At 43.0% G+C, this 288358-nt stretch overlaps 3 protein-coding genes and 1 pseudogene across 6 annotated transcripts; 2 read left to right on the forward strand and 2 right to left on the reverse strand.

The window, feature by feature from the left end:
• Positions 1-33874: 33874 nt before the first annotated feature.
• Positions 33875-200466, forward strand: WWC2 (WW and C2 domain containing 2; the record flags this gene model as incomplete). Its single annotated transcript, XM_082680484.1, has 23 exons — positions 33875-34005; positions 120190-120299; positions 131186-131389; positions 132152-132228; positions 149003-149082; positions 153703-153832; positions 156855-157001; positions 158033-158106; positions 162005-162247; positions 168033-168122; positions 169195-169817; positions 173024-173153; positions 173877-173957; positions 174051-174137; positions 176451-176643; positions 177863-178027; positions 181631-181752; positions 183598-183796; positions 185355-185519; positions 187084-187176; positions 190173-190415; positions 194481-194608; positions 197615-200466. The coding sequence occupies 23 exons, from the start codon at positions 33875-33877 to the stop codon at positions 197679-197681; spliced, it is 3582 nt and encodes a 1193-aa protein (XP_082536610.1). The 3' UTR covers positions 197682-200466.
• A 1222-nt stretch (positions 200467-201688) lies between these two features.
• Positions 201689-202375, reverse strand: LOC309838864 (claudin-22-like; annotated as a pseudogene). The gene has a single exon. The product of its transcript is annotated as a claudin-22-like (transcript).
• A 1552-nt stretch (positions 202376-203927) lies between these two features.
• On the reverse strand, positions 203928-204632 carry LOC309839045 (putative claudin-24; the record flags this gene model as incomplete). Its single annotated transcript, XM_082680547.1, has 1 exon — positions 203928-204632. Exon 1 carries the CDS (start codon positions 204588-204590, stop codon positions 203928-203930), a length of 663 nt encoding a protein of 220 aa, XP_082536673.1. The 5' UTR covers positions 204591-204632.
• A 54275-nt stretch (positions 204633-258907) lies between these two features.
• Positions 258908-262555, forward strand: CDKN2AIP (CDKN2A interacting protein). Of its 3 annotated transcripts, none has more exons than XM_082680368.1 (3): positions 258908-259332; positions 259770-259900; positions 260490-262555. In XM_082680368.1, exons 1-3 carry the CDS (start codon positions 259061-259063, stop codon positions 261833-261835), a joined length of 1749 nt encoding a protein of 582 aa, XP_082536494.1. In that variant the 5' UTR covers positions 258908-259060; the 3' UTR covers positions 261836-262555. The 3 variants fall into 3 exon arrangements, with proteins under 3 accessions (XP_082536494.1, XP_082536496.1, XP_082536495.1); XM_082680370.1 differs by having other exon boundaries at positions 259770-259869; positions 260490-260628; XM_082680369.1 differs by lacking the exon at positions 258908-259332 and adding an exon at positions 259353-259573.
• Positions 262556-288358: the final 25803 nt, after the last annotated feature.

A 288358-nucleotide genomic window follows, 5' to 3' on the forward strand; every position in this document is an offset into this window, starting at 1 on the left:
CACAGCATTCATCTCAGATAAGGCACATGGTGAGTGGCCAGCAAGTTCTTGTGGGTGGTAATACTGATGACGCCTGCCTGGTTGGTCACCAGAAACACTTTCAAGCAGAGTTTTGAGTTAGGTATTTGTTAAGCACATCTTTCCTTTCCACACTGAACTGAAATTATTTAGGTTAAAAGAAATTCACCTGATACTTTTTAAATTTTTATTTATTTATTATTTTTATCTTTTGCTGCACCTTGCAGCTTGCGGGATCTCAGGTCCCCAACCAGGTTCTGAACCCAGGCCACAGCAGTGAAAGCCCTGAACCCTAACCACTAGGCCACCAGGGAACTCCCCACCCGACGCCTTTTAACAACCGAAAAATTGTGAACGTAGCAGTGTCATGAAGAGGAATGAAAGAAAAATCAAGTTCCAGATCCACTTTGAAGCCCCGTTTGTTGGTGGTCTCTTTAGCTCTGTCACCTTCCCCCACAGTGCCCGGCAGCTTGTGTGGTGTCACCTGCTGCCAACTCCAAATCCACCAGGGCCAATGGACAGGAGAAATCTTACAGCTATTTTGGTGGGAGGCTGCGAGGTTTCCAGCAAACCATTAGTTGCTTTTTCAACGACATTGTCTGATTGAATAATCTATAGCAGTAAAGTGCTTTTAACTTTTTCTTTCCCTTCTTAACTAGGAAATATATCAAATATAAATGATACCTAAAATATCTGTACAGTTCAAGAGAGTAATAAGGCAAACATCCGTATATAACCCGAACCAAGAATCAGAACGTAGGCGGCACTCAAAAGTCCCTCCCTCATCCCCTCCTGTCCCCAGTAGAAACGATTGCCGTTTATTTTGACGATTCTAAGAATCATTTCCTTGCTTTTTTTTTTTTTTTGCAGTTTTATTGTCTATGAAAGCATAGTTTTGCCTGTTTTTGAATTTTGTGTAAGTGGAATTTTATTGTATGTATTATTTTGTGACCTGCTTCTTTTTTTCAATTGTGGTAAAATACACATAGTATAAAATTTACCACCTTAACCATATTTAAGTGTACAGTTTGTGGCATTAAGTACAGTCACATTATTATGCTATCATCACCACTATCCATCCACAGAACTCTTTTTGTCTCACAAAGTGAAACTCTGTACCTGTTACACAATAATTCCTCATTCCCCACTCCCCACAAGCTCCTAGCAACCACCATTCTACTTCTGTCGCTATGAATTTTACTAATCTAGGTACCTCAAATAAGGGGAGTCATACAGTATTTGTCCTTTATCGACTGGCTTATTTTGCTTAGCATAATGTCCTCAAGGTCTCCATGCTGTAGCATGTATCAGAATTTCATTACTTTTTAAAGCTAAAAAACTTTCCATTGTATATATTTAGGCCGCATTTTGATTACCTATTTATCCATTGATGGACACTTGGGTTCTTCCACATTTTGGCTGTTGTGAATAATGCTGCTATGAACATGGATGTACAAATATCTCTTCGAGTCCTTGCTTTCAATTCTTTTGAGTACATATACCGTGTGAATTGCTGGATCACACGGTAGTTCTAGTTTTAATTGCTTGAGGCACTGCCACACTGTCTTCCACAGCAGTAGCACTGCTTTACATTCCCACCAACAGTGCACAAAAGTTCCAATCTCTCCACATTCTCATCAACACTTGTTATTTTCTGTTGTTGTTTTTTTTTTAATAGTGGCCATACTGATGGATGTAAGGTAGCATCTCACTAGTGTTGATTTGCACTAATGATTAATAATGTTGAGCATTTTTTTCATGTGCCTATTGCCATTTGTGTATCTTTTTTGGATAAATGTTTATTCATGTCCTTTCTCCATGTTTTAAATGGGTTGCTTGTTTTTTTGTTGTTGTGTTGCAGAAGTTCTTTATATAGTCTGGATATTAACCCCTTATCAGATATATAATTTGCAAATGTTTCTCCCATTTTGTAGGTTGTTTTTTTTTCTCTCTAATTTTGTCCTTTGATGCACAGAAGTCTCTAATTTTGATCTAATTTTTTGTCTGTGTTTTTGGTAACATATCCAAGAAATCTTTGTCAAGTCCAGAGTTCAAGAAGCTTTCCCCCTATGTTTTCTTCGAAGAGTTTTATAGTTTTAGATCTTAGTTTTATAGTTTTAGGTCTTTGATTCATTTTGAGCTAATTTTTGGGTATGGTGTAACGTAAGAGTCCATCTTCATTCTCTGCTGTCTATACCCAGTTTTCCCATCACATTTGTTGAAGAGACTGTCCTTTTCTCATTGAGTGGTTGTCAACAATCATTTGACTGTACATATAAGGGTTTATTTCTTGGCTGTCTATTCTATTCCATTGGTCTGTATGTCTGTCTTTCTGCCAGCACTAAACTTTTGTGATTACTAATGGTTTTTAGTAAGTTTTGAAACCAGGATGTGTGAGACCTCCAACTTTTTCTTCTTTTTCAAGATTATTTCAAGAGTATTCAGGGTCCCTTGGGATTCCATATGAATTTTAGGATATGACCTGCTTCTTTCGTCAAATGTCAAATGCTTGTGAGTTTCTCCTGGGTTGCACATAGTGGTAGTTCATTTGTTTCCAAGGCCACCTTTTTTTTTTTTTTGCGGTACGCGGGCCTCTCACTGTTGTGGCCTCTCCCATTGCGGAGCACAGGCTCCGGACGCGCAGGCTCAGCGGCCATGGCTCACGGGCCCAGCCGCTCCGCGGCATGTGGGATCTTCCCAGACCGGGGCACGAACCCGTGTCTCCTGCATCGGCAGGCGGACTCTCAACCACTGCGCCATCAGGGAAGCCCTCCAAGGCCACCTTTATCCAGTCTACTGTTGTTGGACATTTGGGTCCTTTCCATTAGGGCTACCAAGAACAGGGCTGCTATGCACGTTCTTACACAAATCTCCTGGCACAGATATGTAACAGTTTCTCTAGGATGTATGCCTAGGCATGGAATTAGTGAGTCACATGGTATGGCCATACTCAACTTTACAGAGTAGTGTCAAACTATTTCCTAAAGGGTTGATACCTATTTACGCTCCCACTAACAGTATGTAAGAGATCCCATTGCTCCACATCTTCATATATTTACCAAACCTTGTTTATTACAGCAAAAATATTCGAAGCAATGTAAATATCTATCAATGGGCAGTTGCTATATAAATTATGTTAGTTATAGAGTGGGATATTTTTCAACCATTAAAAATGACACGGACAGCTAAGCTTTATTGAGCGAGGCACTTTACATACATCATCTAATTTGTTCCTTACAACAGCTCCATGAAGTAAATATTATTATTCTACCCTTGTTACAGGAGAAGAAACTGAGACCCAAAGATAAAAAATTGCTCGCCCAATTTCACGTAGCTCATAAATAGAGGCCAGGATTCATTCCAAGGCAAACTGACTCCATAGTTATTATAAAATGGTCCAAAATAAAAATTTAAAATCTAACAAAAGTAATCAAGAAAACCAGAAATAAGCAAATCCCTTTAGTCTTCAGGCTACCTAACCTTTATACGCAATTCTGTGGATTTCTTTTCACCGAAGCTCACAAAAACAAATACAAATTTTCCTCCATGGCCACTCTTTGAGGCACAATCAAAAGGGTTATGTCATTCGAAGAGTTACTAAAAGTCAAAATAACACTGGAAATATATTTCTCATGCCTAACAACAGGGCCATTCAAAATCCTTTTTGTTTGCAAAATACTCAAAATGTAATACATTTACGCTTTGTCAATCAGCTGCAACATGTAAGTAGTTTTTAGAAACTGGAAGAGGACTTTCCTGGGGGCGCAGTGGTTGGGAATCCTCCTGCCAACGCAGGGGACACGGGTTCGAGCCCTGGTCCGGGAAGATCCCACGTGCCACAGAGCAACTAATCCCATGAGCCACAACTACTGAGTCTGCGCTCTAGAGCCTGCGAGCCACAACTACTAAGCCCACGTGCCACAACTACTGAAGCCCGCGCACCTAGAGCCTGTGCTCCGAAACAAGAGAAGCCACTGCGATGAGAAGCCCGCACACCGCAACGAAGAGTAGGCCCCACTCGCCGCAACTAGAGAAAGCCCGCGCCCAGCAGCAAAGACCCAACGCAGACAAAAAAAAAAAAAAAAAAAAGAAATTGGAAGAGCCGCCAGCTCCTGTTTTAGAAATCCTCTCTGTCTGCCAATATCCCTTCCTTTTCACCCCATCGTCTCCTCTTCTCAGCTGATGGCCTCATGTCCTGCTTCATAAAGACAGGCACCACCCCAACTTCCTGTCCCCTAAAGTAGAAGCTCCCTGATCTGCTGCCCTCCCCTCCTCCTTCCACAGCAGAGAGCATCTCTCCCTGTAGCAAAGGTTCCCCCCGCCCGCCGTGCTCTCCACCCATCACTTCCCGTTCCCTCAGGAAGCCCCGTGCACCGATGATCCCTTCTCCTTCCACTTCTCCTTCTCCATTCAGCCTCTCCTATAAGCGTATATTCCTGCTCTGGTAGCTCCCACCTTAACAAACAGAGAGACAGAGGATGAACTGGACATCCGGTTAAGACAGTGCAGCGTGTTCGTGCTCTGACGCACTCTTTTTCTCGAAACGTATAGTAATGAGAGAGAAAATATAAAAACAGGAGTCAGAAATGCAAACTGAGCTCAAAAACAAGAAAACATCACTATGGACCCAAAACAGAACAGAACTGCAAAGCAATAGGCCAGCTGGGCTCCAGATCCAGATGAGGGTGATGAGGTGGAAGGATGCTAAGCCAGGCCAAGGGCTAAGCCAGGCTCGGGGCCGAAGCTGGGGCCGGAGCTGTGACACCGCCGGCTCCTGGAAGGAGGTGGAAGCCAATTGTTCCTGAACCTTCTATCAACCACATCTTTTATTTGCTGTGTTCTGATGATTTTGACCTCTGGGGCCCGGCTGACCTCAGCGAGACTGCCCCCCACCCAAAGGTTAGACAATTCCTAAAGATGGTAGACATCTCTACCAGGACCCAGGAACGTGCTAGGGACTTTCTCAAGGAGCATATAATTCTCTGCTAGGAATGGCACGGCTCTGCTCTGGAATCCCAGGGGCCTGCACTGTGATTCTCCCACTGGGGCTTGCAGCAGGCTGCACGCTGCATCTTTCCTCACCACTGACACCTCCAGCCCCACAGGGTCTGCTGCATCATACGGCCCAAGTAAGGCTGCTGGCACCACCAGAGCCTGAACATGGGCCAGAGCCCTTTCTGCTCCACTCAAAGCTGGCAGCCTTCACGCCATCCAGTAGGTGGAGGCAACAGTATTCTCAGCTGTGGAATGCACTGCTTCCAGAACCCAAGGGTATCCCACCGGGGGCAGTGCTTCCTTCCCTCTAGTAAGGATGTTATTTTAGAGAAGATGTCCCAGGATGTGCCGGATCTCTGAGCTCTAAAGTCTTCTGTCCAATGGCAGGGCTCTGAGTCTTCACAGGGTTCACTTCCCACCCTCTAGAGTATGTGTGTCTCACAGAGACTTCTTGGTCATCCCGTCTCATTGAAGTGAGACCATCCGTCCATCCCAGCGTCTCCTGACTACCGTTTGCCTGGGTACCTCAGGCCTTTCCACTTAGCTGCGTACTGGTCATCCCTTTCTCCAGGCTTCCAGGAGCCACCCCAGCAAGGACTTCTCCCCATCCCCTGGGGCCCTTGCCAGGATATTAAATCCCATCTCCCAAGGAATTGCTTATCCAGTGTCACATTCCGCTAGTCTTGATTGAGCATCTTTAAAATTTAATTCCAGGGCTGCCCCCCCCCGGCTCCTGCCAGCAGATGCTGGACGCTTCCTGTCATTCTTTTGGTGTATGGTCTCTTTCCTCCCTTATCATGCCCAGTGCATCTTCAGCTGGGTTGCACTGGGATGTAACCCTAGTGATCATTCTGGCTGCCAAGAGAAGAGGTGGGGACCCCCAAGAGGGGACAACTGTTGCCTCATAGGCAAGGTCTCTGCAGTGTCTTCCCATCTAGCAGAAGTGCTAACTCTGACTGGGGAAGGGTGGGCACCTCTGTAAGCCTGGAGGATGGAGGTGGCTGGTGGTCACAGAGCTGACATGCGCAGGGCATCCATTCAGGTGACTCCATCGTATGTTTCAGAGTCTCAGGTTTTCCCCAACGGGGCTCAAATTTTTGTGTTACAGGCCTGCCTTGGCTAAGCTTGCAGACGTCTCTAACAGCTGTCTTCAGCCTACTCTCCACTGCGTCTGCTCTTCCACTGCAGGAGAGAAGGGCCCCTCTGTAAGTTACCACTGAGGCGCACACTTAGCCATTAACTGCCCTCAGTTTCTCATTATCCTTCTGCAGGGCATCAGTACAATTTAACAGTAACCAGTCAACTCTGTTTTTGTAGGCATGGCTCCCCCATATCACTTGAGTGCCTGCATCATTGCTGTAGCCCTGGCACTGGGGCACTTTTTCACATCACCGCTGATGAAATCGTTAGTAATTAAGCCTCCACCCTGTGCCAAGACGCTTCGCGCCCCACCGACCAACCGGGTTGGCGTCCTCTTGGCCCACTTAGCAGTGCGTGGGGCAATCTCAGATGCACATTTCTCATCTACTGTCTTGGGTTAATCCTGGTACCGCTCGGGCTAGTTGAGGTGCTCCAGGAAGCAGACACCAAGACAAGACTAGACATGCAAGGATTTATGAGGGGAAATGCCCGTGAAGGAAAATGAAGAGGCATAAAGGGAATGGCGGGGGCTTAGGGACCTACCACACTGCAGTTCAGGCCCCTGTGAAGGAGACAAGGAAGGGTGGAAGGTTAGGTGGGAGAGTCTTAAACTGCAACGCAGCGCTAAGAAAGTTCAGTAAGGCCGGAGGGGAGTCCTTGAGCCAAAGTCACCTGTCAAAGGAGTCTCGTGTCTCCCATAAACAGGTCTTCCTCCGGGTCCTTGCTGTGCCTGGACGTGTCCTCTGCGTGAATGTGGTCATGGGCACCAGAGCACAGCAGCTGGTGCCAACAGCTATTTATGCTCTTAGTCGCCAGATATCTGAGAGGTGCATGTTCATGGCCGCCACAGAGACACCTCAGACACTGGGATGCCCAGGCATATGCTGTGAAGCAGCTGCTTTTATGCGTCAAGGAGTAAAACACTAGCTTGAAAATATCTCCAGGAAACCAGAAACTATAAACATTGCATTAACAAAGAAACAAACAGAACCTCTAAAATTGAAAAACTCTGTAACTGAAATTAATAGTCAAAAAGAGTTTCACAGCAGGCGAGACAGAGCGAAAGAGAACATTCCTGAACCGGATGTTGATGTTGGTCAGAAGAAATTATCTAGCGCGCAGCACAGAAGACAAAATTACAGAAGAGAGGATTAAAGGCATAGAAGATAGAAGAGGAGGGTCTGATATACATTTATTGAGAGTCTAGAGAGGATGAAATGAACAAGTAAAAGACCATATTTAAAAGGATAATAACTAATGACTAATAAAAGAGACAAATCCACAGATTTAAGAAGTTCATCAAATCTTGAGCAGGAAAAAAGAAAATCCACATCTAGACACATCAAAGGAAACTAAAACAAAGCAAAAGAAGTTTCTGAAAAACCCTAAAACAATACCAATTATTTTAAAATGCAAAGAGAAAGACCTTAAAACCAGCCAGAGGGGGAAACATGAATTACCTTGGAAAGAATTACAGTCAGACTGAGACCTAAGTCCTTAACAGCAACAAAGGAAGCTTAAAGGATGAGATTTTTCAACGTGCTAAGAGACCATAATTGTCAGCCTAGAATTATTTCAGGGAGGAGGGCAAATAAAGACATTTTCATTCAAACAAAACAGAGAGTTCACCACAGCAGAAACTCACTAAAGTAAATTCTAAGGGATATACTTTAAAATTTATTTTATTTATTTATTTTTGTCTGCGTTGAGTCTTCGTTGCCGCGCGCGGGCTTTCTCTAGTTGCGGCAAGCGGGGGTTACTCTTCCTTGCGGTGCGCGGGCTTCTCATTGCGGTGGCTTCTCTTATTGCGGAGCACGGGCTCTAGGCACGCGGGCTTTAGTAGTTGTGGCATGCGGGCTCAGTAGTTGTGGCGCACGGTCTTCATGACTCCGCGGCATGTGGGATCTTCCCTTAACAGGGCTCGAACCCGTGTTCCATGCATTGGCTGGCGGTTTCTTAACAACTGCGCCAACAAGGAAGTCCAGGGATATACTTTTAAAAAGGAAAATAATCCCATATGGAGGGCCAGAGATGAGGAAGGAATGAGTAGCAAAGGAAATCATAAATGCTTGGATAAATTTAATAAGCACTGACTGTATAAACCAATAATAATGACGTCTTTGGGGATTTAAAAATTGATACAAAGGTAATTGGTATAATCTCTATGGACGGAAACTTGGCAATATCTATCAAAATTACAAATGTACATGCCCTTTGATTTAGCAATCCCACCAAGAATTCTAGGAATTTATTTGAAGGTTACATAGTTCTTATTATAATTAGTCTTCCCAAATGCTTTGATTACAAATAAGACTATTTCAGATATGTGCACACTTAGTGGAACTAACAGAATCCTGAAATTGTGTGATTCTTCCCAAATTCTTTGATTCTTACTGGCTCTGTGTTTGTTTACCCCCACTGGATTTATAGCAACTTCTATTTCTAAATGTTTTACAATTGAATCACAATTTAAATGCATTCAGGAGATCATGTTATTTAGAGATTCCGTGATAAGTTAATCTATGAAGTTACAAATCTTTTTAATATTATAAACAAAATAGCCCCTAATTTATGTTTTTTAATTGCCGAAAAGTCTCTTGTTGAAGCGGACTACATTTCAAAAGCTTTTATCTACTTGTTTGAGTTCAAATGAATTTTCCCTAAAAGCAGTTTTATCAATGATGATTATGCTTACAAACAATCTCAAGCAAGCTGATATAACCCACAATGAGCTGGAAAATAGAAAAAGGAAAATTTACTATGGCTAGAAAATAGAAAATCGATGAAAAGAATTAGAAATATTTTTCTTCAATGTTGGTGCCTCAGGAAAAATGAGTAAAAATAGTGTAGATGCAATTAGACGGGAAGACAAAAAGCATCTTTTGTGAAACTCTGGGCCCTTTGGAAGCCTTTAGAAGTCTGTGGAAAACTTATAAATTGTATGATTTCCTTTTTCCTTGGAACCATGTCTAACAGCATAACATTTTCGCTTTAAGTCATGGTTAGTGTCATTGGTGGTGCCCAAATGGAAGCTGAGAAAGAAGAATAGAGCTAACCATTTCTAAAGGAACGGAGAAAGAACTGGGAGAGTATGGGGGACAGAGAGGGTAAAAGAGAATGAGTCCGTTCCCAAGAAAGCAATTGCATGAGATTAAATAAACTAAATTGTAAATGGTAAAAAAGGAAAAGTAGATAGGGACAGGTATGTCCCCTGAGGAATGATCACAATCCCTGGCCCTTATGTAAGCTCAGTAAATGTTTACTGAACACAGCCGACCTGGACTGAACTGGACGGAGGATGCCCGGGAGAGAACAGCTTGGGGGTAAATGTTAGTTACCCCTGTTGACCACCAGGTGGCAGCAGCATCTCATGACCTCTCCGGTGTCCCAGGAAAAACCCGGAGGGCAGGAAGAGGGGTCAGTCTACAGGTACTGAATTGTGTGTATGAAAGTTCATCAGTCAAGTGTTCATAATTGGGGAAGAACCTATATGACCTTTCTCAAATCAGGTGAAGTGCACTGGAGTAACATTATTGATGGAATTTTGGCCCCAAACTCCCTAACTTAACCTAAAGTCATTGTTCTTCAACAATTTGCACCGCCCCCCAAAAAAAACTACATGTGTACATTTCTAACCATTAATATCAAGTTTAAAACACATGGACTGGGTGACTTAGCAACAGTTTTGATGACCGACCTTCAGAAAGAACTATTGCTACAAGGTGTTACCTTTTTAGTGGCAGCTGTGAACTGACCTATTTCTCCAAAATACAATTATTCCAAGCTCCATTATTTCAGACTGATTCATATATGAATATTCCTCTGGGTATTATTAAAGTAAAAATCAAGTGAAACAGATTAAAAACTATAATGATCCCCAAAGAACCCCTTTTTTAAAAAAACCTTCTCTCTGCCCATGCTACAGAATGATACCAAGATAGTTTAAAAGTTTAAAGCAAGCTAAGCAGAAAGAAAAACAAAATGTTCTTAGAACGTGTTGACAAAGATTTGGATAAATCCTTAAGAAGATAGAAAACGTAACTGAGAGATAATGTGTTTTTCTTTTTCTCTTTTTTTCCCCTCATTTTTTTTTTTTTCTCATTTATCTAAGCACTGACTGCTAGATTGGGATCACTTTTCATGAATTCTCCTTTCTCCGTGTACACACTGAAGGTTCACGCCTCTCTTCTCCTTCTGTACTCCCTGGCTGACGGTCCATCCCTCAGCACAGTTCTGTTTATCTCCTGGGGGAAAACTCCAAAATTATAGCCCTCACACAGATCTCCCTTTCCCTGCCAAGACTCGATCCTTTATCTGCTGAACACCTGCTACTGGGAATCTGTGAATCTTGGATTGCCCCAAGAACAAGATTGAAGTGAGGTTTCATTTCCTTTTCCTTACTAGGCAGGATTTCACATAGGAATTCTAACATTTATGCAAGGCTTACTGGAAATGCATTTGATTGCAATGGACTTGAGTCTTGGACTCTTGACACTTTCCAAGGAGTGCTTCTGGGCCTTGACCATTTGCAGTAGTGGGTGCAGGGCCATGGTATCCTTGAAGTTTTATAAATAGACCTAGGATGAATGAAGGATGCATACACCCATATTATTATCCTCAGGTCTACAGTTTAACATGGATAAAATGTGATGAGGGCAAAACCACAATGAGATATCACCTCAGGTCTGTTAGGACGGCCATCATCAAGAAGCCAAGAAAGGGCTTCCCTGGTGGCGCAGTGGTTGAGAGTCTGCTTGCTGATGCAGCGGACACGGGTTCGTGCCCCGGTCCGGGAAGATCCCACATGCCACGAAGCGGCTGAGCCCGTGAGCCATGGCTGCTGAGCCTGCACGTCCGGAGCCTGTGCTCCGCAACGGGAGAGGCCACAGCAGTGAGAGGCCTGCGTACTGCAAAAAAAAAAAAAAAAAAAAAAGAAGCCAAGAGAACCGATGTGGGCGAGGATGAGGAGACATGGGAACCCTGTGCACCGTTGGAAAGATTGTAAATTGGTGTAGCCACTAACAGTATGCAGGCTCTTCAAAACGTTAAAAATATAACTACCATATGATCCAGCAACTCCACTTCTAGGAATATATCTGAAGTAAACGAAGACACTATGTCAAAGAGATATCTGAACCCCCAGGTTCACTGCAGCATTATTTGTAAGTGGCCATTTACAGATAAATAGATAAAGAAGTTGTGGTATGTGTGTGTGTGTGTGTGTGTATACACACACACACACACATATACATATACATGTATTTCAGCCATAAAAAACAAGGATTTGCAGCAACATGGATAGACCTTGAGGGTATTATGCTAAGTGAAATAAGTCAGACAGAGAAAGACAAATACTGCATGAGCTCCCTTATATGTGGAATCTAAAAGACAAAACAAAAAAACCCAACAACCTCATAAGAAAAGAAATCTGACTTGTGGTTACCAGAGGCGGAGGGTAGGGGAAGGGGAAATTAGAGGAAGGTGGTCAAAGGAACAAATTTCCATTCATAAGGTAAGTAAGTACTAGAGATGTCATGTATAACATGATGACTGCTGTGTGATACGTAGGGAAGCTGAGACAGTAAACCCTAAGAGTTCTCATCACAAGGAGAAATTCTTTTTCTTTTTCTTTTTTTTTGTATCTACATGAGATGATGCAAGATACCTAAACTTTCTGCGATGATTGCTTCTCAACGTATGTAAGTCAAATCATTAAGCTGTACACCTTAAACATATACAATGATGTGTGTCAATTATATTTCAAAGTGGAAAATGACAACAATAACAAAAGATGTGATGGGAGTCCATGATATTAAAAATAGCATTTATAAAAAACATCAGAATTCTCCTTTGTTCCATTTACCACGTAGGACCTACTTTGAAGGGAAGTCTTGTAATATACAGAAGACAAGGGCAATATATTTGCAGAATATAAATGCTTGCTTTCTGCAGGTTCGACAACCTACACTGATTCTGAAGTAGTCTGATACGGCAGCAGTGTAAAGTATATTTGCTGATTTTGTGGATTTTTAAAAAAATATCCTTTAAAGTTGAAAAGGAAGGCTATTTAATAGATCACAGAAAATCATGAATGCCAATGGAAGTAATTTGGGCTTTATTTGTTAAATTAGGCAACAAAGGGCCACTAAGATATTTTGGGAAGAAAATACTAGCATTTGTGTTTTAGGAAAATAACTCCTTGAAGGATGTAGATGCAAAGCTGAAGTCAGGGGAAATAAGAAGTAATTGCAAAATATTGGGCAACTGCTGATGAGCCCTGGACTTGTGAGGTGACTGGGACAGGTGAGAAGTATGGAAAACTTTGTGGGAATTGAGTTTATGGGGCTTGGGGACAAGGGAGCCGTGAGGGAAGGAAATAAGCGATGGTTGGGTGGTTTCATAGTTTGGGTCTCTAAGAAGATAGTGAAATCATTAAGGGAGGGGGCGGGGCAAAAGAGGAGGAAAAAGTATGAAAAGACAGTGGGTTTGGCTGGAGGATTTATTAGTAAGACACAGCCGTGAAGATGTCTAACAGGCATCTGAGGAGTCTGTGTAGATCTCAGGATGGGTGAAACTAGAGCTATAGATTTGGAATTCTTCTGTGTGACGGCCAGAGGCGGAGCCGGGAAAACGGATAATCACCTTGTGAGAAAACGTAGAAAGAAAGAGAAGCGTGCTGAGAAGGAACCTGGGCAACATTTCTATTCTGGGGTGCAGAGATGGCAGAGCAGCCAGTGGGGAGCACTGAGTAGCCAGAGAAAGGGGAGAAGCAGCAGGGTTCAAGGACAGGAAACCCAAGACCGCAGCCAGTTTCAAGGACAAAGCTTGAGACTGGGCTGTGGACTAGTTTGCTAAGGCTGCCATAACAAAGCACCAAAACATTAGTATTTACCACAGACCAAGTGGCTTAAACGACAGAAAGTTATTTTCTGAAGTCTGCAAGTCCAAGATGAAGGCGTGGACAGCGTTGTTTTCTCCTGAAGCCCTCTCTCCTCGGCTTGTAGAAAGCCACCTGTCTGCACATGGTCCTTCCTCGGTGTGTGTCTGTGTCCTAATCTCCTCTTATAAAGACACATTGGGTTAGGGCTCACCCCCATGACCACACTTCACCTTAATTATCTCTTTAAAGGATCTACTTTCAAATACAGTCACATTCCGAGACACTGGAGGCTAGGACTTCAGCATATGAACTGGAGCGGGACACAATCCAGCCCATAACAGGCTGGGAGAACTGAACATCGCTCACTGGCCAACTAAGGGATATGGATTGTAATGGGCAGAGTTAACCCTTACTGAGCACAAAGTACACGCTGGGCCACATCGGGAGCATCTCACGTGTGTTAACTCATTTTAGACTCATAACCACCCTATGAGGTAGGTGCTAGTATAATCATCACCTCTTTCTCTGGAGCAAGAAACAGAGGTACCAAGAGATAACTTGCCCAAGGTCACACAGCTGGTAGAGCCCCTCAGCTCAGTTTCTATGCAGTGGATTTTGGTCATGATTTGTTAGTTTACTATTAGCAGCAGAGATCTGCAGAAGTGGTGATGTTTCTGAATACTAAGTAAGACAGAAGCATTTTCCCATCAGCTGACACTGATTGCAGGCTTTCTTTGGAGTGAGGTGAATTCTGGTGGCTAGATGCAGCAGTTTGAGGAGAAAGGAAAAGAAACAACAACTAACAGATGGTTCTGATCAAAATGCCTCTGATTGAAAAGCTCAGAGAAAGTAACCCTATTATGACTTCAAATGTATTACATCTATTATGACTTCACACTTATTTAAATTGTGCTTCTTACTGGTGGGGCTGCAATCCAAGAAAGTACTGTAAAATGCGGGGAGCAAATATTCAACATTGCACTTGTATGTCTACAGATTAGGGTATTTAAAAATTGTGGTATGTGCAAACTGCTTCTAATCCTGGACTTTCTAGTGATTTGGGCTTTATTCGTTTTTAATCAGAGAAAACTTGGACAACTCTTTTTGATTCCAGATTAGACTTTAATGTGGGAAGGCTGAAGAGAAAGAAACACGCACTAAGATACACACACGTACACAGTCAAACATGTACACTTGGAAGGAAAGAAGTGAGAGGAGAAGAAATAAAATCAGGTCACTAAAAGAGAAATGCAAATCAAAACTACAATGAGGTACCACCTCACATTGGTCAGAATGGCCATCACTAAAAAGTCTACAAATAACAGATGCTGGAGAGGGCGTGGAGAAAAGGGAACCCTCCTGCACTGCTGGTGCGAATGTAAGTTGGTGCAGTCACTGTGGAGAACAGTAGGCAGGTTTCTCAGAAAACTAAAAATTGAATTACCATATGATCCAGCAATCCCACTCCTGGGCATATACCCAGACAAAACTATAATCCAGAAAGATACATGCATCCCTATGTTCACAGCAGCACTATTCACAATAGCTAAGACATGGAAACAACCTAAATGTCCATCAACAGATGAATGCATGAAGAAGATGTGGTACATGTAAACAATGGGATACTACTCAGCCATAAAAAAGAATGAAATAATGCCATTTGCAGCAACATGGATGGACCATACTAAGTGAAGTAAGTCAGAAAGAGGAAGCCAAATACCATATGATATCACTTATATGTGGAATCTAAAATATGAACCTATCTAGGGCTTCCCTGGTGGCGCAGTGGTTGGGGGTCCGCCTGCCAATGCAGGGAGCGCGGGTTCGTGCCCTGGTCTGGGAGGATCCCACGTGCCGCGGAGCGGCTGGGCCCGTGAGCCATGGCCGCTGAGCCTGTGCTCCGCAACAGGAGAGGCCACAGCAGTGAGAGGCCCGCGTAAAGCAAAAATAAATAAATAAAATAAAATAAAATATGAACCTATCTATGAAACAGAAACAGAAACATGAACACAGAGAACAGACTGGTGGTTGCCAAGGGGGAAGGCGTTGGGGGAGGGATGGAGTGGGAGGTTGGGGTCAGCACATGTGAGCTATTATATACAGAATGGATAAACAACAGGGTCCTACTGTAAAGCACAGGGAACTATATTCAATATCCTGTGATAAACCATAATGGAAAAGAATATGAAAAAAGAATGTGTATATATATATATATATATGTAAGTGAATTAGTTTGCTGTAAGCAGAAATTAACACAACATTGTAAATCAACTATACTTCAATTAAAAAAAAGGAAAAAAATCAGGTTACTAAAATTAAATTTCAAGCAGCACCCACCAGTGAGGGTTCCTAAGAGAAGGTGGTAACCTGTCACTTTAATCTAGGAGAGAGATTCCCCAGGCAATGGCTCAAAAGACGGGAAATGGTTCTAGAAATGTCTCAGACGCAAGTCCCTTCTTAGACCCCTCTCCAGAAGAGGTGCCGAAACAGAGAAGGCAAAAGAGCCTGGATGAAATTGCCTGGATGAAAGTCTTCTGCGAAGACCGAGACCTACCGCCCCTGTTGAACGCCTGACCCATCACTGGCACAGCAAACCCTTTACTATACCAGATCTCAGCACTACCTGCAGACGGGTGTTGCTGCTGCACTAGCCCTCCTTGCTTCTTTGAACCACAGTCACGTTCCATTGGGAACATCTGACTGGCTAAGCTAAGTTAACGTACTGCCTGTACTTCCTTCCTGGTTCCCCTAGTGGAAGGCAGAATTCCCTGCCTACCGTCAAGGCTCCCAGAGTGGGGCTGCATCCAAGCTTGGGAAGAGGGTTCAGAGGTTGGGAAAAAAGAAAGTCCACTACAATTTTTAAACACTTGTTGGAGACACTGAAAAGTTTGAAATCATGGGATGTCTAAATTAGAAACCTAAAAATTCTTAACGTATTCAGTAAGGACCAAGTCCTTTAAAACATACTTTCTTTCCAAGGTAATGCAAATTACTTTTGGGGGTAAGGAGTTAAATGCAGAGGGATGGCAAGGAGAGACAAGACTGTCAGAAGCCAGAAGAGGGAGAAGAAAATGAAAAAGTGAACCAGCTCTGAATGGTACTGCCCTGTTGTCTCAATGCTCCCTGCAGTTTCCTGAGGTGGGTACTTATGTCTCCACGTAACAAAAGAAAACCTGAGCTCAGAGTAAAGTGGTTGTTAGGGTCACCCAGCTAACATGTGGTGCAGCCAGGAATGCAGCCAAGATCTTCCTGACCCCCCAACATTCAGGCTTTTCCCCAGGGCTACTGTAGCTTCATCTAGTGCTCCTAGGAGAAGCTGCTGGGCGCATGTACACACACACACACAAAACACAGTCAGAAAAAGAAGAGAAAAAGGAATACACACATGTGCCTCCGTATTTACGCACATGTCCGTTATCTCCATGTTCACTGAAAGAGAAAGTAAGAAGGGACGAGACAGCAGATTCTGAAACAACAGTCAAACTCTCTAGGTGTATCTTTCCATATATACCAGGGTCACCCCTCCTGTTTCTCTTCCTGGACACTTTCAGAGACTTACAGCCCGGGGAGTGACTGATTCTTCATGAAGCCAGGGTAGCAAAGGCATTCACACCCAGGAATCCTTGAATGGAGCCAAGGACAGGACTTAATCAAATAGGTAGAAGGTTGCTTCACCTGTTTGTAGGGAGAGTCTTCCAGCTTGCACCTTGGACTTTTCAAAAGAGGCCAAGAGTGCTCTCTGCTAAAAAGAAAAGTCCCCTTTCTCAACACACTTTTTGTTGTCACTTGTCAACACACTTTTTTCGTTTTTTTTTTTGCATTGAGAAACCAGAGCAAAACATAGAAGTGAACTTTGTAGCTGTTTAACTCGAAAACCAAAGACCAGCCAGACTGTTTAGAAGCCAACAGTGATCAGATGACCATGACTTTTAGCTGTGTGTTTGCAAACACACGCGTATATTCACGTACAAAATCACTGTAGTACACACAACCTTTCTACAGTTCAACGTTAACCAGTACTGGCCCTGTGATATTTTTCGGCTTTCACAGAGTTAAACAGAAATCCATCAGGAGGTTTAGCTAATATGTGGCTGTACTGAATATATTTAAGTCAAGAAATTCTCAATATGACATTTCTCTGGGCATTGAGCCCAAATTAGTTTCGTGGAGCTTCATCTCCCAGATTTATTTTTAAGTAAATGCTTTATAAATTATTATTCTATTATCCATCATATAAACTTTGAAGGATCAATATATAAGAGTGAAAAAGCAGAAGGCTGTGCAACTTACAACCACAATGGCAGAAAAATGGACTTTTCATGCCAGTTACAAAATAAGAGCCAAAAGAGTCAGGAGAATTTTCTGGGCTTTATGGCAGCTCAGAGTCCATCTGTTTCATCTGCTATTTGGCTGTGTGAACGGTTGGACTTTATTTCCTCTACATCATACTGAACTTTCTTTTTTTTTCCACTAAAAGAATCTTTATAATGGAAAAAATAAAAAAACATCAGTAGAAAGCTTTAGCCATCTAACAGGCAACCTTAACTTAGTCCATCTCCCAGCATTACAATTTTGAATCAGCTAATCTTTTTTTAAAAAATATCTTTATTGGAGTATAATTGCTTTACATTGTTGTGTTAGTTTCTGCTGTATAACAAAGTGAATCAGCTATACATATACATATATCCCCATAGCTCCTCCCTCTTGCGTCTCCCTCCCTCCCACCCTTCCTATCCCATCCCTCTAGGTGGTCACAAAGCACCCGAGCTGATCTCCCTGTGCTATGCAGCTGCTTCCCACTAGCTATCTATTTTACATTTGGTAGCGTGTATATGTCCATGCCACTCTCTCACTTCGTCCCAGCTTACCCTTCCCCGTCCCCGTGTCCTCAAGTCCATTCTCTACGTCTGCGTCTTTATTCCTGTCCTGCCCCTAGGTTCTTCAGACGCTTTTTATTTTAGATTCCATATATATATGTTAGCATATGGTTATTTGTTTTTCTGACTTACTTCACTCTGTATGACAGTCTCTAGGTCCATCCACCTCACTACAAATAACTCAATTTTGTTTCTTTTTATGGCTGAGTAATATTCCATTGTATATATGTGCCACATCTTCTTTATCCATTCATCTGTCAATGGACACTTAGGTTGATTCCATGTCCTGGCTATTGTAAATAGTGCTGCAATGAACATTGTGGTACATGTCTCTTTTTGAATTGTGGTTTTCTCAGGGTATATGCCCAGTAGTGGGATTGCTGGGTCGTATGTTAGTTCTATTTTTAGTTTTTTAAGGAAACTCCATACTGTTCTCCATAGTGGCTGTATCAATTTACATTCCCACCAACAGTGCAAGAGAGTTCCCTTTTCTCCACACACGCTCCAGCATTTATTGTTTGTAGTTATCTTGATGATGGCCATTCTGACCAGTGTGAGGTGATACCTCATCGTAGTTTTGATTTGCATTTCTCTAATGATTAGTGATGTTGAGCATCCTTTCATGTGTCTGTTGGAAATCTGTATATCTTCTTTGGAGAAATGTCTGTTTAGGTCTTCTGCCCACTTTTGGATTGGGTTGTTTGTTTTTTTGATATTGAGCTGCATGAGCTGCTTGTATATTTTGGAGATTAATCCTTTGTCAGTTGCTTCATTTGCAAATATTTTCTCCCATTCTGAGGGCTGTCTTTTCGTCTTGTTTATGGTTTCCTTTGCTGTGCAAAAGCTTTTAAGTTTCATTAGGTCCCATTTGTTTATTTTTGTTTTTATTTCCATTTCTCTAGGAGGTGGGTCAAAACGGATCTTGCTGTGATTTATGCCATACAGTGTTAAACAAACAAAAACTTTTAGCCAATGATTGGGCACAGATGTGTTGCATTATGTATTGAAATAGGCTTTATGTGCACCTCCTTTATATATCTTAAATAATTTATTGTATTTGGTCTCTAGAATCCTATTTCTTTGAGCATTTAAACCCCCAGTTCAGTGTCTAGCACAAAATAGCGATTCAAGAATACTGGATGTGGGCTTCCCTGGTGGTGCAGTGGTTGAGAGTCTGCCTGCCGATGCGGGGGATGTGGGTTCGTGCCCCAGTCCGAGAGGATCCCACGTGCCACGGAGTGGCTGGGCTCATGGGCCGTGGCCGCTGGGCCTGTGCATCCGGAGCCTGTGCTCCGCAACGGGAGAGGCCACAGCAGTGAGAGGCCCGCGTACAGCAAAAAAACCCAAAAACAAACAAAGAAACAAATAAACAAACAAAAAAGAATACTGGATGTTTGAAAGGCATAATCAGTCCACATAAACTTGAAAAGCAAGCAAAATTGTTTAGGATTAGTACTACTTAAAGATTTTTGTCTGGTGTTTAAAAAAAGTCTAATCATTTTTTTTACAGCATCTTTATTGGAGTATAATTGCTTTACAGTAATCACTCTTGTTTGTACTAAAAAATGTTATTTCATGTGGTTTGATTGTATCATACAATAAAGGTTGTTACATACGAAATATACAATATTTCAAAACAGTCCATATGATATATATTTCTTGGTATTCATAGATTACTAGCCAACGTTGTGTGAATTGAATTAAATAAACTTCCTATCAAGTTGGAATCATAGGTCTGGAAGAAATCTCAAGACAGCAAACAGTGCAGCCTCCTCCCATATGGGTAGACCAACCAACCTCCGGCAAAAGGCAATGATGGTCTTTGCACATTTAGAGATATCTCCATAAAGACACCCTCTAGAAGGGCTGCCAGTGTGGTGAATCACTGAAGGGAGGGGAGACTCCAACCGGGAGGCTGATTGCCCACGGCCGTCTTCAAGGCTGTTGGGTAGATTGGACAGACTTACCCCCAACACAGTCTCATTGGAGGAAGCCTGTCCTTGCTCCTTTTGTGGGGGAGTTTTTGCCTTATCCTAATCAGCCTGGGGTCACTGCCTGGAACGTACGTTTATTGAATGGGGGAAACCAGGTTTGGCCCAGTGGACCAAACTGTCCAGTGAAAGGCACCACCTAGGGAATGAGGGTAACTGCCAACCTAGACTTCAGCACCTAAGACCAATGAGGTTGACGGCAAAGGTGTGCGCCTTTGAAGTCCTCTTACAATCTAGTTTGGAATACCACGGCAGCATACAGCAGACACAGCATACAGCGGTGACAGCTAAAGCACGTGGACACCAGCAGCCAGAGTGCCTTCCCAGGCAGAACTGGCTCTTGGGTGAATCCCGTTTGCAAGCCAAGAGCCACCTAGAGGCATGTCCCTCTACAGAACACTGAGTCACCCTGCTCATTGCGCCAGTTGTGTTAAAATATACCTGTGGGATTTTAACTCATGGAGGTGACTAAGTGAACACGGAGAGGCTGATGCCGTTGAAAGAAGTTGTTACTTACATTTTCCAAAAGAAGGGAACACACTACAGCACACGGGGCCACATGGGGAAGCACTAGGCTTGGTCAGGGCAGCAGCAGGAGCATGGGGAGAGCACAGGCCACAGAATTTCCTGGGTTTTCCCTAGGAAAGGCAAAGCTTAGGATTAGTCTGAATAATTCTAGCATGGGCTTTGTTTTTGTTTGTTTTTAAATTATTTATTTATGTATTTATTTTTGGCTGCGTTGGGTCTTTGTTGCTGCACGCGGGCTTTCTCTAGTTGTGGTGAGCGGGGGCTACTCTTTGTGGGCTTCTTATTGCAGTGGCTTCTCTTGTTGCGGAGCACGGGCTCTACGCATGCAGGCTTCAGTAGTCGTGGCTCACGGGCTTAGTTGCTCCGCGGCATGTGGGATCTTCCCGGACCAGGGATCGAACCCGTGTCCCCTGCATTGGCAGGCGGATTCTTAACCACTGTGCCACCAGGGAAGTCCTTTAGTATGGGCTTTGAAGCCTAGAGGCTGTCCTTTGTTGTCTGGTACCTGGCCCTGCGTTGATATAGAGCTGGGGAAATACTGGCTTGGTGTGTGAGAATTAAATAAAAGAGGTGATGGGGGGGTGCTTCCCTGGTGGCGCAGTGGTTGAGTCCGCCTGCCGATGCAGGGGACACGGGTTCGTGCCCCGGTCCAGGAAGATCCCACATGCCACGGAGCGTCTGGGCCCGGGAGCCATGGCCGCTGAGCCTGCGCGTCTGGAGCCTGTGCTCCGCAACGGGAGGGGCCACAGCAGTGAGAGGCCCGCGTACCGCAAAAAAAAGAAAAAAAAAAGAGGTGATGGGGGATATGGATCTGGGGTTGGTTGGAGGGTTTGTAATATGATTTTCACACACCCACAAAAGCTGGATGATAGGGGAGATGAAAACAACCTTGGCTGTTTAGTTTGGCCCTGTGATGACTGAATGCCACGTGGACAAATACAGAATCTAAGAAAATACAATCATAACAGTTGGCTCCTATGTCCCTTTGATATATCCCATTGTTTTGCTCTCTGGGAACTTCTGTACTTTCTTGTACTACAAGATGCTCCAGGCACATCTTGTATTTTCCCTGCTCTCTCCCTAGAATCAGGCACTTCTCCAAGGATCCTTGGTTCCTTTTATTGGAAAATGGTGTTAGAAACCAAGATGTGGATGCTTGTCCTTGGTACTGCATCCTTAGTAGCAAGTTCTTGCTACTGAGGTGCCGTTGTTTCTAGGTCCTCTAATGATATAAGCCAGTAAATACATGTGTGTAGATAAACCCATGGATACACTCATATTTCTATCTATCTATCTACTTCCCTATCTTCCTATATTAAACTACACATGAAAACTTGAGTTCATACTGATGTCTCCAACACAGTTCTAGTACCACAGGGTTCACTCTAGATTTCCCCCTTGCTTATTTGTAACTTTTTTTTTTTTTTTTTTTTTTGGACAGTGAGAAACCTGGCTCGGGTGTACCTAAACGTTTGCTAATAATAATGACTCAATTTTGAATGAAGACAGAAAGTAAAGGAAGCAATGTGCTCTTCATAACAATTGTCCACACTAACCACCACCCTGCTGTGATGTGGCCAAGAACACAGGTCCCAAAGTCAGTCCCCTTGGGTTTGACTTCCAGCTTCATCACTTAATAGCCATGTGTTTGTGGGCAAACAAGTCAAGTGATCTGTGCCTCAGTTTCCTCTCCTCTCAAAAAGGAGTCATGAAAGTACATACTCCATAGAGTTGATGGAAGAGAAAATGAGTTTACAGAAGCAAAGCACTTGGGATGGTGGCTCATGGTAAGTGCTAAATAATTAACTTTTTAAAAAATATTTGTTTATTTATTTTTGGCTGCACTGGGTCTTCGTTGCTGCGAGCGGGCTTTCTCTAGTTGCAACAAGTGGGGGCTACTCTTGGTTGTGGTGTGCGGGCTTCTCATTGCAGTGGCTTCTCTTGTTGCGGAGCACAGACTCTAGGCACGCAGACTTCAGTAGTTGTGGCGCGTGGGCTTCAGTAGTTGTGGCTCACGGGCTCTAGAGCGCAGGCTCAGTAGTTGTGGCACACAGCCTTAGTTGCTCCGTGGCATGTGGGATCTTCCTGGACCAGGGCTCAAACCTGTGTCCCCTGCATTGGCAGGCGGATTCTTAACCACTGCACCACCCAGGAAGTCCCAATAAGTAACTTTTTTTTAAAAGTCTATAACAAGATTTATTTGACCAAAATATCCAATAGCCAACAGTGACCTGATGACTTCCAATTTTAAGAGTGTGTGTAAATATGACTCATAAATCAATATAATACATAAAGAAAAATCACTTCAATATGGAAAATCTTCAGTTTAATATTTGTTTTAGATGAATCAATGCATTCCTCTGCAGCAACCTCTTTAACCATAACTTCTCCAAATTACACATCATTCATTCAGTGTGGTGTCGTAAGATCTACTTTCAATCCTCTTTTATCATTATTACTGTTTTCAACTGGACTTATTTCCTTTTCACTGAGAAACTTGAGAACTTCAAAACTTTCTTTTACTTGAAGTCTGATCTTCCTTCAGGTCTGAAGTTTTTCTTGGAATATTTTAAATCTTTGCAGTGGCAGTTTCTTTAAAAATGTAAAAATATCTGAAATATTTAGCCTTCACAAAGATGTAAAAGACATGTCTTGAATTTATCATCCACGTATATCTTATTTGAGCATTATAGCTGCTCTGCAGACAGCTTGTACTTTTTCCTCTAAAGTTCACGGCTATTGGTTCATAATTAAAACAAAAGGTCTTGTACAGTCAGGTGAAATTAAAATATTATAGAACCGAAGGGAACATTCAAAGTCGATCAGAGCAATATTTACAAAACTCACTTAGTCAAAGGAGTAACGTGGAACTTACTCAAGAGAAGCTCGGGATTACTGTTAAACAAACAGATTCCCACTCCCTTCCCCTAGAGAGTCTGATGCAGTAGACCTGATCCTGCAAATCTGGATTTTTAACAAGACTTCCAAGTGATGTTCATCACCAGGAAAGTTTGGAAGCACTGATTTAATCCAAGATCCTGATTTTATAAGGAACCTGAGGCCCAGGGAAGAGGACCCCCCGCTCCCCCCACACACCCAATGTTCGTGAAGCACCTCCCCTTAGAGGGGTATGCTGAAAGGTCTGGGACAGTGCACTGCTATGCACAGCCAGTGGAATCACAACGTGGTACAGCCTTTCAGGCAGACGGTTTGGCAATACTTGTCAACATATTAAACGTGCTTATCTTTTGATGCTGTTATTCCAGATGAAAACAGAATTTCTTAAATTGTCACTCAGACCACTTGCATCAGGAGCACCTGTTGAGGATGTGGATCTCACCATCTCATTTCAATTGACTGAATCATAATCTCTGGGAGTGGGACCCGGCAATCTGCATTTTTTTCCTTTTTTTTTTTCGGTACGCGGGCCTCTCACTGTTGTGGCCTCTCCCGCTGCGGAGCACAGGCTCCGGACGCGCAGGCTCAGCGGCCATGGCTCACGGGCCCAGCCGCTCCACAGCATGTGGGATCTTCCCGGACCGGGGCACGAACCCGTGTCCCCTGCATCGGCAGGCGGACTCTCAACCACTGTGCCACCAGGGAAGCCCAATCTTCATTTTTAACAAGGTTACCAAGAGGTTACCAAGGTTCTACTGAAGTTGTGAGAAACGCTACGCTTACGAGTGTGAGAGTCAGAGCCCTAGCGGCGGGGACGTCCAAGCAGATGGGCAGTCCCCCTGGTGTGGGATGTGGGACTTACCAAGAAGGGTAAGAAGAGGGTGTGCTTGGAAGGGCAGTAAAACAAGCAGCACAGAGATGGTGTCCTCGTGGAGGTGCAGCCCAGCGTGGGGTGTCAGAGCCGGAGCAGATGAGTCGTTTGAGGGCGTCGGGTGCCCTGGTGTGGGGTATGGGAGCTTGAGTGGGGTGAGGAGGGCTCCTGCACGGCAGAGTGGCCCAGCACCGGGTGCGGGAGCCCACAGAGGGTAGGAGAGGCTTCTGGGAGGGCGTGGGCTGAACGCGAGGTGTGCAGGCCACGGGGGTGGGTGGGGGGTGGTATCATTGGGGAAGGCACAGTGGCAGCCTTGGGAGGCTGGTTACATTCAGGGGTATCGATTAAATACATAAATACACTGAGAAGAAGGAGAGTCAGTTTTCTCCCTGTTCGAGAAGGGCGTTACAAACACGGAAAGGAAACAACACTGGAGTGAGTGCTGTGATGTTGAGTTTGAACTGAAGGAATTCATATGAACTCGTGGTTTTTGACAGAGAAATAGATAAGCATGTACATGTATCTACTAAGAGGGCCTGGGTGACCCTCCAATATCGGTGACTTCACCTAGATGCTCAGATGTTAGTTTCTAAATACCATTCACTGCCCACTAAAAGGACCTGGGGTCCTTGGAGAAATGGCTGAGTCAAGCTCTGGGACAGGCAAAGGATTAAAGGGAGCCTGGAGAATCTTCTTGTGCCAGAAAACAAGGAAATGCTCAAAGAATGATGGGGATATGGGACTTCCCGTGTGGTGCAGTGGTTGAGAGTCTGCCTGCCAATGCAGGGGACACGGGTTTGAGCCCTGGTCCGGGAAGATCCCACATGCTGTGGAGCAACTAAGTCCGTGCGCCACAACTACTGAGCCTGCGCTCTAGAGCCTGCGAGCCACAACTACTGAGCCTGAGCTCTAGAGCCTGCAAGCCACGACTACTGAGCCTGCGAGCCACAACTACTGAAGCCCCCACACCTAGAGCCCATGCTCTGCAACAAGAGAAGCCACTGCAATGAGAAGCCCGCGCACAGCAACAAAGAGTAGCCCCCGTTCACCACAACTAGAGAAAGCCTGCACGCAGCAACAAAGACCCAACGCAGCCAGAGATAAATAAATAAATAAATTTATATTAAAAAAAAAGAATGATGGGGACATGTCAGAGAACACAGGAAATACAATGAAGGAGCTCCCATAGGCCAAATCTAAGACAATTTGAGCGTAAAAAAAAAGATGGTGCAGTTGCCAGGAACGGGGGAGGGGGGAGCATGGGGACTTAGTGTTTAAGGGGCACAGAGTTCACGTGGGGAAGATGGAGTCCTGGAGACGGATGGTGGTGATGGTTGCACAACAGTGTGAATGTACTTAAGGCCCCTAAACTGTACACTTAAAAATGATTAAAATGGTAGGTATTACATTTATTTTACCACAAGAAAAAACGCTGGAATGGATTATAACACACTAAAAAATAATCCATATGTCCCTAGTGATAAAAAAATAACAACAATCATGGCAGAAAGAGATAGGGAAATTTCTTCACATAAAAATGCTGGCTGGTAAATGTAAGGAAAAAACCCACCATTTTGGAACCATGAATGTAATAATTGATGTATGTAAGCATGGCTCTTGAATAAATGCCAAATGCATGGGTGAAAGATTTGTTTGGGAAAAGGATATTCATATAGTCTTAAAGTATAACCCCACAGATAGTTATTAGTACAGAGGAGAAAAGAGGCCTTTGCAGTGGTATCAGATACACCTGTCAGATGCCACTTTGCATCATTCAGTGGTGCATGGGACCAACGATGGGACAAAACTGACACCACAGGCCTCCTGATGTGATGAGGTGGGAAATATAAACCTAACCATGGAGTTTTCTGGACAAGGATTTTCATCTGAATCTTGAGGAAATCATCTAAACCCAGATTGTGGGATATTTTGCAAAACTGCCAGCCTAGACTCTTCATCATTGTCATGAAAGCAGGGGGATGTTCAAGATTGGAGGAGACTAAAGAGACAGGACAATTAAGTGCCACGTGGTGTCCTTGACGGCATCCTGTTTAAAAAACAACAAACAGCTGTACAGGACGCTTTAGGGTAATTGGGGAAATGTGGATATGGACTGTATATTAAGTAGTATTTATTATATCAATTTTAATCTGGGGGTTGATAATAATACTATGGTTATGTCAGAGGATGTCCTTATTTTTACTTTAAATGGTTGAATAAAAAAGTCTTTATCTACAAACAGAGATATAAAAGAGATAGTAACATGGCAACATGTTAATATCGCCTGGTGGATCTGGAAGATGCTTACACAGGTATTCATTTTATTATTCTTTCAATTTTTCTGTAGTTTTCACATTTTTCAACATAAAAATAATCTAAATTTCTTGGGTGTGTCTCAAGAAGTAAATGGCTCCAATTTTTTATTTTTTAAATATTAAAATAACGGTATTACACCAACAAAATTACAGATATTTAAAGACACAAAAACACCACAATGCATGGGAATACCCAAATACTGAGAACCAGTACTGTTGCAATCGAGCAGGGACCTTGTTCTTTTTCAGCCTTTAGTTTTCAGAACCCTGTTCATATTAAGTGTGCAATAGAAGTTGAATGGATGAGTGAGGGACTTGTTTTATTTTGTGATTTGGTGGTCTAGGTAAATTCTAGAAGAGGTGATTTGGATGTTTTCTACAAAAAGAGTTGAGTGAGCTGAAGGGTGAGAGCTAAAAAAACTGGCATGCACAGCACAGTTCAGTAAAGTCGGGCCTCCGCTGGCCTACCCGCTGCCCCCCCCCCCAGGACACCAGTGGAACAGTAGTCAGGCCATTTTAAAACTGAAAGTGTTTAGCAGCCAGACAGAATATTGGTTGTGTAGAATTATTGCTGTGCATAATTTCTTATGGTTTTAAGAAGTTCTGGTACAGGATACGAATTTGAAGGATATAGCTTCGTTTTACAGAATTATTGTAATTGGACCTTATTTGTATATATGTCTCAACATCTGTAAATAAACAAATAAGGGAGCTTACTCTATTTTAGAAAGAATAACCTTTAGTGGGGCATTTGCATTCACACACTGAATGTGCCAATTACAAGTACAATTTTCATCTGTTCATTAAAGCAGGTTTCCCAGGTCTTGGGTATTCCCACGCTTCAAGATAAAACTATAGTATTTCCGTGTGTGTGTGTGTGTGAGAGAGAGAAAGAGAAATGTAACATACATACATACAGAAAAGTGTATAAACATGTGCATATAGTTTAACAAAAAATATAAAGCAAACAGGTTTAAAAAAACCTCAGAACATTAACAGAATTCCTCTCCCCATGTCCTTCTCCCCAAGTTCAACATTATCCCTCCCTTTAGAAGTAAGCACTATGTTGACCTTTGCGGTACTTATTTCCTCATTTTTCTTTATACTTTCACCTCTTACATACACATCTCTAATCAATATAGTTTGGTTTTACCTGTTTTTGTGAACTTTATGTGAATGAAATCTCTCTGTACAAATTCTTTTGTTTCTTGCTTCTTTTACCCAACATTATATTTTTAAAGATTTACCGAAGGGGTTTTGTGTAGCTATAGTTCATCCATTTATCATTGCTCTACTGTATTGCATAAATAAACCACACAATATATTTATCCACTACATTCTTTATCAGACAGTTGCATGCTTCACTTTTAGGCTACTGTAAATAATACACCCTAAACATTTCTTGTACGTGGATCTGGAGCATATATGTGTGAATTTCTCTAGGGATATACCTAGGAATGGAATTACTAGGTCATAGGATGTGGATATCCTCAATTTTCCTAGATATGGCCAAACTGTGTCTGTATCAATTTGTATTGCCACCCGTCACTGATGACAATACCTGTCGCTCCACATTCTTACCAACACCTGATATTTTTAAACTTAAGTTTTTGCCAGTGTAGCAGCTACATGAGTATCTCACTGTGGTTTTAGTTTTCATTTCACTGGTTCTTAATGATGTTGAGCAACTTTCCATACGTTTATTGGCAAAATACACTTCTTTGAACATGTTTTATTACATAGACCAATTTTTCTCCTTATTCAATTTGAATATCCCTAAATCAGACAAATTTGGGAGATTATACTGCAGTTAAATTTCTTAAAGCCAAATTCACAGCATTGAGTCAACATCAGGAAATCAAGAACTAAGAGAAAGAGAGAGGATGAAGTGGAGAAAGAGAGAAAGACTGAGAAATAATAAGTAGAAATAAAGATTTTAATGGAAAATTCAGAGGGATAGGAAAGGAGATATGAAATAGTTTTAAAAGATAGGGATGAGGGAATACCATCCCGTCTTTTAAAGAAGCTGTTTTTCGTGGATTATAAAGTTGGAATGGGGGAAAAATGCAAATTAAAGACGGTAAAAGGAAAATGGAACCTTATATTTTTTCATTATGTAAGAAAGAATGTCAGTGAATATTTATTCTAAGAGTCTACCCCACAGAGTATACAAGAGGTACCCTCTGAGAGCCTCACACATACAAACATGGCATTGGAGCTTTTGTTCCTTTTAGTTAATAAGACAGCTATTAAATGTTTTCTATCTCTTTAGCAACCACAGCATTCGCTCAATGTGGGTCTCCCTCTGCAGTGAGTAAGGTAAAATCTAACCTGTTTGATGTTGCTTACTTGCTACTGAACTGGAATGATCGCTGTTGCCCAAGGTGTTGCTATAATGAGTAACTGGCAGGGAAGTGGCTGTGGTTATCGAGGTTTCTGGTCTGGCTTGGCACTGGGAATTCTTAACGCTCATATGCCTATCTTTTTCAGGACTGTCTAGACAATAAGACTTAGGAATTGTGGATTAGGGCTACTGATTCATAATACCTAGAGATGTTATTTATTTTAACGTTTCGGTTGCAGAAGAGCAAAAACAAAACCAAAAAAGTCACTAGCTTGATTCAGGAAAGAAAAAGTTATCCTTATTTAGAAGTTCCAGTTGATATAATCCCTGATCTCCTTGAGGAGACAGGAGATATTAAAATATTGAAAACCAGTTCATCTTGTCCTACACATGAGTTGATTCAATAGCTTAAGCTTAAAGTTTATAACAATAATTCATTCAGAGATGGATTACACGCTAGTAACGAATTCTTACACACATCACTGAAAATGGAGACCACATTTTACAAAGAAATAAATTAAATCACATCAAATTACTGAAGAATTACAGGCCAAATACAGGACTATAGATGGGTTACTTAATGCTATTAGACTTATACTGATGTTTCTTTCCCAAGATTCAATCCTGAATCCTCAGCCCTTTACAGAATTTCAGATGGGTGACATTTGACCATGTATTTGCAGTCCTGACCTTTTGTTTGAGCTTGAGTCCCGACCTTTAACTTTCTGCTGGGTATCTCTAATTTCTAAAATCAAACCCCATATCAGATCCCCCTTTGGACTTCCTCATTTATTTCAGCTATTTGAGTTTCTCTTGACGGCCTAAAATCTTGGACTCATACCAGATTCCTCCTTGTGGTAGATTTACTGCTTAATCTAATCAGTAGCGAATTCTTGCCGGATCATTCCTTTTCATGCCTTCCTCACTTTATTTCTAATCCAGACCTTTATCTCTCTCATACCTATATTACCACACCAGCCTCCTAACTAGACGGCTCCAGCCAGTCTTGGGATCTTGCACACCAGATTCACCTTGGAGTTTCCAATATCCATTTCCTCCTACAAGCACGCCCTGCCACGCCGGTCCATTTTGGAATCATGTCCACTCATCTCGACCCCATCCCTTTTAATGATCGTTTTCCTTATGTATACTGCTTTGACGAGACCTTTCTGACAGTCCCCATTCTCTTAATATACTGTCTGAATTCTCCCTTTGACACTAAGGAAGTATATAGGAGGCTGTGTTCTTTAAATTTTATGATTGGCTCCACCTCCAGTGAAGTTAACAAGCAAGTGGTTTTTGCACCTTGCTTTTTTTCACTTAAAGATCCTGGACATCTTTCCAGGATCAGCACACACATTATCAGCACATACATTTTTATGCAATGCTTTTAATATGCCTGCTGAGTATGGATAATTCACTTACTTAGTCCCTTAATGATGGATGCTGGTGGTTTTTCCAGTTTTGTTATTATGAAGCATGCTACAATGAACATCCTTGCAAATCCTGAGGAATTTTAATATCCGTAGGTAAACCTGTAGCACCGGGATTGCTGGATTAAAAGTATACATATTTTAAATTTGGATAGTTATAACTAATTATCTGTTGAAATAAATTTCACTGTCTACTCCCATTTTTGATACTGCTAATTTTCCTGCCACGCAGGATTTGGACGTTGACGTGGGAGCTTTGTTTAATGGCAGCTCACTCCCCCACAGACTATTAGTACCAGAGAAAATGTAAAGCTGGGAGAAAAGGGAATTGAAGGCCAGAAAACAGACTCTTCAGCGGCTAGTGCTGCCATAGACTGTGGTAATCTGGTATCCAGGACAGCAGACAGCATCATCCTTCTGTGCCAATGATCAACTGGAACCAAATGAAATCTAAATGTATCCATCTATAAACTAGGGATAATCTTCATTGTCTTAACCACTAGGAATTTTCCGAAGGGATGGTACTGTGTAAACTGGGTGAACTCAGAACAGCAGAGTGAAAACTTGATCAAGACAAAAAAACCCTGCAGAGGAGCAATTTTCCTTTCTGTCATCTTAACTGCTTTTGTGTGACCAAATGTTTCCTGTGCCACCCAGTGGGGGAGAAGAAGCGAGCTTGCCTCTTAAATGCTTCAGAGTTTTGTTTGTCTATTTAGGGTCCCTTTTTGAAGTCTTGAGATTTATAGAACAATAAATGTCATTTACCGCTGTGTGCCATTTTGGGTTCCTCATCGGTTTTAGAAGTTGGGTAAGAATACTTACCTGAAAGCTTATCAAATGTGAAATAACACCGAGAAGTATTGGGCAGTAGTTCATTCCAGTGAAACAAACTAAATTGTGGCAACAGCAAAGTGTGTTACTTTTTTTTTTTTTAACAGTAGGATGCAGACATTTTAATATAATTCATGTTTTCTAATTGGTTTTTTTTGAGGGGGGAAAGCACAGCAGGAAGCAAGGTTTAAACAAGAATGGCTTGGCTGGGTTGCCGAATGATGTTATTAGTATACCATAACACAAATTTTGGCCATGCTAATGGGCCAGTATAGACCAGTCCAAAACAAAGCACCTCGTTCACTCAGTGGTGTGAGAGATTAGTTTTAGCCAGGTCTCATCTTTTTCACAGCATTCATAAGTACAACCTTAAGATTATCCACTAGGATGTCACATCTCACCTGAACAGGAGAAGCTTGCCTTGTGTGATCACTTCCTTATCAATGGAGTGGGGCTGAACACAGGACCTGGAAGCGGGGGCTTCCCTTTGTTACAGGCGAAGCCTAGTTTCCTGGGTGTAAACGAGGAAGACCTAGAAAGATACAGTAAGTGAGTTCATCTTGGGTGACTCCGTTCCCCAACTCCTGCGACCTCTGGTAGCTCCTTCCCAGGAGTTCTCTCTAGAGTTTCTAGTAGTTAAAAGTTTCTGCCCAGATGCTCCGAGTACAAATACAACCCCTTCTAAGGCCCTCGCCCGAGACGTCAGGTCCAGTCCCCGCCATGAAGCTGTTCCAAGCCTGACCCCACGTCCTTCCTCTCGAGGACCACCCTCCTCCCTCCACCTTCGAGATTGACCGCAGATGCCCCGACGGCCTGGAGAACCAAAGGCCGTCCCCAGCCTCCAGGGCAGCTGCTACACTAACCGCGCAGCGCCAGCTCCGCGCTGTAGAGAATCTCAATTCACCTGACTCCCTTACCGGTCTGTGCACCCAGGAGGGGAGGCGGACGTTGTTCCAAACCCCCTGAAAGCCCTTGCTGTGCGCTGCGTCCCGCACAAGGTGGGGAAGTCTTTACAAATTAGGCGGCAGGATTAAGCGAATTCACACCAAAAGGTGAATGATCTCCGGGTCTTCCTCCGTTTTTTTATTTTGTTTTTTGTTTTTACTCTAAAAGCAGCTGCTTAGTAACCCAGCAGAATATGAATGGGACGGTGGTGTAGACCTGGCTGGAGAGGAGTCTGGGGACTGGGAGGCTCCCTCCCAGACCGAGGGGCTGGGGGCACAAATGCTGTGTGTCCGAGCCCTGCCAGGCCTGCGGCTCGTGGAATCGTCCAGCCCGGAGCCCGACGTCCGGACCCTCCTCAGGGCCGACCAGGGCGTAGTAGCTGCTGAATAAATAAATACTTGTAGAAGGAGAGAAAGTCCACGTTCCTCCCCGGACACATCCAGGGTCTAGGAAAGCCTGGCCGCCAGGCCGCCGCGTTTTCCTGCCAGCGGGCTCGCCCACACCTTCTGGGCCTCGGCGGGGCTCCGGGTGGGGGACTTCCCGGGGCGCGGGCGGGGGACTTCCCGGGGCGCGGGCGGACGTAAGGGGCTGGCTCCCGGGCGCGTGCACGTCCAGCGCAGGGCCCCCGTGTGGAGCGCCTCAGGCCCGCGCGCGGCGGACGACGACGACGACGACGGCCGCGGCGGGGGGTGTGGGGGGAGGGGGGGTGCAGTGGCTTTTCCGAATCTGGCCCGAGTTTCCCCCGCGCAGCGGGGCACCGGGGCAGGCATGTCGCGGCGCCCTCGGACCGCGGGATCCGCCTTCGCTTTCCGCCGCGAGGCTGAGGTCACGGAGGGCCGGGCGCCCTACGGAGGGCCGGGCGCCCTGCAGAGGCCCCGAGGGCGACACCGCCCCGGACGCGCCACTGACGCGCTTTCGAGCGCTGGCTCTGCTTTTCACACTTTCCCACCGCCCGGAACGCCCCGGGGTCCGAGGGGGAGCGGGGGAGCCTTTGTGCCTTCTCGGTTTGCTGGGACCTTGTCTTCCGAAGAGAGCCTCCCCACCCCTTTCCTCTCGAAAGTCTTGTGGTTTCCCTAGAAGTCGGAAGGCGGTGGAGAGGGCTGCGGGGACTTCTCTTTAGCCGCCTTTCCCGTCCCGAAGCTCTAAAACCCCAAGTGGTCGGCCGTAGGGAGATATTTGGGGTCAAGGGGAAGCAGCGAGCAGCGCATTCCTTCTCCGTCTTCCCTCCCACCTGGCCCGCGGCTCCCTTCCGCCCCTGACTCGGGCCGGCGCCCCGGCAGGCGCAGCGTGCCGCGGGAGCGGCAGGGTTAAGCCCTGGAATGTGGCGGCGAGGAATGTGCATGCAGATGAGCCGAGCGAGGGGAGGAGCCGGTGGGGGCGGGCCTCGGGCGGGGCGCATGCTAATCGTATGCAAATGAGGAGACCATCGCCGCCACGGCCGCCGCTCCGCGGAGCTTCCCGGATCCGAGCCCAGACGGCGGCGGCTCGGGCAGCCTGGGCGCCGCGACCCTCGGCGGCCACAGGGGGACGGGGAGGAGGAGGAGGAGGAAGAGGCGGAGGCAGCGGCGGCGATCGCGAGGAGGAGGAGGAGGAGGAGGGTTCGCTCGCCCGCTCCGACGCAGACATGGTGGACTGATCCCGCTGGGGCCGAGAGCAGGGTTTCCTGAGGCGCCCCCGCGCGTGGCCCCGCCGCGCCCCGCGCCCCGCAGCCCCACGCCGGCGCCCGGGTCGGGCCGGGCAGTCGCGTTCCCGCCGCGTCCCGCGCCCGGTCCCTATGGAGGCGCCGCTCGCCGGCGAGGCCGCCGACCATGCCTAGGAGGGCCGGGAGCGGGCAGCTGCCGCTACCCCGGGGCTGGGAGGAGGCCAGGGACTACGACGGCAAGGTCTTCTACATCGACCACAACACCCGGAGGACCAGCTGGATCGACCCCCGGGACAGGTGGGCTGCCGGGCCGCGGGTGGGCGCGGGGACCCGCCTCGGAAGCGCGGCGGCGGCTGTTGTCCGGGAGACCTGGCCGAGCGGCGGCGCCCGCGGCGCGGGGGGCGTGGGGCGTCACCGGCCCGGGTGGCCGGGAGGGGTCCCGGGAAGGAGGCGCGGGACCTTCTGCCCGAGCCGGGGCTGCGTCAGCCGGCCAGGCGCCCTGGAGGGGGCCGGTTGCAGCCGCCCCTTCCAGGGCCCTCTTGGCCACCCGCTCTGCGGCGGCCCCGGGACCTTTAGACACTCTGGGCGCAGAGGGAAGGGTGGAATTGACGCCCTGGGCGGTCACAGTGTCCAGTTCACGGACCCACAGGGGCCCCCTGAGCCCTGCTCCGAGCTCGCCTCCGCCTGAAGTTGGCCAGCAAGAGGCTGGAGGGTCCATTCGGCCTGGGAGGCGGGGCCCGGCCCTGGGCCTCCCGGAGGAGGAGGCCTAAGTGCCAGGCGGGGCCAGCCAGCCGTCCAGGCCACCTGTGGCATCTCTCTGGCCGTCCTTGGCTCCCAGCCTTGCCTGCACGTTCTTGACGGGGTGCGCCATGGTCGGGCCAGAGGCCCTGGGCCTGAGGGGGCCCCGGGCACCCTTCCTTGCTGAGCCCTGGTGGTGGGTGTAACTGACTTTGCCCCCCAGAGTTTAGAGACGCTTGTTTGGGGGTTTACTGCTTAGTGTTTATCTTCACCTGAAAACTTGAACTGACTCTCAGATCTTGAAAAGGCAGATGCTGTGTTGAAGTAAGAAGTGGTGAAATGAACAGTGGAACCGAACCTTGGTTATTGAGGAACGCTGACTTGAGCTTAGCGTGGTTTCTTGTAGTTTTCAACACACTTTTTATTCCTGCTCAGAAGTGAAGACGAGAAACATAACAATATCATCATCTAAGAAGTTCAGGGACTGAAGTTTAGCTGAATGTTCACAAATGTTGTTTCTCTTTTCCATTTTTCTCTTTACCCTGAAAAGGAAAATTTCTTATAGTTAGAATTATTGGAAGAATAAGAGGAGATATTCCTAATTGTAAATTTGTAAACTATTAAGGAGGTATTCCTATTTATAAATTTAAATAATATACCATTAGGGATAATTCCAAATTTTGGATGTTATCATTTCTGAAATTTCTTTCCACCTTTTTATGGAATGTGGCCTTAGGGGTTTATAACCTTTTTAGGTGCTTCTCCTATTAAACATTCCCCCTTTTCTCAATTTGAAGCTGAAATAGTTTCATACTTTATGTTCTCAGTTACTTTTATCTCAAGAATATTGTTTTTGAATGCTACTAAAGAGCATTTATAAGAAAGTCACAAGTGACATTATAAATTTATGGAACAATCCTTGTTAAATTATCCATGAAGGTATCGGTTTAGGTTTCCCTCTTGAAATGAGAAAAGGCACCTGTGCTGAGGTCCCGTCTTGCTCTAGCCTGGCTGCGTGTTGCTGACCTGATGAAAGTTATGACAAGCATCACGCCTTCACAGTCTCTCCAGATGTATTAGTTGTTGTCATAAACTTCACGCTCCAAGCCAGTTATTGCACTTTGAAACTACTTAACAGATAGTAAATTTCAATGATGATGGTGTGCACCCAACAGTGGCTTTTAAGGCACCTGTATAAATATTTGACTTTTACAGTTGTATGGTAATTCTTTCTGCTTTCTGATACTTGGAGTTTCAGGTTATTGAAACTGCAATGCATTCTTGAAATATTTAGGCATTTTAGATTCTCTTTTACTTCAGTTTACATGTTTTGTTAATATCATCTCATTTGCGTTTACTAGCAAGGATTACAAGACTGTGTAACGCCTGGGTAAAGCAAATAGAAAGTGAAATAAAATTATATGGCTTGGCTTATCTTTACCACTACTTCTTAAGAAAGTTAAGCATGTCTTTTATTTAAAATTGTTAATGGATTAACAATTATCATGAACTCTGTTTTTAAGAAACTGGGTAACCAGTTCATTTGATGGGGACAAACAGTTTTGACTAAGGTGATTTGTTATTATTCCAGTTTGCCTTGAAGCTGTTGGATCTTTAAGTATTTATAAATTTGACCGGTTATACATATTTCTGGATCTCAGTATTAGAGCTTTAAAGGACATTCTGTGAGATGAGTCAACATTGACATAGTTTAAATTTGGTGTGTTTTATTTTAGGGCAGTGCAGTGTCTATAAGTCTTGCTAACTAGTGTAAGAGATGGTGGAAGAGGATATTTGGAGGAACTATTACCTCTAGGCAATTTTGTTACACACTTACCAAACATACCGGCAGAGAGGTGTTGCACAGGCCAATTGGAATGTGCCCCTTCTTTTACAGGATCAAATTACAAATCCTGAAAAAAAAGTGACTTGATAAACTGTGGGTCTGCAGTACTTTTGAACTTTTAAATCCATTTCATTAAGATGGGCATGATGATTTACCCAGTCATATTTATGTTAAGAAAGATAATTTTGTGTTTTTCATGGTCTATCAGAATTTGTGAGGTATTTCTGATTGTATAGGCAATTATGCAGATGTCATGGGGGAAGGCTGGGAGATTTCACAAGAACATAATTTTATTCAATAAGTAGTGATTTTAGAATATTGAAGTATTATTTTAAAATGGTTTTAAGCTTTTGGATACATGATACAGACTCTGCTGCAATGTGATCAAAGCTTTCCTTTCTCCACCTTTATTAGCTGAGAAAGCTTAGATGAGTGTCTGAACCCCTCTAAAGCTCCATTTTCAACTCTAAAGTGAAGATCATACCACCAACCCCATGGAGATGTTTGGGGGCCCCTAACTAAGGCCTCACCAAAGAGTAGTAGCTGTAGTGTTGTCATTCCAATTTAGGAACTGACGGATAGTTCCGGTTACCCCTGAAGATAGTAGAGGTTCTGCACACATTTTCTCAGTGTTTTCTGTGTGACAGCCACCCTGCTAAGCTCTTTAACTGTGATCTCATTTTATTCTCCCAGAAGTCCTATGAGGTAGGTGCTGTTATTATCGTCCAGTTACAGATGGGGAAATGGAGTCGCAGGGAGACTGCCATTGTAGTTAAACGTGGAGCCAGGATTCGAAGCCAGATAGTCCGACTCTGGAGCCTGTGTCCTTTGTCAGTCCTCTAGTTTTCCGGGACATCTGGGCATGCTCAGGGGTCTCTCGATGGAGGAGAACCTCTCTGCCCAGGGTTGACTTTTCAGGCTGATTGACCAGTCTTTTTTTTAAAATTTTTTACTTTTATGCAATTTTTTTTTGTACAATTTTCAAAGGTTACTTTCCATTTACAGTTATTACAAAATATTGGCTCTATTCCCCATGTTGTACAATACATCTTTTTTTTTTTGTTTTTTTTTTTTTGCAGTACGTGGGCCTCTCAACGCTGTGGCCTCTCCCGTTGCGGAGCACAGGCTCCGGACGCACAGGCTCAGCGGCCATGGCTCACAGGCCCAGCCGCTCCGCGGCATGTGGGATCTTCCCGGACCGGGGCATGAACCCGCGTCCCCTGCATTGGCAGGCGGACTCTTAACCACTGCGCCACCAGGGAAGCCCTGTATGATACATCTTTGAGCCTGTCTTACACCCAGTAGTGTGTACCTCCCACTCCCCAGCCCTGTGTTACCCCTGCCCCCCGCCACTGGTAACCACTAGTTTGTTCTCGGTATCTGCGAGTCTGCTTCTTTTATGTTATATTCACTAGTTTGTTGTATTTTTTAAATTCCACATAAAAGTGATATCATACAGTATTTGTCTTTCTCTGTCTGACTTATTTCACTTAGCATAATGCCCTCCAAGTCCATCCATGTTGCCACAAATGGCAAAATTTTTGTTCTTTTTTTATTGCTGAGTAGTATTCCATTGTATATCACATACTGTATGCCACAGCTTCTTTATCTATTCATCTGTTGATGGATACTTAGGTGGTTTCCATTTGACCAGTCTTTCTTGGTCTTCAGAGGTTCCTGCCAACTAGGTAGGATGCTCTGATCCCTGAGCTGGCCACGTAGGATGAATGCCTTGGGAGTGTGGGTTGGGGACCCATCGAGCTGACCCCATTGAACCACAGTACTAGTCCACGTAGAACTTGGAAGTTCAGTGCACTCTTGAGCACATTAGAAGTTCAGTTTGGGGCTCTGTATCAACCTGCATAGATTACAGTTTTACTGTAACAGTCTTGACTTTGCCCTTCCTCTCCCCCCGCCCCCGCTCAATGCTGGGGAAAGCTCCTGTCTGTGACTCCTTGGCAACCCTCCCCACCCCAGGTAGGCCAACTGTTATTTTGCAGTTCTGCTCCCTCACTCACCTCTTATTTTGCTCACCATGGGCACCCTTTGACTGCACCAAATGGTGTTTACGGTGGGCCATAGATCATGGCCAAATGGCCTGGTGCTTTAAAAAAAAACTGTATTCAATGTGGGAGAAAAAGGTGGGATGATGGATTTATTTGCCTCTTGGAGGAGTAGGTGGCTAAGGTGGGCAGGGCTCAGAGACAGGATGAGTGGTTTTACAGACTCCCAGTGGAATTCTGTTTGCTTTCCGTCCTCAGATTGGACGTTACCCAGGGATACAATAACTTTGTCTAGCTGAATTTAAAAGAGGTACCACCACACAAAGTGACTTTACATTAAAAAGGGCTGATAGGCCATAATCTCTGGTTTATGACTTGGATCAGATGTTGAGCAACCTGTCCTTTCTAATTGAAGGAAAGAAATCCTGGGGGCTGGGGCTGGGGGACAGTGAGGAGGAAGACATGTCGGCTGGGTGTCACCAGTGTCTGAGTTAACTTTGGCTCTCCACACCCAGTTTGTGGCACCTGGTTAGGCTGTATGCAACTCTCTGCTGTCTTTCTTTCAAAGTCAAAGCAAGTAATTTTGCTAAACCTACTTACTGCTGGAGTGTGAATTGTTCAAAAGATCTAATTGCTTATTCCTGCTCTCTGTATCCTTTGTATCTGGTAGATGTTAAATGAATGTTGGTTAGGTCAGTTGATACAGAAAGTTTGTGAAGTTAATGAAAGAATACTACTAGTTGAGCTACTCTTGTTTCCAGTTTCTTGTTGGGTTTTCATAGCTATAGCCATAACCACCAACAACCAGAGACAATTGATTTTCCAGTTAGATTAAAAATAATGAGAGAATTAAGCTGCCACATTTTGACTAACAGTATAAATATGTGAATTACTTATAAGAGCGGAGAACACAAAATCAGCCCCAATAGTCTTAATCACAACCGCCCTTGTCATAGATTGCTGGGAGTCGTCCCTCTCCAGGCTCTGTCCAAGTCTGGGTGCCAAGTGGTTACTATGATTTCAGTGATTATGGTATTTGAAGCGTGGAGAGGTTCTTAAAACAAGGTTTTTAAAAAAAATCACTATGGGAAGCCGTAATTTAAACTAAACTATGCTGTCTTCCAAAAATTCCCGACAGAATATTTCTTGTTTTCAACAGTTTGCTGTGATGTTAGCTGGAGCGAGCAGTGGGTGCCTAGTCCATGACTGAGGTTTCGTCTCTGACTTTACTAGTCCATAGTTTGCACCTTAATTTTGTTGGAACTCTCAGGACAATAATTGCAATGTCCTGCAAAGAAAGACTATTATTTATAAATAAGTACTTTTTTCTTTTTAGCAGCCAATCACTAAGTTGTGAGCTACATAATCAGCCACTGTGACATGTGGCCTTCAAGCAAGCCAGGATTTCAGTTTCCTGTGGGCAAGCCCTGGTGGGCTGGCAGAAGTGTAGAAGCCGCCCTGCAGCCTGACCAGGCCCTGTGCTGCGTGCCTCTGGGGCCTGGAGATGTTGCCTTGTGGATGGCACTTGCTCAGCTTCTCGGAGTAGTCGTCTGTAGGAGAATGATGCCACACTCTAGAGGAGTGTGACCAGCCTCATTTTGCCAGTGGGAGTTACCGAAACGTAGGAAACAGTGTTAGCCCTAATGAAGTGTAACTTCCTTGCGATAGGGCCCTGGTCTTGTGTATGCTCCGGTCCTGTGAACTTGACTGAAATTGGTTGAACTGATTTCTTGTTAGAATTTTGGACTAATTTATCTTTTTATTTTTTTTTTGCGGTACGCGGGCCTCTCACTGCTGTGGCCTCTCCAGTTGCGGAGCACAGGCTCCGGACGCACAGGCTCAGCGGCCATGGCTCACGGGCCCAGCCGCTCCACGGCATGTGGGATCTTCCCAGACCCGGGGCGCGAACCCGCGTCCCCTGCATCGGCAGGCGGACTCTCAACCACTGCGCCACCAGGGAAGCCCTGGACTAATTTCTTCAGCCATTTCTTTTTTTGTTTTAAATAAATTTATTTATTTTTTGTTTATTTATTTTAGGCTGCGTTGGGTCTTTGTTGCTGGGCGCAGGCTTTCTCTAGTTGCAGGGAGCGGGGGCTACTCTTCGTTGCGGTGTGCGGGCTTCTTATGGTGGTGGCTTCTCTTGTTGCAGAGCACGGGCTCTAGGCGCGTGGGCTTCAGTAGTTGTGGCACACGGGCTCAGTAGTTGTGGCTCACGGGCTCTAGAGCGCAGGCTCAGTAGTTGTGACGCACGGGCTTAGTTGCTCCGCGGCATGTGGGATCTTCCCGGACCAGGGCTCAAACCAATGCCAATCCCCTGCATTGGCAGGCGGATTCTTAACCACTGCGCCACCAGGGAAGCCCTCTTCATCCATTTCTGAAGCTCCTGTTACTGGAAAAAATCACCACAGAAGTATAAAGAGTAGGAAAGGGATTTTAAAAGGCACAGTGTATAAGCTGTGGGTTAAAAATGATTTCCCAAATATATAGCTTCAGAATGTTTTCAGTGGCTTTTTTCCCCATCACATAAAATTAGCCATCACATAAAATTAGCCATTTTAAAGTGTACAATACAGGTTTTTTTTGAGTATATTCACAGTGTTGTGCAACCATGATCATTATGTAATTCCTGACCATTTTTATTACCCCCAAAAGAAACCCTGTACCCATTAAGAGCTCACTCCCCATCCTTCCCCTACCCCTGCTGCCTTTGGCAACCCCTAATCTACTTTGTCTCTGTTTTTGTCTCTATGTTTCTGCCTATACTGGACATTTCATATAAATGGAATAATACAGTATGTTTCCTTTTGTGTCTGGCTTAATGACATTTAGCATAATGTTTTCAGGGTTCATTCATGCTGTAGCATGTACCAGTATTTCATTCCTTTTTATGACTTGAATAATAAGTTGTATGGCTATACCACACTTTGCATATCCATTCATCGGCTGTTGGACATTTGTGTTTATTCTACTTTTTGGCTATTATGAATAATACTGCCATGAACATTTATGTATAATTTTTATATGAATATGTGTCTTCAGTTCTCTTGGATAAAATACCTAGAAGTGGAGTTGCTGGGTCATATGTTAATTCTATATTTAACTTTTTGAGGAACTGCAAACTCTTCCACAGCGGCTGCACCATTTACATCCCCACCAGCAGTGTATGAGTGTACGAGTGTGTGTGTGTGTGAGTGTGTGAGTTTATGAGTGTGTGAATGTATGACTGTATGAGTGTATGAGTGTTCCAGCTTCTCCACACCCTCACCAACACTTGCTCTTTTCTTTTCTTTTCTTTTTTTAGCATTTCTGGTGGGATGAGCTAGTATCTTACTGTGGTTTTGATTTGCATTTCCTGCAGTGTTTTGAGAGCCTCAGTATGACCCAAGTTTTCCTCCTTTATTCTAGCCTTTTAGCCTTTGCCACTCTACCCACCTTTTTTGTGTCTCCTAATAGGCAAAGGAAGAAGAGTTAGGGTGAATTAAAAGTAGAATCTACTGTCAAAGTCCATATTAATTTTTGTCTTCATTTAAAATATAATATATTTTAAGAGGCATAGATGTGAATCACATAGATAATGAATCATAATGTGTGCGTGTATGTATATAGCCAGCTTATTCAAGATCATTTGCCGTTTAAAAGCTTTAAACTAGTAATATATAGTAAGAATTAAAATCATTTTTATTATTATTATTATTTTTGTTGTTGTTGTTTTTTGCGGTACGCAGGCCTCTCACTGCTGTGGCCTCTCCCGTTGCGGAGCACAGGCTCCAGACGTGCAGGCTCAGCGGCCATGGCTGACGGGCCCAGCCACTCCGCGGCGTGTGGGATCCTCCCGGACCAGGGCACGAACCCGTGTCCCCTGCATCGGCAGGCGGACTCTCCACCCCTGCGCCACCAGGGAAGCCCCATTATTATTATTTTTAAAGCAGTTGGAGGAAACCTAACAAACATAGCCTCAGCCAGGTGGTCAAGGTAAATGTCAACAGTGATAAGTCGTGTTGATGTACCATTGATATGATGTGATGACCACTTTTTCTTTGCGCTCTTTCTCCCAAAAAGCTATCAAAACCCCCGTCTAATCGTGAGAAAAACACCCACTAAATCTCAGTAGAGGGCATTTCACAAACTGTCTGACTAGTATTCCTTAAAACTGACGTGGCCATCAAAACCAAGGAATGTCTGAGAAACTGTCACAGCCAGGAGGAGCCTAAGGAGACAATAGGGTGTCCTGATGGGATCCTGGGACAGAAAAAGGACATTACGTAAAAGATAAGGAAATATGCATCTTAGTTAATAACAATGTATCAATGTTGCTTCATTAATTTTAATAAATGTACCACTGCAATAGGGGAAACGGAGGGTGGGATGTATGGAAACTGTATTAACTGCTTGCTTTCTGTAAATCTAAAACTGTTCTAAAAAAATTAGTTTACTTTAAAAAAAAATTACAGAAAAACACACAAAACAGTTGGAAGTGTTTTTCTTTAGTCAAAGTGGCCGTACTATATAATTATGGTTTTTTGGTATACTTGAAAAGCAGGGGTGGGCTAACTGTGGCCCAAGGGCCAAATCCCAGCCTGCAGCCTTCTTTTTGTGTAGCCCTCCAGCTAAGAATGGGTCTTACATCATTAAAGGGTTGTAAAACAAACAAATAAAAACAAAGAAGAATATGTGTCCGAGATTGTATGTGACCCATAAAGCCTTAAATATTTACTCTCTGGCCCTTTCCAGAACCTCTGAGGTAAAGTGAGATGATCAAGTCTTTGAAATATTTTATTCAAACATTTAAAAGAAATATTAGTCCTATATGATAAAATGGCATGTTGATCAGTGATCATTGATCATAGCTTTCACAAATAACTTGGACTCTAGGCACTGTTGTATAAAAATAAATCAGACACGGATGCCGAATTGGAGGAGTTGCTTTGCTTCTCTTATTACTTTTCTTCTAATGACATGCAGCATGCTACTTAAAGTTTTCCAAACCCATTCTTCTCTGATGTAACTGGAATTATACATAGGGACAGGAGAGAAACAGGCAAAAAACCCCACAAACTTTTGGAAGTACTGTAGTTGTTTGTTCACAGTTTACTCTTGGCAGTATAAATATAACAGTGATCTGTTTTGATCGTTGGAAACACTGACTTTCTTGGAATAGTATTTACTTGGGATAGTAGAGGTACTTGATAGTATTTATAAAATCATACAGTTGGTGATGATTATCAAATAGAAAATAATTCCATGTACTATCTTTACAAAGCTGGTGCCTGTCACAGTTACAGGTGTCCCAAAGATGCCATGAGGGGCTAAAACTGTTTCACACTGCAAATAGTTTTTCCTATACTGTTAACCCTGATGTCAGTCAAGAAATCATGGTTCTGAGAAGACAGCAGTGAGTAGCGTTGAGAACGGAGCCCACTGGGAAGTAGACCAGGAGCAGAGTAACCGAGCTAAGCTCTGGGAGCTGTTGCTTTACTCCTGTAACATGGGAGGAGCTACAGTGGTCCCAGTAGAGAATTTGCACAGAGGTGTACATTTAACCTGCTTTGATCTCATGGGGGGTGGAGGCAGGAGATTTAGTTTTGAAGAAATGTGGACATTATTTTGACTTAATAGTGACTTTTAGCTAAATACGTCTCCCTAGTATTATATTTCTGGAAAAATTAGTGTGTTGGGATTTAGCAGGTGGAGAGTGCCACTGGTTCCTCTCTGCTCGTGCTGTTTTCTCTTGGACTCAAACTTGAGTAGTGACAGTTCACGTTGTAGGAAAGGTTGACCTAAAGAGATTTGTGCTATAAATTCCTGATGAAGATTCTGACTTAGTGAGCGACCGTGGAATTACTTTACTGATACTGCTCCGTTTTATGCAGGAGGGTAATTTTATTAAGTGGCGCTGATATTCAGTAAAGTTTAAAGCATGGTAGAAAATGTTTACTCTCAAAACTTTGAAGAGCACACAGTTTCATTTAGTACCAAACTCTACTTTGCAGTTTTCTTAGTGTTTTGGTTTTAAATAGAGATAAATTCAAATGCAAGTCTTTTTTTTTTTTCTTTGAAATTATGACACTGAAGGAATGTGTGGAATCCGTATTGTACGTGGTATCCCTGGGTTGTCAGTTTTGCCAGCTTCTAGGTCCAGGTTTGCTAATTTTTGGCTGGTCAGTAATACTCTCTACACTTTATTCTTTCCCTTTTTCCTGATTTTCAGGGTGTTTGAACTTGTTAGAAACAGATCATTAACTTACTCCCCTCATTGCCTCCCCTCCCCCTTTTCTGCTAAGTGACACAGCTAGTGACAGCTCTCAGAGGACAGTATGACTCTAAACCGGTATTTAACTTGGCTGAATGTTTAACATAACATTAATGCCCTGTTTTGCTATTGCAGCTCCAAAGGCTACAAAGCTAACTTGATTGTCTAATACCCCTTCAGTCCTTTTCCCCTCTAAAGGTATGCCTTTAGATTTTATGTGGATACATTCTTGAGAGATTTCCTGATGTCTCATATGTAAGGAGCGTCCGTGTGTCTGCATGAGTTATGTTCTCATAAATTGATTTCAAGTCAGTTGGGGGTGGAGACCTGCTTTGCGTGTGTACCGTTCCTTTGTGCCCCCTGCTTAGCCTGCCTGTCCCCCCGGGACACTTAGGAACAGTGCAGAGCCCATACTCATGGAAATGAAATGCAAGTTTTTGAAGGACCCTTGCCTTCTTCCAGAAGGCTTCCACAAGCTTCCCAGCCTACTTTTACTGACTTGGCCTCCTAGCCATCCACTCACTCATTCATTCATTCAGCCATTCATCAAACATTTATTGAAAACTCTATGTGCCAAGTACATGTATCTTAGGGACATAGCAATGAATAAATTCTGCAAGGTCTCTACTTTGATGGATTTTATATTCTAGTTTGGGGGAGACAGATTATAGAGGCAGTACTGAATGTGTCTTGACGAAAATAACCAAGGTGCAGAGAAAATGCTGTCAGTGGGAGCTACTTTGAGTGGAGTGGTCAGGCCTTTCTGAGGAGCTGACAATTTAGCTGAGCCATGAGGATAAGAAAGCACCATCCACGTGAAGATCTGGGGGAAGAGTCCAGGAAGAGGAACAGGTTAGGTTCCTAGCCCTGCTCTGTCTAGTATTCAATATGATAGCTGCTAGGAGTATGTGGCTATTTAAATTAATCAAAATTAAATAAAGTTAAACATTTAGTTCCTCAGTCTCACTAGCCACATGTTAAGTGCTCAATAGCTACATGTGCAGATATAGAGCATTTCTGTCGATACAGGAAGTTCTGTCGGGCTGCACTGTCCCAAAGTGCTAGGGAGGTTGGTATGTTCAAGGAACTGAAAGGGAGCTGGTGTGGCTGCAGTGCAGAGATGGGGGTGGGGGAGTGGGAGGGCTTATGACAGGAGGCAGAGAGGTCAAAAAGGCGTCTGATCATGTATGCCTTGTAGACCATCAACATTTTAAGGGCATCCGGGAGCCGTTGGAGAGTTCTCAGTTGAATGGAGGAATGATGGGGCGTGTGTGTGTGCGTATGTGTAAATTTGTTCTTTCCCATTTTTTAAAAAAGAAATCATTGCTCTGCGGAGAAGGAATCATAGCAGCTATTGCAGTGACATAATCTAAATGAGAAGCAATCAGATCTTGAACTGCAATGATGGCTTTGGCAATGGATTGGGGATATGTTTTTTAGGTGAAAGTGAAAGAACTTACTCATGCTTTAGATATGTGAGGCATAAGGAAAAGAGAGGGATGAAGGATTTACTGATTTACGGATGGGAAAAAGACCAAGGAAGGAATATGGTTGGTTGGTTTCCAGTTACATCAGCGATCCAGAGTTCTGTTGCAGATTTATAGGTCTGAGATGCCTGTTAAGACATGTATGTGGATATATCTGATAGGCAGCTGGATATAGAGTCTGGAGTTTGGGAGACAGCTAAATTTGGATATACATAGATAGTATTTTTAAATTGTGGGATGGGATGAGACTCTTGGGAGAGAAGGAAAAGAAGAGGTCCCCGGACTGAGCCCTGAAGCATGCCAGTATTTTGGGGGGAGTGAAACCTTGTTCCAGCTAAGATGGTGTATTTGTTCTCACTGGAACATACCTTATACTTTCCACCACTGTGCTAAAGATGATGATAATGATGATATATGCACCATTTGTTGAGCCTTCATATGTGTCATTTCAGGCTCCATGATGGCAGGTCCTGTGTCTGTCTTGTTCACTGTTGTATTTCAGTGTTTAGTTCTGTGCAAGCTCTTAATAAATACTTACTGAGTAAATGAAACCTTTGACAGGAGCCATTAGCACCCCCATTTTAGGAAACTGAGCTTAATAGGTAAGGTGGCTTGTCTCAGGGCACAAAGCTGTTAAGCAGAGGTGGCAGGCCTCACCTATGTCTGTCTGACTTCAAAGCTGTGCTTTTTGCTGTGTGTGACCTCCAGGTACTACCCAGTAGAGCCCTTGGCCTTGGGTTTGGGGTTGGAGGTCACAGCTACCCTTGAGGACTTAATTTCAACACTTGAAGCTTTCCTCGACAGTTCAGCCCCAGATCAGCTCTTCAGATTCTTTAATAGAACTCTCTCTTTTCCATTGATTTAAATCCTAATGGGCAATCTGTTGTCTGAGATGGCCTTGGTTTCACAAGTGTGTAAATTACAGACCTTGATTGGAATTCATTTTTACCTTGACCCTTGTAGTTGAGCTTAAGTCCTGAGGGGAAGAATCATCTTCTGTGCATTGCCTTGTTAGAGTTTGCTTTACACTACTTGGATTTGTATTCAGGCTCTGGCCTTGGTAAAAGGGAAGTGATAGAAACTTAGTGAGAGTGTGGTATATTTTTGTTTGATTTATTTACGCTGTGAAACTTACCTGGGAGAATATGAGCACTTCACTGAAATGGTGGTCATAAAGGAATCTTTAAACCTGTACATTCCTTATCCGTGTCACAGATGTGATATCTGAACAATATACTGTGTAACTGCTGCTATTTGGGAATCTGGTATTCTTACATTTCTACTTTTGACTTCGTTTGAGATCCAAGTTTGTGAATTTTAATTAAATGCTTAGATTATGCATGTGAAAAATCTTTTGTTCCTGTGTTGCTACGAGCAACAGTTGTTAAAGTTAATCTTCCTTTTTAAAGGAATTGTGGGCAAATAAATACATGAATTTGAACAGGTTAAAAAAGGTCATCATTTAATGTTGTGAATGTTCTGCCTATAAAATAGTTACTATGACCATAATAATCATGGTGAAGGGAAGAATGCGGTAGAAGTGAATAATCATCCGACACTTTGACAAAACATTCCTAAAATACTATTCAAATGAGGAAAGACTACAGGCTGCAGCCGAGTAGCCAAGCGTTGAGTCGTCCGACTGCATTTACTATTGTGGCCGAAAAGAAGCCGTGTGTAGTGGTTTGCATAGAAAACCCATGATTCATCTGAAATTTCCCAACTTTCTTTTTTTTAAAAGCTCTGTCTCTCATCCTCCCCTCACCACACTTTATCTCCTTCCTAAAGACTTCTTTTGTCCTGATGGTATTTGTTTCATTGCTCTCCACCCTACTTCAGCCTAAATTTTCCTGACTCCTGGTGGCTGCTTGCTGTTTGACTCTGTTGTGTGATTTTCCGATTATACTCCTTTGTGCTGGTTAAACGAGCAGTGTTTACCTAAATTAGCAGCCGTAGTGAAGGCACAGGTTGGCCCATCTGAAGGGAAGTCTAGAGCTGGCCCGGCAGTGGAGGCTGCTGGATGGACTTCCCTGAGTTCACTCTCCGGAAGGGCGCTAGGAATCGGGCTGGACTGCGGAAGTCAGCTCCCCATTTAGAGGCAGGAGGGCTGGGAATGGGCCGGTTTAGGGATTTATAGTGATAATGTAATTGATTCTCCATTGGAGAATGCAGGACTCAGTGAAGAGACGCCCTTTGTCCTCATCCTGCATTCTCGCCTCTTCCCCAGCTCACTCTTGAGAACAAACCCTGAAGCACTAGCCCTTTACACAGTTTGCAGGCACAAGACATAACTTTCTTCTTTAAGATTTCAGAAGAAACTGTGGAGCCTCTGCACCTTCAGGAGGGGATCAGGCACCTCCTCCCAGGCATCTCTATGTTGCCATCTGTGCCCTTTTTTTTAAAGATTTTTTTTTTTGATGTGGACCATTTTTAAAGCCTTTATTGAATTTGTTACAATATTGCTTCTGTTTTATGTTTTGTTTTTTTGGCCGCAAGGCATGTGGGATCTTAGCTCCCCAACCAGGGATCGAACCCACACCCCCTGCATTGTAAGGTGAAGTCTTAACCACTGGACCGCCAGGCAAGTCCCCCGTGCACCTTTGCATGTTAAGAAACAGTGATTTCTTTTTTTGAAACAAAAGTCTTATTTCAATTTTGAAAATTTAAATTGGATTTTTATATTTTTAATATGTCAGTTTTAAAAGCACAGATACAATGTTAGGATGTTAATTCTAAAATATATTCTGGGATAAGAGTGAGAACTTAAATGAGCATGTAATATTTGAGATGGGTATTCACTTAACTCATTAAGGAAGGTTTTTATATGTAAATCATGGAAAACCATGCCTCTTGTATACGAGGCTCATTTCTTTTCCACTATTGTCAATTCTTGTTCAGAGTTCCATATTTAACCCAGAAATTCATATTCATTCAGAGTGGTAATTATATAGTTCTTAAGCAGTCCATTCAAGGAACTTGCATTTGTTTATTGAAGCGTTTTAAAGAAAGTCACAACGGAAATAGAAGTCGCCTAAACCTCTGGTTTCATCACGATATCTGAAGTAATGTCCTAGTAATGGAGGTAAAGTTACCTTTGCAAGTATAGAAAGGACACTTTTAATACTTTAAAATTAAATCCTTCTAAGTTAGTTAATAATTTGGGGATTTAAAAAAACCCAGGAAAGCTGGCTTCCCTTTTCTGGTCTTGAAGAGTCCCATTTGTTGAAAAACTAGTTATTTTAGAATTTTCAAGGTCACAGGGTCAGCTGCCTGAAGGGTTGTGTGTATGTACGTATATATATACATTTTATTGAAAAACACCTTTATTCATGTTAAATAATCATGACGCATAGAATGAAATACTATGAATTGATAAAGAAATATGGGTACTGAGACACAAAGATCTCTACTATGATTCCATTTGAGTTAAAACACACACACCCTCAGGCTTCCCTGGTGGCGCAGTGGTTAAGAATCCACCTGCCAATGCAGGGGACAGGGGTTCCATCCCTGGTCCGGGAAGATCCCACATGCCACGGAGCAACTAAGCCTATGAGCCACAGCTACTGAGCCCACGCACCACAACTACTGAGCCTGTGCTCTAGAGCCCGAGAGCCGCAACTACTGAGCCCAAGTGCCATAGCTACTGGAGCCCGCGTGCCTAGAGCCCATGCTCCGCAATAAGAGAAGCCACCACGATGAGATGCCCGCGCACCACAACGAAGAGTAGCCCCTGCTTGCCGCAACTAGAGAAAGCCCGCACGCAGCAATGAAGACCCAGCACAACCAATAAATAAATAAAAACACACACCCTCATAAACTCCTACATTCCAACGTTTGTCAAAGTAGGATGGTTTTGAACAAGGAAACTAAGTTGCTGCAGTTGTCAGAGCCCCTGTAGTCATCCCACATGTATTATCTCAGTTAATTCTTACTACAGCACCTCGAGGTGGACATGTCCATGTTCTTTAGTGTTGGCCTCCTAACTTCATTTGCTTGTTTATTCATTTGTACGAAATATTCTACTACCTGCCCCATCTTTGCAGTTTTTCGTGGGCTCTGCAGCTCTATTACTGTGGTCCTCAGTCTTTAGGGGTAAAATGAAACCTTCTTTCCCCATCCTGCTGAAAGGTAGAAGATGCCTCATTATTTTAGCAAGAAAAGAATCAATCAGCAATGTTTTTCCTTTAAATGATTAATTTTTTTCTATTATTTTTGAATAGGTAATACATGTACATGTTACCAAATTAAAGAGCAAGAAGATACTCAGTAAAAAGTAAATCTCCCTCCCACCCCTATTGACTCCCCATTCCTCTCCTCAAAGGGAGATATCTATCACCAGTTTCTTGTATATTCTTTTAGAGCTGTTCTCTGCATCTACAGACCTACACATGCATACGCATACTTCTACATATACTTTAGCTTTTAATTTTTTTTTTTTTTTTTTTTTTTTTTTTTGCGGTACGCGGGCCTCTCACTGCTGTGGCCCCTCCCGTTGCAGAGCACAGGCTCCGGACGCGCAGGCTCAGCGGCCATGGCTCACCGGCCCAGCCGCTCCGCGGCATGTGGGATCTTCCCAGACCAGGGCACGAACCCGCGTCCCCTGCATTGGCAGGCGGACTCTCAACCACTGTGGCACCAGGGAAGCCCAGCTTTTAATTTTTTGACACAATTCTAATACTATTTTGCGCCTTGATTTCTCTCCTTGTAGTATGTCTTGGAGATTGTTCTATTCCGTTGCATATGACCTGCCTCTTAACATACTGTTTTGTGAGTATACTGCACATTTTGGAACCATTTCCTCATTGATGAACATTTAAGTTCCTCCCAGTGTTTATTCTTCTGTTACAAATGGCTTTCACTGATACTAACATGTATAAGTCTCTTTAATGCAAATGAATTCAAGATATATGCATTTACAATTTTGATTGGTTGCTTCAGCTTGCTCTCCATGGGGAGTGTACCTGTTTCTACTCCCCACAACCTATGAATTAGTGCCTGTTTCCCACACCTTTGCCAAGCATTATGTTTCAAAGCATTTGGTATTTTTCACTGATAAGAGAAATGCAAATTTAAAAATAGCATTTTTAAATTTGGAACACTTTTTCACTTTTTTATTTTATTTTTAAAATTTTATTTTATTATTATTATTAGCCGTGCCATACAGCTTGTGGGGTCTTAGTTCCCAAACCAGGGATCGAACCTGGGCCCACAGCAGTGAAAGCTATGAGTCCTAACCACTGGCCCGCCAGGGAATTCCTGTTTGTTTGTTTGTTTATTTATGGCCACACCGCATAGCTTGCAGGATCTCAGTTCCCTTACCAGGGATTGAACCCAGAACATGGTAGTGAAAGCCCGGAATCCTAACCACTGGGCCACCGGGGAATTTCACTTTTTAAAAAGTCACCTATTTTTCCTTTTTTGCGGACTAAGTCTTCCTATTCTTTAGTTTTTGTTGTTGAATAGTTGCCATTTTTATTACTTATTTATGAACATTATATATTAAGCAGATTACAAAATCAGTGGGGAAGAATGGATTATTCAAGAGATGGTGCTGGTACAACAGGTCATCTATATTAAAAAATAAATTCAGGTCCCTATGTTTTCCCATACACAAAAATTTGTAGATTGATCAATGTGGAAAATCAACATGGAAAAACAGATTTTTAGCTATTAGAAAATTATCAGTAGGTGGGCATCTGTATGACATAGTAGCCAGGACTAAGAAGTCCAAGCTGTTTAGGAAAAGACTGATACATTTGACTACAGAAGAACTCTTGACGTAACATACGGCATAAGTGAAATCAAGAGACAAAAAAAGGGGGCTTCCCTGGTGGCGCAGTGGTTGAGAGTCTGCCTGCCGATGCAGGGGACACGGGTTCGTGCCCCGGTCCGGGAAGCTCCCACGTGCCGTGGAGCGGCTGGGCCCGTGAGCCATGGCCGCTGAGCCTGCGCGTCCAGAGCCTGTGCTCCACAACTGGAGAGGCCACAACAGTGAGAGGCTCGCATACTGCAAAAAAAAAAAAAAAAAGACAAAAAAAGGGAGACAGTGTTGCACATAACTAATTAAAAATTAGTATCCTGAATGAATAAAGGTCTGTAATTCAGTAAGTAAAAGAGAATACACAAGAAAAGGGACCAAAAATTACAGCCAGTTCTAAGAAGAAGAAAACAAAATGGTTATTGAATGTGTGGCAGAATCTCACTTTCACTAGTAATAAGGGAAATGCAGAGGAAGAAAACTCCAGTGAAATACCAACTCATTGTCATCAGATTTACTAAAATTAATAAGCCTGATAACACTCAGATATGGAGAGGATGTGGGGAAATAGCTTTCATCACTGCTGATATAAGTGTGAATTGATAATACTACTAAGATAGCAACTGGCAATGTATGTCAGTTTAAACATTTGCATTCCTATAAGCCCAGGATGCTACTTAGTATATCTGAGAGAAACTCTTGCACTATGTACAAGCAAGTTCATTGTAGCATAATTTATAAAAGCAGAAAATTGTTAACAATCCAGATGTCCATCGATAGGGGACTGTATTAAACAACTTTCACGATTTAGTCATACAATGGAATGCTATACAGCAGTTAACATAAATGAACTAGAATCTTCCTACATATATCAGCATAGATAAGTCTTGATGATAGGGTTTAGAGAAACAAGGCAAGTTTCAGAAGTATATGTATGGTATAGCATTCATGCTAAATTTTTTAAAAACGTGCAAAACTAGAATGTATAGCATTCTGGGATACATATGTATGTGGTCAAGATTTAAAAACAGGAATGGTCGGGACTTCCCTGGTGGTCTAGTGGTTAAGCATCCGCCTTCCAATGCAGGGGACTTGGATTTGGTCCCTGGTGGGGGAACTAAGATCGCACGGGACAACTAAACCCGCTCACTGCAACTACTGAGCCCGCGCGCTCTGGATCCCACACGCCACAACTAGAGAGAAGCCTGCGGAGCTGCAAAGAAGAGCCTGTGCACTGCACCGAAGATCCCTCATGCCACAACTAAGAGGGATTTATTTGGCTGTGCCGACACAGCCATGTAAATAAATAAATAGAATTAAAAAATGAAATGAAATGAAAACAGGAATGGTCTACCCTGACACAAGGATAGTAATTGCCTCTAGGGAAGGAAAGGTGTAAGGGGGTCTGTCCTGAAAGGTGTCTATAATTCTTTATATTTTTAAGTCTGAAGGCAAGAATGGTAAAATATCATTCCCTAAATCTTGGTATTGTAGACATGGATGTTCATTTGTGTTTGTTGTTGTTATATATTAAATACACATATTGAATTTTTTCATATACCTTTTTACTATGTAGAGATAATTTGTACTTTAAGCTATTAATATAATGAATTTTATTAATAGATTTTCCTAATTTTGAATTTTGGTATAAAGCCCACTTGGTCATTTTAAAAAATGTATTGCTGTATTCTCTTTGCTAGTATTAGGATTTTAACATTAATATTCATGAGAGTAGTCTAATTTTCTAATTTTTTTCTTCTCCTCTTTTCATGCTCCCTTGATCAGATTTTGTTCTAATGTTATGCTGACTTCCTGAAAAGAATTTGGAAGCTTTCACCGTTTTCTATGGAACAGTTCAACTATCATTGAAATTGTGTGTTCCTTGCAGTTTGGTAGCGTTCACATTCATGACTTATTTGATATCGTACTTTTTCTGGAGGATTAGTTCTTGGATAACTGTTTTGGTATCTATGTGACTGATTAGATTTTTCCCTGTCTTCAGGGATCAGTTTGGTATTTATATTTTCCTGGAAAATCATCAGTGTTTTCCAATTTATTGGACAAGATAATCCCTTAACATTCTTCTCCTTTCTACTGTATCTCTGGTTGTTTTCCTGTTCTCATTTATTACCTAGTGTATTTGTACTTTTTCATTTTTTTTCTTTTCAGTTTAGGTTACCTAATTGCTCAGCTTTTTGTGTATTTCTTTTTAAAGTAACCAACCTGAGTTTATTTTAATTATTTTTCCAATTCAGTACTTTCTGCTTTTTATCTTTATTCCTTCCTTCCTTCTGCTTTTTCATTTTTTGTAACTTCTTGAGCTTGTTTAACTTCTTTTCATTATTACTTATTTAGTAGGATTAGCAGTTAAAGCTATGGATGTTCTTTTTCTCTGATGGGGTTCAGGCACACACCTGAACCTATCATATTCTTCCACGACCATCAGCTCTTCATCAAAGTTAGTATAAAAATAACGGGTCTAACTGTTTCTTTGGATCTTCATTTCCTTATGAAGGCTCCCATGTCACATAAAACTTATTAAATAAATTTGTGTGCTCTTCTCCTGTTAATCTATCTCTGTCAGTTTAATTTTTAGACCCTACCAGGGACCCTAAGTGAGTTGAGGAAAACTTTATCCTCCCCTACAGATTACAGATCCCTGCTGTAGTTGTATTCGAGCTTCTGAAATGTTATGATTTCATGGTTATTTTGCACTTAATCATTAGTATTCAGTTTGAATTCCTCTTTACGTCAGAATTTAGAATCTATGGTAGCTCAAACCTCTCCACAAAAGCTTAAAAATTACTAGACGCACTAAATTTTTCTGATGCAGCGTGTGGCCAAAGAAATCATCCCAAGTGTGGGAAATGTCCCCAGTGCTACAGCCCCGCCAAGGTGAGCCTGACTGTCCTCAGAGTAGCTGAGAAGCCACCATCTTGGCCATTCAGGTGTTCAGATGGCTTTTGTCCACTGCAGACCAGAACTGGGTGAGAATCAGTTATTGTTCTGGATGGTTTGAGAGATGATTCCCGTGCAGCTCTTCCAGGGTGATGTGTGCAGTAGCGAAGACTTGATCCTGGGAGCTTGCTCCTGCGTCTAATGCTCTGGAATCCTATTATGGCAGAGGAGGGCATCAGATGCAGTGACCTTGATGCCCTTCCCAACCCCACAGGCATCCTGGGGCTCCTCTAGATATCCAGTACCTGCCTCAAAATACGACTTGGTGGGTGATATGTGGTGTTCTTTCTACCCACTCTTGTCATTTTCAAGGCAGATAAACCTAGACATTTCTTAGGAATAGCAGAGAAACTGTTGTAGATGAAACGGAAGCAGTTTCTTTAGAACTTTGTAGGATTTCCATATTACTGTATTTTCAGGTCAAAGGATAGTTTACCTTTTACATCAAACCTGGTTGCGTGAATGCGAAAAATAACTGTGGTTTGGAAAGTCTTCCATGGTTTATGTATGCACACACTAGTTTACTTTTATTTATGTGTGAGAATGGGAAAAGAATTGTGAGAAGGAAGCAGAAGGCTGTACCAAAATTCTCTACTATGTTCTACACTGTAAGATTTGTTGCATTTTGAATTAGGTGCAGGGTTGAGTGTGTGCCTGTTTTCAGTATTTCAGGTCTTTATTGCTCTACACTTAGTGGCTTAAATGGGTGCTGACTTGACTAACAGAAGGCGTTGTGTGACTCCCATGCTTACTTCACCTTGGACTTCCTTTGTAGTATGATACCATGTTTTTCTAGCCAGAGCGGTTTTTCCAATGTCTGTGTTATGTTTCAGGCTCTCCACTTGGAATTCTTGTATCCCTCTTCCTTATAAGCCATGTCCCGGGGATTTGTTAAGAGATAGTTTCAGTTTTCAGTCTCCTGAAATACATCTTGTAATTCTTTGCTCTGTCTCGTCTGTCTCGGATACTTAGTATATGCCAGTTGTGGAAATTCTGCCCCTTCTGTTGAAGACTGGTTCAGGAGTGGACATGTGGCCTGTTCTGGCCTGTGAGAGGTGAGGGGAAGTCCGCCTGAGGCTAGGAGACAGCTGGAGAAGGGGACAGTTTTTCCTGTTCTCGATGTTGTTTTGCCTGGATGTGTTGCCTGGAGCCATGGTCCCCGTCTTGCTGCCAGCCTAAGAATGAAGCCAGCACAGAGGATGGCGGAGTAGAGATGGACTGAGACGAGGTCCTTAGTGACATTGTTGAGCCACTGAAACCATCAACCCTAGAGGCCCCAGCCATCCTTGTGTGAGGTGGGATGATTGCTTTTCTTATTGTTTAACCAGCTTCAGACCAAAAGCTTTCACTTGCAGCAGAAGCCTCACCCCTGCCCCTCTGTGTAGTGTTGTGGTTCTGGAATGTAGGCTTTGGAATCTGATGGAATCAGAATGCTGGTTCTTCTGTTTACTGGGTAGCTTTATGATCTCGTGCAATGGTGATATTAACTATGACTTAGAGAGGGCTTAACTTTGTTTTGGTGCCAACATAATTATATCAGTTAATCCTTATATATTACCATTTCATAGATGAAGAAAACTGAGGTTGAGAGTAATTAAGCTTGTGAGTGAGTAGGGCCTGAAACAAAACAGATCTATTTGACCCAGTTTCTCAGAGCCTCATTGTTTAATGTGAAAAATGGCGATATTATGAATAATGCCAAGCTCATAGGATTGTTGGGAGGAGTAAATGAGATAATTTAGAGCATTGTAGTACAGGGCCTGTTACATAGACATCATTCAATAAATAGCTGCTATTATTATTACTGCTCTTGCTGTTATCACATTCCTTGTTGTGTGCCCGTCGCTTAGTTTGGTGGGCGTGTTTTGGGCTCTTGATAAGTATTTGCTGACTCATGAATGATTCAATGATAAATTTCACCAATTCTGTCAATTATAGCGTTCAGGCATATCGGGCCTCTTCATGTGTGCCATTTGACTGCTTCCCTGACATCTCTGGCCTTGCCTGTGATGTTAATTTCATGTTCCTTGAGAGTAGGGAGCAAATACCACTTGGTTCAGTGCCACCACTGAAGTTTTTAAAAGATCTAATACTTGGCACACTAAGAAGTGTTTTTCAACAAGTTTCTGTTTGGAACAGTTGGCTGCTTTCATTCATTATCACCATTTTCACAGGAATTGGAAGTTTTGTAAACTATCGCACTGTTACCAGTTTTGGGGGCCAGATTAATAGAAAGAAGAGAATTTACTTATGGATCACTCCTTAAGTTCCTATTTTCCTTGTATAACACTTCATGTCAGAGAAACTAAAAACATTCTTTATAAACATTTCCTTTATTCATCAGATTCTCACTGAGGCATGAAAAGAATTACAGTGTCTCCGTCTCATGAGTTTGTCAGTAACTTCTTTTGCTTCTTGAGAGACACCTGAATCAGAATTCTAGTCTGAATTTCTGACTTCTAACTTATTCTTGTCTTATTCACTACCCCAAACTTTCTCTCAGAAGTTATACATATGGGACTTCCCTGGTGGCGCAGCGGTTAAGAATCCGCCTGCCAATGCAGAGGACATGGGTTCGATCCCTGGTCTGGGAAGATCCCACATGCCATGGGACAGCTAAGCCCGTGCACCACAACTACTGAGCCTACACTCTAGAGTCTGTGAGCCACAACTACCGAGCCCATGCACCTCAAGTATTGAAGCCCGCGCGCCTAGAGCCTGTGCTCTGCAACGAGAAGCTCCCGCTCATCACAACTAGAGAAAGCCTACGCGCAGCAACGAAGACCCAGTGCAGCCAAAAAAAAAACAAACCAGAAATTATACATATGTGTTTTTTCTAAGACAACACACGGGAACAGTGGCCATTCCATTCTGTCTGCCCTCTGCATAGGAAGATCATGGTACAGGTACGTGAGACCTTGCAGGGCTAGATTAAGATAAATGTGGCTGGAACAGCCCAGTAAACTCAGTTTCTTTATTTTACTCCATTGCTTTATTGTTGTAGCAGTCTATTTTTCCCCCCTAAATTACAGTTCTATACCATATAACTCTGCTATATTTGTATTACCTGTAGAAAGGGAAGGCATTTTGTGTGTAGGCTTAATAAATTCACAAATGCTTTTCAGGCCTGGTTTTGTTTTATTCTGTTTTTAGGTATTTTATGAGGAATATATATGCATTTTTATGAGGAATTAGCTCTGATTTGCTAATGATGATGTGCGGTTGTAATATATGACTGTCTTTTATTTTCTAACTATGCTGAAGACCTATGGCAACACTGGTGGTGTTCAAGGAGATCATGGGTCCTTTTGGTCTTAGGCTTCATGACTGAAAATGACTTGTGAGCCCTTGAAATACTTTAATATTTCTCTTCTTTCTTTTAACTGCCCACCTTCTTGAAGTAGTTCTTCCACACTCAACATTCAACAATATTTATTGGGCACATGCTCAGTAAGCGATGTGAATGATGGCTGGCTACTTTTTGTTTAATGCCCTCTGATCTCGTTTTCCGGTCCATTGCTTTACTACAGTCTGACTTTTCAAAAGTAAACAGCGGTCTTCTTAATAAATCCAGTGGGGTGGCAGTCAGGGTCCATTCAGGAAAACAGGCTAGTCTGTGTATTCTAAGGGATAAAAGGTCTAACGTGCAATCTGCTGCTTCCTCACCTGAGAGAAGAGTGAGGAGAAGCTGCTCCTGCGGGTTGCGGAGGCTGGCAGGCCTGGGCCTGAGCCCAGGGGGCGGACCTGGGAGCTGGCCTGGGCAGGCTGCAGTTCCGCCAGGCTCCCGCAGTGGCCCGTATGCCCTGCGGGGATGGGGTACTTCTCAGGATTTGGGGCAGGGAGCCGCTGTCAGCCTCGTCCGGGGTTCTGCCCTCTGCTTCTCTTCTGTCTCCTCTTGTGGCAGACTCACCAGGAGCCACGCTGGCCAGGGGCTCTGAGGAGTGGCCCCTGGCCTCTGCCGGGTCCCTGAGGGTGGGGTGACACGGGGAAGGCGGCACGGGGGCCCTTGCCCACCCCCCCTCCTCCCGGGCTTGCTTTCATGGTGACACTGTCACGTCCTTCACCTGCTTGAGACGCTTCAGCCGTAGCCCCCATGAGAGTTTTTGTCTCTGATTTTGTCCTCTTTCCCTTCCCTTGTGACCCTCCTCCTACCTGGGACTCTGAGACGTGTGACACAAAGCTCGAAGTCAGAGCTTTAATGTGCTTCACATATATTTTCCATTTAGATTTTATAGAGTTTTATGATGCTTAATGTCTTTTTGTTTTGTTTTGTTTTTTTGCGGTACGCGGGCCTCTCACTGCTGTGGCCTCTCCCGTTGCGGGACGCACAAGCTCAGCGGCCATGGCTTACGGGCCTAGTCGCTCCGCGGCATGTGGGATCTTCCCAGACCGGGGCACGAACCCGTGTCCCCTGCATCGGCAGGCGGACTCTCAACCACTGCACCACCAGGGAAGCCCGATGCTTAATGTTTTGAATTTTTATTTTATGCGTTTATCCTTTTGGGTTTTATAAAATGCCTGGAAAACCTTTTTCTGTGTGAAAATTATGAAAATAGTCATTACTTTTCTTCTAGTCTTTTTTTTAAAAAGCAATTCTTTTATACTTAATCTTCAAATCACTTTCCCATCATTATTTAACATGTTCAAGGTCAAACTCACCACCTTTCCTTTGTAACCAGTTCTGCCTTCTGGTGACGTTTGTACTGCTGTAAATCTCCGCCATCCAGGCACAGGATCTTCTTTGATTCTCGCTTCATCAAGTTTCTTTCTCGGCTGTTTCTATAAAACATCCTCTTTTTTCTCCACCTTAATCTTTGACTCCCTACTCCGTTTTCTTATTGGGTCTTCCTCTAACTCCTAAAAAATGAGTGTTTTTCAAAATACTGTGTAGGCAGGGCATGTGTACCTTGTTACCGTTGTGTGACCAAGGCAGCCACAGCTCTTGGCACATACGAGAACCTGTATTTATTGTATGACTTGGTGAATATCAGTGGGTGAATATACGTCTGTCCTTGTTCTCTGTTTTCAGGATATCTCCACATTGACATCTAGATGTTACCTGCAGAATAGAGTGTCCCAAAATAGTCTCATGCAGTGGACATGGTACATTTAAGCAAGATATTGTGTCACATTCTTATGAAGAACGTGGTGAAATATGGACTTGTTAACCTCTTAGTTAGACATGCTAGTAATTGAGTGACCTTACCCAAAGGTGTCCATGAAGGATCAGTGGAATCTGAAGAGGAAATTTCTTTGGGCTAGTTCTAGGATTTTGGCGATAGCTCCAAGTTCAGTCTTTTTTTTATTAATATCTTAGAGGAAAACATAAGTTTATCAGACTTGCAGATAGGACCAGGTGGGGAAACAGGGCTCATGAGAGAATCAGGACCCTAATGTCTCGTAGACTACTTGGTTGAAGTGATAAACTAAATGAAATTTAATGCAACACTGAAAGGCCTTGCACCAGGGTCTAAAAATCTATTGTGTAAGTACAGGATTGCCTGGTGGAAACACAGGGGGGAAGGACAGAAAACTTTTCACTGGTAATTTGAGCTCAGCATAAAGAGTGTGACCTGATTTCTGAAAATGCTAAGGTGCTCTCATATGATCAGAAGAATAAATTCTGGTTTTTCCTGTGATGTTACACCTAGAATACTGCGTTTGGTTTAGCGGTATCAGTCACCTGGAGCTTGTTCAGAGCTAAGGGCTTAGGGACCGTGAAGAGCCTGGGGATAATGTCCCAGGAGAAATGAGTGGTGAGAAGGCGAATGCTGAGCCTGAAGAGGGGAGTATTTTGGGGGAGTGAGGAGGTGTCTCAGAACTGAGGGATCATATAATTTATTGTCCAAACCAGGACTCTTTGAGAGTGAAAGAAGGTACTGTTAGTAGTTATGCTGGGATGATGGGCACACACTAGGACCGTCCTGGGCAAATGAGAACATGATCACCTAATTATAATCATCTTAAATATTTGAAGGTCTGTTATATGAAAGAAAGACAAGACTTCACCTGTGCAAGTGATAGGACCAGTGGATACAACTACAAGAAGACCTGCACCTTCTTCCTCATAATGAACTCCTGTCTGATCTCTTCAGTTGTTGAAGAATGGAATAGGTTACCTTACAAGGTGGTGTGTTTCCCATCACTGCCGATGCCAAGAATTTGTATAGCTGCCCTTTCGAAGTCTTTATAATATACAGATCAGGTGAATCAACTTGTACCAGTCCATCAAGTATTTGTGTACTTACTCTTCCCGAGTACTCGGCGGATGTCCATTTTCTCATTACGTGTGGAGTAACCATCTGTATACTAGCCCTGTGCCTGTCACTAGAGGAGGTTGGGATCTGTGGCTTTGATGGCTTTCACAATAGGCCTGGCTCTGCAGTTGGTTGATCTCTTGTCCCAGCTACAGACTCCATTCGTTCTGCATCAGGGCATAGTGACCTCTACTGCTGTTGTCTTGTTCACTGTAATGTCTTCCCGATGCCTACATGCCTCTTTTTTTATTTTTGTCTTGGTTTTTATGCTAAATAAAAGATGTCTCCTCTTCCACGGGCCAGCAGCCTCTGACCTGTTAGGGACCCCAGCTTTGGGTCAGCTCATTTCTTGCTGTGGGTGCTGTGGACATTCCTTGGCTTCCACGGGGCACTGATTCCCTGCTTGAGTCTTTGGTACTTTCTTTAGTCCTTTACAGCAAAAGAGACAGATGTGACTGTTTCTATTTGATATATGAGGTTTAGAGAGGTTAAATAATCTACCGGAGGTGACCCATCCAGTAGGTGTCTAAACTGGATCCAAGCCCAGGTCTCCTCATTTGTCCACTTATTTATTCATTCAGCCAGGGTCTGAGCGCCTGCGTGGTGCCAGGTCCGTCTGCTGCTCCAGATTCGTAACGAGTCCCCTTCCCCTCTCTCCGCAAATACACACTGTAGTCACACTACTCATTCTCCTGGACCTCCAGGGTGCCCTACTTCTTCCTGCACGGTCAGTAAAGACGGATGCGACCACCGTCCTCCTGTTGTTTGGATTCTAGATTTGCAAACATATAGAAGAGTAGTTTTCTTTTGTTTTTTTTTTGTTTGTTTGTTTGTTTTTAATTTCTTTTTGATGTGGACCATTTTTTTTTAAGTCTTTATTGAATTTGTTACAATATTGCTTCTGGTTTATGTTCTTTTGGTTTTTTGCCCACGAGGCATATGGGATCTTAGCTCCCCAACCAGGGATCGAACCCACACCCCCTGCATTGGAAGGCGAAGTCTTAACCACTGGACCAGCAGGGAAGCCCCTAGAAGAGTAGTTTTGTTTTAAACATCTGAGTATTAAGAAGAGAAGCACAGGGTGAAATGGCGGTGTGCTGTGTGGCCCATGACTTACTCTGGGAACCAAGGAAGTGACATTTAAATGGAAACCTGAAGGATAATAGGAGTTAGCTGGAATGGGGGGGGTGATTAGACCATTTTGGGGCACAGAGGAAAGAGCACGTGCAAAGTCTCTGAGCAGGGACACACTTGATGCCTTGGAGGTTCAGAAAGAATCCAGTGCATGTGCGCATGTATCGGGAGTGGAGGGCAGATGACTTGATATAAGACTGGAGAGTTAGGCAGGGGCAGGGTCAAGGTCTTGGCAGTTTATCCTGAGACAAAGATATTTTTTCCTTTCCTTTTTGATCTTATTTGTTTTCTGAATAGGTAAAGTCATCACATAATTTGATATTCAAGGGCACCAAAGGGTATAGCAGTCTTGTCTCCTTTCCACCTCTGTCTTCCTGCCATCCATTTCCTTTCCCTAGAGACAATTACACTCTATTTCTCATGTATCCTTCCATAGATATTCTGTGCACACACTGGCAAACACATAACTCTTTTTCCTCACCCTTTTTTTACGCAAATATGAAGGTTCTATATGCCTTAGTTTTGAACATAGTTTGGATACCATTCCATGGCAGTATAGAAAGAGCTGTTTCATTCTTTTTTATGGATGCATAGTATTCCGTTGCAAATATGTACTCTAATTTATCTAATTAGATTTATTAACAATAATAATATAATAATAATATAATAAACTTATTAATTTATCTGTTAGATAAATTAGATTTCTCTAAATAGATTGATGGGGGAAGGGCAGTATTGCAGAGGTAGAAGATAACTAGTAAACCATTTCAGTAGTTGAGACAGGGTGTGATGTTGACTTGGATTCAAATAGCGGTAGTGGAGATGGCGATTAAGTGTCTGTATGTAGGAGATCTAACACTAAGATCAGTTGATTGATGGGCTGTTAGGGGTGAAGCAGAGCCGTGACTTCTAGCCTTTCAGGCTCAGCAGTTGGGTGGATGATGATGTCACTTAGCAGGCTGGTTAACACTAGAGGAAGGGCAAGTTGAGTTTAAGGCATTTGTGAGACATGCAGGTGGAGATGTGGGGTAGGCCTTTGACTTTGCAAGTCTAGAGCTTAGGAGAGAGGGTTAGTCTTAAGATAGAAATTTGAGAGGAATTATCGTACAGTAATGAACATTTACAGCAATGGTAATTGAAATTTGGGGAATGGTTGACGTCACCATAGTCAGTGACGTGGTCAAAATGTTGATGTAGTGGAAAGTGCTTAAAAAAGACATGTCCTGGGCTTCCCTGGTGGCGCAGTGGTTGAGAGTCCGCCTGCCGATGCGGGGGACGCGGGTTCGTGCCCCGGTCCGGGAAGATCCCACATGCCGCGGAGCGGCTGGGCCCGTGAGCCGTGGCCGCTGAGCCTGCGCGTCCGGAGCCTGTGCTGAGCAACGGGAGAGGCCACAACAGTGAGAGGCCCGCGTACCGCAAAAAAAAAAAAAAAAAAAAAGACATGTCCTTTTAATCTTTGAGAAAATGATAAATGATTCTACACAGTTGTTATTAAAGCTTTCTGAGTGAGTTTGTAGAGATTATTATAATTTGTTGTTTGATGACAACAGTTAGCACATTAGTAAGTTTGTTGAGGAATTTAATTTAGTGTCCCGCCTAGAAGTTGGCTGCCACACAACTTTGCAAAGCTTATTTATTTACAAACGCATAGTAGATAGTTGGGGTTTTGCGATTTTCTTCTAACCATTCCTTTATTCATGTAACACACACTGAGTGCCTACCTTGCATAGGGCAGTGTTCAGGAAGAATATTCATATTATCATTGTCTTGAGGTAGTTATTGTTTCCAGTTGCTTCTTTTACTTTCTAACTATTAATTTCGGTTTGCTGAGTGTCACTGTCTTCAGTTTAGTCCTTTGGGTTATTTTGTTAACTCAACGTTGTGATGCACATTTGCAGCAGTGGTATTTTGTACCCATACTTTTCTAGTAACAAAACTTCAGACATACGTGAATTGTGCTTAAAATATATATACATATATACATTTATTGCTAAAACAGGGAAGTATATAGTATAATAATCCTCCCAGATTTTTCTTATATAGCCACAAGTTTCTGTTAGTCCTGAGTTCATTTTCCACAAAAGCATAGAAATGGTGGGTGGAGGAGGTGGCTTGTGAGGAATTTGACTCTTTAAAGGTGGCTACAAGGAAATTTCAGAGCCATTGGCCTAGCATAATGGCTACCAACTCTGACCTAAGCATTAACTTAAAAGAATTATAAGTTAATAATTATAAAATTTATAAAATTATGAATCAATAAAAAATTTGTCCTTATCCTAGAAAGAAAAGAAACAAAATGGTATAGAAATAAAAAACATTATAGAAAACAAAAACACTATATAACTGTTTATGAACTACGAATATTATGATAAAGTATATTTTTATAAGGAAAGTAGTATGGTAGATATAAAACTTATTATTTGATTGATATATTCTCTCTTTTCAGAGTCCTAACTTTCTAAAAAACTCTTCATTTTGACCATGTTAAAGACTGACCTCTTTCTTACAACTCAGTAATAAGAAAACAATGAACCTAATAAAATCGGAGCAAAAGATCTAGGCAGAATCTTGACCAAAGAAGATATGCTCTTAGAAGCTATATGCATAAAAGACGCTAATAAAATATTAGTCATTCAGAAACTGCAAATTAAAACCATAATGAGATAACCACTGCCTCTATTGGAATGGCTGAATAAATAAACAAACTTGATAATATCAAGCACTGGTGAGGATGGGGAGCAACTGGAACGCTCATACGTTGCTAGCAGAAAAGCGATATGATACAGCCACTTTGGTAAGCAGCGTAACCTACCTCTCAATCCAGTGATCCCACTCCTAGATTTGTGCTCAAGAGAATAGAAAGCATGTACCATCAGTTATGAATGGATAAACACACTGGCATTTTTTCTTTTTTTGGTTCTATTTATTTATTTATTTTTAAATTTAAAATTTATTTTATTTTTGGCTGTGTTGGGTCTTTTTTGCTGTGCGCAGGCTTTTCTCTGGTTGCGGCGAGCGGGGGCTACTCTTTGTTGTGATGCACGGGCTTCTCATTGCAGTGGCTTCTCTTTGTTTCGGAGCACGGGCTCCAGGCGCGTGGGCTTCAGTAGTTGTGGCACTTGGGCCCAGTAGTTGTGGCTCATGGGCTCTAGAGCGCAGGCCCAGTAGTTGTGGCTCATGGGCTTAGTTGCTCTGCAGCATGTGGAATCTTCCCGGACCAGGGCTTGAACCTGTGTCCCCTGCATTGGCAGGCGAATTCTTAACCACTGGAACACCAGGGAAGCCCAACAAACTGGCATTTTTATACTAAAATACTATCAATAGTTAAAAGCAACAAATTATTGATAAATGAAGCAACATAGATGAATCTCAAATGCATTATGCAAAATCAATGATTCTCAACCTTTAAAAAATTATTATACCCTGCAGCCCTTTTACATATTTTCCCTAATTGCTCATTCCCCTCATGAAATTTTTTTTTTTTTTTTTTTTGCGGTACGCAGGCCTCTCATTGTTGTGGCCTCTCCCGTTGCGGAGCACAGGCTCCGGACGCGCAGGCTCAGCGGCCATGGCTCACGGGCCCAGCCGCTCCGCGGCATGTGGGACCTTCCCGGACCGGGGCACGAACCCGTGTCCGCTGCATCGGCAGGCGGACTCTCAACCACTGCGCCACCAGGGAAGCCCCCCTCATGAAATTTTAATACCACAGAGGTATTGTCTATCTGTTTATGCACTGTAGCCCTTTGGCACACTCAGACCATTGAAATACCTAAGGTTTTTACACGTGCCAAGAATCAGTTTTCACCTCTTTGGAGACAGTAGGGGTCCTTCACTCCCCCACTGAGAATGCGTGGACTTAGGAAGGAGGCCAAATTCAAGTGGCTACGTACTGTGTGGATTGATTTATATGACATTCTTGAACAGGAAAATCTATCAGATCAGAGAACAGATCTATGGTTGCCAGGGGTACAATGAGGGACTGACTATATGGGGGAAGAGAGAGCTTTTGGAGGTGGTGGAGATGCTCTGTTTCTTGACTGCAGTGGTGGTTGTACAGTAGTGCGCATTTGTCAGAATTAATAGAATTGTGTACCCAAAGGGTGAATTGTATGCTGTTTAATTATACCTTAATAAGCCTGACTTTCCCAGACATAGTGGCCTGGGTTGAACCTGGAATGGTTATGGGGAGTGAGAAGATTGGAAGTATCAGAGGCAGATCATTCTGGAATCTTCCATCACAAATTGTGGACTGTATGCTGACAGTCACATATAAAATAATAAATAAACCCATAAAACTTTCTTTTTTAAAATTGAAGTATAGTTGACTTATAATATTATATTAGGTTCAGATGTATAACAGTGATCTGATATTTTTGTAAATTACATACCATACAAATTTATATTTTTATTGACTCTATTCCCTGTGCTGTACATTACATCCCTGTGACTGACTTACTTTATAACTGGTAGTTTGTACCTCTTTATCCCCTTCACCTATTTCACCCTTCCCCCCTCCTCCCTCCCCTCTGGCTTGTTCTCTGTATCTGTGAGTATGTTTCTGTATATTTGTTTGTTTTGTTTTTTAGATTCCACATATAGGTGAAAACATACAGTATTTATCTTTCTCTGTCTGACTTATTTTGCTAAGCATGATACCCTCCAGGTCCATCCATATTGTTACAAATGCCAAGATTTCACTTTTTTATGACTGAGTTTTATATACATATATATGTATGTGTGTGTGCGTGTGTGTGTGTGTGTGTTTGTATCACATGTACTTTATCCAGTCATCTATCAATGGATACTTATGTTACTTATACCTATCTTGGCTGTTGTAAATAATGGTGCAACGAACATTGAGATGCAGATATTTTTTCAAATTACTGTTTTTGTTTTCTTCATATAAATACCCAGGAGTGAAATTGCTGGATCATAGGTAGTTCTATTTTTAATTTTTTGAGGAACCTTCGTTCTCTTTTCCATAGTGGCTGTACCAATTTACATTCCCACCAACAGTGCACAAGGGTTCCCTTTTCTCCACATCCTCTCCAACACTTGTTATTTCTTGTCTTTTTGGTGATAGCTATTCTGACAGGTGAGGTGTTATCTCATTGTGATTTTGATTTGCATTTCCGTGATGATTAGTGATGTTGAGCATCTTTTCATGTACCTATTGGCCACCTGTATGTTTTTTTTGGAAAAATGCCTATTGAGATCTGCTGCCCATTTTTTAATCAGATTGGTCTTTTGATATTGATTTGTGTGAGTTCTTTATATATTTTGGATATTAACCCCATATCAGACATCACTTGCATATAACTTCTCCCATTCAGTAGATTGCCTTTTCATTTTGTTGATGGTTTCCTTTACTGTGCAAAAGCTTTTTTTTAGTTTAATGTGGTCCCATTTGTCCGTTTTTGCTTTTGTTGCCGTTGCCTGAGAAGATAGATCCAAAAAATATTGCCAAGACCCATTGTATAAAACATACTGCCTGTGTTTTTTGTTTTTTTAAAAAATAAACTTATTTATTTATTTGTTTTTGGCTGCATTGGGTCTTTGTTGCTGCGTGTGGACTTTCTCTAGTTGCAGCGAGCGGAAGGCTACTCCTTGTTGCGGTGTGTGGGCTACTCATTCGGTGGCTTCTCTTCATTGTGGAGCACAGGCTCTAGATATGCGGGCTTCAGTAGTTGTGGTGCGCGGGCTCAGTAGTTGTGGCTTGCAGGCTCTAGAGCTCAGGTTTAGTAGTTGTGGTGCACAGGCTTAGTTGCTCCGCGGCATGTGGGATCTTCCCAGACCAGGGCTCGAACCCGTGTCCCCTGCATTGGCAGGCAGATTCTTAACCACTGCACCACCAGGGAAGCCCCTGCCTATGTTTTCTTTGAGGAGGTTTGCAGTTTCAGGTTTTACATTTAAGTCTTTAATCCATTTTGAGTTTATTTTTGTGAGAAGATGGTCTAGTTTCATTCTTTTTCGTGTAGCTGTCCAGTTTTCCCAAAATCTCTTATTGACAAGACTGTCTTTTCCGCATTGTTATATTCTTGCTTCCTTTGTCATAATAATTGTCATAATTTTTCATAACCATTCACTATATGTACATGGGTTTATTTCTGGGTGTTCTGTTCCATTGATCTATGTGTCTGTTTTTTGTGCCAGTACCATACTGTTTTGATTATGATGGCTTTATATTATAGTTCAAAGTCAGGAACCATGATACCTCCAGTTTTGTCCTTCTTTCTCTCAAGATTGCTTTGGCTATTTTCAGAGAAACTTCTCTAGTAACGAACAGAAATAATCCCAGGAAGTATATCCTTAAACACTTAAAACTTTCTGGAAACACACACACACAATGTGAAACCCAAGATGCAATGAAAGAATAGTGTAAAAGGAGGTTGTCTGGGAAGTCTTTTGAGGGTTGATGGCCCAGCCTCCTTGGCACAGAGGCTAATCTAGATTAATCAAGATTGGAAGTCCTAGTTTTTCCTTGGGACTTGCTAAAACCAGGTTGAGATTTAATTTGCAAAAAAAAAAAAAAAAGAACTGAAGGAAAGCTGCCTTCTGTTTCTTAGTGGAAGCTGGCTTATTGTTTGTCAATGTGACTTTTGGTGAAAGTTTCCCAGTTCCTGTGGAATCCAGTACGGGAAAATGTTTTTATGCTACATTTGCTTTTTTATATTTAAAACTGAGACTTTTCTCCTTTACTGTAGGCTCCAACTGAAGTATGTTATCATCCTGTATCAAGAAGAGCCTGGAGAAGCAGGGGTGGTGGAAATACAGGTTTTGCTTTTGGAATACCTTTAACAAAGGTATTTGAATTTCTAAATGTTGCCAAGAAATGGAGTTTCCTCCTCCATTAAAGTTCTTATGTGTAATCATTGTATGTCATCTGATTCTGAGCCAAAATGTTATATTTTAAATGGTCTGGTGACAAATGAGCTATTTTTCTTTTCTTTTGAAAGCCCTTACTGAATTGTCACATATTCTGGGGAGGTTCCCAGTTAGTGGTATAGGGAAAATCTGCCTTTCATGATCTTTATACTATAGTACTAGATATAAGGGTTGTAGTAAAGTCTGTTAATAACTACAGCAGATATTAAGGAGGCACCTTATGGGCTGTATCTTAGTGGATCTGAAAAGTCATGAAGAAGATGTTACTGACTTCACTGATCACAGATAGGCATCTTGTCAATACCTGTTAGTTGACATTTACAGCATGTCTTCTGGGTTTAGAGAGCACTTTTTCTAGCAACACAGAGAATACAAATGAAACTGAAGACATGGAGTCTTCAACTTAAATCATGCTTTCAGCGAACACTTAAGGACTGGGGAGTAATGCTGTACCTCCTTGAGGGTGCAGTATGTACATAAATTAAAACAGTATTTTTATAAGCTAACAGTGGATAATTGGAACCCAGAATTAAAACAATACCATTACAATAGCTTCAAAAAGTTAAATACTTAGATAAAACCTAAAGTACACAAAACTGTAATCTTTACAGTACCTAAAACACCAGTGAGGGCTTCCCTGGTGGCGCAGTTGTTGAGGGTTCACCTGCCGATGCAGGGGACACGGGTTCGTGCCCCGGTCCGGGAAGGTCCCACATGCCGCGGAGCGGCTGGGCCCGTGAGCCGTGGCCGCTGAGCCTGCGCGTCCGGAGCCTGTGCTCCACGACGGGAGAGGCCACAGCAGTGAGAGGCCCGTGTACCGCAAAAGAAAAAAAGAAAAAATAAAAAACACCAGTGAAAGAAATCAAGGAATACCTAAATAAATGGGGAAATATATTCATAGATTGGAATACTAAATATAGTAAAGATGTCAGTTCTTCCCAAATTGATTTAATCAGTTCCAGTAGAAATCTCAGCAGGATTTTTTGCAGATATTGACAAGTTGATTCTAAAATTTATATGGAAAGGTAAGTGAGTTAGAAAAGAGAAAAAGATTTTGAAAAAGAATAATGAAGTCGGAGGAACACGCTGTCCAGTGGTAAGACTTACTGTGAAGCTCTAGTAATTGTATTAGTCAGGGTTTTCCAGAGAAACAGAAGCAATAGGAGATATATTTAAAGAATTGGCTTGAACAGTTGTGGAGCCTGGCAAGTCCAAAATCTTCAGGGTAGGCCAGCAGGGAAGAATTGATGTTGCAGCTTGAGTCTAAAGGCAGTATAGAGATAGAATTCCCTCTTCCTCAGGGGACATCCATCTTTTTTTCTTTTAAGGGTTTCAGCTGATTAGAAGAAGCCCACCCACATTATGGAAGGTAGTATGCTTTACCCAAAAGTCTACCGATTTAAATGTTAATCTCTTCCAGAAAGTACTTTCACAGCAACATTTAGACTCACGTTTGACCAAATATCTGGGTGCTGTGGCTTAGCCAAGTTCACACATAAAATTAACCACCAAGTAATTAAGACAGTGTGGTATTTGTGAAGGGTGAGTGTATAGATCAGTGGAACACAACAGAGGATCCAGAGATCGATCCACACAAATATGGACAGTTGATTTTTGAAAAAGGCTCAAATATACTTTATTGAAGAAAAGATGCTTTTTTCAACAAATGGTATTGAAACAGTTGAACATCCATATGCCAAAAAAAAAAAAAAAAAAACTCTGTAAACTTCACATTCTCTACAGAAAAAAATCTCAAAACAGGTCATAGATGTGAATGTAAAATGATAAAAATTTTAGAAAAAACAATGGAGAAAATTTTCATGACCTTCTGTTAGGCAAAGAGTTCTTAGACATGATACTAAATACATGGTTCATAGGAAAAATGATAACCTGGACTCCATAAAAGTTAATCACTTTTCTGAAACATGCTGTAAGAAAATACAAAACCAAGTTATAGACTTGGGGAAAACATTTGCAAATCACATATCTGACTATATATTTTATAAATTACTCTCAAAACTCAACAGTTAGAAACATAAAATCCAATTTTAAAAATGTCCCAAAGATTTGAATAGACATGTCACTAAAGAAGATACACAAATGGTAAATAAGCAAATGTAAAAATGTTCCACATCATTGGCTTTTAGGGAAATGCACATTAAAACCACAATGAGATACCACTGCATGCCTATTAAAATGGCTAAAATGAAAAAATGGCGACATTACCAAGTGCTGATGGGGATGTGAAGTAAGTGGAACTCTCGTCCATTGCTGATGGAATGTGAAATGGGATGGCTACTCTGGAAGAAAGTTGGCCAGTTTCTTATGAAGTTACATACACACTTACGTAAAACCCAACAGTCCCACTTGTTGGTACTTTTTCTAGAGAAGTAAAAACTTACTTTCACACAAAAACCTATACACAAATGTTTATAGCAGTTCTGGTCGTAATCCCCCCTAACTGGAAACCACCCAAATGTCCTTCAGTGGGTGAATGGATGAACAAATTGCGGCACTTATATCTAGTTGAACACTGCTCAGCAGAGACAATGATGGCAACAGCTTGGATGAATCTCAGTGGCATTATGCTTAGTGAAAGACTTCTGTCTCAAAAAGTTCAATACTGTATAGTTCCATTTATACAACCTTCTTAAAAAGATGAATTTGTAGTGGTGGAGAACAGATTAGTGTTTGCCAGGGTTTGGGGTTGGGGACGGTGGGAGGAGGAGTGTGTGACTACAGAGGGGTAGAATGAGGGAGTTTTTGGGTGTGATGGAATTTTCTGTATTCTGACTGTGGTGGTGGTAACTTGAATCTATACATTTGTTACATTTCAGAAATTATACACTCTCCAAGATGTCAGTTTTACTGTATGTCAATTAAAAAATAGCTTATGATTGCACTTCCCTGGTGATCCAGTGGGTAAGACTCCATGCTCCCAATGCAGGGTGCCCAGGTTTGATCCCTAGTCGGGGAACTAAATCCCTCATGCATGCTGCAACTAAAGATCCCGCATGCCGCAACTAAGGGTCTGCATGCCACAACTAAGACCCAGTGCAGCCAAAATAAATAAGTAAATAAATAAATATTTTTAAAAAATAGTTTATGATAAAAAGAATACATTAAGGTCAATACACGATTAAAATTTAGAATTTATCCATGTTGATGACTGTTACTTACTTATAATTATTGCTGTGTGGTCTTACATTGTATAGATATAGCAGGTGGGCATTGGATTTGTGTCCAGTTTTTCCCTATTATGAACCGTGCTGCTCTAAGCATTTTTTATACATCTTCTCAGGCAAGGGAAGTTTCTCCAAAATGTATATCTAGGAGTAGATTTGTTGGGTTATATGGTTGCATGTACACCTCTAGTAGGTAAAAACAAATTTTCAAAAGAAAAAAATTTTTTGTAAAGCAGTTTACACTCTCCAGTTTACACTCTCCAGCAATAAATGAAATTTCCTGGTTCCACACATTTCTTGGCAACATTTGGACATTGTCTAACTTATAAATTTTTTTCATTTGAGTGGGTTTGAACCTAATACCTCCATGTGGTTTTAATTCTCTATTTCTCTAATTATGAATGAGGTTGAGCATGTTTTCACGTGTTTAGATGCCATTTGTTTACCTTTTCTTTGAAATTCCTGGGTGGGAATTTTTTTGGTTGCTCATTTTTCTGAATGGTTTGCTAGTTTTTTATTGATTCTTAAGAGTTTCTTATATATTTTAGGAACAAATTTTTGTGAGTTATTTGTGCTGTAAATATCTTCTCCCAGTTTGTGGCTTATTTTTCCCTTTCTTCCTGGAGATTTTGATGAATGACGGTTCTTAAGTTAGTATAGTCAGGTCTGCCCATCTTCTTATATATGATCGTGCATTTGTTTCTTGTTTAAGAAAACTGTATCCTATATCCTGAGGTTATAAGGTATTCTACTGTATTATGTTTGCAAAGCTTTAGAGATTTGCCTTTCGCACTTGGGTCTTCAAATCACTAGGACTTGGTTTTTGAGTGTGGGGGGTGGGATGAGACCAGCTTCATTTTTTTCCCTACATGTCTAACTTGTCACCACAGTACTATGTATTGAAAAGTCCAACTTTTCCAACTGAACAGTAATACATCTTCCACATCAGTTTCTCTATCTCAAGTGTCAATCTTTGTGTGGTTCTATTTTTGTGTTGCTCTTCAGTTCCTTTGGTCTATTTATACAGTCCTTTTGCCATTATCACATTGTCTTAAATATTATAGTTTTATAATGAATCTCAGAATTTGGTAGCAAAAGTCTCCTAGGTTATTTATGTGAAGACTGTGATAACATTTACAAATAAGGACACTTTTGTTCTTCCCTGCTTATCCTTAATCCTTTTATGTCTTTTTCCTGCCATATAGTACTAGCTTGGAATCACAATACAGTGTTGAATTGAAATAGTAATAAGGGGCATCTTTGTTTTGTTCTAAATCCTACAGGAAATGCTTTTAATGTAAATAGGCATTTTGTGGACACATTTATCATGTTAAGGAAGTTCCCTTCTGTTCCTAGCATGTAAGAGGTTTTTGTTTGTTTGTTTTGTTTTCCAAAAGATGTTGAATTTTATCAAAAGGTTTTCTGTTCTTTTTGAGATAATCAACTAAGTTATCTTTTGTGAATGGCATGTTGCATTAAATACATTAATTGATATTTTGATGTTAAGCCAACCTTGCATTCCTGGGATAAACCCAAGTTGGTTATGAATTATTCTTACTGTTAGAGTTTGATTTGCCAATACTTTTTTTTTCAAATTGAAAATGCCATTTATGTAACATACACCCCTATTTCAAGGATATTAATTTTTTTAAGTGGCACATCATGATTATAAAGTATCTTAGACTGTAAGATGTTTTGGTTTTAGAGATGTTAAAATACTTTAATGTATATGTCTTAATGCCAACTAAATGTCCTATTGTTTTTTTTTATGTCTATGTTCTTAAGTGAACTTGACCTATAATTGTCTTTCCTCATTCTTTTGTTGTCAAATTTTGTTGTTAAGGTTATGTCCCATGATACAATGAGTTGGGGAATGTGCCCACTTTTTCTATACTATTGAATAGTTGATGTAATATCAACCTTATTTCATTCTTGACTGTTTGGTTGAACAAGCCTATAAAATAATATATGGGTGTAGCATTTTAACTGCTGATATAGTTTCTTTAATGCTTATGAAACAATTCAAGTTTTCTCTTTCTTATTCAGTTTTTTTGGGTTTCAGTTTTCAGGAATTTGTTCATTTCATCCATATGTCCAAATCTGTTAGCGCAAAGCGATTCATGAGAAGTTCATATATGTTTAATCTAGGTAGTAGCATCTATACTTGTGTTTCCTCTTCATTTCTGCTATTGTCTATCTGTATTTTAATTTGTTGCCTTTCTCCGTTTTTGTAGGAGGTTGGTCAGTATTACTTTTTTCAAAGAAATGAGTTTTGACATTGACATCATTCATCCTCTTTATCATTTGCTTTCTGTTTCATTACTTGCTGCACTTATTTCCATTCTTCTACTTTGGGTCGATTTTACTGATTTTTTAAAAAGTTCTTAAAAGGGATGCTTAAGATTTTGGTCTTTTCTCTTTAAAAATTGCACTTCATACATAGTAAATCTAACGACATGGTTCTTTTCTTGAATTTGTTTATGTTTTTACCTGTTGGGTTTTATCATGCTGTTTTACACATTTGATAGTTTTTAGCTGTTTTGTTTTGTTTTGTTTTTTACCCAAAACAAAGATTTGTCTTTGAGTTTGATTTCTGATGCAGTTGGAGTCAGAGAATATGTATGTATATTGCCATCTTAGTGAATATTACATGTGTGCTTGAAAATAATGTGTATTCTACAGGTAGTTGTTGCAGCGATTCTTTCCTATGCAAGACTTGAGACCACTGTTCCGAGGGGAGAGTGGCCAAGTGCTGCTAATAGAGAGAGACCAAAGCAGACTTGCTTCATTGTTATTCGTGGAAGGTATTGACACACAAAGGAGTCATAAACGAGAACTACTTACTCAGAACATCTCAATACTTTGAGGAATATATTGAGATAACAGCTATTTTTAGTGCACACAAAGAAGCATTCTTTTTAAGCAGATAGAATTATAGTTTTACTGTTAGATAAAATGATTGATGAGACCTTATAAGGACAGCATTGGAAAGGAAAAATAAATTGCTTTCTTGATTAACGCCCACTTTTGTTTTCTCTACTAAGATTATAGTGTGACATTAGTAATAAAAGCAATAACCTTTACAGGGTTTTCACTGTGGGCCGGTCGCTGAGCTGAGAGCTTAGACCCTGGATTCAGACTGCCTACTTTCAAATCTTGGCTCCTTCACTTAAAACTGTGTGACCTTTCTGTGCTTCAGTTTCCTGAAATGAGGGTACTGGTTATACACACTGCATAGTGTTATTTTGGAAGTAAGACTGGATGGCCCTGCTCCCGATAATAGTACCCAGTATTATTTGGCATTTACTCTGTGTGACATACTGCTCTAAACTTTTACCACAGGTTAGTTTAATTTTCACAAGCCCCTATGAAGTGTATTATTGATACCCCCATATTTAGATTTACCGAGGCTTAGAAAGACATGGAGATAGAAACAAAACCCTTTCAGAGCTGACTTGTGTTACTGCAGCAGGGGGATCCTAACCAGAACAGCCCGTCCGTGAGGATGAGACAGGTTTGTGGCGAACCACATGGGGAGGACTGAGCAGGAGAAGAGGAGCCGGTTTCGAAGGATTTCAAGGCTGTTACGCATCATCTGATTTTCGACTCTCTACGTGTTAGTTGTGCTGCTATAAGGAAACGCCACTAGCTCTGGAGGCTAGAAGTCCAAGACCAAGGTGTTGGCCAATTTGATTTCTGGTGAGGGCTATCTTCCTGACTTGTAGATGTCCCCTTTTTCATTGTGTCCTCACGTGACTTTTCTCCACCAGTGTGGGTGGAGAGAGAAGGATCCTTCTCTCTTCCTTTTCTTATAAGACCACTAGTCCTATCAGATTAGGGCCCCACCCTTATGACCTTATTTAACCTTAATTAACTCCTAAGGACCCCATCTCTAAATACAGTCACATTGGGGGTCGGGGCTTTAACATTTGGATTTTGGAAGGGCACAGTCTATAGCCCCTCACCATCACTCCAAGGGACAAATATGGCATCTTCTGTGCCTGGATAGGTTCTCTACTACCTTCTAGTGAGTGTCAATTTTAACAAAAATTATCACCAGAGTGACTAGGTTCACATTTGTATCACCAATGGGCTTATTTCAAAATATTTGGCATTTCTGTGGGCAGCCAGGTGGTATGTGTTGCTAAAATAAGGGGACTATTTGGCATTGCTGGGGAGGCCTTGGGAGTACATCTTTCTGCCCTGGTTGGAGTGTGTTGTAGGCATACAAATCTGATATCTTCATGTCTCATGTGATACATTTCTGAAACAATACAGTCTAGTAGTCATTCATTCCACAAATATTTAATTCTCCTGCTGTATGCCAGGCACTGTTCGTGGGCTTTGATAGTATGTGAAAAGCATAACAGAACAAGGTGCTGCCTGTGTGGAGTGTTCACTGCAGGTTAGCAGGTAAACAGAGAAATGAATAGCACCACGTCTGTGCTGTGAAGAAGGAAGGTAAGGCGATTGGGGAATAGCAGTCTTGATCGGGTGGAGTGCTGTTTTAGAAAAGTGGTAGGAAAGTGAGGGCATGAGCCAGGGAAATATCTGAGAGAAGAACATTGTGGACAGAGGAGACATCATGTGAAATACAAAGGCCCACTACTAGTTGGAATATTCTTGGCAAGTAATGGAAGGGTAACACCCCCAGGTTCTGGGGTCATATTGCCTGGAAATGCTCAGATGTTAAGTATCGCTATTATTAATGTGATTAGGGTGCAGATATAACTCTAATAAACAAAACTTTTTCTGCCCAAATGCACTTTTTTTGTTGGAAGCTGTTACCAAGATCAGCTTGCTACCCCTCTCCCCTTTGAAAATCAAGATACATTTTCCGAGTTAGTCCTCAGTTTATGGACAATAATGGCACAGTGCTGTGTTTCTCTGAGCTTTCCACCAAAGTGTTCTGAATGCAAAGACTGAACCCAAGAGGGTATGTCTGTTTGTGTGTGTGTGTGTTTGTGAGTGCGCGCACGCAGGTCTTTCCATAAAGGGAACATTTTTTGTAATCTCTTTTCTTCTAAAGATCCATGCCAATTTTGTGTTCTTCTCAATAATGCATTTGTGCCTACTTTAATACTGAAATTACATTTTAAATGCCAGGCCTGTTTTGTGGATTTGAATACCCTTGCCCCCAGGCACATTCCCTGGCTGCACCCTTCGAGAAGCCCTGGAATAGAGCCATGTGGTGTATGGTCTGGCCCCTGTTCAGCAGCAGGCTAATGTTACCCAAGGGTATCAGGGTGTGGGCTGGGTGGTTTTACTGTTAGTATCCTGTAAAGTGAAACACAAGAATGTTCAACTTCCTTCCATAAATTATATATAAAGTGAAAACCAAGAAAATGCAGTTTTCTTCCCAGAATGAGCAATGTAAAGTGAAGCATAAGAAAATCCAGTCTCCTGGCAGAATGAACAGTGAAATTCACTCTGGCACCATCAGAAGAGAATCACCACATAGAAGATGTAGCAACAAGCGAAATTTTCCCCAAATCACTTTTATTTGGCTTTGGAATTCATAATGTGCCACTCACTTTTGCAGGCTAATTTTCTTTTTAGATTATGTTTTATTGAATTACTAACTTGGCAGTCTCTGAATATTTATTAATAGTGGGCGTAGGTGACTTAAGCATGGCACCTGTGCTACTGCACTCTTCACTTGCATCCCAGTCCTGGCTCTGTTGCATCAGAATCCTTCTCTAAAACATGCTCTGGGAGGTCATTACTAATTGATTAGGTTGCCATAGAGATGAGACTCATTTGCTGTCTCTGTCATGTTAAGTATGTATGGACCTCTTTGGATAATTGGGAAGCAGCTGTAAATAATCTGGTGATCATTCTTTTAGTTTTATATATTTTTAATAGTATACAATCATTTTAAGGTAAGAATTAGGTTAAGTTCTATTTCTAGAATATGAGATGAAATTTAATGAAAGTTCTTAATAAAATTGAAAATGCTGCATATTTTAAGTTATGAATTTATATGGGGTTGATGTTCTTAGCGTGAGCTCTTTCTTCATAGAAAGGCCAAACTACTAGTGAAGATGAAATTGAGATAATGGATTCAGAGCCACAAAGAAGGAAATAATAATAAACTTTTCAAGGACCTTTTACAGGTGCCTGTATTTCAGAATCCTGTGTAAATCCACTTAAAACCTGTGTAAATCCTGTGTCAATCCATATCAACCGATGTGCCATTTGCACATCTTCAGAGCTTCTCCTGAATAATCAGTTTCCCAAGTTTGAGTTACCTGGCATTTGAAATGTAGCAAAGTTAAGTTACCTTTTAATAGTTGGTTAATTAACTTCATTAGTTTAGTTTTCAGGAACTTCATTAGTCCAAATCAGGGAGCTTTTCCTCTGGTTGGCGTATACGTGTTGAAGTGGCTGCAGAGATAACTTAAGGTAATAATTTGGTGAAATGTGACCATTTTGACTTGAATAAATACTAATTATTTACTGTGAAACCTTAGTGTTTAATTTAGTGTCCTGTTTTGGAATTTCAGTTGAAAATTAAGAAAGTTTACAAATTTAGAGATTGTTTTACTAGGAGATTAGTACTGAAATGTACTAGGGCAAAGAAAACTGCTTTGTCTAATTTCATAATCTTGGAGCATTGCTAAATCATTCGTTTGAAGGTTAAAATTAATATTCAAAGATACTAATTAAGGCCGTGGCTGCCAGGACTAATTGAAATTTTTGTAGAGAGAAAATGTATGATCCCAGATGTCATTACCCATTCATGCTATGTCTCACTAATAAGAGGTTATTCCAGTTTCAGTTGTTTTCATCCTAACTGCTTATAACAGGACAAGATTTGTTTAATGACGTTCATTGTACATGGAACGCTGTTCATTGTAAACACGTTGTATTCTAATTAGAGGGTAGTATGCAAGCAGACATTATTATTTTTAAATATTGGGGAAAAGTGTCACCTCAGTAACATCTAGAGCATTCTTGAAGCCACTGTGCTTTTCTTGTGTCTCTAAGTGCTGGCTGGATTTGGTTTTATTTAGCTGATGAAATCTGACAAAAATCCCAGCTCAAGGAAGGATGGCCGTAGACGAGCTAGGGTTCCCATAGAACTCTCTGTGCTTCTGTAGAGTGAGGACTCCATAGATGGAGAGAAAGTGTCATGAATTTAGCCCCGCAGTTGAGAAGCAGAATGGCCTGCCTGTTGCGAGTGGTTTTGATTCCGGCATTGTGGATTCCTGACTGTGCAGCCCTCTGGTAGGCTTCTCTGCCTGTTTCCTCAGAGGGTTGTTTTAGAGAGGGTTCTTTAAATGTGTGTTATAAAACATTCGGATGACAACTGCCTCAAAGTAAGTGAATATAAATGAATATCAGTGACTTTTACATAAATAAAGAAAATTTTGGGTAATATTTATTTATCTTCAAGCCGTGTGAAAACATACCTGGCAAGCATGTTTTCTTTGATCATTGTTGAAAGATGATAGACCAGCAGTATTAAAGAATAGTTGCTAATAATTACCCATATGCCCAATATTTAAAAATAATGTTTGCATATTATCTTCTAAGTATAGTTTATTTGCGCACATGTTTTATATTGTTGAAGTCACAGTGTATATAAGTAATCACTCTGGGCAGCCGAATATGATTGGCCCTTCCTGGCCACATCCTTGCTAGGGAGCAGGTTGGGCACAGTGGTCCCCACTGTAGCCACGTGGGAGTGGGCAAGACATCTTCCCTCTCGCAGATTAGGGGTGCTAAGCAGCTGAAGCGACGGAAATCCACTACGGTGCACAGTCGGCCTTCTCATACTGTGTGGGAGGCTTTTCTCGTCCAGAAGTATTTGTCTAGTAAATAGTTATGATACTCTTGGTCCAGGCCAGTAACTACTGAGATGTATACCTCTGGCAAGTGTTCATCATAACTGTTGTTTAGAGTATCTGTTTGCAAGAGTGTTGCTCCTTTTGTCTCGTCTTGAGACAGAATGGTTGAAAAGACATAAATTGTAATGAGCTCCGTGACTTGGGTTTGGATGAGCATTTTCCACAGCTGGGTCAGGGAGGTGGGTTGTGGGTGTGGACTTGGTTCTGGGAACTAGCCAGCTAGATCTGTAAAACCTTCCCCAGTTGACTTCAATTCCAAGTAAAGCCTTGAAAGTGAGACGTAGTTGTTGGGAGTTCCCCTCTGCCCCAGGTACCTTGGGTTGGCAGAACGATGCCTTTTCTGGACAGGAAGGGTCACTCACTTGGGATTCAAATGGGCACAGACCAGCCTGCTCTTGAGGGCACTGTACAGCCTGGGTGGATATCTGTCTGTCTGTGTACCAGGGTGGTGCTGGGGTGACGATGTGACAGTTACCTCATTGTCATCAGGAGAGGACTGCCAGGAGGGGTAGCAACCAGCTGTGGTCTGGGAAGGGAGCCAGCGAAGTCAAAAGCAGAGTCTCCAGAGCTGGGCAGTTGAGGGAGCTGGAGTGGCGAGCGGGGAAGGAGAGGGAGGTCAGCCAGAATCAGGAAGCGGGATGAGGAATCGCGAGAGGATGCTGGCTGTCAATACTCTGTGTTGTTAGAACAGTAGTTCTCAAACTGTAATGTTCTTAAGAAACACCTAGAAAGCTGATGAAAACCCAGTTTCCTGGGTTCATCCCGAGAGATGGTAATTTGTGAGGTTGAGCTGGGGCCTGTGCCGTGAATTTGCATTTTTAACAGGCTCACAGGCCGTGTCAGTGCTACAGGTCATGGACCACAATAGAAGAACCACTATTCCAGACCTAGAGTGTATCATAGGCAAACTTTTCTTACCCCTCCACTCTCAACATTTCTGATGAGAAAAGAGAAGGAAGTAGGAACTTTTGAGTTCTCACTCTATCTCAGATGCTATATGTGTATAGCATTATTTAATTCTCACACATGTACATACATAATATAATCTCTATTTTCTGTAAGGCTGTGGAGGCTCAGAGAGACTAAGTAATTTGCCCAAAGCCACACAGCTCATGTGTGTTATGACTGGGTTTCTGAGTTAAAGCCAGATCCTTATTATAACTCCTATTATTTTCCTTACAAGTAACTGCACAACAGGGTAAAGTTTGGGGCAACGGAGGGAGCTTCACACCTGTGATAAGGAACAAACACTCAGATTACTCTGTTGTCATTGTAGCTTCCTAAAATGTGGCAGTTTTACCAAGTGAATCTCAGAGATTTTTAATTGGTAAAACCTCTTCAACCTTTTGCTTAAAAATGTTGTAAAAGGATGATATTGACAGCATAATGAAATTTTAAAAGTTTAGGATCAATCTGAAAATGGTACAGAAATTTCTGATGTTTTCATTTAGGATTTCAGTATATTCTTGTTGTAAGAGATTTTGAATGATGTTAAAACAAAGGATTGTCCAAACAATTTATTTCTTTTAAGTTCTGTTTTCCGAAACATCATAAAGAGAAACATAAAAGCAGATCAAGACAAATACAAGAAGAAAAGGTGAAACATATTTTTCTCTGGTAAAGTATATATTTGCACATGCTAATATATCTCATTCTGTGTCATTGTTCAATATGAATGGGAACAGCCTTTATAAAACAAATACTTAGAATGATTGTATTGAATAATCCTTTAGCTTTGAGTAGTTGAAAAAATAAAAGTAGGTTATAAGAATTTTTAGAACTCTGTGAAATTATAGCTCTGCAGTTAGCTGATCTTACTAAAACTGCCCTTAAACTCTGGTTTACCTACTTGAGTACAAAAAGTATATGTAGCGAGTGAGATTGGTGGTTGTCTCACAGTACTTTAGGTATGCACGCTTCCCCTTCATATAAAAATACCTGTCTTGACTAAACAGTGGTTTTTTGGATATAAAGTGATTTTGGGGATATTTATATATAAAAACTATCCAAGAATTAATCTGGTAATGACATATCCCATATTTATATCACTGCTAATGAATAGTGAAATTTAACAAACTTGGAATAGAATGCCTGTTGAACTTTCCTTAAATTATATCTAGATCTTAGAGTTTTAACTAAGTGAACATATTTAGGATTATCATGCTGCTTCTATATCCTCCTCCCCATTTTAAAATTAGATGAAGAACATTGAGATACATCTCTGATTTTTCTTGCTAAGCTAGTGTAATGTTTACCGAGCTCTGCTTTTATGTTCCCTGCTGCCTTCTTTATTTCTCTGTAGGTTAAATGTGGTTCCCTTCCTCTGCAAAGTTGGCACTAGATAAACGACATGAATAGCCTGCAGGGTTCAGGGAATGACGTAACATCTCTGCTCCTTTGTCTGTGTCCTGGCTCTAGCTCTTAGCTCGTCAAGGAATTATCCATGTTCCTGTGCAACTTCTGTCCCTGAATTTGAGCTCCTTGTAGCAGAGACTTTCTTATTCAAGTTGGAGTCTCTAGAAGCAGCTCTCTCCCAAACCAGGGTGTCATGAAGGAGCTAGAAAAAAAGATCTGAAAAGCATTTAGTAAAGATGAGCAATTAAGAACAGACCCACCAAACCTCCTTCTCACCCCCACATGAAGGTGAGAGATTTCGTTTTTTAAGAAAAGGCAAGGCAAATACAAACCCAGTACCCCCAGGCATTGTAAAGATTATATGGTGTCCCTCCAGGATAACTCAAAATAAAGAGTATTCCTTTACTTAAATTCCTTTACTAACTAGTAAAGGAGTTCTAAGGACCTCCTCAGAGTTCTGACTTTTTCTCATAGTGACCTCTTCATTTCCTTTTTTTTTTTTAAGTATTAAATCCAAAATTATTCTTTCTATTGGAATAGGAGCAGGAGAGGAGAATTTTATTACTGATATTCTAAGCACTTTAGCACATACTTAGTCTGCCTAATGGCTAATCTGGAATTACCTTTAGAATCTCACTCTTCTTTTTAAACTCTTTTTTATTGTATATATATGTGTGTGTGTGTGTGTGTGTGTGTGTAGGAAGAGAGAGAGAGAAACCAGATAAAACAAACATACAGCTTAATGAATTGTTGTAAAGGGAATACCCTTCTAACACCACTCAGGACACTAGAACTTTGCCAGCCACCCCGGAAGACTTCTATAGCCCCTTCTTATGAAGTAATTATCCTGATAAAACTACATGCACCATGGATTGATTCTTTAAAAAAAAAAAAAAAAATCCCTTTAAGCATTTTATAATCCACAGCTTGTCTTCATCCTTTTTTTCCTGATAGCATCCCCATTGTGCGATTTTGTATTTCTTGTAAATTGATAATAGATCTATAGGTTTGATCAAATTCAGGATACATAGATATAGATATATACATATTTTAGTGGTAGAAAGCATACAATGTCTGAGATATTTCTCTATGACATTGGGAAGGAAATTAGTGTTGTTGATGCTGAGTGTCTAGATCTATGACAACTGGGGGTTGCAAGACGATGATGTCAGTCATCCCATATTCATTTGTTAACTGGACTATTTCTGTAAAGAGGGATTTCCTTCATCTGCTCTTTTGTTAGTTCATGGGAGGCCTCCGGGGTGCATGGGAGTTTTCTGCCCACCAGACCGCCTTCTCAGGCGGTCTGGCGAACAGACCAGGAAAGGGCCATTTGATAGGCATTTTGGTTCTTGGGTTGGACAAGGAGCGAGTGGTTGGCCTGAAAATTGTTAGTTGTTACCTACTCGTTACCGCGAATCCTTTTTCAGGAGAATGGACTCTGCCTTTTCATTAGAGCTACTTTTGTTTCTGGATCTGTTCCTATTTGTTGACAAATTTAAAACCTTATTTTGCTAAAGAAACCACTACATATCATCTGGTCCTGTCTCTTGCCTTCAGTGGGTAAGGTGAAGATATCTCCGTCTTACACAGAGTTTAGAGTCATCACAGAGGCTCACAGAGGCCAAAGTTGTCAGTTTAAAAAAAAAAAAAAAGATTTTTAAAACAAAATAATTTCAAAGGTTAAATTTTAAAGTAAATACTTTATTTTGGCATAAGCCATCCATATAAATTGGAATCTAGATTTAGGATATGTTAATGCAATTTTTCCTTAATTAATGCAAGTTTTCCTCAAAGTTTCAGAAAGGAAAAAGGGAGATGGAGAAACATTGCTTGTCCCTTGGACTCTGGAAAGCATCAGTATAGTTTAGACTTACTCATGCACGGAGACAAAAGTTATCTGCCTGTTCTTGTTTCTCTTATAACAAAGAAAAGGATTTATTTACTTTAGGTATGCTGTCTTGTGTATATTACATTTTTTTGTCTTCCAAATAACTTGAGATTGTTGGTGTTATTTACAAAGCTCAGGTTAAGTACCTTCCCTGAGGTCACAGAGCTGGAGAATGGACCAGCTGTGATTCCAGCAAAGCCTGGATATGGCCCTCTGTGCTTCACCACCTCTCAGGAAAAGGAACAGGAAGATGGAGTCACATATCAGATATTTTTTCATGGTAACCCAGCTAAAATGTTCTATTTCATTTGTGTTTATTTCATTTTGGTTTTAACACCATAATTCATATTTATAACTAAAATATTTAAACATTTAAAATACCTTTTAAAAATGATTATTGTTATTAAAGAAAAATCTCCATACTGTATTGTTATTTTGATTAAATAATTAAAATGTCAGTTTTTAGTAATTATGATTGCCCTACAAATAGTTATAATTAATGAGCTCTCTATTTTAACAGTAACTTAGGTAACTTTTAAAAACAAAACAAAACAAAATTTAATCATCATTTAGTGCTGTTTAAATTAGACTGCATTCTAAAAATTAACCCAAAAGTATGCAATTAAAATATTATACTTTTTGCTTAATTCTTAGAATGCTTTTATTTCATCTATTTTGATATATTTGTATTTATATGATGGTTGAAAGTGTGGACTCCGGAGATCGCCTGCATTTGAACCCTGGCTCTACCCCTCTCTGGCTGTGTGATTTGGGGCAAGTTACTTAACCTCCGTGGGCCTCAGTTTCCTTTTATGTTAAGTCATAGGAGTACCTAACTCAAAGGTTTGTTAATGAGGAGTAAGTGATTAGATACCTGCTGGAAACGTGTTAACTATTACTACGATTACCTTGAATCGTGCAGACTGAATATTTGAGTTATATGCTATTCCTGAAGTTTCTGGCCTCCAGGGAATATCTGTGTGTGTGTGTGTGTGTGTGTGTGTGTGTGTGTGTGTGTGTGTGTGTGTGTGGTCAAAATGGTCAACTACTTTTACTACATTCTCACCATTCTGGCTAAATATTTATTTTCATAACAAACATTTATTGGGCCCATAAATTGGGCTGGGAGCTGCAGATAAATAAATAAAAGGGATAAATAAAAGGCAGTTTGCTGTCACAGAGCTCAGTCCATTGGGGGAGTTGGGCAAGGGAATGAATGACTTTCATACGTGGAAACATGGGAAGTAAAGGGTGTGGCTCTCTGGGTTTAGGATGAACTTTATCCTCGGGAGCTCTTGCGGGGGTTGCAGACTGTCATTACTCAAATGCTTTTTGTATCTTTTTATTTTAAAGACTTTTCAAAGAGGAAAACACAGTTTAAAAATTTCCCCTTTGAGCTGGGCTCTTGATTTTGTGGAACTGGGCTGCAATTACAAGAATTTTTCTTTCAAAAACATTAATTTATTTTAAAACTTTAGATGTAATTGACATATATCATAATATTAGTTTGTGGTACACACCGTAATGATTTGATATTTATATACATATAGTGAAATGATCTCCACAATAGGTCTAGTTGACATTGGTCCCCACACATGGTTACCCCCAGGGAATATCTTGAAATGACCTTGAAGCCCTTGTCCTGAATAAAGAGGAGGGAGGGGTCAGGTACAGCCTTGAGTTTCCCCCAGTGCATCCACCAACAGGATCTCTGTTTTTATAACCAAATGCTTATATCGTCCATAGAGAATCTATCTTGTGTTACTGCTGAACTTTGAAAATATGGCAACATTTCATTCATTTAGATTTACCTGATTATAACGGTTAATAATTTGAACTGGGTTAGGATGTAGTTCACACTTCTGTCTTTGGGGGTGTTGTATGCTGACCCTCGGTCCCTCCCCAGTTGGGATATATAGCATTGTACTGCCAATGGCCTACGCTGGAAGCACCACGCTCCCTGGTGGCAGCGGCCCCTGCTACCTTCCCTGCGCCCTGGCCCCTCCTCTCAGACCACAGCACCAGTTCTTCCCGCACCATTTTTGTTTCATGCTTCTTTGAGAACTACAATAGTTTTGCTATCTCTGTGCTCTCACAGCTGTTGTGTCCCATTGTATTATAGAATAAGTATGTGCAAAGCTGGAGCAATAAAATGGATGAAAGGAGGGGGAAATTATGGGCAAAAATTAGACAATTGATAGTCCAAAAATTCAGAACTTTGTAGGGCTTCTGTTTCCTTCCTCCCACCTTCCCTCCCTCCATTCCTTCTTTCCTTCCTTCTTTTGCTTTTTTTACTTACTTACATGCAGCAAGTTCTAATTACTACATCTTCCAAGAAGAGGGAAGCGGTTGAGTTGGTGAGAACAGGCTTCATGGAGTTCAGTGGACCCCCAAGTGGGGCTTTGAGGATTAGCAGGGAACGCTGGGGGTCAGCAAAGACACAGGAGCTAGTTTGGCTGAAGGAAGGTTAGAGAACAAGTTTGGAAAAGAAGCTGAAGTCTAGATGGTGGGAGACCTTGAATACTGAGGGTAAGATATTTGAACCTGATTCTTTATAAGTACCTTTCAAAGGGTTTTGATAAAGGAGTCACGGCATAGAAGGTGTATAGAATGAAGAATCTGGAAGAGTATAGCTGGAGAGATTGAAAGGAAGAGTGTTTGGAGGGAGGGGGACTGATCTGGACAAAGCTATAATGATCTAGGGGTGATGAGGGCGCCTGGGTCAAGTGCTGCCTTCGGAATGAAGTCATGTTAAGTCACTCCATTATTCTTTCCTCTCTTAGCAGTTGGTTGGGCTATATGCACTTGAAAGGAATAAGATGCACTTTAAGAAAATGTCACATAATATAACCTTTTTGCTTGGTCCTTCTCTCTATGTGAGTGCCTGCTGCTCTACAGAATCAACGTACAGAGTCGTTGACTCAGGAACACCCAAGGAAAGGCTGAAAGAATTTTTCCCTGTGCCACTTGGCAGGGTTGGTGGTTTAAATCACAATTTTGAAACCTATATTATGGAGCCTGATTCCAAGATTTTTTTAAATTTCTGAATTCAGATTTTAAGATGATGTGATAGTATTATTTGTGAATTTCTAATTCCCTTTTGTTCTTCATTCTTTAATTATACTCCCTTCTACTCTTTCTTGGCCTTGTTGTTCTTAGCCAATGAATTACGAACTTGACCAGAAAGTATAGATTGGAAGACTAGGCAAAATTTCTCTCTTTCTCTCTTTTTAACTTCTAATTTTGAAATCATTATATACTTACAGAATAGTTGCAAAAAGAGTACAAAGAATTCTCATATATCCTTTACCCACATTCTTCAAATGGTAACATTTTCTGATGGTCAGTTTATCATTCTCTCTTTCTCCCGCCCTCCCCTTTCCCCTCCCTACACACACACACGCACACACACACACACACACACACACACACACTCCCTTATATACATTAATTTTTGTTAACCATTTGAGAGTAAATTACAGACTTGCTACCCTTCACCCTTAAATACTTCAGTTTGCATTTCCTAAAACAAGGACACTCTCTTACATAGTCACAATACAATGATCTATTCTATGTACTTTATTCAAATTGTGCTAAATTGAATTTGTGCCCCATTATTGCCCTTTATAGGACATGTCCCCCATATAATTCAGGCTCACCTGTTTTATTTAGTTGTAATGCCTCTTTATTCTCCCTTAATCTGGAATAGGTTCTCAGTATTTCTTGGTCTTCCATGAACTTAACATTTTTGAAGAGTATAGGTCATTTTTTTGGCGTAATGAATGTCCCTCAATTTGTGTTTGTCCAGTGTTAAATCGTGATATATTCAGGTCATGCATTTTTGCTAGAAATATCCCACAAGTGATCTGGTGTCCTTTTCAGTGCATGATATCAGGGAGTATGTGATGTCTGTCTGTCCCGTTGCTGGTGATGTCTACTTTGGCCTTTTGTTTAAGGGGGTGTCTGCCGGGCTTCCGACGGTGTCTACAGTGTGGTTGCTTTCCTGGATGGCTTTTGTCGGGGGAGGGAATGGGGGAGGATTTATGTGCCCCTAAATTGTTGAAAAGTTTTTTCTCTTGCAGTTTTCTAAATTTCCCGTCTTGGCTTTTTTCTCTTTACCAGGAGGTTTCCAGAGTGCCTCCTCTTTCCTTTCTACCTTGTTTTCCCCCAAATAGTCACCTTTCCAAGACTGCCTCTGGTGTCTGGATGCACTTTTTTTAAATTAATTTTTTATTGAAGTATAGTTGAATTACAGTGTTGTGTTAATTACTGCTGTACAGCAAAGTGACTCAGTTGTAGATACATGTACATTCTTTTTCATATTCTTTTCCATTATGGTTTATCACAGGATATTGAATATAGTTCCTTGTGCTATACGGTAGGACCTTGTTGTTTATCCATCCTATATATACCAGCTGGCATCTGCTAACCCCAAATTCCCAATCCAACCCTTTTCCTCCCCTCTCCCCCTTGGCAACCACCAATCTGTTCTCTATGTCCTTGATTCTGTTTCTGTTTCACAGATAGGTTCATTTGGGTCATATTTTAGATTCCACACATAAGTGATATCACATGGTATTTGTCTTTCTCTTTCTGACTGACTTCACTTAGTGTGATTATCTCTAGTCGGATGCACTTTTAAGTTAGTTCCTTCCCTGTAGTCCTCTCCCCACCCCCACCCCCCCCAGTATTTTCCCATTTAGGGGGACTTTCTCTTTTAGGCTGTGATTTTAGATCCATCTTAAGACCACAGCTACCACGCAGTTTTTCCTGGGATACCATTGTTTCTGTGATGACTTACAGCAGGAACATGAGATACACAGTCAGTCCTCCTGCAGTGCAACCTATGCGTTCTTCAACATCGTCATGCTGCGCAAAACTACACAATAAAAACCACAGGGTTTGTGGGGAAAATGGGTTTGAGAGCATGTGTTAGTTTGCTAGGGCTGCCATAACAAAGTACCACAGACTGGGTGATTCAACAGAAGTTCATTTCCTCACAGTTCTGGAGGCTAGAAGTTGGAAATCAATGTGTCAGCAGGGTTGGTCTCTTCCGAAACCTCTCTCCCTGGCTTGTAGAGGGCCTCTTTCTCCATCTGTCCTCACAGGGTCTCCCCGCTGTGTGCGTCTTTGTCCTTCTGTCCTCTTTTCATAAGGACTCCAGTCCTGTTGGGTTAGGGCCCACGTGTATGACCTCATTTTATCTTAGTTACCTCTTTAGAGGACCTATCACCAAATACAGTCACATTTGGAGGTACTGGGGATTAGAACAGCAACATACGAATGTCGGGTGGGCGATGGGGGCCACACACACAATCTATAACAGGGCACAATACTTAAATACTGTCCATGGCTCATTACAAAAATAGGAACCTAATAAAAACTGCAGCGCTATTTTTACCCATGTTAAGTCATTAGAAATATCAATCCAATAAGTATGGTACTTCACCTTGAGAACGACCTGAAATCTGCCTGTGGGGCGGCCTTAGGAAGGACTGTAGCTTTCGAGTTGTTTTATCGAATGGAAAGTTGTAAGACCAGGTGCGGATGGGTGGGTGCAGCTCCTAGCTCCTGTGGTGAACTGAGGGAGCTGGTAGATTTTCAAGGCGGGCAGTGTTTCCTATTCCTACCAGCTTGGTTCAGCTGGGTGCAGTTTTCTGCATTCACCTAGTGTTTCTTGCAGATGAAGATGCTCATAAGCAAACTCAAAATTCTTATTATGTTCTACTTGTTCCCTAATGTGCCAATCATATTTGAACACCAAAATTTGCGTTTTCAAAATAAGTGTTACAGCAGAACTGATAGTAGCTCACTAGGGTTTGGTATTTACTTTCTTTACTTACAGGTAATTTGAATAGTTTTCTGGTTATCCTGAGGCATGGGTTTATGTAGTTTTATTTGTTCTTGCCTTTTAAAATTGTCTTTTTACATTTTGAAGAATTGTTGGAAGATTTGGCTTTAACAGCTGCTGTTATTGCTGGTACTCACATTCTTCTTACAGACAGAATTTCTCTTTTTAAAAATGCTTGCATCACAATAAGTTAGTTTTGTGAATAATTGTACTTTATAGTGAAATGTTATTGTAACCTTTCTCTTCTGTTTCTGTATGCCTTATTTATATAATTAATTTCTCCGTATTTGGTCAGAGTTTAGGGCTCTTTTTATTTTCCCTAAAGTTTCATCGTTTCAGTAAGATTATAAAATTTTTAGCCTAATTTGGGCTAGGTAATTGTTAAGCAGGGATTGGAATGAAATAAGCCAGAATGCAACTTTGTACAGTTCTCATGTGCACACGTATGTTTTACGTAGATAACACCAGTCCCACAGTGGCATGGTTCAGGTTTCAGCTACCAGGGTGTACTGACTGTAACTTCACAAAGTACAACCTTTGCTTCAGTCCACAAATCACTGCATAGATAACAAATGTGAATGATGATCAGTGATAAATCATATTGCTTTTTTTCAGTTCTGTCAGTGATTGTTCCCTGTGCGTCTGTTATTCAGTTCACACACAGACAACAAAGCGTGTAGTTGTATTGCTTCTTTATCTCCCAGTGATAAACCCACACATCATTTTACAAGAATGAATAATTGAAAGAGGGAATTGGCCAATAAAAATGAAAGCACAGAAATGAAAAGTGATAGTGCTAGAAGTGAAATTGGAAGTGATTAGAAGATGTGAAAATGTTGACAGCAAAGCAAAGATGGGATGAGACCTAGGCCTGCATGAAGCAGATTGAATGCATCCTGTGAATATAAAAACAAGGTGAAGTCATTTCAGCATCTTTTAGTTTAAATTGTGCTAGGAACAGAAAGTTGCTTTTGGTTGGAATAGGGTGTTTACTTATATTTTGGATCGAAGACTGTAATTTTAAAAATCTCAATCAGCTTGATTATCGTTCAGGCCAAAGTATTGAAGTTCGTTGCCACATTGAAAGAAAATAGTAAATGTGTGGATATTGAAGAAATACTGTCTGTAAAGACTGGTTTCATCATTCAGAAGTCGGCATGAGTTGATTAATGTTAAGCCATCAGGTGAAGCTATAGCACAGGTAAGGATGCTGCTGAGAAACTTGCATCCAGGTCCCAAGGATTAGTTAAGGCAGGTGATGATGATACTCAAATATTTAATGTTAAAGGGGCAGGTTGGAAAGCAGCCCCCTCAGGAACTTGTGCCACAAAAGATGTCAGATCCCTATGTGATTATAAAGGAGTTAAAAACAGGGTAACTCTTCTAGTAGGAGGCGATGCAAAGGGAGACTTTAAAACCTGTGCCGATCTATCTGTCTGAGAATCCTAGAGCATTAAACAATCATGAAAAAGCATCTCAATGAGTCATTTGGCATGCAAATAAAAGATCACGGGTCATGGTGTCATTGTTTCAAAACTTGTTCCAATTGTGTTTTTGTCCAGAAGTATGCAAAATAATTTAACTTCTGAAGCACAACCACTACTGTTAGATAATGCTGTAGGTCACCCTGATTCTCTCAGGGACTTGAATGAAAATGTCAGAATTTGCTTTCTACTAGCTTTTGAAGCCTCTTATCTTAAATGGACTTTTAGACTGGTTATTGATGCTACAAGGGGATATCGTGCATTTTCTGTAGCTGAATTTTGGAAGAAATATGAGATAAAGCATGCATTGGAAAACATCCAAGCATTATAGCAGGAAGTAACAGTGGGTAGTATGTGTGCAGAATGGCAGAAACTTTTACCACACTGTGCAAATAACATTGCAGGATTTGAATTGAACATAAATGGAGTTATAGAAGAAATAGTTGACCATGAGAACGTTGACATTGCCACCATTTGCAAGACGAGATGTGTAGCCGTAGGAATTTAATGAAGGCAAATGTTTTGGCTTAAATGAGGTAAGTGACTATGATGAAAAAGATGAAGATATCCCAGGATGCCACCAAATATCTTAACATTAAAGGAACTCTTGGAGATAATTCATGACATTAAAAGCACAAAGGCTAAAATGTTGGCAGCCGATCCAGACTTAGAAAGGAGTATGGCAACCTGTCAAGGTATAGAGAAGATTCTCTTTTCGAATCGTAAGTTATACAACGTGAAGAAGACAAGCTCTATTCAAACTACTCTTGATAAGTTTTTTACAAATAAACACTTTCTATTTTTAATGTTTTAAATTACAGTATACTAAATAAATATTAGTTTTACTATTTTTTCATTTCTCTACACATTAATAGAGAGCTTTTAATATTTTGATGAAAAATTTCAAAGGTCATGGAACAATTGAAGCCTTTTCCCATTAATTATTAAGATTACTTTGCACAATTTCAGCTTGCACATTCATTTTCATGGTCCTGTGCTACTGTGCAGAGTGAGGACTACCTGTACTAAGAATAAAAGTTCCTTATCTTCCAGTGCCAACACTTCAGCAACCATTATCAGCTGTATTGTTGTCCATGTCTTCCTATATTCTAAGCCTCTTCATGGTGTTTCCCATTAACATGCCACCCGTTAGTCTACATGGTGCCTTGTTCTCCGGCTGCCCCGGCCTGACATTGCCTCATCTCCCTGGCCTTGTTTCTGGTCTAGAGAGTTGAAAAAAAGCTGTCTTTTTCTTCTTCTTCTTTTTTCTTTTCTTTTTTTTTTCTTCTCTTTTCTTTCTTTCTTTTTTTTTTTTTTTTTTCTTTTGTGGGACTTTTACGTTGTCTGACTCATGAGGAACAACTCTACTACTCTGTCACTCAGCTCTTCTTCTCACCTCCCCCCCACCCCCCACCCCATAGCATTGCCAAGTCTGGTGAATCTAGTTAATCTAGTCCAGTGGTTATCTTTGGTTCTGAGAGCATGTGTTTAGAGTCTCATCCTTAAACCCAAGGTCTTATCAAGGCCTTTGCCTTTTCAAATGTATTCATCTTTCTTTTGTGTTCCAAGAGGCATCATTATTTCCAGCGTTCAATTTTTGTTCTTCTCTATAGCACCTGGGTGAGAGGAGATGACTTCAAGGAAGAGAAGCCCTCGTACTTGAGAGAGTAGCAGTGAAAAGCCTTAGGCTACCAGGGTGATTTGCATTAGGGACCAAAGAGGATAGGACATAGCTATGAGACTCTTTCCCCAGTGGACATAAGGGAGAAACACTCCGGTTGGTGAAAAGAAGTGATGACAGTAAAAAGGGAAGCAGGCTGACTCATCCATGTGGCCACAGAGAGGTCAGAAAACAAGAGTCTTGGGAGCCATGTGGAACCTCGTGTGCCGAGGTTGTGTTATGCACACCGCACGCTCCCAGCTCGCCTGGCCTGCAGGATTTGGTGGACTGGAGCTGGGAAATCTCTCCTCTCAGAGGAAAGACCCAGAGCCCACAGCTGAAGGAAATAATCAAAACAGAGTGACAGATCCTTCTTCCAGTAAAAAAGCTTGTCGTATGATAGGGAAGATGCAAGAGCTTTATTTACATAAACTGTGAGTTTAAGAGACTTCTGTGATCTGCTTTGGGGGCCTAAGCCAGTGAGTAACCGGAGCGCTTGAACAGCTGATTTACAAATAAGCTTTTGGAGACTAACTCCAGTGTACATTAGCATGTGTTCTATTTCCTTTATTATTTTTCATCTTGATTGTTTGAATTGACCCAAGTTATAAGTCATGGCCAAATTACTTTGGAAGTATCTTCTAGGTCATTGTACAAAAGTGATTTGTGATTTAGCTTATAATTTTATAACATAATTACACAGAGAATTGAATTATTGAGTAAGGTGGCAAGATAGATGGGAGTGGTTTGCTTTAATGTTGCAGGTTGTATTAATTTTAGAAAAAATGAAATTAGTGTTCTAGTGGACAAGTGAGCTAAGTTACTGAATTACTCTATTCAATGGGCACTGACTCAATTTAACAAAATGGTACTTTTAGAGTTTTTGAGGGTAATGAGAAAATGGAACCGAAATTAAAATTCTCTCATGCCATGTGGACAAAATAATTTCTGTGAGCAGCAATTAAGAAGGTCCATATGGGCTTCCCTGGTGGTGCAGTGGTTGAGAGTCCGCCTGCCGATGCAGGGCACACGGGTTCGTGCCCCAGTCTGGGAAGATCCCACATGCCGCGGAGCGGCTGGGCCCGTGAGCCATGGCCACTGAGCCTGCGCGTCCAGAGCCTGTGCTCCGCAACGGGAGAGGCCACAATAGTGAGAGGCCTGCATACCGCAAAACAAACAAACAAACAAAAAAGAAGGTCCATATAAGAAATTCACTTTCTGCTCTAAATGTCGCTTAGGAAGACTTCATAGTCTTAAACCACCTATTTCTTTACTTGTAAAATATTATGACTTAATGTAGGTCAGTGTCCCCTGCATTATGTGATTTAACAATTTTTTTTTTTTTAAGTAATGGGAAAAGGAAGAAGAGATTGGGACTTGGTCTTCAAAAGACAGAGAAGGTTAGAACTAAGAGATTCCTGCTTTTTTTAAAATCGAGAATATTTTAGGAAACTCTTAAGCCAGTCTACGCTGTTGGAGAAAATCTTTGTGATACATATGGCTTTGGAGCTGGCAGAGAAGTAAGTCCTCTCTTGTGGGTATGGGTCCTGGAATTGATCAGGTTTAGGCCAGCTCCACCCACCTATCATGAGGCTGCTTCTCAGTGGAGCCAGACCTCCTGGGTATCCCTTGACCTTGAATGGCTTCTGGGGACATGGATGGATGTTTTCCAGAACCAGGCGAGTTGTGGCTGGCTGGCTGCCAGTTGTGTGTGACAGCCTCCAGTGTGGTTCGCCACCATAATGACTTATCCTGACCAATGGTGCCCTGTAGAAAAGGCACATTTGGGACAGTTAATAAACCAGAGGTATTAATAACAGTTGCTGGGTACTGTTGCAGAGGTATTAATAACTAATAAATGTTAGCCTCATGTAAGCACCGTGTTCACAATCTTTACCTCTAATGGACCATAAACAAACATTCCATTTGTTCCAGAGTCTTACACCTACTGGGTAAACACGCATGGGAGCTCAGACCACGGTTGGGCAGAGTTGATCTGAGGATGGGTCAGGGAGTGAGGGTGGGAGGAGGGGTTCGGGGGGTGGTGGTGAAAGGCCTCTCCTGACTTGGAGAGTCAGAGAGACACGTTCGCGCCAAACGTTGGAAGGGCCTCTTGATTAGGGTTTGGTATGTGGAGAATGGAAAGCCGAGTTGGTAGGCTTTCTTCTTTTCCTCCTGAATTCCACTCTGATAACAGCAGAAAAGCATCTTTGACCTGCGAGGCATTAAAATATCTAAGCACGAGGGGTGAGATGCTAGCCTGAGAAGCTGCTGAAGCCAGGCAGCATCCAACGTTCGTGGAGATGCGGCGTCCAAACAAAGCAAGGAACAGCGCGCTGCTTCTGTCCGTAGCTTGGGTTTAATTTGTAAGGGACGCAGCAGGCCTTTCGAAGGCAGTTTAAGGAACGGGTGTGGAACGGGGTGTGGGGGAAGGAAATCTCAGCAGAATGCTTTTAGATATTTCCTGCTTTGTAAATGCTACATACTTCTCATGCCTTCAGACTCAGAGCAAATGGGAATGAAGCCTGTTGAGGCTTAAATTGAACTGTTGTTACAAAGAAAGAATGTGGAAACCGTATAGGTAATGAAGGAACTTTAAAAACTGGCACAGGGCTTCTCTGGTGGCGCAGTGGTTGAGAGTCCGCCTGCCGACGCGGGGGACATGGGTTCGTGCCCCGGTCCGGGAGGATCCCACATGCCGTGGAGCGGCTGGGCCCGTGAGCCATGGCCGCTGAGCCTGCGCATCCGGAGCCTGTGCTCCGCAACGGGAGAGGCCACAACGGTGAGAGGCCCGTGTACGGCAAAAAAAAAAAAAAACAAAAAAAAACAAAACTGGCACAAAGTGCAAGTTTTACTTTTTCATCCAAATCCTATGTGTGGCATTTGAGTACGGTCTAATGAAACATACTTGGACAAAAAAATGAGTGTGTTTGATGTTTTTAAAATTCTTTTGTTTAATTCATAAGACTTATGTTTTAGTAGAAGGCTCCATCTTCAGGTGGACATTCCAGAAGATAAAGTGCCTCCTTTATTGGGTCCCCGAAATAACTTGACGCATCTGCGTGGCAACATTGTGATGCATGCCTGTGGCACATCCAGGGCTACGCTGGTACCATGACACTCCACGCTTCCTGCTTCTAAGATTTGTAATATGTTAAATTCTCTCTTTCTCTTATTTATGTTTCTTTTTCTTTTCTTCCCCCCTACTCTAGCTTAGCCAGGTCTATCTATACTAGTGGCTGAAAGAAGCAGCTAATGAAAGATTCTTTTCACTCTTATTTTCAGAAAATCAACAGAACTGTGTAAAACATTTGGGGCAGCTGTGTCGTAGCCTGCAGCATTCAGGGATGAGAATGATATTTTCTGTTATGTAAATGCCATATCTGTCAAGTTCATTGCAGTGTCCTGTGGGGACCAAGGTAGTCCTAGTGGTCAGAATGTCTGGATTTCAGACCTGGCTTCTCACTTAGCAGCTCATTCTGGACAATGCTGTTCGTTTCTGTGAACCACAGTGTTTCATAAAATGGGGACTTCTTGTATCTACCTCACGGGGTGTTTTTACACATCAAGGAGTTGGGCTGCATCGTGAAGCAGGCCTGAATCAGCGTGTGTTTGAAGTGTGCCTCCACAGGGCCACGGGAATCCTCATTCCAGTTGCTGTGTGAACCTGGGACATCCCTGCGGGGAAATGGCTCTCTTTGGGGTGACCAAGGAATGTGGCTCTTCTCTGTGTGAACTGTGCTGCTGATTTAAAAAAGGCATGTACTGACTTGAAAGAACCTAATGTCATGTACAGAAATCTCACATACCTAGGAGCTCACTCATTTATCAGATGTTTACTGAGCACCTACTATATGCCAGGCATTGTGGGGAGTATAAGGCTGAATCATTTCATGACTCAGACTGTTGTATACATAACTCAGATACACAGCAGAAATGATCATCAAAAGGGGATACAAATTTCCAGTGTGATGGAGGTTTAGGGGAGGGATTTTATTTCCAGTAAATGTTCACTCCAGCTGGGCTTTATGTAGAGCGATCACATGTCCCAGTGTGTTGGGTGAGCCCCAGTTTATTTCTGGCGTCCCATCCAATTAACATCCCCTTTCACTGTCAAAATTGTCACAGTTTGGATGATAAATTATATGGTCCCCCTAGCTTTGAGGATCTGGTCAAACTTGACTCTGTGGAGACAGAGAACAGTCTAGGTAAAGATAATACCATGAATAAAAAACATGGGCACCGGGAAGACTTTGGAGTGGTTAAGGAAAACATGTTTAGTTTGACTGTAGCTTTGGCAACAAGAAAGGGAATCATTGGAGATAAAAGTTGGGAAGGTGAGTTGAGGTCAGATTTTGAGTATCCTGAATGCCAGACCACATCCCTTGGATTTTATGTAGTTGGCAATAGAAGTCAGTGAATGATTTTTTTTTTTTTTAAGTATTAAAAAGATCCTTATATTTACTGCCAGATATAGTAAAGGGCTCTTTTGGGGGCACAGGGGTTTGAAACAGAATTGTTAGGGGCCACTGCCAATTAAGGATCATTTAGATTTCTAAGTCAATGAGAAAATAAGATATGAATTACGACACTCTACAGTGAAGGACTGCAGAATCTAAAAAATCATTAAGATTTAGCACGTGAATTGACTTTGGATCTTTGAATCAAACCCTGTTGTTTTATAGTCGAAGAAAACTAACAATCAAAGAACTTGCTAAGTGTTAAAGCTCTCCCAGCAAGCTATTGGAAGAGATAGGGTCAAACCCAGATACTCTGATTGTCGGTGTAGTAGGTTTTTCAGTTCACTATAGAGCTGTCTTCGGGGGACTCTGCGGTTACTTTTGGCCCAGTCACATCATTGTCTCTGTGTCTTGGCTTAGTTGTGATGAAGTAAAAATGTCTACTCCAACGTCAAGGGTGTCAAAGCTTATTTTTTTTTAAGTGTCTAGTGCCTAGAAATTCTTTGAAGAAAGCAAACGTTAAGGAGGAGATTGTTAAGCCATTCATTCCCTCCCTGTCTGTCACTGAGTGTCAGGGTGCATGCTGGCTGCAGTGGAAATCAAGGACAAAAATCTAAAACAAGGACGATAGATACCATTTTCACACATTGAAATAGGATTTTAAATTATGGCATGTGTAGAAATACAAGAGTTTTTAAAAATTATCTTTAAATATGAAATGTCATCTTTTTATGGCATGAAGTATTATAAAGTCTATATCTGTATTTTTAAAAACATTTGGAAATATTAAAATTAACAAAATTGATCAAGTACAAATCATTGACCTGAGAGAATTTTATTTTACTCTAATTATACATAATCACATTATTGATACTCATTGAAATTAGATGCGTTACTGTAAAGCTGTTAAGGTTTGAAGAAGGAAAGACAAGTGTGTTTTGTATATTTTTTATTTTTATTATTATATTTTTAGATGTCCATCAGAGAAATCCTGAGGAAATACAATTTTGGAATGACCCTCATATACCCAAACAATGGGGTGAATATCTTGATGCATACAAACCAGAATTGTTTATATCACGTAGCTTTTGTATTAAAGGAAGTAATTTTGAAGATTCAAGACCTAATGTAAAGAAACAAAGTGTTAAGTGCTACAACTTTCTCTTGTAAACCAGTGAATTACTGAATATCTAACGGTTGAATACTCAGTATGACTATCAAAATAATATGTTTTCACGCCAGAAACTTTTGAAACCTGATTCTAGCTTACTTTAATATAAACGATCAGGTAGTTGTTCACCTAAGTAGGGAAGTGACTATGAAATCAATAGTTTCTCATGGACACCAATCTGAGCTTCAAAAGAAGAGCATACTTCAAAAGGATGATTTTTTTGGAAAATAGATTTTCAAGGTACTCAGAAAAGACAGTAGTAGGTTTGTTGGACAAAAAGAGCATAAAGCCACAGCAGAAGTAATGATGAGAGGAATATTCCAGATGGCACAGTCCAGATGCTTATTCGCTTAAGAAGACAAAAACATCAGGTTAACAGTTGCTGTGCTGGCCAGAGAATGATTTCCACTCTAGAAAATAGTGGGTCCTCTTTGACCCATCATGGCTGAAAACATCCGATTCAGGAGGCAGACACTTGAAGTCACAGCGGCGACCGGCTTGCCAGCCAGCCTGAGGCTCGGAGGGTGTGGAAATTAAACATTCAGAAACCTTCGTGAGGATGATCTTCAGGTGAATGACAAGAGCTGCAGAGGCTCCAGGGCAGACTTGCGGCTCTGAGGGCCTGGAGTTGCAGTCATCTGGAAGGAGCTTGTGGTAGTGGATGGGGAAAGGAAGAGAGCACTATTGCCAGGTTCAGGGCAGGCACGGGGAGAATTAAAAGGAAGCCCTGGAGGTGCAACACGCGGATGTGGAAGTGCACTTTGGGAACATAGGAAGAGTCATTTCTTCAGATTAATTTGTCTTTCTGCTTTATAAAATGGAGAGAGAAGGTAACTGATGAGAGCGTAGCGTGACAACCACTGTTTCAGATGCAACCAGATGGAAACTTTCTTTAATCAGCTGCCTTCATTGCTTCTTTGTACCATTCACATGGTTCCTAGCACACACTGCCTTTTGTTGTGTATGTTTCTGCATATGCCTTATCTTTCCAGTTAGATTTCAGCCTCTGGAAATGGAAATAAAAGCATTTATGCACTTTCCAGAATATTTTTCATATATATTATTTGGTATCTCTCAACAGTGTATTGAATGTAACAGGGGCTTCCAAATAAAACCCAGAAGAACAAGGTATAATATTTATATTTTCTGTTTTGTTTGATTCACTAGAACTTAGTTTCTACTAAAAGATTACATTGGTAATAATTTCTGATTTTTAGGTGATGTGCTTTAGCGTACCGGGAGAAAAATACTTTAAGCTCTGAGCAAATGTAACTTTAACAAACTGTAACTTCAAAAAACTTAAAAAATGTAAAACTTTAGGTGAGATTTCTTTAAGAATAAATTTGAAATCGGTAAAAAGAGACAGTACAGAAAGTTTTCTGATTTTTGGAATTAAAATTGGAAACTTATGGGAGATTTTACAACTTTATCTTAGCCAGAGTTCTATCTGTAAATGATGAATGAACATTATAGGTTCTCAAGCACATCGGCAGTCCCCGACCCACTGCTCTTCCCTATACATGATTCTCTCTCCCCAGAGTCAACCACTTTTACATATTTAACGGTTTCTTTTGGTATTTACCTCTGTACTTTTTTTTTTTGCGATACGCGGGCCTCTTACTGTTGTGGCCTCTCCCGTTGCGGAGCACAGGCTCTGGACGCGCAGGCTCAGCGGCTATGGCTCACAGGCCCAGCCACTCCGTGGCATGTGGGATCTTCCCGGACCGGGGCACGAACCCGTGTCCCCTGCATCGGCAGGCGGACTCTCAACCACTGCGCCACCAGGGAAGCCCTACCTCTGTATTTTTAAATAACACTTGTATATGTCTTGATTTTCTTAGCTGTAGATTTGGAGAATTGACCTCCCACTCGGGGTGAGGATTCAGCTCTCCTGGGTGCCCTCCCCATGTACACATTTCCCTTCCCTTCATCATCCTGGAGCGTTATATCACCTTGTAAATAAATCAGTATTCAATATTTACATTTTTATGACTATGTAAATATTGTTTCTGGATGACCAATCTAGTGTACTCAGCTGAATTTCCTTTGGTTTTCTCTGTAGTTAATAATTGTCTCTTTTTTTTCCATTGACTTAATTTTCTATGTCCCCATCACCAGTTTGCTGCCAGAATTGTAAATCTCCTTTCAGTACATTTAAACACAACAGGTATTCTGTCAGTTTCACACCTGCTGTTCCTTCTATTCTTGGTTTCCAATTCAGCCTGGTGAGTCATGTAACTGTAACTGCTGCACGGATCATACGCGCCTGGGATCTCCATTTACTAGAAATTAAGATACTTTAATTTTTGAATCCCATGTTTTCCAGTTTTCTTGCTTTCTTCTCTCCTTTGGGTAGAGTTGCCTTAGGGGGGCATAGGAGAGAAATTTGTTGAGTCTATGCATCTCAGAAAATGCCACATTATTCTACTCTCATACCTGATAGACATTTTACCTGGGGATACAATTTCAGATTGGAAATAATTTGTACTGAAAAATGGGACCATGTTTCTCTACTGACTTGTAGCCTCCAGCCTTGTGTTTGGGAAGTCCGGTGCCTTTACGATTCTTGTTTTCTGCAGTTTTATTGAGAAGTAATTGACATATAGCACTGTATAAGGCATACAGCGTGATGGTTTGATTTACACGTACTGTGAAATGATTACCACCATAGGTTTGGCTATCTCACATTGAATCTCATAGAAACAATAAAAAGAAAAGGAAGAAAAGAAAAAATTGTCTCATGATGATAACTCTTAAGACTTACTGTCTTAACAACTTTCCTGTGTATCACACAGCAGTGTTAGCTGCTAGCTGCTAGTGTGATCACCATGCTGTACATGACATCCCTAGTACTTACTTAGCTTATAACTGGGAGTCTGTACCTTCTGACCACCTTCCACCAATTCCCCCTTTCCCCCACCTCCGCCCCTGGCAACTACAAGTCTGATCTCTTTTTCTTTACTATGAGGTTTTTTTGGTGTTTTGTTTGTTTGCAGGGTCCGCATATAATTGAGATCATTTATATGTATTTGTCTTTCTCTGTCTGACTTAATTCACTTAGCCTAATAATGCCTTCAGGGTCCATCCATGTTGGCACAGGTAGTAGGATTTCCTCATTTTTTTTATGTCTGAATAATATATATATATAATATAGTTGTGCTGTATATAGATAGATAGCACAACTTCTTTACCCATTCATTCATTGATGGACACTTAGGTTGTTTCCACGTCTTGGCCATTATAAATAATACTGCTATGAACATGGGGGTACAGATATCTTTTGGAGTTAGTGTTTTGTTGCCTTTGGATGTATTCCCAGAAGTGGAATTGCTGGACCATATGGTGGTTCTATTTTTAATTTTTTTGACTATTTTCAATAGTGGCTGTACAGTCCCACCAGTGGTGCACAAGGGTTCCCTTTTCTCCACATCCTTGCCAGTATTTGTCATCCCTTGTCTTTTTGATGATGGCCGTTCTAACACTCATGAGGTAATATCTCATCACAGTTTTAATTTGCATTCCCTAATGGCTCGTGATGTTGAGCATCTTTTCATGTATGTGTTGGCCTTTGTATATCTTCTTTGGAAAAAGGTCTATTCAGGTCCTTTGTCTATTTTTTAACTGGGTTATTTGTTTATTTTTGCTGTTGAGCTTTATGAGTTCTTTACATATTTTGGATATTAACCCCTTATCAGATATATGGTTTGCAAATATTTTTTCTTATTCCATAAGTTGTCTTTTCCCTTTCTTCTTGGTTTCTTTCGCTCTACAGAAACTTTTAGTTTGATGTAGCCCTACTTGTTTATTTTTTATTTTGTTGCTTGTGCTGGTGTCATATCAAAAAAGTCATTAGCAAGACTCACATCAAGGAGCTTTATTCCTCTGTTTTCTTCTAGGAGTTTCATGGTTTCAGGTCTTACATTTAAGTCTTTAATCCATTTTGAGTAAATTTTCCTGAGTGTTGTAAGATAGGGGTTCAATTTCATTCTTTTACATGTGAGTATCCAGTTATCCCAGCACCCTTTATTGAAGAGACTGTCTTTTCTCCATTGAGTATTATTATCTCGATTGTCAAATATTAGTTCACTGTATATGCTTAGGTTTATTTCTGGGCTCTCGATCCTGTCCCATTTGTCTGTTTGTCTGTTTTATGCCAGTACTGTACTGTTTTGATTACTATAGCTATAGTATAGTTGGAAATCAGGAAGTGTGATGCCTCTGCTTTGCTATTCTTTTAGGATTGCTTTGGCTATTCAGGGTATTTTTGTGGTTCCATATAAATTTTAGGAGTATTTTCTCTACTGCTTTAAAAAATGCCCTTGTTATCTTGATAGGGATTGCATTGAATCTGTAGATGGCTTTTGGCAGTACTGACATTTTAACAATATTAATTCTTCCAATCCATGAAAACAGGATACTTTTCCATTTGTTTCTGTTGTCTTCAATGTCTTATCGTCTTCAGAGTAGAGATCTGTCACCTCCTTGGTTAAATTTATTCCTAGGTATTTTGTTGGTTTTGATGCCATTGTAAATGGGATCAATTTCTTTATTTCTTTTTCAGAAAATTTGTTCTTAGTGTATAGCCTTTCTGATTCTTGATTTTTCTTTTTCTTTTTCTTTTTTTTTTTGGTGACCTGGTTCCTCTCGAAGCTTTTAGACTCTTCTCGTTGCCTCCATGTTCTAAAATTTCACAATATTGTGCTTTGACGTAGGTCTTTTTTTTTAACGATTCTTCTGGGTGGGCTGTTTATATTCAAGAAACCAATCATTCAGTTAAGAGAAATTTTCTTGTATTACATCTTTGATAATATCTTCCCCTTCATGTATACTTTGTTCTCTCTTTCTGGAACTGCTGCTACTCAGATAGTAGACCCCCCTGGACTGGTCCTCCAGTTTTCCTATCTTTTCCTTTCTATTTGTCTTTCTCTCTGGGAAATTTTCTTAAGTTAATCTTCTAACGCTTCAATAGATAGGTTCATTTCTTCTATTGTATTGTTCATTACCAAGGATTTTAAATTTCTTTCTCCAAATATTTATTGTTTGATGGTCTGTTATGCTATTGAAATTTTCTTCAATTTCTCTGAACAAAATTGAAAATTTCTTCTATGCATTAAATTGTCTGATTCATTGTTTTAGTGTGTTTGTTTTAGATTATGCTTTTATTTTAGAGACCTAGTGTTCTTAACTTATGCATTAGAATAGCTCATGCTGATCATTCTGGTTCTTCCACTCCTTCCAGGCACATGAGGGGATTAATTTCCCTGCCTCCATGTGATGTGTTTTGGCTGTGGAATGTGAACAGTATGGGTGTACGTGTATCCCCAGCCCACAAGATTGATGGACTGAGATCTGTCTATCTATCAATCTATCTGTCTATCTATCTACCTACCTATCTACCTAGTATCGCAGTGGAGGTGCCAGTCACCCGAGATGCATCCTGGAATCCTGAGCCATACTGTGGAGGCCAGCTGCCTGGGGGAGTCATCCAGAACCACTTTGAACTTGGCTTGAGTGGGAAATTAGTGTTTGTTGTGTTCAGCCACTGAGACTTTGGTATTGTTTTTTATTAGAGCGTTACCTAGCCTGTCGTGACTGATACAGCCATCAGTCATATTTAAGAATGAGCCATAAAAAGCAGTTTGGAAGCTCTATATTGTGGGTGAGGCTTAGTCATGTAGTGATCTGGCCCACCCTTCCTATAAGGGCACTCCCAGGTATTAATGTCAATAGATCTCTTCTGAGCTTGTTAGTTTTCCCAGGAAAAACGCCACCAATCTCGTGCTTAGCAAGTGTAAGACCAGCTACCAGTGGTTCTGAAAACTGAGTGGGGAAAGGGGGTCCGGGAACCCCACTGGTCAGTGCGTGGACAGTCCCTTAATGCTCGTGTTTTCAGTAAGGTACGCCTTCTTTCAGCTGTACCAGCTGCCAGGAAGTCCAGAATCTTTGTAGTTGAGTCTCTCTAGAGAGGAAACCTTCAGTTTCACCCAGATTGAGCAAAGGCAGGCTGAGGGGCTGGCTACTTCTTAACAGACTTCCGGCCAGTCTTCCACAGCCACACCCAGCCGTCTGAAGTCCTTGATGCTGGAATTCCAGAGCCTTTCAAGGGTTTGCAGTATGAATCAATCAGCTGCTCGGCTTTCTCTTGCTGACTTAGGTTTCCTGTTTCTCCGTCAGCTAACTCAGTTACCACTCGGCTTTCCACAATCCCAAATTTTGTGGCTCTTGTCCTCTGAGCTGCCCTTTGTCCTTCTGTGTTTATGACTTTTTAAAATCCTTTTTCTGCAGCTTTCTAGACGGAGTGTAGGCAAACATGTATTCAATCTGTTGTGTTTACTGGAATTTCCTTAATGAGGATTTTTTTCCCTCCTAACTTTTTATTATGAAAAATTTGTAGATCTGACAAATAATTTATCACCACATTTCTTTTATCCTCTCCTCCCTCTCTCTTTAAATATATGAGTGTATTGTATTGTATTTATTTTTTATTTTGTGTGTGTGTGTATTGTATTTATGTTTACTTTTTTTTGCTGTAACATTGGAAGGTGAGTTACAGATATTATGACCCTCCACCATTAAATAATTCAGCATGCATCTTCCAAGGAAAAAATATTCCCTTACTCACCATAATATCAATTATTACAACTATGGAAAAATTTTAAAATCCTGTCATGTCATCTAACATCTATCATCCAATATCTAGTATAACATCTAGTATATTTAAATTACCCAGTTGTTCTAAGAATTCTTTTATCCTTTTTTAAAAATTAAAAATTGGGATCCATTTGAGATAAACATGCTACAATTGGTTGTTATTTCCCTCTTTTTTTTGGCGGGGGGGTGAACCATGCAGCTTGCAGGATCTTAGTTCCCTGACCAGGGATCAAACCCGGGCCCCAGCAGTGAAAGTGCCGAGTCCTAGCCACTGGACCGCCAGGGAGGTCTCTTATTTCTCTTTCGAATTAGAACAGTTCCTCAAAGTTTTTGGTGTTTGTATTCTTTCTTTTAATTAATCTTGAACGGTACCAGCACCTGTAGAGCTGGATTAATAACTGAAGATGAGGCCCTGTTAAGGAGATGTTAGTGAAAGTATATGGGAATAGGACAAACTTTATTTTATAAAGTAATTTTAATGGTTTGTGTTTCTAACTCAGGTGCTACCAATTGAAAACGTCACCGAGCAATGCTTTGCACCTTCAGTGTATTAACATTTTCGATAACGAAGCAGTATTTGTCTTTGCTGCGATGAAGAACTATATTTAGAGCCTTCCCAGCTCACCCCACAGCAGCCTGCACGCTTTGCCAGTACTCAGCCTCATGACTTTTGTTTGCTTTGAGTTGAATTTGAGTGAGCTCAAAGGGCATTTCTGTTTATGACTAATGGCTGAGCTCTGAAGTTAGTGTAGTTATCAGACATTCCTGACATTCCATACGTCTAATTTTTAGTGCTTGGAGGATCTGGTGCTGTGCCAGAGGAAAACAGAGGCTGGAAGGCACAAGGAAATACCACCAAAGAAAGTCTTCCTATAAGTTACAAAAATCCAATCATGTGTTTAACTAGCAAAGCAAATGCTGGGGATGGAATTGATTTGTAGCATGTTAGCGCCATTCCTTGGGCTGCGTAAGAACATTTCTTAGTTTTCTGATACTTGATTCTCAGAATTCCAATCCTGTAGCTTTAAAAAAAAAAAAAATCCGTGATTCTTTTGGTTTGTGTTAGTTGTACTCAGAGCCAGAATGAGGTGCTTTTCAGTGCAAAAGCCTCGTATCCTGAGAGGGATTTAGAGTGTGGTTGCCAGGGATCCATCAGTGCAGATGCAGCGGTCCGCGGAAAGGACAGTCATTGAGCACGTGTTGGATGAGTACCAGCCATTGTTCTAGGCACCAAGGACTCCAGAAGTGGACAAGACAGGTCGTAGGGAGGAAGGAAGAAAGATAAATCAATCTTCAGACGACATGGGTGTACCACAAAAACATGCTAAATGAAAGAAACCAAGCACAAGAAAGCACAAATTTCCGTGCTTCCATTTGTATGAAATTCCAGAAAAGGTAAATCTACAGAGACAGAAAGTAAATTCGTGGTTGCCTGGGGCAGGGGGTAGGGATGGAGCAGGGAGAGACTGCAAATAGGCATAAGGGATCTTTTGGGGGTGGTCAGAATGTGCTACACTTAGATGGTGTGGTGGTTTTAACTCTATAAATTTACTAAAATTTTCTGATCTGTACACGTACAACGAGCAAATTTTCTGGTATATAAATTAAACTTCAGTGATCCTATGGAAAAAAAAAAAAAAGCTAGGCTTGGGATTATGAAATTCCAGCATGACCTGTAACTGCTTCCTGTGGTCAATGTGATCAGGGGCGTGAAGATGAGTAGTTAACCATGGACTTAGTGTGTGGAAAGGAGAGAGATCGAGTCCATGTGGGCTCTTGCAGCTGGTTTTCCTGGCCTCGGAAGGTTACTTCCCTCTTAACAAATATGGAGTCTCTGCACTTAAAAGACAGAGAAATGGGTGCTTTGGTTCAGGGAGTCTAGCCCTGTGTTGTTGTTACGAGGACGACTTTGTGTTCCCCTACACTCCACCCAATGTCAGAAAGACTAGCCCACTGGTATTAATCCACGGTACCACAAAGAGGCACAGTCCAAGTGCATTCGTCTCCAAAGCAAACATTGAGCTACCACTGGGGAAGTGATTTATGCCACCCCGCAGCTCCCACCTAGAGGACAGGCACTGTTTGTCTGGAGAAGCTGCTGGGGACGAGAGCCATGCTTCTCGCGACTCGTGTGTCCCAGTACACGAAAGAGGCTTTCAGTAAACGTCGGGTGACCTCATGGACGCATGAATGAAATGTTCCTTTGTTGGTAGTTTTATTATTATTACTTCCTATTGGCAGGAATGAAAAGATTAGAGGCTGGAGTGGGTTGTTGTTTTTTTTTTTTTCCTCTTCCATTTGAAGTCAGTTTCCTCAGCATCCTTACTGTCCCATTAAATGTGGGCACATCCCAAGGCCTTGCCTGGCTCATTAATCTCATCCATTATCTGATCTCCACATGGAAATTTTAGTCCTCATTTTACCTGCATGTCCCTCTGGCGCCTCACACACAACATATTTTTAAGTTAATTGTTCCTGTTCATTTTGCTTACCCATGCTGATATCACTACGCTCCTTTGAAACTGCCAAACCATAAGCATTGTAGACTTTCTCATTTCTGCTTTCACGTTTAGTGAGTGCCCTGTTTCCGTAACACCCCCAACTTTTCGTTATCCAGCTTCTGCTTTCAAATATCCAGTGACTGGGGGGTCTGCCGTGACTAGGAACCTTTTCTCCTCGGAGGCAGCCTCGAATCCGCTCGTTTCCTTTCCCGCAGCCCTCCGCGCTGCCACCACCTTGGCCACCCTTCTCCTCGTCATTGCAGTCGCTTACTTTCTGATGGTAAAAGGGAAGGCTGAGGTCTGTTTCAGCCTCTCCAGCCCAGCGGCTCTCACAGGCATGAGAAGCACGTGGAGAGCTTGGCCATAGCCTCCCAGTTGCTGATTTAGTAGTTTCGGGGGAGGAGCTTGATAATTTGCATTTCTACCCAGTTACCAGGCGGTACTGATGCTGCTGGGTCAGGGACCACAGGTTGAGAACCGCTGCTTTAGCCTGCTCAGGGCGTCACTCTCAGGTTCACTTTCCTAAATTAAAACTTGTCCCAGGTCTGCAGCTCCTTGCTGGGTGTCTTCCATTGACCTAGGACCATGGTTCCCAAGGTAGGTGCGGTGGAATAGGAACATCCCATTAAGTAACTTTTAGTCTTTTGTTTTTCATCTGTTTCACTTTTCAAGTCTTCTGGTTAGGTCACGGAGAAAGTCTGTTTGGTGCTGCTGTGTCTTTAGCACCTTTCTGACACTTAATTGCCTTTTCAACCAAGTGAGCAAACCATCAGCTCCAAGCCACTGCCAGCAATTCGCTAAAATTTTAGAGCATGATTTTGTTGTCACTGTATTTATTTTCAGCGGCAAGTGTTTTAAGGGACTACAGTTGGAAACGCTGGGTTAAGGAGTGCAATCCAGAAGTCCTAAAGAATTCTTCTGTATCTTTTCTTCTAGTGGGTTTCATACTTCAGTTAGTTTCATGTAACATGTATAGCTCTTTTGATTTATCCGGAATTAATTTTGTCGTAACAAAGAGGTAGGATCTAGCTTTTATTCCCTAACTGTCTATCCAATTAGCCCAACACGTTTAAATAATCAAATCTTTTACTCATCATAAACAAAGTTTATGGATAAGTAATATCCTTGGAAAAAATATTTGCCACTTGACAAAGGATTAATACCAAAATATGTTAAAAGTTGCTACAAATCATTAAGAAGGACAAACAACACAATTTTAAAAAGGACAATTCACAAAAGAAGTAAATAAACGTACAGAAAGGTTACAAACCTTACTAGCAATTACTAGATTGCTCCCCTCTCCAATGATCATATTGAGAGGTGGTGGAATGTGGGTAAATGAGCCCTCGCTTACCTTGTGGATGAGAGTGCAAATTGCTAAAGCCCATGTGGAGGAGACTATCAGAATGTAAAAACGTAAATGCTAGTATGTCTTTAACATCTCTTTAATGCATGTTGAGATTTTGAAATTTAAAAAGGGTGTATGTTCTTTGACTCTTCCAAGGGCTTTATTCTAAAAAATTGCACAGCTGAAAACATTTACAAGCAAGTTCTTTGAAGCATTAGTTTCTCTTGAAGGAAGTTGCCACTCATGTCTATTAATTGATGAATAGTTAAATAATGGACTGTAATACACTCAGTTAGTAAAAGATTGAGGTAAACCTATATATATGCTCATTGAAAGATTTCTTACTTATATTGCAAACTGAACAAAGTCATAGAAAATGCACATAGTGTGAGCCTATTTGCATGTTTTGTAAAAGTCTATGAATTTATAGGTGGACTATAAGATACCAGAATATTGCAGTACATAGCATTCTACAGGTGAATGAAGGAGGGACTTTAATAACAGCTTAGCCTAGTTTACGTATTCTTCATAATGAGAATGTATTACCTGTATTTTTTTAAGGTAGGACCCAAAACTATAGTATATGTATAGTTTATTTAGTTTTATTCCAATCTTGTAAAAATGTGCATAATATTTTATGTGCATTGGTATACATATGTATATATTTATATAAGAAAAACATAGCCTAGAATGAAACATATTGTTAACTGGGGTTCTCCTTTAAGGTCATAGGGATTAAAAAACATCTTCCCAGTTCCTTAAGTTTTGATAAAAGTAATACTCGTTCATTTAAATCACTTAATTGACCTCTCTAAGAGAGAGGTTGCATCTAACAAGGTCCTGTCCGTGTGGAGGGGTGGGTGGGTCGTGTGTCAGTTCTTTGTTGTTGTGACTGGAGCACATTCTCTTGGGTGAGTGTCCCGCTTCTTCCGTCCTGGCTCTTGAACGTTATTATCTGTGATGAAATCCTTGTTGGTTGTGTGTTGTTTAAAGTCTAGGGAGGAGGACAAGACAGTCTTGGTGGGTTTTTGTTTTGTTTGTTTGGACAATAATCTCTTAAGCCCTCTTCCTCTTTCAAACATTCCTACCTTCTTTGCCAGCATATCCACTTAAATTCTCAAACTATTTTCCAAAACCAAATAATCCAACAAGCAAACATTTCTTGGCACTTAGCAGAGAAATGAGGTTCAGGTTAAAGTGTTTGCTGACCTCTCTGTTTTCTTCTGTAGGGTAAGATACTTTTTTTTAAAAAACTTGCTGAATTATTGAAACACCTGAAATAAATTCTTTTACCTCTTCGTAACTAAGAATCTGTTCCCTGTTTAGCTATTCATTTATGATACATAATATAATTATAGTAAACTAAAATAAGTTATAGGACCAGATATTTTGATGCAGTTTTGAAAGGTTTTTTTTTCGTATCCTGCCTGTCCCATGGTCAGGAAACATGTTTGTCAACTATCACCTTAATATCAACCTTCATATTGTTTTCTTAGTAAATGCATTTACCATTACATCTTTGTAAATTGAACATTTTTAAAAAAATGACAGTTCTTCCATGGTGTCCCTGTTTTCATTTCTGTCTTCCTTTCTAATCTGCACCCACTCAGTCAACGTTGATTCTATGCCGACTGTGTACGAGGAAGGCGTTGGGCTAGAGATGCAGAGACGTGTGCAGAGGCCCTGCCTTTGAGAAGCTGGTCGAGAAATGAGAGTGTAGTAAAGGTGCCTGAGGTGACTCCTGAGTCTCTGTGGAGGTGGTCAGGCGGGACAGGATTCAGGGGACACTGTGTAAGAGTAGCATTCCTGGGTTACGTGGAATCAAGACTTTAATGGTTTTTTAATACTGCCGAACTGTTTCTTAAAAGAATGTATCAAGTTACAGAATCACCAGCAGTAAACGAAAGTAATTGATTTCCCATATCCTCACCAGAACTGAATTTCATCCTTAGAACAAAGCAAAACAAAACAAAAACTTGATATCCTAATAGACTTAAAATTAAGCCTTATTATTGTTTTATTTGGCATTTCTTTTTATTATTAGTGAAGTTGAACATTTTCCCATCTTTTTATTATTTTACTTACTCCAAATATTCACTTGGAGTCTTGACGTTGTTATAACTTGTTACTAATTTTTAAAAACAATTTATTGAGGTGAAATTCACACAACACAAAATTAACCACTTTAACGTGAACAATTTGGTGGCATATATACATTTGCATTGGTGTTCAACCATCACCTCTGTCTAGTTCCAAAACATTTCCATCACTCCAGTACCCGTTGAGCACTTTCTCCCCATTTGCCTCTCTCCCTAGCCCCTGGCAACCATTGAACTACTTTCCGTCTGCATGGATTTACCTATACTGGATATTTTATATACATGGAATTATAATATATGACCTTTGTTCTGGCTTCGTTCACTTAATATAATGTTTGGAGGTTCATCCACACTGTAGCATGTATAGGTACTTCATTCCTTTTTATGGCTGAATAATAATATACCACACGTTGTTTATCCATTCATCCATTGATGGAAGTCTGAGTTCTTTCCACCTTTAGACTATTGTGAATGGTGCTGCTGTGAACATGTGCATACATGTAATTGTTCGGGTACCTTTTTTCAGTTCTTTTAGTTATTTGCCTCGGAGTGGGATGGTGGGGTTATGCAGTAATTCTATGGTTAACTCTTTGAGGAACTTCCAAACTGTTTTCTATAGAGGCTGAATCATTTTACATTCCCATCAACAATGCGCAACATTCCCATTTCTCTGCATCTTCGTCAACACTTGTTGTTTCTGTTTTTTAAATTATAGCCACCCTAGTGAGTACCTCATTGTGGTTTTGATTTGCATTTCCCTCATGACTAATGATGTTGAATACTTGTTACTATGTATTTCATATATGAGAGAAAATGAGAGAAAAAGAAAACCTTTCTTTTTAAGAACTTATTTTAAAATTATTTAAATGTTCCTTGAGGGAAAAAAAGTTTACTTAAAATTAAATGAAGTTACTTAAAATTAAATGAAGTGGCCCAAATCTGAGAATTATTAAGCCATTAATTTTGTCTAAACATTTCATAGTTTTCATAGTAGAGGTATTTGGTTTTTTTTTTTTTTTTTTTTTCGCGGTACGCGGGCCTGTCACTGCTGTGGCCTCTCTCGTTGTAGAGCACAGGCTTCGGACGCGCAGGCTCAGCGGCCATGGCTCACGGGCCCAGGCGCTCCACGGCATGTGGGGTCTTCCCAGATCGGGGCACGAACCCGTGTCCCTGCATCAGCAGGCGGACTCTCAACCACTGCGCCACCAGGGAAGCCCCAGTAGAGATATTTCTGAAGCATAGGCTTTTGTCGCCAGGTTCCTATTTTAATAAATTTTTAAAATTAATTTATTTTTTGTTGCGTTGGGTCTGATGCGCGAGGGCTTCCTCTAGATGCGGCGAGCGGGGGCTACTCTTCGTTGCGGTGTGTAGGCTTCTCATTGCGGTGGCTTCTCGTTGTGGAGCACGGGCTCTAGGCACGCGGGCTTCAGTAGTTGTGGCACGTGGGCTCAGTAGTTGTGGCTCGTGGGCTCTAGAGCGCAGGCTCAGTAGTTGTGGCGCACGGACTTAGTCGCTCCGCGGCATGTGGGATCTTCCCGGCCCAGGGCTCGAACCTGTGTCCCCTGCACTGGCAGGCGGATTCTTAACCACTGCGCCACCAGGGAAGTCCCAGGTTCCTTTTTAAATTCAGTTTGTTTTCCTTTTCTCCATCACCTGGGTGTATTAGGCTGTAATTTGTGCCCTTTAACCAGCGGTTCTCAAAGTGTGGTCCAGGGACCAACAGCATGAGCATCACTGGGGAAGCTGTCAGAAATGCAAATCCTAGTAGGTCAGGCCCCACCCCCGATCTGCTGAGTCAGAAGCTCTGGGAGTGGGCCCGGTAATCTGTTTTAATAAGCTTTTCAGATGAGTGGGATGTGCTCTTAGGTCTGAGAACCACTGCTGTAACTCAACATTTCTGGGCCAGTGTTGTATTAAAGAGCCCTTGTGGGAGATGGCATCCACAATTTTGGCCTTGTTAGCACCAACTTCTCTTTTATTTTTTTAATTTAGTTTCTTTATTTCTTTCTTTATTTTTTGGCTGTGTCGGGTCTTGGTTGCGGCGCGCGAGCTTCTCTCTAGCTGTGGCGTGCAGGTTTTCTCTTTTCTAGCTGCGGCGCACAGGCTCCAGGGCCCGTGGCCTCTGTAGTTTTGCGGCACGGGCTCTCTCGTTGAGATGCGCGAGCTCAATAGCTGTGGCGCGCGGGCTTAGTTGCCCTGCAGCGTGTGGGATCTTAGTTTCCTGACCAGGCATGGAGCCCGAGTCCCCTGCATTGGAAGGCGATTCTTTACCACTGGACCACCAGGGAAGTCCCCCACCTTTTCTTTTTAACTAAAGGAGGCAGACAATATAAACAATTAAATGGAATCCTATTATAACCTCCTGTTTAAGAATTACATACTATATGTATAAATCATATAGTTTTACCTAGAAATTGCTATTCAGTCTACAGATCATGTGAAGAGAGTATTTTTTAAAAGCTGCTTTTGATCTTTGGTCAGATCCCTAAAGAATTTAAGAGTTGCGTGTCCTTGGTGTGTGTTTTTCCTCTCTCCTGTGATCGGGTCTTAGTTTTTACTTCTTTGGAGCCTCTTCTGCGAAGGTTTCTGGTACAAAGGCCCGCGATGACGTGGGCACCGCCATGTACGCGCTCAGGCAGCAGGAGCACTCTGTCCCTCATCTGCAGGGCCGTCTTAAAGCCCAGGCCCACTCCCACCTCCTCCCTCCAGAACTTTTTAAAGGGACTCCTTTCTTGCCATTTCTTCCAGAAATTGGTGGCTAGTTAATCCAAGTAGCATATCAATAGTTAAATCCGTGCCTGGAATGACAGTAGTGATGGCCACATCCTGCACAGGAATGGAAACTTCATGGCTGGAAACCACAAACTTTGACTAGAGAGAGAGGTGTGTGCGGTACAGTCACAGGCTTGTTTCATTACAAGTAAGTTGGGTTTGTTTTTTTTTTTTTTTTTGCGGTACGCGGGCCCCTAACTGCTGTGGCCTCCCCCACTGCGGAGCACAGGCTCCGGACGCGCAGGCTCAGCGGCCATGGCTCACGGGCCCAGCCGCTCCGCGGCACGTGGAATCCTCCCAGACCGGGGCACGAACCCGTGTCCCCTGCATCGGCAGGCGGACTCCCAACCACTGCGCCACCAGGGAAGCCCAAGTTGGGGTTTTTTTATTCCTGCACAGGGTATTCAAAGGGCGATAATAATTGTATCTACTTTGCGGAGGTTTATGGGGATTTAATTCACACATTTATAGACATGAAAGCATGTGTGGTACATGGGAATCACTCAGTGAATGTTTTATATTATTAGGATAATTATGTAAAAATTGACCTTTTTTACATAGAATATTGTTATTGACATTTTTACAAGTAATGTTTGGGTCCCCAAAGCAACAGCACAAGCCGTGTGCACTTTCGAAGGTGATTGCTCACAAATGTTGCCTTTCAGGAGTCTCTTCATGAAGGAATTAGAGAATTAGGTTAGGTGGCATAAGGGAGATTTTAGGTCCTCCAGATCTAAAATCCCTAGGTCAGATAGAGTGAACGGTTAGGAAGCAAATGTCAAAAGAGGAGCCGGGAGATCTGAGGGAAGGCGTTTTGAAGGGTAGGGGGTATTGAGTCCTGTATATCTGTAGGCTGAGGGAGAAGGCACTAGCTATGTGAGAGGAGATTAACCCTTGATAATAACAGATGGAGTGAAGTTGCAGAGCAGGGAGAAGCGGATGGGATTAAGGGCAGGAGATGGGCAGGCTTTTGAGTGGAGGAGAGATATGAGAAACGGAGAGGGGATGGGGCATCCGTGTTCCAGGCGAGCAGACTTGGGAAACAAGATGGTTGTGTTTAAATATTTGAAAGCCCATCACGTGGAGGAGAGATTAAACTGATGCTCTTTGGCACAGTGGGTATAAACTGTAGGAAGACCAGATCTAGAGCCCACGTAGAGGACACCTGTCTGAGCACAAGGAGGTCCAAGAGGACATGATGGACTCAGTCTAAAGAAATGAGCCCAGTTAGACGCCACTTACCAGCTAGCAACCCTGCATGAGCCGTTCAAACCCAGGGCAGCAGTCTCCTGAGCGCGTCCATTGCCCCAGGTCCAGGCCTGCCCATCTGGCAGTTCTCTCCTGTCTAATGTGACCCTTTGAGAAGAATTTAAGCTAATTTCCCCAAAGACCCAGAACTAACTGCGTTACCCTCCTCTGAAGAGGTTTGTATTCTTAAAAGCCGGTTTCTTCCTGCTGCCTCTGTTCACTCATCCCTGGCATTCCCCTCATTTTGTTCCTTTGCGTTGCTGGTTTCCCTGCCTAGGATAGTGATCAAAACAGATAAGAAGTTGTTTTTAGGGGACTAATCAGCAACATTATAAATTAAAATTCCCTCAGAACTATGGAGAGATTTCTGGTATTTTACCCTCCCTGTAAAATTCACATTGTGAATCTCATCTTGAATTCCTTCCCCGTTCTCTTGGAGCAATTCAGGCGGGTTTATGTGGGCCGATTCTGTAGCGATCAGAGACCTAGTCGACGATGCGAACTCTGCCTTGAGTTTCAGTTAAACGACAGCAGCAGCAGATGCTGTGAAGGAAAAATAACTCTTCAGACCTTTAACATTCAAGCTAAACTGTACATTTGGGAGGCTGGAACCGTGGCAAGAGTTTTATTAACCTGAAAATGGTTTTCTCTGTCAAGTGCCGTTTCGTTTAGTGCAATAAGCACAAACTCGGTCGCAGTTAGCGCAAAGTCATCGTTTCTGGATGTGTGCTTGCACACACAGCAGTATTCACCGTCGTGTAATTGGGAAGAGTAAATTCATCTGTGTGTGGCATCTCATGTCACAGGACAGGGATCCGTGGCCTGACAATAAATACTAAATGACAGGTTGTATAAAAGAATGATATAATGCCCACAAGGAGAGGAAATACCTTGCAAAGTTCAAATTTTGTATGTAAACTGTGGCAAAGTGCTGCAGTAAATTGCCATTTTCTTCACATTAGTCACGGTGCAAAGGAAGACTGTTTTCTAAGCAAAGAGTAATCTCTGGAATTTCGCATAAAGATGGTCCGTAATTTCAGGCCTTCTGCATGCTGTTGCTCCTTTGTGGGGAACCAACGAACTCCGTCCATTTTTTACTTCCTTAACATCAAGGTAAGACTGACTGTTTCAGAGGTTCCTTGTGCAAAACAAGAGGAAGGAATTTAGAAGCTAATCAACATTTCTGCTCACCGTATTTGTTCTAAGTCATGTTTGTTTCTAATTTTGGAATACATTTGTTATTTTTGTTTCATGTTACTTCTTAGTATATCATAGTAATATGTTTTCTTTATCAGGATAGCAGTATATTTGAGTGATTCATTTTGTTTGGTATCTGAGAATGTTATTTTATTTATGTTTTATAATTTGGATAAGAATTAAAAATTTGACATTTATAAATATGTATTTAATGGTTTTACTTATTGAGAGGGTGTGGAGAAAAGATCTGTATTTATCCAGATACAGAAAATACAGTATTAAACTGATTTTTGCAGTAACGCCGCAAGGAAGCTTTTACGTTAAAATTCCAGGAATGGAAACGTCTGAATTTTTTTTTTTTATTTTATTTTATGTTTTATACAGCCGGTTCTTATTAGTTATCTATTTTATACATATTAGTGTATACATGTCAATCCCAATCTCCCAATTCATCCCACCACCACCCCGCCACTTTCCCCGCCTTGGTGTCCATACGGGAAACGCCTGAATTTTTAACTGAGTTCACTTATAGGTGTAATTCTAGTGTTAGAACAGTGACAGTTAATAAAGTGCTTATTATCTGTTGACCAATAAATAGGAAAAGATGGGTTATTTCCAAGTGTAATCCAGTTACCATAACTTGTAATCATACTGCATGTTCTGAAACTTTTGTGACTTCTAATTCTAAAAGTAATAAGTATATTCATATCATACTCATGCTTAAACATGTTGCTTTGGTGCCAGGACAAAACTTGTGTAATGTCTCTCTTTTGTCATTTATACGTACCATTTCCATGTCTCCTTCTTCTTTATTTCTTTAGGGTTCATGTGCCTTTTAGACAGCAGAGATAGAGGAGTTTAAGGAAGGAGAATCGTCAAGCAGAATGATACGCAAGGGGCTTTGTCTAATCAGGTGGTCGAAGCTCAGTCTTACAGACAGAGTATGAAGACAAGGCCACTTTCCATGGTGTGGGGAGGGTTTTTAAAAATAAATTTATTTATTTATTTTTGGCTGCATTGGGTTTTCATTGCTGCGCGCGGGCTTTCTCTAGTTGCGGCGAGCGGGGGCTACTCTTCGTTGCGGTGCGCGGGCTTCACGTTGCGGTGGCTTCTCTTGTTGCAGAGCATGGGCTCTAGGTGCGCGCGTTTCAGTAGTTGTGGCTCATGGACTCTAGAGCGCAGGCTCAGTAGTTGTGGTGCACGGGCTTAGTTGCGGCATGTGGGATCTTCCCAGACCAGGGATGGAACCCATGTTCCCTGCATTGGCAGGCGGATTCTTTAACCACTGCACCACCAGGGAAGTCCCAGGGAGTTTTTGATGTACATAGTATCTAATTCCTTTGTCAAAAGAAAACTCAATTTTCCTGCCCAGTTTTTATGATATAAGGTGGGATTTGAGCATAATTCTAAGAGCCAGTTTTGGGACTCAGATTAAGTTCAAATCGACCCCAGGTTTGCAAAGCAAATATGGCAGATTGCCATATTTGGATGCATTGCTTAACATGTCAGATTCATTTCACTCATCTACTGCCTATGGAAGCTTTCCACTTATCAGGCATTACACCGTTTGGTTCTCATTCAAGCTTCATGATCTCCCCCAGTCCCTACCTTTTTAAAAAATAATAGATTGGAAAACAGGGGCTTTTCAGGTTAATAACCTGCCCCACGTTGTAAGATGGCAGAACAAGCATTTGAATCCAGGTCCCTTGGATCTCGAATTTCAAGTTCTTAACTTCTGAGCCAAATTCTCTAGAATTACCTGGAAAGCTTGATTAAACATACATTGCTGGGCCCTAGAGTTCCTGATCCTGTAGGCATATACTATACTAGAGGGCCCAAGGATTTGTTTCTAACCAGTTCCCAGATGTGGACGCTGCTGGTTGTGAGGACTAGACTTTGAGAAACACTGCTGTGCCTTGTGCTCCCAGACTTGGTTCCTCTGGAGGGTGAGAGAGAGAATCCACGTGTGATGCTTGGATTCACAGTCACTGACATTTATTGACTGCTGCTTGACCATGTCCCAGACACTTTTCTGAGTTAATCCCTTTTCATCCTCCCATTAATCTTAGCAGGTAGTTAAATTGCAGGGAGAAGATGGGGGGTGTGATCACCACTTAAAATGAAGAGAAGGAAACTGAGGTAGAGAGAGCTGCCCAGTCAGGAGGTCTCACGGTGAGTCAGTGTGGTGACTGAGGCAGCCGGTGTTCGTGAATGCCAGGATCCCTGCAGCCGTCCCCAGAAGCGGATTTCATGCTTAGGGAAGGTTGAGAGAGAAGGAGACACTTCTTTCTTTCATCCCTTGGTGTTTTACGTCCTTGGAGGAGGGCTGTTGGCAGGCCACACCTGGGAAGAAAGGGTTTCCCTCCTTTTCATGTTTTTCTCCCAGCGTTCTGAAGGGTACACGACACAGTTCATTATTCTGATGAAAGTGATGTGATTCTGGGAACGACCTGTATTTCAGTTGCGCTATGAAATCATTGATATTCACTAGCATGGATCACAGAGACTCCAGGTGATGTCATACATAGGAACTGTGCTGGTGGTGCCAGTGCATTAAATTAGCAGAGATGTCACCTGAGGTTGGCCACCCTACAGCAGGGCGGGCACCAGTCTGTGGTGCTGGCCTGCCTGCAGCTGCTTTAACAGCCAGGGAAAATCTCAGATGCGAAACTGAAGGAAGTGAGAGAGAAAATCAACCCATAATTAACTCTGAAACCTGTACTCTGCTTAGGTAACTAGTTTCCGATAAGTTTTAAGGCTTAAAGAGAAAGTTTAAGGCAGTTTCAAAAGGTGAGATCACATTGATAATAGAAATACTTTGTGTGTTTGATTCCATTAAATATTTTGTTGAGAGACTGTTAAGTACAGGTATAAAAATATAAGTATAAAAATAAGATCTATTGTCTCTCCTCTCAAGGAGAGGTCTTTGTGGACCTTGCAGGCGAGTTAATATATAGTAGAGCGTCCAAATCTGAAGTTAGTGTAGCCTGATGCTTACCTCGTCTTAGAGGTACTGGTATGATGATTCCCATGATGCTGGTACTCGAATGCTGGGACAAACTTTTCTTTTCACTGAGATGGCTATCTAGCTGCAGAGCTCAAGCTAGATTCCAGCCCTCCTGACCCCTCAGCTTGGCGTTCTCCCTGATTTAAGATGGCCTTATTTATTTATTGTACAGATTTGTCTCCCAGTCTGAAGCTGTGAACTTTCCAAAGGGTATTATGACTTACTGCTACTTTTTTGGATATTCATCTCTGCATTTCAGCCTTGTTTTTTTCTTTAAAGATTTCAGACACAGTAGTGCAAACTCTAGAAACAATCAAGAACAAAAAGGAAACGCAGCCTGGACACTTAGCACGTGGGTAGGGTGCTGGATTTAAACATACGCGGTTGGATGGAAAGAGTCACCTGTACCTTTATTCTGGTTTGTTACAGGCTGACGAAGCCCTTGTCGTTTGCTGACTGTGTTGGTGATGAGCTGCCGTGGGGATGGGAAGCCGGGTTTGACCCTCAGATTGGTGTCTACTACATCGATCACATAAACAGTAAGTTTTCCTCTTCGGTACGAGCAAGCCTATCGGAAAATCTAGAGTCATACAAAAGAGTAAACATTTTACAAAGTGAATTTCTTTATTTTAAACCCCCGCTTTCCAGTGACTAATATTTAACTGAAATGTCCATTTTGGAGGTTGGGGCATGTGTGTAGAGTTAGGCTGATGGAGCAGAGTGGGAGAAAGGGGTCTGGTCTGCCTGTCTGTCTGCCTGCCTGTTAGGGCCTGAGTTTTCTTCAGCGCACGTCTAGGGCCTGTGGAGACCATGAGCCATCTGTCTCTTCTTTCCATGGCCACTGGGCCTTCAAGGTGGGGTTCCCCCTTTCTTGTCCTTGCCATGGAAAGAGATGGGCACGGGAGCAGCCTGGTCTAATGGCACAGCGGCCTGTGTGCCGGTGGGGTCCAGGGAGGGCTTGACACTCACCAGCGACTCTGGAAGACGCAGCTGTAGCTGTGGCGAGAAGACCAGAACCTCGTCTTGTTTCTGTTTCCTGATTTCTTTGTGGTTGGAAGGGGAGCACCTCTCACCGTAATAGCGTTTAGATCTGTCACTTCCCTGTCATGGTAAGCCTAGGGCAGAGGACCACTGTGGCTGTAAACAACTTTTTAAAACACGTACTTGAAGTAGTATTTTTTGTATGTTTTTTTATATTGTGTATGTGTTTATATTTCTGTTTAGCTCTTTAGCCACCCCTATAAAAATTTTATTCAGATGGCCGAATGTAATACTCACTGATATTCATTTTGCTTATTTCACTTAAAAATAATTATTTTATTTTTATAGGTTCTTAGGAATACATAATGAATTTATACTCCATTATCTTAATATTATTAGGTCTATCGATACATTAAAATTTTATTTAATAAGTACTCATTAATATCTTTAGGAATAATGTCATTATAGAAAAGTGTTTTATTTGATGTTCATTTACGAGTGACGGCTTGCGGCTGCCCTTGTCTAGATATAGGATAAAGATTTTGAGAGGCACAAAAAGCCCATATTTATAGCAGTGATCTCTTAGAAATCTAAGAATGTGAAATATGTTCACATCACGTATCGAATTTGTGAAAATATCCTTGCACAGATTCCCTGTCAGTCTCTTTCTTTACCTGTGCAAATACTCCTTTCCCAGCATGACTGGGAAGGTTCCAGAAGTGACTGGGCTGCTCCGCTCTGAAGTCTGCAGAGGCCGAAGGCCGTGGGGCGGACGGCCAATCGGGTGAGAAGGCTGCATGTGTGCCTCCAAGTGACCTAGTGTGAGGCTTCAGTGAAAGTGAGTTGAGATGAAGGACTCACTTCCAGTAATTTACACTGAAACGGGGTGCTCTGCCTAGAAGACCACCAAGCACGGATAATAAAATGCTCACCCCACCCAGAGGCAGCCAGGGAGCCAGAGAAGCTGACTCTTGAGAAGCCCAGCGTGCTGAGTGTTGCTTATGCCTTGGGGCGGGGAGTGTACAGGTAACAGTGTGAGTAGCTTAGTTGTGGTGGCATAGGTTCGAGGGCTGTGACATTGTCTAATTCTCACAGGTAGGTGAGATAGAGGGGTTGAAAGGAGCAAGGTCTTGGACGTATTAAGTGAGTTTTTCAACGAAAAGACGTATGGTTATTTAAATCTCACTTTTATACTTATTTTATATGGATAAAAGATTAGCTTTTTTTCCTTAAATAATATTTAGGGAACCAGAAATAAACCTTCCTCTCCTGATTCGATGGAAATAAGTTCTCATGGCACCAAAATGAGAAAATTAATTAGCTCAACTTCCCTCCCACTGCCGACAGTCTCTTCAGCTTCTAAACCCACCTCCAGGGCTCTCTTTTTTTTCTCAGTGGAAGAGGTATTCTTCTGAATCACCCACCTCAACCCCCAAGACCCCGCTTAATAACTTCTATGTCCCATCCTTCTCTCCTAGGTAGTATCTTTACCAGTTATTTTCTGGTTTTAAAAATTTCTCCCAGGCTTCCCTAGTGGCGCAGTGGTTGAGAGTCTGCCTGCCGATGCAGGGGACACGGGTTCGTGCCCCGGTCCGGGAAGATCCCACATGACGCGGAGCCTGCGCACCCGGAGCCTGTTGCTCCGCAACGGGAGAGGCCACAACAGTGAGAGGCCCACGTACCACAAAAAAAAAAAAAAAAAAATTTCTCCCACCATTTCAATTTCTAATGGTTCTTTCAGCTTAGTATTTAAACACTGGAGACTCTCAAAATGAAACCAAACCAAAACTACCAAAAGAAAAAACAAATAATAACAATCTCTCCCCCCCTCCCTCCCTCCTTCTCACTTTCTCTCATTCTCACTCTCTTGCTCACTCCTACTTGAAACAATCTTTCAACCCCCATCCCTTGCAGCATGTCATCTGTTTCCCCTTCACTGGGAAACTCACTAAAAGCCACACAAAGCCCCCGTGGACTTCCCCTTCCTCCATTGTTGGCCATGATTTCACACAAACGCTCTTGCCGAGGTCACCTGAGACCCCACAGGTGACGGAATCCCAGCGCCCCAGCCTGTCTTCCTTGGCCTTGATCTGACAGATCCCTGCCCCCACGGGCTACTCCCTCTTGCTCTTTACCCCTTTGGGTTTCATGACACCTTCTGTTGGAATTTATTTGGCATACCTGGCTGCTCCTGCCGTTTTCTTTTGCCCATCTCTTCTTCTCCTGTACCTGGTATCAGGATTTCTGTAATCGTCTTCTCTTTGCAGCCTGCAGATCTCCTTGGGTGATGGCCACATTTGTCTCTTAGGGCTTGTCCGGAGTTCCAGATGCGTATATTTGATTCCTTACTGTGAGGCTCTTTCCAGTCTGCCCCACTGGCCTCCACTTTCATCTCCCGCCCTGTCCTTCCCTGGCACGGGATGACGCTCCAGTTGTGCCTTGTGCTTCCTTGGCTTTCTGCCTTTCTTTGCATTTGTTGGTTCTAGCCCTGGTCACTCTCTGCGCAGCCCCCAGGCCTTCCCTTTCGGCCGACTGCCATATCCTTCTAGGGTCCGTCTGCTCGGTCCGTCTGCCCACTGTTTCCCAGAGGCCTCTCTGGCACCTGACCCTCCACCTTGCAAGTCCCCACCCCATTCTGAATTAGTTGCCCCGTGCAGGTATTTCTTAGTACCAGGTGCTTAAGGATTTTAAAATAGCACTTGTTATATTGCATTTAAATTATTTATTTGTATGTTTTTCCTCGCTAAATTGTGAGCTTCTTGTGCACAGTGACTGCATCTTTATTTCTCTATCTTTGGGTGCCTGGTATGATGATAAACTCTTACATGTTAGAACAAAGAAGAGCTTTATTGTTTAACTCACAGATTAAAAGCTTTCTGTTTGTTTTGAAAGAAGTTGAAGTGCATTTCAGTTATAAATTATGCTTCAGAAAGCACTACTCTGAATACTTCAAAACTTGATTGTCAGAACATACATGTTTAAGTCTCGCATTTTGCTTTGGTACAGTAATGGTACCCCAGTGACCTGATGGATTTACTGTGCCCTAAAGTGCCCCTATTACCCACAGCAGGTAGTTTTCCCACTAAAAAGGACCTGGTCCGTTATCTCATTAATCTTAAAGACATTCCTATGAAGTAGTTAGGGAGCAAATTGTATTATCTTCTCTTAACAGCTGGTCTACACATATGTTGTGTCTTGACATTGTATAGTTTCAGCATTATTTTCTCCTTATTTCAATAAAAAAATGAAATTAAGACTGCTTGGCTGTTTAATACTATTTCTATGTAACACTGTTAAATATCTAGAAGGAAAAGTTTTGACCTTGACAGTGATAGTTATTTTAGGCCCTAAGTGTTTTGTGATAGAATTCACCTTTTAGTGGCTGTGTGTGCGGAGTCGGGGTGTAGATATTGATGGGGGTGTTTGTAACTAACTAGAAGGTAATTATGAAGTACTGTTTGTCAGGTTTTGATATTATCACTACAACCAGAAGCAAATCACTTTTTGATAGGGTCAGAGTTGTACTTAACTTTTTTGTCTTTTAGTAATTAAGGTCTTATTTACATATAAGAAAATGCACAGATTTTAAGTACGTATTTCAATGAGTTTTGACAAATGTATACTCCTTTGTAGTTGCCAGCCAATCAAGATACAAGATATTCTCACCCTGCCCCCAGAAAGTTCTTTCCTGCCCCTTGCCCGTCACCCCCTCCCCACTGCTGCAAATTGCTTTGATTTCTATCATCACACCTTAGCTTTGCCTGTTCTAGAATTTCATATAAATGGAGTGTGTGTTCAATTTGTGAACGGAATCTTTTACTCACATTATTTTTAAGGAATATACTACTGATACACACAATATCACAGATGAATATTCATGGTACACATATCTTATATATCCATAGCCAGGATATATAAGAACTCCTGGAAATCAACATTAAAAGGACAAACAAACCAATTTAAAAACAGGCAACAGGGCTTCCCTGGTGGCACAGTGGTTGGGAGTCCGCCTGCCGATGCAGGGGACACGGGTTCGTGCCCCGGTCCGGGAAGATCCCACATGCCGCGGAGCGGCTGGGCCCGTGAGCCATGGCCGCTGAGCCTGCGCGTCCGGAGCCTGTGCTCCGCAATGGGAGAGGCCACAACAGTGAGAGGCCCGCGTACCGCCAAAAAAAAAAAACAGGCAACAAACTTAAATAGACAGTTCCTCAGCTCTCCTCTCTCATCTTTCCCCATGCTGTCTCGGAGAGATTGGATGGTGTGTTCTTCATATTACCCTGAATCAAACTCCTCTATATTAGCTTTGAAGCAGCACATGTGTTCAGGTTTGATGAAAGTTCCTCAGGTGTATATGCTATTTAATATGGAGTTGTTTCCTTTGGGAGAAACGAAATAAATTTTTGACCCTTCTACTTCATCTCTGATTTATTTCATCCTTTATGTTTTCCTAGGAGGATAAACTGTTAAGATATATATATTTTTTGCGGTACGTGGGTTTCTCACTGTTGTGGCCTCTCCCGTTGCAGAGCAACAGGCTCTGGACACGCAGGCTCAGCGGCCATGGCTCACGGGTGCAGCTGCTCCGTGGCATGTGGGATCTTCCCGGACCGGGGCACGAACCCGTGTCCCCTGCATCGGCAGGTGGACTCTCAACTACTGCGCCACCAGGGAAGCCCTGTTAAGATATTTTATAAAGAAAAAATTTAGATACTTAAAATATCCAAGTAGAACATATTATGCTGGTAGTGATACTAACACTTATCAGTTAGCATCACTGATAAGTGATAAGTTACATATTTCATATAGTTGTCAAGTTCAGGGACCTCTTCTTAGTCACAGTCATCCGTCTCTTCCCCCTGGATGTAGAGCTGACATAGATAACCACGCCTTTCTTTTTTTTTTTTTTATTTTTTTATTTTTTTATTTTTATTTTTTGCGATACGCGGGCCTCTCACCGCTGCGGCCCCTCCCCTTGCGGAGCACAGGCTCCGGACACGCAGGCTCAGCGGCCACGGCTCACGGGCCCAGCCGCTCCGCGGCATGTGGGATCTTTCCAGACCGGGGCACGAACCCGTGTCCCCTGCATCGGCAGGCGGACTCACAACCACTGCGCCACCAGGGAAGCCCCCACGCCTTTCTTTTTAAACCTGTTGTTTTCCTCACTTCACTGTTCCTTCTTTCTCTCCTCATTTGCCTCATATTCCTTTTGAGAGTCCCTGTATCCTGTCACTCCCCGAAGATGTGGCCTTACCAACCTCCCCCAGCATGCTGTCCTTTATCTACAGCAGTACCATCCTTTGCCATTACTATGTTAATGACCCTTCTATCTGTCTATCTGACTCTGATTGTCCTAATATTTGTCAAACATTTCCAATTGTAGGACACTGCTACCTATTTTGCCATTGAAACTTCAAAACAAACAAGTACAAAATGGGATTCTTCAGTTTTCCCTTTGACTTCATTATTTTTTGAAACACAGTCCTCATGGTTACTGAGTTGAAAAATGTAGAATCATCTTGTCAATTCTTGTTGATTTTTTCCTCTATATTTTCAGATTTGCTCCTTTAGCCTCATTTTCACTGCCATTTTCCTAATTCAGACCCTCATTGCCTTGTGCCTTTTGTTCCTTTCCCGTTAAAAAATATATATATATATTTTGTTTGTTTGTTTTTGTTTTTGTTTTTGCGGTACGTGGTCCTCTCACTGTCGTGGCCTCTCCCGTTGCGGACCACAGGCTCTGGTCGCGCAGGCTCAGCGGCCATGGCTCACGGGCCCAGCCGCTCCGCGGCATGTGGGATCTTCCCGGATCGGGGCACAAACCCGTGTCCCCTGCATTGGCAGGCAGACTCTCAACCACTGCGCCACCAGGGAAGCCCTAAAAAATATTTTTTAATAGAAGTAATAGATATGATAGGAGAAAAGTAGAAAATGTGGGTAAATAAAAGGAAGAAAGTATCTATATTCATACTACTCAGAGATAATCAAGTATTCTAAATCTTGTAGTGTGTACCCTTCCAGACTTTTTCATATTGATACACACACACACACGCACACACACACACATGAGTGTTCAATATATTGTATACATCAAGTGGGATTATATTACATACATACAGTTTTATAAACTGCTTTTTTTAACTTATTGTATAATCTTTCATTCAAAAAATTTTCTGCACAATCATATCAACTCTTTTGATAATAGAACCTCACATTTCTCTCAGATGATCCTCCTAAAATATAGCTAAGATCCTTTCATGCCCTTACTTAGAGCCTTTCTACCGCATACTGTTGCTTACAAAATGAGTTTCATATTTATTAACCTGGCGTTCGAGAAACCATCTAGTCCCTCTTGGAGTATTGGGGAAGAAGTGAGAACGTAGAGCAGAATTCTAGTACCACCATCACTAGCAGAACAAAGAGAACAAGTGAAGCATCATATCCATTCTGAAGGGCATGGCTGCAGCTACTTAGAGAAGGCGCTTGAAGCTCATAACCCAAAGGATGAGTAAGTTACCAGTCCTGGAGAACATGGGGAGGGGGTAGGCTTTGGGAGTTTGGAGGAGAAACTGCCTGGAAGAAGGAAGACCCACAAGTAAAGCCAGAGGTCTGAAGAGGCCTCAGGAAGCAGAACTCAATGAAGGAAAGAAAAGAAATTCAGTGCGGCTGAGGCTGGTGTGAATGAGGCTGGGGAAAACGGCTGGAGCGGCAAACAGGGGTTTGGTCCTTGAAGGGCCTCTTGTCTGGGACCTTTCAAAGCCCTTCTTAATCACTGCCTGTTCCATGGGACCTTACTTTTTCAGCCAGAGGAAACTCCCATGTCTCTAAACTTCTGTGGCACTTGACCTTTCTCTTCTCGGGGCTCTCGCCATTTTCTACCGTATAAAACAGTTGTTGTCGTTGTTGTTGTTTTAATTCCTGTGTCACAATTTCTTCTATACTTTATAATTTCTTTGGAAGGAGGGATCATACCTGAACATCCTGTTTTCCCTAGTGCATGCAGTAGATGCTCAGTTGTCTGTAGAACAAACAGATAAGTAAACATAGCAGATCGTGTCTATAAAGGAAGATAAGGAGAGTTACTCATATTCATTTCATTCATTCTTCCTGAGCACAGCAGAAAGAATAGAAATGTGCATGAGAGACAGAAATAATATTCCTTTGAAGAGTCTAATGTTATCTCCCCTGATAAGCTCTTGTAACTCACAACGTGTTCTCTATCTATAAAGTTCCACATCTATAAAACTGATGGAATGTGAATTCCCTTGAGGTGCGTGACATTTTAACAGTACTACTTTAACTACTTCTTTCATATAGTAGACAACATGCAAATTATATTGCATTATAATACAGTGATATCCCAAGGCCACCAGGTCTTAATAAAAAAATACCACGTTTGTATAATATACCTTTTTGAGTATTTACATTTAATAAATATTCTTCACAGGTCTATTCAGCAAATATAACTGATGGAGATGAAGCACAATCTTGCTTTGTGAAGGCTTCTTCAAAGATGCCTCTGGGAACCCACTTCTGTAGTTCATATTTGAATGGGGCGGTATATTGGAAATGTCAGTGTTTCCTGCTGAGTCTCTTGTAGCATCCAGTATTTAAACCAGTCGACTGGAGTGTTTCTGCTGATGTATCCAAAGCAAATGCTGATAGTTTATTATTATTATTATCATTGTACTTTATTCATTTAAGTGTCAGTCAGTGTTACTTTCAGGGTTTTGTGGCAATTTAGCTGTTGACAAGCATTTTATTGAAAGGATGCCAGTTCGCCAATATGTAGGGAACTATGATTAGGTAAAACCTCCAGAGATATTGAGAGAGAACTGGAAGTGTGTATCTTGCTATAGCTGTTATAATGTATGAACATTTCAAGTTTTTCATGCACATTTTCAATTTGTATCATCTCTTTATTTGGTTAGTTTCCTAGTTATATATCTCACTGTAACAGGTTGCATTTATTATCTCGTTGTTTCTTCGGGCGCTGAAGCCAAGCAAGGCTGAGCCAGGTCCTCTGGCTCCAGGTCTCTCACAGGGTGTCCTCAAGGTGTGAGCCAGGCTGTGTCACCCCCAGGCATGACCGGAGGAGGCCTGCTTCCAGGCTCACTCGTGTGGTGGCTGGCACGATTCATTCAGTTCCTTGTCTGCTGCCGGCCGTCACCCCCCTCTCCTCGCTACGTGCATAGGATGGCGTGGAACCTGGCAGTTGGCTTCACTAGAGCAAAAAAGCCAAGGAGGGCCAGGCAGAGAGGGCACGACGGCGGTCACAGTGACACCCAGTCTCTGTGTGCTCTTCGTTTGAAGCAAGTCGCGCACGCTAGCCGGTGTTCAGGGGTGTGCACACTAGGAGGTGAGGATTATTGGGGGTCATCCACAGTTAAGACCATAAATTTCTGTTTGTTAGAGGATGAATTCTCTGTGCTTTGAGTCAGTTTGCATTTGTATATAGAAATATTGGAAATGAATGTAAATATTACATGTTTGGATAGCCAGAGACCTGAGTTATAAGGAATATTTAAAATGGAGACGTTTAGGCTCTTATTGGCTGATCACTGTCTGCTCTCCGTGTTGCCCAGACGCCGAGCCTGCCCCTTGCACCAATGCCCTTGAAGATTCTTGGCTGGGGGGCTGTCTGTCCAGCACTGCCCCCTCCTGCATATCTTCTTTGGACATTGACTCTAGCGTATTTTTACCCACAATTACATGAGATTTGCCTCTTTTGCACATTGAAGTATTTACATCTTTAAAAATTCGTGTTCCGAATACTCACTACTTTAGAGAAAGCGCTGATGTTTTCTCTAACCACTGACGGAAGGGAGGGCTGTAGGTCTGAGGCAGTGGTGGCGTTGCCCCTGGCTGACCCAGGCCTCCCTTGGCCCGAAGGGGACCCAGGCTTCACGTCTGAACCACTGTAGTGTTCTTATCCCTGGAGACCAGGTTAAACATTTCCAGAGCCAGCCTGGCCGCTGGAGATAATTGTGGTCACAGCAGATCGTCTACTATCATTCTCTGCATTTTGACTCACTGGAGTCCTTAGGGGCAACCAGAAATACCGAGTTGGGGTACATTAAGGTTGAGAGTCACACACAAAGCATTTTGAAGACAGTACACACCACTGGACATTCCAGCAAATTGATAAGTTAATTATCCAATCCTAACTTGTCAGGAAGAGGTAGGTCCTCATGTTCATGCAGTGGCCAGCCCGTATGACCCATCTGTCTTGATTGTACCTGGGATTTAATTTCTAGAGATGGCTGAGTGACAACACAAATAGGTCAGTGCCATCGAAAGAAGTTGTACTACTTACAGTTCCCACGAGAGGGGGGCCACATCACACCATGAAGGGCCACGTGGGGAAGCACCTGGGTCTGTCAGGAGGCAGAAGGAGCAAAGGGGAAAGCATGGGCCAGAGCCTTTATTTTGGTTCCCTCTGGGAGGAGTGGGTGAGGCAGGGGAGGCAAGTTTGAGCAAGTTTAGGATGGGATGTTTTGAATAATTCGTAATTCCATGCAGGAGGCAGTATGGGAGCTGTTGCAGAGCACAGACTCTCAGCCACAGCCGCTCATGGGAATCACTGGAGGAGCTTGTAAACCTGCCATTGCCTGGGTTCCACCCACAGAAACTCTAATTGGTCTGGGATTTATTTTAGAGCTCTCTAGGTGATGCTAGTGTGCAGAAGTGCAGAACCAAGAACTGTGCCTTAGGGTATTCTCCTTAACCTGTGACCGGGGTTTGGTCTTTGTGTTTGTTTGTTTTAAAATTTCTGAACCATTATGGACTAACTGATATTTTTATAAAATAACAATAAAAATGAATTGGAAAAGTTGAAAAAAATGCAAAATGCAAGGCCCAGTATTATTATTATTAGAGTCAACAGATATAGGATAACTGTATGAAATTGCTGTAAACATTTCAAAATGTTTACTCTTGATATCTGTACTTATTGTCACAGACACGTAACAGAGTTTACGGACCGGCGCTGGTCTGCAGACCACACTTTGAGTACTGCTGATGTAGAGGGCAGCCTGGCAAGAGTCCTGTACTGAGTGAACAGAAGCATGGGAAGCAGGTTGGGTTCAGATCATACAGGGCCATAAAAGCTTGGCTTTTATTCTGAAGGTACTGGGGAGCCAGACAGTTCTTGAAAGGAAGGACCTGAGCACAGCCCTGCTGCTGTGCTTACCTAGGCAACACTGTGTCTGAGGGATTGGCAATGAGGGTAAACTGCTGACAAGGACCTGAAAGGGGTTGGGATGGGGAGGCACTGGGTAAACTAAAACAGAAACTCTATCACACTTCCGGAGAAGTCACTTTATACCACTAATAAACTACTTAAAGGAGGTAAGAAATAAAGATGGCTACTTTTTTGAAAGCTTAAATAAATAGACAAAAAAAAATCACTAAATTCTGAAAAATAACCCACCTAATATACTTTCAGAAACCACGCAGATTGAAGATCCAAGGAAACAATGGAGGGGGGAACAGGAGAAAATGCTCAAGGACTATCTGTCCGTGGCTCAGGATGCCCTCAGGACGCAGAAGGAGCTGTACCACGTGAAGGAGCAAAGACTGGCCCTGGCCCTGGATGAATACGTCCGGTTAAATGACGCCTACAAGGAAAAGTCGAGCTCTCGCACCAGCTGTAAGTACAGCGTGGCTGTTCAGACCTGAGAAATGGGGACCAAGTCGTAGGTAATAGAAGGCCACTTGGGTTTCTGTGGGACTTTGTTCTGAGTCCTGTTCCTTCCCGGGCAGGAAGAGTCCCTCAGAGCCACATGAGGCTGAGGGCACACATCAGATTTCTCAGTAAAACCCCTTGACCCCATTCCAGATAAAAGTCTCCTCAGTGGGGGATTAATGTTTACCTTTTCAGATCAGGGCAAATAATTTGGCCCTTGTGCTACTCTTGTACAATGTTTGCAGTGGGACTAAACTAAAACTGGAGCTATTAACTAGAATGAAGTTTCTGTTGAACACCTGAGTTGACCGACCTCTCTCTCATCTCAGAAATTGATAATCTGGAGCTGGTCTTGTTTAAAGAAGCATCTGTGATGGGCCCAGAAGTTCTACTTAAATTACAAGTTTCTGGATAATGCAAAGCTCTGATAAACTGGGTCTGCAATAAGATTCTCTAAGATTTTATCCATAGATATAAAATTCAGAGGAAAATGAGGCGCTGGGGTCTTTATAACATTCCTTTTTCTTGAAAAAAATTATAAAGGTTTGAAGATGACTTTTTATATTTAGGTGTCTGATGAATGACAGTAAAGGAGTTATAAAGTTAAGTAAGTATCCACAGAAGCATGTAAATCTTGTTGTTTTTAGAGTTTGTAAATTCCAAGTTGACAACTAGTTATGCAACTTGTACAAGTTACTTTTTTTTTTTCTTTTTTCCCTTTGAAAGTATTCTCAGGATCTTCATCCAGTACTAAATATGACCCTGATATCTTAAAAGCTGAGATCTCCACTACGCGATTAAGGGTAAGACTTTTTTATTGTGGTTCTTCGTGAAACGTATGCCTAGAATCTGGAAGGGGACTTGGTGGTCATCTGCCCTCTCCATTCAATGCCGGAACCCTTTCATTTATCCTCGATGGGTAGTCTTTCTGCTTTTGTTAGAACATGTGAGTGATTGAGATTTTTCTTTCTATTGAGAGAGAGTGTGTTCCTTTTCTGGGCAGTTTTATTATTTGCAGTTGGTATACTGCATCAAAATTTGAGTCTGGAAAACTTACTTTTCCTTATTGTGCTGAAATACACGTCCAGAGTTGAGCCTAGTTGCTCTTTCATCAGACAGCCTAATATTTCAAGATGCCCACGGTTCACATCACCACGTCACTTCCTTTTCTAGTGCCTCACACTTCCTCATGGGTTGTTTGCCCATCTTCACCCTAAATCTTTTTGACCACACTGCTGTTAAGGTCACAGCTTGTTTACCCTTGACTTTTGGAGTCTTAGTAAACAAACTCATGCAACCAATACATAGGTCATGAAAGAGATTATTGCCATGACCCCAGAAGCCCCCATGGTATCCCCTCATCATCATCCTTCTCCCTAAAGGTGACACTAGGTGACCTTTATTTATTTATTTATTTATTTTTGCGGCACGTGGGCCTCTCACTGTTGTGGCCTCTCCCGTTGCGGGGCACAGGCTCCGGACACGCAGGCTCAGCGGCCGTGGCTCACGGGCCCAGCCGCTCCGCGGCATGTGGGATCCTCCCGGACAGGGCACGAATCGTGTCCCCTGCATCGGCAGGCGGACTCTCAACCACTGCGCCACCAGGGAAGCCCACTAGGTGACCTTTATTGGCAATACTCTAAGTTGATTTTCTGCCTGCTTTGAACTTTGTGAAATTGGAATGCTACCTCGTGGATTACTGACGGCTTCTTTTGTTCAACGTTTTGAGATTCACCTGCATTCACTTCTATTGCTGTAAAGCAGTCCACTTTCGTATAGATACCGTGAATTCTTTATTTCTTCTACTGTCGACGTACATTAGCGTTTATTCGAATTGCTGGTAATTAAAAATTATGCCTTAGTGTACGTGTCTACTACACATGTCTTTGGGTGCACAGATGTACACATTTTTGTTGGTTATGCACCTAGGAGTGGAATTGCCGTGTCAAAAAATATACATAGCTTCAACTCGAGCAGATACTGACACACGGTTTTGGGCCTTGTTACTTTCTAATATCTGCCCTTAAAGCTCTAAATTACTTTCTGTGCATGGCTTTTGCATACATCCCATAGGTTTTGAATTTGTATTTTTATTATCAGTCAGTTCAAAATATTTTCTAATTTCTTTATAATTTCTCATATGAGTATATTACTTAATTTTTAAACCGGTTAGGATTTTCTTATCTTTTATTATTGGTTTCAGCTTAATTCCACTGTGTGTTTTTTCAATTCTAAAATTTCTATTTATTTTTTGTTTCTAGTTACTTGCCCAAATTCTGCATGTTGATATAATAATTTTTCTGAATGAAATAATCACAGTTGTTTGAAAATTCCATGTCTTAATTAGTATAATATCTAGATTTCCTGTATGTTGGATTCTTCGGTCTGTTTTTTTCTCTTGATTTTTGGTCAATATTTGAGATCTCACAGCTGCTTACTTTTAATTAAGAGCCATATATTATGTATGAAAGAGAATAAAGATCATTTGAGGTTTGGGATGATCTTGTTATCCTTCAAAGAGGATTTAGTTTTGCTTCTTATAGGCAGTTAGTCCAGGGGTAGATAGTTTTAATTCAGTCAGGGTTTGAGTTTTCTGAATTCTGGGCTTCCTTCATTTTTCTCAGAGTGGGTCTATTTCCAGTCCACCCTTTCTCTTAGGGCGGAGCTTTTCAGAATCCCAGTTGAACTCCTGGGCTGTTTCCTGAGGGTCCCTTTGCCGGATTGAGGCTGGATTCCAGTCTCTCCCCGAAGCCTCTCAGCTCTGTGGGACAGCCGGTGCTTTCTGTGTGTCAGGCTCTCTCGGTCACTACATTCTCCCAGCTTTTCACTTTCCCTACACATATGCAAATGCCTCAAAAGGAAAAACAGTGCCAAGTTTGGATCTTGACTATGGGCTTCCCTTATTTGCCTTAGTCGTTCGCCAGTGTCTTCAAATAGATGTTCTTTTTTGTTTTGTTTTACCTCACAACTTTTCTATCGTTCTCAGAAAAAGAGTGTGAAAAAGTTCGTCTATATTTTCTGGAAGCAAACCTCTCTTCAGTCTGGATTTCTGGGTTTCACTTATGGAAGTCATTGTTAGAAGTGTTCTTTTCTACCATAAACAACCCTTACTCTGTCAATCCACCTTTATTTCTCTGTACGTTCCTTAAGAATCTCATGGGCTGGTTTGTGGGATCCTTGCTGCTCCATGTCTACCATGTGTGTACATTTCTGTGATCTGCTAGGCAGATACCTTATCTAAAAAAGGCGGGAGGGGGGCGGAGAATGAAGGTATTTTGTCAAAAGTTACTCTTGCTAAACTTCAGTATTCCCTTGAGTTGTGCACTTCTCAAGAAGTTATTACTTATTATTACTGCCCTTTGAAATTTTAAACATTTTTCACAGTTCTTTTCTTTGTAAGACATATTGTAAATGGAATACCTCAACAGGCTGTCATAATCTGTCCATTTAAATGCTATTTTAGGAAAGATGCAAACTAAGGGAGGGATTTAAAATCAAAAGTACATATAGGATATCTCACACAAATAACGGTTAGAAGGAAATGGAGCCCCGTCTCACTGGGGGAGATCCCAGAAGATCCCAAGTAGTCCTGTCCCCTGGACATGTCTCCCAGTGCAGCAGAATCCCTCAGACAAAGCTTATGTTGTGCCAGGTTTAATGTGCTCTTAATATCAGAAGCCTGTGTTTCATGTGTATGGCATCACTGTGGGACCACAAAGGTGAGTCAGGAAGGAGTGCCTTCCCCACGAAGGTGCTTCCCTCAAGAAGAGGTAGAAGACATTCATAATAACTGTAATGAAAGATGAGAGCATCTCTTTCATTAGCGAATAGGCACTTGTTTAACACTTCCTGTCAGTGCAAATGCCTTTTTTTTTTTTTTTTTTTGTGGTACGCGGGCCTCTCACTGTTGTGGCCTCTCCAGTTGCAGAGCACAGGCTCCGGACGCACAGACTCAGTGGCCATGGCTCACGGGCCCAGCCGCTACGCGGCATGTGGGATCTTCCCGGACCAGGGCACGAACCTGCATCCCCCACATCGGCAGGCGGACTCTCAACCACTGCGCCACCAGGGAAGCACGCAAATGCCTTTTTATAGAAATACTTCCTTAGCACATTGGCCCTTGTGGTCCATGCTCTATTGTGATGTTTTGAGCTGTGTCATGGTTTGAACATGGCGGGGCAGATGGTTCCCTCTCTCTGTCATTTGAGCACTTCTTGGCCAGGTGGCTCTTCCCCAGCCATTCAGAAGCGGCTGGATAACTTGAGCAGAGTTTCATGGATTTTGATAACCTAGTTTTTCTTGGCTTGCCTATCCTGTAGAATCCCTGCATATACTAGTCCCTTTCACAAAGTAGTGCCGCAGAAATAGTAACTCATGAATTAGCTAACTCTTCATTGCTTTGGTGTCTCAGGGGACCTGCCTGCAGTTTTCGTCATAGTAACAACTTTTCAGATGAAGTCAAGCACTGGCCTCATACTTCATTATTTTACTGTAACAATATTAGTAGGTGCTTCATTTGTTTTATTGAATTACAGCAAATGGGTCAAGCATTTGAGAATCAGGTATTTAGGAACATCTGTCTAAAGCATCTGCTTTGTATTATTTTATATTATGGTCATAGGTGTTGGTGATCATTGGGCTGTAGTTTCCTCCTCGGGCTAATAGGATAACGGTATTTCCTGGCATCTTATTCCTAGTTGTTGAAATGGAGAAATGAATAAATTAATGCCGTTTTAGTAATATATTCATAACTTTTAGAGGTGGGTGTTTAATTTCTTGAGAAAATCTATTTTTTTAGGAAGAGGAATGTAAAACATTTTACACCAAAATTTATTATTTCATTCGTTCATTATAGATACTTAGGATAAGGAATGGTGTATCTTATACAAACTCAACCTTCAATTCAATTGATATTTTAAAAAATTTATATCCCAGATTACAAGTAGGTAAGATATGGTGAAAATTGGATGTAGAAAATTTTTGCTGAATTTTGATTAAGTTTTTACTCTTGTTTATCAAACTGAAATAAAATGTTGGAAATGTAAAGGTATAAATTTCTTTAGAAATACAAGTGTGTTTGAGAAATTTATTGAGCACCACAGCATATGATCTGATGTAACTTGTAATTTTGTCAAAAAGGAAACAAACGCTCCTCTGGTTAAATTATTTGCTCTCCACGCCAAATACATGGCTGGTTAGTGGGCATTGCTGTTGATAACAGGGTGCTGTCTTTATTCTCAGATATATTTATCCCCACATTGTTAATATGAATTCACTTTGAATTATTTTTAGCAATGGTGATGGACTTAGAAAAGCCATCCACAATCTCACCTGTTTGCAGTCTTGGGCACAGATTTTAAAAGAATGGCAGTTGAATGTAAGGGTTAGTTTGTAACTGTGTAACTGTGAATGGAGTTATTAGCTCATGTGCACATCAAACTATGACACTTTAACCAGTGATGTAACTAACATACAAAAGTCATAGCAGTGTGCTTCAGATGAAAAGAAATATGCCTTCTGAGAATGCAAATTGCTACAAATAAGGATTGTCTCTTGATTAGACATGAGTGATGTCTTTATACTTAGCTTACATCCCAAGTTCTTTCAGCTCCAATTTCCTGATCTCAAGGTTTTGAAGGAGATAGAGCAATACTGATTTGCAGTAGCAAACTGTACATCAGAAATGGTTATTCTTTTAAGATATCCAGAAATGAATTTATGTTGTAGTTGGTGTTGGGTTTGAAAATAGTACAACAGTCTTCATGAAGTTTGAATGAAATGAAGAATGATATGACTTGATTCACCTTCACTAAAGAAGCAAGACTGAAAGAGAAAATGGGAGAGAGATACTCTACTTAATGCAAGAACTGGTCTTATCTCTGTTAAGACATGCTAATAACTGGAAACGATTAAATTTCATAGCACGGTAGTGTTTTTTTCAAAAAGCATACTCAGTAGAGTGAAATTATAACAATCACATTTATTGATTTCATACTGTTTTGTTTCTCTCTCTTTCTCTCTAATGATTTTGGTCTCCTTTTCTAGCTTTGAAGGGTACCATACTGCAGGCTAAATAATTATATGTCAAAAGAAATTCCTCATCAAAACTGTGTTGCTGTGGGAGGAGGTATTTAGTTTCTCCTCACTTGGGTGAACTACTGTCTCAGTCTCTCTGGCCATGACTTCCAGACTTCTCCATCTTCACTCATAAACACCCAGATATCCGTAATGCTCATGGCATTTTACAAAATCAAATGCAATTAACTTCTTCTGTGAGAGAATGTACAGTCTAAGCAGACAGGAACAGGGAATAAGGATTCCTAAAGATCAATTTTAAATGATTCTATGAAGGCTGCAATACTCATTCTCTCATTTTTTTGAAGGACTGTGGGAGTTAAGCTCTGTGGAACTGTGTGAGATACAGATATTGTAATGAACACAACTCAAACCAACACTTCATTATATGTTGATACTTTTCCTCGACATAAACCCAATAAATACATTGACCTGATATGTTCATGTTAAATTTTGAGAGAATCAGCCTCCTGAGGCCATGACAATGAAGTTGTGAGAGGAAAAAAATAGCTATTTATACTACATACGTCTCTTACGAAGTTAAACATACACTTAAAATGTTACCCAGCAATCCCACTTGTAGAGATTTCCACAAGAGAAATGAAAGCATATACTCAAAGACTTGAGTGTAAACATTCACAGGAGCCCTATTCTTACTAGCCCAAACCTGGAAACAGCCTTCAGGTTCACCAGTGGATGAACGGATAAATAAATTGTGGTATATCCATAAAATGCAATCAAAAGGAACAAGCTGCTAATACTCATGACATGGATGAATTTCACAAGCAATATGATAAGTGAAAGAAGCCAGTCATGACGACTACCTACTGGTGTGCTTCCATGTGTATGAAATGCTTGAAAAGGCATAATTGACAGAAAGGACAGGGGCATGAAGAAATTACCTTATTTATTGGTTCTAATAATTACTCATTTAAATCTTTTCCCCCCACATAGAAAATGATCACTTATTCACTTTTATTGCTGTTATAATTTATTATAAACTATTTATAATGAAATTCACCAAATTTAAAAGTACAATATGATGAGTTTAGACAAATATATATATTTTTGAAGTTGATTTCAGTCACCCTCTTTTCTCTGTATGTAACTATTCATAAAAACCAGGTTGTTTATAGAGGTCTTCATCTGACTTTTGTATCTTGTATCTTTTATAAAAAAATTATTGGCCCATATAAATTGCTAATTAGATGTAGAGATTATGAGATCTAGGTTTTTTTTTTTTCTTAGTGGGGAGTAGAATTCATCATGGTTGGTGTTACAGTATCTCCCTCAGGCATACAATGTCCCATTTTTCTTTTTTATTATAGTAGTAGTCATTCATGATCATCATCTAGGTTATTTCATTAAGGATTACAAAATGATGATAGTCTAATTATATTATTCCTTATTTATTTATTTGTTGGGATACTTCTATAAAGTGAAATTCCACACCGCCCAACTGCTACTTGTTATTTGCTTACCCTCAGCTCATATTGGAAAGATGAATAAATGTTAGATTATTTTCCTTTTAAAAAAAAAACAAATTTCAAATGATGAGCTATGTCCTAGCATCTGTTAGAGATGACCAACAGAGTTGAGTTTGTTTGTTTAAGTATCACTGTGTGATCACGAATTTAAACATTATTGATATGTCACTGCAATTATTATTCTTATTGAACCTCACATCATCCTGTCTTGTGCGTATAGGAGCCTTTTTATATTGGCTCCTGAGGCCTTTGATCCCAATATTCTGATAGTTTCTTTCACTTTGGTCTGGAAAGATGTTCTTGATTTTTTTGTATAAGGTCTGGAATCAAACATTTCTCCAAGAAGCTCTGATTCTTTTTTAGCGAGAAGTGGTATTTAGAGATCACAATCTGTATGCATGAGTGTTTATTACAGTTGGGTTGGCAATTGTATATAGGTCTTTATCTTAATATATTTAAAATACTTAAATCTCCAGTAATTACAAAAGTGTGATATTGACACAAAAATGAAAGATCAGTGGAACTGAACATTGAAGAATATGCAGAAACACCTTGTCGAATTTAAAATGTGATAAAAGTGGCACTCCATATCATTAAGGAAAAAATGGATTATTCATGAATGCTTGGGACATATCTTGGCCCATTTTAAAAGAAATGAAAGTGAATCTGTACCTTTTTCCTTTAATTCCAGATGGATCAGCAATTTAAATGTGAGAAGTTCAATCATAAACTCAATTAAATTAGCCATAAGACATTTAAAGCAATAACAGAGCACTAAAACTTGCTTTTCCCTAAGAGAATTTGCCACGCTGGGTGAACATCACCTTCCATCGTGTTCTTTTCATGGTCTCATGGAGACAAAGCCCAACTGCATAAAATTGGGACCCAAAAGGACCAAACCCTCGGTGTGAGAGGAGCTAGGATTAAACTCCTCCAGCCCTGCCACCCCAACATACCTGCCACTGCCATCACCCACCAGAAAGCAGTAGGAAAAGTGACCTGTTTGGAGAAACAATGAGAAACCATTCTGACCTCTGAACATATCACCATCTGACACACCTTATATGGGTTTGCAGGCTGAGTTCACACTTACCTGGAAGGTCTGAGAAACTGCAAGCTAAACACTTACTTCGAGCTGTGGCAGGTGTAGAAAGTGGCAGGTGGCTGCACTGCCAGTTGCCTGGAAGTGCATATCCTCTCCGGAGAAACGCACCTGCACCTGTGTCTTCCACAGGTAGAGCTCTAAGGGTACAAACTCATAGCCAAAAATCACAAATTTACACAGAAACAAGGTCACATCAGTAAGAACCAGCAGAAAAAAACAGACAATAGAATCAGGTCTTCAAATGCTTCAGATTTTGTTGATTTTAGATACAGAATGTAAAATATGGGTGTTTAATATGTCAAGAAATAAAAAAGGAATTGAAAATATGAGTAAGAAAGATACTATGACTGTGAAATGACCAAGGATATATGGGAAAAGAACTAAGTAGAACTTCTGTAAATTAATCATATAATGGTTAAAATTCAAAGCTGCCAGAGGAAAAAAGATTATTTGCAAAGGTCTGACAGTTAGAGCGATACTCCTGACTATTCCGTAGTGATGACGAAAGGAAAATGATAAGGTAATACTTTCAGTGCTCTAAGAGAAAATAACCATCAACCAGAATTTTATACACAGGAAAACATCTTTCATGCATATGAATGAGATAAACATGTTTTCAGACAAAATTTGAAAGTAACTAATGGCACCAGAAGTTCTTCACCATTGGAAATACTAAAGAAAGCAGGAAAAGAGAGAAGAGAATAGAAAAGGCAAGCCAATGAAAAGTTTAATGTAAGATGGGTAAATTAAACCCAAATAATTAGAAATAAGTGTAATTGGATTAAATGTTCTAGTTTAAAAGGCAAAGATTTACAGACTGGTTTTGGAAAGAAAAATGTACCTATATGATGCTTATAAGGGACACCAGAAACAAAGATACAGAAGAGTTAAAAATAAAAGGATGGGTAAAAAAGATGCAACAATCAAATTCTAGTCAGAATAAAGCTAGTATTGGGACTTCCCTGGTGGTCCATTGGGTAGGACTCCGTGCTCCCCATGCAGGGGGCCCAGGTTCGATCCCTGGTCAGGGAACTAGATCCCGCATGCATGCTGCAACTAAGAGTCCACGGGCTGCAACTAAAGGTCCCGCATGCCGCAACGAAGATCCCATGTGCCACAGCTATGACCTGGCGCAGCCAAAATAAATTAAAAAAAAAAAAAATAAAGCTAATATAGCTTTGTTAATTTTGGAATAGGTAGATTATAAGGCAAAATGCTTCACTAAGAAGAAAAAAGAGGGCAATGAATGTGTTAAAATATGAGCCCCCAAGTATAATTGAGCACAGTTACAACACCACCATGTTGAGTAAATGAAGCTAGACATAAAACAGTACATACTGTATGATTCCATTTATATAAAGTTCAACAAAGACAAAACCACTTATAGGGTCGGAAGTCAGGATAGTGGTTACTTTGGGGAGAAAGAAAGGGTTAGTAATTTGGTGGGGCACAGGAATGGCTTCTGGGACTTCTTGAACTTTTGACCTTCCCATGGGTGTTTTACCATTCATTTATTGAATGGTCTACTTAAGATTTTCTTTTTTCTTTTTTGTAGGTATGTTATACTCCTAAGTTTAAAAAACTTAGAGGCTACTTAATTTGGAGGAGAACCATACACTTCTAAATAATAATGGGTGCTCTTTGATAAAATTAGTGAGTAAAACGTTGAGAAAAGGGATATTTGTGTAGGCCTCACAGTATCTCCCCACAAATATGTATTACTTAGCTCTGGTGATTTTTAACATGTGCACTAATCTTTGATACTCCTCTCTTCTTGAGTATGGACTGGCCTGGTGATTATCTTCTAACAAGTAGAGTTTGGAAAGGGAAAAACAGTAAACTTAAAGTGAAGAAATCTAGGGATTTGCTACCATAACTAAGTGATTAAGTTTAACATCACCAGTGATGTCAGGTTGACAGCATGTACCCCGATATCATTCGATGAGAAGGACACATCACCTCTGTCATATTCTTCCTCCCAATCTATAACCTCAGTCTGATTATGAGAAAGCATCTAACAAACCCAAGGTACACTTCATGAAACATCTAACCTATTCAAAAGCAAACAGGTCATTAAAGATGAGAAAAGACTGAGGAAGTGTCACAAATTGGAGGAGTCTAGGGAGACATGACAAGTAAAGACAACATGGTCGGATCCTGGGGGATCCAAGTAAAGTCTGTAGTTTAGCTAATACTGTTAGTAGTGTCAGAAGAGAATTGGAGAAAAGTTTTAGCCTTGCATGCATATACTAGAAAATAAGAAAGTCTTAAAATTAATGAACAGTGAATTCCATCTAAGAACAACAGAATAAATCTGAAGACAGTTGATGAAGGGAAATAAAATTAAGGGAAGATATTATTTAAATAATAAACATGGCTATAATAGAGGAGATCAACAAAAGCATAATTTAGTTCTTTGAAAGAATAATAGAATTGACAGGTGTCTGTCAGGATTGATAAGAGAGAAAAGAAACAAGTAAAAATATACAAGGAATGAAGAGATAAAACTCTAGATGCTTAAGAAATGACAGGACATTTTGAGTAAATTTATACTCTTACATTTTAATTTTGAGATGAGATGAATAAGTTATTACTAAGATATTGTTGACCAAAAATGACTCCAGATGAAAGAAAGAATCTGACCAGCCCTGTTACTATCAGTGAAATTCCAGATACACCCTGAAGATTAGGCTAATACAACCAAATTCTGACAAGATAATATGAGGGAAAAAATAAGCCAGCCATATTCATAAGCTTAGATACAAAAATCCTAAGCAAAATATTGGTAAACCAGATGCAGGAACATTCAAAAATAGTTTGTCAGGACCAAGTTGGGCTTATCCTAGATATGTACAGTCTAGGATTTGAAAATGAATTATTCACTACACTAACAGAGTAAACAGAAATCATTAATCATTCCAATTGATACAGAGAAAGCATTCTGATAAATTCAGCTTCTAGTCATGGTTTGTTTTTTTAAAAAAATCAATCTAACTAAAAATAATTGCTGTATAACAGGGCATGAGAGATGAAGAAGGAGAGCTGGCTGTAGTTTTGTATAGAGTATTTAAGGTAAGTCTCATTGAGAAGGTGACATTTGAGCAGACGCTAGACAGAGGTGGTGAAGTTAGGTGAGGAAGAGCCGGTGTAAAGGTCCAGATGTTAGAGAAGGTCTGGGATCTTCAAAGAACAATAAGAAGTCAAATGTGGCCACAATATATGGAGAGAGAAAGTGAGAGCAGTAAGAGAGGAGGTGAGAGAGGTAACCTAGACAATGAGATGAAGACAGAATTCATAGGCCTTGGGGACCACTGTAGACTTCGGATGTTAATCTGAAATAGGAAGCCATTTGACCAGGTGTTTATCATTTGTATTAATATTTGTTTTGCTAGTTTAAGTGATATATAATGATACCATGATTTTCAATTTTGTCTTTGTTAAGAGGTGATTTTTTTTTTTTTTGGTGACATTCTACCTTTTCTATTTCTGTTTACCAATTTATTTTTTGAATTTAACAGCTTTTTGAGAATTAATTCCCATACCACACAGTTCACCTGTTTAAAATGTACACTTCCGTGGGTTTTAGTGTATTTATTGTTGTATCCCCATCATCACAATCTAGTTTTAGAACATTTTCGTGTCCCCTAAAGGGAACCCTGTACTCCATTAGCTGTCACTGCCCATTCTGCACAACCATATCCTCTATCTCCAAAGCCCAAGCAACCACTATCTATTGTCTTCCTCTCTAGATTTGCCTATTCTGTTATACATTTTGTATAAATGGAATCATACAATATGTGGTCTTTTGTGAGCTTCTTTCACTTGGCATACTGCTTTCAAGGTTCATCCATGTTGTAGCATGTGTCAGTACTTCATTTCTTTTCATTGCTAAATAATATTCCATTGCACAGATACATCACATTTCATTTATTCATTCACCAGTTGGTGGGTATTTGGGTTGTTTCCACTTTTGAGTGATGATAAATAGAACCACTACAAACATTCCTGCACAGGTGTTTATGTGGATATAAGTTCTCATGTCTCTTGGGTTTATGCCTAGGAGCGGAATTTCTGGGTTATGTGGCAACTTATTGGTTTATTTAGCAGAAAGAGATCTAGAGTTGACCTTCCATATTTTTATCTATTATTTGTATCTCAAGGTAGTATATTTCAAAAATGTTTCATATTTTTCTCAGTAGGTTTTGTTTTTTCCTTTTCACTGTTGTTAAACAGAAGTTTGGGATTTTTAAACATATATTCAATCATCTCGTTTCTGATGACAGAATCCATTTATTAGTCATCACAAGTGGTCCTAACAGCATCTGGGATTCTGTTTCCCGCTATTCTTTAGTAATGTCAAACATGTTTTTATTATTAATCCTCTGATGATCTGGAGCTGATTTCTCATTTTCTTTAAGGGTGACTTGAGAGAGGAGGCGGGTGGTGAGGATTTTTAGTGAGGTGGAAGCAGTGGTGATGAGGAAGATTTCCAGAAGAGCAAGATGACAGCTGCCCTTTGTCGGCTTTGCTTAGGGAGCTCCTGGCAAGACGACGGAGGGAGTGGTGAGAAGGGACAGTAGTCGTTAGTAAAATGTCACTGTGATCATTGTAACTTTAATGTTGCAAGGGTCACTTTTAGGGCAGATTTCTGAACCCTGCCTGTCTTGTGATCTTCCCAAGGTCCACACGTTCTGGAATTTACTTTTCCTTCATTGCCATCTTGTTTCTCCTTCTTTTAAAAGAAAACTTATTACACACTAGGATTGTAAGAGATGGTAAGAGGCTGTATGATTTCCAGTCGTGCTTATCACATTGAATCACTCTCTTTCTGGATTTCAGAACTAACTTTAAAGTCAATTCAAAATGTCAGTTGCTTTGGTGCAGTGGGTATAAAAGGCAGGGAATGTGCAAAAGTCGTGGGTCTCTCTGCCTCCGATTTGGGACTCTCGGGTTTGAGATTTGAGCCGTAGACATAGGTCTGGAAAATTAGATGGTTGGATCCAGCTGCAGAGAGTTCACCACGTATTGATATAAGGCAAAAACAGGCTCTAGGGCTTGTGAGGCTCTTCACATATTCAGCTTGGGTGGGATAGAAGAATACTGACATGGGGCTTCCCTGGTGGTGCAGTGGTTGAGAGTCCGCCTGCCAATGCAGGGGACACAGGTTCGTGCCCCGGTCCGGGAGGATCCCACATGTCGTGGAGCGGCTGGGCCCATGAGCCACGGCCGCGGAGAGGCCACAACAGTGAGAGGCCCGCGTACCGAAAAGAAAAAAAAAAAAAAAAAAAAAGAATACTGGCCTTTCTAAGGTAGAATAAGGGCCATAGGCTTTATTTAGGTCATTTTGCTACAGTTCTAGTTTGTCTTTGATCTTATATATATTATCACGCCATTAATAACTAAAACTTTTATAACTGTAGTTTTAAAACATTCTCCTGGGTTCTAGACCGCTCTCTGCTGCTTAGTAGCAGGGTAACCTTCAGCAGGTTACTTGCTTATTCTCTTTAGGTCTGAGATTCCTCACCTGTAAAATAAGAATTAAAACTGTATCCATCTACTAGAGTAGTTGTGAGGGTTGAAAGCACAGTACCTGGAATACCTGAAGTGCTTGGCCTTTTAGCTCTCACTGTTGTCTCCAAGTAGAGTCCACATTGTGTTAAACGTGCAAATCAGCATTAGCGTAACCCTTAGCTGGGATCTAAGGACGCTTGTTTTCATGTTCTGTGTCCTACATTTGAAAGTGGGTTGGAGACTGAGAGTAGAAACAGTGATCCTCCAATAGCTAACGATGCCAAATGGTTCTCTGAGAAGAAAGGGTGTTGAACAGTTAAGACCAAACTCATAAAACCAGAAACAATCGGAAATAATGTTGGGTTGGAAATAGCAGTATCTGTTTTCACTTATCATTATAATAGAATCAAACTTTTTCATCCTTAACAAAATAAAATGCACATTGATATTTGGCAGCTGGAAATCATTCAGGTAATCCACTCAGAAGACTCCCCAAAATGAAAGCAGCGGCTTTCAGCCAACTGTAGGTAAAGTAAATGATGTGGAAGAAAACACAGGTGTTAGCCTCCTTTATCATTGTCACCCAACATACAATAAAATCTCACATCACTTAAGCAGAGAAGAGTCTGAATTGTCAAAAGTTAAATTTACAATGATCATTTTTGAAAGAAAGTAAATGGGTGTGTCATCGCGGCCCAAATGATTTTAAGTGGAGTGCCATTTTATGACCATGAGATACGCTAATTGTTTTAATTCAGTTGTGCCAAGAGGACTTGATAGTACCATTGTTTTTTTTTTTTTTTTTTTGTCAACTGTGTTTTCAAAGGTAGAGACAGGTTTCAGCCCAGTTACTATTGATTTTTGGATTTCTGTTGTTATTCTTAAATAAAAATGTTAGTCTTTTTGGTGAAAAGCTTTTGAGAGTGCTGTCAGAAGTAGAATTACATGTGGAATGAGCTGTCGGTTACTGATGGCTCCTGACATGATGATAGTCTGATACTAAAACTGAAATGTCTTTACTGGACACTGTGAGTGAGCTTGTTGCTATGCATGAATATTAAAGCACCTTCAAGATCCTTCTCTCTGAGGGCAGCCCTCCTCCCCTGGCCTAAGTAGTCCTCTCCTCCTTTGGGTTCCAGTAACATTGTTTGTACCTCTCTTTTAGTTAGGAATTGGGCCTTGCAACACGATTCTTTCTATTTCCTTCTCCCTAATAAAATGTCAGTGCCTTAGGGCACAAACTGTTAGGCCTTCAGATTAACTTAACAGATAAATAATTGAACATTACTGTATCCAAAATATTGTGCCTCATGGTCTACAAATGTGTCACAACAGCCCTTGTCTTTGTCGTTTGGTTCCTCATAGGGCCTTGTCCCCCCGGTTACTTTTTTCCCCGTCTGTTCCACGATGCTCTCTGTTTTCCTCTGACTTCTCTGGCCTCTGCTTCGCAGTGTACTTTGTCTCTTTCTCTCGTTGACCTGTGAGCGATGCAGATGCCCAAGGTGTTCCTGAGCTGCCTTCCCTTCTCCGTACACACTCTCTAGTTGATCTCGTTTATCCTCGTGCATTTAGAACAGCATCCTCATGTCAGTGACTCTTTATTTTATATCTCTAGTCTAGTCTAGTCCTTATGTCAGTGACTCTTTATTTTATATCTCTAGCCTGGACACTTCAAGTCCACATACTCCACTTGCCTTGAAGTGCCGTGGGTGTCAGAAAAATAAATGTCTCACAGAAACCCTTTATCTCCCTCCCAGGAAATCACCTTCACATACCCAGGATTTTGGAAGTGATCTTTGACACATCTTCTCCCTCACCCTCCACATTGAGTCCGCCACCAAGTCCTGTTGATTCTACCTCTAAAATGGATTTTTCCTATAGCACGGCCCGCGCGCCAGGCAGGATGGCCCCTTTGGGCCCCTCTGGTCCAAGCACCATAGAGTCTCCACAGTGATCTTTTAGAAGCATGAAGCAGCTCATGCCTTACAATCCCTCCGTGATTCTCATTGTTCTTAGGAGGAGATCTAGAAATCCTCAGCATGGCTTCAGGTTCTGTGTAATCAGGCCTCCTTTTGCATTCTCACCTCATTCCACACGCCACCTCTGTAATCCAGCAGTGACAGCGTTCTTTAAATCCCAGAGACTTGCTGAGTTTCCCCTCCCACAGTTTAGGGTTTGTCCACAGGCTCTACCCTGTGGGGACCCCTTCTATCAGTGAAGCCCACGAACCTTCTCATCTCCTCAACCCCTCAGGCTAAATTAGGTCCCGTCCCCCTTTTAGATCGTGAAGTATCCTGTGCTTTTCTTTTATATCACCTATGGCAGTTGGAAAGATTTATTTCGTTGGACAATTATTTGCTCCATACCAGGCCCCCTCGTTGTCCTGTAAGACACATAAGGGCAGTAGGTCTGTTTCATTCACACTTTCAGACCCAGGACTTGACACATTGCGCAGAATCAATAGGTGTTTGTGGAATGGGTAGAATAAATAGGAAGTAAAACTGCAAAACACAGGGAAATACTATACAACAGGATGTGCTTAAAACTTAAGGCTATAACTCACTATATGGAAATAAGTTTCTGACACCCATGAGAATACCTTCAGTTTGTGACTGAACCAGGCTTGTGCCATTTTCCTGACCTGCCAAACCTTAGTATTCTTATTACCAAAGATAACAGGAAGAGAACAATTTGTATCAGTTTGACAACAAGTATTTATTGATCCCCTGCTGTACACCTGGTTTTATTTTACAAGCTTGGGGTACAGCTGGGTGATGCTTCTTACTTTCCCATGGGGGACAGACAGGAAACAAGGACAATTTCAGCTCTTGGAAAATGCTGCGAACTAAACAAAACAGACCAATGGCCTGGGTGCAGTGGCCAGAGAAGTGCTGTTTGCAAAGGTAACGTGGAGCTGAGGCTGAGTGACAGGGAGTCAGCTAGTGAAGAGCTGAGGGAAGGGCCTTTTAGCCGGGGGAGGGAAGGGCCTTTTAGCCGGGGGAACAGCACATGCCGAAGCCCTGAGGCTGGAACAGCCTGGCCTGTTTGGGGAACAGAGGGGTGGCCAGGGGTCCTGGAGAGTCAGGAAGGAAGGGCAAGCGCAGAGTCCGAGAGACCCTGGCTGACCATCCTGCCTTTCCCCGTAGTGGCTGTTTATCACAGAGCGCGGACGATCGCGATGTCCGGCTCATAGCAATGTTGCTACGTCCGATGATGAGAGGAAACTTGAGTAGTAATGCACATCGCTGATAATCTGCCTTCCATAGAACTTATGTCCAGGAGAAACTAGTCGAGTCAGTGTCAAACTAGTGGCTGTGTTTATGTGTTTAATGGTTTACTAATAGATTACCTTTTTAAACTGTGTTGCTGATTCATATTTACATTGATTTCGCACAAAAGGTTAAAAAGCTGAAGCGAGAACTGTCACAGATGAAGCAAGAATTGCTCTATAAAGAACAAGGCTTTGCAACCTTGAAACAGTGAGTATGAAAATACTGAAATTGACTCTCGAATAATCCAAAGCCCCTGAACCGATACAAAGGAAAAAGAAGTATAGATTACATAAGAGTTTTCTCAAAGAGAAGTAGAATACGAAGTGCAAAGCTCTGCACCAAAAAAAAAAAAGCAAAAATCTTGGGAAAATCTATACACTTGAATAGGTGTGAAATGTTCACTAATCTTTGGCGATCCAAGGAAACCAAAGTGAGAAACTTAGCTTCGTCTCTGGGCCTGCCAGCCTGCTCTCAGTTTGAGGCAGAGCCAGGAGATCGAGCCCAGGAAGGGCCTCCCCCTTCTCTCCGGAGGCTCGGCTCTGTAAGCCTGCGCCCGCCGAGCCCCGGGCTCGGGGCCTGTCCGCCTCTGGCAGCCCCAGGGGGACCTAATGCTGTCTGATCTCAGGGGGCAAGTCGGGGGTGTCTGCAGAGGGGCTGAGTGAGTGCCTCAGCTCCCGTGTTCCCTCTGCCCTTTCCTGCTCCATGCTGAAGTCTGCTGGACCCTGGCTCCAGCTCGAGCTGAGTCAAGTGAGAATGGAGATGACGGAAGGTAGCAGGATCTGGAAATCCCTGCCCCATTCCCAGCCCCTGGAAGCCACTGCTCTTCTGCTGACGAGGCCCAGACTAACTGAACCCCAGCAGGCACACCGAGACCTTCCAGCTCCTGCAGTGCCCACCCCAGGGTCTCCGATGCAGGGAAGCAGCGATGGTTCATCCAGCACACAACCCCAGGGAGGGTTGAAGACATCATCCCTTGAAAGGCATCCAGCTGCTTTTCCCTTCCCTCCTCCTTGCTGCCCAGTTCAGTGCCCCCCGTAGCAATGCAGGATTCATAGGGGCTTCCCTGATCGGCGGGTCTCATGTTCTTCCTTGTCTCCCTTAGCAGTATCCAAGGCAGCAAGGCGTTACCCCGTTAAAGATCCCACGTGTTCGCTGGCCAGGCCACATAAGCTGATTGTTCTGTGTGTTTGGTTGACGAGTTATATTTTGGGACCCCAGTCACTCCTCTTGACCACCAGCCACATGACTTTCATCTCAGACATTTGGTTTACTGGATCAGTTTTATTTTTGACACTCACCTCATGTGATCATGACCATGATATTCTTTCAGATGCTCCCATCCTGGTGGTTCTCTAACCTGACTGCATATTGGAATAATCTGAGGAGCTCTTAAAAATCCCTGTGTCTTGTCTCCAGCCCAAGTCAGATTCTGTGAGACCCCCATGTGGTTCTCAGGTCCAGCCCTGTTCAGAGAACCTCAGCTGGTTGCAGAGCGCCCCGAAAATCTCAACAGACCTGGAATCACCTAAATGTATTATTTAGTCAGTTGTACATCAGCATAACGGAGGGCTTTGTGGTGGGAGAACCACGAAGCGTTTAGCCACACGTTGCATACTTTTAAGGCACATGAAATTATAACTCATTCACCACTGGGATTAAAGGTTAGCCAAACTTGATGTTTTTGTTATATTGATGTAACAATGCTGTATTGTTTCAAAGCAGTTTGCTTGCAAGCAATTTTTATAGGAATCCAAGGCATGTTTAAGAATCTGTCAATAACATTCCACAAGAAAACAATAGACATTTGTTGTAGAAATTCAGGCTTTCTCTTGCAGTGATTCTAATCCGCTGAACCAAGAGCAGAAAGATAGGATATCTAACATCAGATTCCTCTCGTAGATCAAAATAAAGCTATAGACAAAATAAAGCTGTTTTCATCCAGTTGTTCAACACCGTACTACTAGAAGATTGAATAATAATTGATTGAACCCAGAGACCATACTTTTCAAGAAACCGCATTCCTGGTACTATAAGGGGACTTTTTACTTGGGTTACGACAAAATATATTTCAGGAAAAGATTTATACAGAATCCCACTGCAGGATTCTGTAACTTTTCACTTATTCACAATAAAATGGAAAAAGTTTGTGGAATCTGGAATTAGAATGTAATTTAAACCCCGGTTTTTATTTTACTTGATGCAATAGTTTATGCTGGATGAATGAATGTAGTTTTATTCTTTACGTTATTCATTTCAGACTGTGGTCCCAAAGTTGACTTTGGCCTAAGCGATAGTGTAGCTTATGTGTAGGTGGATGCCAGGAAGAGAAGCATATTTCCGCTTTGCCACCTCCAGTGTTCACTCAAAACTGGAAAATGGAAAGTGCTGAAACACCCAGCAAGCCAAGAGTATATACAGAATCTATGAAAGTTTGGCTCAGGGGGTACACATTTTCCAGGGAAGGCATGCATGGTAAGATATAGGGAAAAAATTAACTATAGGGTACCCAGAAACCAAAAACAATGTTTCTTTAATTTTTAAGGGATGAAAGTACAATTGTATTTCTCAAGAACAAAAAGCACAGTACGTACTTCGTTTTAAAAAAAAAAAAGTCAGCAACTTATGCTGATACTTTATTTTATGGTCAGTTAGGGTCAAAAGAGAGAAAAAGGGGAAGATGAAAAGTGGAGGAGAAAAAGGAAAAACGTGGAGGTAGAGGGCAAAAGCAATAGTTAAAGTAAAGTAGAAATGTTCGGAAAAGGGGAAAGAAAGACCAAAAGGGGTTCCCTGGCGAATGCTGCATGGAGGTGGTTCTTGTCGTATTTAACATTTGATTGAGCAGTGGCTGTCCGAGAAATTCTCATCTATTTTTAAAGCTCTCTGACATTTAAATTAGCAGTCTTGAAGTAGCCCTGCTTTTATTTTTCAATATTAAAGTTTATTTCTGAAAACTACTCACTGGCTTTTATTTTCAAATGTCAAAGTTGATTTCTGAATTAAAGATTTGTTTCACTATTAAATTCTGAAGGTTTTATACAAATCGGAAGAAATTACTTGGGCTTTAGAAACTGCCTTTGACAGTTTGAGATGCCTATATTACTAGCTGTTTCATGAAATCTCACAGATTCTTTTTCTTATTAAAATAAGCTTTTTGCCTCAACTAAGTGAGTAGATACACACTTAAAGGTGTCAGCAATTTCATTGATAAAGCCCTCCTGAAATAAATATAATCAACCAATATTCAAACTACTTCTGGGGTTCTTATCAAATATTCTAAATGTAATAGTCATAAGAGCCCCAGGCCTAAGTCTTTCATGTTGAGGACAGTTGTGCTACTTAGCTAAGTGTTTATGCAATTTACAAGCTAAATTTGCATAGACTTTCTGGTCTCAGTTTCTTTTTTGGAAGAAGCATGACTAGGTAATCTCTAGGGTCCCTTCCCATCACAAATACTCTGTGTATGTGTGTGCACGCGCACTCGTATATGTTTAATTCAGTGACTTCATTGGTTATACTTTTTTATAGAATGACCTTATGATAAAATTAATTTTATTCTCTTGGGTTCTTTAAGACTTTAATTATTTGTTCAGCATCGTAAAATATTTTCTAAAATGGTACTTGTTATCTACAAGTACTATTTTAGTTATCAAGTTATCTACAAACTGCACTTGTTTGGGTAAACTTTGGAAGAGTGAATAAGATAATAATTGTGTTAGTTTTTTTTTACTTTTCAGACTATGCCCTTCACGTTGAAATAAATACAAATTATTAAGTGTTTTAAACCAAATTAGGTCAGAGCCAGTTTTCTGTGATTTAGTAGGTGCCATAACTCTGGAGAGTCTGTGGATAAGACAAGGATATGTCTGAGAACGCATGTAATAGCGTTGTTGGCTGATGGGCAGAGATGTGGCTTGTGTCCCCGAAGGGAAGCCCAGGCTCTTTCCTAATGAGTCCCAGGCAGCATAGGTGGTGGGGAGAAACAGGAGAGTGATGGTGAAGAAAATGTTGAACCGTTTTCTTTTTTCATTAGGTAATTTGGTTGGGCCGTTCGACCACAAAGATTAGGTTACATGAAATCCTCTGACACAGGGTGACCCTATGAACTGTAAGGACATTTGGTGAGCAGATCTGCAGGGGCAGTAAATAAGCTCATCGGGGAGCTCTTTATTCAACATTGGTGGACAAATGAACACATCTGCTGCCCCCTTGTTCCTAGATTTGAACTCATTCAGCAAGGCGAGCAATTTATCTTGACTCATAACTGTCGTAAAAGAAGAATACATTTCATATATCTAAAAAGAAATAAGAAACTAACCAAGCAATCCAAATATTACAGGATAGTCACTAGTATAAATAAAAATCACTACCCTTTATTAAAGGTCACCAAGCTGTAGGCACTGTACTAGGTTTTGCACAGACATCGCAGCATGTGAAATTAGGTGGCAGTGATGAATCCTGAGGTTCCTGTGCTCGCCCAGTTTATTGGCATTTCTGTCCTTCTGCTTCCCCGTGTCCTGAACCTTTGTCAGGATCAGCATGAGATGAGGTTTGAGTTCAGCCAGCAGTGGGATCACCCAAACAGACTGAAAGCAAAAAGCCTGAGCCTGAAGGTGATGACAGTGGACTGGGGGATGGAGTGGGGGATGGAAGGGCTCTCAGCTCCAAGTGATCAGAAGAGAAAGGAGAGAGCTTCATCAGCTTGAAACTGGTGTGTGTGAGTCACGTAGTAAAAATTAGCCAAGACAACCCCAAACCCAATTCCTATCTCTTTAACTTGTACGTTCGGTTATTCTTTGATTTTTCTTTTTTCCTTTCCTCTTTTAACAGAATTGATAAAAAAATGTCTGGAGGCCAGAGTGGCTATGAACTTAGTGAAGCCAAAGCCATCCTAACTGAACTGAAGTCTATCAGAAAGGCTATTAGCTCAGGAGAAAAAGAAAAACAAGATCTGATGCAGGTATGTGTGGGAACATTTTTTCAAGTCACGCTGCTACCTTCTTGGGCCTCAGAAGCTTTCCTTGAGGCAGAAGTTCTCCATCGGAGTCTGGAAGGCCCTTTACCACCACACAAACCCCACTTCTGCCCCATCCATACGGAATTTGGTCCCGTAGGAGATTTTTACAGGCACTGAGCCAGCCACCTGCCTTGGAAGAAAACGGATTGGTTCCAAGGTTCTGATATGCTTATTTGAAGGCAGACTTTGGATGACCTTTGAGACAGGGGCTGCTGGATCCTGGAGCCCATCTAAGGAGATTAGCATCTTGGTGCACCCTGTAACTCACTGCAAACTTCATGTGGCGCCCTGATAAGCAGGGTTATCTAACTCAGTGGTCCTCAGCCTAGGGTACAGAAAGGGTATGTCACCTGCTGTCAGTAAGTAGATGAGGTGCCTTGAGGAGAGGGGGAAGGGGTGTGAGGAACTTAGAAAAGCCATTCCCCACCCCAGGAGATTCCGAGGTGCTAGCTGGGGGTGGCAGGGAGAACGCTGACCCAGCTGGGGGACATCTGTGTAGTCACCCTGGGAGAGATGCTAATGGCAGTAGACCCCCTTGTTACACCTGTACACTTCTCACCTTATGGGTCTGAGCTCCAGTGACCCAGCCTTATATGTAGAGAAAACAACCATTCAGTGATCAATATTCTGCATGTTGAGTATCTATATTTAGCAGATACAGTCAAGTTTTTTAAAGAGATATCTCTTCCTCCTCTTCCCTCCCTTCCATCTCGTAATTATCACAAGCACTGAGAAGTCTTTGTAATATTTTAGACATTTGGAGTTCTTTATCTAGCTGGGTGAGGATTTAGTCTGTGTCTTTCAAAAAATGTTAGAGCCCGTGGTAAGCAGAACCTCTGCATTTAAGTACCAAATTCAGCTACTTCATGTCAGTTTCCAAAATGCTGGTTGAATGTGGGTGAATATTGTTGAACCCATATAATTTTGCATTTGGGGAATTCTAAAATAACTTGCAAGAAGCGATCAAATAGAAAAGACTGACTTAAAATACTGACTTTGTGCCAGGCAGTCTTCTGCCTGCCTTGCATAGAAATACTTCATTTAATTCTCACAATAGCCTAAAGATAGGCTCTGTTATTATCCTCAACCCGTAGACAAGAAAACAGCAGTGTGGAGAAGTTGTTACTTGGTAAAAGTCACACAGCAGGTAAGTGGCAGGACTGAGGTTCAAACCCAGGCAGTCTTGCTCTAGAATATGTGGTTCTAACGAATGTGTAACACATACAGAACTTCACTTGGATGTACTTTTTGTTGTTCTGCAATGATCCTGCCAATTAAATCAGTCATTCCTGAAAAGCACAAAATAAGTCCTTTGAAAAAAGTTAATGGAACTTGAACAGAGTTAAATTGGAACCTCATAATTTAGCAATTTCAGGTCCTCTTTGATTCTTTCTGTAAACTTTGGATTTATACATAGGCCAGATTAAATTTAAAAGCTAGATTCCTTTTTAATTACTAAAATATAAAAAATAATTAATAAATACAGGAATCAACAGTAGAGCAGAAAGGGACATTAGTTATCTTCTATGACTTTTGAACCTCTTTGGCTATGACCCAGAGTAAGAAATACGTATATTTTACATCAAAACCCAGTAATACAAATGTCTTTAACCATAGATACACACACCAAATTTCACAGAAATATGCCTGCTTTTAATACTAGTAATATACTTTGATTTTACTTTCTAGTCTCTTCTATTTCATTTAAAAACATACTAGTCATCGGGGCTTCCCTGGTGGTGCAGTGGTTGAGAGTTCGCCTGCCGATGCAGGGGACACGGGTTCGTGCCCCGGTCCGGGAAGATCCCACATGCCGCGGAGCGGCTGGGCCCATGCGCCATGGCCGCTGAGCCTGTGCGTCCGGAGCCTGTGCTCTACAACAGGAGAGGCCACAACAGTGAGGGGCCCGCGTACCGAAAAAAAAAAAAAACATACTAGTCATGACCTACTAAATTGATTGAGTGCATGGTCATAGGTTTGAAAAATATACATCTTTTCACCGTTTGCATGAAAAAATAGAAAAGACTTGTCCAAAGTCCCTGAGAGGTTTCTTCGTTCTTTTCTATAATATATTATGTGATGTGACCATTTAAGTTTTATCCCTCATGCATATACATTTTGTATAAATATGCCTTTGAAAGAAAATAGAGAAGGTTAAGTAAAAAAAAAATCAGATCTCTGATATTTCTAATTTCTTATCGTGAGAATTTTAAATATCAGGATGAAATCCTGGCTCTTCTTAAAGTTGATAATAATGAGCTTCTTACATTTTTATTAGTGTTTTGTACGGGGGTTCTTTGGTAGCAATTTAAATTTTTTCCTTTTTAATACTCTCACTGACTCACATCCTCCCTCTAAAGTAAACTCACCCTATGAAAACCCGGGTGCCGACACCAGTCACGTTCACTTGTGATTAGGCACTTTCCCAAACCAAACATCACTGCAGGTACTGAGTGACTGTGGCTTCTGGGCCTCCATTCCTAATCTCTGACATCTATGTGAGCTAAATAATCTCCTGGATCCTGTCCAGATGTCAAATGGCATAACTGTAGAAGTCTTCTAGGTAGGAAGTGTGCCTGCTTTAGGTATCCTATGCTTCCATAATTCCTACTGCATAAAGTGGGTAGTTCTTATTAAAACAGACTTCTTTTTAACAGAATTTTAAAAATAAGAAATGCATGTATTAAATATAAAGATACCATTAGTCACAGGGTGAATAATTCCCAGGCTGTCTTGGGAAAGATAAGATAACCTGTTTAATATGATCTTACATATTTTCAAAGTCCTGTGTGTATGTGCAAAAATTATATTCTACTCTTATTTTTTTCAAGAATTTAAAGTGATAAGTACCTACTAAGATAAAGTAGTTGTTTTTTCCATTGAGATTAGCTTAATTTTACCTGGTGGGGAAGTTTCATGCTCTTAAATGTTCAGCTTTATGAAGTACTTTGTATTTCCTGAACAGAGTCTTGCTAAGCTGCAGGAGCGGTTTCACTTGGACCAGAGCATTGGCAGATCTGAGCCAGACTTGAGATCCAGTCCTGTGAACTCTCATTTATCTCTCTCCAGACAGACCCTGGATGCCGGGTCACAAACAAGCATTTCCGGGGATGTAAGTTATCCACGTGGAAGGGTTGGCCCCGGCACTGTCCTGACGGGCCCTGATTACAATACCGATGGCAAATGGAACGGGGGCCAGGAAGGTGGTGCAAATTCCAGCTGTGTGCATTCAGCATTTCATACTCATAAGATTGGATTTAAAAATCTTAACCTTATCTTTTCTGCCAAGGTGCCAAAGTATATCAGAATTTGTCCATATGAATAGCTTTGTTCAAACTTTCTCATACTGTATTTATTCAGAGACTCTATTGAAAGGCAAGAGACACATGAAAATTTGAGTTTTTCCTATTAAGTTTAGAGTCTTAGACATTAAGGTCCTTCCAAATAAACATTAAGGCTAATGAGAAACAAATATATGCCTTTAAAAACTAACCACAAAATTTGTTTTTATAAATCTGAACTTGATTATATTAAAACATTTGATTGGTGGTTTATACCTGGCATTTGAAAATACTTAATGTGGCTTGAATATTATTACCAGTTTGTATTCTACCTTTTGGGACACCATTAGTAGATATTTACTTTTCAATAAGTTCCAGTTATTTTTGTGTTCTCTATGCTTCTTTGAATTCTGTGCTATGAAAGTATAACAGGTAGAGATCAACAGTAGGGCTTACCTGTTTGAAAAATTTAATTTTTGAAGTAATTTATTTTATGTTTATGCATTTGAAAGTTAGATGATGGAAATTTTGGCTCATAGAGACAAGGAAATTAGTTCCAGTTCATAAATTTTATTGACCTGTACACCCTTCATAAACTCTTAGATACCAGAAACATTTACCTGATATTTTTTATCTTGAATTTAATGTGTGGAGAAAAGGACGTTAAAGTCTTTGAAAAACAGACAAGCTTGTATTAAAAAGAAATGTTTTGTCCCTACTGAGACTATAAAGTAAATGCCTTTTCAAACTGGTGTTCCCATCTTCTTTAGCTTTGCAATTACTTGCACTTCCTAGAAACAAAAGCAGTTTACTTCATTCATTTGCAGAGTTAATTGACTTTTTCCCTTTTGTTTTTTACTAGATCGGAGTGAGAAGTAGATCAAATCTGGCTGAAAAGGTCAGGCTGAGCCTCCAGTATGAAGAAGCCAAAAGAAGGTAACAGCAGGGGAGCTGGGTAGCGGTCAGTGGGTAGCGGTCAGTGGGTAGCGGTCAGTGGGTAGTCAGCTGGCTCACCCGGGTTTCCTTTTCCAGAATTCATCTTTACTCACGTAGGGACGTCTGCTGGGCGCTCGCCACCGTTCTTACCCAGGTCACCCTTCAGATCTTAGAATATAAGGGTTACGGGGTCCCCTCCCCTGAAAGCTGAAGAACAAGGAGAATTAATGAGAAGGGCGGGAATGAAACTTCCCCCTTCATTCTGGAAGAAAGAAGCTTTGAGCTTGTAGGGTACTTCCTTACTCACAATTCAAAGTGTGGAGGTTGGTTTCTCAGATAGAAATGTGATACCGTGGCTCAGGTGCGGGGCTTGGTAGCAGCTGAGGAGTCTGAAGGTAAAGAGCTTCAAGCATCTTCCTTGGCTTGAAGGGAGGAGCCCCTGCTGACGTCCTGGAGGATGCTGAGCTGTCTGCTGTGTCACTCGCTTCAGGGAGTGTTTCCCTCCTTGACCCTCTCAATTCTTCTTCAGCCCTGCCTCGATAACTTTTTCTTACCTTGTGACTCTGCTGGGGAAGGCCTGGGAGACTCCTCTGTCCTTGCCTCGGTGACAGACTCAGCTGGTTATCATAATGTAGGAACTGAATTTGTTCTGAGAGAGAGGGTCATACTGATACATTTCATTATTTTCCTTTTAAGAGTGTAAAAACGCTGCTGTTTTATTATTTAGGAAGGCATTGGGTGACAAACCTGCATTATCATGAACGTGAACAGTTCGGCTGAGAACATACTGGAGCATCGTGGCTTCCCACCACAAGGAAGCCCGTAAGATGGATACTGGAATACATCCATTATTATTGGTGACGATGAGAATTTAAAAGTCACTGGCCAGAGTTCTTAGAGGTTGTCTGGCTTTAACAGAGGCTCTATTTGATCTGCCTAAATATAATATTTGCCTCTGGGTAGCCTCTGTTACTAATATTAATATTACTTGGTTCTTTGATTTACTGAAAGAACCCGAAGCTTTGTTCCATAAATCATTAACCACGTGAGCTTGAGCAGGTCACTTAGTCTCTCTGAGCAACATTGCACTCGGCTAATTTTAATGCCTATAAAATTTCCCAGGTAGATTATAAATGGCTTGAGGGTAGGAAACATTTTGTTTACTGTATTGTCTGCTTCTCACATGCCAGGCTGATGCTTTGCCCTCAGTAAGGACTGAGAATTGCTCTGTGCTTTTGTGGCCCAGTGATGTGGAAGCCTGTTTGGGGCCCTCTGGCTATAAGCACGCCAGTTCCTGAGCTGCCAGAACTCCTAGGTTCTGACGTAAACAAAGCCAGGATCTGGTGTTCTGGTGTCTGGTTTTCTGAAGGAGAATGGCCATAACTCAGAGTTAATCTTGGGGACCAGGCCTCATGCCCCGGGGCCCTTGGGGTTTGACGCGACTTCCCTTGGGCCAGCTTGAGCTTCTGCTTTACTTTGGCTCCATGTGGAGCTTACACAGCACTTCTCCTCCTAGGTGGCCCCGGAAACTTTCATGTTTTCTTGCCCAGAAAGCTATTTCCAAATAAAATTCAAGACCTGCCTAATGCCTGATCCCACAAGTAATAGATGCTGTTCTTTCCTTCACTGCATCGTTGCTGTCAGTTCAATCGGTTAATTCAGTCACATCAAAACTTAAGACATTAGTTCTTTCCCATTTGGTTGCATTGCTGTTCTATTACCATTTGGGGTTTTATTTTAAAGTTACTAGCGATTCTGACGAGAAGGTAAGTCTCAAGCGTTTATGCATACGTTGAAAACGCTTTTTCTTCCTCAATTCTGAGTAAGACGCGGGTTGTGTTCTCCTGAAACCTGTTTTCTCCTCCAGCTTTTGTTTTACGTGCTTAATGAAGCTAATAATGTCTTGCTTAATTTTCCAGTACGTTGGGACAGTTGTTTATGGTTTTGTGGTTAAAGCTGACGAGTAGCTGATGTTACATCTGTCATAAGTGCAGACGATGGGGGAACATCCGAAGGACATTATATATGCAGTGCAGTTTAAGATGGCAATTTTATTTTTAACTCATACAAGGAACTTCAGGCAGAAGAATGTGGAACTACTTCCCTTTTTGTCCTGACAACATTTTTTGTTTCGCTTTGGTTTATTTATTTATTTATTTATGGCTGTGTTGGGTCTTCCTTGCTGCACGCATGCCTTCTCTAGTTGCAGCGAGCGGGGGCTACTCTTTGTTGCGGTGCGCGGGCTTCTCATTGCGGTGGCTTCTCGTTGCGGAGCACGGCCTCTAGGTGCACGGGCTTCAGTAGTTGTGGCACGTGGGCTCAGTAGTTGTGGTGCGCGGGCTCTAGAGTGCAGGCTCGGTAGTTGTGGCGCACGGGCTTAGCTGCTCTGCGGCATGTGGGATCTTCCCGGACCAGGGCTCGAACCCACGTCCCCTGCATTGGCAGGCGGATTCTTAACCACTGCACCACCAGGGAGGTCCCCTGACAACGTTTCTTGTTCAACTTTTTCTTCTCTTCAACAGCTTTTTACATCAGAAAGGGGAGGAAAACGTCCCCCCTTCTCTGTTTTTCATTTTTCTAGTGTGCGCTGTAACAATACGCAGAGTAATCATGCAACATTTTTTAATAGGAACATGGATTCTTCGTGCCAACATCAGTTGTGTTCATAGTTTACCTTGATCTTGTGCTTATGGTCAAAACAGCCAAGTGCCATTTCCCTTGTGAACAATCCCGATCGTCCTCACAGCGCCACAGAGCAAGTTACTTGATTCGGGTGGTCATTCTTATTGAATCAGGAGTTAACTTGACCATTGAGTACGAAGCTCTAGAAGCAGTGACATCTGGGGTCAGCAAAATTATGAAACCGGTGAAGGTTCCCTTTGCTGCGTTTTCCTCCTCCCGCCCCTCCCGGGCCCGTCGCTTCAGCACCTGTTGTCACTCCAGTGGGCCCTGGGTGCTGCTGATAAGTGTGTTCAGAGGAGAGCCAGGTCAGTGCCGTGTGTACAGGGCCAGCCCAGTGAGCGCCCCATGTATGCTGTAGACTCCATGCAGACCCCGAGCGGGAAGCGAGTTCATGGTGCACAGCTGAAGAATGTGGGTGGGGGAAGCCGAGCCCCGCCCCCTTTTCCTTGGCGATGCCGTAGCCTTGAGGGATGGACTTGGCTGTGGTACTGCGTGGCCTAGCCCCTGCCCTCTTTTCTCCCCTCTTCCTTCCCTGATTGGGGACAGCGTCTTTACGCAGAGGAACGAGATCTAGAATAATGCACTTCCGGCATCATTTACCAGAGATTCTTTTTTTTTTTTTTTTTTTTTTTTTGCGGTACGCGGGCCTCTCACCGCTGTGGCCCCTCCCGTTGCGGAGCACAGGCTCCAGACCCGCAGGCTCAGCGGCCATGGCTCATGGGCCCAGCCGCTCCGCGGCATGTGGGATCTTCCCGGACCGGGGCACGAACCCGTGTCCCCTTCATTGGCAGGCGGACTCCCAACCACTGCGCCACCAGGGAAGCCCTACCAGAGATTCTTTAAAGGAAGCTCTCGGGTGTTCCTCCCGCCACCTCACACAGGCAGGCACACGTCAGGGCTGACCGCCCACGGCCCTCTGCTTTTTAAGCTTCTGTGTACTTTGACCTTCATCCTTTTTCCGGTAGGTAGGTGTGCTTACTCAGATGTTAAAGGTGGGGAGGATGGATGAGGCAGATAAGAAGTAAGTGTAGCATCCGCTGCCACTGCCCCGGGACCGCCGCTGCCCCGGGACCGGACCGGACCGGAGCCTCACACCAGCCATCACGCCCGTCCCTGGGGGGTTAGTCCCGACCGTAGCCCGCCTCGTGTTTTCCCTTCCTTGGGGCTTCTGACTACGTGCACAGCTGTTATTTCATTCTGTCTTATTTTGTTTTAGTATGGCCAACTTGAAAATCGAACTGTCAAAACTGGACAGTGAGGCCTGGCCTGGGGCGCTGGACATTGAGAAGGAGAAGCTGATGCTGATTAACGAGAAAGAAGAACTTCTGAAAGAGCTTCAGTTCGTCACCCCAGAGAAGCGCACCCCGGACGAGCTGGAGAGCCTGGGTGCCGAGAGGCAGCGGCTGGAGAAGGAGCTGCTGTCAGTCCGGGGGGCGCCCAGCCGAGCTCTGGCCGAGAGGTGCGTTCCCCTCCCCGGGCCCCAGGTGGCTAACCCGTGGGGGGCTCAGCTGGGCCTCCAGGCCGTTCTCCCTGGTCTGCGGAAATCTCAGAGGCCTCAGCCCTTAGTGGACTGAGGAATTCTTCCTGTAGAGCAGTAAAGCACACCCTGCTTAGTCCCCATGGTTCCTCTACGCTTTGGGGGACATGAAAATGCCTGAGACAGATGTTGAATAACTAAGGAATGTTGACAGAAAACCAGGAATGCAGTCCATCGCTGACCGAGGCTGATAACAGTGGCTGTAAACTATTGCACTCTGATAAGAGAGATTATCTGGACTGTTAGAGCGGCTGAAGCTTCCTATTCTGGCTTTATTACTCACAAGAATGCAAAAGTTTATTGCTTTTCATTTCACAAGGAAAAGACAACTTGCTCCCTTTGATATCTCAACAGGTCACAAAATGTTCACTTGGATTTTGTTTGTCAATTGAAACCCTCCTCTGAAGCAGGAGAAAATATAAAGGAAAATGCTTTAAGCAATTTTCTCATCTTTCTGTGGGAAGGTGTAAATTGATCACTTAATCTAAAAACTCCAGTTCTGTAGGCAGATCAGCTGGACTCTTAAGCAGGGAACCCCTGTGTGTGTTTGCCGTGAGGACACCTGCACAGCAGCCCTGTGTCCAGGCCTTGCTGACTAATGGTCAGACACCTGTTTACCTGTTTCAGCCATAGACCATGTGGCCCTTTAGAACCACTGCGCATCCATCTTTTAGGCCAACAAGTAAGGAGCAGAATGAAGGGGGAGAGATTCACATTTGCGTAACTTCAAGTGACCTGGGAATAAGTTTAAAATACCCACCCATAATCCAGTCACTTTTTTTTTTTAACTTCTTGCCTTCTTGCCTTCTAATTCCTTGTCTTCTATAAATGTTTAAGGTTGTGTGTCAACATAATATCAAAACATTTGAAAAGTGTGGTGGTGGAGGAGACGGGGGAGGGAAGAACCTCTGACATTCCTGGTGAGGTATTAGCATGAGCACTTGTTTAACCGTGTGAGTTAAAATGCTGCTGGAGATAACGCATAGCTACAGCATCACAGCTTTAGGGAGCGTGAAAAAGTATCAAAGGGGGAACCCCCTACAGATGCCATCCTTTCACCATCTTAAATAATTCTCATCACCCACCTGCCCCTGCTTCTCCTCCCCTCCCGCTCTGACATCTCTAGAAGGTGTCAGCAAGGCTGGCCAGGTAGGGAGCCATCCGACCAAGACCACAAGGAACAAAAAGAAAGGGCGAGAAGGCAGAATTCAGTTGTTTTCCTGAGTTACCTCGATGTTGTATGTGAGTGTCTGTGTCTGTGTTTCTTAAATTCCGAGGATAAACGTTTGATAATCATCAGCAAATATGATGAAATGGTTCGCTTTGTGTGGCTCGTAGATAAAACACCAGTGATCTTTTGTGTTATGTCACCCTTAATAAATGTCATATAATTATACCTGTGTAACGTACGGACATCTGACATCTCAGCTGTCCTACTCTGCAGTATCTGAATCCGGGAAGGGCCCTACCAGTGGACTTTACATTTTTTCTGGGAGAGAAAGAAAACAGGCGTGTGTTTCTTTGTTTGAATCAGCTTTTACAGGCATGATGTCTTGTCTTTTTTTTCTTTTTTTGGCCGGGCCATGTGGCATGCGGGATCTTAGCTCCCCGACCAGGGATAGAACCCGTGCTCCCTGCACTGGGAGTGTGGAGTCCTAACCACCGGACTGCCAGGGGAGTCCCTTGTTGGTCTTTTTCATTAGGACTGGAGCTTCAAAAATGACTAATGAAGTAACGTTAAAAATATAGTTTAAGTGCCTAGACTTTGGCTTTTATACTTTTGTTTGCACACACATAATAACTGTCAAAATTCCAGCAGAAACAGTAGGCTTGATCTCATCCGGAAGAGGAGCTATAAAATATTTATACAAAATAATTCTCTATCTATGAGATCCAGCCGTGGGGTTTGAGTTGCACAGGGAGTAATGGGGGCCATCCACGGGTTTGGATGGCCCTCTGACTCACGACCGCGCATGGGCCCACGTCCCACAATTGAGATCTTAGCAGGAAGGGAAATGTGTATGTTTCATATTTGTGATATGTTGGCTGTCTGAGTCAAGTCATTTAGCATTACAGAAAATGGACACCAGCTTCCTCTGTGCTGTCCACGGCCAAAAGCAGAGCCCCGTGATAAAGCAGGGTGAGGGCAGAGCCCCGTGATAAAGCAGGGTGAGGGCAGAGCCCGTGATAAACCAGGGTGAGGCTGAGGGACTCACACTTCCTTGCTGGAGCGCCTTGCAGTTTTCTCACTGCTCTCCTTGGCTGCAAAACGGCCCAGCATTCCCTGTGCAAGAGAGCAGAACCCCTGCGAAGTGCACCCGGAGTCCTTCGTTTCCCAGTGGGCACAGCACGGTGTGGCTTTGGGCTTTGGTGGTGGTGGTGGTTTCACTTTACTCCCCATATGCTCTCCCCGTTTCCTACCCTTCACCAACCTCATCGTTGCTTCCCACTGCCTGTGTATGTTCCTGCTGTGCTTGTCGTTGCTCTTGAGCTGAAACGGGATCATCCCCCCAGTCAGAAGGCCCGAGAAGCCCTCTGCAGGCAGTGTATTTCCTCGGTGCTCCAGCAGGAGGTCGAGGGAGACACCTCTGGGAACTTGACATTCACTGTGTCAGACTTCGTTTCATCTCAGAGCAAACGGTGCTTCACCGACCCCAGACCCCCTCCGTTTCTTCTCGGTACCTACACGCCTGTCAGACAAGCACTTGCTGCTTCCCCCAAATTATCCTGTTTCCCACTTACATTGTGGGTTTTTCGTTATTTCAGGGGTGGCCTCAGGCGAGATTCTGAGTCATTGCTGAATTTTGGTCTCTGAAGGAGCTAAACTCACATGAATTTTCAGCCGCTGTGTGAGCTCCCAGAGTCCCCCAGCTGTGCCCACCAGCCCCGTCCTCAGTGTCGCCTACTCGCGGGACTGCCCGCGGAGACGGAGCTCGCCCCCTAGTGGTCATAAAGCGCATCGGGAACGAGAAATTGCTCTCAAATGAAAAAAAGACTTGTTACACATCCTTCTATTCTTTCCTTACAGTTATTGAAATTCCTTAAACTCTGTGCTTTTCTGTGGCTGATAAGATCTTAACATTGCTCCTTCCTTTTTCACAAATCTTAGGGGTTTTGCCTTGCATCTTGCCAGGGTGTCTTGTTTCTTAATCATATGAATGTTTTTGCCACTGATTCTGAAAAAGTTCTTATAGCAAGTGGACGGGGGGTATGAGTGTCATATATTTTTTAATGGAAAAGGAACTTCTTACTTCTGTAGATGACATGGAGCTTTCCCCCTCAGGGCACCGAGGGCAGAGGTGGAGGGTGCAAGGGCCCCCTTGTCTTGTCCAGGGCAGCTGGGCAGGGGTGTGGAACAGCGGGACCGTGGGAGGGGTCTTTCGGGGTCAGGTTGAAGAGGTCTTTCTCACCCAGGAGGAGTAGCAGGATGGGGGTTGGAGAAGGGTGAGGAGAGACAGGGGCGCACCCTCCTGAGGGGGCTGACATCTCAGCAGTTTCTTCTAGTCCCTGGTCCAGAGGAAGTGGGGGAGGTCATTTCCCAGGAAGGATACCAGGAACCAGCTCCCACTGGGAGAGGCTCTGATTCCATCAGAGACAGAAGGTGCAGTGCTTGACAGAGGACAGCCACAGGGTTGCCGGCAGGGTTTCAGGGAGACACCTCTGGGAACTTGACATTCGCTGTGTCAGACTTAGTTTCATCGCAGAGCAAACGGTGCTTCACCGACCCCAGACCCCCTCCGTTTCTTCTCGGTACCCACACGCCTGTCAGAAAAGCACTTGCTGTTTCCCTCAAATTATCCTGTTTTCCACTTACATTGTGGGTTTCTCATTATTTCAGGGGTGGCCTTAGGTGAGATTCTGGGTCTTCGTTTCTGTGCGAGGGCTTTCTCCAGTTGCGACGAGCGGGGGCCACTCTTCATCGCGGTGCGCGGGCCTCTCACTGTCGCGGCCTCTCTTGTTGCGGAGCACAGGCTCCAGACACGCAGGCTCAGTAGTTGTGGCTCACGGGCCTAGTTGCTCCGCGGCATGTGGGATCTTCCCAGACCAGGGCCCGAACCCGTGTCCCTGCATTGGCAGGCAGATTCTCAACCACTGCGCTACCAGGGAAGCCTCCTACTTTTTGACATTCACTAGACCTCCCCAGGGCCTTCTTTAAGCTTCTTCCAATGACGTGATCTAGACACCTGCAGGGAGGGGACCGGGGAGGGGCGCCGGGCTCTCCAGGCAGCCTGGGTAGAGGAGGGAGAAAGAGCCCGAGCCTGCCCTCTGGGAGCCTAGGGTTCAACTGGGGAACACAGGCCAGGCCTCAGTTCAAGGCAACCGGGAAAGGTCTGGAAGGGCAGCACCTGAGCCATTGCCAGAGGAGGGCCTGGGGGGACCATCACATGTGACTGACCAGAATGGGAAAGATTTGGATTTAAATTTCAGCATGAAACACACTGTGTTGCCCTGAAGCCTCCTTACCATACCAGAAAAGCCTTCATTTGTGTGTGTGGGACTTGGTTTTAAAACTTACTTCAAAAGTATTGCTCCGGGCTTCCCTGGTGGCGCAGTGGTTAAGAGTCCGCCTGCCGATGCAGGGGACCACGGGTTCGTGCCCCGGTCTGGGAAGATCCCACATGCCGCGGAGCGGCTAGGCCCGTGAGCCATGGCCGCTGAGCCTGCGCGTCCGGAGCCTGTGCTCTGAAACGGGAGAGGCCACAACAGTGAGAGGCCCGCGTACCGCAAAAAAAAAAAAAAAAAGTATTGCTCCTGTATCAGGAGACATGGGTTTTAGTAGATTCGGGGACTTTCTCTGGACCTTTATGTACCTTCTATTTCAGTTAATCTACTTTGAATTAATATTTTTTCCTGGTTGAGTTTTTGTTTATATTTAGCAGATTAAAAAAAAACGTGGTGGTTTTCTGGGTCCCATTCTGCTCATTTCAATGACGTCTAAAACTCCTGACACAGACAGTATACTTGATATATTTAAAAATGGCTTACTCAAGTACACAATTCCATAATACTCAGATTTTTTTTTCTAAAAAATCCTCATAAAAACTTGTTCAGCTGAATGTGGATGAAATTTCATGAAAATCCAGTACAGGTGATGAGAGGTGCCGTCCATGGGAGAAAGGAAATCACTTTTATGTCTTTTTCTTGCTTAAACAGTTAAGCCCAAATTAGCTCACACTGGCAATGTGGACTAATTTGTTTCTTCATCGCCAACATTCTCATCAAAATAAGATTGGAATTTGTATCACTAACTATGATTTTGGAACAGCCCTTACCAAGTTCAGTACTCAGATGATCTTTTCTAATTGCCCGTTACTGCAGTCAAGTGTTTTAGTAACGGAAGCTCAAGTCTCAAGCCTGCAGAAGGCTCTTTAATCTTTGTTCGGTTTTTTCGTTGTTCTTTTCCTCCCCACTGTCTTCCCCTAACTTGTAAGAGCGTGAGGTGTTCCTACCCATTTAAGAAAACCTTAGACTACCAACATTTTACAAGTTCTCAGTAATGCCGGCCATTTGGTGCAGTCCTTCGCCCAGTGGCCGTGGACGGCTCTGCCCACTTTCCTTCTGGCAGGTGGCTCTGTTTTCTCTGTGTCGAGTTCATTTGGATCTCACAAGGGGAAAATAATAAGCATCTTTCTTTTCTTTCAGAATCTTTCTTTTCCTGCTTGGTCATAGTTCTGTGAAAATAAATTCATTTCTTTTTCTTGTCTAGATTGAAATTGGAAGAGCGAAGGAAAGAGCTGCTACAGAAACTTGAAGAAACTACTAAATTAACTACATATTTGCATTCACAACTTAAAAAGTAAGCCTGTTTGCTTCTCGAGGGGAACATTTTTGTTGACTGCATCCAGGCATGTTGTAGTTCATCTTTGATTACTTTTCTCTATATTTTCAATGACTTAAAAGTAGGAAAATTGTTATACTAATACAGTTAAAACTCGGATGACCACATTTAAAGATGCAGGGATTTGGGTTTGGTTTATTTTTGTTTCATGAACCCCAAGGTCCTTTTTGGAACATGTTTGAAATGTGTTGGGAAGAAGATGTATTTCAACTATCAGGACATACTTAGGAAAATGACACATTTCTCCACGTCATCCCTTCTTTTAAAAAGGGAAGGTGGGGGAGATTTGCCTGAAAATATACATCCTGAAATATACATAGAAAGAGGAGGAAGGCAGTGAGCCCAGGGGCCTTTGTCTTTAGAAGCTGGCCTCTTCCTTTCTCAAAATAAAAAGTTGGATTCTTTAAAAGTAGAGTCACTGCATTAACCCTTCATGCTGTTGGGTTCATTACACCTCCCTCCCACTTCTGTATTTTTTCTGAGTCTGCCATGGTGCTTTTTTTTTTGCGGTACACGGACCTCTCACTGCTGTGGCCTCTCCCGTTGCGGAGCACAGGCTCCGGACACGCAGGCTCAGTGGCCATGGCTCACGGGCCCAGCCGCTCCGCTGCATGTGGGATCTTCCCGGACCGGGGCATGAACCCATGTCCCTGCATCGGCAGGCGGACTCTCAACCACTGCGCCACTAGGGAAGCCCAACTTCTGTATTTTTTAATTGCATAGTTGCTTCTGGATATTTATGCAGGTAGATTTATCAGTAGGTATTTGATCGCTTTTTAAAATCTTTGTAACTTTTGCACAAGGGGGATGATTTTTAATGAGCAGGATTGCTGCTTAAAGAGTCTTCAGAGAGTCAGGTTGGAAGCATTCACGAATACACTTGGAAATGTGTGGGGTGACAGCAAGTTCTCTTACCCCGGTCGTTGACTCTGCTCTTTGGTGTCACGGGGTTTCTTTCCTCTCGGCCCAAAGGAGCCGGCAGGGTTCTCCACATCATCCCGGTTTTTACAGCTGTGCTTTCCCCTCCCAGCCTCTCCGCCAGCACGCTGTCCATGTCTTCCGGGAGCAGCCTGGGCTCGCTGGCCTCCAGCCGGGGGTCTCTGAACACGTCCAGCAGAGGGTCCCTCAACTCCCTCAGCTCCAGCGAGCTCTACTACACCAGTCAGGGCGAGCAGCTGGACCCGGATTATCAGTATAAACTGGACTTCCTCCTGCAGGAGAAAGGTGGCTACATTCCTTCCGGACCCATCACCACCATCCACGAACACGAAGTGGCCAAGTCCCCCAGCCAGCCTGGCCGGAGCGGTCCCTGTGTGGCAGCGGCCGCGGCCCCGGGCCGCGCCCCCGCCCTGCCCGAGGCCCCCACGTCCGTGGCGTCCCTGTCCTCCCGGTCCTCCCTTTCCTCCCTGTCCCCGCCGGGCTCTCCCTTGGTCTCAGAAGGCACGTTCCCCCTGTCTCCCCACGACGTCGTCCCTCTCCATCACTTCTCTGCTGACCTTGAGGACTGTGAATTGAGCAGCCACTTTGCAGACATTGGCCTCGGAGAAGATCAGCCGTTGCTGGACTCTGACCCGGGAGGAGCGCCCCCGTCTCTCTCAGAAGATAAGGACCTCACCGAACGCGCCAGGGCGCTGCCGCATGAAGGGCCTGCAGGTAAACGGAGACCCTTGCTCTCGCGCATCCCTCTTGACCGTTTCACGGAGAGTGACCGGAGATTACTTTTTCCACGGAAACAAAGGGTATATGTCCCCCTTCTCTTTCTGCTGCTCTTTTCTCATTTTGGCTTCATTTGGGAAAGAATGTTTATTAATAAACCTGCACATTTTTTCTTGATCAAACGCAAATCCCCTTCCGTATTTGATAGATTTAATCATCGAGCATCCACTCTGTCGTATAGAACCCCACTGTGTATGGCATCTGCCCGGGAACACATTTTGTGAACATACTTCGTGCTTGCAAATAGGTTCTGGTTCTGAAATAGCAAGAAAGGGAAGAGGACCTTCTTTTCAAACTTGGCCTAAAACAGATGAAAACCAAGGCAATTAGCATACCAGCTAATTAGTACCGAGGTTCAATGTTTAGGTTGCTGTGGGAATTCTATATAAATAACGATGAGTTTTGCTTCATGCCGGACTCTCCCTCTCTGCGGAAAGTTACTGGGCAGAAAGCCGGTTCCCATGCGTGGTGTCACCCTGCCCTCTTGTGGCCACGGTACTAGTTGCAGCCCAAGAGAGCGCAGTGGCCTGAGTCCTTACTGCTGCACCTGTGCTCACAGAGACCCAAACAGAGGGAGAGTTTAATATTTTTAATTGTTTGCCGTTGCAAGGCAGAAGGTTTTACTATACTAGATGTGGTTGTAAGGAGAACGGGGTGGTACCTTGTTTGGCAGGTGATCGCAGTTGGGCTCCGAGGAGCCGGCCCCAAACCAAATGAGAAACAAAGTCCAGTGCTGGTCCCAGGAGGCCTGCTCAGAGCCACACAGGCCCCTGCGCGTCCACAGCGCAGGAGAACACAGGCTCTTTCGAAGGATTTTCCTGCTGTTTCCGTAAGCATATTTATTTTGTCCTTTTGGTCCTAGGAATTCTAGGTGTTAATCGATTGGCCATTTCAGATGTTTAGAGAGGTAGGGGGATCCATCTCGTGTGTGTGGTTTCAAACACTGAGGACTGAGCCACCGCCTGCCAGTGGCCTGGGGCAGAGACAGCGTAGGAGATGCTGTGTGGTTTGTGTGCTGCCCGCCTGGCAGGTGCCAACAAGTGATGTGTTGTTGGAATAATAACCGCAAAGAAAATAGCACAGGAGCGCCGCTTACCTAATGGCTCCAGCAACGCAGAAACCTGCCTTGGGGCCTCGCGCGTGGCCCGGTGCGTGCTGCCCCTGAAGCCAGTCCGGACTGCCCTCGCGTCGCAGTGGCCCCGTAGGCCGGCCGTGCTCCGGCGAGCACGTCACCCGGCCTCTCGGGCTTGTTGTTCCTCATCTGCAAAGCGGGCACGAGGCAGTATCTACCTTGTGGGGTGCTGGAAGGGTTAGCGCTCTCATAATGCCTGGGAAGCACCCAGCCGTGCCTGGTTCTCGGCACTCAGCTCACAGTAACTAATGTTAACTGTATGACACTAAGGAATACAAAAACTCTGCTAAACCCAGTTCCTGTCACAAACCACCGACATTCACGAAAGGAGGACAGAGCAAGGGAGAAAGAAGGAAGAAAGTGGAGTGGTTTTATGCCACTCTTCTGTGCTTTGGACCTGAAGGATCTTACAGTTCTTGAGCATTTCAAAGCTGTTTTTGCTCTTCATGTACTTGGAGTGTTCCCTAGTGACCACCTGTCCACATTCAGTCAGTTTGGAGGGGCCAGTAAATGAGGCTGCGTGCTGGTGAAGCACGAGATGAGGGAGAGGACCTCCCGGGGTCTGCCCCGCCTGGCCGTCCTGAGGCACCGACGTCCCTGCGCTTCCCGCAGTGTCCAACGCCTCGCTCCCTACCCTTGATCTGCTCCCGTGTCTGTCTGAGGGGTCTGTGCCTGCAGAAGGGTATCTCCAGAGTGTCTATGAAACAACGTTTAACTTTTTAAATGCACGTTAGTTAGAAAACTGCTGTTAAAAAGTCACACTAGGGGAAAATATATCCAAGAGCTTTGTTTGCAAGTAATATTCAGTTTCACATGTGAAAACAACCGAAAGCATGTATTTAACCCTAAGGACTAATTCTCTCCAGGTCAGGTCAGCGACACTCGGTCCGTGGGGGCGATGTCTGACCCTGGCATGGGGGCAGGTGGCTCGTGATAGTGACACTGGTCACCTGTCAGTGCTCTAGACTCTTGTTCAGCTAAAGTTGAGTTCCTTTTATATACATCTGACTGTCCAGCACCAGTCCCTGCTGGATGGCAGAAATCAAGTTGGAATAACTCCGAAGTCCTTCCTCAGTCAGTCTCTGTCATTGTCAAAGTCAGTTTCAGACTGCTGTGGTTATTCCTGGGGGTAATCAATAAATCACGTCATCACCTTCACCCCTCACAAAGAGGGGTGGGCGGAGAGAAGACACTTCATCATCGGGGAAAAAGCATTCCCACGGCCAGAAATAAAAGGGAAAATGCAGCAATCAATCCTGTAATCTGAAGCCTTAAAATTTAAACATCTTCACAAGATGTAAAGTCGTGACTCAGAAGGGGGACGAAATGCATAACAATATTGATCCCGATCGCCTGCCTGGGAATGAAAGAACGCCATGGGCTTGCAGCTTATTACACAGACACACAGCTTTAAACGAGGCTCCCTGCTCTCTGCAGGTTGCCGGGGTATGAATATGAGTCAGAGATCAAAAGTTAAGTGGTGGTTGGTGAAGATTCAGTAGCACAAAGTTTTTAATGGTATTAGCCAGTGAGGAATTCTGTAAGTCAAAGACTCTCTCTTTAATTTCTATTAGAGCAGCAGCTCAGGAGAGGGAGGCTGGAGAGAAGGGGCGAGCAAAAGAGGCGGAAACCTTTCTCTCCATTGAGCGCTAGAAGCTCTCTCATAGAAACGTCTCCAGTACTTGAGGGAGGCAGACAGCTTCTTACCCGCGACTGTGTTCTCTGCAGCGCGTACCGAGAAGGGGGAGGCAAGGGGCCCGGGAGAAAGTGTGCAATTGATCCCTTCCCTTAAAATATCCAGGACAGAGGAACAGCCGATTCTTTCTCAACTAACTGGCATCCCAGGAACCTTATAAGTCGCAGTGCCTGGAATCCTTCACTTCTGTTGATTTGAATAGTAGCATCCTTGATTCTCAGGTCGAAAGTTCGTTTTGGATTTCTCAGAACCAAACCATGTGTGCATTTTGTACTTAACTTTTTCTAATTAGTGCTGTCACTCTCCCCTCCCTAGATATGGAAAAATCATTACCAAAAAGAAGAGGAATCCACTTGCTTGGGGAGAAAACCACTTGCGTGTCGGCTGCGGTCTCGGATGAGTCCGTGGCCGGGGACAGCGGGGTCTACGAAGCTTTCGTGAAACAGTAAGGACCCAGCGTGGTGCCCTCTCCGCGCAGCCGGGCGCGGGGTGACAGACCGCGAGCGCGCTGCCCTTATTCCACTCTCTGCAGGGGAAAGGGCTGTAGGCATTAAAGAAGTGGCAGGCTGAAAATTCCAGGGATACCAGAACATCCCATCAGCAGGGAAATGAGGAACAGGCCGATATGCTCAAAGGCAGCCGAGCCTCTTAGAGACGTAAACTCGTTTTTAATGAGAGCGTTGCAGGGCTTGCCCAGTGCCTGTTTGGCGCGTCGTGAAGCGTTTTGTGTATGCAGATTTCGGAAAGCCTGGTGTATCTGGGGTACCATACACCCCGGGGAGGCTCTGGAAGCCCAGGCACCAGAAAGTCGTTCCCCTCAAGGCCCCGACGCAGACTCCTTGATAAGGTGAAGCAAGACTTTTACAAGTGAGCTTGCACTGGGGTCAGGTCCACTGGCTAGTAGAGGAGTGCTGTTTTTTGTTTTGTTTTGTTTTGTTTTTAGCTATGCCGTGTGGCTTGCACAGTCTTAGTCCCCTGCCCAGGAATGGAACCCGTGCCCCCTGCTTTGGGAGTGCAGAGTCCTAACCACTGGACCACTAGTGAAGTCCTGAGGAATTCTGTTAGTTCAGGTTTCCATTCAGAATCAGTAAGTGGCAGACAGCAATCGTAGCTCTGCACGTTTCCGTTCACGAACGTTCACCTGCACCTGCTGTTTCCCTGCCCCCAGGCCCAGTGAAGTCGAAGATGTCCTGTACAGTGAGGAGGACGTCGCCGTCACGGAGACGGCCCAGGTGCAGATCGGACTCAGGTGCGGATGTGCGCAGGAAGGGGCGCGTCTCGCCGCCGTGCGGTGACAAGTGGCCCATACTCTTCCTTATCTCATCAGCTTCTCTTTTGACAGATATGATGCAAAAAGGTCAAGTTTCATGGTGATTGTAGCACAACTCCGAAATCTTCATGCCTTCCTGATACCTCACACTTCAAAAGTGTAAGTAAAATCAGTGGAGGACAAATCAAAGAACTTGAGATTGTCCATAGGAGAATTTTCCATCGTAATGTAGCAATTCATCCAAGCGAAGATGTGGGAAAGACATAGCAGGGCCGACTGTGTCTTAATCGGCACTAGATAAAGGCGAAGAGGGGGTGATACGGGCCGGTCCCCTCCTTTGGTTTTATGAACCATGCAGGGAGGAGGGAGGGCATATGGGGGAGCGGCTTGATCACCCCAGAGAGCCCGCTTCCCAGCACTGAGGTTAGGGATACCTGTCAGTAGTGTTCAGGGAGGACCGGCTGGTGATACCATCCGTGACTTCCCCCTCCTGATAAGTATGCTGAGATCTCGGAGCACACTGTGGACAGCCTTTTAATCTTCGAGTGGCCTGTCAGGGAAAGGACAGATCCGCCAGGGATCGAATGTGTGAACAGGGAGAGCCAACCCGCAAGTCCAGGCAAAACGACAGAATCCCCCAAGAACACGCACTTGCACGAAGCCCCTGATGTCGGGATGGGGCTGCCGGCAAACGTCCCGCCCCTGCCAGAGCAGGGCGCACGCAGGACGTCACAGGTGGCCTCCAGAGTGCGAGGCCAGGCCTCTGCTCCTGGCTGCCCTGCGGTCGCCTGTCTGCCTGGCCTGACCCTTCCTGAGCACATGGCAACGTGTTCTTAAACCCGTAACGAAAGCCTTGGTCTAAATATGGACACTGCTCAAGACGACAACTAGCATGAAATATCCTCAGAGCCGTTCTTTCTTTCTCCTAACGTCAAACCTGTTTTTTTTTTATTATTAATGACGACAAGCAGAGTTGATGCGTCAGCGGGTTGGCGGCGGCCACAGGGTCTCTGTGAGTGACCCCCAACCCCCTCCCCAGCAGCAGAACGAGAGGAAAAGCACCCCAACTTTCCTTCCCCTATGCCTTTGGTTCCTAACCCTGTAAAGTCTCACTTTCTTCACTCGGAACCATTTGAGGATGGTGTAAGTGGTTAGGCCACCGGGACAAGGTGAACTGAGTCTGGAGAAAACAGAACATCCCGTCCCTGCCGCCCACCTCTCTAAAATACCTCCCTTTGTTGCTTTTCCATGAAGGCAGGGAAAGAAGATTTCTTCTGCTGCATCTCCAGCCTTAACGACTGTGGCCCAGGGTCCACTAGGCTTTTAATGCTGAATCTCCATAATCAATGTTGATACAAACTACGGAAATAATGTGGCCTTCCTCCGTTCTTCATGTGAATTTACAGTTTTTATAATTGGAGAAAGATGCTCTTCAGAATATGAATTAGAAAGCCTGGAAATGGGGGAGTGGGGAGAGATTTAATGGGTGTTCTCTTTCTGGTATTTAAAAGAAGATACCTCATGCTGTTTCCAGGAATTGTCAATCCTCGTGTAATGCGTGCTCAGAAAACTCACTTTTAAAGTAGTATCACTACCAAATGTAAAACAGATAGCTAGTGGGAAGCAGCCGCACAGCACAGGGAGATCAGCTCGGTGCTTGTGACCACCTAGAGGGGTGGGATAGGGAGAGTGGGAGGGAGGGAGACGCAAGAGGAAGGGAATATGGGGACATATGTATACGTATAGCTGATTCACTTTGTTATACAGCAGCAACTAACACACCATTGTAAAGCAATTATACTCCAATAAAGATGTTAAAAAAGAGAGTAAAAAAATAAATAAAGTAGTATTAGAAGTTATTGTTTATCTCTGACTCTTCCTCAAAATATGACAAAGCATAAAACGGTTTGTCATATCTGAGACTTCTGAGATGCTAGGCAGTGCTTTTTTGAACTTTTAAAATTCATCTGTTTTAAATTTTCTTAGCAATGTGCTACTAGCGTTTCTTTTCCTCTAGTAGGATAACGTGTTCCATTCCTGGGGAATGACCGTCAGCAGTTCTTGTTTAATACGCAGGATGAGTATTCTTTGGGACACAGTCACCCGTGTCTACTTGGTGTGTTCCTGCTTTCCCAGGTTCAGGTGGCAGTCACTGTGGAATGGTCAGGACACGGGCAGGTGGGACGTAAATCCGTCTGCCCCGTGGTCTTCGTTCCTCTCACTTCCCTACCACGTGCCTTTGCTGCAGCCCCGGGGCGGGCGGCAGGCTCGGCCTTGCATGATCGGAGCACCGGCGGGTTAAGAACAGAGCCTCCGTGCCCCTGAGCATGACGACCATGGTGGCAGCAGAGCTTTGGGTTGAGACGAAGTCCGTGTCCCTGTGCTTCTCTCCCAGGCAGATACTTTCAAACACCAGCTGTGAATCCAATATAATTGAACCAGTGAAATCCATTTCATCCTTGTTCTTTGCAGATACTTCAGAGTTGCTCTGCTTCCCTCCTCAACTGATGTCAGCTGTCTGTTTCGAACGAAAGTCCATCCAGCCGCGGAGTCCCTGTTATTTGGTGATGTGTTCAGAGTGGCCATCTCCCAGACAGCCCTGCAGCAGAAGACGCTGAGGGTGGATCTGTGCTCTGTCAGTAAACACCAAAGGGAAGAGTGCCTGGTAGGACTTTTCATCATCTCCATCATCAGATAACACTATCGGATATTCTGAGAATAATTTTCTAGTTGTTGTTTTGCCAGCCTCGATACTTCTACCGATCTGCCCAATGCCTCAGACACACCCAACAGTGGCTTCATTTTTTATCTGAAGTAGTGATTTCTGGTTTCCATTCTCTTATTCCAGACCTTTCAAATTTGCTTAGAAATTATGATTCTCTGTAAAATCTACCTTTTATTTCTAACCTTTAGATAAAGAAGAGCTTTGGCCTCTGTTACGACCATCACTGTGGAGTATGCTTATTATTCCCAATACGAGTCTGGTGCTGGGTGTTTTGTATACATTATCTCATTTAATGCTCTTGACAGTCTTATGAAAAGGGTATGATGACCCCTATTTTCAGATGAAGGACTGCTTAGAGAAGTAATGCGTCCAGGGTCACACAGCTCATCAATGATGGAGAGATATCAAAGGGGCATCCCACACCTAACTGACTGCTACAGATTCAAGCAGGGCACTGAGTATAGTTCCTTCATTCAGCTCGTTCTCCCAGCCATGGTGTTAGAGCTTCTAGGAAGTCTTAAGTGTTACTGTTTAGAGCAATAGGATATTTAAATACTAATGCAGAAGACTTCACACATAGCTAATAGCAAGTTTAACACATCATTGCGCACAGTGACCAGAGCAGCATTACATAAAGTGTTCAAACAGGTGTCTAGAGGTGTGCCCAGGTGTTCAAGAAACACTGCAGTCTCCAGTTGAAACCCGTGTAGCCCTAGGGTCAACCGTAATCCCGATCTAAAATCCAACCCTGGGGTTCTTTTGTGGTCCACTTATACACAGATTTTTTTTTTTTTTTTTCACTAAATTCACACTATAGTACTACATGATCCGTGGTTGGTTGAACCTGGGGATGTGGAACCTGACACGTGGAGGGCCAACTGTAAAGCAGACGTGGATTTTTGACTGCAGGATCAGGAGTGTTGTTGGCGTCCCTAACCCCACACTGTTCAAGAATCAGCTATATTTCTTATTTAGTCACACCGGGAAATATAAGACATTGCCAGGTTTTTAAAAAAATCCACCAGTGCTATATATCATGAGTATTGCTTTTTTTTTTTTTAACTTGTCCAGTAATCTTAATTATATCAGAGGGAGCAAATATGAATTGAAACATTTTATTTTCTCTTGTTTTTTCTTTTTTTCCTTTCATTTCACATAGGCGGGAACTCAGATCAGCCTGGCAGATTTACCCTTTTCCAATGAGATTTTCACTCTGTGGTATAACTTGCTTCCTTCAAAGCAAATGCCGTGCAAAAAGAACGAAGATGAAACTGAGGATTCAGTATTTCAACCAAGCCAGCCACTAGTCGATTCTATAGACTTGGTGAGTCAGAGTTGGAGAAACACATCTCATTAAGACCTTTAGATCTGCAGCCCATCTGAAATTAATCTTTGTGCAAGGTTTGAGGTAGGGGTCAAGATTGTTGTTTACCCATATGATAGCCAGTTGACCCAGGATTGTTTGTTGAAAATACTTCCTTTCCTAGCTGCACTGCAGTGTCACTTTTGTCATAAGTCAGATATCCTCTATGTGTATAGTCTGTTCCTGAACTTTCTATTCTGTTCCGTTGACTTAGTCATCTATCTCTGTAGACAGTACAGTCATCTATCTCTGTAGACAGTACTATGCTTTTTCAAAGTGAAGGCTTTCAATAATTCATCATTTAGAATGGTTTTTCTGAGGCTGTTTACAGATAATTGCTATCAGATTAAGGAAGTTTCCTTCTCTTTCCAGTTTGCTAAGAGCTTTATTATGCATGGATATTGAATTTTATCAAGCATTTTTACTGTATCTCTTAAGAAGATTACGTGGTTATCTTCTTAACATTATTCTGTTAATGTAGTGGATTATACACTGATTGACTTTTGAATGTTAAATTGCCCTTGGATTCCTGGAATAAAACAGACTTCATTGTGTTGTATTTTATATGAATTTTTATACATATTCAATCATAGAGAATATTGAGATTTGCATGTGTTCCGTTTTAGCAAAAGTTCCATGTGCTCTTGAAAAGTATGTATTTTCTGCAGCTCAGGTTTGTTAATTTTGCTTTTCAAATCTTCTGCATTTACTGATTTTTCAATTTGCTTATTTTATCAATTATTAAGAGGTATAATAAAATCTCCAATTTGTGATTATAAATGTCTCTTTCTCCTTTTAGTTCTATTAATCTTTGCTTTATGTATTTTGTATCCAGGCTATTAGGTGAATATAAATCTAGCATTATGTTTTATCTTTCTGTTCAACTGACCTTTTTATCATTATAAATTATCCCTCTTTACCTCTAATAACACTTTTTGTCTGGTATCAGTAAGGCTGTATCAGTTCTTTTTGGCTAGCATTTGCATGGTTCACCTTTTATTATTCTTTTACTTTCAACCTTTCTGAGTTCTTATATTTAAAGTGTTTCACCTGTAAGCAGTACATAGTTGGTTTTGATTTTTTTTTTTTTGGGTTACGCGGGCCTCTCACTGTTGTGGCCTCTCCCGTTGCAGAGCACGGGCTCCGGGCGCGCAGGTTCAGCAGCCATGGCTCACGGGCCTAGCTGCTCCGTGACACGAACCCGTGTCCCCTGCATTGGCAGGCAGACTCTCAACCACTGCGCCACCAGGGAAGCTCCTGGTTTTGATTTTTTATCCAGTTTTTAAATCTTCATCTTTTAATTGAAATATTTCATTTATTTACACTTAATGCTATTAGTGATATATTTGGCTTTGAACCTGTCATCTTACTCTTTGTTTTCTTTTAGTCCTATCTCTGTTTCTTTTTTTCCTTCTTTTGGATTAATCAAGTATTTTAAAATTTTGGTTTTTCTTCTCCTAGACCATTAGTATTACAGTCTTTTCTTTTTTGCTGTTACCCTGATGATTACATCATGCATCCTTGACTTAGAAACTGTGTTAAATTAATGCTTTTGCTTTTTTTCAGACAGTGCAAAGATTTTTTTAAATTGAAATATATTTTAATTAATGTATTTTTAATTGACATATATACACTAATATGTATAAAATGGATAACTAATAAGAACCTGTATAAAACAATAAATAAAATAAAATTCAAAAATTCCAAATTAAAAAAAAAGCAGCTGTTGGATTGCCTAAGGTAAAACTCACGGATGTATAATATTCTCTCCTGTAAGATTACTTACAAGAGTAATAGTGCTAGGGAAAATAGGTAGATGCAATGAAAAACAAATTAGGACTCAAAGTGAAACGTGTAAAAATTTAAACAGCCTGATATTTAAAAATTTCTATATAATAAGAAGGCTTCATTGACACGTGTGTGTGTGTGTGTGTGTGTGTGTGTGTGTGTGTGTGTGTGTTTAACAAGCAACACTGCCCAGTTGGTCCAACAGTGTGGAAGAATTGACACTGATATGCCATCAAACAAACACCTTTCTCAAGACATTTTCATTTGCTCCATCCCTAAAAAAAAAAAAAAGAAAAGAAAAAGAAAAATACATTATTATGATTTTTTTTTGATGTGCAAAGATTTTTAAAGACTTAACTCCATGATTCCCTTTCCTCCTTGTGTGCAATTATTGGTCATATATTTTAGTTACATTTATTCTAAATCCCACAAGACATTATTATTATTGTTTTATTGACAATCAGTATTTATTTAGATTTTCCTATATCTTTACTCTTTCTGATGTATTCTTTTCCTTTCTGCATTATTGTGCTTCCAGTTTGGGTCATTTTCCTTATGCCTGGAGAATTTTCTTTAGTATTTCTTTTAGTACAGATCTATCGGCATCTTTGTTTTGATTTCATTTGTGAAGGACTTTTTTTCCTGCGTATTCAGAATTCTAAGTGAATAATTATTTCTCTGAACACATTAAAAATAACATGTCCTCTGGTTTCCACTGATTCTGTTCAGCTGATGGAGGAGTCTAATTGTTGATCCTTAAGATGTATTACATCTTTTTTCTTTCACTGTTTGTAAAATGTCCTCTTTTTCTTTGATTTTCAGCAATTTCACTCTGATGTGCTAATGTGTTTTTCTTTGTGTTTATCCTAGGGAAATTCTCCATTGTTTCATCAGTTTTCTTGAACATATTAATTCTGAAGTTTTTAATTCCTTTTCTAAATAACTGTAGTGTATGGACCACCTGTGGGTCTGCTTCTTTTGCTTCTTATTTCTCTTGGCTTTCAGCCATTGGGCCCTGTTTCCAGTGGAATGCTGGATATTATGTATGGATTGTAGAGGATCTGCCTGATAGCTTCCTCCAGAGAGGATTTAATATTCTTCTGGAAGGCAGATGACAATATGGGCAGATCACCTGGATCATTTGAGGGACCTGAATTCCAATTTTTCTCTCCCTAGGACCATGAGGCAACTGAGGTATCTGCTTACTGTTTAGCCTCCTAGCAGCTGGTTTTGCTTTCTCAGCTTCTTACTCTGCACGTATGTAGCTTAGGAAGGGCAAATGTCCCAAAAGGAATATTGTGCAGAACATTGGGCTCACTTCACAGTTCATTTTCTCTGGCCCTTTGAATGCTGGCTACCTTGTCGCCAACTCAGTTTTCATCTCTGCATCCTCCCATCACTGTCACAGCCCTGGGCAGCCACAGTCTGTCAGCCTGTGTGCCTCACCGCTGGAACTGAGACACGCCCCCCAGGGGAGAAGAGTGGCAGTGATGGTCCTTTCACCTCCTTGCGTTTCCCTTTGCCCTGGGATCTTGGTCCTCGAGTGCTAATTGCCTTTGTTGCTCTCCATTGCTTTAAAACAGCTGGAATTTTTTGTGTGTTTGTATTTTGCTTTTTATTTTACTTTATTCAGCCTTCATATTTATTCTCAGCAGGAGAATTGGGTCTCATACCTCTTCTTTTTCACAACTAGAAGCATAAGTCCCCATCCGATAAGTTTTTCAATCATTTCTTGAAGTATGTGGTGTCCATTGCCCTGTGTTTTACCTTCTCCAGGATGCAGTGTCAGCCTTACTTGCAAGAACATCAGCTGAGCTGTTGGCTGTGGAACAAGAATTAGCACAAGAAGAAGAAGAACCAGAGCAGGAGGAAGAGCAAAGGGGTCCAGATGGAGATTGGTAAAACAGCGATTTCCTTTTGCTACCGGGATCGCAAAGAGGATGTGTTTAGATTCTCAGAAGAAACTTTCAGGGAAACCTTTATAGGTTTAGATCTTATTCTGGAATTAATGGAAAGTAGCGCAGCTTCAGGGGGCTGCCCCTAGGGAAAGTCTTTCCTTGGTCATTAGAGACTTGAAAGGGGTAGTGGCGAGTTTGCGGACAAGCACATGAGCGAGATTCTTGCTTCAGTAATCTTGACACTATTTCTTGGGCTTTTGTTTGGTTTTAAGTCTAAACTACCTATTTTGAAGGGTATGGTAGTTTATTTCAGAGTCATAGATAAATTTAAAAACTGACTCTTTTTCTGCAAATGACCAGAAGTACCATTTAGGCTCTGAGAAGTCAAAGCAGATATTTAGAAAATAGCTTCTGAAGAGCTCTTTTTCTGTTTGTGGCCACTTTCACCTTCTTTTTCTGTTTCCTTCTCATTTTCCATACCTCATTGTTTTTAAAAAAGAAAAAAAGGTTATTATAGCGTTTGTCTAGATTCACATACGTATAAAGAACTATCGTTCCAGGTTTGCACTGTTTTCTCTAAAACAAATTTTAGTGAATGCATGTTTTTTTAGTATATATGTAAAGTCATTTGGATTAATTTTGTATGTATCGTTGCTTATTCTGTTATGTTTCAACTACTGTTGACACATATATGCATATACATATATAGCAGCATTTGTGTTTATGTGTGTATATATAAAACTTCTTACAAACTTAGAGTGACAAGATATAAATAACAAAATTGTGGACATTTGGAAGGAACAGCGTACTATAGTGATGTGAAAAGCAGATATACTTTGTTCTTATCAAAAGTCCTTTATAGTGAATAAAGTTCAGAGCACCGAAAAAGAAAAGTAAATATGAGAGTGATTATGAGGTTCATCATATCTTGAAATACTGAGCCTTCCTTGCATATGTAAAATGTGCAACTTGTTTCACCCACATTTCAAAAAATGCACTTAGAACGTAATCTAAAAGAATTGTTAACTTACAGTCCTCATTGCTGATCCCCCCGTGTTCATTTCATGACCAGGTGTTTAACAACTAGTCTGTTCCAATCTGTCAGTATATCACCAGTCACAGTTAAAGCTTGACTTTTCATTATCAGTGGAAAAAAATGTTCCTATTATGAGAATACGAAACTCAACAAAGCGTGAGATATTCTTCCCATCCTGGTCCTCTTGCTTTCCTGTCAGTACAGCTTATACAGAATATAAACCGCATTTGTATTCTGCAGTCTCACTTGTAGTGCCACCCAAGCCCAGGCCGTGGCTTTCGTTAAAGACAAGATCATAGACCCTTCAGAGCCTTCTGTTAGTTCAGTAGTAAGACTCCTCTACCCAGGGTTCCACCTCTGCTAGACCATGAGCACAGTTGATAATGGATATTTTTATTCACTCTTAGCAGAGAGTCACTGCATTCTGTTGTTTGAATAATTTTACAATAAATGAACAACTGATACCAAATTATATTATAGCGAGTGTCCGTATTTTCAAACCGTGGGTTAAACTTTATATGTGATTTTTTAGCGTACTTCTATTTAATATTTAGGAATTAGGTCAAATTTCATGAATTTAACTTTTCAGTACGAAATTATGATGATTTTGCTTCAGATTTCTGGAGAGTAGGGTGATCATTTTATTTCTCATGAGCATTTTAGTAGAAGTTCCAGCCAGAGAACTGGCTGGAATCGTGATGTGTGAGTCTGTTCATCGCCCAGATAACGGGTTAACATGCCCAGGTTGCACTGATCACAGAGCACACCTACTTGACCCTGAACGGTATTGTGTGTTGTTTCACCCATAGGTTAACCATGCAGAGAGAGGCCTCTGATGAAATTGTGGCTGAGGAAGGGGCTGAAGTGAAATTGGCAGAGGGCAGTTGCTGTGCAGAAGACGTAAGCTCACGCCCGAGTGTGCCTGAGGTGAACGAGGACACGAGTAAGACAGAAAACAACTGTGCCAACGACCTTGGGAGTCAGCCACCTGCAGGAGTGCCCGCCCTGGTGAGTGTTCTCTGCTGTCCCCTCCTGAAACTGGTCTCCTAGAGGCACCACACAGACCAGGTCTGTCTCTTCAGCTATAACTCCATGTTAGGATTTTGTGCCAAAGCTGATCAGGATGGGCCTTTGTGGGAGTAGACCATAAGAAACATTGTAAATGCCTTAACCTTTTCAAATGGGCCCCAAATATTCATTCTCCAATTAAGTTTCATATAAGAAGATAAATAGTGGCGTTTAGGGCTTCCCTGGTGGCGCAGTGCTTGGGAGTACGCCTGCCGGTGCAGGCGACATGGGTTCGTGCCCCGGTCCGGGAAGATCCCACGTGCCACAGAGCGGCTAGGCCCGTGAGCCATGGCCACTGAGCCTGCGCGTCCGGAGCCTGTGCTCCGCAACGGGAGAGGCCACAGCAATGAGAGGCCCGCGTACCGCAAAAAAAAAAAAAAAAAAAATAGTGGCGTTTATCTCTCTGTAAATGTTCTGTGAATATTTACTGAAAGCATTTTCAGAATTTCCTGAATAACACCAGGATGCCTACTTAATTGTATTAAGTTTCATAAATGTTATAAGTTTATTTCAATTTCAAACATGAGGTAAACGTGTGAAGCTCACTTTGGTTAGATGGGGCTCTGATTGAAACCAGTTCAGGAAGGTGGCAAATGACTCGGTTTAGGCACAGATGCCATGTTACTAAGCAGGTAACTTTGCTGGTTGGTGACAGACATGTTGAGACTGCCATCCCCAAAGGGGGAAACTCATGTTCAAGGTTTGAGGATGCTGGCAAACTTGGGAGTTTAGAAAATAACAGTTATTTATTTCTAAGAAAAATAATGTTATACCCTGACTGAAGACTTCATGTGTGTATATATATATACACACATACATACATACACACACATATACATACATACAGTCGGCCTTCTGTATCCGCGGTTTCTGCCTCCACGGATTCAACCAACCGCGGATCTGATTCAACCAACCGCTGATAGTAAACAGTACACGATTGGCTGAATGCGAGAATGTGGAGCCCCAGATACAGAGGGCCAGTTGTGGGACTTGAGCACCCACAGAGTTTGGTGTCCGGAACCAATCTCCCACGGATACCGAGGTATGTCTGTATATGTAATTGCATGTTCTGCGTTAACCTGAGGTTTAACTAGCGTATTTTCATTTTCTTATATTTACTTTTATCGTTTACTCTGAAAAAAACTAATCAGAAAGTTGAATAACGTTTAATGATGAAGAATTCTCAAATAAGGTTCTTTATAGAAGCACATTTACCCTCTGTAAATCTAAAGCTTCCTTTTTTAAGGTCTAATCTGTTAGCGGTGGTGCTGCCACTTATAGGTAACCCCGTTGGACAGTTATTATCCTACCCTACCTGAGGGTAACTTCCTAAGAACTAAGTAGAAAACCACCTTCCCATCAGCAGAAGGACAAAGCCTGTCTCACAGAAGTGGTCCTGGTGCTATCTGAGTCTCTTGTAAGATTAGGTATTTCTTTCATACTTAGAAGAAAGGAGCAAGAAACGTCTCTCCCCTCCTGACAAATTACTGACTTCTAGGTTGATAAAGAGACAAATACCGACGAGGCGGGCAGTGCCGGTGTGGCGGTCCGCCCCAAAGACCGCAGCGGCCTGAGCGCCCGGCAGCGCCCCTTCGTGCGGAGCAGCGTGATCGTGCGCTCGCAGACCTTCTCCCCCGGCGAGCGGAGCCAGTACGTCTGCAGGGTAAGGCGTCTGCGGGGCGGGCATGTGCAGGGTGTGAGGCGCGCAGTGCTCTTAGGGGGCTGCCGCCTCTCCCCGCCCCCTGCCAGGGAGTGGCCCGTTAGTGACAATAGACAGTGCCAGGGGATCTTCAAGCTCGACTACAGATTCTAATGGCTAGAAATGCCGTAAAATAAAATATAAACTATAAAATACCACACTCTTAATCATTCTTTTTAGTTTGGGTGGTGGAATTGTTTTCTTTCCTCAAATTTAATGTCTCTTTGCTTCTAATGCCATTTATTTGGCAAAGAAGTGACATTAAGGACCAGGCTGCTAAGTCTGTCTGGACCTTAGTGTGTGTTTAGAAACTTAAAGTGACTCAAGATTTATGATGTCTTGTATATTTCTGCTGTGTATCATGCATGCTTCAAACCATGTTAGTCGGGCTTCCCTGGTGGCGCAGTGGTTGGGAGTCCGCCTGCCGATGCAGGGGACGCGGGTTCATGCCCCGGGCCAGGAAGATCCCACATGCCGCGGAGCGGCTGGGCCCGTGAGCCATGGCCGGTGAGCCTGCGTATCCGGAGCCTGTGCTCCGCAACGGGAGAGGCCACAACAGTGAGAGGCCCGCGTACCGCAAAAAAAAAAAAAAAAAAACATGTTAGTGCTGCTGAGTCAAAGATTGTGAGTTGGGTTTTAGGACAAAAGTCGCCTTTACTAATGCCTCCAGACACTGAATCAGATTCCTGCTTCTGTGGAGAATATTATGTGATTTGCATCAGTTTACCAAATTCTAGTTCCATAAGTATTTATGATTTATAGTAATTTAGATTTAACATTATAAAGTGGGTTAGAAAATACTTTCAGAATTCTAAACTTACTCATTCAGTTCACCAGACATTTTTATTAAGCACCTGCTATTTATTAAGCACGTTGCCGGATCCCTGGGATTCGTCCATGAACCAAAGACCCAGAGCCCCCTGTCCTTGCGGGGCTTATGCTCTTGTGAGTTGAGCCAAACACTCAACATGATGAGTAAACTGTGAAGTCTCTTGGGCGGGGACCAGCGCTCTGGAAAACAGTAGAGCAAGTTATGAAAGGATGGAAATGTTGAGGATGAGGGTCACAAATTTAAGTAGGTTCAGAGTAGACTTCACTGAGAAGGTGACGTTTCAGCAAAGGCCTGAAGCAGGTGAGGGAGTGAGTGTGGGCTGCCTGGGCTGGGCGTGTTCCCAGTTGTACGTGCTGTGACTCCACTCTGACCTTGAGCTCTGTGCATTACACAAACCTTTCTTTTAAAGAATGGATAGTGCCTAGTAGCTAAAAATACAAGGGATAATTTTATTTCAAAATGTATATAATTTTCTTAACAAATGACTTATGATAACTGTAACCAAAAGGCAATTATTTAAAGAAAATCAAGTTATTTAAGAAAAGCAAGAAAACAGGGAAAATTTTGTTTGGGGAGGATTTTCTTAAAGAAATAAACTACCTTCTTTTTGTGATAAAGTTCTCAATTCCAAGCTTCCTCTAGCACATTGGTACGCACTGATTTCCTTTTCTTTTCTTTTTTATCCTTTGTTGCCAGTTAAATCGAAGTGACAGTGACAGTTCAACCCTGGCTAAAAAATCACTATTTGTGAGAAACTCCACCGAACGGCGAAGTTTGAGAGTCAAAAGGGTATGTATTCCCTCAGCGGCATCCCGCTGTCCCAGACCCACCCTGCGTCTTGCATATCAGAACATGAGCACCAGGACTGTTGGGTGTCCTTGCTCCGTGCTCTTGGGAGCTGGGATGAAGCCACTGGGATTACGGAGACACAGCTGTTGTGTCAGTTATGGAGAAGGATGTGCTGGAGAGCGTTCATTCGTCACCGGTGTGGAACCTCTGATAATGAAGGGTAAATCCACTTTGCAGCATGGATGGAGACGGGCCTGCCGAGTCGGGGGGAGCATCTCTGCTGCCGGCTGCCTGGTCTCCACACCACAGCCAGCTCTTGAGCAGCTGTGGGGAGAGTGTAACACCCGGTGCCTTTCGTGAGGGGCAGACGTTCTGGAAAAGGAGGACACAGTTTTAGTAGCTTGCTTAAAAACAGATATTTTTAGAAGATTAAGATTAATGTAGATGGAAAAGCTCAAGCCAGGTTTTCCTGGAAGCCAGAGGTCTCTGGATGAGCTCGAAAGGGACGAATTTTAGATAAATTAAAAGGTTGGACTGTTCAGAAATTCCTGTTTATTTACCAGCAGCTGAACTAGTAATGGAAAGTTATTTGTTTACTAATAATTTGTTTCGTGCTAATTTCCGAAGCTGCTTTATTTCGGTTTAAAGCATGGTGTTCAGTAAAAATGCAGCGCTGTGCACACTAAGCTCTGCAGTGACGGGCAGGACCTCCCTGCCTGGAGGAGGTCTTCCGAGGGCACACGGGCGACTCCGGGTGCAGATAGAAGGGCGGAGTGAGCTCACCTGGTCGGGAGAATCAAAAACACTTCGTGGGGAAGGTGTCTGGCCTTGACACCCATATAAAATTTCTCAAGAAAGTGGTAGCTTTGTTTCAGGGATGGAGATGGATACTGGGTGCTGTTGGATGGATACTAGGTGGCCTGACGTGGCACAGGGGCAGGGAAGCACATTCAGGGGATGAGGAAGGACCCAGCTCGGTCAGGCCTGGGCCCCGTGGGTGGGAGTGGAGATTGGAGGGGAAGTTGAGTCACTCTGGTTTAGTGTCGCTGTAGGCAAAGTACTGGGTGTGTGACTGGGCAACATGTAACTTCCTGGTTTAACTTCCTAGTTACTTGACAGTCCTAAGCATGTTTCTTTTTTCTAAAGGTAGATATGCAGGCATTTCTTTAACCTCAGCATTTTCAGGACCTTTTGAAACACAGATCTTTCAGATTACAAAACTTTGTGCTTTAAAAGCACCTAAATTTCCATCATCTTGAATGAAAATTCGTCTCAACTCTTTTCTAAGTCCCCTGCATTTTTAAAAGCACATACTTTTAGAGGATGGTAGCACTCTTCAGAGAACTTTTAACCAGCAGTGTTTATGAATTGAGTGGAGCTGAAAAACAGTCGGGTTACTGATACTTAGTTTAATCCTGAAACACTGTTTAGGAGATCGCTGTTAATAGCTTTTAAAGTGGGCAGATAGAGTTTGGTAGAAGTGAATGGGGAAGTGTATTCTGATTTAGGAGTTATAGCATGAGAACCATGTAGAGGTGAAGAGAACAAAAGCATCTCCGGAGATCAGTGGAAGGCTCCCTGGCTGGGAAGGTGGCAGCCCGGCCAGCGAGGCAGGAGGTTGGGCGGACCCATCGCCACATCTCTCCCCAGTTCAGTGACACCACACTGACAGCCTGAGAGCAGTCATGGCGGGGAGCATTGACACCAAGGAAATGGGCAGAATCTTACAAACCAGCGAGCCCGCTGTTACACACTTAACCAGCAGGCCGTGCCCACGGGAGCCTTTAGAAAGCCTCCATGTACCTGACAGCTGGGAAGGATTTCTGATCTAGAAAACGTGAGTAGTACAGTCGAAGAGAGTGTGTGTCTAGATGATTCTTCTGTGTAATAAGTTTGTTAGAGCAGAAGTTGAACAAAGGGAAAGCTACTAATAAGAACATTAGAGAGTGTTGCAGCAGGATATGTTGGGCAAGGAGAAAGAGGAATCCGAGGAGACAATGAAAGCCATTCAGACCTGGGCTGCGGCTCTGAAATGAGAAGAGGGACAGACAGGCCTCTCCTTTCCGTCTGTCATGAGCACCACCATTGTTCCAGACCTTCCAGCTGGAATACCTGTCAGGTCTGAGTCCGTCTGTCTTGTATCAAATAGTACCCGTCTTTATTAGTAATCTCTTATTTTCCATTCCCACTGCCAACAGTCCAGGCAAGAAATGCCCTCCTTGTTTCCCTCTGCTCAGGGAGTCCTGCCCAGCCTCGTTTGAAGGCCTTTCCTCAAGCGAGTCTGACCCAGCCCTGAGTGATCTCTCCCTCCCCTGACTTCCTGGGACACAGAAGCCGCTGCCAGCGGACATGCATTCATACATATTCAGTAATTATTTCTTGATAAGTGGATAAGCTTGGCCCCAGAGAGAGCACAGTGATTCAGGGGTGAAAGTACTGAAGAGATATTAAGCGATGGGAAACCGAGGAAGGAGTCAAAACCCTAGCTCCCCTGAGCAGCTGTGTCCTGGCCAGTGCATGCAGAAATGATAAGAGAGAGGTGTGAGCTGCAGGGACGCAGGTGCGTGGCCTGAAATGGAGCAGATGTGAGTTTCTCATAATGTATTTGTCGTTCACAGAGGCCGGCTTTGTGCAGTAAATTGGTCCGGCTAAGCTAGGCTCTACCGCGGTGCCAAGTTCAAAACTCTCTGCGGTTTAAAACAATAAAGGCTCGTTTGCTGCTCACCTGCGTGCTCAGTACAGGTGGGCCGGGGGCTCCGCTTGTCCTCCTTCAGGACCAAGCCCCCCGGGCTCCCCGCTCTAGGCCTTTGCTGCCCCTGTAACAGGGTCAGGAGGTGCCACATCACTGCCACTCACCCCTCATCGGCCAAAGCAGGAAGCAGGGATAGTGCCCTCCTGTTAGGTGATCATCGGCCAAAGCAGGGAGCAGGGACAGTGCCCTCCTGTTAGGTGACCACTGACATAATGAGGGTGTCGTGCTGTTTCCAACCCTCCAGACGGTGTGCCAGCCGGTGCTCAGAAGGGCAGCACCCGAATGCCCCGTGCGAACCTCTCTGGACCTGGAGCTGGACCTGCAGGCCTCGCTAACCCGGCAGAGCCGCCTGAACGACGAGCTGCAGGCCCTGCGGGGCCTGAGGCAGAAGCTCGAGGACCTGAAAGCCCAGGGCGAGACGGACCTTCCGCCGGGTGTGCTGGAGGACGAGAGGTTCCAGAAGCTTCTGCGACAGGCCGAGAAGCAGGTACAGAGCCCGGTGCTGCCGTGAGCTCCGGGGCGCTTACGTGGAGCTCACGTTGCCTAAAGCCCGCCGGGTAGAAGGTACTCAGCCTACACCTCAGTCTTGCTCGAGTCTTCAAGTCCTTTTTCTAGAACTTAGAACACATTTGTTCCCACTGTGTTTCATCCTGCCTGGTGGCAGCCCTTGCATCCAATGATAGTGAAGAAAGAGCCCACAAAGCAAGGTGCGTTTGTACCATTTTGAGAATAATCTGATTCCCCTGAGTACAGATTTTTTTCATCTTTATTTTTGCCAACTCTTTATGTCTAGATAGATTATTGGAGTTATGTGCCTTTTTTTCTCATCCCTGAAGTTTGTGCTCACCCGCTCTGTGAAAGAGAAACTGTTTCCAATTGTGCGCCTCTCATTCCGGCCACAGAAGTTGGTGAGAGCCATTGGCTTCTCTCCTGCGTGCTCGTAAGCCCCACGTCCACTCCTTATACACATGCGGACACACTGGCGCACATGCACACACACACATGCTGCCCTTTCGCATCCACCTTCCTCCCGCCCGCAGTTGGGGATTTGTGAGATTTGCAGCACAGTGGCCATAAAATGCCTAACGATGAGCAAACAGCCTTCCAATTGCCATAAAAAATACGGCTCCCGGGGAAACTGTGAACGGAGTCCAGCAGCAGAGCCCAGATCTGCCTGCCTTGTTAGGAAAGCTGTCAGGCCTCTGCGTCACTCTGCATAACCTTCCTCCTTTGTGGCTGAAAGTCTGTTTTGTAGCTCAGAATAAAAACTGAATCAGTTAGTGTCCTCGTGTGTAGTACAACCCCCTTAGGAAGCAGAGCGAGCAGCTCAGGACTGTAATTAGGACGGGTTGTGTTCCTTACTCTGTCAGGCTTCTTAACGTGACGGCAAATAAATCACTGGACCTTCCTGCAGGTCAGGCCCCCATCACGTAAACTGAAGGTTAATCACACCCTCCTGGAATCTGGGCCGTAAAAACCGGCTTCCGATCCTCCTGAACCAGGCAGCTCATCGTGACTTGTTGGGTGAGAAGGGGAGAGGCGTGCTGAGGAAGGGCTGGTATTTTTCCAAAGGAGCCTCAGGTTGCTTACAAAGCAGAAATTTCTTTTTCTTCCTCTGAGTGTTTCCCTGTCAAAATGCCAGTTCTGTGACGCTAGGCTTCTTAAAAGCTTAAAATAATACAGATGTTAACATTTGTAAAAGTTAGAATCTGCTAAGAAAATTATATGTCAGAAATATTAATACAGCTCGTTCAACAAAAGAACTCAGTGATTCCAGTGAAGTGCTCGCCACGGAGCCTCGACTGCCTGCAAAGCTGGTGACTATCGATTATTAACACCTGATGAAAATTTTATGATGTATTTTAGCACCCAGACTTTTGGAGGAAGATACAGACCCGGGTACAGATATAAATACATAAACACAGAGACAAATGGAGTCTGCAGTGAAGTGTGTTCTTACTCAGCAGGGAGAGGAGGCTCTTCGTGTGTTGCAGGGTGGTCGGTCTTATTTTGCACAGAACAAAGCCAAGTTTCAGAGGGACTCGGCAGCCACCACATAAATGCTGGTCGTTGGAAACAGCAGCAGCCGCAGGCTACTTCGAGGGACCATCTTAACAGTGTGTAATAGGCCTCACGCTCCCATTCGTACGGAAGGGAACAAAATACCGAACAGGATCCCGGGGGCCTGCTGCATCTCTGATCTAGTGAAATACGCTTTCTTGGGGAAACCGGGCCAGGTTTTCTCCCCTAAGTACATCCGGCATGTACCTTCCTTCGCTGGTTTTTCCTGATCTCTCCGTTTGTTCAAGTCAGTAAGGAGATGGCCATTTTAAGATTGGTTTGTTCATCTTATAAGTTCCCCAAAATTAGAATAGCAGCAACATTTCAGGAGAATTACTAGTTTCCTAGTTGGATGTACCACATCATGGTAGAAGTCATTTCTCTGTGTCTACTAAGTCAGTAGTTCCCAACCTGGCGCCTAGTGAAAAGTCATCCGTTCTCTGAAGGTAAGACTTCACAAAGTAACTAAAATATCACGTCTGTCCCCTTTGAATTTGAATTACACAAATTCAGAAGCTCCGCGTGACAGCTCACCTATCTCATCAATTCCAAAATAATCAAGAAAGAACTGCTACTTAAATATAGGCCACTTTTCTAAACGGAAAGGGGAGCAGTAAAAAATATCTGGAAAAGGGAGCCTTTGTGGTGAAAAAAATCAGAAGTTACTGCAGTAGAGTATTATTAGCAAAGTACTAGCTAGGTTATGCCCCACTGTAGTCTGTTTAGCTTTCCGTAAAGTGGTGTGAGTGTAACTGAATCTTCATCGGTACTTGGCTGAATAAATAGTTTTCATAAAATGTCATCTTTCCTAAAAGTGCCACAAGCATTTTTGCTTTCAAATTTAAACTGAGTTTAGTGCACTTTGTGTGTTGAGAATATTTTAAAATTTAGAAAGTTTTTTTTAGTTAAAAAATTAACATGTTGTAACAAAGCCAAATAATGCAGAAGTATATAAAGCAAAAAGTATTGATAGACGTGCCCCTGAGTCCCACTCCCCAGGGATGACCTCTGTTGACTGTTATATGTCCTTCCAGCTCTTTTTTACGCCACGTGTATGTGTCAGTTTTGGGAAGAGTTACAGAAAACTAGGGTCTGAAGACATACTGTTCCGCACTTATTTTTTTCCCCACTTAATTCTAGTCATGTAAGAGGAACAGCTTTCCATATTTGTATATGTTGCTGAAATTGTTTTAAGGCATTTGTAATACACATTATGAATATATCATATCATATTTATTTAATCATAAATATATCATAACTATTTCATTATTCTACTAATGATAGTTTCCCAAATTTCAGTCATAGACTGTGGAAGTGAACACTCCTATACATTTTGGGACACCTTTCTTGTTTCAGTAGCGTTTCCAAAGCACGAATAGAGTTCTAGTAGTAGAATTGCTGTTTGTATCCGTTAGGCTATGAACCAGTCAGACTGGTTCTTGTCTTTGTCTTGTCTCTTAAGCCGGAAGACCTTGCTCTTTACTCTAAAGTTTATAGCTGCCTGTGTTAACAACACAAGCACAGCAGTCGGCTTTTTCAAGTACAGAAGGGTCCCAGTGATGGGACCATCAGCTTGCTGCAGGCTACAGGCACCACCGTCAGCAAAGCCACTTTTCCTTCCATCTCTTTGTGCCGACTACTTAGTTCTGATCCTGAGCTGATCTCTCTTGTAAGACTTGAAGCTGCAAACACCAGTATTCTAAATTTCCTCACCCATTTCCTTCAGAGGTCCAGCTGCCCCACCATGACCAGTGGCCTCCACTGAGCAGGAAATTCTGTTACCGTAGCGCCCCACTTGGGAGGTCATGGGGAGAAGGTGCCCAAATGAGTGGAGTCTCCCCAACCCCTGACTCAAATTAATAGTGTCCCCTCCCAATACACACGCCCGCCCCTCCCTGCCAAGGGCTAAGCGCAACTCACAACACGTCCTCCTGGGAGAAGAAGCCTCTGTGGAAACTTACAGGCTGGGATGTGTTCTGTCCCCTCCCGGGGATCTTTACAGTCTGGGAGTTTTGAGAAAAAGCTCTTTGAGCTGCACGCGCGTCTGTGTGCACTGTTTTGGTATGTCAATTCTACTTCAGTAAACAGCTTTTAAAAGGTCTAAGATGGAAAAAAAAAGAGGGGTTGAAAAGATGAATAAGAGGTTGAAAGTGTATTCTGCAAAATGTTAACAGTAGATATTTCTTGGACATGGTGCTGTAAGTAGTTTTTAATTTCTCTTTTGGTGGGTGGAGAGGGGGGCAGCTACCAGGTGTTCCAGATGTAACAAGATGAGCCCACATTGCCTGTGTGGTAAGATTTTTAAAATGCATTAACACACACTTGCCCCGACCCAGGAGCTGCTCGCTGTGGGCGTGAGGTGGGCGCATGGGTGTCGTCCTGCTGGGCTGGCCTCCTGACCTGAGCCCGGCGTCTTTCAAGCCTTGGAGCACGCCTTTGGGAATCTCTAATTAATGTTCTGGGGGGCTCTGTGTTTTCATCTCCTTACCAGGCTGAACAGTCCAAAGAAGAGCAGAAGCAAGACCTGAACGCAGAGAAGCTGATGAGGCAGGTGTCCAAGGACGTGTGCCGGCTTCGGGAGCAGAGCCGGAAGGTGCCCCGGCAGGTGCAGTCCTTCAGGTGAGCGCCCGTGGGACGTGCGGGGCTGTCCCCGAATCACGCAGGCCTGCACCGCAGGGTGGCTGGCAGGTGACACGTATTAGGATGTGGGACACCACGCCCTCTGCTTCCGGCTTGATGTGTGTGTTTCCCTGAGCTCACAGACCCTGCCGGCCACAGTCCTGACTCCGTTTGAGCCCGGCTCCCCGGGGACCCGGGGTGTCCCCAGCTCTTAGAAGCAGTTAGACATCTCATTGAGAAATCTTAACGCAGAAAACAAAAAGGTACAGAAAAGTCACCTGTCTTCGGGGTTTTGCTGTTCCCTCCCTGGACCGTTCCTCAGGCCCCGTGAGCCATGCACGGGGCTGGGCCTGGGCACCCAGAGAAGGGCAAGCACCCCTGGCCTTACGGAGGCTCCGGTCTGTGTGAGGGGGGTGGGCAGTGCCATGCGGAAGGAGCCCCCTGAAGGCCAGGCGGGGTCCCGTGAGGGCAGACGCTGGGCATGCGGGAGCGCACGGGAGTCTAAGAGGCCGTACAGGGTAGAAGAATGGGTACACGTGTGTCAGGCACCAGGGGTGGTGGTTTTGGAAAGGGCATCGGGGCAGGGACAGAGGCACAGAGCCTTAAAGGTCAGAGCCAGTGCGTGAGCCTGTCGACCGCACAAGGCCCCGTGCGCTGTGTCGAAGCTTCCAGCGCTGGCTCTGAGTGGTGGGGGACCAGCAGGGGTCTCCAAGCGCAGGAGTGAGTGAGGGTGTAGAGGCGTTGTGGAGGGCGGCCGGGCAGACCCTGGAAAGGGGAGGCCAGGTAGGCGATAGGAGGGTGACGGGAAGTGGGCGGACGGAGGGGCGCTAGGGGGCGGGGAGAGTTCTGCTTTTGAACATACCAGCCTGCCAGTTCCCGTAGGCCAGCTTGGGAAGCCATGGTCAGTAGATGAGTAGAAATAAAAATCTGAAGCCAGGATTAAGGATCAGATGGGAGATAGAAAGGTGAGTCTTCGTCTCACGTGTGGTGGTTCCACAACAAACGTTGGTCTGACATCCCGGAAAGTGTGAGAAGGTGACCAGGACAGGAGACTGTCGAGACAGAAGGAATGGCCAGCGAGCTAGAAGGAGAACTGGGGAGCGTGGTCCTGGAGCTGAGCAGGGAGGGTGACAGGTGCTGTCAAAGGCAACAGCAAAGAGGATTGAGACACTCCCCAGGCTGGGGGCCGCTGGTGACCATCCCGTGACAGTTTCAGTCAAGTGAGAGGGGGGCGACGGGAGAGGTGTGGTTTTATTGGTCTGTGGTGTGTGTGTGTGTGTGTGTGTGTGTGTGTGTGTGTGTGTGCGCGTGTGTGTGCTGTGGAGGAGTCTGTAGGAGGCTCTTGGGCTGAAGAGGTAGAAGCCCAAGGAGCATGTCTGACCATATGGGGTGGAGAGGGCTCGTTAGGAAGGGATGGGTTTGGTGCCAGAGGACGCAGTGGGAGTTCCTGCTGTCCTGAGTGAGTCGGGTGCGGGGGAAGGAGACGGGTCGTGGCAGGCTCAGACTCTCTTTAACGTGATGGCTTACAGTAAAGAGTCAGCATTTTCCTGTCTCCAGTCAGCTCCAGGGCCACTCTTGTAACTTTCAGAGGATACTGCTCCTTGGATTTCTAGAACTGCAGGGTGGTGTGGGGAATCCTCTCGTGCCTTTGGTGCAAGAAACACTGTCCAGAGGAGAAGTCATCCAACCTCAGCTGCTGCTAAAACCCGAAGTAAATGTTTATAAACACTCGCTTAGCACCCAAAGCCAGGCCTATCACCAGACGGGTGATGGAGGAGAGGGAGATGGACCGGGACACGGCAGCGGCTCTGGAAGCGCGCCGAGGCCTGGGACACTCTCCCTGAGCTGCTCTCTCAAAGCCCAGGGCTCCCTGCTCTTCCGATTTGCCGAGGGAAGGTAGAAACCAGGAATTTTATGTGAAACATCTCAAGCGTAGACACTGACAGCTAGTTTGTGTGTTTAAAAAGCACCGCGTGAGCCAAAGTAATTCGCTTGCGGGAAGTGATGAAGCAAAGACCCCAGTTTCGGGTTCTGCCTTCAGAGATATCCTGACTACTTTCACTCGCCCCTTTAATTCTTAATTTTATCTCATAGAATTGAGCAAACGGAAAGGACGCTGTAGCACAAAAATAACTCTCCTTCCACCTTGCCCAGGGTTTTCATGCTTCCCGCCTTCTCTCTCCTTTCCTTAGAGGTAGAGCTTTTCCGCCTCAGTTCCTGCATCATAACCCTACGCTCCTGCACCATCTCACCCCCAGTTTCTCGAAGGAGGGCCAGTGCTTTATTCCTCCTCAGGGCTTCCAGTGTGGCCCCACGTGGGGAAGCCTCTCAGCAGCCTGTGTTGAGGGGAGACTGCTCGATGTGAAGGCTTCTTAGAGGCTAGACGTACTGGTCCTGCCCTTGGCGGCTCTACAACCCTAAAACCTTACTTTCTTGACACTCTGCTGAGCTCTGAAAACCCTCCCGCCCCTTCTTTCTCAGCCTCTCCCTCTCAGGTTGTTTCCACTTATCCCCGCGTCGGGATGCGGCAGATCTGCCTTTAAGACGGTCAGGCTCCTTCTCTTGCCTCATCTGAGCCCCGGTATCCATCGCTCATCATTGTGCCCTTACCTTAGCATGGTACTGAGTTTAAAGAATTCTCCCCGGATCGGGTACTTTCCTGTGAGGACTCTGGCCCCTAGAATCCTCTGCTCCCTGGTCTAGAAATGCTCAGACCTAGACTGACACGCTCCCTCCACACCCCCACCCCAGTGGTTTAAAACCTGTCTGAGGTTGGAAATGCCTGTGTCGACCGGTGGTTACCGTGGGTCAGAGCTGCCGTTCTCCTTTATGTCCTTCCGTAAAAAGGCGAAGACAGTCTTGATTTTAAATGGAGCTCTAGCTAAGGACAAGATCTCCCATCCGGGCCTGTGGAGATAGGGCTGGCATTCTTGGGACCATTTTTAACGGGCATAGAGCATTTTCAACATCCTATTGAAGTCGGTGTATTTCTCACCCCGGCTGTAGGGAGAAGATTGCCTACTTCACCAGAGCAAAGATAAGCATCCCGTCCCTGCCGGCTGATGACGTCTGATTACATCGCTGACGAGATCGTGTTTTCACCTCTTCATTTCTTAGGGAGGGCAAAAGACTGAACGTTTTCTTGTTGGGGGTTTTGTTTTTTGTTTTGGGGGGTTTTTTGTAATATAACTGTCAATTCTTAAAGAGCTTTTATTTCACATCAGATTTTCAACATGTTAATTTGTAAAGTACCTTGAATGTAATTCTTACATGTTTAAAAAAGAAAAAAAAAATCAGATAACCAAAACAGGATCATCTGGTAACAGATGTACAGCATACGTGTGTTGCCAATGGGCTTTATTTGGTAAAAATGGAATAGAGGCGGGACCCAGCGCGCATCCTATTGAACCGGCTGTGGAGAAATAACTCAGCTGAGCAGCACGCGGCTTTCGCTTTTCCTTTGTTTTCCCATGGGCGACTATGAAGCCGGCAGTGGCGCCAGGTGATGCTTGGTGCCAGAGGGCAGCTCGTTCGGCGTGAGGTTGAACTTGAGCGTGAGCTTCAGTGCAGAGTCCCGGGTCCACCTGAAACAGGTGCTGCGTTCATTTCCGTCACCTCTGTCGGAACACTTTGTTTCCTTAAAACAACTGCCTTTTTTTGTCCTTTTCTATTTGTCTAAAGAAAACAAAAACAAAATGCTGAGTGCAGGAAGGCAAGAATGCAAAGGAGCAGTGCTCCAGCCACACTACAAACCCCGTGATTTAGGACTTTAAGGGTAGGGAGATGAAAGCAGAAAGCCAGTCCGCCTCAAATACACTAAAATCAGCACGTCAGTGAGCAGCTGCTGCTTCTCACTCAGCCTGATTGTGCGTCAGTGTTCAGACGTGAGTGTCTGGCTTGCACCAGTCATGCTTCGTCCTAGGTGTGAGGATGGTACCAAGTGGGTGAAGGTAGGGGCCAGGGTGCTGAGGACACACAGTGCTGGTACTGTGGAGGGAAACACAGCATCACTTGCTGAAACCAGGAACAGAGGAAAGGGTACCTCGATGGAATCAAGATTGCCAAAAAATTTTTAAATACATCAGTAAACAGATCTCTAACATTTACTAGAAATTACTTTGCAGCTGTCATTTTTAGGGCATCCTATCTGTAACCTGTGGTAAGGAGTTGGGAGGCAAAGAGAAGAGAGTGCCTGGGGAGAGTATTAATTTGAAGTAAAAGCTGAGTCGTTTGTAAAATATAAATAAATATAGATTCCAGACAAACAAGATGGAAACTGACTGAAGTTTCCTCCAGTGGAGAATTTTAGCTTACCCAACCCAAGCACTTCTTAAAAGAAACAAATCCCCAGGTCAGCTCTGCCAGCATAAAAGGCTTTTAAAAGAAATCGTTTTATGCAAATTAAATCATGCATGTTACTCGGTCTGTAATACTGGAAGAGGCAATGTTTGGTGAGCCATCTTATGTAACAAGTGAAATCATTTTTTTTTTTTAGAGATGAAAACATCATCTTAAAGGAATGGGCCCCTTAAAAAAAAGAAACACAAGTTCTATTCCTAAGCTAGAATCCTCGTTGGTAAGAATATTTATTTGAAAGTAATTACACATGTTTTGGAAGGTTCATTTTATCAGAATCAAAATTCAGATCAAGCCATTTCTGAGCCTAGAACTGTAATGACTTTTTCCTAAGTGTCCCACCATTTATATACAGAAGTCTTTGAAGGAATAACTGGACGTGACACTACTTTGAACAAAAACCAGCCTCGTGAATTGACTGAGCACAGTCCTTGCAGGCGGCCCAGTTCATCCTGTTAGGTGACCAAGGAGAACTGGAGGAAGAGCACCGTTCATCCTTGTCGAGGTCAAATGTGAAAAACAGAAGTTTATTTAATGTAGAGTTAAATGAAGGTCAGCTGTTTTCAGCTTCTTAGTTTGACCATGAAAATGTTTATAGGATTATGTGTGGTTGTACCGTACGATTTTATTTTCTTCATTTATTTATTTACGGTCTTATTTATGTTCTGTTTAATATATAGTTCGGTTCTGGCCATCTTAAATGTTTGACACAGAAGAGGCTATATTGGAATATTTACAGCTTTATAAGTTCCATCAGATTAGCTGTTAACTTTTTGTACGACAAAGAGTTTCAGACAAGCATAAAAGAATAAAATCTGTCTCAGGCTGGTAGTTAGCAGTTGTGACCAAGATGCTTTTGGTTTTATTTTACAGCATTTGCTCATTTCTAACATGAGAGACAAACTTAATATAATCCTTTTTCACTCTTTAAAAATCAGCAATAGTGTTATGTATTTATAGGCAGCTTTTAACAATCCTGTCATATTTGTACTAACCCAAATGATTCACAGTGACAAAACATTTTAATAACTTGCTCACAAAACCATATGGACAACATGAATTTTAATATTATAAGTACTATTTTTTAAAGGTAGAATTTATTCTTCACAGGGTAAAAAGAATGTAATATTTAGTTCTCAAGTTTGAATTATCAGTATGTTATTACAATTTTGTATATCAGAATCTAAGTGTTACAGGTACAAAAAGAATATTGCTAGCCAAATGAACGAAGTTTAGCTGGATCTCTGTAGCATGCAAATCAAATAAATTTAAAATCTTTTTTTTGCTATTACTTTATATTGTATTAAATATCAAAAGCTCAGGACTGAACTAAATATTTAATCAGGTTAAATTCTGAATATGTTTCTGTTTTAATTTGTCTTGTTTGTAAAAGTATGCAAATACATCACATAGATTAACTCTGGTTTCTGCACTTTTTATGTGTTTGTGGGTGGAAAAAAATTCAGTGTTTTCTTTTTAAAACAAAGATACATATTACCTAATACTTTATTTCAGTGTCATTTATTGTTCAGTGAATTTCCCTGACTGGCGCAAACACAAAAGTTTACTTGAACTGTATACCAAACAAATATAAAATCTTTCATGAAGAATTCCCCAAGTTTGGTGGCTTCCCTGGTGGTGCAGTGGTTAAGAATCCACCTGCCAATGCAGGGGACACGGGTTCGAGCCCTGGTCCAGGAAGATCCCACATGCCGCAGAGCAGCTAAGCCTGTGCGCCACAACTACTGAGCCTGCGCTCTAGAGCCCGTGACCCACAACTGCTGAGCCCCCGTGCCACAACTACTGAAGCCCAAGCGCCTAGAGCCCGTGCTGCAACAAGAGAAGCCACCGCAATGAGAAGCCCGCACACTGCAACGAAGAGTAAGCCCCCGCTCGCCGCAACTAGAGAAAGCCCGCGTGCAGCAACGAAGACCCAATGCAGCCAAAAACCAACAAAATAAAATAATAAAATAAATAAATTAAAAAACTCCCCAAGCCAGCAGCTTGCTGTGAATAGTTCTTGGTTGGACCATACATATTGCTGATTTTTTTGTTAAAGGGGGTGGGGGCACCTGCCCACGCCCCCCAGTCCCGACCCACAGTCGCCTTGTGGCTGCAGCATCTACCGCAGAGCACAGGACACAAGCAAAAGGCCGTTGGTGCGGTAGATTTTACATGAATCTTTAAAACACAAGACTGCCCTCCTCTGCTTCTGACACAGTAAAGAAGACGTGAATGAATGGAAGAGTCTCCATAGAGGCACTGAGGTCTCCAATTTAAAAAGAGGTGATGTGTCCCCAGTGTGCACCTCTCAAGCTTTCAGAGAGCCATCAATTTTTTTAATATAATCAGATGTCATACCTTTTAAAAAAATAAGCAGCCAGACTTTAGTTTCAGTGTAATAGGTGATCTTAGACCCTTGAAAGAAGTCAGTGATCAGCAGTAACATTTCCAATTGCCAAATGATTCATCTTTATTAAATGACACCTTCAGAAGATGTGTAGGTACTAACACAACGTTTTATTTACCGGTTCTGTGCAATCACTGAATCTATTTTAAAATTGAGGAAACTCATCCCCAGTAATGAGTATGATTACTGTTAAGTCTTGATTGGTTTTGGTCTCAGGGTAGAAGATAAAAGTGGTTTACCATCTTAGAAAGAAATGCCAGTTTCAGAAGCGAAGGGAAAACGCATTTTAGAAAATCGAAAGCATAGTGAATGGGTTACTGTGTAACAGGAAATCCTACCAAATCATCTGGGGGCACCGCTGATCCCTTCTGGCTTAGTTTCAGGTGAGTGGTTTTCATCTCCAGGTGTAGACGGTGTGGCGGCGTTTCTGCCACTGCGCCGGAAGCCAGGGCCCAGGCGGCCCAGTTTAGCAGACACCCTCCGAGCGGGAGAGAAAATCCAGCAAACCAGCCGATAAAGAGGGCCTCCCCAAACTCCCACCTGGGCACAATCTCGGGGATGGTCTCATCCCAGAACTCCTGGACTGTCCTGTGGGCGACCCAAGAGACAGGAACAAGGGCTGTGATGCCTGCTGTCCAGAACAGAATTCCTCCCAGGATTAACAGCTGCTTCTTGACATCCTGCTGTCTCTCTCCAATTCTCAAGCAGTCCAGGCCAAACCCCGAGACCAGCAGGCCCAGGAATCCCAGGCCGTTTGAGAGGAACATTAAAATCCTGGAGATCCTGAGCTCAGCGGGCAAAGCCAGGATAGAATTGCATCCCCACTTCCTCTTGGGTGACGCAGGTCTGCCAGAGTCCCATGGTCAAGTTTTCCATTTCATTTAAGTCCAGGTTGAGATTTTTCCATGTGGCAGGTAGTTTGTAAGACAGGATAAAACCCATCCCAGCAAAGATAGTGAAATTCCCGCTAATTGTGCCACAGCTCTAAATACTAAAGCCATTATAAAATCCTGTGACCTTAGCCAGACCAACCCCTGCCTTTCAGTGGCTGTGAAAAGAAGTGTGACACTATCACTTGCAGAGCTCAGAACTATTTTTTCATTGTGTATATAGGAGGATTCTTGCCAGAGTTGCTATCGTTCAATTCTATGTTGAATAGTTTTCAGAAAAGGATAGGGAAATAATTCTGCAAACCAGTAATGACAAGGTGTGGCCAAGATCACGTTCACGTCCTATAGGATGCATTTTGTAGTAGGCAGTTTGTCCCCGAAATAACATTAAGTAGTAATAATCCTCTCATTGTTAAAGTATAAATGGCTTTCACGTGTTCCCAACCTTTCTGTCAAGTCAAAGAATTAAGAAGTCTCCGTGCAAGATGTTTAATTGACAGTTTGGTTCAACTCCTGCTACTTTATATCTTACTAGTTGCACCTATCAGATTTTCATCTGTTAAGAGGTCTCATTTCAATACGCATACTGTGGTTATAACTGAGTGTTATCATTTTTAAAAACAGGTTCAAGAAAAGTATTTCTTAACCAAATAAATCAATCTCAGAAATCTCTTCTGTAGACCTTAAATCAGACTTTTCTTTTTTTAATCTCTTAGGCTACATATACCCAATAACATATGAAACGATTCTGAACTAAATATCGAGTCTGTTTACTTCCACGCCTTCCTGACAGCTTCACACACAGGGACATAAATGCTTGCTATATTTTTGTTTCTTTGCTTAAATATGCTTTCTATGCCGTGGAAAAATTAAGCAGTAGGACTGCGTAGGTTAGAATCAACGCCTCTGTTGGTTCATCCCCATGCGTGTAACTTTTAACTGAACAAAGGAAAATTTTTATTAGGGCAGATGAGCTGGATATTAAGCAAAATATTTTTGGAACTGTTTATCTTTTTAAAGTACGAAGCTTTTGAGGGAAGAGACGAGAAGAGATTGGCCAGTATTTTAAGTCTGAGAGTATCACAGTGTACTGAAACCCTTCAGCCTCATAAAGTCCTGCCGCACAGGCTTCCTAGCAATTTCCTGAACACAAACCACCTCTGTTCAAGAAAGACCAAATCATGGTTGTGGAAAGAGCACTTTGGATAGGCTGAGCATGTGGTTTTGCTAGTGCAGGATGCTTAAAGGATTTCAGATTGTTAGGTTTTTTTCTTTAGGAGACAGGAACTAATTATCAATTTCAGCTACCAACAAAACCAAAAAAACATTTCTAGTATCAAATGAACACAGTAAAGCTAATTAGTGCTCTCTTGGACAACCACCACCAAATTTTGATCTAAATACCGAGATGAATGAAAGTTTGTTTTGTTCATTCCTATGTAATGCTTACCACAATCATTTTCTTTTAGATATAAGATTTGCCTCTTTCTTACTTCTCCAGGTTTTGGGGGGATGGGGTATCTAGGATAGAAAAGTCATGATTTAATGTATTTAGTGAGAAAATGTTAGCATCACAAACATAGTTACATAACAAAGAACCCTTTTTCATGTAGACCGTCACAGTTGATATAGGGAGATACACCTCTCTGGTCTCATCAAAGTCTTACACTGAATGATTGGCAGTTCCATTCTCCAGGTATGAACACTGAGTTTGCATTTCTGCCACTGCATAGTGGCCGGAAGCCAGGGGAATCTGGGTCCCGCAGGCGGCCCAGTTTAGCAGACACCCTCCGAGCAGGAGAGAAAATCCAGCAAACCAGCCGATAAAGAGGGCCTCCCCAAACTCCCACCTGGGCACAATCTCGGGGATGGTCTCATCCCAGAACTCCTGGACTGTCCTGTGGGCGACCCAAGAGACAGGAACAAGGGCTGTGACGCCTGCTGTCCAGAACAGAATTCCTCCCAGGATTAACAGCTGCTTCTTGACATCCTGCTGTCTCTCTCCAATTCTCAAGCAGTCCAGGCCAAACCCCGAGACCAGCAGGCCCAGGAATCCCAGGCCGTTTGAGAGGAACATTAAAATCCTGGAGATCCTGAGCTCAGCGGGCAAAGCCAGGAAAGAATCAAAGTCCTTGCATTGCATCCCCACTTCCTCTTGGGTGACGCAGGTCTGCCAGAGTCCCACGGTCCAGTTTTCCATTTCATTTAAGTCCAGGTTGAGGTTTTTCCAATGTGGCAAAAAAGTTGTAATAATGGATAAAACCCATCCCAGCAGAGATAGCAAAATTCCAACGAATTGCATTGCTACTCTAAAGACTAAAGCCATCGCAACAAATCTTAGGACCCTTGCCACCTCTATAGGAGCTGCTGTCTTGTGGTGGACAGTAGTGTGACAATCTTGGTTCGATGCTGCCTGGGGAATATAAGTTTTGGTCGTTAACTCTTTGGGCACTCTGAAATGCGTTTTTGTTCTTCTTGAATATAATGTTTCATGTAAAGGACGAAGGACTCTGTTAAAACTATGAGTTAGGCTTTCTGATAAGGATTTGATCTGTTACCTTCCAATTTGCTTGGTAAAATTATATCCCCAATGCCTGATGATTATATAAGTCTAAGGATGAACAAAGAGCGCTCTATGACCCCTCACCCTAAAATACAACAGAAATCTTTGTGCTTCAATATGGATTAATTAGATTTTAAGTGGTGATAAAAGGCCAGCTCTTTCTACAACAGGACCTCATTGTAATAGCTGAATCTGAGATGTCAGAGATGCAAAACAAGACCTTGTAAAGAAAGGTAGACTGTTTCCCTATAATCTTTATCATTCTCAGGCTTCCTTAACCTACACAAGAACCTGGCCCAGGTTCTTGACTGTCACAGGGACTCAGTTGGGACTTGGCAGAAGACTTTCCCTCAGATTCCTTTGCAGAGTAGAGGCTGGTTCACTGGGTGAAGTAAAATGACGAGGCTGAGGCTGTGCCCATAGGTACTGAGGGGGGAGGGGGTACCTCAGGAAGCTCTGGATTTCATTCTGAGATTTTCTCCATCCTTGTTAAGGACTTGGGGTAAAACGTAATTTCTTAGTGTCCAGGAGGTGGTGTTTTTTGTTTTTGTTTTTGTTTGTTTTTGCCTAGAGCTGAGCTGTCTTCACTGTCATTTAAGCCACAAAGACAAAGCAGCACCAGGCAGGACAACTCCTGCCAATTCCAAGACAAAATAGCCACCATGGGGCTGACCTTCGAGGCGTCATCTTGTTTGTGTGTGTTTTTTTTAATAAATTTATTTATTTTTGGCTGCATTGGGTCTTCGTTGCTGTGCTGGGCTTTCTCTAGTTGCGGCGAGCGGAGGCTACTCTTAGCTGCGGTGTGCAGACTTCTCACTGCAGTGGCTTCCCTTGCTGCGGAGCACGGGCTCTAGGTGCGCGGGCTTCAGTAGTGGTGGCTCACAGGCTCAGCAGTTATGGCTCACGGACTCTAGAGCACAGGCTCAGCAGTTGTGGTGCATGGGCTTAGTTGCTCTGCGGCATGTGGGATCTTCCCAGACCAGGGCTTGAACCCGTGTCCCCTGCATTGGCAGGCGGATTCTTAACCACTGCGACACCAGGGGAGTCCTTTGTTTGTGTTTTTGATTGAAGCCACACCTGAGTGCATGCTTCTGCCGAACAGGACTCTCTCTGCAGGGCCTCACAGGCCAGGAGGAGAGACCACGCCCCCCATTCCCAGGGCTGCCCCTGCCCCCAGGGCCACCACGCTCCTGTCCCCACAGCCAGAGGCAGGACCTGATGCGCCCGCCTGGAGCGGGAAGGACATGCAGCTTCCTAAAGTGGAGCCACTGCCCTGGACGATTCTAATCTGTGAGCCAGCTGCCCATCACATTTCTAGTCCAGGATTGGAGAAGGTCCTTTACAACCTCAACAGGGGATCAGAGAGACAGCACCCCAATCCTGACACACCAAAGTGAGCACAGGAGTCGGGTTAGATGTCCCTTCTTCAGCATTCTCCAGCATCATACATGAAACACGAAGATGAATTCTTTCTCAGCTTTGACAAATGTTCAGAATCCCTTCGGACTGATGGCTGTCCTCAGTGTACTGAAGTGAGCTGCTCCGGTTTGCACAAAGGCACAAAGGTCCAGAAAGGGCGAGAGACTTGCCTGGGGCCTCGTCCCAGGAGGCGGGATACGGGTGACCTCGAACTTCCCTTCCAGGGGGCAGTCAAGTTAATGAAGCCCTCAAGAACAATCGTTACCAATTATGGAGAGACGCGTCTTCATATCGCATTGAAGCTGAACAAAAGATGGAATGGGACGGGCTGCTCTGTGAGGCAGGGCGCTGTCCATCTCCGAGGTGTTAACAAGGTGATTCTCACCTGGGCTACAGGGAGGAAATTCCTCTGCGGTGGGGAATGGACCCGGATAACCTCCAGCTCATTTATTCTTGCAGCATGTAAAACAAACAAATAAACAAACAAATAGGGGCTTCCCTGGTGGTGCAGTGATTGAGAATCCGCTTGCCAATGCAGGGGACACGGATTCGAGCCCTGGTCTGGGAGGATCCCACATGCCACGGAGCAACTGGGCCCGTGAGCCACAACTACTGAGCCTGCGCGTCTGGGACCTGTGCTCCGCAACAAGAGAGGCCGCGACAGTGAGAGGCCCGTGCACCGCGATGAAGAGTGGCCCCCGCTCGCTGCAACTAGAGAAAACCCTCGCACAAAAATGAAGACCCAACACAGCCAAAAATAAATAAATTAATTAATTAATTAAAAAAAATAATAAATAAAATATTTGAGGACCTCCTCTGGGCCAGGCAGTAAGTGCTGAAGACACCACCAAGACCAGTCTGGATACAGGCGCTGCCCCTGCCTCTGGGGGCTCATATTCCAGTGGGAGAGGCCATCGGGAAATAAGTAAATCCGATCATTCAAAGAAATAAAAAGGGTGGAGTGTGAGGATTGCAGGCAGAGGAGACCCTAGTGCAGCCGCCCTGAGACTGAAAGCACAAAGGCCACCCTCCCCTGACCTGGGGCTCCCGTCTCCACGTCTCAGTTCGTGGATTAGCCGCTTAGACCCCGGTGTTTCCAGAGGGGGATGGGAGTGAAATTCAGCCAGGAAACAAATACTACCAGCATGTCGTTCAGCGTGTGGAGGTCTGCATTCTCTCTGTCTCAGGAACGTTATGCTTAAAAAGACAGAAAACAAAGACAAACAAAAACAAAACCCCACACAACTCATAAACAGAACGTGAGAGGCCAGCGGAGTATGTACATTCTTAACAAACAGAAGTTGAGAGTTACCAACCAGCCCAGTGTGCCCAGAGCCACGCATCGCGGGAAACCTCTCCGTCCAGGGCAAGGGTTGATGAACGTCCCCAAATGAACCATCCCGCAGTGTAGTTGCTCAGACCAACGAGCGTGTACGTGGAGTTTGCTCAGGAATCTGCAGTCAGTGGGGAAAGTGTGTCTCTGCCCCTAGCAGTGTCAGCTGAGGCTGAGTCTCCTTTTAGGACCCAGGCTCCGAGGTCACAGAGCATCACTTCACAGAAGAGGCAGATCAGGGAGAGGGAAAATAACACCAAGGTTCTGGAAGAGCTTGTGAGATGGAAGTACTTTTGTGGCCATTTCTGGAAGACAGATCTATCATGAAAAGTAAACCAGATGGACCTGTTAACGAACCGTTGAGCAAATCTAGATTCCAGGAGATGCATGGCAAGCACTGTATAGAAAAGCCAGCCTTTCCTTCTCTCTTTGGCTTTTTGCTTTCATGCTCAAGATTAAGTTTGTGGTCACAACCAAACTACCTGGGCTGTGGAGACCTTGACACATTTTACACAAATCTTGCCTCTGCCACCCTGTGCCGGTTCACACGCCGCCGTCCTGTCCTTTCTGCTGGTCCAGGGCTGACAGAAGGAGGACCCAGGCTGGCTCACTGATTCAGCCTCACCTGTCTGCATCTTTGACCGCATGAGAGCCAGGGGTGCAAAGATCTGCCCTCAAGCGAGACTGGCCCGATAAAAGGAGACTGCGTAAAATATTCTCTTGGACGTGGCACTAAGGGAGAGTGGCTATTGCGGGAGAGGAGAGCAGATTTTGTTTTTAATATCAGAGCACAGTTGGTTAACAATGCTCTGTTAATTTCAGGTGTACAGCACAGTGATTCAGTTAGACATATACATACATGCACTCTTTTTCAAATTCTTTTCCCATTTAGGTTATTACAGAGTACTGAGCAGAGTTCCCTGTGCTATACAGTAGGTCAAAGTTGTCTTGAAAGGAAAGGTCGCTCCTGAAAGCTGGTGGGGGGGAAACTGAACAGCTGTTAGCCGGGGAGAACGAGGGAGCCTCCAGGAACGAGGCTGCGTTGCAGGGCACGGCTACGTAATGCCAGATCATCTGGATTTTAGGACATAGATCATCAAGAGCCTCTGAAGGATTATAAGCAGGGATTTGACAGGGTCGTTTTTGCATCTTGGAAACCCGACTGGTGGCTCCAGTGATGAGCTCCTTTGTATCATCTAAGATACAGAAGCCACACGGATGAGGCCACCCGAAGCCAGACAGTAGCCTGGCTGCTGCTGGAAGTGCTGGTGGCCCCTGGGCAGGGTCTCCTCGGTGCTGTGTCTTCAGACTGGTGCGGGCGGCCCTGCTGCTTGGGAAGGGGCACAGGAAGAGGGGCTGAAGGAGGCAATGGGGCGGGGAACTAGATGTCCTCTGAGAGCGTGAGTCTAAAGTCAGTGGAGAAACACGAATCCCATGTTGTCAAAATCACCCTTAAAAAATTCCCTGGAGATCCGAGCACACCTCCCAGCGTCCAGCACGCCGGCCTCTCCAGCGATGGGCCAGGTCCCCCCACCCGGTCCTGGGTCAAGCGCAAGACGAAGCAGTTGGCTTGGTCTGGGATCTTCTAGGATAAACACCCACTGAACCTTAAGACACTTAGAATCAGCACTGCTGTGAGAGACGAGGGCCCTGGGACAGCTAATCAGAGAAAGAGCAAACGTCCCGACCTCCCCAAGGAGCGTGAACCTAACAGGGTTGGATCGACCTTTCTCCTGACAAGGGCTTCAGGCAAGGGGGTTCCTCCCACCACACACAGGTTTTTTGATTAAAAGGAAACCTATAGTTTACTTTGTGTTTCTTACTATTCCTTGTCCTGCTAAATAGTAATCCTCACAACCAACACCGTGAGCTCACTAATCAGAACAAAACACCCGGTAGCCTTCGCAACCCCCAGAGCACGCCTTGTATCTACTAGGTTCTCAACAAGCATGTGTCTAAAAGATGGATGAGGTGCCTCCTTGTAGCTGATAGGGAACGTTTGTCTGCAACACCAGCACTGGAAACGCCGCTTCCCTGGCCAGCCACCTGTCCTCATGGCGACAGGCCATGCTGGCGCCTGAGCAGAACCAAGGGCTCTCAAAGATGTGAACTTGATCAACCACCTATAGTGGGATGGGAAATGTTGCCATAACATCATGAGTTGGCCATTCCCAGAGGATATCGGGATGGACATAGTCTAGGTTTCGGGAAAAGATGAGAAGGCTGGAGGCGAACCAAGATGATCACAGGGTGCTAAAGAGGGATGCTAGTTCTTTTTCTCATTTTCATTATATTTTCTAAATTTTCTACAAACCAGGTAGGATTCTCATAAGAAGAAAAAAATGATAAAAGAAAAAAGGGTAACCTGCTGAACTAAGTTTTTAATGTTTCGTCAAATCATAATAAATAGGTAGCAATGATCAAGTGCCTTCTACTTACCGGGCACTGTTCTGAGGACTTTAACATATATTATCTCAATTAATCCTCACAGTCACCCAGTAGGGCAAGACCCTATCAGCAGCGCCGTTTCACAGGTGACAGAACTAAAGCACAGGGAGGCAAGTGACCTGCCCAGGATCTCAAAGTCCTTTTTAGTGCTTTGGATGAAGGTGCCTCAATTCTCTCCCAAGAGCACAGAGATCATAGGCCACTGGGTCCCCTGCGTCTACACTTAGCAGTGTTGTTCCAAGAAGAGCTTCTGTCTAAATCAGAACAACCTCAGGGGATTATTCCAGCTTGACTTGTGGGTTCCACCCCCAGTGGTGTGCTCGTAATTGTTTATCAGCTCTTCTCAGGTGGTGGAGCCCTGGTTTATAGACATTGCCAATTGCCAATATGTAAATACTCTCGTCAGGCTACCAATGTGAATCACTGAATGTGGAGTTAGGAAGAGACGTACCATAACCCACCATTATACAGTATTCTTACCATAGAGATACACTGATGTAAATTACCTCAAGAGCATAGATAATAATAAGGAATAAGATAATCAGGAAGTGATGTTTTGAGTACTAATACTTTGTTTTTAATATAACTTAATTCTAAGTTTATATCGTATAATTCAATTTTAATGATAGCTATGTTTAACAACCGACTCCCCAGATTCCTGAAAAATTAACCCTCAGCTCTGGCGAGTCAGCTTGAGACAGCTCCAGCTCATCACTGAGACCAGCCCAGACTTTGCAAATCAGGGTCTCTCAAAGGAGCTGGGGGGAAGGATTCTAGAGGTTAACAACTCCTGCAGGAATTCACAAACACGTTGAGGATTACCACGGGGGAGCCAGACCCCTTGACGTTGCTGCCAGCTCAAGTCTGAGACCCACCAGAAGCCTGGGCTGACCCCACGCCCACCGCTGAAGCTCACCCTCAGGGCTGCGGGGAAGGCGGAAGCGCGGCTGGGCTGGGCTGGGTTTCGCCAGCCCTTTCTATTCATTCCATCTACCTCTTGATTTTTGCTGTTTTACTCAAAGTGACTTCTCTCAGCTATAGATGTGGTCCCTTAGGCCCTTCTGTTCCCTGAAACACCACCAGCTCTGTGACTCTGAGGCCTCTAGACATTTAAGACATTGGTGGTTAAAATTTAAAAAAATAATGTTTTAAAATTCAGAACACTTATCAATTACTGGGATTGATTTGATTTATAATTGCCAGGCAGTGTATTGAATGGCCCTTGAAACTTTCATCAAAGGGTTTTGGGGAGAAAGAAAAAGAAAGCTCCCATCCTTGCCCACTGGAATAAAAAAAAAAAAAAACCACTTTGGTGGACATCACAAGACTGTAAGGAAACATCTATCAACAAGTAGAAACGAATATGCTCTGTGATTATAGCATGCGTGCCCGGGTCTTCACACTTACAGCCAGTGGCTTCCTGCGTCAGACAATCTTGGGGGTGGGGGGGTCAGCACCAGAAAGTTATTCCCACTGGCCTGACACGTTTTGCTCAGGACATTCTGGGGGTGAACGAACTGAGAGCAGGTGGCAGGAGGGGCTCAGTCCAGCAGAGCAGCTAGGGGGTGTATCCGGGAGGATTATGTGGACCCTTCCCTGGGGGCTGCCCTCCAGGTCCCAATGCAGAGGGGGGTGTCCGAATGTCCACACCAGGATGCATCGCCCACACGTAAGCACTGGTGTGTGAGGGGCTGCAGGTGCCCTCAGTCAGTTTCAGGTGATGGCATTTAAAAGAAGAAGTAGGAAAACCAGTGGACTCCCAGCACCAGGTCTGAAAGCCCTTTTCATCGCTGGGTGTGTGTGGGTGGAGTGTTTCTGAAAGCCTAGTTATCTGATGTTTCTGTCCTCTTAGGGCCCAGCTGAGATTTTATTCCAAGCCTGAAAAGGACTAATATTTAAAAGATATTGTAAGATCTGAGCTCTGAAGAATGAAGGGGACACCGTGTCATGCAGTGACCGATGGGACTGACGGACACTTTAATATTAAAGTATAATATACTTTATAAAGTTTAATATTAATATTAAAGTAGAATATTAATAACCAGTGTTTACTGAGCACTTACTGCTTGCTGGACGTTAGGAGAAGGGCTTTATCTGTGTTGTCTTGCTTATCCTCGCAAGAACCCTGTGCTTAGGCGCCATTATTACCTCCATTTAATAGGTAAGGAATGTGGGGTTTAAACAAGCCAACTAGCTTGCTCTACGTAGAGGAAGATTTCAGCCCAATGGGGGTTGAAATCTTGAGCTGAGCTTCAGCGGTGGGCGTGGGGTCAGCCCAGGATTCTGATGGGTCTCAGACTTGAGCCGGCTGCTGCTCAAGTAAAGGGGTCTGGTTCCCCCGTTGGTACTCCTCAGCGTGTTTGTAATCGAACACTGCAGTCCGGGTCATAATCATTTTATGCTGTGAAGAGCGACCTTTGGCCATTGTCACGATCGACTCTCCGTTTTGTCTAGAAGTGTTACCTGCTCACCTCGGCACCCACTTAGCACAGTGTCGCCCCCTTGGACCAGAGTCGGGCGCTGAGTGCATCCGACAGCAGGGGAGCTGAACCACGGAAGCTGGGGCTGGCTTCGTGGCTGTAAAGTTAGAAACTATATCAGCAAAGGGCCTTTACAGGGAGGAATGTGGGAACTGTCCTAGCCAGGGACTCTGTCCCCACCCTCCTTGCAAATAGAAATGAAAAGCCCTCTATCTCAGGATTAACTAGGTTCTTCCTTTGTAAATCCTTCCTAAGTATTAATCTAGGCTCGCAACGCTAGTGGCTAAGTTGATTTCCATTTAATAGATGGGAAAAGCAGTGCAAATCAGCGACAGCTTAGGCACCTCCTCTTGAGCAGGTGAGTGTCAAGAGAGTCCTGGAGTCCGGGGTCAGCCCACACCTCAGACACCGCAGCAGCTTCATTTTATAGGAAGTGAGGCCTGAAGAAACAACACACCTGGTTAGGACCAGCATCAAGACGAAGACCTGGCCTCTAGACTCGGACTCCAGGGATCTTTCTGAAACCCTCCCACACTGCCAGGCTCCGGCAGAAGCCACAGCCCTCACGTGGGCCCTGGCCATCAGGGTATTTGCCCTTTCTCCGGGAGAGAGACCGAATCCCATGCAAACAATAACCGTGCACCTGCCACGCACTGCAAAGTACTAGGAGCTGGGGGAGGGCCAGAAGCCAGGAGGGTGGCACGCCTTCAGGTCGGGGGGACCGGGCAGAGGCAGGGCCATGCGTGGTGCCCAGGCTGGGACCACAGTAGTCCCTCTTCCCAGATCCCGGCTGGAGGGAGGATGAGGTGGGCAGTGGGGTGACAGGAAGTAACACTGGACAGATAGGCTGAGGTCGCAATCATTCAGCTAGTCCACGAATGTTTATTGAGCAGCTACTACGTGTGAGGCCCTGTGGCAGGCCTTGGGGTTAAGAAGGTGATGAAGAGATGCACAGACCTCGTTGGCCATCCGTCAGGTATGGAGACAGACAATACAAGAGTGGAAGGGAGAAACCAAATGATGGAGAAGCTGGTGAGATTCACGATGGGTGGTCTCCGTCTCTCTGAGAAAGTAACACGTGAGCCAGGAACTAACCAGTGGGAAAGTCAACCGAACGAAGGCCTGGGTGAACCTCTCCAGGCCGAGGGAACGAGAGCGTGAAGCCTCATGGGAACGCGCTTGGCGTGGTGGCGGAACCAAGCAAAGGGCACGGTGGCAGGAGACCTGTGGGCAAGGTGAGGCGGGGCCAGGGCGGGGGCGGGGCCACGCGCAGGCCCGAGGGCGGAAGGAGAGGTTGAGGCGGGGGCTCCCGCGCTGGAGGCGATCGGCTCGGCCTGGGGCGGGACTGGCGGGGATGCAGGCATTCAGGTGCATCCCGGGGAGACGGCGCGGGCAGGACCTGCTGATGACTGGCCTGTGGCGTGGGGAGGAGTCGGCGGTGCCGCTGCGGATCGCGGTTCGAGCCTCTGGGTGGCTGGTGACAACGTGTCCTGAAATGGGACAGACCCAAGGAGACGGCGCGGGAGAGAAGAAATGAGTCCTTTGGGGTCTTTTCATATCCGAGATCCTGTGAGTCATACGCATAGCGGTGCCGAGTAGGTGGCTGGATAAACGCGTCTGGTGCTCAGAGATCCGAGCTGGAGACCTATTTTGGGAGTCACGGGCCTTCAGAAGCAATTTAAAGATCTGGACCCGACGACCCATCTGAGCAGCCGGCTGTGCCCCAGGGCCTTCAGAGCCGGCCTGGAGCGCTGGACGACGGCCACTCCAACCCAGAGCCACGCAGGCGCTACCCAGCCCGGAGGGGCCGAGTCCCGGGAGGAGAGAGGGTCCATGGGTGGGGAGTGCACCTTGGGCCTCCCCATCGCAGCGCACCTGCCGCTGCCAGGTACCCGGCTCCCCGAACACAAGGCCCTTTGTTCTCTCAACAGCTTGTTTCACTCAGGTTTCCCCAGAGCAGCGTGCTAAGGGGTCTGAAGGAGATTTCTCTCGTAAATCCCCTTGCAAAGGAAATCCTTGTGTCCCAGTGATATTTTTGGTCTTGACCTCTCTTTCCTAAACTCTTTGTTATCTGTTAACACACCTGTTCCTGCTCAGAAGCTGTAGCAGCCCACTTCCCTGGCTCCAAGGGAGGAGGTGGTAGCAACCCCCGGACCCTGTGGTGGGCAGTTCCGTAAGACGATGCTATTTCACCAAGGCAATATGAAGGGCTTTTGAAAAGCCCCACCTAATACTCATAAAATGGTCTTATTTCAGAATTACTGCATGAGTTTCCTTCCCCAGGCAAGAGAATGAGATTTCTCCATAAATCAAAGATTTATTTAAAGAAAAGGCGAAAGTTTGGGCTCTGGAATCAGAAAGACCTGGATTCAAACCCTTAACTCTGCTACTTACATTTCTGTAATGGAGACAACTTATTTCGCTTCTCTGAGCCTCAGTCTCCTGATCTGTAAAATGGTGTTAATAGTAACAGTTCACCAACATTCACAAGGTGACTGAGACAGCTGGGGATAATTATGGAAATTGAAAAGCACATAGGAGGCTCTCAATAAATGGGAGTTACTATTTTTATTTTGTATTTTGTCTTTCAAACCCATGTTCAGAGGATGATGGGGAACTGCATGTCTTCTGCAGCTGGGTTGTTATTGTACAGTGGCCAAGACAGGTGCCCTTTTTCAAAGTCCTTCTACACCTGGAGTCTTCTAAAACTGGGCTTTGTGCCACCTGAAAAGGCTTGGCAGGTGGGTTTGGCTTGGCCATCCTGCCGGTGAAACCCTTTCTTTCTCCTCAGATGCGCGTGAATGGTCCTCTCATCAGGTTGCTCCTCTCACACTGCACCGTCCATGGCAGTTTTATGTGACTGTCTCCTTTGCCTTCAGATTAGGAGGATCAGATGCCCCGGTCATCGACTGTGGTTCCTGTGGCCACCAGCCCAGCGGCTCCACCTGTGGCCAAGCCTGGGAGGCTGAATCCAGAGTCAGTGTTTCTTGCCAAGTTTCCCCAGGATCCTGCTTTGGGAGAAGGGCTGTTGATATTATCAGCACAAGATTTCCATCAGCCTTAGCTGGAAGGGAAATCTTATTTCCAAGAGGAGAAGAATTGATTAAAGACATTGTAAATGTGAACTACTTTGCATCTGCCCTGAATTTTTTCATCATCCTTCCATCCGTCCACTCATCCATCCACCCATCCATCCATCCACCAACTCGTTCCCTCCTGCACCAGGTGTCTCCCTCCATGTTGCATTCCTATAATAAGCTAAGTTAGTAAAAATGTAATTTTTTCCCATTTGGAAGAGCCCCTTTCTTGGAGTTCATTGACTCCAAGCATTAGAACGCCTGGTCCAGCTTGATTACCTCCTCCTTCCCTGTCCCCTCCAGCCACTATAGATTCTGACGTATTTGTTTGTGTTCATTGCCTTCCTGTCTCCACTAGAATGAGAGCTTCTTGCAGGCCGGAGTCCATCTGTCTTTTCACCTCTGTATCCCCAGAGCCTGTCAGAGGCAAGTCTCTGCGTATATTAGGTGCTCCGTCAATGTTTGTTGAATGAATGAATGAGTCACGCCACCCTAAGGGTTTTAGACTTTAGAAAGGGATTTAGGGGCGGGGGTCGGAGTGGCATGATGAGATTTACCTGCGGATTTCAAACAGAGTGTGAAAAAAAATCCGTGATGTTACCAATGCTGCACCATCTATTCTGGCCCAGAGGAGGAGCCAGGATGGATGCAGAGTGACTCTGGTGCTTTTGAAGCTTATGTGATGAACTTGCCACTCCTATCATCCATTCATTCAGCTGATGTTTACTGAGAACTGATCAGATGAAAGGCATTGCGGTAGGATCTCTGACTCCTGCAAAGATGGGTAGATATGGTCCCGTTGAGTTTGGAGCATGGCCCACACGCAACATTTCACATTCAAGAACTTACTTGTTACTTGATTGAATACATACATAACCGGTGCTGTGAATGCGCTCTGGGCAGTTGGATGTGGTTCCTCCTTAAAAGACAATATACAATCTTACAGGGAAGACAAGACATCCACTTAATAACTAACACAGGTAAAGATGGGGCGGGCCATTGGCCAGAGACAGATTAAAGGAGGTGCATCGAGGGGAGAGAGGAGGGCCAGCTAAGGAAAAGGAAGAAGCAGGCTGATGTGGGGAGGTGTCGAGGAGAAAGTGGCATTTGATATTGTGCATTAATGCATATATGTGGAATCTAGAAAAATGGTACAGGTGAACCGGTTTGCAGGGTAGAAATAAAGACACAGATGCAGAGAACAAACGTATGGACACCAAGGGGGGAAAGCGGGGGGAGGGTGCGGGTGGTGGTGGGATGAATTGGGAGATTGGGATTGACATGTATACAGTGATGTGTATAAAACTGATGACTAATAAGGACCTGCTGTATAAAAAAAATTAAATTTTTTAAAAAAAGAAAAGAATAAGAGAGCGACATTTGAGTTTAGCCCAGGAAGTTGGGCAGGATTTGAATAAAATTCACTTTAAATGGTTTATTCCTTGCCAGTAGAGCCTGATCCCAGGTCGGAGTTCTTTATCTTTCTCCTTGATGTTTCTTTACTAAAGATTCAGCTCAACCCATCAGACGCTGTGAATAAACCTTCCTCATGTGAATTTTATCCCCCGTGCCCTCGGCGTTCGATTGGACTGCTAAAGCGTCATGACTCCTTCATAATTTGAAAGTTATTTTTATAAAGTCCCATGATCCTTATTGTAAGGAAAAGACAAAGATATTTTACTTCACTTGTGACGTTCACGCAACTCTTACTTGAATCTTTGGTAACAATGGAGAAAATCATGGTCTTGGGGAAAAAAATACCAAACACCATGCTTCTTGACAAATTTAAAACCTGTCATGGAAAAACAAAACTGCTTTAGGAAATAAAAGTAGAAGCAAATCTTTAACAACCAAGGACTTAATTTATCGTCAAAGAAATACTAGAAACTATGAGATAGAGTGTTAATATGTCATCAATCAAAAGAATCAGAGAAGAATGGACTTTGAATTATAAGGATATGTACTATAGCAAATGTTTCTTAAGCTTGAGGAATTTACAGGGAAATAATTTTTAAGGCCTCTTAGAATTTGCTCATGAATCCCAGTTTGAGAAAACAATGACTTAAATCAAAGTCTTTTTATGAAAATACCAAATGTAAGTTGCCACTGTAAGTTTTCTCTTTATAATCGCTAATTTTAAAAAACTTTCACTAAGGCAAAAATACAAAATTAAAATTTTGCAGATGTTTAGGCATCTGTGATTCTCAGTTTGAGGAACTTTGTATTTTAGAAAATTACAGTTAAAGTAAACAGGATGTCTAGGTGCCTGAGAAAGAGTAGCTGCTGTTGTCTTTACATGATATACTGAAAAAAAAATTAAATTGTAATTATAAGTGGCTACAACCTATGATAGAAAATAGTAGAATCCAGGGATTCTATTTTTACTTATTAATTTATAATTTATATCCTACCTAACCTACTTCTCTAAAGAATCCGATGTTGGCAAAGACAATCATAAACTCTGCACAGCAACACAGCTGCAAGAATTTTTCGTTTTACTGATTTATCGCTTTTCCACCAGAGTACGTGCAACTTTAAAATTTTGAAGATTACATGAAAAGCTTGGTTTATGCAACCATCTTTAATATCAAATTCATGCAAAGTGAACTCTTTGCTTGAGCAAAGACTAATGTGCATCCTGTCTAAATTATTAGATGAAAAGGTACTGTTAACATATTTATCGTCATTGCAACGAGAAAATGGTCATGGTTGGGAAATAACATTCGCTTTCACCAGTGCATTCTGTGTGCTGTGACCTGCTGTTTTGTCTGATTTCCCTGCTGGTTGGATGTTTGGGAGAGTCCTTAAAGGCAATGGCCATATGCTATCCCTTTCTGGAAGTTTCTTTCTACTCCTGGTGCATTGGGCCCTTCAGAGACTGTCTTGCTGTGGCCACTCAAAACAAGGCTTCGACCACTCAGCCTCCTCTTGCCCAGTGATGCCTACGCCCTCTCTTCTCTGCCAATCCGCCCTCGGTATTGTCCTTGTTCTTAGGCCTAGCTTTCAGCACAATTCTCAGCCCTAATTTTTTTTTTTTTTTTTTTTTTGGTTTTTGTATTCCTTGCAGTTGCCTCAGATGAGAATTTCTGTACCCACCCCCAATGCAAGGAACCCCAGCCCTGGTCCCCCAGTGTGTCCAGAACTTTGCAGTGGCTCCTTTATGTCTGTCAAGTAAACAGAACGAAGCGTTGCTAAGGACTCGAGGACCTAAGCTGGGTTGTGATACGTGTGCGATATTTTGTGAGGTCTTTGTAGAGCAACATAAAAGAAAAGGAAATCTGCTTCCTCACAACAAAGTTTTGGTTGATAGTTTTTGTTTCTTTTTTATTTTCTGGCCTCATTCCATAAAGGGATTCTGAGGTCACTGAAACAAAGACTACAGTCCAAAAGGTGTTTGGAAGAAATGATTCTAATTTTACTAAGGCTGAGAGATAACTAGAGGACCAGCTGCCTACGAGACCCCAGAGCACTCCCCTTGCTGCCACAGCTGTGGGTCAGAGTCCCCTTCATCTCCAGGTTCTGAGATAAAGAGAACTCAAGGGCTCACTTGCCTCGGATGCCTCACAAGTTTCTGGTCCAGCCCTGGATTGCTGCAAACCATAGGCCCTGGTGGCCACTGTAAGTACCAGGGTTCCAGGCACTGAAGACGGGTCAAACGCATTTCCAGCTGCCATGGTCCAGTGTGATGAGTGTACAGAGGAGAAAAGGGCAGGATGCTCTGGGAGCTCAGAATGGCAGCTCCTGACCCAGAACGGGGAAAAGATGACGTAGAAATGATGACCTATCATTTCAATGTGGAGGAAGCACAGAGCAAAGATGGAGGTAGGCCTCCGGGCAGAGGAAACAGCAGGTCTGGGGCCGGGAGGCAAGAAGCCCCACGGTGTCCCGATGGCTCTCCAGTTGGGGTCATCTTGGGCTGACCCCGAGAATCTCCACAGGCAAGGCCACGCCCTAGAATGAAGCAGTCTCCCATCTAGGGCCACCCAACTAAGTTCTGGGTTCAGTTGTACCTCCATCTGCAGGGACCTCCGGGCTCAGTCACCTGGAACGGCTCCAGTTTGGGTGGAAGGCTGTTGTTTGCTGGAGATGTTGGGTGCATGGGGGGTCTAGACCTCCACACACATACAGGGTGGAATTTTCTCTTTTTGCAAGTGAGGAAAGGCAGAGATAGAGCCACGCTCTCAGTCCCTGCATGGTTTCCCAGAGCACCCCTCCAAGGCCGACAGAATTCCATTTAATCCGTACTTTCACAAAGACCAATTTATCACGCGAACCCCAGCCATCTTCCGTAAGGGTGGGTAAGGGAGATTTTGCTGATCCAGACTAATACAAAGAATTCTTGAAGTCCTCAGGGACAAAATATGCCTCACATGTGTGGTACAAGCCTCCTTAGAAGTCGCTTACGTTAAAGAGAAGTGACTACCGGGCACTGGCAGCGCTGCCACCCTGGTGACCTATTTACTCTTCCCTGGGGGCAGCTGGCTGCATTTTTTTGTGCTGGGAACCCTACACAGACCTGTGGCCACCTGGCCCGATCCCAAGCTGATGGATTTCAAACCCCCAGCAATGACAGAAATATCACTTAAAACAATCTCCCATCTATTAAGCTAGCACAATTTTTCTTTTTAAAGAATAAAGCACAATGCTGGCAGGACTTTAAGGAAATAAGTACATTCATACCCTGCTGGTGGCCCTTTAGAGTGGTTCCTCTCTCTCCTGAGAAAAATTGGACAATGTGTAACAAGAGCTAAGAACGGTTTGACCCAGTAATTCCACTTTTGGGAATATGCTACAAGAAAATAACTCCAAAAAAATATACAACATAATATGTACAAATATATACACAGCAGCTGCCGTTCAACACAGTATAAAACTGGAAACGGGCCAGACACACACAATAGGGGAAACCGCTAAGCAAATTATGTGTTGACATGAAATACCCTATGGCCATTAACAACGACAAGTGTCCTGGACCATGCCAGCGTGTTCAGAGCTGGATATTTAAGCCATGATAGAATGTAAAGTGGTATGCCCCTGCTGAGGGTGACTATATTTTTTAAAGTATGTAAGTATTCTACAGGGCTTCCCTGGTGGCGCAGTGGTTAAGAATCTGCCTGCCAATGCCGGAGACACGGGTTCGAGCCCTGGTCTGGGAAGATCCCACATGCCGCAGAGCAACTAAGCCTGTGCGCCACAACTACTGAGCCTGCACTCTAGAGCCTGTGAGCCACAACTACTGAGTCTGCGTGCCACAACTACTGACGCCCGTGCGCCTACAGCCCGTGCTCCGCAACAAGAGAAGCCACTGCAATGAGAAGCCCGTGCACCGCAATGAAGAGTAGCCCCCTGCTGGCAGCAACTAGAGAAAGCCGGCGCACAGCAACAAAGACCCAACGCAGCCAAAAAATAAATAAATAAAATAAATAATTTAAAAAAAAAAGTATCCTACAAACATTACAAAATAACCTAAAAGGAAGGACGTTTCATTTAAATGTTCCTTGGGTCCTTTCCTTGTAGAGTTGCTCAAGTTCATCATTTACGAAGCATGTTTTGACGAGGAGACGTATATGGAGCTCTTTAAAAGGACACCACCCCAACAGGGGACTGGCCCCGGCCAGGGACCGCAGTGTCAGGACCTCCGGCTGCTGGGTTTTGTTTTGTTTTGTTGTTTTTTTGCTTTTTTTTTTTTGAGGTACGCAGGCCTCTCACTGTCGTGGCCTCTCCCGTTGCGGAGCACAGGCTCCGGACGCGCAGGTCCAGCGGCCATGGCTCACGGGCCCAGCCACTCCGCGGCATGTGAGATCTTCCCGGACCGGGGCACGAACCCGCGTCCCCTGCATGGACAGGCGGACTCTCAACCACTGCGCCACCAGGGAAGCCCTAGATTTCAATTTTTTAAAAATTGTGTAGGTTTGACCCAGAGGCAAATGACAGCCAAGGACAGTTAATTAGGAGGCATGTGAGCCTCCAGCCACTGCTGATTAGTGCAGATTCCTGTTCAAGAGGGAGACAAGGGCTGAGTGACTCGCTGATGAGGGCAGAAGCCCTCTTATCAGACAAGATCAGCACGGGTAGTGAGTCATCTAATGGAAAAACAGTCTCTTAAAGTGGGGAATCAGGAACAATGACACATGTTCACCTCCATCATATCACCTTACTTTCGATGACAGAAATATACATTCTGTCTATGGACACTCATCTTGTGACGTCAGGCCAGGCCGTTCTCTGAGAACGGGTCAACGGCCTGGGGAATCTCTGACTTTTGTGCAGAAACCACACTTGAACGCAGCCTGCAGTGATTCTACTCTTGGTTTCTTTAAAATAGAGTAAAAACTTGTGGCTCTTGAGCGTTTCGGGTGCAGGTGTCAAGATTTTTCTGATTTGCCCCTAATCTGTTAAAATTGTCTCTCCAGCACCTAGTATAAGAGCCATTTTGAGTTACTTACCTTGATCCGTTTTTCCAAAGTCTTCAAATTAGTTTTCATATAAACTAACTTTATTCCCACTCATATTTAAGCGGTTTGTGTGATATTTAACTAAATCACAAATCAATACCAAAGAAAAATGGCATAAACAGCTCAGGAAACGAACACCACAATTCGAGGCAAGCATACAACTCAACCGGTGAGAGCAAATTGCATAGAACAGCCTGTGGGCTCAGAGCTGGCTGCCTGCAGTAGCGCCCGTCCGCATGCTTCCCAGAGGACCAGCGCCTGTCAGTTAATCAGGCTAATGGACAACGTGAGCAAATGTTTGCTTGATGATTTCTGGGCAGGGCGGGTCTTGCTTGAGTATCCAATGAGCTTCACCTAGTAGCTTGTTTGCAAAGCTCTTTGAAAATGTCAAATTTTAAGCAGCACGTAACTTGTGCGTATCACTTGCCATCTGGTGGTTTGGGGCAGGTAAAAATGTACCCACCAAAAAGTTAACTTGTAACTTTTGGACCAATCTCTAAATTGAGACCAACTGTGAAAGGAAATGGTTTGGCCACCATCAAAACCACCGAATCCATCAGCATAGTCCTGACGGAGTTTCAGATCCTCTGTCAACAAGATACACACGTGGTGACATCAGTGTGTTAGTATAACACGGAAACAAATGGAAGACATTAATCTTGTGTCCATTTTTAACTGTTTTGTGAAATTTTTAATTGTCATTTACCGAGCTTTTATTGTTTTTTTGTTTGCGGTACGCCAGCCTCCCACTGTTGTGGCCTCTCCCGTTGCGGAGCACAGGCTCCGGACACGCAGGCTCAGCAGCCATGGCTCATGGGCCCAGCCGCTCCGCGGCATGTGGAATCTTCCCGGACTGGGACACGAACCCGTGTCTCCTGCACCAGCAGGCGGACTCCCAGCCACTGCGCCACCAGGGAAGCCCTACTGAGCTTTTAGATTATATCTTCCATGTGACTTGCTTTTGGCAAATGAGCTGAATTGAAATATGCTCCCTTTTTAATGTAGGAACATGGGACTAGAAATTCTGGGACAGAAGTGCTGGTCCTGGCTTTATTGCTTCCCTGTTATGAGGGGAAGAAACTTAATAATCAGAATGTCATTGGCAACTTTGGTTCAAGAGTTTGGGCTCTTTCAATGGCAGGTCACAGAAACGTCATGAACTATCTTCCTCCAAAAAGGAAATTTATGGGCACCCATAACCGGGAAAGTCCAGATGGGCATTACCTGCCGAGTGGCTTAGACAACAGCGACAACTTTTTAATGGAAAAGTGCTCTCTAGAATGATAGGCTGGAATCATATAACTGCCTCTAGGGCCACCAGGTGACCAGAGCAATGACAAAGATGGATAATGTGCAGAAACAGGGTGTATTGGTTTCCTTGGGCTGCTGTAAGACGTTACCGCAAACTGGATGGCTTAGAACGATAGGAAGTTACTCTCCCACAGTTCTGGGGGCCGGAAGCCTGAAATCAAGGTGTTGGCTGTGCTCCCTCTGGAGGCTCGGGGAGTTGGGTGGGGGTCTGTTCCTGGCCTCCAGCTCCTGGTTGGTTGGAGTCACTCCCTTCTCTGCCTCTGGCTTCATGTGACTTTTTAAAAATATTTATTTATTTACTTATTTGGTTGCACTGGGTCTTAGTTGTGGCAGGCAGTCTCCTTAGTTGTGGCATGCAAACTCTTAGTTGCAGCATGCATGTGGAATCTAGTTCCCTGACCAGGGATCGAATCTGGGCCCCCTGCATTGAGAGGGCGGAGTCTTCAACACTGCGCCACCAGGGAAATCCTGTGTCTCCCCTTTTTGTAAAGTCTCTTGTCATTGGATTTTGGGCCCACCAATTAATGCAGGATGATCTCATCTCGAGATCCTTAACTTGATTACATCTGCCAAGTATCAAGAGATTTTCCAAATATGTAAGGTCACATTCACAGGTTTGGCATGGACATTTTGTGGGAGATCACCATTAAGTTCCACCACGTAGGAACTTCCAGGTTGCAAGGTAAATGGAATTTCTGCTCAAACAGATGACTCTTAAAAGCTTTTTCTTTTTTGTTTTACACAAAGAGTTGGAAAAATAAAAACTAAAATAGCCTTTCTCTTCTAATGGGTAATTAAATACTTTTATCTATTGAAGGATGATTTTCGATAACTTTTGCATGGCCACACATGTAAGAGAAACTTTGGGAAAGGTGGGTCCCTACTGTGGACCTTTGCAGGCTGTCATGTGGATAAAATAGATCACAGGGGATTCCAAATTCCCACCTACAGCTCAAAACTCTACCCTTTTCATTCTTGCTGTTCAGAGACACTCCACCTTCTTTGCATCTATTTATTTAGTGCATGAGGACATCTAGCTTCTCCATTCCTCAAAGCCATGCAGAAGTAGAAAAGTCGGGACTTCCCTGGTGGTCCAGTGGTTAAGAATCCGCACCTTCCAAAGCAGGGGACGTGGGTTTGATCCCTGGTCAGGGAACTAAGATCCCCTATGCCGTGGGGCAACTAAGCTCACACTCTCTAGAGCCTGCGCGCCACAACTAAGACCCAATGCAGCCAAATAAATTAATTAATTAAAAAAAAAAGAAGTAGAAAAATCTTCTTCTTGACCTTCTTGCAAATCACAGTTAGGACCATGACTTTGCTAACCCCCAGGAAATGAAAAGCAGAAACTTTTAATGAGTCCATCACATCCATACAGAAGTTAGCTCCTAAAGATATTCTGATAAATCTTGAAGAAGTTGTCTAAAGAGCAGTATATCTACTGAAGGGGTTAGGGCTAGGCCAGGAGCACTTAGGGACCCCCACTCAACCCCAGGGGTATACTCAGCATCAGGATGCAGACCTCAATGTGGGGAAGAGTTCTTACCCTGCCGTGGCTAAGGGCAGGTGTATATCAGAGCATTTTGACACCTGTAAGTCCTGGTGACTCACAGCCCTGGCTTTGGCATTGGTAAGCAGATACAATTAAATCCATTCTCTCAAAGCCAGGATGTGGCCTGTTTTCTTTGATGGGACAGAAGCCAGCAGTTGAAGATCCCACAGGAGACAGTAAGATTGCTTTTGGACTTTAAAAGTGAAGATGATGCCCTTTTTCTTTTGTGTTATCAGGAGAGAAGCACAGGGCCAATTACATCCCATTATACAACTTGACAACACGTGGGGGCTTTAATATATATGGGCAAAATCCTTTCACTCTTTCATGAGATCGTAACATCAGGTACCAATCATTCAGCCATTTTTTTTCTTTCTCTCTCTGTCTTTGGCTATTATTTGCTTTTTCATAGTACAAATGTAATACAGCATCATCTCTCTTTTTTTTTTTTAATGTAGAAACTCTAAATAAATAAAAACAAAGAAAAATCATCCAGGACCTAGAGAATACTATACTTAGCAAAGTAAGTCAGACAGAGAAAGAGAAATACTATATGGTAACACTTATATGTGGAATCTAAAAAAAATATGAATGAATCTATATACAAAACCGAAACAGATTGACAGACATAGAAAGCAAACTTATGGTTACCAAAGGGGAGAGGGAGGGAGGGAGAGACAAATTAGGAGTATGGAATTAACAGATACAAACTACTATACATAAAATAGATAAACAGCAAGGATTTGCCGTATAGCACAAGGAATTATATTCAATATCTTGTAATAACCTATAACGGAATATAATCTGAAAAAAAACCTCAATCACTTTGCTGTATACCTGAAACTAACAATATTGTAAATCAACTATATTTTAATTTTAAAAGAAAGAAAGAAAAGAAAAATCATCCATAATCTTACCACAGATCAAGAGCCGTTCTGAACACTTCTGGGTGTGCTCTTACAATTACTTTTTTATACCTCGATATACACATGTATGGTTGTCCTACAAAAAATGGACAGGAGCACACTGGTTTTCCTGCTCCATTGGCCCCTACACCTACAGGTTTGTGTGAATATCTTCCCATGGTCGTGCCAGAGATTTTCTGTCCACCCAGAACCTGTGAATGTGACCTTATTTGGAAAAAGGGTCTTTGCAGGTGTGGCTGCATTAAGTCTTTCTATCTGAGATCGTCCTGGATTAGCTGGGTGGGCCCTAAATCCAGTGACAAGTGTTGAGAAGAGAAGAGAAGAGAAGAGAAGGTGGAGAGAAATGCAGAGGACAAGAGCTATGGAGACAGAGGCATGGATCTGAGTGCCGTGTCTACACACCAAGGAACTCGGAGAATCGGGGCAGCTGTGAGAAGCCAGGAGAGAAGCCTGGAAGCAATTATCCCTCGGAGCTTCCAGAAGGAACCAACACCTTGATTTGAGGCTTCTGGCATCCAGAACTGTGAGAAAATACACGTCTGTGTTTGAAGCCTCCCCATTTCTGGGACGGCTGTGGCAGCCACAGTGGGAAAGTAATACATGGTCCCTGCAGACCCCTCGCTGCCCCTCCTCATGGGCCTCTGTGCAGCATCAGGGCCATCGCAGGGCCATTGACCTTGATGCTGTTTTTGGCTCGGTCCGTGGGAGCCCGAGCTGGAGCTCAGAGGCAAGGAGAAGAGTCTTTATTCTCCTGGGCTCTGCTCTGCAAGGTCCCCTGGGCTGGCCTTGCCCTTGACAGAAGTCATGACTCCTCTCCAGGGTTTCCACAGTCCTCTCTGGTCACGGTTTCTGGTCATCTCTCCCACTCGGTGTCCCTTTGGCCCAGGATTGGTAGCAGCTCTGCGGTCGCCTGCCCAAGTTCCTGCACTGTCCCTGGGGGCTTGTGTCACAACTCACACTTGCAGACTGAGTCCCTTTGTAGAGAAACCCACCTTAGATGACCTTAATGTGAGGCCCTGACTCATAGGTACTGTGCCTCAAATATGCTTTTCCACCCTCATGCTTAATAGCCACACCCTGGCCCATTGTGTGGTTGTGACATAAAAATGTATTTATAATCCATGGTTTAATTTAACCAATCCTTTATTATTTTGCATTTAGGTGGTTTTAGGTTTTCACTTTTATTAAAAAAGTCTCCATGAGCATCTTTTCTTTTTTTCCAATTGCCTGGATTCAACTATATTTAAGGTTAATGAGACCAAAAAATCCATAAGTTTAATTAAGACTGTCAAGGAACTTATTCATTAAAGACAAATTAAAACCATGGAGTTTTTTTGTTGGTTTGTTTTGCGGTACGCAGGCCTCTCACTGTTGTGGCCTCTCCCGTTGCGGAGCACAGGCTCCGGACGCGCAGGCTCAGCGGCCATGGCTCACGGGCCCAGCCGCTCCGTGGCACGTGGGATCTTCCCGGACCGGGGCACGAACCCCCGTCCCCTGCATCGGCAGGCAGACTCTCAACCACTGCACCACCAGGGAAGCCCAAAAACCATGGAGTTTTGTTTATATAAAATTGTAGTCAAAAACCTAGGAAAACGTCCAGGAATACCCTGTTGATTAGTTTGTTCTTGAGATATAATTGACACATAACATTATATTAGTTTCAGGTGTACAACATAATAATTTGATTTTTGTATATACTGTGAAATGATCACCACAATAAGTCTAGTTAGCATCCATCACCTCACATAGTTGCAATTTTTTTTTCTTGTGATGAGAACTTTTAAGACCTACTCTCTTAGCAACTTTCAAATATAATATAGTATTGTTAACTAAAGTCACCATGCTGGGCTTCCCTGGTGGCGCAGTGGTTAAGAATCTGCCTGCCAATGCAGGGGACATGGGTTTGAGCCCCGGTCTGGGAAGATCCCACATGCTGCAGAGCAACTAAGCTTGTGCGCCACAACTACTGAGCCCATGTGCCACAACTACTGAAGCCCACGTGCCTGGAGGCTGTGCTCTGCAACAAGAGAAGCCACCACAATGAGACGCCAGCGAACTGCAATGAAGAGTAGCCTCCACTCACTGTGACTAAAAAGAAAGCCCCCATGCAGCAATGAAGACCCAATGCAGCCCAAAATAAATAAATAAATTTATTTTTTTAAAAGATACAGTGTTAAAAAAAATAATAAAGTCACCATGCTGTACATCACATCCCCAAGATTTATTTTATCAGTGAGCATCTTGTAGTCAAATCATTTGATGGAGCCGTGATTATTTAAAATAAATTTCTAGAAATACATCAATTTGATCAAATAATTTTAAATGATTAATTAACAACTTATTTAATATTACTATTTAATATTAATTTCTACTTTATTAATGATTTAATCCAAAAACTCTTGATGCATAGCATAAAATTGCTCCCTAGAACTGTTATATCAACCTACAATCCCATCAAGAACATAGGAGAATACCTATCTCCTTGCACCAGCTCTCATCAACCTTGTTGGATAATTAAGGAAACCCAAAGATCTAGTTGTCTCAGATTTTGCTGCTACAGAAATGCAAAGCTGTTCATTGAGAATGTGAGGGCAAAAGAAATTAGCTTTCTGAGCAGTGACTAGAGTTTCCCGGAGTGGAAAAGCATCCTAGATGAAAGAAAAACAGGCGGCACCTCCACTGCAGGGCTATCAGGAGCTTGTCTGAAATAGTTTGTAATGAATGGTTTAGGTCAATGAGAGGGTGATTCCAATTAAGGAATTTTAGCAGAGAGAGGAAGGCAGCTGCTGGCTTGAGTAAGTGAATGGCCATTATTGTCTGAGATTAAAGCAGCAAACCCCTGAAATAAAGAACGCATTGTTTGGAAGACCTGATTAAGAACGCGTCTGAAAACAGACGTCAGCGTATAGGGGAGGGTTGTTCTAACTATAGAGTTTGTGATTTACACCATGACATTGACCTTATCTTGAGTGAGTTATGATATTTTCTGGGTCTCAGCCAAGAGAGCTCTCACTGAGCTGACCTCATTGTGATAAAATGATCAGAGTTCGGGTTTGTCAACGCCATCTATCTGGGCATACCCAGGAAAAATAATAAACGAGCAACTGTGTAGTGCTTAGATAAAATCTCATTAGGAGGCCTTTGCAGTGAGATGGTGGGAACTGAATTATGGTGACCTAATTCCATAACCTATTCTGAAATCTCAGAATCATTCTCTGCTATTCCAAAAACAATTCTGCCTAGAATTAAAATATATCTGTTGTAAAGTCACTTTGTGTTTCAAGTGGAATCACGAACAGATCTGAACTATGCGATGTTGGATGGGTACAGAAAAGAGTTGTGACAAAAGTCTGCACTGGAGCCAACGTGGGACCTTGGAGGGCTGTTCAAAATCCCAAGGAAACAAATTGTTCATCCACAAAATCCAAGTCTTGCAGATGGGAAAGTTAATATGTATTCAAGACCTAAAAGAAATCAAGCTATAGGAAAGAAAAGATGTTTAAATGAAAGTTGAAAACAAAACCCACCACATGGATGGACTTGAAGGGCATTGTTCGAAGTGAAATGAGTCAGACAGAGAAAGACAAATACTGTATGATATCACTTGTACATGGAACCTAAGAAATGCAACAAACTAGTGAATATGACAAAAACAAAAAACAAAAGCAGACTCACAAAGAGAACAAACTAGTAGTTACCAGTGGGGAGAGGGAAGGGGGGAGGGGCAACATAGGCGTAGGGGTGTAAGAGATACAAACAGTTAGGTATAAAATAAGGTACGAGGATATATTGTACAACACGGGGAATATAGCCCCCCCAATTTTTGTTTTTTAAAGAACAGAAAGAAAAAGAAAATCCACCATTGTGAAGACCACCCCCCATCCTCAGATAAGTCTACCTTGAGTTCAGCATGACCATGGCTTTCTTTTCTTATGTCTAACCTTCACCTCTTCAATACCCAAGTCTCCATATTCTCCTGGTACTCCCTTCGTTCCTCCTTCCTTTATCTATTCCTTCCTTCCTCCCTTTCTGCTCACCATCCACAGGCAAATAGACGTTCACCAAGGACCTACAAAGCACTGTTCTGGGGGCTGAGGCACTACAAATGTCCAAAGGACACGGTCTGCAGCTCAGCTCCTCTGCCCTTTTCCAGAGGTGGTGTCCAATGGCCATTCTCTCTGGGGAATCCAGACGAAAGCTCTGCTGGAGCCCAGGGCCACCTCAGCTGCCTCCTGGGTTGGTCCCTGCTATTCATCCTCATCACCTCCCACTCCATCCCCACCTGGACCTGAGTGATGGACCACCAGAGCCTGGGGCACTTATGGAGCCGCTGATGCTTTGTGGCTGACGCCCACGCCTGTGGGAGGGATTGTGGCAGTCTTGGTCTGAGGAATGTCTGGGCTGAAGGAAGGAGGCGTTTTTTTCTTAGACATTAATATTTTTCTAAGATATTAATAAGAAGCAGTATATTACAAGTGGGATTCATTACGTATGGCTTAAGACAATAGAATAATCTACATCTACTCCTATAGTCTATAATTATTCACCCAAAAAAGGAACAAATTGGCAAGAAGTCAAAGGAGCAAAAAGATGTCAAAGAGGAAGAGCAGCTCCTCCCACCGTCATGCCCCTCACGCCTTCCTGACCGCCCCCCCCTCACCCCGGTCTCCCCCCGCCCCACAGGCACCAGATGAGGCATCAGGCTCATTCGAGCAAGGGGCTGGGCTCTGGTGTCTGTGACAATAGAACTCTAGCTTCTCTTCCTCTCCTTCACTCTCAAGAAATAGCATCAAGAAGGATGTCTCCCCATCATGTATCTATCCATCCCTCAGCCCAGCATGGTGTTTAAAAATACAGGCTCAGCAGGACATGGAAGCAACCTAAGTGTCCATCGACAGATGAATGGATAAAGAAGATGTGGCACATATATACAATGAAATATTACTCAGCCATAAAAAAGAATGAAATTGAGTTATTTGTAGTGAGGTGGATGGACATAGAGACTGTCATACACAGTGAAGTAAGTCAGGAAAAGAAAAACAAATACCATATGCTAACACATATATATGGAATCTAGAAAAAAAAAACGGTTCTGAAGAACATGGGGACAGGAAAGGAATAAAGACGCAGATGTAGAGAATGGACTTGAGGAGACGGAGAGGGGGAAGGGTCAGCTGGGACAAAGTAAGAGAGTGGCATGCACATATATACACTACCAAATGTAAAATAGATGGCTAGTGGGAAGCAGCCGCATAGCACAGGGAGATCAGCTCGGTGCTTTGTGACCAGCTAGAGGGGTGGGATAGGGAGGGTGGGAGGGAGGGAGACGCAAGAGGGAGGAGATATGGGGATATATGTATATGTATAACTGATTCATTTTGTTATAAAGCAGAAACTAACACACCATTGCAAAGCAATTATACTCCAATAAAGATGTTAAAAAAAAATACAGGCTCAGGAGTCCAGCTGCCTGAGTTCAAATCCTGACCCCAACGTAGAGTATCTGTGTGACTGACCTTGAGAATATTGCCCCAAATTTCTGTGCTTTATTTTCCTCCCCTGTAAAATGAGTCTGTTCCTAGTCTGGGGACGGGGCTACAAGGCTTCCCAGGGCTGTTGGAAGCACTGAAGGAGGTAAGGCATGTAAAGGGCTTGAGGTCAATGCCTGCTGCATAGTAGGAATACATACATGTTGTCTCTTATGAGCCATGTAATGTTTATCAAACACCTACCGTGTTTCAGCAGCAGGGACATGGCCCCTTCCCTCAGCCTCCTGGAAAATAGACAAGAAAGCCACACAAGACGACCAGCACAGCCATCAGTGCCAGGGGAGCAGGACAGGTGACCATCCAAGCCAGTCTGGAGCAGAGGATGAGACTCAAGGAAGACTTTCCAGCGGGAATGACCCATACATTGAGTTCCTACAGATATTCACTCAGTAAGAAAGATGGGGACAGGAGTGGGGAGAAAACACCAGAGAACAAGAGATATTTGCTGGTGGTTCTGTAAGGTTAGAGCAGATCGTGAGGACTCCTGGTGGCGGAGAAGACACAGCCTAACCAGGAAGGGTCTTTTCTGCCATCTAAGGGATTTAAACTTTATCCTAAAAGCCAAGGGAAGGCCCTCAAGGATTTTAAACGAGCCGACCCCCTGAAGGGTTAACAAACCAGCGTTCTACCATCCACCCTCATCTTGATAGTGTATCTGAAGGAAAACTTGTGCTTTTCTTTTTCATCTCAAAAGTATTTGTAGTAACACTTGTCTGGGTCTTGAATGGTGGCCAATTTTTTCTGCAGCAGTAGTTACGATTTCATATAGGCAACCAGCTCGATGATAAATGCTTGCTCCTGCGAGATTTTTTCCCCATTTCTTTTCTCGTCTTGTGCAATCATCTCCAAAAAGGGCCCGCCAATTGTATTTCTTCATCAGAGGTCCCCGATGTGGATGGACACGAGGTGGGGCCTTTTGCTGCATTTAGGGCAAACCACTTGGCTGAGCTGTCAAGTCAGTGCGAAAGTAATCAGCAGATTTATTTGAGGAAATGTATTTGTGGTGCTAAATGGCTGTTCTCAATGGGGCCATTATCTGACCTTTTCGCTGTTGCTATAAATGTCCCTCCAGAACGTGGGTACCCACAGTGAGTCTATCATGCTTCCCGGACATGACTTGGAGACAATATTTATGCTAGTCCCAGTCAATGCACACGCATGTGCTTGGGTAATTTCAGTCGTGTTTCTTGAACGCTTAGGCACAAACTCAGTGCCAGATGCTTTGTAAATGTTTCCAGGTCATTCAAAGGCAGAAAGGGGAAAGAACAGAGATTCGTTGAATACTCAATGAAGTCTAGGGGTTGAAATGCAACCCTAAATTATTCATAGCTCGGAGTAAGCTAAGAAAAAATCATAACTATACATCCCAGGGTCACTTCAAAGGATACCATCTTTCTTCTGGACCTGGTGGGGTGGGGGGTGCCCCCTCCACTAGAGGTGAGTGAGAAACAGCCCAGCTGAGCGGGTAACTTCCAGGGGACCATCTTCCAGAAGCGAGAGGCCAAAGGCTGAGCCCCTGAAGGGTAGGCACTGCCTCCAAATGGAAACTCTTAGCTTCCGTGGTTCCACACCCCGCCCTGCAAATACACGCTGAGGCATGGCTGCTCTGAGATTTCTTATGAAATGTCTGTGCCAAACCCCCAAATAATTTTTCCATATGTTCTTGTTTTGCTACCCCACCTCTAAAGTTTGTACAACAGAAATGGGGACAGATTCTGAAAGAACGTACCATTTTGATTTATTTAACAACTAATTGTATACGTATAGGGATAAGCATGGGTATACAGAAGTGTAGAAAATATCCACCTGCTATCTATGCATGAGAAGGGGAAATTCGTGTTTTAAAAAATTAAATTACTATAGAATTTTCCCATTCTAGGAAAAAAGCAGTACTCAAAGCATGCACATAGGCGTAAGAAAAGATGCATGGGCCTTTGGGTCAGGAAAGGTGACATCCCCTGTCCAGCCTCTATGGGTTGGGATTAGGCAGGCAGGTGAGGGCAGGAGTGAGAGAAAACAAAATGGCTCTGCTTAATAGACTAAGGGGAAGGCAGGCAATGCTCGAAAAAGACTTCGTGGGTCTGGGTGACGGAAGGAGGAACAGATATGGAAGAAAAGAGACATGCAGAGAAAACATGACAGCAGACACCAACACCAGAGGGAAAGCCAGTGAGAACCCCATAGGAGGGAAGGCAAAGGAACTTGAGGGTTGTGATATTTGATATATACAGTCATCCTTCAGTATCCAAGGGGGGTTGGTTCATTCCAGGAGCCCCACAGATACCAAAATCTATGGATGCTCAAGTCCCTTACATAAAATGGTGTATTATTTGCATATAACTACACACATCCTCCCATTTATTTTATTTATTTATTTTTGGCTGCATTGGGTCTTTGTTGATACGTGCGGGCTTTCTCTAGTTGTGGCGAGCGGGGGCTACTCTTCACTGCAGTACACGGGCTTCTCATTACGGTGGCTTCTCTTGTTGTGGAGCATAGGCTCTAGGCACATGGGTTTCAGTAGTTGTGGCATGCGGGCTCAGTAGTTGTGACTCGCAGGCTCTAGAGTGCAGGCTCCGTAGTTGTGGCACACGGGCTTAGTTGCTCCGTGGCATGTGGGATCTTCCCGGACCAGGGCTCGAACCTGTGTCCCCTGCATTGGCGGGTGGATTCTTAACCACTGTGCCACCAGGGAAGTCCCCTCCCGTTTATTTTAAATCATCCCTAGTTTAAGAAAAATGGTATAGATGATCTTATTTGCAAAGCAGAAATAGAGACACAAATGTATGGTTACCAAGGGGGAAGGGGGATGATTAATTGGAAGACTGTGATTGACATATATACACTACTATGTATAAAATAGGTAACTAATGAGAACCTACTGTATAGCACAAGGAACTCTACTCGGTGCTCTGTGGTGACCTAAATGGGAAGGAAATCCAAAAAAGAGGGGATATATGTATGCGTATGGCTGATTCACTTTGCCACACAGCAGAAACTGACACAGCAGTGAAAAGCAACTATACTCCAATAAAAAAAAATAATCTCTAGTTTACTTATAATACCTAATACAATGTAAATTCTATATAAACAGTGGTAAATACTATGCCAACAGTCGCTGGTGTGACAAATGCCAGGTTTGCTTTTTTGCAACTTTTTGAATTAAAAAAAAATTATTCTCCATCTGCAGTTGGTTGAATCCACTAATGCAGAACAAGTGGGTACGGAGGGCAGAGCATAGCTGCAAGTCTTTGCCTATTCTGAGCAGCGCTGTAAGAGTCTTCTTAGGGCCTAAACATTCATCAGGTTCCAGTGCTGTTGATGCTTTGGGGAATGAGAGAGAGGTGTGTTTAGGGTGGGCAAAGCAGTGTGGGTAGACAGAGCAGCCTTAGGAAGCAACAAGATCGATGGATCACCCAGATTCAGTAAAAGCAGGAATCTACCAACAGGGGACTGTGGGAATAGAGTGCATACCCCCTTCCTCCAAATCTGGGGGAGTCATCAGAAGTCTTGGTGAAACGATGAACATTCTATAGCCAGAGCTTGACATAGGGCCTCAAGCAAGTCTGTTTGGATATGAAAGAAAAAGGATGGTTTGCAAAAGCCTGGAGGACTTAGAAGCATCCAGGCGGCTGACACTGGTTACAATTTGGCATAATTATGTGTGTGAATCAAAAGGAGAGAAGCCCTCGTGATTCATCCTTTCCAGATTTGCTATTCTAAGTGTTCACTGGGCACCGACTCAACCTATAGCCTGTGATGCCATTTTATTTCTCTGACTTTTTAAAAAGTCTTTTCAGTTTTTTGTCTGCTACAAAGGAGAGCGCCTTTAGTAGACAGAATTCCTTCTTTTTAATTCCTTCAATTAATGATGTGCTAGTTTCTCGTGTTCTCTGATCGAAGCCATTTTTCCTCCTTTCACAAGTGCAATGCATAATTGCCCTGTATGTGGAGAAAGGCCAAATGGGAATGAACAATTACATTGTTTTTCAAAATGGAAGTTATTTTCTTGGCTTTTCACACTATAAAAGGAACATTTTAAAGAAACTTTTATTAAATCAGACAATACAGAAAGCTAAAGAGGAAAATCAAAATACCTGATTTCCTACCACACAGCTTTTTTTATTTTACAAAAATTCCGTGATAGATGGTGCACAGTTGTGCAATTGACTTCGTTTCTCTCTAGCTCTGTTTTGTGAATATCTTTCTATGTCAATAAATGGGGAGCATCATTCTAAATGGCTGCATAGTATTCTGTTGGATAGAGTCCCTTCATTTATTTAACCAGAGTCTCATTTGTAGACATTTTAGAAGCAATGAAGAGATAAATGGCCTTTTACCAATATTTTTGCACATTTGTCCTACTGTTTCCTGGGGATACATCCTAGAAGTGGGAGGTAGTGACTAATGCATTAACACACGTATTGAACGCCTACTAACACACATCTCTATTGACACTGAGAAAAGAGCAATGATCTAGACAGACAAGGTCCCTCCTTCAGAGTGGTGAGTCTGGTAGAGAATTTGAGTATTAATTAAACAAGGAATTCAAATAAAGTGTGATGAGTGCTTTCATGGGGGAGGTACAGATTATTTTGGTTCAAAGGAAATGCACTTTTAAAAAGGCTCTTGGGCTTCCCTGGTGGCGCAGTGGTTGAGAGTCCGCCTGCCGATGCAGGGGACGTGGGTTCGTGCCCCGGTCCGGGAAGATCCCATATGCCGCGGGGCGGCTGGGCCCGTGAGCCACGGCCGCTGAGCCTGCGCGTCCGGAGCCTGTGCTCCGCAACGGGAGAGGAAGCTGGACCCTGTCCCCAGGGGCTGCCACCAAAGGGAATCACCCTCTGACAGTTCAGAGAGGGACCCGTGACTGCTGTTTTTATCACAGCTCTTGCTGAATTTTTACACTTCAATGGGAGAATAATATCATTCTTTGATTTAATTATAGTAGAGCTTTTCTCTTTCCAAGCAAGAAATCCGTCGCGATAGGGCCCAGTGAGAAAATATAGAGGCTGTTCTAAGCAGCCCTGATAACTGGGACCCAGAGCCACATCTGAAGGGCAGTGTCTCCGGTTTTTGATTAATTTCAATACGGTTCCTGTATTATTGTATTTTCCTTGTGTTTTCGTGAATGAATTTTTCACGGATGATTGGGTTATTTGTGCTCTCTCTCTGACAGGAAAGATTTGGGCCCTTGCACAGGAACCACGCAGCACGCCCAAACCTGAAGCCAATCAATGCCGAGCTAAACCTAACCCTGGGCCAGTGGTTTGTAATGGCTCTGCCGATAGATAGGCAGCACGCACGCACACTGCCATTCAGACCAGTGCTGGGACTGACCAGTGGGGACAAATCAAACCTCGGCTCCAGGGTTGGTCGGTTGGTGTTGAAAACAAATTGTTGGGATTTGGAAAAAGATTCAATCATGTGTGAGTTATTATAGCTTGACAGTCCTCATTATTGGTTTATTGACTTTTATTTTTAGACTTTAAAACTCTTCCCATTGCAACCCTTCAGGGCACACAGACAGTAGCAATAAAATTACACAACCAGCAAGCTACAACGGCCAGCCAGAGCGCCAGCTTCCGAAATTGTTCAAAACCAATCTCACTGTGGCCTCCTCGTGGATCAAATCCAGAGTAAACATGCATATTCTTTGCTCTCTGTCACCAGAGGTCAGAATACACCTCAGACATGGGAGGCCGGCAGAATCAGTGCAGTTTGGGACTGAAACTGGGTCTACAGTACAGCAAAAAGGAGAGCTGGGCCCTCCTCAAAAGTTTGCTAGTTGAATGTTGACGGCTAGGAGCCGGAGTCCTCACCTGGGTACCAGAGAATAACGGAGACCAGAAACAGGGAGTCAGAGGCCCCGGTCTGGAACAAGTCTGGAACTTTCCAGCCATGCAATCTGAAAGAAAAGAGGACTGGGAAGGCAGAGGGAGACTGGCCGGACTCACCACTCATCCAAGGCACGTTTATTGGGTCCATGCGTGTGCTAGGAATTGTGCTAAGCACGGTGGATACAATTGTGAGCAGCAGAGACAGAGGCCCTGCTTTCCTGGTCATGTTGGTGATATGAGGATGGGCAGACAATGTAACGGTGTGACAACTAAGGCAGAGGAGAAATTCAGGAGGCCGCGGCCCCAACACCGACTGGGGGGCCGGGACAGCGCTCCCAGCAAGGCTTCCGGGCTGACGCCTAAAGGCTGGATGGGGGCGGCCGGGCGGTGGCAGGGAAAGTGCTGCAGGCGCAGAGGAGGGGACCATGGGTGCCCGGACCCGAATCCGCAAACCCGGCGGGAGGAGGGCGGACCAGCGAGCGACTCCTGCCTCACCCCGCTTCTCCCCGCGCCCCAGCCCCCGGGCCGCCCCCGGGGCCCCCGCCTGCCTGCCGCCGGCTCCAAGATCGCGCCCGCCTTTACTGCGGGCCGGGAGAGGGTGGCCCGGCCGGATGAACTTGACCCGGGGGAGGGTGGCCCGGGGAGAGGGTGGCCCGGCAGGGGGAGGGTCCGGGTGGGAGTGGCCCGTCCAGGGGGAGGGTGGCCCAGGTTGGGGATGGTCCGGGGGGCGGAGGCCCTGCCGGGTGAACTTGGCGGACGAGGGCGGCCCGGGGAGGCGGAGAGCCCGGACGGCGGGGCGGGGGGCGGCCGGCAGGCGACGTCCTCTCCTCTCGCTGGGGCCCCGGGCCTGGGGCCGCGGCTGCCAATTTCTCGAAGGCCCGGCGGGGTCGGGGGAGGGAGTGGCTGGCAGCTGACCTGACAGGAAACGCCGAGCGTTCGATCGTTCTGTTAGTTGGTTTGGGGTCTGTCATTTCCCGTAAGTTATTTGTTTCCCTGTTAGGTCCGGAGGATATTTGTGGACAATTTAGGAGAGCTTCCGGATCTGAAAACAATCCCCGCTAACCCGGGTGGGGAAGCGGTTGCGTAGCCCCGAGGCCTTAGGTAACCACCCGACACGGCCCTCCCGCCCGCCCCGTCCGGGCGCTCCCTCGCTACTCCAGCGCCTTTCCCTCTTCCTCCCTTTGAGCTGATCTGGCTGCCTCTTCCCCTGCTCTGTACCCAGTTCTCCAGCAACACCCTGGCCTCCACGCAGCTGAGAACGATGCAGAAGAACAACCCTGCGCTCGCTCGTCCGGCTTTCAAGCCCTGGTCAGGGACGTCTAGGGGGCCAGGCGCTGCCCAGGGATCCTGCCTCCTGTCCTGTGAGTTCACTCTTCCCTCATTTTGATGGATGTTTTGCAAATTATCTCCCTCCCAGACCCCCAGATCCTCTTCTGTGGATCTGATGGAGGCATCAAAAGAGGACTTCCATAAAGGCCACCCCACACCCACCCAGCTACCCATATACCTGGTCGTTCCCGCCATTACTCTGGGCGAGCTGCCGGTGCACCACCCTGATCCCACCCTGCTCCTTGTTCAAGGACGTCACACCAGCAATCAGCCCCTCTCTCTCCTGCATCACCAACTGTTCCCTTTCTGTTGGACCAGTCATTCCCACCAATGCACAGACGTTCTTCGCATCTTACACAAACAAAAACAATAACCAAAAACAAAAACAAAACCGAGGAAAACACATGTCCCTCCCAGCCTGCGCCTCGGTTCTCCACTCCCTCCATTCACAGCAAAACTTCTCAGAAGAGTTGTCTCTGTCTCCGGGTCCAATCTGTAATCAAATCTTGTCGGTCTTACCTTCCAAATGTACCTAATATGATACCTCACTACCTAGCACTTCTGCAGCCAACATCCAGGTCCAGGCCCCCATTGCCTGGGTTGCGCGGTAGCCCCCTGCCTGTCTCCCGCTGGGCCTGCGCTCCCTTCCAGCGGAGGGCACCACAGCAGAGCCTTCCATTCACACTCAGAGTAAAAGCCTTGTGTAAGTAAAAGGCCTATGTAACCCTCACAGCCCCCCACACCCCTCCCTCCACTCTGACCCTGTCTCCTAACCCCCCGACTGAGCTCCGGCCAAAGGGCCCCCTTACTAGAAAGCTTTTGCCCCACAAGGGCCCTCCCCTCCTTCGGATCTCTGCTTCAATGTCCCCTCGTCAGGGCAGCCTCCTCTAAGAGCCTACTTAGCATTGCTTCCACGTTCATTTCCTAATCCTCTTCCTGCTTACGTTTCCTCCGTAGAGTTTAGCACCGTCTGATATCCTATATATTTTCTTATTTACTTTATTGCCTTTCTCCCTCACTAGTTCTGTGAGAGCAGGAATTTTTTATTTGTTTTTGCCCAACTCTGTCTCCAGTAGGTGATAGTGCAATTGCTCCATGAATGGCAGATATTATTAATTATTATTATTATTATTATTAAAGTGTTCCCAGGAATACAACCAAAATAGGTGGCTTTAACTCTAACCCACTTTACAAATTTGAGATACATTAAACACAACAGCTAAATTCCAAAGATGGATCTCTGATGGGCTACAACGCCTGACGTCCATGCCTGTGTATAGTCCTGTCCCCTTGAATCTGGTTTGGCCCTGTGACTTCCATGTAGACAACAGAATGCAGCCTCAATGGCACTGAGTTCCGAGGCCAGGTCAGAGGAACCTCGCACTATCTACCATACTCGTTGGACGGCATGCTCTCAGGGAAGCCACGGCCTGAAAGAAGGTCTACCACCCTGAGATCGCTAGGTTGTGAGGAGTCCCACGCTCCTGGAGAGAGGCTGGAGAGAGAGAGGCACCCAGCCAACCCCCAGCTCTGCAGTCATCCCAGCCTACACACCACATGTGACCAGAGAAACCTTGGACGTCCAGCCAAGTGCCTTCAAGTGACTCCAGCCCCAGCCAGCATCTGATGGCAAGCTGCACGAGAGACTGCAAGGGAGAATCACACAGTCGAACCCAGCCAAGCCACTGAACCCTGTGAGAGAAAAATATATTGTTGTTTCAAGCCACTGAGTTTTGGGACGGTTGGTTACACAGCAATAAATAACCAGACAGAGGACAACCCCAAAGTCAGCACCTCCTAGTGCCTATACAGCACTCAGATTTGCCCAGGCTGATCAGCATATGTGATCTGCTTAAAGAAACTCCAACATGAGAAATTTTGTTTAAAAGAGATAAATTAAAGGCTTATAAAGAGCATTGTCTTATTAGCAGTGCAGCTTCCAATGGACGCATCCATTAAGAGGGTCACGGCTACTTATCAGAAGCCTATGAGCAGAAAAACAGGAAGAGAAATGTGGGAAATAACTACCTTTTAAAGGTAATTAGGTACCAAGGTAAAGCATTCCAGAATTTATAGTGTAAGGAAATGAGAAAATTAGGCAGTGACCAAAATTGAACTCACACACAACCTTCCAGGAACAAACACAGATATCAGATCACGTTAAGTATACTTATACTTCACAAGTTAAATCTTACAGCCGTCATAATCCAAGTTGCTTCAATCCTCAACCTGCTTCAGCTTCTATTAACCAGCCTAGGACAGGACCAAGGAGAACCTGAATTGAGAACTGGGTTTTCCAGGCCGGTGGTCTATAGAGCCCCACTTCACCAGACTCTTGCCAAACTTCTACTTTATCTAACACCGCTGAAGAGGACCTTCTACTATTTATGCAAAGCTTAATAATTCCACCGTTCAGTCAGGAGATCCGTTAACTCATGAAACCATCAAAACGTGTAGAATAAAGTTGCATGCTTTGGAATATTATGGAAAATTACTGAAGAGTTAGAAAAGGTTTACCCTTTGTGTTTGTAAGTCAAGGTTTGTAAATCAAAGCATTTGCCAATTTTGGATTCTCTCAACAGAATCAGAATACTACAGAAGAACTATAGTGAGTGAACAGTGGAAGAATGAATAGCATTCAGTTCAGGGCTAGAAAAAGGACTCCTTACCCCACAGGAAAGCCTGGTCAGTGTGTGGGCAGAAATCTGACGGTTTAGTATTCTAATAAGGAAGTGAGCTGCAGGGTTGGTCTGTCCTGTGACTGAGGAAGAATAAAATAAAGGCTTTGATGTTTTTATTTAAAGCTTTTGCTCAATGATTCCATAAGAAGATCCATTAACACATGAAACCATCAAAATGTGTCAGGAGTACAATAAAATCACACACTTTTGATATTATTGAAGATTTAGGGAATGTTTACCCTTTTGATAATTGGCATTTTCCCATAATCAGATGGGTTGAACAAGCCCTTCACATGAGCTGGGCATGAATAAGAAGAAAATAGAAGTGAGTGAAATCTGTGAGATGTGGGATTTTCTTCCTTACTAGATGGTTGTTTATATTTCCCTTAAAAAACTGATATCCTCTGGCAAATGTCTCTAGGACAAAAAGCAAAGCCTAGTTCTGACAAAGAATTCTTCTGCTTTAAAAATGCTGGCCATACTTAGATGTTGAGAATTGAAATGTGAAGTCGTCTAGGTAAATGGATTGGTTCTGTAGAAAGAAAACTAATCAGGCTTCTGGAGTTCTCGGGTCCACCGTCAGCTCCAAGCAAGGTCTTGCAGGAAAGATGCTCCTGCTGCCTCATGAAGATGGAACAGGACGGGGGAAGGATTACGAGGTAGGAATGCTTTGGGGATTTTAAGAACTGCGAGACACTTTAGTAGTGAACATTTCAGAAATAAGATAGACCCAATAAAAGAACTAATGGAGGACAAATGATGGAATGGAGACCACTGGGGAGATGGAGCTAAAAAGCCCACAAAGAATTGGAAAGAAAAACACAGCCAGAGAGGGCTTCTCTGGTGGCGCAGTGGTTGAGAGTCCGCCTGCCGATGTAGGGGACACAGGTTCGTGCCCCGGTCCGGGAAGATCCCACATGCCGTGGAGCGCCTGGGCCCGTGAGCCATGGTCGCTGAGCCTGCGCATCCGGAGCCTGTGCTCCGCAACGGGAGAGGCCACAACAGTGAGAGGCCCGCGTACCGCAAAAAAAAAAAAAAAAAAAAATAGATGCCGATGCTTTCTTCTGAAAAAAAAAAAAAAAAAGATCCTGTGAACATTTAGTTAGAGAAGAAACCAAAAAAAGATGTCCAATAGATGCTAGTTCTTCTCTGCCTGCCTACCCATCATGCCCCTCCTCAGCTGGTGTTGGGACTCTTCATTCCTGTCCCAATCACCCCATGTAGGATGTTAACAGTGTATTTCAGGGATTAAGTAATGGACAGAGCTCTAAGTACATGCTGAGTTCTGAGCCCTAAGTAAGCACGTGGATTAAGGTGAACAGTTCGGCTGACAGTGGAAAAGCACCAGAGGCCAGTTATCTGTTTGCTTAACACTTGGTATGTTTAAATGTATTTTATGGGTTTTAAAACAAAAAGAGTTCTACTCTTTTTTCAGTAACAAATGTATAGTGTTTAGCCAATGTATAGTTTATAATGGGAGAAATTGGGCTTCCTCCCTCCCTCCCTCCTTCTTATTTTCTTCCGTATTTAAAAATCTAACCACTGTCTATAGTATGATTTTAGAATATACGATGATTACCAAATGCATGATGGAACAAGTTTTCCTAGGTCTCACCAATGTTTGGAAGAGGTAGTATTAAGAGTAATCACCAATTTGCAAAGGCTCTTGCTGCTACCTGCTAGCACAAGAAGGCCACCTCGCTGTGGCCCCTCCCAAGCACTTCCTGGCATGCTCAGGGAGTGCCCCCTGTGTACTTCTCCAGGCCGCCAGTGCCCCACCCGCTCTAGCACTTCCTGCTGGGGCTGACACTGTGTCACCAGGCACCATGCCTCATCTTCTCACCCCCAGGGTACAGCTGTTCCCTGCCGGTGAGGTCACTGATGTCCTGAGTTCTCATTGTGGGAGAGTATTGGAGAGTAAACTGTGCCAGAGGGAGGGAGTCTCAAAGCACTGCTGTTTCAGCCCCAGGATTTTACGGAGTGTGTTACAATAGATCAATCCATTTTATACTCATACATTTTATTCTCTCTGTCTCTAGACATGCGAGTGTGAAGCAGACTGGGCCCGGAACAGGTTAGGGGAACAGCTGCCCCGGACCCTCCCGCCCAAGCCATTCAGAGCCTCTTCTTGGGCAACTTCTTCCCCTTGAATGAGTCTCTTTCCAGGAAGCTCCCCAGCTTTTGCAGATAGAGTTCCGTCCATTCACCAGTTCCCCAGCTGTAACCCAGGCTGAGTTCCTTCCTGGGAAGCTCCTCAGGCCCCCAGTATACACTTCTGTGAGATGCCGCTGCCTGTCTGTCGTGGACAACAGAAGACCACCGTTCAAGTGAGAGACCCACGGCGTGGGCTCACAAATAAGCTATTTGGGGTAAACTTATTTTTCAAAAATTGGCACTTGCCTGTTTAATTATTCCTTAAGGCATAAATGTTCTATCATAAAGAATGATTTTAAAATGAGTTGGGCAATCACTTAAAAGATAACTGGTTGCAATAGTCCTGTATTCCAGTAGCATCTTTTTACAGATAACGCTATGGTTTCACCCCTTTTTTGTTTTTGTTTATTTTTAATTAATTATTTTATTTATTTATTTTTAGCTGTGTTGGGTCTTGGTTGCTGCGCGCGGGCTTTCTCCAGTTGCGGCGAGCAGGGGCTACTCTTTGTTGCGGTGCGCAGGCTTCTTATTGCAGTGGCTTCTCTTGTTGCGGAGCACGGGCTCTAGGCGCCCGGGCTCAAAGTTGTGGCTCGCGCGCTCTAGAGCGCGGCCTCAGTTGTTGTGGTACACGGGCTTAGTTGCTCTGCGGCATGTGGGATCTTCCCGGACCAGGGCTCGAACTCGTGTCCCCTGCATCGGCAGGCGGATTGTTAACCACTGTGCCACCAGGGAAGTCCCTCCTTTCACCTTTATTTTGTAATTCTGCTGGTGGACGTACTGAGTTTCTTTGAGCCGTGGTTATAAGAACATGGTTTAATTGCTACCTGTTTACCAACAAAGAACCTTGATTCTTTTTTGCTCAGACTCATCAAAAATATGGATGAGGGGCTTCCCTGGTGGCGCAGCGGTTGAGAATCCGCCTGCCAATGCAGGGGACACGGGTTCGAGTCCTGGTCTGGGAAGATCCCACATGCTGCGGAGCAACTAAGCCCGTGAGCCACAACTACCGAGCCTGCGCTCTAGAGCCCGCGAGCCACAACTACTGAGCCCACGTGCCACAACTACTGAAGCCCACGTGCCTAGAGCCAGTGTTCCACAACAAGAAAAGCCAACGCAATGAGAAGCCCGCACACCGCAACGAAGAGTAGCCCCCGCTTGCAGCAACTAGAGAAAGCCCGTGCGCAGCAGCGAAGACCCAACGCAGCCAAAAATTAATTAATTAATTAATTAAAAAGACAAAAGGAAAGGCTTGTATGAGGAAATCCATTGGTGAAGTATGTGCCACACGCCTAAGATGACAGAGAAGCTGGCTTTTGTTCATGTTATTTTGAGATTCTGTAAATGTTTTGGTCATTCTTCATTTCTTATGAAAACCATTCTTGATTTTCACGGTGAACGGCACACAGAAAACCATTTTGTTGCATCAAAGCTTCTCCGTGGATCCTCTGCTCTTATTCTGCTGCTACAGAGGAGTACCTTGAGTGAATTCTAAGAGGATTGCAGGCAGTAGCTCAGAACAACAGACTGGGAACTTTGCACCCTGTGAGATGCCCACGTTGTCTCAGAGGCAGGGAAAATGCAAATTTGGGTCGTCAGGAGGCCAGGGGTATCATTCTCTCAGTTAATCAGTCATCAGTCGTTACTGAGCACCTACAGTTAAGTGACAGGCAGTGGGCCAAGCACTGGCAATTCAGCTGCGAATAAACAGTCTCCACATGTAACGCAGGGGTGTGGGGACACTTGGGGAAAGGAGCAGATCATGAGGTATAATATCGCGGTACACTGTGTCACATGGGTTATTGAAGGACACTTCCTCCCACTTCCTTCATTTGCTCTGTGACCTGTCTCCTGATCAGCCTGTTACTCGGGGCTGCCTCACCCAGCCACGCTGCCATTGGCACCCGCAGGTTCTGTGATCGCTGAAGCAACAGAAAACCCATTCTCTCCAGAGTCCCCGTCCACGCTGCAGCTCTTTGCTGTTAGTTTCCGAGAAGGACTTTCCACGGTTGGCACACGGTGCTCGTGGCCTTCATTCCCACATGTCCCCGTGCTGCCCGGTGACAGCAGCACCTCCAGGACAGGCTGTGCGGGGAGAGAAGAAGAATCTCCCTCCCTGCCGATCCCGAGTCTCTGCTAGGTGTCGAGACCCTGTGCTGGGTGTGTTTGTGCACCCTGTCCCGTTCACCCAGCCCCATGAGGGAGGTGTGAACACCCTCATTTTATAAATGAAAATCTGAGAGTTTCTACAAATTTCCGAAGATCTCATAATTAAGAAGTTGCAGAGCCAAGGCTCAAAACCAAGTCTATTTAATTCATTAGAAAAACCTTAGTCTAGGATGGCCTGTGATCCCACTAGAAATATAAACGGAATTAAAGACATTATGCACTTTCCTTTTTCTAAAAATATGTGAGCAATCTTCCTATTATTTCACTCACCTAGATGACACTCCCAGGAGAGCTAGAGGAGGCACTGGCTTAAGGGGTCAGAGAAGAGGGACGGGGATGTAGGGTGGGTACCCTCACTCTCCACCGTGGTGACAATCTTGCCTTGACGTATCACTTCCCAAGAATTCTCACGTTACGCACGCTCACATATTCATGCGCCCAGGGCATCACACAGAATGTTAGTGTTGTCTTTCACTGCTGGTGGATCGTCTTTGAAACTTTTCCCCCAAAGTGACCTCTAGCAAAGTCATTAAAATCACTGTAGATATCCGGCCTTGGGTCCTTGTCACTCCAGCTCTGGGAAAGAGAACAGCCAACATCTACTGATCCAAATCCTGGTCACCTGGGAAAGGAAAAGGAGACATATAGCTTGCTTTTGTCATGTGACACTCCCGGCTAATTGGACAGGAATTGCCATTTGACCTCGCAGAAAATAAATTGAACGGGAGGGGATTGTGTTTTAAGTAAACCTGGTAGTTAAACGCAATCCTCCGCTCCCTCCACTTTTTCTTCAGAACAAACTGGATTTCATTTCACCTGGTCTGAGGAGAGTCTAAGTCATTGGCAAATGTTATTGGCCCATGTATGAAAGTTGAGCAAAATGAAAGTACAATATGCAAATGAACCCAAGTCACCTAGGTAGCAGCAGAAATGCAACTTTGCATTTCTGTGCAGTGTGACTGCTTGCGACAGTCATGACTTTCTTTTGCTTGTTTTAAAACTCACAGTGGCATAATTCTCTATAAAGCTTCAGTCCTACCTTGCACTTTTTTCTCAAGCTTCTGTAGAGCGATGACTGAGCATGGTATTACACCCAACATACCCCAGGGATCATCCCGGGAGACCCAGTCACAACTTACCCACGGCAAGGAGTGAGAACTCCTGCTTCTGACTTCCTGAGAATGATGGAAATGTGGATCCTGGCAGCCCCTCCCAGATTTTATCTTGCCTGAACTCAGCAAGATAGCGATCACATGTTCAGCTGGAAATGGAGCTTCAAGAAACGGAAGCCAGGGAAGGGACACAGCACACTGGCCCCGGTGCTACCCCAAGCCCTCCGCTTGCTCAAAGGAACCCGCAGCCTCTGGTGTTGGCTGCACACACACCCCCTCGTGACCTCCCCACCTCTTTGGAGGCTCCATTTGGGGGCCTGACCTGACCTGGCCTGGTTCCTTGTCTCCTGCTTGGCATATTTACCAAGTTTTCCATATCTTAAAATCTAGTTCTGGGCTTCCCTGGTGGCGCAGTGGTTGAGAGGTCGCCTGCTGTTGCAGGGGACGCGGGTTCGTGCCCCGGTCCGGGAGGATCCCACATGCCGCGGAGCGGCTGGGGCCGTGAGCCGTGGCCGCTGAGCCTGCGCGTCCGGAGCCTGTGCTCCACAACGGGAGAGGCCGCAACAGAGGCCCGCGAACCGCAAAAAAAAAAAAAAAAAAAAAAAAAATCTAGTTCTGCTGCAAATAGCTGGGCTCTCTGGCTTAAGCCCAAGAAAGCCTCTCACCCACCCACACAGCTGCTCAGTGACCTACATGCACCCGAGTTTTAGATGCCGGAGAGGGAAGGAGTTAGTTGGAAGTCTGTGTTAATCAGTCTCTCCCGGGACTTTCCTGGTGGTCTAGTGGGTAAGACTCTGCGCGCCTAACGCAGGGGGCCCAGGTTCGATCCCTGGTTGGGGAACTAGATCCCACATGCATGCTGCAACTGAAAAGACCACATGCCGCAACTGAGAAGTCCATATGCTGCAACTAAGACCTGGCGCAACCAAAATAAATAAATTTAAAAAAATAAATCTTAAAAAAAAAATCAGTCTCTCCCAATGCAACAGAGGTGAAGTGCCAAGGGCATTTAGCCCTTTTTCGTTGTTCACATCTCGATTAAAGTAGTTGCCACTTTCATAAATAGTGATAATATTTCCTGAGGGCTTCTCAGTAGCGTGGCATTATATTCAATCCACCCGGGACCTTTCGCAGCATAGAGGATGTGAAATTTCTGGTCTCGATGAGCATATAATAAAAAGCAAGACATGGCAACTAATAGCAACTATTTATGGAGTGCAGATAGAGGCAGAAGGGCATATGTGCATAAGAGAAATTAATTCAATGCTTGCAAAAGGAAGACAATTATATCAGGAAAACGTGCCTACTTGGTGTAAAAAGGCCACTGCGGTTCCCGGCATTGAGCCACGCTCACCCTGCAAGCCTTGGTGCTTCGTGTATTTATGTCTTTCGTTACCTTCATGATTGCAGGGAGCCAGTCCGCTGCCTGCCATCATTCTCCCCTTTATAGAATAGCCATGGGCGGTACAGTGTCGCTCAAGGTCATGGGCTCAAGACTGGGCTGGGTCTGGAGGGAGACGGTCATCACCCCCATAGCTGCTTGGCAGCGTTTGTGAGGTTAATTAGCAGCACAGGTGTCCAGCTTCATTGGCACGACACCTGGCTTCCTCGTCCCCAACCTCAAAGGAAAATGCCTGAGCTGGCTGGGCCTCAGGACTCTTAATTTCTATTACTTTTGAAGCACCATGAAAGAACATGGAAAAGAAGCTTAAACTCATTCTAATGACAATAACCAACCTATAACCATCACAATAACAGCAGGAACTCTGCTCCGTACTTTGAAAGCAGGCCATCGGGCGAGGCCTCTCGGAAACACTGAGAAATGCTTCTGCTGTTGTGTTCACCTCTCTTCCCTTCACTCAGATAATTCCTCTTGCCCCAGATGGAAGCCCCAGCTTGCTTGAAGCTCCCTGAAACTTCTTCCTCCCCTCCCCTCCTTTTCACCCTCCTGGAAGGGACACATTAAATTACCACGGCCTTTCTTTCATCTGCAAGCTTGACCACCACTGAGGGAAGCAGCCCTAAGGCTGGGGTGGAGAAAGGCGTGATCCATACCATAACTTTCTGGGCTTCACTTTACTGACTGTCCCCACCCAGTCCCAACCTAAAAGGATGGAGAAGGAGAGAGGGGTAAAGGCAGGATCCTACGTGTGGCAGCTTGAAAACGTGGCCCCCAGTTCTCTGATACTCCTTCTATCACTAGGTGGCATCTCTGTCCTCTGCTCTTGAACCTGAGCCTGGCAACGATTTAACCAATAGAATACAGTGGATGCAAGATAATCACTGTGTCAGTTTGGGGCCCAGGCCTTAAGAAACTGGTAACTTCCACTTCTTGTCTCTTGGGAACCAGCCAGCAGACTGGTTGAGAAAGGCCAAGCCGATGGTAGAGAGGCCCGTGGGGACAGGAACCAAGTCCCCAAGCTCTCAACCAACAGCCAACGCCAACTCTCCAGCTATGTGCGAAAGCCATCTTGTAAGTGGATCCTCAGCCCCCTGACGTGCCCCAGCTGATACCTCGTGTAGCCGAGATGAGGCTTCTCCCATGCCCTCATTCCTGTCCAAATTGCAGAGCTGATCTGCCGCATCAGTTTTTCAGACAGCAGTAAATAACTGGAGCTCCAGGGTTCCAGCCTTCCTTGGGGGAGCCCAGGGAGGGATGCTGACCCTCCCCAAGCCCTCCCCAAGTGGCCCCCGGGTCTGCCTCTCACACGAGGATTAGGGGTCTGTGAAATGGGGTCCCAACTGCTAGCCCAGCACTGAACACCCTTCACACACTTTCCAACCCTCTCTCCCCTACAAGCCCCGCGGCATGTAGGGGACACATGTATCCTCTGAGCTTGGGAACCTATCCATTACTCAAGAGCCTTAGCAAAGGTCCTTCTAACGGTAAAAATAAATGCGGATCAAGAACTCAACACCTGGGCTTCCCTGGTGGTGCAGTGATTAAGAATCCACCTGCCAATGCAGGGGACACGGCTTCAAGCCCTGGTCTGGGAAGATCCCATATGACGCGGAGCAACTAAGCCCGCGAGCCACAACTACTGAGCCCGCGAGCCACAGCTACTTAAGCCCGCGCACCTAGAGCCCGTGCTCCGCAACGAGAGAAGCCACCGCAATGAGAAGCCTGTGCACCGTAACCAAGAGTAGGCCCCACTCGCCACAACTAGAGAAAGCCTTCGTGCAGCAAAGAAGACCCAACGCAGACAAAAATAAATAAAATAAATTAAAAAACAAAAAAACTCGTCACCTTGTCCAGCAGGCCCAAGTCTTTACCCCCTGCTGGAGTGGGGCCTTTTGTGGACTCCCTTCCACAGGTCTGCAGAGTGCTGCGCGCAAGTGGATCCCAGAAAGGGGGAGCGGATGGGGCGGGGGCAGGTCTAGGAGGGGTGGGGCCTGGGAGGGCGGAGCCTGGGAGGAAGCCCAAGGGAGGTAAGTCTCAGGAGCCAAGGGGGGACCCAAGGGGAGAAGGAGATAGGGGTGATCAGTATCAAACAAAAACTAAACATAAACTAAGTCAGGGTGGATTTGAGTAAATAGGAGGGAGGAAGTCGAGGCCGTGCTCACAGCCAAATCCATCCCGCTTGTTGAGAAGGGGAAGCAAGCAATGGGCAATATGTAGCTAAAGGGGCAGTGGAGGGCCGATAGGAACCCCTTGTTTCTAGCGTGGTTTGGTTTTGAAGAGGGAAATTGCTAAGCAAGTTTATTCAAGAGAGCAGACCAGGGGAAGAGTTGACTGCTAAGGCCTGGCTGCTCCCTGGGGAGGTGCAAGGGGGTGGTACCAGAACTCAAAATGTAGGGGAAGCCCATCGGCGGTGCCGGAGAGCAACGCGGAGATGCTGGGGCCCGAGGGCCTAACCAAGGGGGAAGGGCGTGCACGAGCCCACTAGGCTCTTTCCGTACAGGAGGGGCTGCGGGCCAGGAGCTGGAAGGGTGGAGTCTGGCGCCGGCCTTGACGTTGCGTTTGCACGGTCTGACGGCGATGGTCTTTTACAGACCAATAAAAATAGCATTTTCCAAGTAAAAACATAATTTCTAAATATGCTTTTATTCCTTCTTTATAGAAGAGGGAGAAAACCGCGACTGTCCACACTGAAAATGGCTTTGGGAGGAGGGTTGGCCTCACTCTTCTTCGGAGTCACCTCTGCATGTTGCCCACTTCGGACCCGCCATCCCGGCTCCTCGAGCGCCACCCAGTGGCCTCAGGGAGGAACATCCCGCGAGCTCAGCGCGGCTCGGGCTAAAACAGCCCTTTCCGAAGGCGTTTTTCCTGCCAAAGAAAACCGCCGTGTGTCACAACTACTGGAAAAGCAATCCTGAGAAACAAAGCCCTGATTTTTTTTATAGCAGCAGTGGAAACCGGACCCCACTTCCTTCCTCCAGGATTAGGGCCTCATTGATGCTGGTGGAATCGGTCATTTTGTTTCGCCATCCGTACTCAGAGAGTGAGAGAGGAGAATTACTTTCGCTCTCCCAGAGATCTTATCAAAGGTTTTTCTGTTCGGATTACCAAACTGTTACAAAGAACTCTCTTATAGATGTTTCTCTGACTTTTCTTTTTTTCTTTAAGGTTTTGTTTTTTAATAACATTGAGCCAGAATTTCCCTTACCTGCGTGGTTGACAGCAAGTGGGTTTGGGGGCGTGTAGTGGGTGACACTTGAGTGTCTTTCTGTGCCCTCCTGTAGGGGAAACAGCGTCCCTGTTCTCCACCAAGGCACCTTGACTTCTAGCTGGGGTGACCAAGTGGATCTATACAGTGAGTGCTATGAAATGAATTCAATTTCTCATAAAGGAATTCAGGAGAAACCACTTCAAAATAAAGGTTTAGCCAAATTCAAAACTGAAAAGTCCATAACCAATTATTATGCAAAGTAGGATGGAGGGGGCAGTCCCTTCCAGGTGGTTCCCAGCACCACCTGAATAGCTGTGAGTAATTGAGTTATTTACCCCTTTAAGGCTTGATGTCCCCTGCAAAATGGTGATGACAGTAATACCAACTTCGTAGGATTATTGTGAGTTTTAATGAAATAATATATAGCTAATGGTTATGAATTTTACTCTAAAACAAGTAGCAAAAATTAAAAAAATGCCACATTTTGAAGTTTCTAAGTCATATTAAGTCAACTTGCCTGTGTGATGAGAAATTCAATCTCTGTCATGTTTGGGTCTCCCCCCATCTCTAGAGTCACACGAGAACTGCTGGCGTTATCTGTAGTGTCCAAAAAACCAAAGTTGGGCCTCCAGCCCTTGTTGACTCACGTGGCATTCCCGCACTGAGATGGAGCCTGGCACAAAGTAGTTGCTCAATAAATATCATTGTAATAAGTCTAAAACTCAGTCTATAAAATGAAAATCAAGAGGCTACAGTTAATCTGATTGAAATCATCTAGACTCTGATGAATACTTTTTTCGTGTCCATGGTTCAGGAATAGGTCTGGAAACTTCTTCCCTGGTGCCCTAAAGCAGAGATCCCGGAGAGCCTTCCCAAGATGGTTTAGTTGGGAGATTTCCTGATCCCTTAATGGTCTAGCTCATAGTTGACCCCTGTGCCCAGAACCATAACAAATTTTGAATTTTGTACATTCGATGTGCAAAAGACACATTGGACCACTGAACTCAACAAAAATAACTACTTCGGTCAAAGGTCTAGTGACCTTGGGATATCTTTAGCAGATGCGTATGACCCAGCTACTGAGCCTCAGGAATGCAAGGGACTAGCTCACCCGGTGCTCCCAGTTTAAGGACGCTGCCTACCTCGGTCTCTCCAACACAAAAAAACTTCCATCACTACGAAAGTCTGGCCTTCCTCACATCGTCCTCACTTCATCACGGGCTTGGTCAAGCCCAGGAAGGCAAAAGTCGGTGAGAGACCCACCCTTTTCCTGCTAGACTCCTGGAAAGACCCCTGTGTTGTTACCACACTCTGAATACATCCCGATGTCTGGTCTATCAATCCCATTTCCTATTTTGTTTCTGTTCTTTGGCTTTAATTCAGGAGCCTCTGAGCACATCTTACTGAGATCACACTCTGACTTAGTAAAATAGTGCCCACTGTGTTGCTGGTTTACTTCATTGCGCTCAAGTAAGCTCAGGTAGGGGGCTTCACGTGCAGACCTTCACAGCGATGGGGGAAGAGCCTCGAGGAGATGGAAGGACGGGGCTCCGGGAGGCACCGGGCTGGTGGGAGGTTTGGAACAGGGCGGTGCTTTGTGGGTCTGACTCTAGTGCCCACCGAGACGTGACTCAGCCACATTCCCCATCTCTGCTTCTGCTTGGGGGGCTTCTCCCTTCTTCTCCTGCTACCAGGCAGCCCCTGCACTCTGATCTGCACGCCATTTTCTATGCCATAAATCCAGCTCCATGATCATGTGTTCCGCCTGTTTTGAAACTTCAGCCCACTAGTGGTCCAGCGTGGCCTTCCTACCTCACAACCTCCCCTTGTGCAGTCTCTCAGCTTCAGATTCTACTGATAGCAGCCTACCTCGCATATTTCAGAAAGGGGATGTGATGGGCATTGGCAGGGCCTTCTGTGTCAGGCTCCCCTCCCAGGCCAATGGTTAGCCTATCATACAGTGCTGAATAAGACCACCATGTGCGAGGACTAGCCTGGGTCTGCATAGGTAGAGCTGTGTTTTGGAAGAGAACAGTGAGCACGGGGAATGCTGTGATTGACGAGTCTAGGACAGCAGCCACGGACATGGTACCATGTGATCTGCCCCTTTCCTCTGCCTGTCTGCATTCGGTTATGTTCATACGTTCATCTGGTCTACTCAGGATCATCAGTGACCTCCCGACTGTTAAACCCAATGGTCAGTGCTCAGGCCTCATTCTCCTTGACCCACCAGCAGCATCAGACCCAGTTCTTTCTGTCTTCCTTGAACGTTGTCTTCCCTTGGCTTCCGGGACACCGCATTTGCCTACTTTCACCTCTACTCCTTTCTCAGTTCCCTTTGCTGTGCGCCTCTCTAAGCTTCAGGGAAGGTGGAATCTCAGAGAAGCAGGTCATTCTTCACGGAGGTCCAGGGAGGGGGGCTCCTAGGCACGGCTTGCTGGCCTGGAATTTTTAGGTCTAATCACAAACCTGTGGGACCACCTGTCAAAAGGCAATTATTTCTGTGTCAGTATTATCCCAGCCACATTATAATCTGATTTTATTTTATTTTGCGGTACACGGGCCTCTCACTGTTGTGGCCTCTCCCGTTGCAGAGCACAGGCTCCGGACGCGCAGGCTCAGCGGCCATGGCTCACGGGCCCAGCCGCTCCGCGGCATGTGGGATCTTCCCGGACCGGGGCACGAACCCGTGTCCCCTGCATCGGCAAGCGGACTCTCAACCACTGCGCCACCAGGGAAGCCCTATTCCTGTTTTAAAATTAAGAAAACAGGGACTTCCCTGGCATCCAGTGGTTAAGACTTCGCCTTCCACTGCAGGGGGTGTGGGTTCAATCCCTGGTCGGGGAGCTAAATTCCCACATGCCTCAGGGCCAAAAAAACAAAACATAAAACAGAAGCAGTATTGTAACAAATTCAATAAACACTTAAAAAAAAAAAAAAAGGTCCACATCAAGAAAACCTTAAAAAAAAAAAAATACTTGCAGAGGTTAAACAATTTGCCCATGGCCGCAATGGTGATATATAATGGAGCCGGAATTCAACCCCAGGAATCTCTGACTCCCAAACGGTTGTTCTTAACCACTAAGTTAGGCGATGTTCTGTCCTCTCCTTTGGCTCCCTCAATCCCTCCAGGAATGTAACTTTCTACTTCCTCTCCTGCCCACAGTTTCAAGGCAATCACACATTCATGCATTGGAGCCCTGGGCACAATGAAACACACGTTTCAATGCTTCCTGTTCTAGTTTTCAAATTGCCCAATAATTAAGTGGATTACTGCTGTCATATCTTAGTGCCTGGACTGAACAAGGGTTGGTTCAGTTCCTATTTCTTTTGCAGCCACTACACCTTGTGAGTTAATCAAAATTTATTACACTTCACCAAGGAGCAATATGTGACACAGGACAGCGTCCTAGACCACAAGTCAACAGACTGACTATTTTCCTTGTTTCTCATTCTTGCTTTTCCATTAACCAGCTGTTTGACCTTGGGCAATCACTGAACCACTCTGACCCTCAGTTGCCTCATCTATAAAATAAACACAGTCTTAAGGTCCCCTTCCAGTGCGAACTGTCCATGATTCTGAAGAGTGAGGATCAAGTTTATTATTTTATGGGAACTTGAACTGTGCTTCTTCAAGTACCAACTCTTGTCTGAGCTCTACCTGTATCTCACTCCTAGATTTAAATCTAGGGCTAAGCATAAGCGAAACTTTCACAAAAGGATGGGAAAGTACAGATAATAATAACTTCATCTTATTGGTATTTGGAGGAACATGACTAAAAAGATGGAATTGTTTTCAGGAAGGATCTATATAATATTCTGTAAGGAAATATAGTAATTGTTATAAAAAGATTTTATCATGTTGGCTAAGATGTGGAGGAAAGGAAGTCCTCTGATAAGAGGGCTTCCCACAGGAGAATTATCTTGTGCCATTTGAAACTCATTACTATCATCCTTTCTTTAAAATCTTTTCTGGCATTTGGCGATCTTACTGTGCATATGGCTGTGACTCCCACTTTTTTGAGTGTAAATTCTTTATTTACTGATTTTGTTATTTCTCTTACATGATATTGACCCTGCTCAGATGTTTTATTATTCTTAGGGGGGATGCATGACTCAGACCTGTACAATCAGAATATTTCATATCCCTGGCTACACTGTTTATTTGAGGGATAAATACGTGACTCAACAGAACCAATGGATTCCCAACAGAACCTCAGGACAATGACAGAAACTATCAGGAAAGATAAGCTCCCTTTTCAAAGCAGTTGCTGAGATATGGAGTATGTATATGCTATGGGCTGCTGGAACCACCTTGCCATTATGTAAGAAGAGCTTATCTGAGATTGAGGCGAACGCAGAGAAAGCAAAGTCTAGAGATGCAGAGAAACAGGATTCCCGATTATATTGTTTGAGTACCTGGATCCCCAAAGTCTACCCCTGGATTATCAGTAATATAGCCAATAAATTCCCTTTCTTTTTTATTTTTAAGCAGAAGCCATTTAAAATCATAATTTGTTTGTCGCTTGCAACTGAAATTAATCAACCTAGAATTTGTGAACCTGTACAGAAAGCCCATGGTTCCGTACTTCTTCACATCAGTAGATGCCCAAGGGGTCTTTCTAAAATTGAGCCTACTGCTTGCCACAGGAAAAGAAGGTAGAGTGTTATCATATCTTATCTGACTTTCATTATATGCTGATTGTTAGACACTAACCCCCATGAAAGATGTAACTTCACAATCCTATTTAATTCTCACAGCAGCAAGCACATTTATTAACATTTATTAATGTTAAGGCTTAATGTAAAAACAAAATGGCACAAATCCTGCAGGTTAGTAGGGACCATGGTGGCTGGGAGCACTTCAGCATTCTTCTCTTTCTCTCTCCTTGTGGAACTTTTTGGATCCCTCTAAGGTCTGTGAGAGACAAGGGGTGTGTGTGTGTGTGTGTGTTGGGGGAGGAGGAGGGAGTTGTATAGTTAATTACTAGAGCTATAAAAGGCCTTCTCTAAGTTCATTTCTTCTCTTATAAAGGCCAACCCACGCTGGGCACTAGTGGGCTGTCTTCTCCCAAAGGTCCCCGCAGAGCCAACACGTCCTCCTCCCTGCTCAGCCCCACCCTCATTGGTTTTCAAAGGTTCCCTTCTCACCTTTTCTCTCTGAATTCTCCCTCCCTCCAGTCTGAGAATTTGTCTGCATATGGTGAGAAGGCTTTTTTTTTTTTTTTTTCCTAGTAGAATATATGCTATCATTCTTAACTTTGTGGTCCGTGGTCTATTCCCCGAATCTTCATATGCCAAGTCAACCTTTTAAGAAAGAAAAGAAAAAAAAAAAAGACATGCATCTTTTCAGTAAAGCAGCTGGCTTTTGCAAATAACAAATACTCCAGCTTTCAGACCGTAATGTTTTTATTATAACTTTAACAATTAATTTTGAAATCCAGGCTCTATTTGCACCCCCTTCAAGGCAGTGAAGCCCATGGGTGGAAGGCTACAGGGCAAAAAGAAAAACAGTGAGAAAATTCTTGGATTAAAATGTACAAATATCATCTAGGTACGTAATCTTAGATTCTTTTACTTGCGACCTCCCCCTTCTCTCGCCAAAGAATTCATGAAAGGAAAAACCATGAAGTTTCTCCAGTCTTTTAAAGTGCCAGGTTTAGGACATGGAAGCAATCTAAGGGTCCATCGACAGATGAATGAATAAAGAAGATGTGGCACATATATACAATGGAATATTACTCAGCCATAAAAAGGAATGAAATTGAGTTATTTGTAGTGAGGTGGATGGACCTAGAGTCTGTCCTACAGAGTGAAGTAAGTCAGAAAGAGAAAAACGAATGCCATATGCTAACACATATATATGGAATCTAAAAAAAAAAGGTTTTGAAAAACCTAGGGGCAGGACAGGAATAAAGACACAGATGTAGAGAATGGACTTGAGGACACGGGGACGGGGAAGGGTAAGCTGGGACGAAGTGAGAGAGTGGCATGGACATATATACACTACCAAATGTAAAAGAGATAGCTAGTGGGAAGCAGCCACATAGCACAGGGAGATCAGCTCGGTTCTCTGTGACCACCTAGAGGGGTGGGATAGGGAGGGTGGGAGGGAGATGCAAGAGGGAGGGGATATGGGGATATTTGTATACATATAGCTGATTCACTTTGTTATACAGCAGAAACTAACACACCATTGTAAAGCAATTATACTTCAATAAAGATGTTAAAAAATAAATAAAGTGCCAGGTTTCCACTTCTTTTCACCCCTCTAAAGTTTCGGGGGAAAAGAGGAAAGAAGAGCAAAACTAGAAGCAAAATCGTAAGCTTAAAAAATTTCTGTGCCTGTTTTTATGCACTTTCATTGGGCACGACAGGAAAATGGGCTCTACTATTTTCACACAATAGTTGAATTTTGCTTGTTCCAGCATGTATATAAATTACCTGGCTTTTTGTTAATCCCATCTAAGTGACCATTCCTTTTTTACCTTGTTTGATTATTCTGATTTATTTTAAAATCACAATCCACATTTAGTGAGAGGAAAATTTCTTTTTATTTCGTAGTTTATCATTCTTGTCACTTATATAAGTGACAAGAATGATAAATTATAAGTATCACTTATTTTATTATTAAATTTTATTAATCATAAAATACCCAAATACCTAATATTGGAAACAACAATAAGCAAGCCAGCAGCTATGCTTTAAGTCTGGACATTCTAAAATGGAAAAAATGCAAAGAAAAATATAGCTCTAAGAGGGGAAGTTTAGGGGCGTGGAGACAAATGCACTTTTCCAAGCCGCCTCCTGGGTATCCGTCCAGCTAGGGGTTACAGTTTGTTAATTTAAGGAAATACGACGGAGACCGAAGGTACTGGCGCAGCGTTTATGTTACTGACCAAATATCCACCCTAGAGGAAGCAGTACTGCCCGGGTTGAACTGCGGAAACCAAACCCAAGTCTGCGGGGTCAGAAGTAGTTTCAAAGGCTGGGCTCCACATGGCAACATCTAACTGGATTAAACGTTATCATTTACCTTTATTATTAGTATAATACTTTTAAGCTAATATACATCTGCACATTCCTAAATGCCCCGAGACTGGACGGCCTCAGAATGCCTCGCTTGTCTACATTCGATTTTCTGCATAATCAGAAAAAATGGAGGCGAGCTTTGTCTACTTTGGCCCCGCTCGAAACCAGCGTCCTCGGGCCGAGGCGCCCAGACCTCGCGGCCGGATGGCGGCTCGAGCCCGCGGGGACGCGCGCGGCACGCGAGGACTCGGCCTGCCCCACCCGGCCGCCCCGGAGCCCGCTGTCTTCCGCCAACACCCGGAGCAGCGGGCCCGGCGCGGGAGCGCGTGGCGTCACAAAGCCCAGTCGGAACGCTGGGGCCGGCGCCGAAGCCGAGGGCGCCCGGGGCGAACCCACTAGCGGCCCTCCCTGGCGGAACGGCAGGCGCGCGAGCCCTTCATCTCGCCCCGCCTCCCCTACCCCCGCCGCAAGGGCCGCAGCGCCGCGGCGGCTCGGGCGCCGCAAAGCGTCCTGGGAGAGCCGGCTCGCACCGGAAGGACGCGCGGGCGCTCGGCGGCAGCGAGGTTATAAAAGGGAAGGAGCCGGCGGCGGGCGGAAGTGGGCGGTTCAGCTGCTCCCGGCGCTGTTGTTGGTGTTTGCGCTTCTCGAGGGGCGTTCTGTGGTGGGCCGCCGGTGCAGGCCGCAGTGACAGGGCCGCTCGCCCCGCAACTCCTAGCCTCGGCGCAGCGTCCGATCGCGACTTCCGCGACCCGCAGGCCCAACATGGCGCAGGAGGTGTCGGAGTACCTGAGCCAGAACCCGCGGGTGGCCGCCTGGGTGGAGACGCTGCGCTCCGACGGCGAGACCGACAAACACTGGCGCCACCGCCGCGAGTTCCTGCTCCGCAACGCCGGGGACCTGGCCCCCGCCGGCGGCGCTGCCTCCGCTCACCCGGAGGAGGCCGCCGACGCCGAGAGCGGGACCCGCAGTCGGCAGCTGCAGCAGCTCATCTCCTTTTCCATGGCCTGGGCCAACCACGTCTTCCTCGGGTGCCGGTGAGTGAGCCGGCGTCCCTGAGCTGCTCTCGCGGTTTTGTCCGGAGCTTTCGGCGGAAGGGGAAGTGGTGGAAGCGCGGGAATCCGCGGGACAGGCTGCCCTCTAAGGGCGAGAAGGGCGTCTCTGCCATGGTTACCAGTCTGGAGGTGCCCCCGTTGGGTGGGGAGCTGGCGGTGGAGTTGTTTGTTGGCGATGAGCTCACAACGCTCTTGGGGGAGAGGGGCACTGAATCTAAATTAGGTTTGTAAGAAGGGATCCCGCCTCCCAGACCCCGGGCGTTTGTTTACGGCGTTCCAGGAAACAGAATGTTCCTGGCGGTTGATTCCGTTTCTTGATTACAACCAGGAAATGCAGTTCCTGTGGCCTGTTTTCGTACCCCAGAGGTGGCAGCTTAGCAAAAACACTTACTAAAGTGTCTTTCCCTTCGTTTTTTCAGGTACCCTCAAAAAGTTATGGATAAAATACTTAGTATGGCTGAAGGCATCAAAGTGACAGATGCTCCAATCCATACAACAAGAGACGAACTGGTTGCCAAGGTGAAGAAAAGAGGGATATCGAGTAGCAATGGTTAGCAGATCATAGATGTGAACATACATAGGAGTTTAGAACTTAAATTTGATGTTATTAGGAATTATCGTTATTACTAAGTTTTTAACAAGTTAGAATTTATATGTTATTAATCAAATTGGAATGTTAAACCTAAATTATGTGTCTCTGTGTTTTAGGCTTTGAATTTGATAGTTTCCTTTGACCTCTGAGATTTTGAAGTGTGAAATGTTGTCTATGCTGTTGATTTTTTAATATTAGAAATTATTGAGGGGACTTCCCTGGCGGTCCAGTGATTAAGACACCGCGCTTCCACTGCAGGGGGCACGGGTTGGAGCCCTAGTCAGGGAACTAAGACCCACATGCCCTGCGGGGCGGCCAAAAAACAGAAAAAATATAACAAAAAAATTTTTTTAATGAAGAGATTATTGGTGTTATTCAGCGCTGTTTTAAGAAATTAATGAAGTTATTCCACACTTTTTAAAGGATCTACAAATCCTGAAATGTTTTCATTTTGTGCCTTTATTTTAATATGAGTATCTGTCTTGTAAATCTTCAGCTGATACGTATGAGGTAGGCTTAGTCACATACTTGTTTTCGTTTTTTTCAGAAGGGGTAGAAGAGCCAACAAAAAAACGAGCCATAGAAGGAAAAAACAGTTCTGCAGTTGAGCAAAAAGATCATGTGAAAATTCCTGCCAAAACAGAGCGTGCATTAGCTTCGCAGGAAAGTAGTTCAGCGTGTTCGGGATCAACTACCAAGTCAGAGAGTAGTGGGAACTCAGCTCGGAGCTCTGGCACCCTGAGTCAGAATAGCTCCACAGGTGATGGAGAGCGCTCTGTTTCCAGCCAAAGCAGCAGCATTCCCTCTCAGGTAACAGCGGTAGGGTGTGGAAAAGCTTCTGAACCAGAAGCTCCAGATAAACATGGTTCAGCATCGTTGGTTTCTTCGTTGTTGAAATCCAGTGTGAATAGTCATGTGACCCAGTCTGCTGATTCCAGACAGCAAAGTGGATCCCCGAAAAAGAGTGCTTTGGAAGGCTCTGCAGTCTCAGCCTCTCAGAGCACCTCAGAGATTGAGGTGCCCTTGTTGGGCTCCTCAGGAAGCTCAGAAATAGAGTTGCCACTGTTGTCTTCTAAACCTAGTTCAGAGACAGCTTCAAGCGGGTTAACTTCCAAAGCTAGTTCAGAGGCAAGTGTTTCATCATCAGTTTCTAAAAACAGTTCCTCATCAGGCACATCTTTACTAACCCCCAAGAGCACCACCTCAGCAAACACGATGCTGACTTCCAAAAGCACTTCGCAGGTAGCTGCATCACTGTTAGCTTCCAAGAACAGCTCCCAGACCAGCGGCTCTTTGGTTTCCAAAAGCACTTCCATAGCAAGTGTGTCCCAGCTGGCTTCTAAGAGTAGCTCTCAGAGCAGCACGTCACAGCTGCCTTCTAAAAGTACTGCGCAGGCGAGCGAGAGTTCTGTCAGATTCTCTTGTTGCAAGTTAACCAATGAAGATGTGAAACAGAAGCAGCCTTTTTTCAACAGACTGTACAAAACGGTGGCATGGAAGTTGGTGGCCGTTGGTGGCTTTAGTCCCAGCGTGAATCACGGAGAGCTCCTAAACGCAGCTGTCGAGGCTCTGAAAGCAACGCTGGATGTGGTTTTCGTCCCGCTAAAGGAACTGGCAGATCTGCCTCAAAACAAGAGCTCTCAAGAAAGTATTGTTTGTGAACTGAGATGTAAGTCTGTGTATTTGGGCACTGGCTGTGGAAAAAGCAAAGAAAACGCAAAAGCAGTTGCATCAAGAGAAGCCTTGAAGTTATTTCTCAAGAAAAAGGTGGTGGTAAAGATATGTAAAAGGAAATACAGAGGCAGTGAAATTGAGGACTTAGTACTCCTCGATGAAGAGTCAAGGCCTGTCAACTTGCCTCCAGCATTAAAACATCCTCAAGAATTACTGTAATGTCCAAAATGTCACTGTGTACAATGTCTGGTATTTGAAGAGAAAAACTGGCTTACTTTTGTATAATATGAAACACAGGCTTTCACAAATTTTGTATTGCTTTTTTCCAGTTTTGCAGAAAATTTACATTCTAGTTCTCTTCACACAGTGGAAGTTGTAAATAATTTGTGGATGACAGTATACATTAAAAGGTTTATGCATTAGCAGCATACCAGTATGCTGTTTTATTTGCTGAAAAAAATACTGTCTTCTATTTTTAATGACACATTAGGTACGATGTGTAGTTCTGTAGTCTTAAAATTTTTGTACTACTTTGAATTTGGTGAAAATGTATTAAGTTGTCTACCATGCTTTTTTTTTTCTAGCTGAATAAACCTTCACATCAAAGAAAAGGGGACCATAGTATTTGTCTGAAAGTCTGTGAAGCTTAAGGTTTTAAGAATGTTGCCTATAATGTTGAACATGTCTGTTAAAGAATAAAAGAGAAAATAGTTGCCTCAGACTATTTTTATGAGAAGCTGTAAGCATTTTTTAGATATAAAGCAGTGTTAAATACTTAAGGTTATTTTATTCTGAAGTTGTTTGAAATTCACCATGATTTTGACCTCTGCAGATTCTTTAAGTGGGTTAATTTATGTTTTGAGGTAAAGTACAATTTACACTTTTTCTTAAAGACGTAAATGTGGGTTTCTATATTAAGCATATTTTGTGACTACTACTATTAACAGATTGATTTGTTTAGATATTAAATGCTTTAAGCTATTTTACCTTTTCAAGAAGTTGTGGTTTTTTTTTTCGCCCCCCCCCCCCCGCCCCCCGTAGTCAGAACCAATTCCTGCGATAGGCTTCCTGCGAATTCCTGTCACCTGTCACTAGTCGTCGTAAATTGCAACTAGGTAATTTTTCATAGCTGATAACACAGCTTTTTATGGGTAGACAAGTTAACAGTTTGCAAATCTAGAACTGGGTGGGTTTTTTGTTCACAAAACCTCGAAGAAGAACACTGGGCAGAATAAGAGAAGCCAAGCTCAGCTCTTTAATGAGCCTGTTGAGTTGAATTACATTTGTTGGTTAAGAAAGGAAATCCTGCTTCTGTGTCTTAGGTGATTCGGACTGTATTATTCTTTGTGGCCTTTTTCTGGCTTTCTAGTTGCTGCACTTTGAGCAGTGATGGTGATAATGTACTGAGAAAAACCAGGAAATGGCCTTGTGTGTGGCAGTTGTACTGGAGTAGGAAAATTGGACATAAGTAGTAAAATGTAAGTCATGAAGTTATTTCTATTTTATATTCTAGAAATAATAGGGGATACTTTATATACCTGAATTGAAATAATCAATTGTTTTTATTTCACTAGGTAACTTTTAAAAAAGTTTATTTTTGAGCATGTTAAATTGGATACCAAAGTTTAAAGTCCATATTATGTAAATGGGGTTGCCTTTATATAATACATTGTGAGGAGAAATAACATGAGTGTTGTGAAAGCAGTTTTAATTACCTCAGTTTCCTCAGCCTTGGAATGTATATTTTGTGGGACAATGATTGCAAGAAAAGTAAGAATAAATTTCTGTAATGTATCTAATTAGGTGGTTTAGTAATTTCCTGAATTGGCTAAATTTCCTAAATTTCAAGTTAATATAAAAGTTACTGAAAATATTTTAAATTACAGTAAACTTCTTATATGGTAGAATTGCAGGAAGCTGCTTAATGTAAAAACAAACATTAATAAACGTTTTCTATAACTTAAAAGCTTATAATCAGAATTTAAAGAACTCTTGATTTAAGAGAAATGCATATTTTACAATTCTTCAAAATAGTGTCGTGCAGAAGAAAACAAGCTTTGGAATCTTGAGATAGAATCTTGGCTCTTCCTCTTTAAGTAGGCATTTAACCCTTTAACTTTAACTGGAAATTTAACCCTTTATCTGTAAAATAGAAGAGCTGCCTCAGCTGTGAGGATCAAAGTACATACCACAGTTGAGGAATTGCTTATATGTGTATTCTCATTTTCTCAGAACCTGATGAGTAACTATTGTCGTTTGGTCCATTTTTCAGATGAAACTGAAAAAGTAATTTGGTCAAAGATCAAATTCAAGCCCATATCTGATTCCAGAGTCCAAGCTCTTACTATGTTTTATTGCTTATTGCCTTTCTCACTTCTCTAAATGATGACATTTCTGAAAATCCCCCTCAGACTGGTTTCCTACTAGTTTTAAGTGACCGCATCATTCCAAAGGCTCATTTCCTTGAACTGAGTCACAGAAGGAGGTCTAATGTTTGTACTGCTTCTCCTTAGTATCTGCATGTCTTGAATATTCTTGACTAGGGAATTATCCCATATGGGTGCAGTTGAAGTTTGTTAAAATAATTTGAAGTCAAGTTTACTGAATAGGATATTGAGAGGAAATACTGATTTTTCTTCTAAATCAGTGAGGTGAGATGATGACCTGAAACTAATTTTTCTTGATGGTGCTAAACTCCAGAATTTTTTTTTTTTTTAACGGTAAAGTTAGAGAGTTGACTTCAAAGAATGGTATTGTTACGAGTTTTTAACCCGAATTTTTGGAGCCTGCCACTGCTGCCATTGGCTGGGATGATTGTCATGAGGATATGTATAATTCCAAGGCTTTTGGTGTGTGTTATCAAAAGCATGCTCCATTTTAAATTAGGTAAAAAGGGGCCATCATTTTCCCTGCCAAGTACAGCTTTTCTTGGTACGGATTTCTCCTTCCTCTTTGGATTCCTGAGCGATGGCAGTGAGGAGGTAACCAAAGCAAGCAGCAACTGGGAACCAGGTCAGTCTTAAATTTGTGTTGTTACTAGTTGAAGGGGAATTTGTAGGCTTTGTCTTAAAAAATGGTGCTGAAGCCCTGTATCGACTCACTGCCTAGACACTGGCAAATCTATGGGTATCTCTTTGAGCACGACTTTAAAAAAAAAAAATTCGTGTGGTTGATGATTAAAGAAATTCTTTGTAGCTTTCTACCGTTTAAACAAAAACAGATAAATTCAGGGTTGTCAAGCCATTAATGTTCCTACTCTCTGCAAAAAAAAATTAATAGAAATTTCAGTGAATGTAGCTTAGTTGCTATCCAGCTAGAACATTCCTTTTTCCTTTTCTTCCCTTATTACCAGCTTTACTCTATCCACTTTTCTATTCTGTTCTTTAGAAAGACTACTGAAGGAAGATCATTATCTAAAAATCCTAATTTTTAAAGTTCTCTTTATCTGTTCCTTTGTGGTTTATACAGCAAGAAAAGTAGTGTAGTTAAAGGACAAGGTCCCAAACAAAATGGACTAACTTGGAAGGGGGGGAGAAAGGTAATACTAAACAGGAAGGGTTAGATACAGGATATTCTTTTTAGTAAAAGCTAGAGATTTCATATGCCAGTCCTTAACACAAAGCAAGCAAATACTTTTTGTGATCTTGAAACTCTCATGAGTAGAATCAGAATCCTCCTTGGAAGTCATTAGGAAAACCAAACTAACAGCATAAACAGTAAGTATATGGAGTAACAAACCTACTATGATATGAAGTGGAACTATTACACATAATGTACATAAAACTTGACGAGGAGTATAAAGACAAATGCACAAAAGGATAATCACCTAGTGTTTTCCTTACGACTGTTTTCATGTTTGTCAGTTTACCAGGGCTCGGACATGGAAATGATAAAACCCGAACTCTGAATATGTGATCAGTGGTTTTCAAACTTTCTTTTAGTCATATTTCTTCAAAGAAAAATGGAGCCCTGTGTGTGTAAAACAGCGAGGAGCAGACCTACTTTGAAAGAGGGCAGCCATACCGTGTCGATGAATTCCTCTACCTTCCTTTCTCAGTTCCTTGGCACCACCTTGGACTGGACAGAAGGGGGTTTAGCGACTATGAGGCCTGGTGTAGATGCCAGCTTCCTTCTGCAACTGGTATTAGAGTGATGTAAGGCAGAAAGTTACCAATTTACTAAATGGAATTAATCTGTTTTAAAGTAAAATGCCATATTAGAATTTGCAATTAGTAGGGACTCAGGTCAGGCTTAAGGGACCATCACGTAAATTAACATTTAGGTAACACCAAAAATAGCTACCATTTCTTACTTTTTGTGAATTGTAATTGCAGAAGTCCATATATAAATTATTAAATGCCCACATAATGATTACCTAGGTCAAAAAACAAAATTGCAGTGCAAGGACTCGCCATGTGGGTAGCTGTCACTTATTGGGTGCCTATAATGTACTGATGCTTTATGTACGTCTTACCTAAGCCTCCTTACCCTTAGGTGGGTTGGTATTGTTGATCCTGTTTCACAAATGAGAAAACATGACCATTTTGACTTGTTTCTCTCAAATCACAGAACAAGTAAATGTTGACGTAGGGACTCAAATCCAGCGTTCTAATTTGGGGCACTGAATGTGGATGCCAATGAGACATGCTGGCCCGTGATATTTGTTTATGTACTAGAAAATAGTGTAATCACACTTGGAAGAAAATTTGAGAAATTTTATTTAACAATTTAAATTAGGAAGTTTGTAAAGAAGTAAACTTTAAGGGAAGTTGCTCAAATATGGATCTGAAAAAATCGTTGGAAAATATTTTCTAGACATTATTTGTAGAATTTTAAAGGGACAACCTGCAGAGGCAGTGGTATAATCAGTGATGTAACCAATGGTTGAAACAAATTATGTACCTAATGAATCCTGTCTCATTACTCCACCATTTGTATATTATTACTTTCCTACACTAGCTGAGGAAAAAAAAAAATGGTTCTCATGAAATAAAAACTCATAGAGGTCCACAGAGGCATCTCTAGTTTGTCATACCTGTGTGGACTGTCGGATTACTTAACGAGGGAGTTACACACATGCCCAATAACCTGCAATTTGGAAACCAATATGGGATAAAGTATGTGCACCTCTGTCCTCGTTTTTCATTTCAAAATATTGAATGCGATTAACAAGAGAAATATGATAAAGGTAAAATAAGAATACTATTCTGAAAATACTCATTCCTTTACCTTGAAATTCACATTCTCTGGCAGTCATTCTGCCATTATGGCTCATATAGGGAAGGAGAGAAGGATAATGTGACTTTAGGGAAGTCCACGCAGGGATAGCAAGGAAAGAAAAATGAACCATTCCAGCCCTAGCAGATTCTGCGGAGGGTAGGGCAGGGAAGCGGGCATTCCAGGCAAGTGGGTCCTGACCTCTCCTCGACAGCATGAACTTCGCGTGTGTCAGTATTGCAGCGGTGGGAGTAATGACAGTTCCCGTGTAATGAGCCTGCCTCATCTATCCCCTGACTGTAATCAAAGAATGCATCCTTCCTTAGGAGGGTCCGAGAGATTGAAACAAAGAGGGCTTGAATAAAGAAATCCTGAAGAAATCGAGACCTTGAATCCAAAGCTGCTGAGCTGCACAGCGCGGGGCAGCATTCACATGGAATTCCGTGGATGTCATTCAGTGCACTGATGTCCTTGGGGTTGCGGAACAAGGTGGCCCTTTTTGGGATCCCTGAGATTGTTGTACAAGTAAACTTAGAAAAATCTTACTTTAAAAAAGTAATTTGAAATAAATACTGGTGGTAGCATAAAAGTTCTAACGAACTGTTATTGGTGGTACATATGCTAAAGGTACTTGATAAAGCTTGGGGCACTATTTATATTTGGTCAGACATTACTTTGCCCAACACTTTCTTCGAGGGGAGGAATTATTTCGAGACAGTAGCCTAAAATCAAATCATACCAGGTGAAGCACGGCTGCTTGGGTTCTGGTAAAGATTTCTTTTTCTCTATTCACAACCTTGGGGGAAATTCAGGAACTAAGCAGATGAAGACTAAACGTCAGCTCAAGTATGGAATAAAACAGGGTCGTCTGCGTGCTTTCCTTAATTACCCCAAGTTTTCTTCTGAACATTCTGTGTAAACCCAACGGCTCTTGCTCAGTTTCCCTTTGATATTTCTTTCTTTGCTTCATTTATTTTTTTTTTTTCTCAGTTGTTACCTTTTGCTGTTGTGAGCTAACAAATGAGTAAAGATTTAAGCTTTTTACTTTCTGAAACCATGGACGATAGTACATACGTCAGACATCCTGTAAATTTCAGTGTAATAATGGTTCTGGGAGAATCATGAAAGACAGCTGCTGACCCCTTTTTGATCTTTGTCAATATAAAGCAAGAGGGGAAAGGACTGGGAGATAGAAATAATATAAGGTCAGCTCAAGAATTTTTTGTAGACTTTGGTGGCTTTTCAGAATTCAAAATTCTATCCTTTCTTATTGTAAGGGAATTTATGCTGCCGTATATCAAAGCAAAGCTTCCCTACTGAGTCTTGGCCTAGAGCAGACAAACTAAAATGACAATAACAACATACTGATTTTCTATTGCCACTGTAACAAATTACCACAGATCTGGTGGCTTAAACAATACAAATCTGTAAGTTAGAAGTCCAGTGAGGTCCCCCGGGCTCACATCAAGGTGTTGGCTGCTCTGCTTACCCTCCGGAGGCTCTGAAGGAGTCTGCCTCCCGTGTCTTTTCCAGCTTCTAGAAGCGCTTGCATTCTTAGCTCACGACCCTCTTCCTCCATCTGCAAAGCCAGCGAGGGTGGCTTGAGTCCTCAAGCCGCATTGCACCGACCCTGCTTCCGCTGTCACCTCTTTTTCTGACCCTGACTTCTCTGCCTCCCTTTCCCACTTACAAGGACCCTCGCGATTATACTGGGTTCACACAGATAGTCTCCCTATTTTAAGATCATCTGGTTAGATGGTCATCTGATCAACTTTTTTAACTCCATCTGCAACGTTAATTCTCCCTTGCCATGTAATGTAATGTGTTCGCAGGTTCTAGGGAGTCCACAAAGAGGTGTGAATTCACCACCAACATTTATCTTAAGAATGTTGGCTTTCTAACTTCATAAATCACAAAGTGTTAACTGCCTTACTGCTGAGCAAGACAGTGTGTGGAAGGTGTTACAGCTTAAAAATGAGTTCTGCTGAGCAGCGCGACACATTGCTATAAGACGACTTACTGATTTTAAATGATGGCTGATCACAAGTGCTTCCTCAACCACTTAATCCCTCAAGTCTAATAAGGGAACCTCTTTTTACTCCACGGATCCTTCAATAAGAGACTTTCTCTTAAGGGTCAAATAATAGAAGTAACATAGAAGCTGAGATGGCCAACAAGTTGACAGTTTTTCAAGGCCTCGTTTGGGTCATAGTAGACAGAACGAATACAACTTTGCCCTAAAGAGGCTGGAGGGTGTGGAAATAGAGGAAAGTAAGTACTCTGTGGCTGACTTCACTTACCTACTGCCTGACTGACCTCGCAAATGTTAAATGTCAGCTTCTCACTGCTGAGCAAAATACATCTTAAATTTATAGCTCTCAAGTGTAATTGGACAAATAGAAGGCATGTATAACTATTAAAGCACTCAATTCTACATTCTTCATAGTCATATAAGTATATAGTAAATAATCCTAGGCATTTGAAAAATCACACTGATTGACTTTAGACATCTAAAATGTCACTGCAAGTATCTAAGGGGTAAAAGGGAAGTGTTCGTGAGGAACATGACATGTTCTGCTCCAGATAATACGTATACTTCTAAAATCAGTTATGTTTAAAGAAAGAAAAACAAATTTACAAATCCCAATTTTGTGTACTTCAAAGAAAAATATCTTTATTTGGAAAGAATATCTTTATGCCATTATTATACCACTTTCAAAACATTTTTAGGGCACCTCTTTTGGAATTGCCTTGTGTTCCAGAAGCACATTCTTTGGAATTGCCTTAGCGATTTAGTGGTAGAAAATATTTGTATTTTGTCGATTGATTTGATTTTTACTTTTACTTGAGTTTATGGTACAAAGTGCACTTATCAGATGGGGCCTCAAATATCCTCATCAGGTTAGATGATTCACAAGCCCTCACTTAAGGGTTTAAAGCTGTAGGACCAGAACAAAGGTGAGTTACTTCTGTGTATTCAGGAGTTGGCAATAGCTCTCCAACCAGCTAAAGAGGTTGTCCTGTGCTGAGCACCTTCACTGACATCTGAATTGAGACCAAGAGGCTGGGGGGGAGGGGGGTGTATGGGGAAAGTACAATAAAGTTCTCAGTGCCTCAGGGATAATTCTCCAGAGGGATGTTTAACCACAAAATGGGAAAGATGTGCTGGTACAGACGTCCTGTAGAGTGACAATGTGAAAAATTAGCTACTGGGACTCCCCGGTAAGTTCTTCCCAGGGCCCACGCTGTAAGACGATGGTCATTAAAGTCACCCAGTTACCCAGGTCCTGGAGCACACCCTCTCCCCGTTCTCAAAGTCTTTTCCTCCAACAAGACCCCAAACAATTATGCCCCAGAAAGAAAAATTATGCCCCTAATTTTTTGGTCATCACTGACTTCCTGGAGAAGCTTTTCTCATTAAAATAATCTCCAATGTTTTGTTCCATTCCAACAGTTAAGAGATGGCAATCACAAACACAGTACGTGCTCTAAAATCTGATGTAACCTGTAAAAAGGATAAATCATTCAATCAGTAAAATTGGTGAAATAGCCAAGAAAATGACTTGTGATATAACTCACAACCCATGGATGTCACACTCATGAAAAGGGCTGCTTCCTCAGGAGAGGAGAGAGCCAGCCTCATAAGATTATGCTTTTTTAGGCAAAGTCCATCTCCAGAGAGTCTGACAGCAGCCTACCTCTCTAGTCTTTTCCCACCTTCCTTGAGAGTCTCCGTATTGCACATGACACTCTGCCACCAGGAGGCAGCATTAGGGCATTGATTTTTCAGGGAATAAACAAAAACACAGATAAACATCTTATTCGACAAACATGTATTGGGTATTTTATGTGCCAAACACCTAAGGAGTTTACATTTACTAGAAAATGGAATGGTGCTAACAGGTATCAAAAGCAAAACTGCCTACTTCCAATTTTGCTGATAGCTTAGCTGAACAACATGATCTCTTCCAAATACCCAAGTCAACCTTTTAACAAACATTGTATTTTTCTCTTATTTCTCACTTCCAGCCCCTCTTCCTGTGATTAGTCCCACCTGTGGATGCATGAGAGTTCAGAGAATGCTCTGATCAATTCTAAGTGAGGCAAAGAAATGGTCACTATTGGCCACTCCTTTCTTAAAATTACAGACAGCATGTCAGACTTTTCCCAATGTCATTGTAGGAATTATTTGTTTGTTTTCCTCTGGGCCGCAAAGCCTGAATTATTTATTATCTGGTCCTTTACAGAAAAAGTTTGCTGATCCTTGATCTGACCTATCATCATCCTTCCTTGAACAAACTCGGAAGATTCCAGATGGTACCTGAAGAGTTTCTGTCTGCTTCTTCCAGCACCCTGGCCTCGCTTGCTTCCTTAAACACGTCAAGTCCTTCCCCTCTTCAGGACTTTAATACTTGCTGCACCCTTTACCTGGAATGCCTTTAAAGGGTCGTTCTCATCCTTAGGTCTGATCTCAAATATCACTGACTAGAGTGAGTATCCCTCGCTCCCAGGAATCACAAATCCTTCTCTATTTCCTTTATAATTATCTCGCCTATGTTTTGCTTAGTCATTGTTTCCTCCACTAGGATGGGAGCTTCCAGAGCCCAGGCACCTACTGTCTTGTTCATCAGTGACTGGCACTTAGTAGGTGCTTGGTAATTTTTAAAATTGTTGTAAAATACACAGAACACAAAATGTTTCATTTTAAGTGTACAGTTCACGGGCATTAAGTACATTCACATTGTTGTGCAACCATCACTACCATCCATCTCCAGAACTTTGTCATCCCCATGCCTCCTACCCCCAGCCCCTGGCAACCACCATATTCTACTTTCTGTCTAGGTACCTCCTATAAGTGGAAACGTACGTGTCCTTTTGTAACTTGCTTATTTCACTTAGCATAATATCTTCAAAGTTTATCCATATGGTAGCATGGGTCAGACTTCTGTAGCTTTTTAAGACTTCCTTTTCCTTTCCTTTATATGTACATATCACATTTTGTTTATCCATTCATCCATCTATGAACACTGTAGGAATTTCTTAATTAAAAAAAATAATCTTATGAATAGTAAACATTTCCTGGGTCTTTTAAATTAGGCTTAACTGAGCTTTAAAATTACAACTAACGGATGTACAGTTAGTATATGCTTAATTTTACATCTGAAATATTCCCACTAGCAAAACCAAGAGAGTAATCAGCATGTGCATTCAATACTACTGAGGACAAGAAAAGGGGTAAGACTATATTATCGATTTTGGAAATATTCATAAGTTCTTTTGTATCAGACTATGTTTATTGTTAAAGCAGAATACAAATGCAATTTCATTCAATTTTCTTAATTTAAAAACAGCACCTAGATCGGCAATGCTTTTTTTAATTAACAGGAATCTTCTTAGAAAATCATTTTGTGCTACCTAATTAAAATTTCAATTTCACAGTTATGGAGCCAAGGCTAAAGGAAAAACTGAAAGAATAAGTGGTCTGAACATAAGGAAAATATAACAGAGGAACACAAAGAACAAAGGAAAGCTGGATTTTAGTTATTTATCTAATCACATCAAGTGGCAGTGGTAAATTGAAAAGGATCAGAATAAGCTACCCGCAAATGTGCCACTTTGGCATAAGGATTGTTTTGAGCTGATGGCAATTGAGAAGCAACAGATGCAAGAAAAACTCTCTGCTCTCCCCTTTCCTGCCTAAAAGCAGAGCACAAATTTCCATTTTTGAGAATGTCACCCTCTCCTGTACCAGGAAGGGAAAAACAACATTCATCACAGGAGATGCAGATGATACCAAGATGAGTCTGCATAAATGAAACCTTACTAAATAACCCTATCTTCCATTACTTTCCCCCATATATTTACTTTCCCACAGTTTACCACCCACAGAAGTCCAAACCCCTTTTACTTTGTCTTGTCACTTCTCCAGAACTTATCACCCTTTGTTAAGATGGTATATAAGCCCACGGCATTTCATTATTTCTTTGGCTATTCACTTTATATGAAGGCCTCCATGCATGTGAAAAAATTAAAATATTAACATCAAACAAAATTTGTATGCCTTTTCTCCTGTGAGTCTGTTGTCAGTCTAATTCGCAGGCCCCAGGCACAGAACCTAAGAGGAAAGTTTCCTCCCCTGCATAATTATTTGAGAACTTAATCCACTAGGCATTTGCTCAACAAGTTTTCTTTTAATGAGGAAGGAACAGTGGTGTAATAGAAAGAACTTTGACGTTAGATAAGCCTGGATTGAAATCTTGAATCTACTGTTTAATGTATGACCTTGGGCAAGTTATTTAAACTCTGTGCCTCAATTTCTGCATCTATAAAACAAAGATGGTAAGACCCACTTAATGTCATTGTTATGAGAGTTAAATAAGATGAAATAGGTAAAATATTTTGATTCGTATCTCTGTTGTTAAAATAAAGATGGTTGAGAAGAGATAAGAGTTTAGGAAGCAGGATAGATAAAATGTGAAACGAGCTTTTCTCTCTTTCTCTCGTTGGAGCTAACGTAGAAATACATGGGGGCCCATTGGGTTAGCTGGCCGTTCTGTGCAAAGAACTTTGCAACTGAAAGAGGATATCGAGAAAAATCCAAGATCCCAAAGAGTATAAAAGAAAGCATAGAAGGGAAGCAACTATTGTGGATATTGCTGAATGATTCACAGGAGGAAGGGAGAAGGAAGGAAAAGAGAATACCTACCTGAATATCAAGACGTAGCAAGAGCCTTTACTCAATAATTCTGCTTCGAGGGGCCTCTATTAAGGGCATAATCCAAAATACATAAAAACAATTGAGCACACAGATGGTCATCTCAACCTTATGAGATAGAGAAAAACTAAAAACAACATGAATGACCAAACATTGTAATTAACTTATAGTATTTTTATATGATGGAATATTACTTAGCCATTATAAACAATGCAAATGAGTATATACATTATCAGCTCAATTATGTAAAAAAAAAGTACACAGATGAAAGAAAGACTGGAAGGACATACAAAACAAAGTTATTACAAAGAATTAAAAGTACTTAACTTTGGGTGGTAGATTGTGAATGTCGAAATTCAATGTACTTCTTTTTAGTGTTGCCTATTTTGAAAATTTCTACCCTTAATCAGAGTCATTTTTATAACGCTCCCTCTTGAAAAAAACACCACCACCACAATAAAAGGTACTCAAAATCCATATGCAGGAAAAATATCTGTAGTGCAGGCATTCTTTGTTATTGATTAAAAGGAGATCCGATCACTTCAGGCTTCAGATTTGCAGGTGGCAAGATGGAACTTAAAGAGCCTGAGACCTGTGTTCCCTCCAGTGCGGGAGGGCCTCCTCTGACTCCACACGGAGCAGGCCTGCACATTTTTGATAGTAAATTTAGATTCTCAACGGAAGCCTCAGATTTTTGTACTTAAAGCATGGAAGAGAGAACCCTGGTTAGACCTTGGGGGCTGTAGTTCCCAGTATTCCACATTACCATAAAAAGACCTCAATACGACTGTTGGAGAACATTTGATATTGAACAGGACCGTGTGCACATACTTGATCACAAGAGATTTAAATCTGATAACTCAATCAGACGACTTCTCACTCCCTGTTGCTGGCAAGAGTTTAACTGTGCTTCTCTACAGCAGGCGCTTTTGTCCTTCAGAGACCACAACTAGGAACGAATGACCGTGTTATGACTCAGACAGTGTATTTTCCTCCTGCTGCAAATAGGATCTTCCATGGGCTATTCCACGGGGACTTTTTTTTTAGAGTTCCATTGTTCCTCTAGCTCAGAATTTTAAATAACTATAGGGACTTCCCTGGTGGTGCAGTGGTTAAGAATCCGCCTGCCAGTGCAGGGGACACGGGTTCGAGCCCTGGTCCGGGAAGATCCCACATGCCGCAGAGCAACTAAGCCCGTGTGCCACAACTACTGAGCCCATGTGCCACAACCACTGAGCCCATATGCCACAACTACTGAAGCTCATGCGCCTAGAGCCCGTGCTCTGCAACAAGAGAAGCCATCGCAATGAGAAGCCCGTGCACCACAAGGAAGAGTAGCCCCCGCTTGCCACAACTAGAGAAAGCCCGCGTGCAGCAACGAAGTCCCAAGGCAGCCAAAAATAAATTAATTAATTAAAAATAAATAAATAAATAAATAAATATAGGCTCTGTGGCCCTCATCTGATTTGCAGGAAATATTTGAGCAAATTTAGGCCAAACTCAAGAATGGCAGGCTGATACCAAAGTAGCAACAAAGCTTTCTTCGTTCTTGCTTCCTCAGGAGCTACCCATCTCTTCGTTTTTAGATTTTCTAGGTGAGTCAGTTAATGTACTGTGTCTCCTTGCTTATAGGCAAACATACTAGACTTTCTGACAGTTCTCACTGAAATCACTCTCTCTTGACCTTAAGTATTCCCCACCCTTTCTCTCTGAATGACTATGCCAGTATATGCATAGAAAATCTCTGGAAAGACTGATAAGAAATTGGCTTTCTCTGGGAAAAGGAGCTGGGAAGGCAGGGTGAAGGGTAAGACTATACTTACTTTCACTGTATATCCCTTTTTACTGTTTGGATTTACCATATGCATGTATTTTTTTAATTTTTGAATTTTATTTTATTTATTTTTTTATATAGCAGTTTTTATTAGTTATCTATTTTATACATATTTGTGTATACATGTCAATCCCAATCTCCCAATTCATCCCGCCCACCTCCCCACCGCTTTCCCCACTTCGTGTCCATATGTTTGTTCTCTACATCTGTGTCTCAATTTCTGCCCTACAAACCAGTTCATCTGTACCATTTTTCTAGGTTCCACATACATGTGTTAATATACGATATTTGTTTTTCTTTCTGACTTACTTCACTCTGTATGACAGTCTCTAGATCCATCCACATCTCTACAAATGACCCAATTTCGTTCCTTTTTATGGCTGAGTAATATTCCATTGCACATATGTACCACATCTTCTTTATCCATTCGTCTGTCGATGGGCATTTAGGTTGCTTCCATGACCTGGCTATTGTAAGTAGTGCTGCAAGGAACATTGGGGTGCATGTGTCTTTTTGAATTATGGTTTTCTCTGGGTATATGCCCAGGAGTGGGATTGCTGGGTCATATGGTAATTCTATTTTTAGTTTTTTAAGGAACCTCCATACTGTTCTCCATAGTGGCTGTATCAATTTACATTCCCACCAACAGTGCAAGAGGCTTCCCTTTTCTCTACACCCTCTCCTGCATTTGTTGTTTGCAGATTTTCTGATGATGCCCATTCTAACTGGTGTGAGGTGATACCTCATTGTAGTTTTGATTTGCATTTCTCTAATAATTAGTGATGTTGAGCAGCTTTTCATGTGCTTCTTGGCCATCTGTATGTCTTCTTTGGAGAAATGTCTATTTAGGTCTTCTGCCCATTTTTGGATTGGGTTTTTTGTTTCTTTAATATTGAGCTGCATGAGCTATTTATATTTTTTGGAGATTAATCCACTGTCTGTTGATTCGCTTGCAAATACTTTCTCCCATTCTGAGGGTTGTCTTTTCGTCTTGTTTGTAGTATCCTTTGCTTTGCAAAAGCTTTTAAGTTTTTTTAGGTCCCATTTGTTTATTTTTGTTTTTATTTCCATTACTCTAGGAGGTGGATCAAAAAAGATCTTTCTGTGATTTATGTCAAGGAGTGTTCTTCCTATGTTTTCCTCTAAGAGTCTGGTCTTAGGTCTCTAATCCATTTTGAGTTTATTTTTGTTTATGGTGTTAGGGAGTGTTCTAATTTATTCTTTTACATGTAGCTGTCCAGTTTTCCCAGCACCACTTATTGAAGAGACTGTCTTTTCTCCATTGTATATCCTTGCCTCCTTTGTAATAGATTAGTTGACCATAGGTGTGTGGGTTTATCTCTGGGCTTTCTATCCTGTTCCATTTATCTATATTTATGTTTTTGTGCCAGTACCATATTGTCTTGATGACTGTAGCTTTGTAGTAGAGTCTGAAGTCAGGGAGTCTGACTCCTCCAGCTCCGTTTTTTTCCCTCAAGACTGCTTTGGCTATTTAGGGTCTTTTGTGTCTCCATACAAATTTTAAGATTTTTTGTTCTAGTTCTGTAAAAAATGCCACTGGTAATTTGATAGGGATTGCAATGAATCTGTAGATTGCTTTGGGTAGTAGAGTCATTTTCACAATATTGATGCTTCCAATCCAAGAACATGGTATATTTTTCCATCTGTTTTTGTCATCTTTGATTTCTTTCATCAGTGTCTTATAGTTTTCTGAGTACACATCTTTTACCTCCTTAGGTAGGTTTATTCCTAGGTATTTTATTCTTTTTGCTGCAATGGTGAATGGGATTGTTTCCTTAATTTATCTTTCTGGTCTTTCATTGCTAGTGTATAGGAATGCAAGAGATTTCTGTGCATTAATTTTTTTTTTTTTTTTGTGGTACACAGGCCTCCCACCACCACGGCCTCTCCCACCGCAGAGCACAGGCTCCAGACGTGCAGGCCCAGTGGCCGTGGCTCACGGGCCCAGCTGCTCCACGGCACGCGAGATCCTCCTGTACCGGGACACGAACTCGCGCCCGCTGCATCGGCAGGCGGACCCCCAACCACTGCGCCACCAGGGAAGCCCTGTACATTAATTTTGTATCCTACAACTTTACCAATTTCATTGATTAGCTCTAGTAGTTTTCTGGTGGCACCTTAAGGATTCTCTATGTATAGTATCATGTCATCTGCAAACAGTGACAGTTTTACTTCTTCTTTTCCAATTTGTATTCCTTTTATTTCTTTTTCTTCTGATTGCCATGGCTAGGACTTCCAAAACTATGTTGAATAAGAGTGGTGAGAGTGGACATCCTTGTCTTCTTCCTGATCTTAGAGGAAATGCTTTCAGTTTTTCAACATTGAGAATGATGTTTGCTGTGGGTTTGCCATATATGGCTGTTATTATGTTGAGGTAGGTTCCCTCTATGTCCACTTTCAGGAGAGTTTTTATCATAAATGGGTGTTGAATTTTGTCAAAAGCTTTTTCTGCATCTATTGAGATGATCATATGGTTTTTATTCTTCAGTTTGTTAATATGGTGTATCACATTGATTGGTTTGCCTATATTGAAGAATCCTTGCATCCCTGGGATAAATGCCACTTGATCATGGTGTATGATCCTTTTAATGTGTTGTTGGATTCTGTTTGCTAGTATTTTGTTGAGGATTTTTGCATCTATATTCATCAGTGATATTGGTCTGTAATTTTCTTTTTTGGTAGTATCTTTGTCTGGTTTTGGTATCAGGGTGATGGTGGCCTCATAGAATGAGTTTGGGAGTGTTCCTTCCTCTGCAATTTTTTGGAAGAGTTTGAGAAGGATGGGTGTTAACTCTTCTCTAAATGTTTGATAGAATTCACCTGTGAAGCCATCTGGTCCTGGACTTTTCTTTGTTGGAAGATTTATAATCACAGTTTCAATTTCATTACTTGTGATTGGTCTGTTCATATTTTCTATTTCTTCCTGGTTCAGTCTTGGAAGGTTATACCTTTCTAAGAATTTGTCCATTTCTTCCAGGTTGTCCATTTTATTCGCATAGAGTTGCTTGTAGTAGTCTCTTAGGATGCTTTGTATTTCTGCGGTGTCTGTTGTAACTTCTCCTTTTTCATTTCTAATTTTATTGATTTGAGTCCTCTCCGTCTTTTCCTTGATGAGTCAGGCTAAAGGTTTATCAATTTTGCTTATCTTCTCAAAGAACCAGCTTTTAGTTTTATTGATCTTTGCTATTGTTTTCTTTGTTTCTATTTCATTTAGTTCTGCTCTGATCTTTATGATTTCTTTCCTTCTACTAACTTTGGGTTTTGTTTGTTCTTCTTTCTCTAGTTCCTTTAGGTGTAAGTTTAGATTGTTTGAGATTTTTCTTGTTTATTGAGGTAGGCTATAAACTTCTCTCTCAGAACTGCTTTTGCTGCATCCCATAGGTTTTGGATCATCGTGTTTTTGTTGTAATTTGTCTCTAGGTATTTTTTGATTTTCTCTTCATCAATCAGTGATCCCTTGGTTATTTAGTAATGTATGGTTTAGCTCCATGTGTTTGTGTTTTTTATGTTTTTTCCCCTGTAATTGATTTCTAATCTCATAGCGTTGTGGTCAGAAAAGATGTTTGATATGATTTCAATTTTCTTACATTTACTGAGGCTTGATTTGTGACCCAAGATGTGATCTCTCCTGGAGAATGTTCCATGTGCACTTGAGAAGAAAGTGTAATCTGCTGTTTTTGGGTGGAATGTCCTATAAATATCAATTAAATCTATGTGGTCTATTGTGTCATTTAAAGCTTGTGTTTCCTTATTAATTTTCTGTTTGGATGATTTGTCCATTGGTGGAAGTGAGGTGTTAAAGTCCCCCACTATTATCGTGTTACTGTCGATTTCCTCTTTTATAGCTATTAGCAGTTGCCTTATGTATTGAGGTGCTCCTGTGTTGGGTGCATATATATTTATAAGTGTTATATCTTTTTCTTGGATTGATCCCTTGATCATTATGTGGTGTCCTTCCTTGTCTCTTGTAACATTCTTTATTTTAAAGTCTATTTTATCTGATATGATTATTGCTACTACAGCTTTCTTTTGATTTCCGTTTCATGTGCATGTCTTTTTTAAAAAAAAATCATATAAAGTAAAAAAAAAATAGAAATAAAGAGACAATTAGAAATCCTGCTTAAATGGACATTTATATCATGTTCTTGGTTGGGACAATTGTAAAATTGTTCAGTCCCCCACCTTATCTATAAATTTAGTGCAATTCCAATAAAAATCCTAGTGAGATTTTTTACAGGAATCTGGCAAATGAAAGTTAAAATATCTATGAATAAATAATCCCCTCAAACTAGCTAAGATAATTTGAGAAAGTGAAGGGAATTCACCTATCAAATATTAAGACATGGTATTGAGCCAACAAAACTTAAAAACAGTGTATTTCTGGTAAGGAAAGACAAAAAGACCGAGGGAACAGAACAGAGTCAATATATAAGGCCAGGAATGTGCACGAGGGCTGAGTCACACAGAGGTGGTATAACAAATCATAGGGGAAAAGAAAAATTATTTAATGGATGATAGAAAAGTGGTTTGCTTCACAGAAGAAAAAATAAAAATTTGTCTCCACTATACACCATACACAAAAATAAATTCCAGTTGGATTAAAGGTGTGAAACATTTTTTAAAAACCTATTAAAAAGAGGAAAATTTCTTAAAAGAAGCCTCTCAATTTACAAGTGGATATATAAGTATGCCAAAATTAAGTAGTTTCATTCAAAGAAAACATAATGGCAACGTTAACACATAAGTAACTGACTGGGAAGAGATATTTACAATATTGAAAACCAATAAGGGGAAAAATAGCTACAGAGAACTTATGCAAACCTGTAAGAAAAATAAAGAAACAGGAATCAATAGAAGAAAATGGTCAAAGAATTTTCATAAAGAGATTCTCAACCTCACCAGTAATCAAATCCAAACTGAAAAAATAATGTTTTTTTTAATCCAATAAATTAAACAAGATTAGGAAGTTGGATAGAACCAAGTGATGGTGAGGATGTAAGGAAGGAAGAACCCAAATGTACAACTCATGGAGTGTTAATTGGTGTGGCCCTTTTGTAGGTCAATTTGGCAGTATTTAGTGAAGTGACAAAGTCCACATGCTATTATCTAGTAATTTCATTCCTAGATATACTCTAGAGAAAGTTTTTAATGGTTCACAAGGGAACTTCACAAGTAAGTGTTCATTGTAGTGTTGTTTGTAGTGGCAAAGTTGGAAGCAATTACTACTATGCAATAATGGAGAATACTAAACATTTCTCATCAGTTATAAAAATGCTAACTACATTGCAATAGTTAAGCAGTTATAAAAAAGCAAACAGGTGTCACTTTAAGAAAATGATACTTCTATAAAAGTCTAAATATATACAACAAATAAAATGAGAATTTGTATTATTAAAAGATTCTTTTAATTTATATCAGGATAATGGAAAAACTTTTATTAGAAACCAGAATACCTGACTCCACTATTCAGGAGCTACTTGACTTCAGGCTAGAATCTAGCCTAGATACTTAATCTCTTCAAGCCTATTCCTTCATCTGTGAAGTTTTTTTTAAACTGGATTTATAAAAACAGAATTTACACATAACTAAAAGGGAAATATGCTATATACAGAAAAATCTATTTCTGGATCAATTACTTTCAAGCAAGGTAGGAGGTAGAATATATATATTAAAACATTCTGGAGAATTTAAAGATAGGAATGAGAGTTAGCTATGGGAAGCCCCTATTTTCTCTTTAGAATAAACTCATTACTTCTCTCAGGAAGGAAATGGTCATAGTTTCAGGATAAGTGATATTTATTACCATACAAAGTAGCTCAAATTTGGAAAAAAATTTAAATGTATTTTGTAATTTTAATCAGTCAAAGGGCGGAATGGTAATCTAACTTTGTAAATAGAATATGACTCAACAGTCAAAGGGAAGGACATCTATCTCCAAATCCATCAAAAAAATTGTTTTAGTTCATTCTTCTGCACTTGTTGGTCAGTTAAGCATTAGGTGCTTGATGGTATTGTTCAGATCTTATGCCTTTACTATTTTTTTTTTTTACATTTCCTATTGATTCCTGAGGAAGGGGGGTGTTAAAATTACCAACTAGAATTATGGAATTGTCTATTTCTTCCCTCAATCTACCTATTTTTGCTTCATGTATTTTGAAGCTTTGTTAATTAGAAGTGTATACACACTTATAATCGTCTTTTTGATATATTGACTATTTTATCATTATCAAATGTTGCTCTTTATCTCTGATAATTCTCTTTGTCTAGAAATCTACTTTATATAATATATAGCCACTCCAGCCTTCCTATGCTTATACTTTGTGTACAACTTTATCTATCCATTTAATTTCAACCTATCAGTGCTTTTATATTTAAATTGCATCACTGGTAGACAACATATAACTGAGTCTTACTTTTTAATACATCCTGACAATTCTTGCCTTTAATTAGATTGTTTAGTCCATTTACATTTAGAGTAACTATTGATGTGGATTAGGTCTATTTTAGTATTTGTTTTGTCTGTCCCATCTGTTTTTTTGCTCCTTCATCATTCTTTTCTTGATTTCTTTGGGATTGCTTGAACAATTTTTAGAATTCCATTCTAACTGATTAACTTTAGCAAAACCTTTAGGGTTTTGTGTGTGTGTGTGTGTGTGTGTGTGTGTGTGTGTGTGGTTGTCCTAGGGCTTACAATACACATCCTTTTCAGTGTTTTTAAAGTTAATATTGCACCACTTCACGTAAAATACAAGAACCCTACACTCCCCTTCTTATCTTTAACCTATAATTGTCATATGTATTTCATCTGCATGTATTATAAACTCCATTATATAACATTATAATTTTTGCTTTAAAGTTATATATTTTAAAGATATTATGTGGAAAAAAGCCATTTATATTTACCCTTCTGGTGTTCTTCATTCCTTCCTGAACATTCAGGTTTCCATCTAGTGTTATTTCTCTTCTGTCTAAAGAACTTCGTTTAACATTTTTTTTAGTACAGGTCTGCTGATGATAAACTCTCTTAGTTTTCTTTTAAATGAAAGCGTATTTATTTCGCCTTCATTCTTGAAGGATTTTTTTTTTTTTTTTTTATCGCAGTGCGCAGGCCTCTCACTGTCGCGGCCTCTCCCGTTGCAGAGCACAGGCTCCAGACGCGCAGGCTCAGTAGTTGTGGCTCACGGGCCTAGCCGCTCCGCAGCATGTGGGATCTTCCCGGACCGGGGCATGAACCCGTGTCCCCCGCATTGGCAGGTGTATTCTTAACCACTGCACCACCAGGGAAGCCCTTGAAGGATATTTTTATTTCATTTCATCTTGAAAGATATTTCTAGATAGATAAAGAATTCTGGGTTGACTTTTTCTTTCTTTTCTTTTAGCACTTTAAAGATGTCATTTCACTTGATTCTGATGAGAAGTCAGTAGTACTTCAAATCTTTGTTCCCCTCATATAATAATATTTTCCCTGGCTACTTTCAAAACTTTCTCTTTGCTTTTGCTTTTTGGTAGTTTGACTCTGCTATACCTAGATGTGATTTTCATTATAGCCTGCACGGGCTTCAATGAGCTTCTTGAATCTGGCTATTTATGTCTTTCACCAAATTTGGGGACATTTTGGCCATATTCCTTCAAAAAAATTTTTTATGCCCCATTCTCTCTTTTCCTTCTAGAACCCTACATGTTAGATCTTTCAGTATTACCTTATAGGTCCTAGAGGTACTGTTCATTATTTCATTTTACAGTATTCTTCCTCTCTGATCTTCAGATTGAATAATTTCTATTGATCTAACTTCAAATTCACAGACAGTTTCTTCTGTTATTTCCACTCTGATCTTAAGGCTATCCAGTGAAAAATTTATTTCAGACATTATACTTTTCAGTACTAGAAGTTCCTTTCAGTTTTTAAAATCTCTTTACTTTTCTGAGATGTTCTATATTTTCATTCATTACAAGGGTGTTTTCTTTTAAGTCCTTGAGCATAGTTGTGAGATCCGCGTTAAAATCCTTGTCTCGGGGCTTCCTGAGACAGTGAGAGGCCCACGTACCACAAAAAAAAAAAAAAAAAAAAAATCCTTGTCTCGAATTACAACTGATTCATCCTGGGCTAGTCACCATTGATTGGTTTTGGGGTTATATTTTCATACTTCATATGTCTAGTAGTTTTAGATATCATCCTGGACATAGTGAATGATGTACTGAGCATCTCTAGATGCTCAGTTCTGTTATGTTTCTCTAAAGAGCAGCAATGTTTTTGTTTTGGCATTCTGTTCACTTGGCTGAACTCAAACTCTAACTCAGTGCAGTGCTCTTGGCCTTATCTGGGCTGCCTGGCCACACCTTGCACATGTGTGGTTTAGGAATTAGCTAGAGATTTGGGCAGTTTCCACACAGACTTTAAGGCTCCCTCTCTGTGACTCTCTTCTTTCTGGGATTTCTCCTCCACTTTCCATTTTTGTTCTTTTAATTGCCTCTTCTTCATCTCTTTGGTGAGGCAAGGATTCCCACCCTAGGGTTATGGGAATGGCCTAATACATGACACCCAGCACTTGTCAGGTGAGACTGATGGCAGTTTACTAGTCACGCATACTCATAGCCTGGGGGAGGACACCAGACACCATTCAGGGACACATGAGGGTTACACCAGAGAACACAGTAAACAACCAGGTACTGAGGGAGGCAGATTTTGTAGTATCAAGGTAGTCCCTGGTTCCTGTCGGGGGATGGGATTGGTTTCTTTGAATAATTCCACAGGCTTGCAGGGAAATGAAACCTGCCACTCAGGTACAAGCAGGAAATGTACCTGGTCCCCGAGACAAGAAGGGTTGTTTGGCTAGGGGATCTCAGGACCATGGGAGCAGATGGGGAAGGGAACTTGGTGTTAGGCTGTTCATAACATTCCTGATTCTACCAGATGTCAAGGCAGTACATGATATTAATTCTAGGCCCTGTACCACACTGTGGTTGCCCTGGTCTCCAACCTCTGGCTCTTCGAGCCAGTATATCTGCAAGTTTCTAAGTTTAAGTCATCCTACAAAACTGGGCACTGCAGGCTGAAGACATAAAAATAGGAAACGCCTTAAGTGCCATTTCATTCTTCCAAGTATTGACTTCCCTCCAGAATTTGCCTTCTTTTGCTTGCTTTCCAGTGCCTTTTGGTATTTTTAAAATATTTTATCCAGAATTTATAGCTGTTATTTGTAGGAGGGTGAGGGGACCTATCTGGCTAGTACCAGAAGCAGAACTTTCAAAGTTCATTCTTAATCTTTGGCTGTAAGCAGTTTAACTAAATAGCTGAAGAAATACTAGATATGATTTATTGATTATAACAGGAGTTGGGTGGAGTCTTTGGAATGATAATATAAGAGAATATTAACTCATAGCCATAATTAATAACTGTAGGGCTCAAAAAATATTGTTACATAGAATACTTACATTTTGATTTAGTGCAAATTTTGATTCCACACAAATAATTCAGTCAAAGTTCTGTAGGACTCAGCACTCATCAGATAAAATCCAGAAAAAAATGTTTTTCATTTCATTTTTTTTTACATACTGTGAAAGTACATATGAAGGAAAAAAAGCAAAAGCTATTATTTGACAACATGGTCCCATATTTCTTCTTAAATATGCACCATCTTCCATAAACCATGATTGACTCCTACAAATTTTACTCTCTTTTTCTGCCTTGCTTCTACATTTATTGCTAATTTGATTTTATTTATACTTATGCCTGTAGGCATTTTCCTAACACTCTATATATGTGTTCTATATCCCTACAGAGACTATAAATGTCTCCTGGACATGGACCAAAGATTTGATTTGGTTTAAATCCATACACAGCACATACTTGCATATGTTGATTATTCTTTTTTCAGTGAATCTTATCAAGACTCGAATGGACAAATTGGGTTTTAAATTTCTTCAGAACTTTATATATGGTCATTTCCTTTGGTGATCCCAGAATCACTCACAAGCCTCAATAGCAGGTTATAAACACGCCTAAAACTTATTACAGCAAAGGAGAGAGAGCAAAACCAACGGGAAAAAGATGCATTGGGGAAGTCCAGAGAGGTCAGCACAGGCTTCCAATGTTCTTGGCCTGAAGCTGCAAGGAATTCTCTCTGTCTAGCAGCAAAACTACAGGCATGCATGGAATAGCTTTACCTGAGGAAGCCCATCTGAGTCTCAGGGTCCAAGGCTTTTATGGGGAGCTATTAATGTCCACACATTCTGCTATACAATCAGCTATGGCAACTGAGACTCAGGACCCCAACAATGAAACCAGGTGTATGTGTTGTGCAAAGCAACCTGACAAGCCAGTATGGCGTGTTCCATTTCTCCAGGTGTACACAACAAAATTGTCACTAACATAAAGAACATTCCACAAGCCAAATTCCCAGGGTTGGCCGGGTCAGTCATGGTTTCCTTGGAGACATGCAAGGAATAAGCAACCAGACCTGCTGCATTAACTCTTCCTCCCAAGGGTCTGTCCATCCTTGCTATCCCCTATTACCGACTCCCGTCTTACTAATAGAAGTGATACAAAGCTAGCTAAGTCCTGGCTTGCGGCAAAATATTTTTAAGACCACTGCACATCTAAATCATTTCCTCTAGTCTCTCTACCCTTTGCAACACATTCCCAGCCTCCAGTTTCTATGGCTGGCTGTTCTTTACAGACAAGCAGGCTACATCTAGGAAGCAATAGTTTATGCTGTTTGGAAGAGGAGGCCTAAAAAAAACCTACAGGGTTATGAACCTTGTATGATTTAAATCTGTATCTTTCCCAACAAACGTGCTCTGCTTCCTGGATCTTCTATTCTGCACAACATTGCCACCACCTCCTTATGGCCCCGCCCCCTAAAAACAGTCACTAAACCCAGTTGATATTACCTCCCGGAAATTTCCTGAATCTATCTCCTTCCTTCCACATACCCTCATTTCCCTGTTACTCCCTCCTGGCTTCTCCTTCCCGCTCCCCACCCAAGCCATTATTCATTACAGCAGAGTTGTCACTCCCATTCTTACCTAGAAAGCAACCCACCACACACCGAAGAATAATTTCTGAAAAAGATGCCTTATATGAGGTATTGTAACCACTCAGGTCACTATGTTCAATTTTTTCCTGTCTGTTTCCCGTGTGTTTCCACTAATATCAATTTTATTAAAAAATAAATTCCTATCCTAAATTGAAAACTATGTCCAGTGGAATGGAATCAATTTCTTGGAGTTCTTCGAGCCACGCAACAGAAATAATAATAGCTGCTTCCTGTACCTCATCCTCCCTTTGCCTTATGACATCTGGGCTCTTCTCCCAATCTTTTTCCTTCCTCAACTGCTATGTTCAGATTCCTCTTCATTAGATACTTCTGCTAAATTTCAATCCTATAGAGAAGACCACAGCTCACTAAGAGACATCAGGGAAGGACTCCTTCTGGGGTGGACACAGTTCGTAGTTCCCGTCTGAGGTTGTAGGTACAAGTTATAGATGGCATGAACACAGAACATTAGCCTGAATGTGAATTTTTAAAACACTTAACTCATAAAAATGATAAGAGGTATTCCATCTTATCCTAAGGTATTCAAGCTAGATCACACAAAAATTCAGAAAGCTCTTAACAAGTTGAGGGCTATACTGAATGAGAAAAAAGCTACACATAACTTCTCCTAAAATGCTAAAAAACTTCACAAGAACATGTATTTCTGAGCCAAAACTGCCTAGATCAGTTTCTAAAGTGTGAAGTCTTCAAAAGCTTCAAGATTAACAATGTGGTATTTATTAATTTTATTTTTGTGTAACAATATATTTGCAATTAGAATGCTAGTATGTAAAGTATAGACATTACTAGCAGTAGTAGCAGAAAAATTCTCAAAAAAGTGAACTAAATCTAAATATTGAGTGTATTTACTCATGTGCTCCTTTCCCAGTGGGTAGTATTCATATGCATTTTGTTATTGCAGAATGTACGGAAAGCTTTTTGCTTTTTTTATATTAAAAATAAAGTTTAAATTTTGTTAAAGCAATACGTGTATCAAAAAAATCAAATGTGCAAAATGATATTTGTGAAAACTAAGTCTCCCTTCAACTCCAGATCCCCAGGCTCTAAATCAGAGGCAACTGCTACCATAGATAACACTGGACTATTCTTCCAGAGATATTTTACCTGAAGAGTAAAAGTTAGGCATATTCTGAAGCTAACATCAAGGAACTACATTCAATATCCTGTGATAAACCATAATGGAAAAGAATATGAAAAAGAATGTATATATATGTATAACTGAATCACTGTGTTGTACAGCAGAAATCAACACAACATTGTAAATGAACTATATGTCAATAAAATAAATTAAAAAAAAATAAAACTAACATCATGTAAGGAAGTCACTAGGCTCTTTTGCAATTATTTTTGAATCAACATGCCACTCTCCAAAGATTATGTTAGATAGGCTATTAGTCCAACCCTGTATTACAACAGTATTTTTTGTTATGCATAAAGGAGTAACAAATAGTTTCTGTAGATATAATTTAAATATCATGGTCCCTAAACTTTAATTCTGTTGTACCACCACCGTTAATGGCTGAAGTAATCATTCCTTTCTCTGTTTCTTCTATTTTCCCATAACAGTAAGCTTTTTAGCCTCTAATACTTTCCATAGAAATTGTTCCCCATAGCTTTTATATCTTTGTTTTTTTAATCTCTCTAATTCTAGTACTTACTTTCAGCAGGTAACAGAAGAAAGTATTTCTACTGTCACTTTCAGGCATTTCTTCAAAGTCGTCTCCCTGAAGATGTCATTTCTGTGACCAAAGGGTATTATGCTAAAAGATCTGGAATGTATACCACAGTTAGAACAAGCAAAAGATGCCACACCGTGGCTGCAGATAGGTAATGAAGAACACAACCTGTTATCTCAAGCAGAAAACAATTGAGGGCAGTCTAGAAAACAAAAGAAAATG

The sequence above is a fragment of the Grampus griseus genome (assembly GCF_964374135.1).
Source record: "Grampus griseus genome assembly, chromosome: 21".
Classification (NCBI taxonomy): Eukaryota; Metazoa; Chordata; class Mammalia; order Artiodactyla; family Delphinidae; genus Grampus; species Grampus griseus.

Bases quoted from the DNA above. Each gene is read 5' to 3' on its own strand.
- CDKN2AIP (XM_082680368.1), top strand. From the start codon at position 259,061: ATGGCGCAGGAGGTGTCGGAGTACCTGAGCCAGAACCCGCGGGTGGCC. The intron at 259,333-259,769 runs GTGAGTGAGCCG...TCGTTTTTTCAG, and splicing joins CACGTCTTCCTCGGGTGCCG to GTACCCTCAAAAAGTTATGG. The intron at 259,901-260,489 runs GTTAGCAGATCA...CGTTTTTTTCAG, and splicing joins AGGGATATCGAGTAGCAATG to AAGGGGTAGAAGAGCCAACA.